This window comes from Strix aluco, chromosome Z (genome assembly GCF_031877795.1).
Source record: "Strix aluco isolate bStrAlu1 chromosome Z, bStrAlu1.hap1, whole genome shotgun sequence".
Classification (NCBI taxonomy): Eukaryota; Metazoa; Chordata; class Aves; order Strigiformes; family Strigidae; genus Strix; species Strix aluco.
This window is the reverse complement of record NC_133971.1, coordinates 37,623,984-37,889,255: the sequence shown is the minus strand read 5'-3', so window position 1 is coordinate 37,889,255 and position 265,272 is coordinate 37,623,984. Positions and strand designations below refer to the sequence as shown.

General features: G+C 43.2%; 3 protein-coding genes and 1 pseudogene across 10 annotated transcripts; 2 read left to right on the top strand and 2 right to left on the bottom strand.

Annotated features, from left to right (window-relative positions):
• Positions 1–55,680: 55,680 nt before the first annotated feature.
• Positions 55,681–64,730, bottom strand: LOC141918777 (insulin-like receptor; annotated as a pseudogene).
• An 18,031-nt stretch (positions 64,731–82,761) lies between these two features.
• Positions 82,762–84,988, top strand: LOC141918718 (interferon alpha-1-like). The gene is given in 3 exon segments (XM_074813578.1): positions 82,762–82,803; positions 82,806–83,389; positions 84,946–84,988. Coding segments are annotated over 3 exon segments (669 nt in total).
• An 8,452-nt stretch (positions 84,989–93,440) lies between these two features.
• On the top strand, positions 93,441–111,009 carry HACD4 (3-hydroxyacyl-CoA dehydratase 4). The gene is made up of 7 exons (XM_074813569.1): positions 93,441–93,530; positions 97,416–97,519; positions 98,408–98,535; positions 105,661–105,773; positions 108,334–108,440; positions 109,129–109,260; positions 109,947–111,009. The coding sequence occupies exons 2-7, from the start codon at positions 97,423–97,425 to the stop codon at positions 110,027–110,029; spliced, it is 660 nt and encodes a 219-aa protein (XP_074669670.1). The 5' UTR covers positions 93,441–93,530; positions 97,416–97,422; the 3' UTR covers positions 110,030–111,009.
• Positions 111,010–117,927: 6,918 nt separating this feature from the next.
• FOCAD (focadhesin) lies at positions 117,928–252,577 on the bottom strand. 8 transcript variants are annotated; one of them, XM_074813563.1, is made up of 45 exons: positions 252,458–252,577; positions 248,507–248,611; positions 247,982–248,070; positions 244,955–245,029; positions 243,250–243,404; positions 238,292–238,396; positions 228,631–228,732; positions 226,488–226,692; positions 224,088–224,294; positions 223,553–223,640; positions 222,657–222,859; positions 217,129–217,386; positions 199,777–199,881; positions 199,274–199,375; positions 198,620–198,750; positions 196,923–197,049; positions 182,261–182,395; positions 181,822–181,872; positions 181,079–181,162; positions 179,444–179,582; positions 174,935–175,123; positions 174,558–174,679; positions 165,528–165,620; positions 163,355–163,443; positions 161,153–161,194; positions 155,560–155,668; positions 154,941–155,057; positions 147,757–147,995; positions 145,964–146,053; positions 139,427–139,574; positions 134,981–135,100; positions 133,950–134,072; positions 133,075–133,152; positions 132,620–132,691; positions 132,351–132,453; positions 131,124–131,204; positions 129,903–130,031; positions 127,340–127,455; positions 125,837–126,097; positions 125,105–125,194; positions 123,777–123,954; positions 122,237–122,334; positions 121,119–121,370; positions 119,904–119,979; positions 117,928–118,384 (listed from the first exon to the last, which is right to left on the bottom strand). In XM_074813563.1, the coding sequence occupies exons 3-45, from the start codon at positions 248,036–248,038 to the stop codon at positions 118,311–118,313; spliced, it is 5,418 nt and encodes a 1,805-aa protein (XP_074669664.1). In that variant the 5' UTR covers positions 248,039–248,070; positions 248,507–248,611; positions 252,458–252,577; the 3' UTR covers positions 117,928–118,310. The 8 variants fall into 8 exon arrangements, 5 of the variants coding, with proteins under 5 accessions (XP_074669664.1, XP_074669663.1, XP_074669667.1 ...); XM_074813562.1 differs by having other exon boundaries at positions 252,453–252,575; XM_074813566.1 differs by lacking the exon at positions 238,292–238,396 and having other exon boundaries at positions 252,453–252,575.
• Positions 252,578–265,272: the final 12,695 nt, after the last annotated feature.

The window sequence follows — 265,272 nt, the reverse complement described above, 5'->3', positions numbered from 1 at the left end:
TACACTTATTACCCACACAACATAAAATGACAAATACTACAATCTGCATTATTTTTGACTTCCTTAAGCTTAACAAATACTCCAATCTACACTATTTTTAACTTAAATACTACAATCTGCATTATCTTATTATTTTCCTTAAGCTTAACAAATACTACAATCTGCATTATTTTATTGTTTTCCTTAAACTTAAATACTACAATCTACATTAGCAATCTGCGTTATTTTTAACTTAACTTCCTTAAGCTTCAAGACTTTTAAACATCAAGACTTTTAAACATCAAGAGACCATTAAGAATACACAAAGCCATTGCTTGTTGACCATGTGGTGTATCCAGAGAATTCCCCTTCTTTGTTTTTAATCAAGACCTTTAGTATACAGATTAGTCCTTTTAGAATAGACAAGGGACACCACATCACAGTGTCAACACCTTCTGTAAAATCCAGTATACTTTTGAGTTTTTAAGTCCGTCCTCATTACTGCTTTTCTCTGTAGTTCTTTAATAACAGAAAAATAAAGTCCTTCCCAATGTGGCTGACGTCCTAGTTCATACATTACAGCAACAACTTCTGGGGGTGTCTCTACCACAACTATAAGATCTGTCTGAGACTCAGATCCACTACGCGACGTGACGTCGGTTGCAGCTACCGCAACAGTCCAATCACTTTTTTCTCTCTGACCTGCGCAGCAGTCCAATCACTTTTTAACTGTTTCAGGGAATCATTTACCAGTTGCCATGTAGTTCAAGATGATGCAGCAGGGACCCCATTCCTTTTGCACCAAATAAGTAAAGTACATACCACCTTTTCCTCATATTTGATACACATCTTCTCCAGAGTTCTTATCAAAATATATAAAGTAGACTTTTTCTCTGCAGAAATTTTTGCCCCCATCTTTAGTGCTCAGCTGCTCACCTTCTATCCAGGTGCCTTCAGTTACTTGTCTGGACTAGTTGGCTCACCTCTGCCAATCGTAAAGTTCATCTGGGCTCCACTACCACCGCTCAGCTCCACGGTCCTCGCTCTGTCCCAAATCAAGATGGGATTCGCACATCACAGTCACCAGTTGTATTAAATTTAAATAAGTTGTAATAAATTATACTAAGTTGTAATTAAGTTGTAATGAGTTGTAGCAGCCAAAATAATTCACACATCACAATGTTCTTCTTTCTTTCTGCAGGGCAGGGGCTGTTTATTTTCTTTAAATTCTTTTTTTCTTCTTACATTAATACATACTCATACAATAATACATACTTATACTCTCATTCAAGCTCTTACTTAATAATAAGCAAATCAGCAACTAGACAGTCATCAACCCTCTCTCCCACAAACAGTTCCATCCAACTTAGCACAGCCTGGCAGTTTCTTATCTCTCTTCCAAGGCCTGTTTCTCCTCAAAGCCTTGCTGCTTCTCCAGGCCTGTGCAGAGCAGAGCTGGCGCTTCTCTGAGCCAGCACAGGACCAACCAGCACTTCTCCAAGCCTGCACAAAACAGTGCTCCTGAGCAGAGCACTCCTGAGTAGAGCTGACCTGCCAATGTCTATTTGGCTCTTAAGTATTGAATCTCCCATAGCTGCGCAGAGCTGACAGGCCAATGCCAACTTGCCTCTTAATCATTTACAAGTAACACATTGAATCTCCCACAGCTGCGCAGAGCAGACACTCCCACAGTGGTTCCTCTTCTCTTCTTAATGAAGTCTCACCTTGAGATGCAGTGAATACAAGAGGTGCAGGAACAAAGGGACTTGTTAAAGTCTTTATGCCATTCTCGTGTGGGTGATCTCTTTCCTCTTTGTGGCATTTTCCTTTGTACCAGGTCTGGCTGAGCCAGAATTGGTTTTCCCCTGTAGCAGCCCTCATGGTGCTGTGTTTTATGTTGGGAGCTGGCAGGGTGTTGATAGCACACTGGTGTTGTGGCTACTGCTGAGTAGTGCTTACACAGCACCAAGGCTCTTTTCGACATTTCCCCCCCACAGTGGGACGGGGTGGGCAAGATCTTGGGAGGGGACACAACCAGGACAGCTGACCCGAACTGACCAAAGGGATATTCCAGACCACATGACATCTGCTTGAGTATAAAGCTGGGAAAAAGGAGGAAGGGGGGGGGTCACCCTTGGTCCTCCGAGGCAACCACTACGCGTATTGGAGCCCTGCTTCCTGAGAAGGCCCGACATCGCCTGTTCATGGGAAGTAGAGAATAAATCTGTTTTCTTTTTTTGCTTCCGCGCGTGGACCTTTGCTTCGCTTTGCTTATATTAAAACTGCTGTTGTTTTACCCACAAGGGTTGTTTTCTTTTCCTATCTTATTTTCTTTCCCCTCTTTGCCCTGTTGAGAAAAAAAGGGGAAGCGGGGGGAAGTGATAGAGTGACTTGGTGGGTACCTGGCATTTAGCCAAGGTCAAACCACCACAATTTTCATTTTCCTTGCACCTCACCTGGGGAGAGTCATCTGGAGAGTGTCCAGCACAGTTCCCAATGAGCTGAGAGCACTCTCATGGAGCCATTGAGGCTGCCCAGAGAACTGCTTGTTGTTGAGAACCCAGGTGAAGGATGGGAGATCTCCAGGGATGCTTCTCCATGGGCCATTCACAGAAAGGACTCTCCAGCTGCATCAGGCATCTTGTTTTTCCTGCTTCTGGTGCTATGGAGTTGCGCCTTTCGGTGTGGGAACTGCTTGGCCTGCACTGTGGCCAACTGTGGCTCCTGACTCCCTGTCCCTGAGGAAGCAGCCCCACTCCTACTCTGCATGGGGACAAAGATCGCAGGTCCTGTATAATGCTGTAGTCATTCTGTATGTTATCCAACAGGGAAAGCCTCATCTTGTCAGTATCAATCTGATAACAAACGAACTGTAAGGGTTATGTTTTGCAGGACATTGCTCCTCCACAGTGCCATTGCCATTGCACAGGTGGGATAAGAGGGTGTGAAGGTGAGTGGGAAATTCTGGGGTTGTGTTGGCCCAGAGAGCTACAAGGAGTTATGCAAAGTCCAGCTGGCAGAGAGAAAGTAGTGGTATCCCTTGTGGGTTAGTACAGGAACAAATACTCGTTAATGTCCTCCCCTTTACAGGCAGTGTGCCACTTCCCCTTTTCTGCTTAAACAGAGGTGAACACAGTGTGGGGCCCCATTTTCACCCCTCAACAGGCTGGAGAAATGAGCTGACAGGAACCTCAGGGCATTGATTTGACAAAAGCCAATGCACAGTCATGCTCCTGGGATACATAAAGCTGTGCAGCAGGACAAACTAGCTCTAGAGAAAAGGTCCTAGGTCCTGTGGACAACATGGTCATGAGGCAGCAGTGCAGCTGGGCAGCAAAGAAGGTCCCCACACACTGGACTGCACAAGCAAGGAAGCAAGGGTGCAGTCAGAAGCCCAGAGAAGGGATCCTGCCCTGTGTTTTGGCACTGGTGAGATCCCTCCTGGAACTCCCATCTCCTAGTTTGGGCTCCCAGCACAGGACAGCCACTGACACATGGGAGCAAGTCCAGTGGAGGGTCACCATGATTGCAGGGGTATGCAGGGCATATATGGAGAGGTAGAGGGTGTTGGGTACCTGCTACTTCCCTTTCTCACTCCCTGCAAGATCGTGAACTCCAGAAGAGAGCCTGGGCACTACAGCTTGGGAGGCTCCTGACTATCACCTCCCCAGTCACTTCTGCCTCAGGGGAAGCAGCAAGTCCAACCCTGCACAACCCCTGCGTGGCCTAGCCAGCACCAGTACTAAGATACCAGCCCTGACCCCTCCACTTGGGGCATCTTGATGCCTTGCCCTGCCTTCCAGCACTTACCAGGGAGGTCACTCTTCCAAGGAGATCCACACTCCAGGATGTGGACTGCTTCCTCCTCCAGGTTCTTCAGGAAAGCTTGTGCTCACCATCACCCTCCTCAGCTGCCCTGCTAGATTCCCTGCAGGGGACCTCACCCTTCCTGGTCCCTCCTCTGAACTGAAACCCCCAAGTGTTCACAGCCAGCGTCTCACTCCTGCACAAGAAGATCCCCACATGACTGAGCACCACCATCTTCTGTGTGCAGGACGGTTTCTCCTGGGGGCCTGGGGCAGCCCCAACCCCAGTGCCCCACAGGCACCATGGGGCCTTTGGGACTTCTCCCACACCAATCCATTTTCCCTGGGTGATTGGGGCCTCTTGGCCTGCAGCCAGGCATCCAGACCTATGTGTGGGGGTGAGTGTGGATGGCTATGGGTGTTTTCCCACAAATCCTGCACATTCCTCCCCTGACTATCCTAACCATTCTGTAAATCTCCTCTGCCTATGAAGGTAATATGGGTAGTCAGTATCTGGGGCCACAACAGCCTTATGTGTGCAAGGGGCAGGTTGCTCCAGGGTGAGGTGATGCCCTAGGCTCACCAACTCCCTGCAGGCTTAAGGCATGACACTGTCCTGGCTTTGGCTGGGATGGAGTTAAGTTTTCTTGAGCTGGGAGAGGGCACAGCCGGAGTGCCAGGCTCGGATTGGCCATGGGAGCACCATATCATGTGACGTCATGCTCAGTATATAAAGGAGGTGGGGCCCCTCTCTCCGGGTCTGTGATGGCAGGATCTCCTCTGTTGGGATCGCTGCCGGGGACGGGACGGGGATCAGCCGGTGGGTGGTGGGCAAGTGCATTGTGCATTACCTGTTTGGACTTCCCATTGTTACTGTTGTTTTGTTACCATCACTAAACTGCTTTTTATTTCAACCTACGAGTGTTTCCTTTTTGTCCCTCCCCTATTTTCCCGGGCAGGGGAAGGGTGAGCGACTGGCTGCGTGGTGGTTGGCTGCTGGCCGAGTTCAAACCAGGACAGACGCTCTGACACAGGAGGGGGTGTCCTGCATTTTTCCTTACCTCCTTCTGCAAGCCCAGGACAAGACACACTGACCCCAGGCAGGTCCAGCAGATTCCACATGTCCCTGTGAGCTCAGGGCAGATCATCCCAGATCCAGGTAACTGGAGCGGAAGAGCTGGGCCCTTTCTCTAGTGGCAGACCAGCAGCAGCTTTGTCTTTCTGCAAGCCCAGGACAGAAGTCTTGGGAGCAGAGGAGATCCGCCAAGCTCAGAGCAAAAGAAAACACGGTACCTCTGCTATTTGGGGCTGTTACTCTCACAGATTTGTTGTTATTAATTTGAGATGATTTTAATGATTTTTGGTGATTTTGATTTAAATGGGGAATGATTAGGCCTAATCAATTAAATGGAATTTTATAGGAGTACCGGTTTTATGATAGTTAGAAAAAGATAGTTGTATAGTGTTTTAAGTAGCCATAGAAATATTGTATTTGGTTTAGAGTAACCATACAATCAGTCATGCTGCTACAAAGTCCTTTGTGAAGTCCCAGACTAAGGCCGCATAGGCCGGTAATAATCATTAACCAGATTTCTGTTCAAAGAATAAGATTCATGACCAGGTACTATCGTTAGGCTGTTTGGTACAGATGATTTATTGCCCTGCTGACCAGGATGTTCTAAAGGATACATTGTGAAAGGGCCTCGAAGTGTGTTAAAATTGCAATGTGAGCCAAAGTCCTTGAGACAAGGACACTGGAGGGTCTTTCTTTTGAGTCAGTAGTCCGTGGTGGTGGTAAAAGCAGCCCCCCAACTCACTTCAGGACTCAAGTGCGCATGACCGGAAGGAGGTGGGAATAAGAAAATGAGTTACGGGAATTATCGTGTTTATGTATGAGAACTTGTTTATTATGTATTACTGTATTCTATATACTCAGCATGCTACACGAGTTAGGCGTGCGTTGTTGGTGAGACGACTCCCCTACGCACCCGGCCATTAATAAAGAAGTGTCTGCTTATCTACATCACACTGGTGTCGGTAAGTTCTTTTGTCCCATTTAGTGACATTACCAATCAACCTGTCAGAGATCAGAAGGCATTTCCCCAACATTCACGCACAGACAACATCCTGACATTAGAGGCTCAAAGGAGCCTTAGTAAACCCAATAAGATTCCTGGCCAAGAGGCAACAGCAGAGCCCAGGCCCAGATGTCGGGTGAAGCTGTTGCCATGGACTGAATAAGGCTCAACACAAACCCATGGCCCCTCGCTTCGCCTGGGATGACTGTCTCAGGTGCCCACAGCCCAGCGGCTTAGGATCTCAGCAACAGCCCAGGGCAGCCACCATTTCTGCCTGGCCTAAGTCTCCAGTGAGCTCCAAGTGTGCCAAAGTGTGTCCACAGCATGCTGCAGTGCAGCTGCGATCATGGACGTGCGTGCCATCTGCCACAGTCTCAAGGTGTTCTCCCTGGCCTGTGAGATACCTTTGTTTTCATGTGCCAAAGCCAGTGTTTACATTACAGCTTAGTGAACAGAGGATGCTGCGATAATGTGGATCTTTGGGAAGGCTGGGGGGTGGTTACCGAAACCAACGCCAACAACTGAATGCATTACATCCTTCCTCACTGATTGCTTCTCCCCTCTTTTCTCAGAGATCATTCAAATAAGATTAGCCATTGACAGAAATTTAATGGCAGACTCCTAAGCTCTAATTAGCTTCTTCAAACATGTAAATTGCAGAAAAGGGTCCTGGGCATATGGGGAAAAGACCAGCAGTGCACAGGGAGCATTTTAGTGACAGGTAGTCCAACTGGCTCCCCCCGCAGACAGCAGAAACAGACTGTTAGCAGTGCTGGGGGAAACTGGGTGCCAGGGAGACTGCTCCTTTTCTCCCACAGCTCCCCAGTGTCTGACCCCTCCCTCAGTGCTCCAGCCTGCATGCAACAATATGCCACCGTGGGACCCAGCACTGGCCCTGGCCATGGACCCAGTGTCAACAGGGATGGAACTGTGCTGGGATGGAACTGATGACCCAGTGTCATCAGGGATGCAAATTTTACAACCAGTTAAACATCTGTCACCCCCTCCCTGTTAGCACTTCAGTCCTCCTGAGCAGCAGGCAAGGACAGGTCTGGAAGAGCTGGGTTGTCCACAGAATCCAGAGTTGTGGTGTTCCAAGCAGTGCTTGTCTGGGACTGGGCCTCTCAACAGCTGTAGAAATCCAGGTTCCAGAGCAGGCAGCTTCCAACCTATATGCCAAGCAAACTTGCATCTGTCTGTTAACAGAACGCAGCTCTTCTCTGCCTTCTCTTCACCCTTATATATCATTGTGCCTTCCTAAGGAGGCTGCTGAGGAAGAGCATGCAGTGAGTTTCCAATAGGTTTTCCAGAAATCGGGGGCAGAAGGGGGACAGAACAGGAGACAAAAGAAAAATGCTGAGTTTTTCTAAGCCTGAGTCAAGGAGTTCTGGCTTTACTGCATCTTTGGCTGGGAGTCCCAGCCAGGTTAAACCCACTCACCAAAGCAGTCTCCTGCAGATTTGCAAGGTGCTCTAACTGCTTAAGGTCAGATAAATTCACCTTCAAGGTCACTGCCAGCAGGTGCACAGACTGGTCTTACACAACCTTTGTATAGGGACTCCTTCAGCTGCTTGCTTGTCCCCATGCTGGCAGCTAGTCTGAATATCCCCTTTGTTGATGGTCTTTTCATGTACGTTACTGTAAGGATATTCTGCAGGAAACATGGGCGGGAATGAGAGGATAGTGGCTTTAGTGAAGATAGACCCTCTGGCAGGTGGGCTTTTCCTCAGAAACTGAAGTAGGTTTGGATGGGGAGACACTCTGCTTTCACTGGGTGGGATCCAGTTGCTGCTCCAAGTAGATTACATTGGGAGGAGCCTGATTTTGCCCAATCCACACTTGCATTGGCCTGGTGAACCCCACTCATTTCCCTGAGCCAGCCCTGCTTCCCTACAAGCAAAACAAGGTATAGGTCAAGACTTCACCTTCAGTTCAATCTGGCAAAAAATGTGAAGATCAGCAAGAAAGGTTTCTAAAAGTACATAAACATCAAAAGACAGATTAGGGAAAAGATGGGCATGCTACTGAATGGTGCATGGGACCTGGTGACAAATGACACGGAAAAGGCCAAGGTACTCAATGCCTTCCCTCCTCAGTGCTAACTGGTAAGAGCAGTTTTCAGGAATCCCAGGTCCCTGAGACCCTAGGAAAAGTTTGGAGCAAGGAAGGCTTACCGTCAGTGGCTAAGGACCGGGTTAGGGAGCAATAAAACAAACTGGGTGTACATTAAGTCTATGGGGACAAGTGCTGAGGGAGCTGGGTGATGTCATTGCAAGACCACTCTCAATTATCTTTGAACAGTCATGGCGACCGGGATAGGTTCCTGAAGACTGGAGGAAAGCAGATGTCACTCCTATCATCAAGAAGGCAAGAAAGATCTGGGAAACTGCAGACTGGTCCACCTCACCTCTGTCCCTGGGAAGGTGATGGAGCAACTAACCCTGGAAACCGTTTGTAAGCACGTGAAGGACAAGAAGGTGAACAGGAGTCATCGCTGTGATTTAGGAAGGGGATAATCATGCTTAACCAACGTGATAGCCTTCTACAATGAGGTGACTTGCTTGGTGTCTGAGGGGACAGGGGACCCGAAGGTAGATGTTGTGTTTACCTCAACTTTAGCGACGCCTTTGACATTCTCTCCCATAACATCATCATAGAAATGATGTAAAGCTATGACTTAGGTAAGTGTGCAGAAAAGTTTACTGAAAAATGGATGAATCACAGAGCCCAGAAAGTTGTGATCAATGAAACAAAGTCCAGCTAGAGGCTACGCAATGATGGTTTATCCCAAGGCTTAATACTGAGACCAATACTGCTCAATGAACAGTCTGAATGAAAGCTAAGGACTCCCTTCCCTGTCAGAGGCAGAAGGGTGCCTCTCTGTAACACAGAGGGATTTTTTCCTGGCCATGCTGACTCTGCCTTAACATGGGGTGACAGGCAGCCTCTCGTCCTCACCCCTCGCTGGCTCGTTAGGTTAACGGTTGGACTCAATGATCTTAAGGGTCTTTTCCAACCTAAATGATTCTGTTCTATGATTCTAATCTATGGTGAGCAGCACAGGTTTTCTCACCTGAGATGCATCTATTCCTTTGCTCTAACAAGAAAATTCCACCTTTTTCATTTTAAGAGAGCATTAGAAAACCATCTTTTCTATCACATCAGAAAAAATCAACCCCTTCAAGGATTTTTCTTCTATATAGCAGAATTAAGGATAAAGAGCAGGAATGAGAAGACAGAAGTTAATACTAGAAAAGATAAGTCTTTTGCAGGAAATCCATAGTTCTGCATCAGTTTTCTTTTAAATCACAACAAATTTTAAAACAATGTTCAGAACACTGGGAACCAACATCAACAGTGATGTTTCCCAGTTACCTGAACAGCAGGAGATGAGACTCTGACCTGAACAGTGTACTCTTGAAAGTCAGAAACTCTAGAAAACTAAGACTGTTCAAAAGAAAAATAAGATACACAAAGTTTGTCTAGAGTACATCCTTTATTATTTTAAATTTTAATACATGATGGAATTTCTACATCATTTTGTCTGTTTAAGCACATCCCCCTCTTTTCCAACAACCCAGTCAACTGCACCCTTATTATGTACGGTCAGTATTTATGAAATATTGCATACGCATCTATGAACTTAGAACAATAACATCCCTGGCAGGCCAGAGGGCTGTGCCCGGGGAGACACCAGGGGCATGGGGGGCAGTAGGGTTGTTGTGCCAGGGGACACTGCTGGTTCCAGCCACCTGAGCTTGATAAAGTCCCCATTCTAAAGTCAAGTCAAGGCCAGTCCTTCTGGATTTCTGCAAATCTCACAGTTAGTGAACTCCCTCAATTCAGAAATGGGAAGACAATCCCCCGAAACATCTGTATTCTTCCAAACAGATATTCTTACAAGTCCCTCCGAGGCTCTGGCTGCTCCTCGTGGGAGGGTGAAGTTCTAAGAGTTGACCTATAGATGAATCCTGTATGTTTTATAATTGACAAGCATTGTATCAATAGGTATTGTACTAGAATTATAACAAACCACCTGTCCGGATGTAAAAGGTGGGAATATTGAAACCTGAACAATAGGTCTTGAACCGAAATTGCTAACTCAGTATGTAGTCATTAGTGAGATATGTATAGAAAATGTAACTTAAACATCATAAAACATGTATCCTTCTTTGTGTGTGTAAACAAGGTAACAAGACCACAATAACAGGGCCACAAAGACAATTGTCTGGCCCTGTGACCTGGTGTGTGACCTTGCTCATAAATCACCTAGATGAGCTGGGAAAACTCCCTTAGTTTTTTCCCTGAGCCCCAGCCAGGCTCTGGGAAAATCTAACGTGAGACTGACTCCAGATATTTCCGCTTAAAACAAAGGTGCCAGCTATTCTGGCTTACTGATTTTTAGGTATATAAGGCTGGACCCGCTCACAGCGACTTTGGAAGCCTCACCTACGGGTGGACGCACCGCGTAGGATTTCCCACTTGCAGGGAAAGGGTCTCCAAATCCTCGCTGTAACCGGGGCTGCCCAGCGACTGCGGATCTGGATGATGGTAACGTATGCAAGTGGTGATGTATTTTTCTTAATCACTGTTCTCTCTCTCTTGTAGTAATGATCTGATGCATTACCCTGTATTTTCCTATTTGTTTAAGCACGCTACTTTGTCTTTTCTTACTGTATGTTTTCTATATTACTCTGTTATATTATTTAGTTATTTCTAGTAAATACGCCTGCTCTTTTCACTCTGGTGTCTGAGTTTAATTGATATCCCTGATCAGCAAAACAGAGGGCCCTCTGGTGTGGGGCTGCCACACCAGGGTGCAGGACGGCAGGCCTGGTGGACACTGGCCTGAGCTGGTCACAGCCGGATCCAGCCGCCCCGGCAACGAACAAAGCCGGCCCACCACGCCAGACACAACCAATCCGAGCAGCTTGTTGCGCCTCTGAACCAACCAGAGGCATTTCTACTGGGTTGTGCAAGGAATTCCTCGGGGCGGCATGTTGGAAGGTCTCCTCATGCCTGGCCGACGGCATTCATTCCACTATCCTCCCATGAACCTGCACTCGATAAATGCAGGTGGAGCCTGACTTCCCCCAGTTGCTCTGTATGAGAAGTCTGATAAACTGAAAGGCTCTGCGAAGCTCGTCCTGCAAAGAAAACACAGCAAAAAGACACGTCACTCGCGACGCGTAATGAGTGGCAGGAGGCCCCACGTGTCTTCCTCTGCCAGCCTGGGCCCTGCTCCAGCAGGCGCAGCTCCCGCCCGGGCAGAGGGAACAGCTTCTTCCTCCTTCCCTTCTCCCACCCAGGACCCCTGCGCCTCTGCAGAGCAAACGCCCGGCCTCAGAGAGTGGGTCAGGCCACTGTGGAAACCTGAGGCTTGCTGGGTCTGGGGGGAAATGAGGCCTGGGGAAGGTCCTGCTGCTGGGGCAAAGTGCTGGGTGTCCCCCCTGCCACCGCCTGCCCGGCTGGGGCTCGCTCCCTGTCCCGCCACCCCTTCCCTTTGCTGCGGCCTCTGTGCTGGCAGAGTGGCCGGGGAGCGCTCCTGCGCATGGGCTGTGGCAGCACCCAGCAGCTCCTCCAGCTGCCTCCCCTGCAGAGCCCAGGCCCCGGGGATGCCGGGCACCCTGCAGCTGGGTGTGGGGCATCCCTGTGGTGCTGCCTGTTGGCTGTCGCCCCCCAGCACTTGTGTTTCAGGGCACTGCACGGTGCACGTGGGGTGGCGAGGCCGTGGCTGGCTCTGCCAGAAGCAGCAACAGGCGTAGGCGGGGAGCTCTGGGGACTCCACTCCGTGGGACTGACCGGCCGACCGACCTGTGTCTTGCTCTACTTTTGCTGCCCTTGCTGGGTGCTGCTCGGCCCTCCAAACCCTGCCATGTCTCTCTCAGTCAGGGTTGGGCCCCTGCCCCGGGAGAGACCGTCCACACTCCTTCTGCCACTGACTTGCTGGCAAGCCTGCCTTTCTGCCCTGGCCTCTTGCCCACACACGCTTCCCGTACCCGCAGAAGGAAGGTCTGGGTCGGCTTGCTCTCTATGTCATAGCTGAATGTCCCGAGCAGAGTGTCCTCTTCTTCCTCACCCACTCCCTTGGAGATAAAGCACAGGGGAGCAGGTCAGGCTCGACTCAGCCACCCACAGAAAACACGCATGCCGGGTCCGTGCCCACGACCCGCCCCCTCTCCCACAGCTCCGGCACAGTCCAGCGCAGGATGCGGTGGAGCCGAGCTGTTGGGCCAGAACGCACTGAGCAAGCCTCAAGACGGGATGACACTGCCCTGCACATCCTCTGAGATGTCCCCTCTGGGCACAGCAGTGCTCGGGAGAGACCAGCACAAGAATCTCAGCAGATGCGCAGAGAGCAGCAAGTCCCCCTTATGGCTTTTCCCCAGCACCAGGTCCCAGCCCCAAGCACCTGACAGAGACTTACGAAGACCGTGAAATCTCGGGGGGCGCTGCTGATGTCCACGAGCACAGAGGTCTTCAAGGGGTGCTGCACAGTGATCGCGGCCGGTTGGACTTGTGCGGGCAACCTAATGACCACTTGGCTCCGAGACGCTTGGACAGGCCAGCAGTATCCCGGGGAAATGTCCGGCTGAAAGCAGAGGGCAATAGCAATGGTTGGTGAGGGTGCGACACGGCTGGCGCTGCTACCAGTGCAGCCAGAAGCAGTGGCGTGTTGGGAAATGGACAGAAGCACCCGGACATCTTCCCAGCCGGGGAAAGAGGACTCGCTGAATTCCCCAGGAGAGGAAAATACCCATCGTGAAACACCTGATACCCTGCACCTGAGTCAGGCCTATGAAGAAGGCTCTCTCTTTGACCAGCAGCTCTGCATCTTCCCCTACACCCGCCTCACCCCATCTAAAAGGGAACCATCAGAGCTGGGGGAGGCAACTGGGGTCGCAAAGGAAAATGACAGAATCATAGAATCACTGATGTTGGAAACACCCTTAAGATCATGAGGTCCAACCGTTAACCTAACACTGCCAAGTGCACCACTAAACCACGTCCCTAAGTGCCACACCTACAGGCCTTTTAAATATCTCCAGGGATGGTGACAAAACCACTTCCCTGGGCAGCCTGTTCCAATGCTTGACAACCCTTCCAGGGAAGAAATTGATCCTCAAATCCCATCTAAACCTCCCCGGGCACAACTTGAGGCCGTTTCCTCTCCTCCTATCACTTGGAGCTTGGGAGAAGAGGCCAACACCCGCCACGCTACAACCTCCTTCCAGGTAGCTGTGGAGAGCGATAAGGTCTCCCCTGAGCCTCCTTTTCTCCAGACTGAACAACCAAACAATCCCTCAGCTGCTCCTCACAGGACCTGTTCTCTAGACCCTTCACCAGCCTCGTTGCTCTTCTCTGGATGCGCTCCAGCACCTCAGTGTCTTTCTCATAGCGAGGGGCCCCAAACTGAACACAGTATTCGAGGTGCGGCCTTGCCAGTGCCGAGTACAAGGGGACAATCACTTCCCCAGTCCTGCTGGCCACACTATTTCTGGTACGAGCCAGGATGCTGTTGGGCCCAAATCCAGGAAGCAGCGCTTAGCCACGTTGAACCTCCTACAGATGGCCTGGGCCCATCGATCCAGCCTGTCCAGATCTCTCTGTAGAGCCATTCTACCCTCCAGCCAATCAACACTGCCGCCCAACTTGGCATCATCTGCAAACTTACTGAGGGTGCACTCGATCCCCAAACCCAGATCAAAGAAGCTCCTTCACCCAGCAGTGACCAGGGCTGATGGGCAGGATGCAGCAGCTCAGCTCCTGGGGGAAGCTGCTGTTTTTTGGCAAACCAAGCCCCGTGTGAGACCTCAGGTGTCTGGCACCTGACCGGTGCCATGGGCTTCAGCAATATCACTGGCCTGAGGGTAGATGCCCCAGCGCTTGCTCTCAGCCTTACCACGGGGAACAAAGCCACCACTGATGATTTCTCCTACCATACCTGCACAAAAGTATCCAGAGGGTTCAGACCCACAAAGAACCGCAACACTCTGAAGGGCCACGCGTAGCTCCTGGGCAATCTCTGCAGGTTGATGGTGAACCCTGAAGGGAGAAGAGAGCAACTGACTGTCAGAATATTCAGGCTCAGAGGGCCGGTAGCTGTAGGGAATTGCTAAAGACTGCCTGCCAGTCCTGCGCGCAACCCCGTGCCCTTGGAGGCAACGCAGGCAAGGAGGAGATCCCCGTGCCCAGTGACAGCATCTCTCTCGCAGCCGCACAAAGAGACGGTCTGCGGGCGCTGGGAGCCTGCAAGCCCCCGTGGGAAGGGCAGGGGCCCAAGCTGAGGCCCCGCTGCATGGAGAGCAAAGGATGACCCGACCATCCGCTTTTTGGTCCCCAGAAAGCTCAGTGGAGAGGGAAAGCACAGAAATGCTGGCAGGGGCATGCCAGGGGCACCTGTGAGGGGCCCGAGGGCAGGACTGGGGTGAGCCCAAGGGACCCGCTTTGCCACAGGCGTGCTGTTGGGCCCTGTGATTTTGTCTCGTCTCCCCCTGCCTTGAAGAGCAGAGTCTGCAGCATGGTCTCCTTTTGGGAGCACTAAGCAGGAGCCCAGCGCAACAAGGCCTGCCTGCCCTCAGCCACACCTGCACTTTTCAGAGCCCAGGCAGACATCAGGACGTTCTCTTCCAAAGGCATCGCAGATATCGCCGTTCTCATGTCCAGAAGTTCCTGGGAAAGACAGAATCGAACACAGGAGACGACCACATCAGCAGGCTGTTCAGTGTGACCATGGAGTCCTGGCACAGAGCAAAGTGACAAGCCCGTGTCAGAAAGCACAAGACAAGCCTTGTCCAAACAGCTGCCAGACTCAAACCCTTCTGATGAGAAGAGCGAGGGCTTGGCAAGAGCATTCGTGTCCACAGCAACACTGTGGGCATGGGTCTGGGCCCCAGAGCCTCCACACTGTCCAGCTCAGGCTGGAGACGGGCTCAGCCCTGCCAGGGCCAGATGCTCCTGGGAGGGCACTTGGGTCTCACTGCTCTCTGGGGCCAGGCCCAGAGAGGCCCCAGCACACCGGGAGAAGGATTTTGGCAGTCCTCCACTGCCAGACGTGGCCCAGTTAAGCGTGGCCAGAGGAAGGGGCTGTATAGTGGAGAAGCTCAACCAGCAACACCTGGAGGGACTGGTGGGTGGAGTGAGCAGGAAAACCCCACCAGCAGCCCCAGGAAAGCACCCTGTGCGGGGCCCTGGTTATCCCAGCCCTCTTTCCCAAAGTGCAGCATCACCTTCTTCACACGGTTCATCTCTGTAGCCATGCTCATCACCTCCTTCCTCAGCTGTTGCACCTCCTGGCCCAGCAGAGCAAGTGAGTTCCTGCAGACACCGGGAAAACATCTCCTGTCAGGGAGTTCCTCAGCCCCTCCCAGAGCCTCTAAGCTCGGAGACGAGCAGACACACAAGTGCTCAAGCCCCCTTTTCTTTCCCTGCTTTGCGAGTGCTTCCCTTCACCTGCAGCTTTAGCAAAAGGCAGAGAGAGGGAAAGGCACAAGCCCTGGGCGCTACGCACGCAAGTGCCAACAGCACGAGGCTGGCTCCCACTACCCCACCAAACGGGCCACGGACCAGGAGAGGGCTCTTACCCCACGGACGTCAGCTCGCCCACAGTCTGCTCCAGCGGCACCTGAAAGGGAAAGGCTTTCCCTTGAGTCCCAGAGCTGCCAGGGCTTTCCAGAGCTGGTGGCTCTAGGAAGGCACAGCAGAGGCCGCTGCTGCTTCTTTGGGTCATGGCCATGGACAATTCGGCAGGTTACCCAACCGCTGTCAGCACGGCTCCTCTGTGGAACTTCCCTGTCCCACAACAGCAGTCACTGACCTGTGGCATCTCCTTTTCCCGCAGCATCCGCAGGGTCAGCAAGGTTCCGCAGTAGGCGCCAGCTGTAATTCACATCACCGAGAGAGAGTTATTTTACCAGTGTTCTGATGATCCCTGTAGTCACACTGTCTCCTCCCACACCAGGGTGGCAAGAGGCTCGCTGGGAGGTTCTCTCCCTGCTGCAGTGAGCACCAACACCTGGCTCCACAGGCTGCGAGAGAGCCACCTCTCGATTCCTCTCCCTGCACAGCACCACCAAGAAACTTCACTTCAGCTGGGCTCCGCTTCCCCAGCGATGCCCAGCTCTGGCCCTGGCTGCCACTGTCTCTGCTTCCTCCAGCACGCCTCCGAGCAGGGGGCTACGGGAGGAGCTGTAGCACAGCCGCGCAGGAGCTAGGGCTGTCTGTGGCATGGGCTTGCAACCTGGCACTCATTTCCCTGAGAGAAAAAGCCCTTCTCCAACCTCCCCTTCACAGCTGCACAGGCTGTTCTCTCCCACTGCCTCTGCCCGTCTCCCTCTCTCACACACATGCCCCCATCATGCCGGCCAGACTGGAAGTACATACAGCCTTCCCTCGCAGCCTTGCCGGCTAAGCGAGGGGTTCCCTTGGGCCGCGGCAGCTTCTGCACAACCTGTCCACAAAGGAAAGCTGCACAAGAGGAGGGACCTCTGTCCAAAAGGGTACCACTGCTGTGCTTCCTAACGCTGCAAGCATCTGCAGCGGCCCTTCAGCCAGCCGGGAGCAGCGTGTCAGGAGCTCCCCAAGCTGCAGAAGCAGAAGGTTGGAAGGTCCTCACGAGTGTTCCAGCGCTTCTCCCTCATGATGAAGCTTGCACCCCATGCCTGCATCCTACCGTGAGCAGTGGGAAAATACTCACCAAGAGCGGCTACAAAGATGAGGCACAGGATCATAAAGAGCCTACTCCTCTTCCGGGTGATCTCTTGCCTGAAAAAGAGGGAGTCCTGGCGTTACCAGTGCTCAGGGGCTGGGGCAGACCCCTGTACGGGGACACTTTCACTTGTAAGCTGAGAGGCACTGATTCTGGAGGTCAGCTGCTGAGAGAAAGCTGACAGGCCAGCCCCTTTCAAGAGGAGTGCGCTGTCTGCCTGCACCCTTCAACGCTGCAGGCAGAACTTGCCAAAAAAAAGCGCTCCAAGGTCACCGCCAGACACGGAGTTAGCGTGATCCAGGGAAGTAAGCAGACCTAGCAAGGGAAAGCCGCTCTTTGGCAGGCAGTCTCTGCTGTGCGCTTGTCTTCCTTTGCCCTAAGGCGGCAGACCTGGTTGCACTTGAGTTGAAACACCTCTTGTTTTTGGGTGTTTCCACAGTGCTGGGTGGAGCAGCAGGCATTTACTGCTCCTCTCCCGCCACCCGCCCCCCCCCACAGGCCCGCCCCCTCTCCCCCCAGCCAGAGCCTGGTCAAGGCCACGGCAAAGCCTTCTCCCACAGAGGCTCAGCCCTGACCCTGAGCACTCCGCCACGCCCAAGGGGCCTCCCTGGCATATGAGGTTTCAGCCACTGACATGCGAGCCAAGTGGGGCTGCTGAGGGGTTTTGCTCTCGTTGCTTTCCAAGCAGCTACCCCAGCCCTGGCAGCACCTGACCTGCTGCCAGCAGGAGCCATGCTCTCCTGGTCCAGAGCACCGCCAGCCTCCCCCCCGCCCACCGGCACCCCCCTCCACATCCACATCGGACATGTGCTGTACTCACGTGATGGAGATGCAGGTGCTGAGGTATCCTTGAAGGGACACCAGGGCCAGCGCCAGACTGCCAGAAGAGGTGACCAAGACCAAGCCTGGCAAAGAAACCGGATAAACACCTGACGACCCTTCTTGAGGACAACCGTTGGGACGCATGTCACACCCTGCGGGGAGGTGGGTGCTGGTCCCACCCACCCCCTCCCCAGGTCAGTGTCAAGGGCAGGGCCAGGGTTTTGCCCTGGGGAGGGGGCAGCTGGGTGCACCCTGGGAGCAAGGGACTGAGGGCCCGGCAGGATCCCTGTCGCAGGCACAGCACTGGTGGCTCGTCCAGGGAAGGAGGGCGGCACGAGGCTTCGGCCTCTGGGCTCCCACCATATGGCTGCACCCCGTGGTTGCTAGAGGAATCCCCCAAGGACACGTGGAAACGGTAGCCAGTTCTGCCACAGCCACGTAGCTGAGATGGCCCCAGGCCTTCCTCAGAGCAGGATGCTGGCGGCTCTGCAGGGCTGTTGGGCCTGGCTCCAAATGTGGGGTGACAGGCAGCCTCTTGTCCTCACCCCTCGCTGGCTCATTTAACACCAGGCCCCAGCGCACCCGGGGGAGGCAGGAGGGAACAGGAGGATCTCAGGCATCTTTCCCAAGAAAGCTGCCTGCCCTGTGTTGGGCCCTAGCAGCCTGTGAGCGCTCGCCCTCCCCTTCCGAGCCAAGCTCCTGCCAAAAACCTGTTGGGCAGAGCCATGCCCAGAGCGGGGCAGCCTGCAGTCCCCTCTCGGGTGCAGGCATGCCAGCACCACCTCCTCCAGCTCTGGCGCAGAGGAGCTCTCTGGGTGCAGCCCGGAGGATGTTGCAGAACAAAGCAGCGTTGAACTTACTCTTCTTTTCTTGAGAGCTGTCCTTGCGGCACACAGGCCCTGGCTGGGCTGCGCCCTGCCCCGCCGGAGAACGGGTAAACCTGGTGGAGGAATAAGACAGAGCCCTCTTGTGCACTGTCTCCACACCATGCGACCTGAGGCAGGCGGGAGCTGCCAGCGCAGAGGCCCCGGCACATACGTACCCATTCTCTGCGTCGCTGCCAGCTCTTCTCCTGGATGGGGCTCTCGGTGCCCGTTGTGATTTTGGGGGAGCCTGTCTCCGCGTCATGCTGGGGAGAAAGCAAGCTCTCTGGCAATCTTACGGTGTCCCTCCTTCAGCCCCAGGAGTTTTGCCTGCACAAGGCACGGCCACTCGGGCAAAAGCTCCAACCCAATCCCTGGCAAAAGCGCTCCTGCCACGGGCGCACAGCCACCAGGATAGCACGAGCTGCTTCCAGCCAGGCAGTTGTGGCCCAAGTGTCATGTGGCTGAGCAAGGCCCTGGCCTTCAGAGGCGTGGGCCCGCATGTCATGAGGCCATGGCTGTGACGTCACAGACGGGGCCATGAGGGCACAGGAGGGTGGGGAGAGACCCTGCAGTTTTCCTGGCGCAGCCCATCCGCAGCCACCCTGGGCTCTGGCCCGGGCAGTGCTGGGGTGCGGCTGAGCGGTCCGAGCCTCTGAGCCTTGTTGGGCCCTGTGCCGGGTGTGGCACGTTGTGTCAGGGCTCAGCACTCCTGGAGAGCCCCCAGGAAATGGGGACGGAGGGTGGAGGGAGGATTTTGCCGTCACCTGATCCAGCAGCTGCTTCAGGCAGTGTTTCTGCTCTTTGCATCTTCTCCTTAGCAGAGGAAAAGGGAAACTAAGCAGTCCCTTGTGCCCTCAGAGCTGTTGATGCCTGCAAGGGTTGATGCTAATTGCTGTAAGGGGCCTCACACAAGAATGCGACCAAGGACATAATTTTTGCAGCTGTGGTGGGTACATCCCGGGGTGGGCAGGGAAACCAGCAGACACCTGTGGAAGCCAAAGACAAGAAAGCTGAGAAACTTCCAGACAGAGCGATGAGAGCTCGTATGAAAAAAGACTCAGTTCATGGGAAGGACACTAAGAGACACCTCTTCAACAACCACTAGGGACAACCACAGACCACAGACCCCCCATGGAAGCCCCTCGGAGACCCTTCCCCAGATTTTAGTACGCTTGCGCAATGTATTAACATATGCATTAGATTCTCTGGGCAGGTTGCTCCAGGGTGAGGTGATGCCCTAGGCTCACCAACTCCCTGCAGGCTTAAGGCATGACACTGTCCTGGCTTTGGCTGGGATGGAGTTAAGTTTTCTTGAGCTGGGAGAGGGCACAGCCGGAGTGCCAGGCTCGGATTGGCCATGGGAGCACCATATCATGTGACGTCATGCTCAGTATATAAAGGAGGTGGGGCCCCTCTCTCCGGGTCTGTGATGGCAGGATCTCCTCTGTTGGGATCGCTGCCGGGGACGGGACGGGGATCAGCCGGCGGGTGGTGGGCAAGTGCATTGTGCATTACCTGTTTGGACTTCCCATTGTTACTGTTGTTTTGTTACCATCACTAAACTGCTTTTTATTTCAACCTATGAGTTTTTCCTTTTTGTCCCCACCACTAAACCATGTCCCTAAGTGCCACAACTACAGGGCTTTTAAATATCTCCAGGGATGGTGACACAACCATCTCCTTGGGCAGCCTGTTCCAATGCTGACAACCCTTTCAGTGGAGAGATGTTCCCCAATAGCTGATCTAAACCTCCCCTGGTGCAACTTGAGGCCGTTGCTTCTCCTCCTATCGCTTGTTACTTGGGAAAAGAGACCAACACCCACCTTGCTACAACGTCCTTTCGGGTAGTTGTAGAGAGTGATGAGGTCTCCCCGCAGCCTCCTTCTCTCCAGGCTAAACACCCCCAGTTCCCTCAGCCGCTCCTCACAGGACTTGTTCTCTAGACCCTTCACCACCTTCGTTGCTCTTCTCTGGACGCGCTCCAGCCCCTCAGTGTCTGTCTTGTAGTGAGGGGCCCAAAACTGGACACGGTATTCGAGGAGCGGCCTCACCAGAGCCGAGGACAGGGGGACCGTCGCTCCCCTGGTCCTGCTGCGATTTCTGACACAAGCAGGATGCCTTTGGCCTCCCTTGTCTAGGGAGGAGTTTGACAGAGAACAAGGAGACTTAAAGAAGAGTGGGGGCTTGACTCAATGAAGTTGGGCTGTTTTTCATGTTTGTGTTTCGATGGCCTGTCGGACGGCAGTTACACTCGAGTGCATCTGACATCAGCAAAAATGACAGAGTGTTTTCTCCAACAGACTTTCTGGGTGCAGATGGTAATCATGCAAAACTAAAACAAGACGAATGTCATCCTAAAACTGTCCCTAAGACTTGTAGGAATTCTAAATTGGGTTTGCTTAAATAGCACGTCCACCTTTGCATCTGCAAGCAGTATGGATTTTCTCATACTGGCCATGTTTTGTTTCTGGGTGTCTTTTTGTGATAAAGGTCAAGCTGTAATTGTAATAAAGGTCAAACTTATTTTAACAGGGAAAAGAAAAAGTCCAGACTTGATGAGTTTACAGATGATTCTGCTCAGGAACGGACGGAATCTAAAAAGACTCCAAAGGAGCGCAGGCGTTTGTTTTCCAGGTAACTGCTTTACATGTCTGTAACGGAGAAGCCGGCTCACTAGAGGAATGGGGAGGATCTGCACTGCCCCTCTCCAGATGGATTGGGTGATTCCAGGGGTTAGGAGGGAGAGGAGTTCCGTATGTAGGTTACTAGCTCAGCTACGGCAGAGATTACAGTTGGCTGAGAGTTACAGTTTGGCAGCAGTTGCTGAGGAGCAGGTGTCTCTTTCACTGAAGCTTCTCTGCAGTGACACCCTTCACCTCCTGACAGCCGTGAGGAGGCCTGAACCTGAAGAGGTCTAGTTGCTGGATTTTCTGCGTCTGAGGAGATATGGGAGAGAAATTGTCTTCATCTCCTCCTTTGTTTATCTCCTGTGGCTGCACGGGGAGATGTTAACCTGGACTGCAGACTGGTGGCTTTCCTAGTAATTTCTTGACATTGATTAATTTTTCTTAGGAACTAAAAGATCAGACTTGATTGTAAGGAAATCTTAAATGGGTGAAGGACTTTGAGAGGAGGAATGATGCTAATGAAAATATGCGGAATAATGTGAAATGTTTCTTTAAAAACAATGAAAGAAAAGATTGTGAAGAAAAAACTCAGGGTAGCTGATGTTTTCTGTGCCCAGAATTCACTTGGGCAGGAGTCTGAAGAGCTCTCTCTTAGTAATGCTGTCAGCATCTTTCCTAGAGGAATGGCGTTGAGTCCTATCACTAGAGGCTGACTTCAGAAGCTTTTAGAAATTTCTTTTCTTGCAGTGCAGCCACTGCCCTTGGTTAGAGCCAGAGGTATGTGGGAATTTTGCAAGGACGTCTGGGCTAGAAGTGTGGGTTAAATGGTCCTGTAGGTAAGATTGCAGTACCAGTATTTTGCATCCTGTACAAACTGCCGAGTAAGTAGTGACATGTTGTTACATGTGATAGAAGCCCATGGAAATAGAGGTTCCCTTCCCGTGTGTTTTTGCACTAACAAAGCAGTGGCTGTTCTGTCTTGTCAACAGAAACTTTTACATGTTGGCAAGTTCTTCAGTTTGCAGTAGTAGCAGCTGAAAGAAGCTTTTACATAAGCATGTGGAGAGTCAAAAAAAAAACCAATTTGGGGAAAAAAATGGGGAGAGTGACTGCTTAGAATTAACTTATTATTTTTTGTGTTGTGTTTTCTTTTAAGGTCCAAGTCTCGCTTCATCTAGAAGTTCACACACCCAGTGTGAGGGAAGATCACGTTCTTCCTGCCCCTGCTCCTGACTTTGACAGTGCTGTTGAATTCTAACTCAACTGAGCTTATTATAATGATTTTATTTTTAGTAATACAATTTAGTAATATATTTATTAAATGTAAAAAATATTAAGACATGATTTCAAACAATAAACAACATAGGATAGAAGGAGACCTGGCTTGGTGTGCCTTTAATGAGGTGTGTTGTATATTACAAGCCATGTCAGGTCACTGGAAATTGACTTGGTTGGTCAGTACAGCAGAGAGCTCGCTTCTGTGTTTTCTGTCTCGTATTGTGTGAATCAGAAAGCTCAAGAAATTAAAGATAAGAAAAACTCATGAAAGGTAAAAAAAGGCAATGGTTATTAAAGACATACACCTAAGAAAATATGCCACAGGTTAGTTGGAGGAGTTTTTGGCGAAGAAATAGCAGCAGGTTGCTGACAAACTCGGGATGCAGCAAGTACATTCCCTCTCCATGTTTTAAGGTGTCTCAGTCCTTGAAATGAGACCTGAGAGGACTTTGTGGGTTTTCTCCTCCTCCAGCTCCAAAGTGAGCTCTTTATAACCCAAAGGGAGCTCTTTATCACTTCATCATAACGTCACTGCCACACAGCTTTGAAGAAGGAAGGATTAGGGGGAAACAGTGAAGGAGGGTGCTTTCTTTTTGGTGGGGGGGTGGTGCGCAGAGGGTTGGTGCTGAGGAGAAAAGCTGCTTTTTTCTTCTCTAGCAGTCTTGTCACCTTGGAACCACAACCCCCCCCCAGAGCACCCCAAAATCGGTGGGGACCCCCAGAAACCCCTTGAGGCCCCCCAAAATTGTGGGGACCCCCTCAAACTCCTCTTAGGACCCCCAAAACTCCTGGGGCTCCCCAAAATCAGGGGGACCCCCCTCAACCCCCTGGGACCCCTAAACCACTCTGGGACCACCAAAACCTCCCCAGGACCCCCCAAAATTGGGAGGACTCCACCTTAACCCCCCCAGAGACCCTCAGTTCCCCACTTGGACCCCCCCATCATCCCACTGTCCCCTGCAGGGGTCTGGAGGAGGTCCCACTGATGTCACCCTTCCTCCTGCACCCCCAGTTCCCTCATTGGGACCCCCAAACCCCTCCTCCACATCCCTACTGTCCCCTGCAGGAGCTTTGGGGGGTCCCAGCATTGTCACCCCCCAGTTACCCCACACACTATGTCCCTGTTGTCCCCACCACCCCCTGCAGGGATTTTTGGGGGGGTCCCACCAATGCCACACCCCTGTCCCTGCACCCCCAAACTCTCGAGGACACCTGGGAAGGAGGGGTGTCCCAATGCCCCCCACAACTGCTCCCCTCAGATTTGGGGAGCCTGTTGTCACCCGTGTCCCCCCCCACCCCCCCTGCAAGGGGACCGCACCGGGCTGATGAAGAAAGCCACCAAAAGCCTCCACTGGTATATCCACGGCATCAACCAGGATGGGGGACACAGGGACACCCGGGGGGGGGCATGGGGACACCCCACACACCCCTCGGGGTCTCCTGGAGGTCCCCAAATCATCACCCTGGTCATGGGAGGGGACATGGGGACACCAAGATGGCTCTTGGGGACATTCTCATCCATGAGGTGTCCCCCACATTGATGCCCCATGACCGTGAGGGACCCCAAGGTGGCTCTTAGTGATGTCCCCGTCCTCGGGGTGTCCACCACGTGACTTTGAGGGGATACAGGAGACCCCAGGCTGGATCTTGGGGACATTCCCATCCCTGGGGTGCACCCCACTTTGATGCCCCACAACTGGGAAGGGACCATGGTGTCCCCAAGGTGTCCCCAGCGTGTCTGTGGTGACGTCTCCATCCCTGGAGTGTCCCCAACATTGACACCTGTTGCCTTACAGGATAATTTGGCAGAAAATGAACCCCCTTGTGTCCCAGTTTATCCTCAGGTGTCAGAGGGGCTGGGGGCGGCTACGTTTAGATTCTGAGTGATACCAACTTGTCACTGTTCTTGTCACTTGCTCCGTCCAACCTCGACCCTCCCGCGTGACTCTGGGCTTGGGTTTCCCTCCTACAGCACCTCGACTCAGCCCTGACGCCCACTGGAAAGGGTGCTGGGACAAGGGACGATCCCAAACCCCTCCCTGAGGATTCATCTCAGAACAGCTCCTCGCTCCAGAATATCTCGTGGCACACTGTGGGGACGGATTCCCGTGCAGGTCACAGGAGACAAGACCACAGACAATCAATATGATTGGAAGTCAAGCTCAAACTTTTATTAGCAAGCAAGCCCTTATAGACTCTTGTGTCTTCTAAAAATAGCAGCAAGCCCTTATATACTGTTGTGCACGTTTATTTCTAAAAATAGCTCCCCTCGGTACTTTCCACAAACACTGCTACCCGCACGTAGCCAGTAGATAAGTTCCTGATTTTGCAATTCCAAAAGGTCCCTTCTTTATCAGCTTCTTCCTTAACGAGCACCTTCTTTTCTTCTGGCCGTCTTGTAACTATTTCTTGCTTTTAGACGTCGTTAATCTTCTGACCCGGGTGCTGGTTGTACTTTTCCATTGTCAGTGTGGGTGGAAAGTTCAGTAAAGCAGCATACACACCCACAGCAGACTCAGTCGCAAGAGAGAAAAGATCTTTTTATTGTAGACAGCAGCTGCGGGGGCCCCGGAGTCACAGCGGTTCAGGCAGGGAGAAGGAATCAGCACCTGCAATGACAGAGTCAGAAAGCTCTGGTGAATCCCTGACGGCAGGAAGAGGCAGGGTTTTGTTGCCCTCTCTTTGGGGAACACCGTTTATGAGGAATTGCTTACAGCCCAGAGCAGACAGACGTTGCTGGCATTGGCTATGGGCACGCACCTGGGCTGCCTGACCTGCTGCACCTTCCTGCATCTTTCCGCTGCCCCTCCGGAGCCTGTGGAGGGAGGGCTGGGGACCCCCTGGACAGGCTGGCTGACCTGGATGGGCCGGGGCAGTGTGCCATCCTCGCAGAGGGCTGCCAGGGGCTGCCCAAAGAGCGCCCTGCTGCAGCTGGAGCCCGCCTGCCCTGGCGCCGGGACAGAGGCCGGGCTCTGCCGCAGAGCAAAGGGCCAGGGCAGCCCCCGCCTCCTCCGCCTCCTGCTGCTGCTGCTGCTGCTGATCCCTCCTGCTGCAAAGGGAAAGAGAGAAGAGCCCGTCAGTGGATGCCGCCAGGCCAGCGCTCCCGGAGCCTGCCCTGCCCTGCCCTGCCTGCAGCGCGGTGCTGAGCGGTGCAGTAGGATGGGCAGGGAGCCGGCAGCTGGAACCACGGCTCCAGCTCAACAGCTCCGGCTCGGGGGCTCCTGAGAGCCTGGGAAAGCATGGCCCAGCCCTGGCCCTGTCCTCCTCCAGGCTCTGGGCAGCACCAGAGGCCCCATGTCCCAGCAGAACCACGTCCAGCGGCCGCTGCCAGCGCTGTCCTTTCTTCGTCTGACGTCATCCCTCAACTGCACAACCTGCATGAGGACACTCAAGGGACAAGGGAGCACAGCCCAGCCGCTTGCAGGAGGGGCCTTTCTTTCCCAAACTCACCCAGTGAGCGGCAAAGTGCCCCTTCGCTGCTCGACGGGACCGTCAGAGGCCCTTGCTTGAGATCAGCCTGCAAGAACCCAGCACCAGCAGCCTGAGCATGGCAGAGCGGGGACTCTCTCCCCTCCCAGGATCTCTGCCCTGAGCGGCAGGTTTCCTCCCAGTGCCACCAGCAAAGATGTGCCAGCGTTCCTGGTGGCTCCCCAACCCTCTCTGCTCTCCCAGTAGCACCATGGGACCCTCCCTCTCTCCCTCCCACCCTCCCACACAAGCTGGCCCTGCTGCACGCCCATCCCTGCACCCCGGCACAGCCAGAGGAGAAAGACAGCCGTTCTCCCCTCTGCCTGGCCCTCCACCAGCCTCTCCAGGCTCCTGGTGCTGAACGGCCTCCACTGGCCAAGAGACAAGCAGTGGCAGAAGGGGAGCAGTGATGCCTGTGCTGCCGGGCTGGAGGAGCAGTGCTGGGGACAGCGCCCGGGCCAGAGAGACACTCACGGCATGGCGGCGGCTCCGCTCCTTCTCCAGGAGTTGGAGTGACGGGACAAGGGTCACTCAGGGCTTCTTGGCTCCTTCTGGTGTCCTGTGCACAGGGAAGGGACAGGGAGAGAGCTGGGTGAGCCCCAAGCTGCCTCGGCAGAGAAAGCTGGTCATCCATGGTGCTGTCACCACTTTGACCGTCCTCCCCGTTCCTTCTCCCTCCCCCAGATTCCTGTGCCGAGCATGACCTCGTACGGTACGGAGTGTCCCCGTGCTCAGCTGGGGTCAGCTCTCCTGGCAGCCCTGCGCCCTCCCAGCTTCCTGTGCACCTGCTCACGTGCAGAGCCTGGGAAAATGAAAAATCCTTGACTTAGAACGAGCACTACTCAGCACCGACTACCGCATCAGCATGTTATCAGCATCATTCTCATACTAAATCCAAAGTACAGCACTGGACCAGCTCCTAGGAAGAAAACTAACTCTGTCCCAGCCAGAACCAGCACAGGCATCTGCCTTCTTTGGTGCTGTGCTGCTCTTCTCTGCGCACTGCCAGGGCGGGTCTGGCTTCCCCTTCACGCACCCGTTGGGGAGCTGAGGCGAGGGCTGGGTGAGGACAGCCACCCCCCACGTGCTTCTTCATCCTCAGGCTGAAAAAATGCCACCTCCGGGCCCCAGTTACCTCGATGGCCTCCAGGGGAGTCCAACAGCCTCCAGTGGTACTTGGTGGTCCCTGGGCTTCTCCGGCGGTCCTCGATGCTCCTCAGCGTTCCTTGGTGATCCTCAGCGGTCCTCGGTGGTCCTCAGTAGTCTCTGGCTGTCCTCGGCGGTCCTCAGGGGTCTCTGGCACTCCTCAGTGGTCCTCGGCAGACTCCAGCAGGCTCCAAGGGACTCCTCCCGGCGCTATGGCGCTGCCAGACAGAAAATGGCAGCCCCCCTCCTCGCCTCTTTGGGCTCAGGGCAGAGGAGATGGCTCCCGTCATGAGGGGAGGGGGTGGGGGTGGGAAAGCCGGGCTCATCTGCGGCTTGACATGAGGAGCTTACCGGGTGTCGGAGTGGCTGGTCCCCTCGGGGCTAGCACCACTTGTTGGGGAGGTGGGGGGGCTATTGGGAGGCCGGCTGAGAGCCCCCCCGCGCCCTGCGGCGCTTCGGGCACCTGGGCATGGTGCTGCAGTGCCCCATCAGCCTCACAGGAGATGGATCCACCTCCATCGGCTCCTCCTTTTCTTGAGGTGGATCCACCTCCATCAGCTCCTCCTCTTCTTGAGGTGGATCCACCTCCATGGGCTCTTCTATATCGCGAGGTGGATCCACCTCCATGGACTCCTCCACCTCTCAAGGTGGATCCACCTCCATGGGCTCATGGCCCTGCTGTGGCAGGTCAACCTCCATTGGCTCGACTGACCTGCCACAGCTGCTGCTCCCATCAGCCCTCTGGCGTTTTTGGGGCTGGGGAGGCATCCTCAAAGGTTTCAAGGACCTCTTTTCACTCGTCCCACTGTCCGTGGGCTCCTCTACTACTCACACCCACTGCCACAAGCTCGACTGCTCAGCGAGCTGTGGGCCAGCCGCAGGGTTTGTGTAATGGGCGGCTGCTGATGTCGCCAACGGACGCTGCTGGGATTGGCCCCTGAAGCCCTGAGGCCCTGAAGGCTCCGTGCCGGGCACCATTTCCTTGCCAGAGAGCAGAGCTGCCCCTCGGGCACCGGCACAGCCTCCAGCTCCCCTGCTGTGCCCTGGGCTCCAGCCCTCTGCTCAGGCCAGGCCTGGGGTCCCCTCAACGGGCCAGTGGCCACAGTGTCCCGGCGGGGCCAGGCAGTCTCCATCACCCTCCGACCACTCGGCTGCTGCGAGTGGCACCGTCCCCACAGCCGACAGGAGCAGAGAGGGGCAGAGGGCAGGAGAGGGCCTGGCGGCCTCCGGGCTGCTGCGCAGGGGTGACGGGAGGTGTCTGCTGTAGGGCCACCGAGGTCCTTGGGGCCTGGAGGAGGGGTTTGGCTCTGAGGCTGGGAAGGCCCGTGGGGGATGGCTGTCCCTGGCTCATTCTGGCCTCAGCTGTCGAAGGGGTGGGTGAAGGTGAAGCCGGAGCCGCCCTGGCCCTGCACAAAGAACGGCTGCAGGTCAGCTGTGAGTCCAGACAAGCATATGGGACTGATTTGATCTCGGCTACGGGCTCTTCAGGGGAGTGCTCAGGGCGAAGGCTGTGGTGGTGGGTTTGTGTGTGGCGGGGTTTGGTAGCAGGAGAGGGGCTACAGGGGTGGCTGCTGTGAGAAGCTTCTAGAAGCTCCCCTGGCTCCAAGTCAGACCTGCCTCTGGCCAATTAGCGACAGTGGCTGCGCCTCTGTGATAAGATATTGAAGAAGGGGAACCTGAGATGAGGAGGGGAGTGAGGGAAATACCTCTGCAAACACCGAGGTCAGAGCAACTAAAGGAGGAGGAGGAGGCGGAGGAGGGGTTGAGAGCAAGTCAGCATGACTTGCCATAGAAGCGCAAACAAGTGGACTAAAATAGAGTTGTTCACGGGCCTCCTCTTCAGAGCTGGAGACAGGTGTCAGACAGAAAGACTCTAGTCAGAAGCAAGCGCCTTGTGTTCCCAAAATCCCCCCCGGAAAAGGCAGCCTGTCCTATCTGGGCATGTTGGGCCTAACTGGCCACACAGGAGCAGGGCAAGAACTCAAGCGCTGTTTCTGTGAGTGCCCAGACTGCTCCTAGCACAGCCCCCACAGCCACAGCATCGGCCCCTGGCAGCCAGCGCTGTCGTAGCCACCACGCAGGGACACTTATGGGTGTGCTGTGAGCCAGAGACTGTGCCCAAGAGCCACCAGAGACAAGGGTATGCTGGGTAAGAGCAGCGTCCGTGTGCTCCACATTCACACTGCAAACAGTAAAACCGCATTTATTCATTTTCATACCTGGAAATCTTGTTAAACTCATAGAAGTTTGATTTGGCTTACAGGCCCCGGAGCTAATAATACCCTATTCTGGACACTGACAAAGGCTCTATCGAGATAAAGTGCTGTATCTTACTTTCTCTTGCATGAGATACAACAAATCTGATCTGCAGTAGTGTTACGAAAATGGGTTGAATGTGACCCACATGCTGCTGCTCATAGGCAAGCAAGAGAGGCACAGAAATAGCAACCATGGGAAGAAAAGACAATGCCTATGCTTCATCTTATTTCATTAAAGCCAGAAAAAAACATCCAACTTCAATATTTTTTAATGCAGTGCACAGAATCCTGACTGTATCTATAGCTGCACATTGGTCGGCTTGAACAATACAAAGCAGCTCACCATCTTTCACCATTTTTAATCTCAGTCCGTTGCATTTCCTGGCTCTCAGAAAATGCTGTCCAGGTACCAAAACAGTTCTGCTGCCAACATCACAGGTAGATATAAATGTCTATGGAAAAGAGTATCTTTTATGATTTTCCTCTCATTAAGTGTAAATTATTTTCAGGAACTTCATATTCTTTCCCAAAACCGACATGTTGTACTCAGTAAAGAGAGATGTGTTTCAGAAAATGTTGATAGAAAGAAAAGGTCTCCAAGATGAAAATGGGTAATCCTGTGCTTAGCGTTGCTAAATGCTTCAGAACTGATGCCACGGGCAGTGATACAGGCCTGCCTGGTATTCAGCCTGTTTAAAATATTCTCACAGGTGGGGTCCTAAGCTCATTTACTCCCTGCAGCCCAGGTATTGCTAATCACGTGGTTCCCTATGTTGTCAATAACTGCAAAGGGACTGGAAGAAAGAAGGTTACTGACTGAAATGAATCTCTCCACCAGCTGGAAGAGATATCCAGCCTTTCTCAAATAGTGTGGAATGATCCAACTGTTCCTCTTCTCAAAAGGCTTCGTTCAGCAGTGCCTCATCTGTCCGTTCAGAGGAGCCAGTACCCGCGGTTTTTCTTACTTTCTGCAGCTGGAAGATGCTCCTTTGCCAACCTCCGCAGAAGGCTTTCCCTAGAAGGCACAATCTGTCTGTGTAATGATGCCTTCAGTGTGAGAATGATTTCAGAACTACACCTGCTGCTCTGAACCTGGATTTGATATTCTAGTTGCCTCCTAACAAAAGAAACACCATGTTCTTTTCTGCAGATGCCCCACTGCAACAGGGTGTCCAAGAAGGGATTCTGCATCCAGCCCCTCATCAAGAATCACGCAGGAACACACAGAATATTCTACTGCCAATTCACCCTCCACTGAAGATAAACCTCAAGGATGAAGAGGATGATGAACATGATGATGAAGAGGAAGAGAACTGTAAACAAGTTTTTTCTTTCTTTTACAAGGAAGTAGAATGGCACTGCTGATTTATTCGAATAACCATTACTGTTTTAGAAAACAGCTGTTGATAAGTTTTTGAAATAGTTTCCAGCTAATCCCCGAATTACTAGAACCGGTAGTAACCAGATGTGAGTGAGGCAACATTTTCTACCTCCTGGGAAATGCCTGGCTGTGTATTTCAATAGCGGTATAATTCACAAACCTCTTTTTCATTAAATAGAGCTGAAAATACAATCCATGGTTCAGATGGCCATCTAATACTCTTCAAAATTTCTCAAAATTCAGGGATGAAATTACAAGTTTAGGAGGTACTTCTTTTCTGGGAAACAAACTGTTGAACAGGGGCTGTACACACTCATCGCTGAAGTCACAGGTTTGTTCACAAAAGATAGTGGTGTGACTTCAACTTAAAGAATTTCTTCAACTGGTTTCCTAAGCTCTGTGGGCAGTCTCATTTTATTACAGAAAGTTATTCTTAAATCTAGCAAAGAGATTCCATACAACACTCTTCACATAAACTGAATGTCTATGTGTATCTATTTTTATATATTTACTTATTTATTAATTTTTTTAAATGTAGTTAAACTGTTGAATGGATCTCACTCAGAGACGCCAGATTCACAGGGAAGGAATGAATTGCACATTCCTGGAGAGGGAAAGTGAGAGAGCGACCCACTCTCACGTGCACACTCTGCAAACTGCTGTGCTAGTTCTCAGGCAGCCCCAAGCTGCTCCTCACTTCCCCCGGCCCTTCAGGCTGGCTGGCAGGGCTGCCTGTTCATGCTTCCTAACTCAGTTTCAGTCTGAGTAAGCCACAGGAGCTTCACCAATATAAGGAGTAGGGCTTTGCTAAGCTCAGTAGCCTTACCTGAGACAGCCAAGGAGCACTCCCTTTGCCAGCTCTGCTGGCAGACACTGCAGGAGAGGAACTGTGGGCAGAGGTTTTGTGACAAGCACTCACTGGTGGCATGTTTCATCAGAAGATTTCCTTTGGCGGGTAAAAGAAGGATCACGAGTACTGAAGATGGTTTTGAATCGGTTTAGATCAACAAACATTTGCTTCTTAATATGTGTCGTAACTGCAAGTCCACTGCACCTGCAAATACCTAATAGCAAGGAATCATTTTTCTGGCCAGAAACAGAGGCTGAAAAAGAAGGACTGTGACCAAAGTGAAATTCCTTATGGTGGTTGGCTATTAAGGATTGCTGAAGGTCTTTGTATAGCTGTCTAGCCATCCTTGAAAAATATTTCCTACAGATGTTCCTAATTGGGTGCCAAAGACTGCTGCAGATATTGAAGAGGAAAGAGCAATAAAGGAAATATGCTATAAATCTGGTAAATACAAACTTAGTTGCTCTTTCCTAAACAGCAGTGCTGTCAATATAGTAAACTTTGTTGTTTGGGGGTTTTTTTCCCCTCTTGGGGTGTGTCTAGGAGAGTATTAGAGGATTCAGCCCTCTCACAAACACCAACCAACAAAAACTGTGTCTTCACCTCGGGAAAATGAGCTGTTGCCCTTGGAAGCTACTGACCAAGACTCGCAGAAAGGCAACTACTTTTCAGCTTCTTGGACAATGTTTACCACTTTTCAAATTACTGTTACAGGGAGAAACTATCACATAGTTTGCCCCTCCTCCCCACTTTTTAAATTTACTGTTGATAAAAGATAGCACATTACAAAGACCATAAAAAAACTTCATTAATTTTCCCCCATATCTCTACAGTGTCACAGACGTGGTGACTACCTGTACCAACTGTAGGTGGAAAAGGTACAAATGGGCTGTTAACCCTACGTGTACTTTCCTGAGATACACAACATAGGTCTTGCATCTAGTTTTTCTTCAAGATCAAGATTTGTGTAGTCTAGTTTTAACCATCCTAAGGTAGGAATGTAGCTTCAATTCCCCATCAGGCCATGTGGGTGCTCTTACGGGGCTATTTATTGCATCCTAAGACAGTGCCAAAGAGAGGTGAGATGAGTCCCTTTCCCAGAGGAGCTCTGTGCTCTCTGCTGGCTGTCTTGGGTGTCTAGATGATGAAATGCAGCCACACATCAATCTTCTCTGTAACTAAATTTAGATTAAATAAATACCCCCTTCAAGTGCCTTACAAAAGATAGTAACAAAAGAGTTCCATTTTGGTTTGAATGCTAGGCTTTATCCAACATAATGCAGGACACAGAAATACAAATTAAGAAATACTTACCTCCTATATTATGTTTCTCCTTCATTCTTCAGCAAGTGGCATGACTGAAAAAAAAAAAAAAAAAAGCTGTATTAGTTCTTTTACTGAATAAGCAATAGTATAATTCCACTTGAGGAGAGAGCATTATGTTCTGACTATAATAACACACCAGACTCACCAGTAGAGCAGTCATCAGAAATTGCTGGACAGAAATATGACCTGCTACTTTCAAGTAAAAAAAATAATTTACTTTCACATTCGTGTAAATGTCAGGGATAAAATCTTGATAATACTGTTTAACGTAACACAGATTTGAGTAGGATGATGTGCTAATAAAAAAGGGAATGGAAGAATTGTCTCCATTTTGAACCATGCAGACATACAAAGCCATGCTTTTGCCAGCCCAAATTGTTCAACAGAACTGGGCAAAAGGATCTTCTTCTTCTTTCTACATTTAACATGTTTATTATTAAAATAGTTTTAATAAGTTATTTCTGTTGAATATTTATATATATTTAGACTATAGACAGGGAAATCCGTAAGAAAGATACGGATATAGCTTGTCATATTTATTTATAATTAGATACATTCAGAGAAAAGCACAGAGGTATTTCCCCAGGGCATTGCTTCAAGTGAGTTCTCTTGAGGTTTTAGGTACAATGATGACACGCACCTTGAATATGTCACATATTCGATTGGGTAGGATCCATAAATATCCTTCATGAAAAGTGAGAAGCTAAAGAACGAGCAGGTGGCTGTAGCTGGTTCCTTACTTTGGAGCTGTGGTCTTCTTTAACCTGTGCATTATGGTGTTTCCTTAGAGAGCACAGCAGACACACGCCAGGTGCTCAAGTTACACTCGCCAGGATCCAAAGAACTAACCAGAGAGAAAGAAGCACAGAAAATGAGAGGTTAAAGGAAATTGCACTAAACTAATCACGAGCTCCCAGAGGTGGGAGGAAGAGAATGGCAGTGCCGTTCCCTGTGCTTACCCACAAGCAGCTAAACTGTTCCTTCTCTTGCCTGTCCAGGTGATGGCAATACAATTCCTACAAATCTAATAACGCCGATAGAGAAGGAGAGCGCTCAGGAAGGAGAGCAGCAATTGAGAATATTCCCAGAACAGATCGCAGAGCCTTTGAAAACGGAGCTAATATACTTTACACTGGCTTCTCATTGCTGAGCATCATGGGGTAGATCAAATAACTAATCTATTTGGACTGGGCTACCCACAAAGAACAATGTTTTAATCTTGTTTTCCAGCCAATATGTCCAATTTTGAAGAACAGCACAACATTTTTGTTTGTTTTTTCACTTTTAGGAATTCACACTTCAAACCCCAAAGTAAAACCAAGTTACCAACAAAGGGGTCAAGGGAAGGATGATGAAAGTGATTCTTCTCACCTTTATGTGACACAAACTGGAAGAAAGTCTTCTTTCAGCTCTCCAGAACCTCGACGATCTGCATATGTCGTCTACCATACTGGCACTGCCAAGCAAGAACCAAAGTTCAGTGAATCTACAGGTGGGCTCCTGCTTACACTGGATTCTTAAAATGCCTCAAATGTGCCTGTCTGTCTTGTGCTGCTTTCGATTGGTCCCTGCAGGTGAAAATTCAGTTATTTATGCCTGAATATGAGCAAGAGTAATTTGATCCAGCATCATTTTCACAAACAGATTGCCGCAGTATCCACAGACAGACATCTTCATAGATAGCACCTTCAGAGCAGCAATACACTTCTCTGTCCCACAAAGGGGGATGAATGCAGTGATGTGCCACTGGGCACAAATATACCGATCCCCACTTTTTACAGCATCTTTTATGTCTTGTTCAAACTTCTGCTATCAATTTCGATGTAGCATAAATTTCTGCGATTTATATTAATTTTGTTCACATTATTTATGTTGGACAGAGGACTGAATTCATTCTTCCTGCCATTCATTCAGGATGATATTTTCCTTCATCTCTTTTCCATCTCTGAAATACTCCACTGTCCTATTGATAGCACCTGCTACGTCATAAATTTGACAAGAAGCCTACAGGTGGGATTCCGAGTCTTGTATCTTTCTTTCTGGCAATCTGTTTTGGATGTAACCATAATTGTACATCTTTTGTTTTATTTTTAACTTGCTAATATACCTTCACACAATCAGTACAGCATTTGGGTTTTATTTGCCTCTCTCCTTCCCATTTCCATGATTTCTCTGGATAATTGTGTTTTGTCATCTGTCACTTCATCAGGAAAATTAGTTGTAAATAATTTCAGTGACTGTAAGCAAAGAAAGTGATTTCCTCTTGCCACTTCCAGTCATCTCTCTTAAGCCGGCTTGAATCTCCATCTTGAGTCGCCTCCCTGTCTTAGTTTCCAATAAAACCTCCTTCAGACAGAGTAACCCCTGCTGTCAGGGGGTGACATGAATCCCAACATCACTGCTTCATCTCGGGGACAAAACAGTTGTGGGATTTTTTCTTGATTCTTTTCATGTTTGCTGTGAGTAAATGTGGACAGATTGGTATAGAGATTACAGAGAGAACATTCTTCATGTGAAGAATACATCTTACCAAATTTCCAGGTTAACAAAGGACAGAGCATTTCAAAACAAAGGGCATCGGCATTTTTGTTGTAAGAGCAACCATCACTATTTTTGCTGCCTTTCTTTTCAGCAATACCCGAGCCACGTGGTCAGAAATGTTCCGAGCAAAAGATTCAGCCCCACACAAATAGAAGACTTCGGACCCAAATGGAAAACTATGGTAATACTTACATGTAGTGTATAAACTGAAAATGTTAGGATTATTGTGGAATTAATAATTTGAATTAATGGAATTAAGATGGAATTCATAGAACACCAGAGTACTCATGATATTCATTTTTAAGCCCGTTTTACAGAAAAGGGTTAGTCACCAGGCAGCATCCTCTGATGCAAAATCAACTGCCCAGCACAAAAACATAATATTGCCTTGTGCCTTGTGCTTTCTTCACAAGCAGGGATAAGACAGGAGATTGGCTTATGGATTCCTTTAATCTAAAAGCAACTGATGCCTTTGGGCAGATTTTCAACACAGGAACATCCCCTTTGTTGGAGTCAAGGATGTCCATGGCGAGATCGCCTCATTCGGAAGGTCCTGTGAGCCCCCTGGGAATGCTGCGAGATTACAAATGAGCTTTAAACGACTAGAGAGAGAGCCTGGATTGAATAGTAGTTGGTATTTCAGAGGTGGTGTGGGATTCACCCGATGCACTCACTGGTCCTTCAGCTGACGTCGTACTGAATTCACCAATCAGGCTCAGAGAGTCTTTCCTGCAACTGCAGCTGAAAGTAAGAAACAATGTCTGTGTGTTTTCTACAGACAAATATACGTCAGGATCCCATAATGGACCAACACTGAGGAGAAGAAATCCACGTGCAAAAACGTGCTCTCAGTTGAAAACCACCGTTCAGGTAACTGACTGATACAATTTCAGCTTTTCAGTAAAAGCACCAGGTCCCTCCCCACCTGTTTCAGACCCTCCCAACAACCCCGCTGTCAGTGCTGCTCTGAGCTGACCCAGGGCAGTTCCACACGCAGCATTGGGCTGTTCTGATTCTGGTCGGAGATGCAAATCCTGTTGAGGCACCCCAGGGATGCAAAGCACCTCAACCCACCTCCTGGAATCCCTCACCAGGCTCGCTACCATTTCTGGTTTCTTTGTGCAACCACCACACGGTTCTCAAGCATCTGCCTGGGAAGGTTTTAGAGGAAAAATACTTGAATGGAGTATTTTGAAACACGGGTGAATTATATTAGGATGAAATTATTTCTTCTTCTGTTGCTTCTAGGAGGCTTGAAAGTGGACCTGCATGTTGTTTTGTTCTAATAAATTACACACAAAATGTTCTGTCTCTCTATTTCGACAGCAGAGCCAAGAAGACATGGAAGTTAATAAAAAAGGAGAACGCTAACGAACACACGAGAAAGAGATGCAGCGAGTACTTCAATCTACAAGACAAATCTAAATTGAAACAAAGGAATTGTCAACTGGAAAATCCAAACATGATAAAATTACAAATTCTGAAAATAATATGTAGGAAGTACACTATAACATTTGAAAACTTGAATTGATGCACTAAGTTTAATCTCTTAAGAAAATGTGACAGTTGAAATTATTTGTATAGACAACGTTTTAAGGCATAATTCCTAATATGAATAAACACTATTGGTTTTACTTAGCAGTCTCAAAGAACTTTTAATGTAAACAACAATAGCTATACATTCCAGAAAGTAGCTCTTTTGGTGTGAAAGCCAGATTTGTAGACGGTTGAGCTGTTTGCCAGATGTTTGGGGGCTCAGCCCGAGTTTAATCTTGAGATTTTGCCATTTTAGCAGGGCAGCAGAACTGTGTTATGAACTAAATGAGCTTCACAACAAAACTCTCAGAATTAACTGAAAGAGATTTTACGCACATTTTGAACTAAAGTGCAAAAGATTGGGTAAAGACCAAGATCAAAGTCAGAGGAAGACTGATAAGAAGGATACTTTAATATTGCTTTCTGAAGAAACAAACCTCACACCCAGTTGTTACATAGATGTGATTCCTATCTTTGTCTCAGGCGTTTTTCCCTTTTTGCATTTACTTGACCTTTGATCATTCTTAGAACATCATCAGTTTTGGAGGAGAGCCCTTCAAACCACAACCTCAGTACATTATCTCTTCCCTTTTCACTGGAGCTTCCTGCAGAGAAATTATAAACCCTGTTCTCTTAGCCATCAGTTGCCCAGTCCAGAAAATCATAGGTACTAAGAAATACCTCATCACTGTACAATAAATACATGGGTCAAGGAGATATTAACAGTTCCTGTGAGGTGTTGACTACTCTTGACTGAAATCAGAGGAACAGACAGGGATCAGTGCTTTGTGCCATCAAATCCTTATTTAAGATTTCCTTTGCACAGCCTCAACGGCACCAAGATCCACAAAAACATTAAAAATGCACGTGTGTTTTCCAGATCACAGGTGCATCCCCTATTATATTTCTTAATCCTCTTCTGTCTGGTTGTCTCTGTCATTAGGGACCCAAAGAGGAGTCAAAGGACATTGAGGATATTCTACATTTCATGCAGCGGGGCCCTGAAGATTGTATTTCTGTGTTTTCACATACTCACTGCACGAGAAATCCCCCACACTGGTTGAAACTAACACCACTTGAAAATAAGCCCTCAGATAAGGAGCCAAAGATCCGAGGCAGAGGGCTACTGAAGGAGAGCTGGACTTGCCCTGGTATTACATGTGCACGTACATCGTCTGCTGCTGAACTGAAAGGCCCGAGGGAAAGAAATGATTTGTTGCTTTCACCTCATACCTGTTAAAATACACTAACGTTTTTCCAGATGGTACTTCTCAAAGGTCATCAGACATCTCCTGTAGGTGCATCACATCAGACCGCAAACAGATTAACAGTGGTACCACCTGTATTTAGTAAAAGTTTGCAAAGCTTCCAGCCTGAGATCTGGCACTTCTGAACAAACTGATATGGCTAAATCTAAACCGTTAACTCCCAGCATCTCAGCAGCACTGATGTTTTAATGAAGCTATTTATTAATTAAGGGAGCAAAATCCATCTCAAGTCAACACCCAAATGAGAAAAAAATTGGTGGTTGTAAAATTAAAACTTCCCTGGGAATTGCAGAGATTGCTTAAAATAGAAGCATTTTGACAATTTCCTCCTAATGAAGACATTTGCTGATAAAAGCTCCCTTGCAGAGTAAGATGTGATGTAAACACAGATATTTACTCTTGAAAATTATTGAACTGTCTCTGCAGTCCCTGGGGGTCACGGCAGTCACAGGAATGGGCTCCAACACCGCCCCAGAGCGACCCTCCGGTAGCCAGCACTTTATTGCAGCTCCCCAGAGCCAAAACCTCTCTGCAGTGTTCTGCAATGGCTTTAAATTAAGAGAAAAGGCTGCAGGAGGCTTGTTCTGCTTCCTCATGGCCAGCTCAGGGGAGAGGAACAACAACTTCTATTCAAAATGCTAAAGAGCTATTTTTGGTCTCTTAAAACACAGCGATGACATCGCTCTACTTCTCCCTCATCCTACACGGTTTCCAAAGGCATTTCTGTTCCCTCCTGAGCTGGAGAGCCCTCACCACAGCTTCTCCTCAGGGAAACAGTCTTTGAAAAGAGGTGTTCCCAGCCTGGGAGTCTCCTTTCACCTTTCCAGTCTGGAAATATTTTAGATCATTTTAACTGCCTTTGCTTTTCACATTCTGTTTTTTTTACAGGTGAAAATAATGATAGAAACATGCCACTGTTGTATGTAATATTTGAGGCACCTGAGAGTACAGCTATTATGCTTAAAATACAAGAGAAGTCCTGTTGCTTCTTTCCTCTTTTTATCTCCTAAGAAAAAGGCAATTGGGCAGAACTAAATATTGAACTTTACAGGGCCTTTTGAGAAAGTAAGGTGAACATCCAAGGCACTTTACTTCGTTTAAAAACACATATGCAAAACACACTGTTGGGTTTTTTTATGACACGTTTTGCTTCCCCTGGACAAAAGCAATGTCTTCAAACATTGGTATTCTTGTGGCTGCTCTTCATGCAAGGAATTGAAAAATAACCAAATTGCTTAAAATGGGATCTTCGGGAGAGGGAGTTGTTCAGCATTTTGTGAAGTGACAATCATGTATTCCTTAGCGACAATGTCCCACGACAGCAGCACTGACATTCCTGGTACACTGACAATAACATTTCCTCCAGGTCAGGCAGCTGCAATGTTTCAAGTCTGGAAACTGGCAGATGTTCAGCATTTCTTACCTCGAGGCCACAGACATCTGCTGGTTGATTTAAGGCATTAGAAACACTATCAGCATCACTTGAAGTTGCTGTAGAATAAACAGCTGCAACAGCTGAACTCTCCTGATTCCCTGTTGTTTCATTTGCCCTGGAGGGCACCGCACTCTTTCAAGTGACACACCCCAGGGATTCACAGCAGACTCTCCTCCCCTTATTCCAGCATGTCTGATCCAACATTTGGTTTGCTTGAAAAAGCTCTTTTCAAAGCCATTGTTTTAAAATCCTGAGGATCGTGCACACTAACATTTAAAGCCAAGGAATAGCAGTGCGTAAGAGCTACTCTAACAGACTGGCAACCACTTCTCATTAGGGTACATAATGGGAACAGGTTTCGGTTTACCAGATCATATCATTCCTCTCTCAAGAATTTCACATATGACTCGACTCTCATCAGAGCTGCTCTAAGAGAAACCATCACTTACATGCTTATTTATATGATAAAACCAGAGAGAAAGAGGTCTTTCCAAATATGTTATCATGGAAATGCCATTTGGTTTCCTAAACTGAAAGAAGAATGGGAGGAGAGAGGACAAACACAGCTTTCAGATGAAGGTCATTGCAGCACACTCTTTATCTCCATAGCTCTATTTAAACCTCTTTGCTTTGGGAGTGGATGGCCTTAGGGAAAGCCTTCTGAAAACTCTCTCTTGCCCTCCCGGGCAAACTCCTCTGTCAGTTGACTTACTGATGGGTGCTGCTTCAGTGGCAGTTAGGCTCTTATTTACAAAGATTAGACAAAAGTCTGCATAACTTCTTCCAAGGCCAGTCAAAGGGATGATTAAAATACAGAAGTGCCGACATCTGAGTGAGTGTGCATGATAGAAAAGAGGAGTTTGCAGAGTTCTTCAGATTAATCTTAGAAGGTACACAGAGCATAAATTTAGGAGAGAAAATAACGTGAGTTGTTTGTTACACCTCCTAGGTTCTGCAATCTGGTGCTGCAGAAGTCTCAGGCTTGCAAAAGGAGCTGGGGTTTGGGTACCTTCTGCTCGAGAAACAGATCCTCTTGCTCCTAGTGTTTATTTGCATCATAATACTTGTGAGCAGAATGTGTAACATGCACATGTTTTAGCTAATGGTATATGGATATAATCCAGTTGTATCAACACACACAAATATTTGAATTCTAAAAATAGCTTTTTCCCCCTTAACCAGAAGTATAATTTTTTAAAAAGAAAAAATGCTTAATATGAACAGTCTTGATATGAAAGGCTACAAGCATATGATGGGGTTTAATGAAGGGTGATGGTGAACACTGAGTATAGTATTGTCAGTGAGGATGGATTCATTAGTGAAGAAACTATTAGTTTCTGGGGTAATGATTAGCAGCTGTTAGAGATGCACTGAACGGATCCTTCCTCAAATAATTATAAGGCTGCTGAGAATGTTGCAGGATTTATCATGTTAGAGAGCATGGATATGGTGAAGCGGATAAGGTATTTATTCAGGAAGGCAAACGCACAACAGATTTGTTTCTCTCCCACATATTCTTCAGAACTCCCTCTCCACTCTTCACCTTTTAAACAGTCCTAGCCCACCAGCCTTCCTAAAACATTTCTATTTTTAAAATTTTAGATTTAACAATATTAACCATTTAAGATGTTAATAACATCTGTTGCCCAAGAAACACTGCAAGTCTTTCAGTGGAGTCTGTTCTTTCATGTTAAGGTAGGAAGTCCCTGTTTTAGAAGGTCTTTAACTGACAACCACATAAATGGTGTCAAGTGCTTTTTCAGCTCAGCTCTGGTTTTAGCCCGGCTGACATTATGAACCTCTGTATTTGTGCTTGGGCTCCGAGAGCTGGAATTATCTGTCTTCAGGTTACTGAGAAACACAGAATAGCAAATGGAAAGAGGAGGAAATTTCAGATGCCTCAGTTTAAGATGACAGAAATACATGAACATATGTTCAAGCACAGTCTATAAACATAAAGACATTGGGATTATGTAACTATTAACTCTCCTTAAATACAAACTGGCCATCTCCTAGTTAAAAAAAAAAAAGCCAACACACACAAATGGCAAATGATGCTGTTTAATTAAACTATGCTGACGTGGTTATTTTACTGATGCTATTTTTGTAGAATGAAGGAGAGGGATGTTAGATTTGTCACTAGTCTCTTCAAGGAATCCTCCACTCTCTCAGTATCTCAGTTTTGCCTTAGTTCTTCAGCATCTGTTCGTCCTCCGGATTTGGAGCAAATCAATGTATATTATAGATTCCTGCTCTTAAAGCTGCACAGGAATTTTTTTCGTATCTCTATTATACAAGAAATAACATACTTGACAATGAAGTGTTGAGTTATTTGCAGCTTCTCCGTCTTCTACCAATGGGAGAGTAACGGGACTTACATGTGCTTATGTTTAGTAAAAACATTGAAGCTTGGACAAGAGTTTCTACTCTAACGTGTTTTAGATGTCACCCATCTACAAAAGAGGCAGAAAGGAGAATCCAGGAAACTACAGACCTGTCAGTCTGACCTTGGTGCCAGAGAAGGTCATGGAGCAGGTCATCTTGCGTGCCATTACAAGTCATATAATGGACAACCAGGGGATCAGGCCTAGTCAGCATGGGTTTATGAAAGGCAGGTCCTGCCTGACAAACCTGATCTCCTTCTATGACAAAATGCCCCGACTATTGGATGAGGGAAAAGCTGTGGATATTGCCGAAAAGCATTCGTCACAGTTCCCCATAGAATTCTCATAGGAAAACTGGCTGCCCATGGGCTGGATGAGCGAACAGTCTGCTGGGTCAAGCACTGGCTGGATGGACGGTCCCAGAGAGTGGTGGTCAATAGAGCTAAATCCAGCTGATGGCCGGTCACAAGTGGTGTTCCTCAGGGCTTGGTGTTGGGACCATTTCTGTTCAACATCTTTATTGATGATCTTGATAAGAGTGTATCATCAGAGAGTTCGCAGATGACACCAAGTTAAGCGGGAGTGTCGATCTGCATGAGGATAGGGAGGCTCTACAGAGAGACTTGGATAGATTGGATCAGTGGGCCAACGTCAATGGGGTGAGCTTCAGCAAGGCCAAGTGCCAGGTCCTGCACTTGGGCCACAACAACCTCCTGCATGGCTACAGGACTGGGGAGGTGTGGCTGGAGAGCTGTGTGGAAGAGAAGGATCTGGGGGTTCTAACTGACAAGCAGCTGAACATGAGCCAGCAGTGTGCCCAGGTGGCCAAGAAAGGCAACGGCATCCTGGGTTGTATTAGAAATAGTGTGACCAGCAGAAGTAGAGAGGTGATAGTCCCTCTGTACTCTGCACTGGTGAGGCCACACCTGGAGTATTGTGTCCAGTTTTGGGCACCTCAATACGAGAGAGATATCGAGGTGCTGGAGCGAGTGCAGAGGAGGGCAACAAAGCTGGTGAAGGGCCTGGAGAACAAATCCTATGAGGAGCGATTGAAGGAGCTGGGACTGTTTAGCTTGAGGAAGAGAAGGCTGAGGGGAGACCTCATCACTCTCTACACCTACCTGAAAGGACATTGTGGAGAGGTTGGTGCTGGTCTCTTCTCACAGGTAATTAGCGACAGAACAAGAGGGAATGGCTTTAAACTGCAACAGGGGAGGTTTAGACTGGACATTAGGAAAAAAATTTTCACAGAAAGAGTGGTCAGACAGTGGGATAGGCTGCCCAGGGAGGTGGTGGAGTCACCATCCCTGGAGGTCTTTAAGGGTCGTTTAGATGAGATGTTGGGGGATATGGTGTAGGGGAGAACTTGTAGAGTAGGGCTGATGGTTGGACTTGATGATCCCAAGGGTCTTTTCCAACCTGAATGATTCTGTGATTCTATGATTTAGACCAAGACCAGAATTTTTAAACTTAATTTGGGGAATTTTTCTGTAAAGTTTTGCACATAATTTTACTCACAGCTACGACTCTGCTTTTTTGTTACGGTTTGTTAAATTTCAATCCTTATTACAACCTAGGGATTTGTTTTTATCACTCAATGGTTGACACACCACCTGGGAGCCTCATGAAAGCTCCATGTCTATCTATTACTCTTTCTGAAGTACAGCATCTTGCAAACATCCCTGTTCACTCTAACCTGCTCACACCTGCTCACTCACATCCCAGAAGACCCAAGAGAATCACCTTGAAGCAGTCCAGGAAGTTGCAGATGTCCTAAAAATAAGTGTAATTGCATGTGAAGTCTCATCCATACTGTATTTTGAACACAGGTCTCCTCTCTCTGAACCAGCAGGATGTGAACCACCTCCCTCTCAGCCAGGTGACCGTATCAGCACAGTGCTGGGGGCTTCTCAGACCAGTTTATTTCTTAGCGATCAGCAGCACGGACTGACCAGAACAAGAAATCAGCAGCTTAGTGCTGAAGAAGAGAAGATGCTGCGTCAGGACAAGCCCTAAGAGAAGTACAGGAACTGACATCTGCCCTACTGAGAAGCAAACGGGAGATATGCTCCATTTGGGGCATATGTGGGGCATAGGGGGAAGTGCTTCAGTGTGTGGTGATGGTTTAAGAACAAGGTCCATCTAATTTTTCCAAACACAGGTCTAAGACAAACTATTACTTTTACCTACAAACCCTGTCCTGAAAACGAGGAGCAGTACGATCAAAGCATGAGGCGAAATGTATAACCTTTGCTTTCTACAAAGAGAAGAGAGGGCCAAGATTGCTTTGCTCAAGGCCACAGAGAAGGATGGTGTAGTCAAACAAGGCATGAAAGAATGAACGCTAAGTTGACACATTCAGCTATATCAGGGTAAGGAAGATTCATTTTAGCCATGTTATGTGAAAAGAAGAGTAAAATGTCACCCGGACACACAAAAGAAGAGCAAATCTTCACCAAAAAGGACATACTGCTTACAGCAAATAGGAAAGCGAAGCTGCCCATAACCGAGAAAGGTAATGAAATGGGCAGAAGCGTAAGATTAACCACAAGGAGATGAAGCTGACAACTAATGACCTACGTAGAAACGTCAGACAGAGGTTAAGATTTTAATCTGGACAGATTTCACAGCATAGTCATGAATTGTAAACATAGATACTGAAATTGAGTTTGTGTTTGTGGATGACGTTACTGAAAAAAGCAGAGAAAGAAGGAACATAGTTTATTCCAGATTCCCCCCTCCTGCCCCACCTCCCAGAGCGCCAGAGAGGACGAGGGAAGAAAGGTAAAGTATCACCTGAAGGCCAGCTGTGCAAAGAAATACCTGGAGGATTAATTTTCCTGTGAAGCAGAGCTAACTAGCTCTACCAACCAGACTATTTTTTTTTCTTAAGTTACCAGGATGCATAAACTGTTTCATAGTGCATGGGCATTTAGCACGCTGCCCAAACCCACGCTAGACACGCAATGGCTGCAGGGGGAATCTGATCACAACGCAGGTCTCTGTGCCCCTGCAGCCACTCCGAGGGTAAAGGGTTCCGTTCCGTGCCCAGAGAGGCTGACTGCCAGAGATAGCAGCAGAGGGAAGGCGACTCCAGGTCTCGAGCAGCTTCTCCAAGCAGGCAGCACCCTTGGAAGAAGTGCTGCTGGTCAGCTGCCAGTTCCCCAGCATAACCCGAGGCTGGCAGCAGGAAACCTGGCAGGAATCAAAACAGAGCAGCTACAGCCCATGCAAGCGGCCAGCGCAAGAAAGGATTCACCAAAGGGCTAACGCATACATCCTTCTGTTACCAGATTTATTTCCCACATAGACACATCCAAAACTAAGTGTCGTACAGCATGCCTTTCAGTAATTTAACAGGTGTCATGGTTTTCCCTGAACCTGTACTAATTTTTTTCCACATCATATTTGAACTGTGGAAAGGAGAAATGTATGCAGGATCTCATTACTAGGCATACTGGCATCAAATGCATAGATTATATGCCTGTCCCAATCCAATGTCAGGGGAGGTTTCGATATGATCCTCAGAGTGAGATTAAGACACAAATGAGGTCAAGTGCCGTATACCCAAAACAGGTTTTTATTATTAAAAAGAGAAGAGGGGTAGCAATACGACAGAATGGAAGGAAAAGACAGACATAAAGCAAGGATGCGGGATAGGGCTGCAAGAATAGTCACCACCATGGATCCAGCGGCGTCCCGTTGGTCCTCAGTCTTCAGTTCTTCGGTGGTGGGTGCACAGGAATCAAGCTTCAATAGTAGATGCACACTGAGCAAAATTTTCTGTTGCCTTTTTAAGTTCATCATATCCGCTGATTAGCATATCTGCCCTCCCTTAGTTTTTTTTTCCTCTGGTCCCACAGGTTTTGTTGCATCCAGCTTCAAGGGCAGAACCATTTGCCTCTTATCAGTTCATTAGCAATGCAGGCATGGGGCCTGGCCTACACAGTAGAGCCACAAATGGCTACAGGATGGGGCCAGCTCAGTACAGTCTGCCCCTCTGAGGCTTATCTAAGGAGTTTGACAATGCAGCTGCAAAGGAATGGGGGATGCGTCCTTCAATACACTCCTGCTCCCCAGACCAATCCACAGGCCGCAGCAGCTTGTCCCTGAAGTTTGCACAGACACAAGCAAGCTCTGAGACAGATGACATTTCAGTCTCTCACAATGCCCTCATGTAATATTCTCTCAACTACTCTAGGACTTCTGCCCTCATCAACTCACAACCACTAATTTGTACACCCTTTTTCCTTTGCCCAAAGCTCTAAGTATGCTCTCCACAGCTTATTTCTAGGTATAAGAATTTACTTAGCAGTACTGAAATAGTACTGTTTGCTTGCAGTCCCAGAGCCAAGCAGTTGAGACCTCTCTATGAAATATATTTTTATTTACTATTTGCCCTCATCATCTTCAGCATATCAGCAATGCCCATTTTCAAGTAATTCAAGGTATAATAACATGTGGCCTTGCACAAACTATCCAACCCAGCTCCAGTCAGATATGTATCTGCTTAATGGCTTCTCATTACAAACATACCGATCCCTATTGTTTTTGAACTATAGGATGTGTGACATGCCACACCACTCTGCTTCTCTAATCAAAGTGCCAAATGAGAAATGATAAAAATGACCAAAAACCACACAAATAAAACCCTAAGGAAAAACAAATGACTATAGACTAATACAACCCCCACTAACTACATTGCACAAACCCTTAGAGGCTGCTAATCTATTTCTCCTTGTAAATTATGCAAGAGAAATTTGTAATCTGAAAGAATTTAATCCCAAATCAGTTGTTGGTCTGTCCTTGTTGGGATGGCACAAAGGTATTGAATCTTCTGAAGTTACATTAAACTCAGGGGAGATCTTGATTCTCCGTCTTTCTTCCACAACAGTTAATGGCTCCAACTGCCAATTGTCAGAACTGTGAAAATTCTGTTTTATTGCATGCCTCTGCTGTGGTAAGCTCTTAAAATAAAACTGACTGTCACTGAAGTCGCTTTGTTCAATAATAAGGAAGTACAGTAGTAGCAAAAGTCTCGTTAAACTACACTCAGACACTGAGAGAAACAGGATTTGCTCACATAACACAAACTGCGCGGGTGTGCGCCACGGTTGCTAAAAAGCTTCAGATTCGTGGGTGTTTATCAGCACAGGAGTCAAGATAAGGTCTAATCACCAGTCACTATCAGCATTGTCATCTGGAAGGCAGCCAAAGAAGTTTTCAAGATGTCTCCCAGTCCATTCACCTGTCCAAGGGCAGGTCAAACACTGTACTCAAGCCATTTCTGACAGTTGTTTGCCTAAACCCATCTGAAAGCTAAATTCTGCCTTGAGGCACTTCCTGCGTTCACCATCTGAAGTTTACTGAAGTCCAGCTCGTCAGCAGGTCGCTCTGATCAGCTCCATGTTACAGACAACCACCGAGGCACAGAGAGGGGCACAGAACCACCCATGAGGCCAACGGCAGCGCCGAGGAGAGATCAGTGGTACCCAAGTCCACATCCAGCACACGATCCTCTGCAAAATACTGAGTATGAAGCAAAACACTTGACAGTTTGTTGCTGAGTCCTGCTCAGTCTCCTTCAGTATCAAAGCAAGGCTCATATCTGAAACCGTGCCACTTCAAATTAGGCCTTGGGTGGATGGATGTATCACTGCAGTGGTTAGTCCCTGGCAAATCTGAGCACAGAGAGACCTAACGTCTGTTTGGAAAACACAATCTGGAGTTCTTCTTCTTATCACAGATCAGAGCATGTGGAAAAACAACATGCTCTTCCCCAGTGCTGATCAACAAGAACCATCGGGCAGCAACTCCTCCTTTCGCCAACAGAGCCATGCAAAACACGAGGACGTTTTTCTTATCACACCCACCAAATTCAACCACTATACAGGCTCAAAAGAGAATATTTGATATTCCCCGGAACAAAAAATGATGCTTGAAACAGAGACCTAGTTCTAATAGACTTGTGGACTAGTTTTGTGGACTAGAAACTTGGTATCTCAGCACTGAAAGAGCAGCCAAACACCACACAAATTATTTAAGCAGCCCTGGAGATAAGGTTATTGGAGTGTGGAAGAGAAGCCTACGGACAAGGTAATCTACACACGACATTTCTTTTGCTCATTTAATAATTGTAGAAACCTGCTGATGATGAGGTGAGAAGTTGTTTCAGATAAATGCTTTCCACATAAATGCTTTTTCATTACGTCTCCAGCTAAAACTGCTACCACATGTTACACTTTCCCTTCTGCCAGAAACACAGAGCGTGCAGATTCCCCGAGCCTAAAATCCACAGAACTGAATGAACAGAGAAACAGTTTATTGAGCTTTAAAGGCTTCGCTTCAAATATAGTTTTAAAACAAAAGCCTTATTCCTTTAAGCCATGTTAAGGCTCCACTGGGCGAGGCTTTCAGACAGTCAGACACCACACCGAGGAACTCCATTTGCCCCCTGGCTTTTGGGAGCTTTTGAGGGGTACTTACAAGGGAAGTCTTGGACTCAGTCATCCCGAACTGAAGCTCTGTAAACACATCCAGTGCAATCAGCCTTACTTCAGAAAGATGAATTTCAGAAAAGACTGAAGACCAGAAAAAACAAGTCCTAGCCGTTTCACTAAATCATTGCTGCTACGTTTTCACCGCCCATAGAATCTGATTGGTTTGTCTTTGCAGAAAATAAAAACATTTGCCTGCTACCCAAATTTTAATGAAGACTTTCACTGCTCCTGAAATATTAAAAACCTTGCAGTGTCATGATGCAACACAGATGCCTAACGGAGTTTAAAATGGTAACAGAAAAATGCTTAGTTATCCCATGATGTCTGCTGAATTGCACGTGCCTTATGCCGAGGAAACCCAACACACTGGTAAAGCTTCCTGCATCATTCCCAAGATTTTCTAAACGTGTCTTTAGCAGCAGCAGGGTTCAAGCCCATCTTCAAGTGCAAGCATTCTTTACGTACTTTCTCAATCAAAAAGAGTTGCCGATATGACAGAGTGTTAGTGTGATGTCTGAAGTTTCTGTGTGAGAGATTTCCAGACGCTCAGTTCAGTGCAATAGCTGGAACTTGATTTTTTTTTCCCCGTAGGTTGCTTAGTAAAATCTCAGTTACTATTTTCAGATATTTTAGAACAACCAACTCAAAAGCTAACAACACCTTACTCACATTATCGGAAGCAAAGCTGCCAAGTTCAGCAGCTCTCCCACAGACACCAAATAATCCTCCTCTTGAACACACAGTATCAGACTTGCTCCTCTTCACATCAACAGGGGAAAAATCAGCCAGCAGACGGGCAACCTCAGTCTGTGTCACGCAAACTGCCTTTTAGTTTTGCCACACGACGTTACATCTCAGCACTTGGCAGGAAAGGTGCATCTGTTCCTGCATCTCTGAAACACTGCGCAGAGGCCAACCTCTCTCCTCACCTCTCCCCGACCTGCCCCTGCCCACAGGTATTAAGCCTTACACTGCAATAATGCTGTGTGCTGTGAAAATAATTAAGCCCCCGCAGCCACAAAACCAGAGGAAATATAAAAACTGCGTTGGAAATTACAGCTATACCACACCGAGCCATGCCTGCTCCCTTGCCCTATAAACCTTCCCGTCCTTATTATACAGCAGCCTGTATTTTAACGAGCAAATTGAGACCAACCGCCTCCCTCCCTGCCCCAGACAATTCCCTTTTTAAAAACCACTAGATGAGGAATCATGCTTAGGGGCCAGGCTAAACGCGACTGAGAGGACCAGGAAGAATCAGAAAGCCACCAACCTGCTGCTCAGTCTGCAGATATTTTCTCTGATCTCTGGCAAGCTTGCTACCTAAGTTGCCTTAACTCTGTGTATTGACTTAAAAACCATCGGCCTTTCCCTGTAACTTGAGCTCAGGCTCAGCTCATCATATCACGGCCCTGAAATTCCAGTATGGCCACATACCAGCAGAAGCAGTTTTGTAGGAGTCCCAGGTTCCAATATTTAAAGGGTGGCTACAAAGCAGACGGAGACTCCCTTTCTACAAGGAGTCACGTGGAAAAAACGAGGGGTAATGGGTGCAAGTTACTCCTGGGGACATTCCAACTGGACACAAGAGGAAAACTTTTCACAATGACAACAATCAGCCACTGGAATAATCTCCCCAGGCAAGTGGTGGATTCCCCAACATTGGGCACTTCTAAGATGACCTGGACAGGGTGCTGGGCCATCTTGTCTATACCGTGCTTTTGCCAAGGAAGGTTGGACCAGCTGATCCTTGAGGTCCCTCCCAACGGGGGATTCCGTGGTTCTAAGCAACCTGCAATAAGATCTGCACATCTCCAGAAGCCTTCAAATTCCACAGAAAACAAAAGACTGGAGTAGCTCTACAAACAGGTTAATGAAATTCCCCTTCCCCAACTAAAAAGACCTTGCAAATTCTACAGTCTTCATCAGACCAATCACCCTCACTAAGCTGGCATATGAACAAGGGTCCCAACACTTAACAGCTCAACTGTCCGGCCCTGACAGTGCTTCAGCTAATACAGCGCGGCAGCTGCTGTCTGCAAAAGCTGAAACCGCCTGATTTACAATTACAATAGAGCAGTATTTCTTGACATCCTTGAAAGAGGGCACCTCTAACCTGATACACAAGATGAAAGTCACATTTATTTTTCTGGAGTGCACCGAAGTGATGCCAGCAAAACCACACACACCCTGAGTTCTTTAAAGTTATATAGAAGAAAATGAATCCCCCTATTCTGCTGAATGCTATCCTAACTGGATTTTCTTTCCAACTCTTTGTGGTATTTCCTTCAAAACATCTTCCTCGGAGCCTCCAACCTCTCAAGGTACCCAGGAGGCTGCCTCTGGTCAGGTAAATAAAAAAGCGCATTCTCCAATTGAGGAATTCACACTGAGGGTACTAAGCTAGAATCTCCTTGTTAGTACAGAGCATCCTCTTGCCCTGCCTCTGTCCTTCTTCTCGATAGCCATTCTGACCCTATTTTGAACAAGGGAGAAGGAAATGCCACATTAGAAAACTTTTTGGATATGAACAGGTGCTGAGCGTCCTGCCCTGCTTTTTCAGTTCATTTAAATACAGATTCACAAGGACACCAGACTCAGATGAAAACCTTATACTCACTCGGCCAACGTTTAACACTACACAGAGCCGAAGTTAATTCTCTGCTTGTTTTAAATGTCATGAGCCAAAACAAAAGCAACGCTGACGACCCTCAATGTCAGCCCAGCCAGCACAGTGCCGCCCCGGTACCCTCATCTAAAAAATCCAGATAAAGACAATGAACACACAGAGCTGTAACCTCCAGTATTATATTGCACACTCACACAATGCCAGCCGCAAACTCTGGATCAAAGCAGCAGCTGAAATCACTACAGGCACGTACCAAGCAGCTCAGCCCCTGCCAGACCATCCCAGCCACTACCCCCACAACTTCCCCCTTCCCAACCTGTTGTTTTCAGCTAACCAACAGCCCTAAATAAGAAGCATAAACATCCCAGCAAGTTCATTCACATCCCTCCAGCAGGAACTAGCACAAAATTATAGGATATAATTGGGAAGCACGATCACTGAACTTTTAACCAGCTGTTGTTACAGACTGAGAGAAGGGTTAGTGTTGCTTCCTCCAGGACACAGTCCGTTACTCACCAGCTCTGTAATTAATCTAAAGCTCCTGAAATCCTCAACCATTCAGTTAGAAACAATCTCTGCACTGATCACACCTGGGGTTTTTGGACTTCTTTGTGTTTTGTTTTGTGCTGTGGGTTTGGTTTTTTTTAAACACAATTTATTTACAGAGGCAATCCCTGTCAAATCCAGTTCCTGATAGAGAAAGATGTTTCAGAGAGCTTTGCCAAGCGACGTATTTCAGTTGGTCTTCTCACACACACTGAACACACTTCTTCGTATGGACTCAACGGTTCACAATCCCTTCAAAGCCTCCCACAACAAAGATTTCCAGGTCCTTCATCATAAAACAAAAGAATGCTATACTATCATACACAGTTTACATTTATTTTGCTCTGTTTGCCTAGATCTGGGAAGAGCCATCAGAATTGCATTTGATTTAGAATTCTTTTAAAATTAATTCAAATTTTTAAGATTTAAAATACAGAATCATTGTTCTGCGTTCATTAAGGAGGGGTGAAGGGAGGAAAACATACAGGATATATAAGCTGGCCAGTTCCTTACCTTCACTTACAGCATCAAAGCACCCCCAACATTCAGCAGGATTCGCTCTGAATGAAACAGGTCTCCTCCTCCCCGAGCAAACACATCACACCAGGTGAACCATCTGCAGCTCTCCCATTCGTGCATTACTAACACAGGTTGCTCAATATTTTTTTAAAAATTTGTTTTTACATTCTGTGACTTCCCACTTCTACATCCATGACCAGACAACAGCATTTTCCAACAAATGTGGCTGCCAAGTGTAGTCCGTCTTCTATATTTTATCTAACAAGGGGTACTGCGGGTTCCCTTGTTTAAATAAATAAGGTAACCTGGAACTGTTCTTGAAGTGGGAAAAATAAGTATTCTACCTGAAGTACCCTTGGCACACCACCCTTGGAAATCACAAGCAGTCAATGTGGCTACTGAAAATCGAGCAGAGATCTTAAAACATCTTCCAGTAACTTTAGTGCTGAACCACCGCATGTGAAGTGTTAAACTCTGCTCAGCCTCCTCAACAGCCCAGACACTGACTTCAATAACAAGTGCTTTGGGGAAGGGGCTAAGCTTGAAAGAATTAAACTCAGATCAAACAAGATGAAAACTTTTCCAATTTTCACCACATCAGCAGCAAAATACCCCATTCTCCTTTTTAACTAAGCAAAAACCTTTGCCTTGACATCTGTACAGAAATTATCTGTATGTATGTAAAGATATCATAGAATCACAGAATCCCAAGTTGGAAGGGGCCTCAAGGATCATCTGGTCCAACCCTTCCTGGCAAAAGCACGGTCTAGACAAAACCATCATAAGATATCTTAGCCATTAAGATATCTTAACTTTGGGGAGAATTCTCTATATTTACTGCTTAATAACTGTTGGATGAGCTAGGGATTAGTTCTTATTCAAATGCTCTAAAGATGGAACGGATCAAGCAGTGGCTTCTGCCTGAAGTGCTGGTCAGGAACTGTGGTGGGGGAAGAAAGTCTTCAGCCCCCCTGCATTTAACTAAAGGTGCAGCAGTGAAGAAGTCGGAGAAACATCGATCTGTTTAGACCACAGGAGCTGCATGCGTGGGGATTGCTCAGCAAGCTGAAATTGTAAGTATTGAAATCCTACTACAGTTCTGTGTCCCCCCAGGTTGCTGGAGAAATGCCTACCTAGAGGCTTCTTCACAGCCTCAAGTTTTGCTTGGTGTTTTTAAAGGAAGTAGTAGACTCTTAAATAGCCATTTGTAAGGAGCGATTGTTTCCACCCCTTTCCCCCCAGTTCTGGGCTGTATCACACCACCAAGAACCATAAATCTCTTAATAAGCTGAAGTGAATTAGTTTAGGATGTCTAGCCGTTTGCCAGCACCACAATAGCCTCAACCACAAGCACTACAGGCACTCAACAAAGCTGTCCCTTGGCAAGGTTCAGAACAGACACCCCAGTTAGATTATTGGGTGTCAGCTTCCATCTGGCATTTGTCAGAGCCAGGGGAAAAAAAAAGTCAGTTCTTATCAGGTCTCCAAATAAAAGGAGCACTTCCACTTCAAGGGGTAGCAACTGGAAACATTTCTTTTGTGTTTGAAGCTTTAAAAATGTCTTGCCCTTGAAGTCTGTTCAGTGCTTTGAGACCCCTTTCCCATACTAAGGCAATAAAAATAACTTACGGTTACAGAAATTCCCAGCACATAAAAATCACAGGAAGTTGTTGCTAAGTAATATTCCTACCGAAGTAAACATCACAAAACGTTTCCCACACACACCTCTGAACTCTGTTATTCAAACCTGCCTTGAAGGTGTTCATAGTTGCAGAATTTCTTTTGGCACCGTCTCTTTAGAAGTGCTCGGTGCTATTTCACAGCCCTTGAAAGACATTTCAGGCTGAGCAATGTTTATCTCAGTGCTCTCTTGTGTTGCTGGTACTAGGAAACAAAGCGAACTATTAAAGCTATTCTTCAGTTCCTCAGCTGTGCCCTACCTGTCCCAGAATTGTCCCTGCATAAATCACAGGAAAACTAAAGAGAGATTCTCTTGTACCCCTTGTCTCCAGACCTGTTTTCCCAACATAATTAAAAAATCTGGACAAACATGATTATTTTCATAAAGTACCTTTCTTTAGCAGCTCCTTTGCACATCAATTACTCCAGACTGTCATCCCTTCCAACAGCTCTGGTTCACCGTCCTCTTCAGTCAGCCCAAATGGTTTCATATACTTTCCACTTTCTTTTCATGAGGTTAATATTGTGCAACAAATCCTAGATTGCACTAATTGAGAGACACAACTTTTGTTTTTATCACATAAAGCAAGATAATAAATTGAACAAAGAGTCTATCTACCAACCTGAAACGGCCCACACTCCTAATAACTCACATTTCCTGGTAGTCAAGTCCCAAGACCAAGAAGATAAGAGACTCCTCCAAAGGTTTCATTCAGGGTGAACAGGAGAACTTGAATTTCATCACGTTCTCTAAGGAACAAAGCCTATATTTCAGATATCCATCTTTATAGTCCAGGAATGCGGCCCTTCAGTATTCACCAAGGGACTGTCTGATATTGCAGATCACTTTCCTGGTCATTCTTATTTGCCCATTCCACTTTTCCTTCCTATTACCTTACTCCACCTCCAGATGACCCAATATGCAAGTAAAAGGCTGAACCCGCCTTTATAATTAGACTGTCAAAAACATCAGACTGCTTCAAATTATGTAGGGACAGAGAAGACTGCAAAGAGTATTGGCAGGAAAACCCCTTGGCAGGAAATTGTTCCCTCCACATGCAGAGTGACAAACGTATAGTATTTTTATTATATTTAAAAAAAAAAAAAAACCACCCCACCCAAAAACATGGAAAAAATGCAAAATATGAAAATCATGTTTGGCAGATCTAGACTGAGGTCTCGGACGTGGCATTTCCAGCATTTTTGTTGTCTGCATTCTGCAGCAGACTCTGCATGAACACACTGCACCTAACCAAGAACTACATTTTTACAGCAATAAAACTAAGTATGTATGTAAAAAAAAACACCTTATAAAAATGTGGGCTGCAAAAGTACAAAACCTCCAGAACAGGAACAGCACTTGGCTGCCATAAACAGCATAAGGCTAGACCCAAATTCCAAACAGACTACGTATTTCTCTCCCTTCCTACCCAAAATATAACCTGAGTTGGCCTTAATTGCACCAACTCGCTTTTCACACCAACACAAGTAATTTCGAAAAAAGAAAAGAAAACTTTCAGGAAACATATCCCGACCCATCTCAATCTATGGTATATCCACCTACACATCTTTGCACTCAGACACAGATTCCTCAATATTGCAACTGTTTTTTCAAAGCGTGCAGCTGCCCACAAATCATTTCAGTTCCTCCCAACTGGTTTCATCCACAGCCTCAGCTCTAACATCTGTAAGAAGATCCTTTACTTTGTTGTCTTGAACATGCTATCACCAACTGAAAACATATCTGGGCTGGAGTTAGAGCTGCGAGGATGATTCAGAGACTTGGATGTGTGCCTCAGAGATACGATACGCTGTAACTGAAAGTTAGTTTTGGAGTTAACAGGGATATCTGTGCTGATTAAAATAAAGAAACATCAAAGACGCATGATCAGGATGAGATGTGCAGGGATAACAGGAAGGAAGCCACTGCAGAAAGCAGACAGGGCAAGCTCAGGGACTGGTGTTTAAGAGATGGGGGACACCCAGGGACCCCACACCAACCCCAACCGTGACCATCTCCCTTCCCACTCACATGAGGCCTTTCTGGGACATCTTTCCGCCTTCCCACATGTGCTTTCTCAAAATCCTTGCCCATCTCCTATTTTCTCCAGCAAGACTCAAAGCTTAGCAAGCTGGAAAAGCCTGACAGCTTGGGACTTGTCTCTGTCACTTGACACACACTCTGTAACATCAAAACTATTATTATTTACATATTCTTTAAGATTTTTGAAGAATTTTTTTCTGGTAGACAGAACAGCAAACAAATATCCTGGCCCACAGTCCCAGGGCAGCAGCGCTCTCAGATTAGACAGCAACAACTTCCCATCCAGATATGCAAAACAAAAAATAGCAGCAACCTGGAGATTCTACACCAAGTTCTATAAAACAAACCAGGGGTACAAATAACCTGCGTTGAAACAAACAACACACAAAACCAAACCTCCCCCAAGAAAATGATACTGAAATTGCTACATTTCATTCCAGCATTGGCTAAAAGCCAAAGAGCAAACATAAAAGCGGAGAGAACACACTTAAAACCAGAGAGATGGGAACTTCAGCACAGAATTAACTGCTGAAGATTCCCAGATAAACTACAAAAACGCGGAGGGAAAGATTTCATGACATTCATACCCTCGGTTCAGGGAGTTGCTGTGAGGCTCTTCAGGCTGAGGAAAGCCAAAGTACAATTCACATAAGCACTTAATAATCTTGAGAAAAAAATTACACATGCTAAGGATACGTTATGGCTGGCACAAGAACAGGGAACAGAGCAAACAGAGATGAACAGGTTCACTAAGTAAATGTCCCTTCATCTCCACCACAGTTACTAGTGTGCATGTGTGTTGAAAATCTAAAGTCTACTCAAAAGACTACTCAAAAAAGTCTAAAAGCTCTAAAAGACTACTCAAGCTGTTAAAATAACTTGAGAGGCATACAGGCGGGTGTCACGAGGCACAATATAATACAGAGAGCAGCTTGCTGAGCACCAGCTACCAATAAATAACAGTACAAATCTTAACATGCAAAACAAAGGTAAGTGTGGCTTGTTAAGTGTTTTGAAAATGCACACCAACTACAGCCCAAATATGTAGGAGCATTGCTCCTCTAAATCTTCTACAAGGAACACAGAAAACCAAATGGGAGCATCTGTATATAATTACTCTAGAAATCATTTTCAAATTCAAATTTCAATTTCAAATTCAAGTCAAATGGACTTACGAGTTTGGCTTCCTTAGGTAACTAAGCTAAGAGCGCGTGCGATACTGCACGGGTACCCTCCAGTAAATTTAGCTGAATTTCTATGAGAGGCTCAGGAGCTGAGATTTCTGCCCCAGTGGTAAAAATATTTCATGCCTACAGGTTTCATGGAAATAGGCAGTCATAGAAAAGAGAGAAACCATGCATTCCAGCCTGCTGCAGCACAGCCCCAGAAAATTCACACGAACGAGGGACATTATGAATGGTCTAGCCACAGAAAAAGTTTCAGTTAGATCTTTAACGTTATGAAATATGGAAAACATAAAACACAAATGTATAAGGAGTCAGGTTTCAGTGCCACTGAACCATATACCAGAAGACTTTACAAACTAAAATGCCTTAGAACCTTCTTTTTCATTTTAAAAAAGGAACACACATACACGTTTGCATCTTCTTGCTCATACCCTGTTATTGTGGCGACAAAAACAACCACCTTGTCTAAAACGAAGCTAGACGATTTTGGGGTGAGGCGTGTCAGAGGGGAAACCACAGTAATTTCATTAGTTTATGCATACCAGTAGGAATTCCTTCTCAAATTTGGCACTTAGCACTGAGAGTTGCCCTTTAAAGCTTGGCAAGAAATTCTCTCCAGCCCGCAAGTTTCCTCATTTCATCTTAGGACACGCTGCTTCCTTTGGATGCACTATCTCCAGACACACAGACAGCTCTAAATGTGTCAGGTTTACCTCAATTCACTTTGCTCCCTGTCAGTCAGATTTAACAGCAATCAAAGTAAATATATAAGTAAAACTAAACTTAAGGTCAATTCCAAGTTTGGAAAAAACAAAGCTGTATGAAATTAAAAGCAACGCTAATACAGTTTAAGAACTGCAGTTCAGGGGTTGCAGCAGCAGCCAGATTTCTGAACACACCTTCTCCCCTGAACAAAACCCCAGGCTCGAAGTCCAGTTATTTCACCCTCCCCAGGACTCCTGCTGTGGGCAACCCCCACCCAGGTCCTCTCTCCTCCTTCTCCTTTTCCCTTCAGGTCTGACCTGGCTTCCAGCTTCTTGCTCTGTGCAAATGTTGCTCACTCATCCACAGGCCTTACAGCTTCTTACAGCAGGAATGTTTCAGTAAACATGTAACTGCACCTTTACAGAGTTGGGTTTATTCCACCAGACTTTGCTCCCCCGCTCTGTTTCTGCCTGCTGCAGCCTTTCAGGCAATCTGGACTTTTATTCCCCTACCCAAATGCCACCAGAGAGACTAAGACCACTTTAAATATTACACAAGATACCAGATAACACTCACAGTCAGTTAAACTTGTGAGCTTTAGGCAGTCCCTAACTTCCCAAAGAAACCAAAGACAACATTCTTGGATACATTATTCACACAGGTGAAAGAACTGCTAAAACAGCCCCATCCCATAGGTCCTCTCTTCACCCGGCTCACATTAATTTTGAGCCTTGCTTTTAGGAAGCTGTGCTTAAAGGTAGCAGGTTAATAGGCACCTATTAGCCCTCCAACAGGTCTGACAGGTTAAAAACTGACAGCAAAAACACAGCTGACATACACCACTCCCCAGACTCACCTCTCTGACAGCGATCGTGGGTCCAGCAGTGTTCAATGACAATGCCATTTATCACAGATGGTGGGCGGCTGCTCTTCCCTCTCACAGCTCCTGGACACACATCTCCACACTCTTCTTTGTCATCCTTGGCCACGATGTAATTATCTTCTGCAGAATCTAAAATCCTTGACCAGTCGATCGTGGACAAGTCACATAATTCATTGTTCTTCTCAATCCGCACAGAGCCTCGGGTAATGTTCATCAGGTTACAGAGGCCGATCTCCTTCAGGCGAACCATCTCAAAAATGACCAGCACAGAGGTAAAAAACAGATGAGCTCCTCGAATCCCAATGAGGTTGAGGAAAAGCCCCTTTAACCTCTCCAGGCCATACACGCCAAAAAGAAGCAAGTAGTCTGTAATCATAGTCAGTTTAGGAAAGCTGAGCTCATGGAAATCCAGGCTTGGTTTTAAACATCAGCAATATTTGCAAGTGGCCCCCAATCACAGTGCAGTTCTCAAGCATGTTCAGCCGGGTCAGATGTTGCCAGTGTCTGTGCTTCTGCAGACTGGAAGGCAAAGAACAATGTTATTTATCTATTTAATACAAGGTAATTGTTTCAGTTTTCTAAATACACAGTTTTGTCCAACCGCACCAGAATATATGGCTACACTCAGAATCCACGACCAGGTCCCTTTCAGTAAAGCACGCTTCAAGTGCTAAGAAATGTACTGTGGGGAACATTCCCTGGTACAGGATTACAAGATAAGACTGAAGGGGTATTTCATAACTTTTTCTGCCATCTTGAGTTTCTGGATGTTACCTCTATCACGACAGCTGTTGTAACACTAGTTCTTAGACGTCATTTGGCATTTACAAAAGTAAGAGATGTCTACGCAGCAGACTCTGTTTTCTTTAGATATTGCCAGCGGCACACCTACCTCATCTCAGGTTGTGCAATTAATGCCAGTGGATTAGAGGAAGTAATTTAGAATGGTTGCAGGGAGGGGAAGATAGGAAAAGAGTAATGGCTAGGAAATGGTAGTGCTGCGGAAGACAGCAGAAAAAGCTGGACACATGCACGAGTACAGCCTACACTCTTGCCCAGACTTTGCTGACAGGAGTAATTTACTCACTAGTAATTTTTGCCCTAAGCATTCTTTTCAGATTAGGAGTTTGGGCTTTTTTGTTATTATTTTCCCAAGGTTGCGAATCTCCCTGCCTTGATTACCTGGACAGTTTATTTAGTAGAACCAGTAACCCAAAGACCTGGCAAAGAGAACAATTACATGAAGCATAAATTAGAAGGTAAACAGAATAATATGAATCCAGGCACCAGCAAAAGGAAAAGACGGAAAGCAAAAAGTTTGAATAGGGAAATATTTTTTTTAACTCTAAGCACAGGTAAGAAATCAAGAAAGAAATTCAGGGCACCATGCCTGTAGAGCACAACAAAAGCCCCGGTGATAACCCTTTTCAAACCAAACCTCATAGAAATACACGGCTGGACCTTGACGTTCAAGGGAGAAGCCTGTGGAAAGGCAAACCTGCTTGGCAACACAACGCTGCAAAACAACTTCTCCCCTGTCCTGTTCAGGGGGATTCTTTTTTAATGATTATTTTTTTAAGACTGCATCCACTTGAGGGATTCTCTCTCTTGACTACAGCTGAGACAGCCCAACCCTGTCTCCCTGCCCCCTAAGAATTAAAAGCAGAGGATCTTTGCTCTTTTTGTCACTGTATGTAAAGCTCACCGACTATAAAATTACCATGCCACAGCTTCAAGAAATCACTCAGCAATAATCAGGCCTTACCCAATTGAGGTAGAGACAGATGTTTAATAGTGACAATTGTCTGACTCCTCATGGTTTTACAGAGACCACTGCTGTGTGGGTTACAAATAAATTCTATGCAAACATCTTAATGATTATTCAAAAATTTGCTCCACTGCAATAAAAAAAATCAATAAATCTGGCAACACTAATATAGAATTTGAAGCAATGTTATTGCCCAGTGGGATTTTCCGTCACTATATCCAAGTCGTTTCATAAATTGCTTTCTGGAAGAAAAAATTAATGCACACAGTGCCTCAAAGATCAACTTTTTAAAACTGGGAAAGGAAATCTGATGACCAACTACCAGCAACCTCTTTGCTCCATAAAAAAATGCAGCCAAACTGGAAGTAAGGCAGAAAGCTGTCTTGCTGCACATCCCAACCGTGGGCTAAAAGAACTGGGAGAGCAACACTTCAAGTACTCTAAATATTTCATTTTAAATAATTAAGATAGGTATTTCCAAGGAAGCAAGTGTGTGACAGGGCAGGCCAGTGGTTTCTTCATGAAAGGAGAAACAACAGAAGGGCAAATAAAACTCAAACACTGAAATTCAATGTACAAGACACCGGTGCAGCTAGAGCTACCTGAGAAATGCAAAATCCAACAGCTTGCTTCTTATTTACTGCTTGTTGAGCACACAGGCCAAACACAGCAAGCTGAAGTGGTACCCACGGCCAACGGCCATAGCAGAGGATAAAGTACTACCTCGAGTAATCTGAATGTGCACAGCTGACCTTAAGGAAGGGTCAAAACATACAGCTCAACTCGACAGACTAAGAAATACTTCGAGAGTAAAAGCTCTAGGCTGTTCTTGTGGCTTAAGGCCACAAAATGCACCTATACACGAAGCATAATTACCTGAGTCTTTCATCATTTTGACTAGAACTAGGTAAGTCACTAGAAATTGGCCACAAGCTGGCCCCCAGACAACCCCTTAATCCACAGAGCTACCCCTGCTCCAGGAGCGCAGCTAAAAAGAGGCAAGTGAAGCTTGGGAGTAAACAGCAAAGCATCTTGAAGTGTTAAATAATCATATCAATCTACCAGAGCTGGAAGTACGCAGCCACAGTCCATCAGCTGTTTGCATTTTAGAAATATTTTCGTATTTTTCACCAGCTCTCATGCAGAATGCGTTATTTGTCATTAGTGCTGCCAGCACAGACCAAACAGGAGGTTCTACGCATCCTGGCACACCAGGATGTGACCCGGGTTATTCAAACTCTGCTGCTTTCAAAGCCGAGCAACAGCAACGTAATAAACTGGTGCATTGTCTGCTGGGCTTAAGGGGTTCCAGTACTGGGGGCTTCTGCACAAGGCCTCTTCACGGAAGGCAACGGCAGATGCCAACATTAGCCTGGAATAGAAACTTAGGAGACATTTAAAGCAAATCAGGGTTTTTTTCTGAAACAAGCAACTGAATAAAAGGCTAATATAATTCTAAATATACAAAGATTAAAAGGGTTTATATAGATTTTTCCACAGTTAGAGAAAATGACACTTAAGACTTATTTTTCATTTTTCTACTTCAGTTTACTTTTTAAGTGAGGAATACCACCACGGTATCTGAGCTCCTTTTGTCAACCACCTCAAGGATCAAGGAGAAGAGTAAGGAGTTAAGAGTATCTGAAAGCAAATATGCTTTTTTTGTTGGAGGGTTTTCATGCTTTTGAGTTCTCTTCAGCAGTTTGTATCTTCTGTTCATGCAGAAGCTGCTTAAGCCACCCCAGAAATTTATTGTTACCAAGACAAAAAGAAGCAGTTTTAAGCAAAGCTATTAAGTGGTTTTCCACAACTTCTCTTCATAGTGTGATGCAGGGGCAGGGGAATTAATCAACAATTCAGTACGAAGGCTACGCAGGTTTGATCCCAGAAGAAGGAGAGCAAAGTTGAGCAGTCAATTATAATGCAGACAACCTGGTCTCAAAAAAAACCCACATAAATCAGCTTTCAGGAAAAGCAAAATCTCAAACTGATTCTCCAGTTGTAGGCCCAAAGCTATTGCTGGTCAAACTACTGGCAAAATCCCAAATTTCAGCAGAAACAGGCTCCATGTCCAGCAGCACAGCATTACGCTGCAGGAGAGGAAACACTCCTCCATCCCTAGTTACCAACCTATTCAGAGTAACTGAAAAACACCCAAAACATCATTACAGACATGTTTCATCAGATCCCCAAGAAAAAAAAGCTGCAAGGCTTGCTTTTTAGAAAAAAACAAACAAAATCCCAAGATACCAAAGCCTCTTCAGCGAACTAGTTCGGTAACAGCCTTAAAGTACTGAATGAAGAAACTAGATCTGATGTCAGAGCTTGGTTTTCAAGACTGAGTCTAACCAGGGGAAGAGCTGGAACTTAAGCCTTGTTTATAGTAAACCACGTGGATACCAAACCTCAACGACTCACTGCTTCAGAGCTCTGGCCCTTTAACAATCAAGGAAGACCAGAATAATGCAGCACTGCACAGAAAGATCACAAACCATTTAAGCTATTAGTTAATCCTGCACTTTTATAGTGTTCGCTGCCTACTTCACTTCAATAAGAAAATTATTTAAGAAAAATTACACTCACTTTGGTCAAGTCAAAAGCTTTGCAATTCTGTGTAAGGCTGACTTTCAGAAGTGGTAGTTAGGAAACTGGAAAAAGGGCTTTTGGGTGTTTCTTGGGATAACTGCTGAGAGAGGAAAACATCCTGTCAAGTGACAGGTTAGGAGAAGCTGTTAGTAGAAGCTGCAAGACAGCTTCTAGCCTACTGCAGCAATAGTTTAATAAACATTCAAAAATCTAATTGTGAAGTGTTAATTTTTAAACTTCAGTTTTCCACGTCAGCCATTTAGATCTGAGCAGTGAAGCAAACTGAGATACGGACTCAAAAGCGTCTATAAACCTCCAGCCCCTCCGACAACATCTCAGCTGCCTGTTCTCTCTCACTGCTCCAGACCACGCTGCTGAACTGAGGGCAAACCTCTCAAGGAGGTCGCTTTCTTTAGTGCCAAAGGCATCTATAACCTCACAGTCTGGGCTAGAAAGCCCTGTTTGCTGTACCATCACGCTCTCCTCATTAGTTCAAAACACAAACAGAAAACACGACGCATACTGCCATGCCTCCCAGACTTTGTTTTGGCATCTTGTGCATTGCTGCTGTTTCTCCACCCATGAATTGTCGAGCCTGTTTTCCCACCGCGTAGCAGTACAGCAAAGATTAGGGAGTTAAGATCGTAAACACACCTGCAACCCAAAAAAGCCAAACATGATTTAAATAAACAAGAAGCTTCACTGTAGTAGTGATAATAACGTTTTCAGATTAGGAACTGTTGGACCGGAGCTGTATACGCATTTATTATTAGTGCTGTACGTCAACTCCCTTTTCCACTTCTCTGCTGGCAAGGGGCAGGTTTGGACACGCTTTGACAGCTGGAACTTACCTGCCCAAGTCAAAACCGTACCACTGGTCTCTCTCAAGGCTTCTAACGTAAAAACACGTACGAGGAAGAAACTGGGCTATTTTTGAAATATGTAACTTGTCCGATTGCTGGGAAAAAGGGGCTGTCTTAAGGGTACAGCCTGCTTTTTCTCTGAACAGCAGACACAGCTCAAAACCAGCCGTCACTGCACTGTCTGCACTGGAACCTGCTATTGCCTCTGCGAAGGGAAAGCTGACAGGGGTATGGGGCTGTCTGTGGGACAGGTGATTTACGTACCCAGTCAGCTCTCTTCAGATAAATACTTTCCTTTTCTTAAAAAACATTTGTGAACATCATTCAAAAACTTCTAACTAGAATAATTTGCTAAGCAAGTGTATTTGCCGTGAGCCATCAAAACAGCTTGTAAGGCTTAAACTTGTGTCAGCCTGGATTTAACAAGCTCGTGACCTCCAGTACACCACCTTTACACCCCTGTCTTGTACTTTACCAGACCCCGTTCCAACACTGATCCCAACCTCCAAGCTTCATCCCCCTTTAACACCTGTGGATTTGAACGGCTCCCTCCAAGCATTCCCACCGTTAAAGACAAAACCCCCCAGCCCCACGCCTCGCTAAACCCTTCTGTAACTAGAGCCGGGTCTGAAAGCGGCCCAGGAGAGCGGGGTCGGGCGCCACGGCTCAGCCCCTTCCCAGCAGCAGGGCCGAGGGGGGCCGTGCCCTTCCCTACCCCTGATCCCCGGCCCCGGGTGGCACGGCCGGACCCTCCCCGGTCCCGCGCCCGCTCGAGCGAGAGTCCCGGAGGCTCAGGAGGCGCCGGGGGGTCAATCCTCAGGCGAACCGGGGGGACCTGCAGCCCGGCCCGGTCCCGCCCCAGCTCCCGCCGCGGCCGCCGCCCAGCCCTTCCCTCCGCGCGGCCCCGTTTGGGGCCGGACACACCGACCCCGGGGCCGAAGGTGACCCAAGCCGCTGCCCGCGGGAGGACCACGGGCCCCGCTCCCGGCGCCGCAGGCCCCAGCCGAGCCGCCCCAGCCGCCGGCCCCGCGGTGCGGCCTGGCGCGGCGCCTGCCCCCGCCATGGCTACGAAGGGTCAAAGCGTGGCGGGGCCGCCCCGCGCCGCCTGCTTCAGCCCCTCCCGCCGCGGGGCCGCCGCCGCCTGGGCCCCACCGCCCGCCTCGGCCGCGCCCCCAGCCCCAACTCACCGTCCCCGCAGCTCCGGCCGCACGGGGCTGCCAGCACCACGGCCACGGCCAGCGCCGCTGCCACCGCCGCCGCCGCTGCTCTCGGTCCCCGGCCCGCGCCACTGGAGCCGCCGCGGCTGCCTTTTTGTGGAGCCACTGTTACTTGTCCTGTGCCTCTGAAATCTCCGTCCCGTGGTTCGTGATCGGGACCAGAAAGAACACTCTGTATGACTCCGTTCAGCATGTGGAAACAGCTGCTTTGGGCTTCCAGAGCTGCCGCTGGCATCATCTCCCAGTTGCTTGTCTAGGCCTCAGTGCTGTTTGAGCTCCTCTGACATCACAAAGTCCCAGCTCAGGCCTTTCCTGACAGGTGGCTGTGTCATGGTGAGATTCTCCCTTTGAGCAGAGCTCTAGGCATTGGTTTCAGGGTATGACTTCTGTAAAAGCTTCGGGTTCTGTCATTAGTAGTACCTTCACAGCATCTTTGGCTTTCAGGCCATCGTTCTGATTCGGCCTCCGAAGGTAAGGGCTTTTAATAGTTCAAACTGTAGGCAGATTACAGGGAATGGCTGCTGATGGTGCTTTAAAACATTTAGTCATATCCAGCTTGTGTAAGTACAATATAAAAACATATCTGGATAGGATACGTCAAAACCGGGTAGGTTTTTACGTTGATTTTTTTACACTACCCTGAGCAGGTCCTCGAGGTTGAGAGCCCTCACTTGTTGGGTGAGTGATAGAGTGGCTTGGGTTGTTGTTAAACTGTAAGGAGTTGTGCTTTGTTATGTGTTTTGGGTTGCCATTAAACCCTAGGAAGTTGTTCTGTTCTTCTCTCACAGACATTCGAACCTGTAATTTACAGAGAGCTAGTTAATTCTGTTAATAATAATTGTTTAATTTTTGGTGGTTGGTGGTTTATTTTAGAGCCTCCGTAAGAATTATAGAGCTATTCATAGATATTTGCTTGCTGATTGAAGTGATTGCCTGTAGGAACTATGCCTTCAATTAGTAGCACCTCAGAAAATTCAAGACATCTACCATGTTTCATCTCTACGTGCCTCACCCACAAGACTGAGGAAAGCAGTCTTCACAAAGTCAGAGATACAGGAAACAGATCCACTTAAACAATTACAAACTCCATGCAGCAGTTCTGCAAATGCTCTTTGGACCCCGCCTGGGACCAGCAGACAATAGGATACTGTCATGTGAGGGATTCCTTGGGAATATTGTGGGATCAGTTTTCCTCAAGCAGGGAAGATTTTTCTGTCTTTTCCTCCCCAGACCTTTACACTGAAAGAGCCAGGGTGATTCAAACAGGTTATGGATCCTAGAAGAGGAGGGAAGGGAAGGGAAGGGAAGGGAAGGGAAGGGAAGGGAAGGGAAGGGAAGGGAAGGGAAGGGAAGGGAAGGGAAGGGAAGGGAAGGGAAGGGAAGGGAAGGGAAGGGAAGGGAAGGGAAGGGAAGGGAAGGGAAGGGAAGGGAAGGGAAGGGAGGGGAGGGGAGGGGAGGGGAGGGGAGGGGAGAGGAGAAGGAAGGGGAGAGGAGAGGAGAAGGAAGGGGAGAGGAGAGGAGAAGGAAGGGGAGAGGAGAGGAGAAGGAAGGGGAGAGGAGAAGGAAGAGGGAGATGAGACCTTGGCATTTATCCTGAAGCTACTATTGCTGACTGCTGCCCAAGATCAAATACAGCAAGTGAATAATCAATGCCCTGGATTGTGCTGAACTTTTACTGCATTCACACACTTTTTTGAAAATGGTCAGTGCAGCAGATTCAGATTATTCTACTTTATGAGTATGAAGGGGATATGACACTGGGAAATTACTATAGTTAACAATATTTTGTTGACTGGCTGTGATGAACCATCCTATTGCTTTACAGACCCACCGCCCCCACACACATATTCCCTCCCTAAACAGTTTTCTCTTATCCTATTTGGCCTTTTAAATGGTAAGCTCTTTAAAATGGGGACTTCATATTATTTTGTATGTCTTCATTGCTTCTTGTGCCATAGATATGATTCTGGAGATCCATCCATGCTACAGTATACATACAGTAATAAACTGAGGTTGTATTTGCATAATACAGATCATTTCTAAATTGCTGTAACATAGTCATTATCAAGAGCCAAGCTGTGCCAGGGAAAGACACAGTGCAGAATTTTGAACATCTCTGGCCAATCTAGTAGTTTTCCACATTCACTTGAAAATTCTTCCTCCTGTAAAGGTAAAAATTGTGTAGTAAATAAATATTTTTGTAGTCAAAATCCATAAAGCCATTAATCCACAGGAATACTTTAATTCCTAGATAATCTTTGGCCACAGTCAATATATGAAAAACTGCTGATGCAGATCTAGTCTGGGAAGACCCACTATGACCCCAGAAGATTTTATACTTAGAGTGAAAGTTTTGGCCGTGGATCCAAACTCCTCTGTTACCTAGAGGAAGTGAGGTGAAGACTGGATTTGAAATCAGCCTTCATGTCTTGGGAGTTTTTGTATTTATAGGCAGAACTCCTCTCCAGAAATCTACATCAAAATGACTCCCAACAGTCTGTGCTGAAGTTTCTGTAGTATGAGCAAGGAATTTGTTCTTGCCAATGGTTAGTTAGTAAAAATCTTTTATTAGACACTATGCTTGTGAGATGATACAGGAAAGAAATAATTTTTAATGACAATAAAACAAAAGTGTAAGCAAATTTAAGGTTTTAACAAAGCTATCCATTGTTTTGATTTCTTGCAGGTGATTATAATTCTGCTGATGCCAGCCAGTCATCTCTGTAGCAGTGACAAGTTACATGTGAGCAGAAGCATGAGCATTCTCAAAACACTGCTGTGATGTGTGATGGGATGCAACCAGTTCACTCCTACAGAAGCAGCTCTCTCTACCATGACAGGGCATGCATCCATGACAGGGCATGTAACCACAGTTTTTTACTAGCATACAGTCCTTCTCTATCCACTGCTGCATTACCCACCAGAGAGTGCACAAACTACCAAGGGATTTAGGCAAAATTCCTTCACGTTGACCTTAAATTAGCTGCATTTAAGCCACTGAATCTTGATTCTCCTTATTTCATCGTCCATTTTTCACCAAAATAAGAGTTTTCCCAGAAGTAAAATCATCAGATTGCAATAATAAGCAACTCCTACATTTGAAATATGGAAATCATATAGATGACAGCTTGACAATCAAAAAGTCCTCCTATGTCTTTTAACAGACAGTGCGAATACAGAAAATACCTTCATTGATTTATTTTCCTAAAAAAAACCCTGATTATTACAATTCACATCTTTTACATTCTTGAAATCTTATGTCGTCAATACTGACACAAAATGCAGAGACTAAACTGACATCCTAAGAAAAATAAAATAGCAAACATAGCTGCAAACCATTGTCCATGGATGAAGAGGAGAAAACATGTAAAATAAGAAAGAAAGGAAGAGGGAGAAAAAAAACAGGCATGCAGCAGCAGCCACTCACCACCACCTGCAGGCAGGCTGATGCCCAGCCAGTCTCCAAGCAACAGCTACTTTGCAAAGACCGGAGCCCCAGACTTTGTTGCTCACGTTACACGGCATGGAAGAGCCCTTTGGTCAATTCAGGTCGGCTCTCCTGGCTCCAACCCCTCCCAAGCTCTTGCCCACGCCCAGCCTCTTGGCTCGAGGGGCCAGACTGATAAACAGAGACAGCTCTAAGCATTGTTCAGCAGTAGCTGAAACAATGGAGCGTCATGAACGCTCTTGTAGCCACAGATGCAAAACACGGCACCGTTCGGGCTGCTAGGAGGAAAGTCAACTCCATCGCAGCCAGACCCAGTGCAGGGGGACAGACCGTAAGGCAGGGTCAGCGTAGCGGGGAAAAACCCCTCTGCCTTACATAGAGGCACAGGTGATCATGCCACCCAACGAGTTGACGAAAGACAAAGGCACACTCATTATATACAATAAAAGAAATGAATGTTCATGTAATTTCTGAGAAGTACCCACCTATGTCCAGAGAATCTAATGCATATGTTAATACATTGCGCAAGCGTACTAAAATCTGGGGAAGGGTCTCTGAGGGGCTTCCATGGGGGGTTTCGGTGGTCTGTGGTTGTCCCTAGTGGTTGTTGAAGAGGTGTCTCTTAGTGTCCTTCCCATGAACTGAGTCTTTTTTCATACGAGCTCTCATCGCTCTGTCTGGAAGTTTCTCAGCTTTCTTGTCTTTGGCTTCCACAGGTGTCTGCTGGTTTCCCTGCCCACCCCGGGATGTACCCACCACAGCTGCAAAAATTATGTCCTTGGTCGCATTCTTGTGTGAGGCCCCTTACAGCAATCAGCATCAACCCTTGCAGGCATCAACAGCTCTGAGGGCACAAGGGACTGCTTAGTTTCCCTTTTCCTCTGCTAAGGAGAAGATGCAAAGAGCAGAAACACTGCCTGAAGCAGCTGCTGGATCAGGTGATGGCAAAATCCTCCCTCCACCCTCCGTCCCCATTTCCTGGGGGCTCTCCAGGAGTGCTGAGCCCTGACACAACGTGCCGCACCCGGCACAGGGCCCAACAAGGCTCAGAGGCTCGGACCGCTCAGCCGCACCCCAGCACTGCCCGGGCCAGAGCCCAGGGTGGCTGCGGATGGGCTGCGCCAGGAAAACTGCAGGGTCTCTCCCCACCCTCCTGTGCCCTCATGGCCCCGTCTGTGACGTCACAGCCATGGCCTCATGACATGCGGGCCCACGCCTCTGAAGGCCAGGGCCTTGCTCAGCCACATGACACTTGGGCCACAACTGCCTGGCTGGAAGCAGCTCGTGCTGTCCTGGTGGCTGTGCGCCCGTGGCAGGAGCGCTTTTGCCAGGGATTGGGTTGGAGCTTTTGCCCGAGTGGCCGTGCCTTGTGCAGGCAAAACTACTGGGGCCGAAGGAGGGACACCGTAAGATTGCCAGAGAGCTTGCTTTCTCCCCAGCATGACGCAGAGACAGGCTCCCCCAAAATCACAACGGGCACCGAGAGCCCCATCCAGGAGAAGAGCTGGCAGCGACGCAGAGAATGGGTACGTATGTGCCGGGGCCTCTGCGCTGGCAGCTCCCGCCTGCCTCAGGTCGCATGGTGTGGAGACAGTGCACAAGAGGGCTCTGTCTTATTCCTCCACCAGGTTTACCCGTTCTCCGGCGGGGCAGGGCGCAGCCCAGCCAGGGCCTGTGTGCCGCAAGGACAGCTCTCAAGAAAAGAAGAGTAAGTTCAACGCTGCTTTGTTCTGCAACATCCTCCGGGCTGCACCCAGAGAGCTCCTCTGCACCAGAGCTGGAGGAGGTGGTGCTGGCATGCCTGCACCCGAGAGGGGACTGCAGGCTGCCCCGCTCTGGGCATGGCTCTGCCCAACAGGTTTTTGGCAGGAGCTTGGCTCGGAAGGGGAGGGCGAGCGCTCACAGGCTGCTAGGGCCCAACACAGGGCAGGCAGCTTTCTTGGGAAAGGTGCCTGAGATCCTCCTGTTCCCTCCTGCCTCCCCCGGGTGCGCTGGGGCCTGGTGTTAAATGAGCCAGCGAGGGGTGAGGACAAGAGGCTGCCTGTCACCCCACATTTGGAGCCAGGCCCAACAGCCCTGCAGAGCCGCCAGCATCCTGCTCTGAGGAAGGCCTGGGGCCATCTCAGCTACGTGGCTGTGGCAGAACTGGCTACCGTTTCCACGTGTCCTTGGGGGATTCCTCTAGCAACCACGGGGTGCAGCCATATGGTGGGAGCCCAGAGGCCGAAGCCTCGTGCCGCCCTCCTTCCCTGGACGAGCCACCAGTGCTGTGCCTGCGACAGGGATCCTGCCGGGCCCTCAGTCCCTTGCTCCCAGGGTGCACCCAGCTGCCCCCTCCCCAGGGCAAAACCCTGGCCCTGCCCTTGACACTGACCTGGGGAGGGGGTGGGTGGGACCAGCACCCACCTCCCCGCAGGGTGTGACATGCGTCCCAACGGTTGTCCTCAAGAAGGGTCATCAGGTGTTTGTCCGGTTTCTTTGCCAGGCTTGGTCTTGGTCACCTCTTCTGGCAGTCTGGTGCTGGCCCTGGTGTCCCTTCAAGGATACCTCAGCACCTGCATCTCCATCACGTGAGTACAGCACATGTCCGATGTGGATGTGGAGGGGGGTGCCGGTGGGCGGGGGGGAGGCTGGCGGTGCTCTGGACCAGGAGAGCATGGCTCCTGCTGGCAGCAGGTCAGGTGCTGCCAGGGCTGGGGTAGCTGCTTGGAAAGCAACGAGAGCAAAACCCCTCAGCAGCCCCACTTGGCTCGCATGTCAGTGGCTGAAACCTCATATGCCAGGGAGGCCCCTTGGGCGTGGCGGAGTGCTCAGGGTCAGGGCTGAGCCTCTGTGGGAGAAGGCTTTGCCGTGGCCTTGACCAGGCTCTGGCTGGGGGGAGAGGGGGCGGGCCTGTGGGGGGGGGCGGGTGGCGGGAGAGGAGCAGTAAATGCCTGCTGCTCCACCCAGCACTGTGGAAACACCCAAAAACAAGAGGTGTTTCAACTCAAGTGCAACCAGGTCTGCCACCTTAGTGCAAGGGAAGACAAGCGCACAGCAGAGACTGCCTGCCAAAGAGCGGCTTTCCCTTGCTAGGTCTGCTTACTTCCCTGGATCACACTAACTCCGTGTCTGGCGGTGACCTTGGAGCGCTTTTTTTTGGCAAGTTCTGCCTGCAGCGTTGAAGGGTGCAGGCAGACAGCGCACTCCTCTTGAAAGGGGCTGGCCTGTCAGCTTTCTGTCAGCAGCTGACCTCCAGAATCAGTGCCTCTCAGCTTACAAGTGAAAGTGTCCCCGTACAGGGGTCTGCCCCAGCCCCTGAGCACTGGTAACGCCAGGACTCCCTCTTTTTCAGGCAAGAGATCACCCGGAAGAGGAGTGGGCTCTTTATGATCCTGTGCCTCATCTTTGTAGCCGCTCTTGGTGAGTATTTTCCCACTGCTCACGGTAGGATGCAGGCATGGGGTGCAAGCTTCATCATGAGGGAGAAGCGCTGGAACACTCGTGAGGACCTTCCAACCTTCTGCTTCTGCAGCTTGGGGAGCTCCTGACACGCTGCTCCCGGCTGGCTGAAGGGCCGCTGCAGATGCTTGCAGCATTAGGAAGCACAGCAGTGGTACCCTTTTGGACAGAGGTCCCTCCTCTTGTGCAGCTTTCCTTTGTGGACAGGTTGTGCAGAAGCTGCCACGGCCCAAGGGAACCCCTCGCTTAGCCGGCAAGGCTGCGAGGGAAGGCTGTATGTACTTCCAGTCTGGCCGGCATGATGGGGGCATGTGTGTGAGAGAGGGAGACGGGCAGAGGCAGTGGGAGAGAACAGCCTGTGCAGCTGTGAAGGGGAGGTTGGAGAAGGGCTTTTTCTCTCAAGGAAATGAGTGCCAGGTTGCAAGCCCATGCCACAGACAGCCCTAGCTCCTGCGCGGCTGTGCTACAGCTGCTCCTGTAGCCCCCTGCTCGGAGGCGTGCTGGAGGAAGCAGTGACGGTGGCAGCCAGGGCCAGAGCTGGGCATCGCTGGGGAAGCGGAGCCCAGCTGAAGTGAAGTTTCTTGGTGGTGCTGTGCAGGGAGAGGGATGGAGAGGTGGCTCTCTCGCAGCCTGTGGAGCCAGGTGTTGGTGCTCACTGCAGCAGGGAGAGAACCTCCCAGCGAGCCTCTTGCCACCCTGGTGTGGGAGGAGACAGTGTGACTACAGGGATCATCAGAACACTGGTAAAATAATTCTCTCTCGGTGATGTGAATTACAGCTGGCGCCTACTGCGGAACCTCGCTGACCCTGCGGATGCTGCGGGAAAAGGAGATGCCACAGGTCAGTGACTGCTGTTGTGGGACAGGGAAGTTCCACAGAGGAGCCGTGCTGACAGCGGTTGGGTAACCTGCCGAATTGTCCATGGCCATGACCCAAAGAAGCAGCAGCGGCCTCTGCTGTGCCTTCCTAGAGCCACCAGCTCTGGAAAGCCCTGGCAGCTCTGGGACTCAAGGGAAAGCCTTTCCCTTTCAGGTGCCGCTGGAGCAGACTGTGGGCGAGCTGACGTCTGCGGGGTAAGAGCCCTCTCCTGGTCCGTGGCCCGTTTGGTGGGGTAGTGGGAGCCAGCCTCGTGCTGTTGGCACTTGCGTGCGTAGCGCCCAGGGCTTGTGCCTTTCCCTCTCTCTGCCTTTTGCTAAAGCTGCAGGTGAAGGGAAGCACTCGCAAAGCAGGGAAAGAAAAGGGGGCTTGAGCACTTGTGTGTCTGCTCGTCTCCGAGCTTAGAGGCTCTGGGAGGGGCTGAGGAACTCCCTGACAGGAGATGTTTTCCCGGTGTCTGCAGGAACTCACTTGCTCTGCTGGGCCAGGAGGTGCAACAGCTGAGGAAGGAGGTGATGAGCGTGGCTACAGAGATGAACCGTGTGAAGAAGGTGATGCTGCACTTTGGGAAAGAGGGCTGGGATAACCAGGGCCCCGCACAGGGTGCTTTCCTGGGGCTGCTGGTGGGGTTTTCCTGCTCACTCCACCCACCAGTCCCTCCAGGTGTTGCTGGTTGAGCTTCTCCACTATACAGCCCCTTCCTCTGGCCACGCTTAACTGGGCCACGTCTGGCAGTGGAGGACTGCCAAAATCCTTCTCCCGGTGTGCTGGGGCCTCTCTGGGCCTGGCCCCAGAGAGCAGTGAGACCCAAGTGCCCTCCCAGGAGCATCTGGCCCTGGCAGGGCTGAGCCCGTCTCCAGCCTGAGCTGGACAGTGTGGAGGCTCTGGGGCCCAGACCCATGCCCACAGTGTTGCTGTGGACACGAATGCTCTTGCCAAGCCCTCGCTCTTCTCATCAGAAGGGTTTGAGTCTGGCAGCTGTTTGGACAAGGCTTGTCTTGCGCTTTCTGACACGGGCTTGTCACTTTGCTCTGTGCCAGGACTCCATGGTCACACTGAACAGCCTGCTGATGTGGTCGTCTCCTGTGTTCGATTCTGTCTTTCCTAGGAACTTCTGGACGCCAGAACGGCGACATCTGTGATGCCTTTGGAAGAGAACATCCTGATGTCTGCCTGGGCTCTGAAAAGTGCAGGTGTGGCTGAGGGCAGGCAGGCCTTGTTGCGCTGGGCTCCTGCTTAGTGCTCCCAAAAGGAGACCGTGCTGCAGACTCTGCTCTTCAAGCCAGGGGGAGACGAGACATAATCACAGGGCCCAACAGCGCGCCTGTGGCAGAGCGGGTCCCTTGGGCTCACCCCAGTCCTGCCCTCGGGCCCCTCACAGGTGCCCCTGGCATGCCCCTGCCAGCATTTCTGTGCTTTCCCTCTCCACTGAGCTTTCTGGGGACCAAAAAGCGGATGGTCGGGTCATCCTTTGCTCTCCATGCAGCGGGGCCTCAGCTTGGGCCCCCTGCCCTTCCCACGGGGGCTTGCAGGCTCCCAGCGCCCGCAGACCGTCTCTTTGTGCGGCTGCGAGAGAGATGCTGTCACTGGGCACGGGGATCTCCTCCTTGCCTGCGTCGCCTCCAAGGGCACGGGGTTGCGCGCAGGACTGGCAGGCAGTCTTTAGCAATTCCCTACAGCTACCGGCCCTCTGAGCCTGAATATTCTGACAGTCAGTTGCTCTCTTCTCCCTTCAGGGTTCACCATCAACCTGCAGAGATTGCCCAGGAGCTACGCGTGGCCCTCCAGAGTGTTGCGGTTCTTTGTGGGTCTGAACCCTCTGGATACTTTTGTGCAGGTATGGTAGGAGAAATCATCAGTGGTGGCTTTGTTCCCCGTGGTAAGGCTGAGAGCAAGCGCTGGGGCATCTACCCTCAGGCCAGTGATATTGCTGAAGCCCATGGCACCGGTCAGGTGCCAGACACCTGAGGTCTCACACGGGGCTTGGTTTGCCAAAAAACAGCAGCTTCCCCCAGGAGCTGAGCTGCTGCATCCTGCCCATCAGCCCTGGTCACTGCTGGGTGAAGGAGCTTCTTTGATCTGGGTTTGGGGATCGAGTGCACCCTCAGTAAGTTTGCAGATGACGCCAAGTTGGGCAGCAGTGTTGATTGGCTGGAGGGTAGAATGGCTCTACAGAGAGATCTGGACAGGCTGGATCGATGGGCCCAGGCCATCTGTAGGAGGTTCAACGTGGCTAAGCGCTGCTTCCTGGATTTGGGCCCAACAGCATCCTGGCTCGTACCAGAAATAGTGTGGCCAGCAGGACTGGGGAAGTGATTGTCCCCTTGTACTCGGCACTGGCAAGGCCGCACCTCGAATACTGTGTTCAGTTTGGGGCCCCTCGCTATGAGAAAGACACTGAGGTGCTGGAGCGCATCCAGAGAAGAGCAACGAGGCTGGTGAAGGGTCTAGAGAACAGGTCCTGTGAGGATCAGCTGAGGGATTGTTTGGTTGTTCAGTCTGGAGAAAAGGAGGCTCAGGGGAGACCTTATCGCTCTCCACAGCTACCTGGAAGGAGGTTGTAGCGTGGCGGGTGTTGGCCTCTTCTCCCAAGCTCCAAGTGATAGGAGGAGAGGAAACGGCCTCAAGTTGTGCCCGGGGAGGTTTAGATGGGATTTGAGGATCAATTTCTTCCCTGGAAGGGTTGTCAAGCATTGGAACAGGCTGCCCAGGGAAGTGGTTTTGTCACCATCCCTGGAGATATTTAAAAGGCCTGTAGGTGTGGCACTTAGGGACGTGGTTTAGTGGTGCACTTGGCAGTGTTAGGTTAACGGTTGGACCTCATGATCTTAAGGGTGTTTCCAACATCAGTGATTCTATGATTCTGTCATTTTCCTTTGCGACCCCAGTTGCCTCCCCCAGCTCTGATGGTTCCCTTTTAGATGGGGTGAGGCGGGTGTAGGGGAAGATGCAGAGCTGCTGGTCAAAGAGAGAGCCTTCTTCATAGGCCTGACTCAGGTGCAGGGTATCAGGTGTTTCACGATGGGTATTTTCCTCTCCTGGGGAATTCAGCGAGTCCTCTTTCCCCGGCTGGGAAGATGTCCGGGTGCTTCTGTCCATTTCCCAACACGCCACTGCTTCTGGCTGCACTGGTAGCAGCGCCAGCCGTGTCGCACCCTCACCAACCATTGCTATTGCCCTCTGCTTTCAGCCGGACATTTCCCCGGGATACTGCTGGCCTGTCCAAGCGTCTCAGAGCCAAGTGGTCATTAGGTTGCCCGCACAAGTCCTACCGGCCGCGATCACTGTGCAGCACCCCTTGAAGACCTCTGTGCTCGTGGACATCAGCAGCGCCCCCCGAGATTTCACGGTCTTCGTAAGTCTCTGTCAGGTGCTTGGGGCTGGGACCTGGTGCTGGGGAAAAGCCATAAGGGGGACTTGCTGCTCTCTGCGCATCTGCTGAGATTCTTGTGCTGGTCTCTCCCGAGCACTGCTGTGCCCAGAGGGGACATCTCAGAGGATGTGCAGGGCAGTGTCATCCCGTCTTGAGGCTTGCTCAGTGCGTTCTGGCCCAACAGCTCGGCTCCACCGCATCCTGCGCTGGACTGTGCCGGAGCTGTGGGAGAGGGGGCGGGTCGTGGGCACGGACCCGGCATGCGTGTTTTCTGTGGGTGGCTGAGTCGAGCCTGACCTGCTCCCCTGTGCTTTATCTCCAAGGGAGTGGGTGAGGAAGAAGAGGACACTCTGCTCGGGACATTCAGCTATGACATAGAGAGCAAGCCGACCCAGACCTTCCTTCTGCGGGTACGGGAAGCGTGTGTGGGCAAGAGGCCAGGGCAGAAAGGCAGGCTTGCCAGCAAGTCAGTGGCAGAAGGAGTGTGGACGGTCTCTCCCGGGGCAGGGGCCCAACCCTGACTGAGAGAGACATGGCAGGGTTTGGAGGGCCGAGCAGCACCCAGCAAGGGCAGCAAAAGTAGAGCGAGACCCAGGTCGGTCGGCCGGTCAGTCCCATGGAATGGAATCTCCAGAGCTCCCCGCCTACGCCTGTTGCTGCTTCTGGCAGAGCCAGCCACGGCCTCGCCACCCCACGTGCGCCGTGCAGTGCCCTGAAACACAAGTGCTGGGGGGCGACAGCCAACAGGCAGCACCACAGGGATGCCCCACACCCAGCTGCAGGGTGGCCGGCATCCCCGGGGCCTGGGCTCTGCAGGGGAGGCAGCTGGAGGAGCTGCTGGGTGCTGCCACAGCCCATGCGCAGGAGCGCTCCCCGGCCACTCTGCCAGCACAGAGGCCGCAGCAAAGGGAAGGGGTGGCGGGACAGGGAGCGAGCCCCAGCCGGGCAGGCGGTGGCAGGGGGGACACCCAGCACTTTGCCCCAGCAGCAGGACCTTCCCCAGGCCCCATCTCCCCCCAGACCCAGCAAGCCTCAGGTTTCCACAGTGGCCCGGCCCACTCTCTGAGGCCGGGCGTTTGCTCTGCAGAGGCGCAGGGGTCCTGGGTGGGAGAAGGGAAGGAGGAAGAAGCTGTTCCCTCTGCCCGGGCGGGAGCTGCGCCTGCCAGAGCAGGGCCCAGGCTGACAGAGGAAGACACGTGGGGCCTCCTGCCGCTCCTTACGCGTCGCGAGTGACGTGTCTTTTTGCTGTGTTTTCTTTGCAGAACAAGCTTTGCAGAGCCTTTCAGTTTATCAGACTTCTCATACAGAGCAACTGGGGGAAGTCAGGCTCCACCTGCATTTATCGAGTGCAGGTTCATGGGAGGATAGTGGAATGAATGCCGTCGGCCAGGCATGAGGAGACCTTCCAACATGCCGCCCCGAGGAATTCCTCGCACAACCCGGCAGAAACACCTCTAGTTGGTTCAGAGGCGCAACAAGCTGCTCGGATTGGTTGTGTCTGGCGTGGTGGGCCGGCTTTGTTCGTTGCCGGGGCGGCTGGATCCGGCTGTGACCAGCTCAGGCCAGTGTCCACCAGGCCTGCCGTCCTGCACCCTGGTGTGGCAGCCCCACACCAGAGGGCCCTCTGTTTTGCTGATCAGGGATATCAATTAAACTCAGACACCAGAGTGAAAAGAGCAGGCGTATTTACTAGAAATAACTAAATAATAGAGTAATATAGAAAACATACAGTAAGAAAAGACAAAGTAGCGTGCTTAAACAAATAGGAAAATACAGGGTAATGCATCAGATCATTACTACAAGAGAGAGAGAACAGTGATTAAGAAAAATACATCACCACTTGCATACGTTACCATCATCCAGATCCGCAGTCGCTGGGCAGCCCTGGTTACAGCGAGGATTTGGAGAGCCTGTCCCAGCAAGTGGGAAATCCTACGCGGTGCGTCCACCCGTAGGTGAGGCTTCCAAAGTCGCTGTGAGCGGGTCCAGCCTTATATACCTAAAAATCAGTAAGCCAGAATAGCTGGCACCTTTGTTTTAAGCGGAAATATCTGGAGTCAGTCTCACGTTAGATTTTCCCAGAGCCTGGCTGGGGCTCAGGGAAAAAACTAAGGGAGTTTTCCCAGCTCATCTAGGTGATTTATGAGCAAGGTCACACACCAGGTCACAGGGCCAGACAATTGTCTTTGTGGCCCTGTTATTGTGGTCTTGTTACCTTGTTTACACACACAAAGAAGGATACATGTTTTATGATGTTTAAGTTACATTTTCTATACATATCTCACTAATGACTACATACTGAGTTAGCAATTTCGGTTCAAGACCTATTGTTCAGGTTTCAATATTCCCACCTTTTACATCCGGACAGGTGGTTTGTTATAATTCTAGTACAATACCTATTGATACAATGCTTGTCAATTATAAAACATACAGGATTCATCTATAGGTCAACTCTTAGCACTTCACCCTCCCACGAGGAGCAGCCAGAGCCTCGGAGGGACTTGTAAGAATATCTATTTGGAAGAATACAGATGTTTCGGGGGATTGTCTTCCCATTTCTGAATTGAGGGAGTTCACTAACTGTGAGATTTGCAGAAATCCAGAAGGACTGGCCTTGACTTGACTTTAGAATGGGGACTTTATCAAGCTCAGGTGGCTGGAACCAGCAGTGTCCCCTGGCACAACAACCCTACTGCCCCCCATGCCCCTGGTGTCTCCCCGGGCACAGCCCTCTGGCCTGCCAGGGATGTTATTGTTCTAAGTTCATAGATGCGTATGCAATATTTCATAAATACTGACCGTACATAATAAGGGTGCAGTTGACTGGGTTGTTGGAAAAGAGGGGGATGTGCTTAAACAGACAAAATGATGTAGAAATTCCATCATGTATTAAAATTTAAAATAATAAAGGATGTACTCTAGACAATCTTGACTCTAGACAACAAAGTTGTCAATCTGAGGAAGTAAATACACTCCTAGATAATTTAGTCCCCTACAAAAAGGACTGCAGGTCTTGGTCTTTTTTAAGCAGAAGAAAAGGTCCTAACAGAGTTTTTGTATGTTTTTATAATTAAGGTAGCAAACCTTTAGTGACAGAAATGGAAATAGTAATTTTTTTTACTTCCATGCTTTTAAAAGTAGGTTATGTAATACCCCTTTGCTGCTATTTCACTGAGGACTGCTCTGCCAAATTTATTTTCCAGTAAACTGAATTTGTAGCCCTTAGGGTTTTTTTAATTACTAGTTAATACTTTGCAAAAGCAAGCATTTACTGCACAAATGGTTTCAGTGAATTACTCAGAAAATAAAACAGTTACTTTGATTGGGGCAGGTCAACATGATGCCAAGAAATGGTCTGCTGAGATCGGAAGTTCACATGGCTGAGTTAGATTTTAACATCTTAATGCAGACTGTAATAGTGATTGTGAATGAAATTGTAGCATATGAGCTCTAAATTAACTGTGCTTTAATAATTTAAAACTGAATAAGGTATTTGTCTTCATGGCCGATTCTGTAGTCAAAAAACTATATAATTAGCTTTATCCATCCATGTGGAGCTATGGTATTAAACCTGTACTATTCCATTTCTGACCAGCACATGGGCACTTTTGGCTGCTTCTGCCTTTCTGCCTTCTGAGGTGTTCCTCACAGTATGAGGCCTGCACCTGGCCAGCCACATGGTCTTGGGACAAGAGCCAAGAATCCAATCTTGCCTGTATTTGAGGTTTTTGCTTTAAAAAAAGTAGTAAAAAAGAAAGAATGTATATGTATAAAGGAGAGGACTAGAAAGTTATAGCTGTGATGGAAAGCATAATGGAGAAAAACTATTTTCTTTTAACATGGGTGGTGTCAAGCTAGCTGGGGAGGAAGCTATCTTGTGCAGGGACAAGCTGACCCCATCTGGACTCCTTTGTGGCATGTTGACTTGTTAAAATCAGTCTGTTTTGAATGAATTAAAGGAGAAGAGAAACTGGTAGCTAGAGTAGATGAAATGTTGAGAGGAACTGGTTATTTTGATTTGAGAAAGCTGAAGAAAGGTTATATGAAGTAATTTAACACAGGGTAGTTATCGGAGGCCAAAAGCACACTATTCTGCAGGAATGTTCCCTCGCACTGTTCCATTTGCCAGCGTATACATAGGCTGAGTTTAGATTTGCCACTTGCCTTGGTGCCTGAGATAAAAGAACCCATGGCATAAGGGATAGCAAATATTTATTTCATTCCTCTATTGCATTATAAAATAAAATAAAAACCTTCCATTAGGGAAGCAATTTGAGGCATTTTAAAGGTGTTAGAAAGAGAGTAAATTGTGCATTTATTTACCTCTAGTCTTCCACTCCTGTAACGAATACATATACAGCTGGATGACCTTTTAAGGGCAGATCTTTCTTGCATGGACTCAAAGATCAGATAATTCTTCTAGAATAATGATCTATTAGGTCTACTTGGAAATACAGCTGTGCTTTGTAAACTTATTTCCTCTTTTCATTCTAGGTTAGAGTGGTCTGTGCTTCAACCACCAGCAGAGAAATAAACAGCTATCTGTGCTGCAGTTTCATATTACTTCTTCCAGTTACTACTTTTAATGAACTGTTTGTTTCTGAATTAAGCAATAAAGATAGATGATTAGGGGAGACTGTGCCCTGAATCATGCCGTGTTACTACTATGCTTTGCTCAGGGCAATAATCAAGAAACTGACTGAGTGGGGAAGAAGAATTTGTTGTTATTAAAAAAAATCCAAACAAAAACCAACCAAAACTCAACCAAAACCCAAACAAAAACACAAAACCAAAACCACCACCACCACCAACAAAACCTGATGGAGTAAGTCAAGCGTTCTGTGAGGAAGAGTGATCTGTTAACACAGACTAGAATAAAACACCTGTATCCGCTCTATCTGTGTAAGAAATCTGGAAGAGACAACCATCTTCCATTTTTCCCCTCTGTAATGTTTGTGACACCCAGGATGGCATCTCCAGCTCTTCAATGAGAGCAAAACATGCAAAAAACTATTTTGCAAGAGAAAAGAAAGAACTTGTGTGTCTGGGAGATACAATGAATGTGAAGAAGTTTTACCTGTTTAAATCATTAGAAGGATTAAGCTCATATAATGGTTACAGTTTCGAAGCAAATACTTGTGTATAATTTATGGAAATAGCTGCAGCAGTATTTAATATTTTTCTTGAACTAAATAAATTTGTTACCGATTTCATTATGACTGTAATATATTATATGGTTACCTTCTACAGCTGTATTTTTGAAAAACTGATACATCTCCATGGCCATTTTGTATCTATCTAACCCAATAATGCACTTCAGGCCAGTTTTTCCACCCTAAGTGAAAAGATTTGGTCCCATCTTATGCATTTTATATCTCGCTCTGATTGTTCTTACACTTTTTATTTAATACTGTCATAGGTGATAGGGGATTCATTTTTTCCTCACACTGGCAGTCCATCTGATCCAAGGTTGCTTAAACAACATCAGCACATCCAAGGAGTTTGCACATGTGAATAATTGTGCTCAGCTTTGTTTATTACTTCTTAAAGTCTCCCAAATACCTAGTGCTGAACACAAAGGAAGCCCTAAAATAGAGTTATAATTCTGCTCAGAGTGACTACCAGACTGGGAATGAAGCCAACCACACAGCAGTGGGTGCAACAACAGAACAAAAATACAGAGTCAGGTCTCAGACTAAAAAAACAGTTTATCTGACCTCTTTACCAAGACATAATCACCTGCAGTGAATTGCCTTTGCAATGACGTATGTTTGCACAGGAGGCTGGGAAGACAGCAAAAGGATGGTTTAAGACCAGCCTTCCTCAAAATAAAATCAAAGACTGGAGTCAGATTTCCCAATGTACTGTGATAGTTGTAACCTCCTCTATTATATGGCCAGGGAAAGGAAATGAAAAAGAAACTTTGAGTATTTTTTGTGTTCTCTATTCATTCTCTTCCCATTTAATGTCAGACCTGTGCTCTACTGGCACTGGATTGATTATTGCTCGGTTACTCATATGGGGGAAAAAAGAGTATTTCATCCAAGTATCTTACCTGTTCCCATGGGAGTATTTGTACTTGCATGCCACTTAAGAGTCTCTAAGTGAGATCAACGCCTCATTTAAGCAGCAGTGTGTATGCATTAAAATACACATAGCAATATTAATGTCTGTACACATTTTTTAATATATATGTATATACACACACTATTTTAATGATATGACATCTGTCCTTTGAGTCTAAATGGTCAAGAGAAATAAAGTCAAGGAGAAAGAAAATATTTTCCCTGAATGATAATAGGCAGAGAAAGCTTAACTGAATTTTGGAAGTATAAATCATGCTGAGGAGACAAGACGGCAGTAGTATTCAACAAGTTCTTGACCCATCATTGAGAGTGTTATTTTATTTCAACATGTTCTTTCACTGCTAAAATATTAAAAAACTAAGGATATTTCTGTAACTTTTTCTTTTAAACTCTCATTATACTTCCTGTGGAATTTTTAAGGGAGAGGGAATAGGTAATCTAAGATATAGATATAACATTCTGATATCCAGCTGAAATAAAAAGAAAGAGGCAAGAAAAAAAAAAGACAATGAAGTCATAAAGCAGAAAATGAAAGTGGTAAGTGCCAAAAGCATACACAAGGGGAAAAACCTTAAAAACCAAAAAATGATGAAAGAAAACTTCTCCTACAGAATAATTGAATTTCAAGATTTTGAAGAAAGAGGAGCCTACGAATGACCTTCAAAGCGTCCCAGCCTGTCTGTCAGAATTTATACACAGGAAAGGAGGAACATTAGAACTTATCTTTATCATGAATGCTTTGGGCTTGATACAAATTGGCCTCATACTGTTGTGCACCACCACCATCTCCAGTCTTCAGTGTAATCACCTTCCTTTACAGCAAAGAAAAGTGATCAAGAACAGCCTGCAACTTTTGGACAAGATGGGCAAAAAGTTTCCTCGACAGTGTCTAAGAGAGAAAATGGCCTTCAGATTTCCTGAGCAGGTTCTAAAGCCCAGACAGAAAGAGATTGTCAAAGTGGCCATCGAAGAGATCTTCCAACACATCTTCTATATCTTTAGCAAAAATCTGACTTTAGCTGCTTGGGATGGGACAGCTTTAGAACAATTCCAAAATGGACTTTATCAGCAAATTGAGCAATTGGAGGCATGTGTAATCAAGAAGCAGACCCACTACTTTCAGAGTAAAGAAGTCAACAGGCTGAAACTGAAAAAGTACTTCCAAAAAATAGACTGTTTTCTTAAAGACAAGCAACATAACCTGTGCTCCTGGGAGATCAGCCGTGCAGAAATGAGGAGATGTCTTCAATTGATCGATAAAGTCATAAGGAAACTTAACAACTAAGGTACAAAGATTTTGAGCTGATATAACTTAGCTTTAAAAATATTTATATTTATTATTCTATATAGAAGAACTTGTGGCAGTACTTCTAGTTAATTTTGATTGTGTTTAAATAATTACATTGCTGAAATTTATTTTTGCAAATATAATGAATTATTCAATGCACATAAATTTTTCCCCTGGTGTCTACAGGGTGTCTACATGAGCTATAAATTAATCTATGTGATTTTTCAGTGAGGGTTACTCCATAGAAAGGGATTGTAATCTTACGACAAATAGTGTCATCCTATGGTGTTTTCTGCTGAAAAAATGGGCTGCTACTTTCCATCTCTATTTCACCTACATATAGATAATCATATATTTGGGAATCCTTCACCTTACAGGAATTGCTATATTTGTACTGATTGAGACTGCATCAAAATTAAAGTAGTACATTGTTTATTTAAGTGGTCCTGTCTTAGGTTGAAACCATTCATTATTCTTTCAAAGTTTGTATGCTCTTTTCCAAGAATGTTTGGGGTTTTTTTTACATTTGAATCATTCTAACATTTGCTTTGTTCAAAGAGGTAAAGTAAATGTAGAAGGATTTGTCTACACAGGATATTGTTTAGAGTAGCTATGGCTTCTGCAGTAATTCTCAGTTGGCCTGTTACTCTTACTTGAAATACCCTTGTCTCCTCTAACTACCTGGGGGAAAGGCTTTTTTTTCTTCCTGCTGTGTTTCCAATTCACTTTAAATTCTTTCACAAGCTTATTTGAAATAACTTCTCTACATAAAAGTATCCTAAAGCCACACCTGCCTGTTGCACATCCTACTTGCTCATGGCTACATATTCATCCTGGCTACTGCAACCTCAAACATTACCATTCAGTGCTGTGTTTTATTGCTGCATGAAGTTTTCTGACTCTTTCCCTTTGCTCACAAATTGACCCACAGAACTGTATAGCCCTTGGTATTCCAATGAATTTCCCCTCCAAACCACATAGCCTCGAGTAATAATTGAATATAATCAAATTCTTTAAAACCACTTGCAACAAACTGGACAGAAATCCACTAATTTCTGTGAGGTCAGGCCCAGATTTTACCCTTGGGAAATTGTCCCTGGGTAACTCCATTTCAAATGGTTATATCTGCCCTAGTCACTGTATGTTTGTAAGGGGGAAAACAGTGATATCCAGGCTGTGTTACCTGATGAATATTAGTAAAAATATGGTAAAACCCCCAAAAACTTCCAAAAAAAGCTATTTCCCATGGCCAGGGCTGATGTACATTTGGCACAGGCCTCTGGGTTGGGTGTAAAGAAGCAGAGGAGAGAGAGCATGGCTGTGGCTCCCAAGAGAGGGTGATGATAGTCCCACAGGGCTGAAATTGCTAGAGGTTGCTTTAAGCATCAGGTGAGGAAAGGCTTCCCCTGATCTCCAGCCATTCAGAAGAGTATCATTCAAGGGGTGATAATGAAAAGGTACATCTAAATGAAAAAAATTACTGGTAAGAACAACAGCAATGGTATACCAGATCTCAGGTACCATATCTATGACACAGGTCTCTTTGCAGGGTGTACATACTCTCCTGTCTACCACTCATGGACGCAAGCTAAAGAAGTGACAAGAGACATGGGTATCAGGTCTGAAGCTGAAATACCAGAGATGAAACCAGCTAGGAACTTCCCCGTGATCCAGAGCAACAGAAAAAGAGCAAAGAAACGATCAGAGCCATTTTCTGCCTGGTGACACCCCACCACAAATGTTACAGCAAAATGTGTATTTCTTGGGCTTTGTAACTAGCAGCACTTGAAATGGCCCCACTGCGAGACTGTTTCAAATCTTACTTATTTCTGCTGCTTGTTTAGTTTTTGCACTTCTTCAAGCCTGTACAATAAAAGGACATTCAGCCTACTTACCTTTCTGGTTCTGATATCCTAGGTGGTTTCTGTAATGCAGTAAACTGTTATTGAAATGGCCTCATCTTTACTGAAACTTGGAAATAGCATGAAATATTTTCAGCTGCTCTCACAAAGGATCCCAGTTTTTATCACCTCACTTGCCTGCAGTGGGAATATGTTAATTCATGGTCCACTAATTGTTCAGAAACTCTCATACCATAAAGTTTTCCTTTTCATTCAAAACTGTCCTTTAAAATCTCATTGCCAAATAAAAATATGTTTTGACATATTTCAGTCAACAGGGTACTTTGCAGTGCAGGAAAAAAACAGAATGGGCACTAGAGGGCAAAGTGAGATTATAGACAAGTGTAAGAATTGTAGGTGAATGTACATGTATTTTGGCAAGACAGTGTTTCAGCTCTTTATGAACATGTTGCTTATCAATAAACTGCTGTTGGGTTCACAGGAGGGAATTGAAAGAAAAAAGAACAACTATTGAAAGAAAGATCTCAGAGATGATGGACAGGAACTCATAAACGAGCATTTGATTTCAATTACTTTTTGACCAGCTGTGAGAGAATAGAAATTATATGTACTGTGACAATGTGTAGAAGACCCATTTAAAGATGGAGAGCCTGGAACAGATGTAGTTGCTCAACAAATAAAAAGGAAAAAGAAAATAGCAAACTGATATATGTTTGTTTTATTCTTACTATTTAAAGAAAGTTAAAGTGTCTTTAAGGTAAAGGAAGAAAGCTGAAGAGTCAGAAGATCCTCTCTCTTCTCCCTGCTATTGTAACATTTTGGTGCAATCTGTATTTCATCACCATCTATTACCAGGTCAGCTGCATATTATACCCCTGGCTAACTGAAACCCTCTGGTATTTCTTCCAGTTATTATTTTTCTAGAAGTTAAAAAAATGTAGCAAAATGTAGTTTTTAAAATACATTATTTTCAAATGGAAATGAATAAAATAGTGAATGTGAAGTCTCAAATCCCAGCTGAAAATTTAACATAGATGAAACAAAATCCTTCCAAGATGGAATTGACTGTAGGCCAAATGTTTCATAAATTTTCTCGTAAGACTCATACAGCAGTGCTGTGCAGCACTGGTCCAAGTCACAGTTGTGGTTGTTCTCACAGCTAGTCTCATAGCACTTTGTTTGCACGTGCTGTGCTGCACTTTTTGGGAAACTGCACTAAAAGTGATACAGTTTCATCTATGCAGAGTCTGTTTTCTGGAGTGGATTTATGGGATTGGGGTTGAATGTCTTGTATCCCACATGAAACCTCAGAATAGCTACAGCAGAACTGCAGAATGCTTACTCCAGGCTTTACTCTGGAAAAAATTATTCACAAGTCACAGTCAACTACAGCTGTCCAGAGCAATTCTTCCATGGGTTTGGGCTGTTCCGTCAGCTCTGGCTTTACTTTCTTTTTAGACTGGGGTGGGGCAAACCCAAAGCAGAGGAAAAAAACAAAGCAGAGCAGGACAAAAGCTTGTGGAAATAACTCCCCAAATAATCATCCAGGATGAGCCCTTATTGCTAGGATGGACAGCTGTGAACTCCTTCAGAGCAGCCACAGGGAAGCTGCAGTGGTGGCTGTGGTGGAGCAGGCAGACCGACACCAGGGTTGAAGGGTGTGGGCTGGAGAAGGGATCAAGAACTGCTCACAGGGAGACAGTGCCCATGGACTGCTACATCCCGCTAGCCCTCACCCCTTCCAACTCAGCCTGCCCTTTGTCAGGGGCAGCCCTAAACTGTTTACCCCCTCCCTGGTGTGGAGGAACACTGGGTCCTTCCAGGGAGCGACCAGAGGGGAAACCAAGAAGTGAGGGTGACAATGACACAGAATAAATCTTAAAAGAAAGTATCAGCTCTCAGTTTTGACTAGTAGAATGAATTTACTTTGCTTTAGAAATTTAATGCAAAGCAAAAAAAGGTGAATAATGCAGGTTCAACAATGGAACTTTCTTTGATACTTTCCAATAAGATGACTGTGCTTTTAAATATCAAAAAATATTCCTACTAATCCTCATATAGGCAAGGATGGGGCATTTAGATCAGTGCTTCCCACAGTGCTACTGACATCAAGAAATCCTGGTATGGTGCAAGGGCTTTTTCAGTGCTGAGGGTTCCTAGAGGAGCAAACTCTGGCAGGGGAAGTGAGGACAATCTTTCTTCTCAGCCTGCAGACATGCCAGTGCCACAGCCTATTCTGCAACCCAGAGGGCAGCTGCAGTGCTGTCGTGGGGCCTCCCCACTGCAGAAACGCACTGCCAAGCCCACCTTGCTTCCAAATGCAATTTAGGCCCTTCATTAGTTGTGTCCTGGAGGAATCCCTGTTCTCTCTGTACAACATCAAAACTGAAATCCCCAGCTCACATGAACTGGCAACCATCTGTTTTAATTTCAGGGGGGGCTAAGGGTGAAGCAATGGTAAGTGATGGGTAGATGAGCACACAGACATTCATGTACTACCTCAGATCTCTCCACAAGAGGCTGCAAGGTTGATCAGTTTTCTAAGACCAATCTTCCTGAGCCCAAGGGTTTGCAATTAGGATCCTAAAACCACATTACCTTCAGCAACGAAGAATTCAATCTTCAAAGCAAATAATATAATCTGCTTTTGAAAGTATGAAAGTAAACACATTAACACTCCCCTCTACAAAATAACTGTTAAAACATGGTAATGCATTTGCAAAGTCAAAATCCACATTAAGGAGATTAAATACTGAGATTTCAAATAGCATACTGCCCCCTGCACACCAGTTACCACCATGCCTACTCACTGTAACTCTTACTGTTGGCTGTATTCCTCAAGTTTTTTATCTTGGTAGGCCAGAACATACACAACTTCCTCTGGACTTAGCTTCAGTACTGTGTGTTACGGTTTATTTTTCCAGAAAGGAAATATCTTGACAGACATATTTATATAAAACAGAAGGCTTTTCTTAAAAAAAAAAAAAAAAAGCGTCTGTTTGTTTGACTTCAAATATTTTTAAAAACATTGGTCTCTCTTTAAGCAATTGATACACTTTCTCTCAAGTCTCTTTGGGTTTGAGGTGGACTCATTTCTGGTCTCCACTTATTGGGAAAAGCTCACATTGGCTGTAATAGATCTTGTGATTAGAATTTTTTAATAGTTAAAAATAAGCTCCTGTTGCTTGTAGAAGAACTCATGCTGTTGTCCTTGGGACAAGAGTTAAAATCCTGTCACAGCTACTCAAATGTATTTAAAAAGGATTTGTGCTGAATGTGATTACTGGTGACTAAAAGTATTTCAAGTTACTAAACCTTTCTTTTTCTTTTTCTTTTTCTTTTTCTTTTTCTTTTTCTTTTTCTTTTTCTTTTTCTTTTTCTTTTTCTTTTTCTTTTTCTTTTTCTTTTTCTTTTTTTTTCTTTCTTTTTCTTTTTTTCTTTTCTTTTTCTCTTTTTCTTTTCTTTTTCTTTTTCTTTTTCGAGAAAAATAGGGCACATCTCCCTCTCTTTCCCAGTTCCTCATAGCAGGGTAACTTAAACGTGGAAAATGTCAGAAGCTATTATCACAACTTCTGTTATGAGTGACTTGGTAATGGCTAACACTAAAGAAAAAAAAAAAGGGAAATCTCCCAGCCCATCAAGCAGTAATTCCTCCTTATTATTGTAGTGGCATATTTGATGGGCCCATGGGTCTCATCCAGCAATGAAACTGAGTGCAGTGAACTGTGAGCACAGAGCCTGTAGAAGACTCATTTCAGAACTGCGTATGTCTTTGATATTTAGTTAATCCTTTCCCTGCCTCCCTAGCAAAACCAGTGAATTTTCCACTCTGCTGAAAAGAGGCTGGTTGGGAATGAGAAGGAAGGACAGGAAGTTCTACCAAAGGATAAAGGGTTTTTTTTTAAAAAAAAAAATGTAAAATGAGTGATGCTATTTACAAAGCTCCCTGTAAGAAAATTAAATTGTAAAAAATTGTTACCCTAAAGAAATAGACTATATTGTCCCTGAATATGCAGATTCCGATTCTTTAAAAACAGTAAAACCAGGTTATAATAATCAGCCTAAAAAGAAGCCATCATTTGCATCACAAAAATAAGTTGCTTCCCTGTAGAAATAGTTTTATGAAAAACAGGATTAAGGTGTATTACAGAAACGCATGGTTTGCATTTTTATCCTATGCTGAGAACATAGTCAGTAGTCTTCTGTTGATTACCTCCACTCAAGTATTGGGGCAATATCTTGTAATCTGGGAGATCAATGCTTGGAAATAATGAATTCCCGAAAACCAACATATTCCTACAGAGTTGTAGGGCTGGTTGCAAGTAGAAAGGTCAGTCTAGAGGCCAGATGACCTACTCCCTCAAAGACTCCCAGGAACTGACAAGTAAGGAGGGTAAGCCTGTCACATCTCATCCAAGCGACATTTTGGGAGGTATGGACAGGAGCTGCCAGGAGGCTCTTGTCTGGCTTCCCTTGTCCTTCCTCTTGCTCTGCTTCAGCTGCAGGGCAGTGGCAAGGAAAGGTGACCAGTCTGCTTTTTCTGAAATAACCCTGCCTGCAGTGGAGCTGAACTGTCCTGAAAGACGGTAAATGCAAAAGATCACTCTCAGATGACCAAAGCCAAACAGACTGGCTGAGATTTTTTTTTTTCTCCAAAAGCATTTCCAAATTTCATCATTTTTTCACCTGATTAAACTGTAAAGCTAAAAATCCTGCCAGCTCTGTATCTGTTTGGTGGACCCCTGTGGCACAATGCTTGCTCACCTGGGACGCCTTTCTTCATCCTAAAGCAGCCAAGACTTTGGTGCACCTTACTCTGTTGGATGACACCAGCAAGTCAGCTCCGGTGAGGCAGGACCTGTTTTCAAAGCCAGGGTCTCTGCTGAATTTACAAAATTGCCAGCGTGTGAGAGGCATGAAGCTGGCATGGCTGCTGCTTCCCTTTTACCCAGTTTGAGAGCACAGACAAAAGCACTGACACTTCCCCCTGTTACTTGCCTGCAACGTGGAGATGACTTTGGTTCCTCTGCTGCCTCTGCACAGCCTTCCTTTCCTCACTGGCAGCCTTGATCAGACAACCTAAACAGCAACCAGCACTGGGCAAATACTCTGCCTGCTAGTGAGAACTATGAGTGTCCAGTACTGCACCACATAGCTCCACGGCACCCAGACAGCCCAGGATTTACTCTAACTGAAATGAATAGCACTGGAGTGTGTGCTTCCAATTAAGCACATGTTTAAGGGCTGTGATTTAGCAATGCTTAAACTAGTGTAATCTGCTGGCCAGAACATAGGCTTCAATTCAGGTAGCCAAAATATTTAATCATGAAGGAAAGAAGACATAAAATTAACAGCTAGGAACATTGAAAATTAATTTTAAGGCACATGGTTTCTCTTCTTAAAACACATCTGCATATTGCTTTTACAGCAAGGATTTGGAAACAAAAGCTATACATAAAAGGAGCAGATGTTTTATCCTGGTGATGTTTCCTGTTTGAAGGGAATGAGATTCCTTCCATATCACTGGATAAATTTCAGGACTGCTGTTAACTTTGTGCATAAAGCACCCCCTTCCAGTGGTTCCTGACACAAACACTGTACCCACACACAACCCGTTTTTCCCACCTCAGGACACAGGGAAACAAAATGTCGTTACAATCTGTTTAGATTTTAAGAAATCCAGGAGATTCAGGCTGAATGTGTGCTGCACAGTCATGAAACTTGTTCTAAGAGATGCCAGCAGTTATATACAAGTAATTTTTTGATGCTGGTTAAGTAGTTTCTAGACAAGTCTGTCTGCAAGAGAAGTAGCTGGAGTGAAGTTTATTTTCCAAAAATAAAAGATAGTTTTTTTCCATGACTTATCCTAATTTTCCCATATTCAGCTAACATGTTCTGATAGTGTAATTTAATATTTGCTTTCATCTGAATGTCTTTGCAGCTTACAGAATTGTTAAATGTTTTAAGCATAGAAGCCTCTCTCCAAACCCTGTGTGCCTGGAAGTGTTCCCACTTCCATCTAGTCTAATAAAAGCTGTTACCTCTTATAACTGATCTTCCTTTCTTATACCGTTAGGGAATCACACTACAAAAATACCACTACAAATTGCACAACTGAAGGACCTTAAATGCGTTTTCAACTACAAGCTGTACACAGAAAAAACCATGTATTTCAGAGAAGGATTTTTCTTGTGAAAAACAGATCCTAAGGGCTAGCATGAGGTCTGATTGGCCAAATCTACTACAACCCAATGACTGAATTGCATTCTACATCTCCCAAAGCAGAATTTGAACATCCATGTACTGGTAGATTTATGAGCCCTGTACCTTGGCTCCACTGCTGCAGTGCATTGCCACTCAAATGGGTGTATTTATAATGGCATTATAGTTCATGTCAGAAATACACCTTTGAAGTAAATTTTCTAGTCATTGTGCCTCACAACGCCTTGTTTCTCCTCACAGGGCAGGCTTGGAGCACACCAACATCATTTCTTTCAGAGGACAGCATCACTCCTTTCACATGCCATCACACCAGGAGATTTTTTTTTCCAGCAAGCAATGGGCATCCACCTGATCAGGCTGCTGTCAAAGGAAAGCCCTCAACATGCGTCTGTGGTGGCCACCACCTCCTCAGCACTGGTTGTTTTGCTGTAAAGTCCTGCCTGGGGCAGAGTAGCACTGGCTGGTTTGGGGCCCCAGCATGGGGCAGAGCCCCATGCCACAGCATGCAGGCTGCCAGGGCTGCCCCAGCTGCCCCCCAGCTGCCCCCCCTGCCTCCCAGGCAGTGCCATGAGGGTGGGCAGCACCATGGAAGGGAACTGCTATCCAGCTCACAAGCTCTTGTGGGTGCCCTTGTCATCTGTGGGAGCTTTTAACTTGGCAGCTGCACACAAGAGGGATTTTGCACATCACAAAGCTAAGTGAGCTTTTGTTGCTTTTACGTATTTGCCTGACGTTTGAAAAGAGCTGTTCTTCCTTCTGCTGGATCTTGCTACAGTCGTGAGATCAACTTCTGGCAGTATTAGTCACACCAGTTGTCCTCCCAGAAGCATGCAGGCAGTGTGGGAGCTGTTTTGCAAGAGCTGTGGGCCGAGCCTTGCAATAGCCACTAGTTTAATTGCTTAACCCTTTATTTAACACTAATTCATTATTTCCTCCTGGAAAAGAAATGCATTCTTTAGCCTAGAAGAAGATGATGATTCTTGAGCAGTAGATGTGAGCTGCCACACCAGCAGGAGAGCCAGGCACAACTGCATGACCTTTCTGCTAACATCCCAGATGGGAGACATAACCAGGAAAAACATGGTGTCACACTGTGTTTGCCAGGAAATCACGCGCTTGCCAGGGAGGCATTTCTCACCTCTCCAGGACACCACAGGGAGTGGAGATGGTCTTGCCAGGAGCTCAGTGTCACTTGCAGCAGGGATGAGACCCAGTAAGGCACATTTTATTCCCCAGACTTTTTGTACTTACACATAACATCCTATGCTGATTACGTCCTTGGGGACTTCTTCAGACATAACATCAAATTTCAAAACTCTTTGTAGGATGGGATGTGCTGTCAATATGAGTGCCAGTGGGAAAAATTATTTATTGGCAGAAGGGATTTTATAAACATGTTATGACATTCTTCTTCATCTGATTTATGCCGAGATATCCCAGATACTTAAGGGTAGAAGTAAACTAGGATGCACACATACATTTCCTCTGCCAGTAGTGCCCATATTTCACAAGGGCATGAATAAATAGACATTTCTAGATAAGAAGTGGAAACCTCTTTCCTCTATCTGAAGTAATTTAAAGTGCTCCCTTTATGCTATGGTCCCAGCCTTCCTTATCATTTGATAGTGTTGTTAGCATTGTTATAGTGCTGATGATTTAAACAGAAAAGAAGAACAAATTTTTAATTTTGCATTTCTTCTCTTCAGTAGTTTTTCAAAATATTGCTCTGGGTTAAGAGACAAAGTTAACGGGATTTACAGACTAGCTTACTGGTACAACAGCAAGAAACCAATTAAGGTTAGGTTAGGTTAGGTTAGGTTAGGCTAGGCTAGGCTGGGTGAGCTGCAGGGCAAATGGAGATATTTGGGGTTAGAAACTCCTTTCTCGGGAAGTGCAGTGTTGTTCCTGCTTAGTGCTACATACGGTGACGTCATGGGGTGGGGGAAGAGGAAAGAGGAGGGGTGATCTCCTAACAAACAGCTGTTGCAGCTGTAGAGAGAAAAAAGGAGAAAGATCAGGAGCAGCAGCAGCAATCCGACCCCTGCAACAGGTAATATCTCTTGAGTGCAGGTCACCTAGACTACTCAAATGTGAAAAGGAAGGGGAAAAAAACCTGGGGTGGGATGTGCCTGTGAGAGAAAAGTACATCTTTTGTCCTGGTTCTCAGCAGCTTTCTTCTGAGCTATAGCGCTTGCTGCTTGTCATGGCGGTGGGAGGGGGAAGGGGTAGAAGTTCAGACCAGCATGACTTAAAATGAAACTGTGTTAGCAGAGGGGCTTTTCTAGCAGACCTTTCCTGCGGGGGGGGGGGGTGGGGGGGGACAAAAAAAAAAAGGAACATCTCTCTCTGGTTTCCATGAAAGAGTTGCTTCCTCATGTGTGGCCAGCCAGTATGGGTGCACAGGAACGCAGCAGAGTGCCAAAGCTCCAAAGGTATGGAAGGGCTCAGTTCATGCAGGCCTGGGTGGGACCCCCCCTGAAAGGGTCCTGAGTGTGGGCTTCATCCTGGCACCTTGCAAGGGACACCTAGCCAAGGCAAGGGCTGCCCTGAGCTGGGTGCCACTGCTGTGCTGTCACCTTAGCTCAAGGGGGACATGGTCCTGACCACCCTTCAGACACTGAGGGCACCTACCTCCATACTTACCTCAGATGATAGCTACCACAGAGACGCTGAAGACCTAAAATAATAAAAATGCAACCATTATGTGATCTTTCTGCCTGTGGAAATATATCAGGTTTTGCAAGCTAAAACTGTCACTGGTAAAATCTCTGCTGGTGAATAGAAAAGAGGATGTTTGGGACCATGCTGCTGTGTGTGCTAGTTCTGGGTGGTCTTATGGTTTTGTCTAGTTTCCTAGGCTTTTTGCCCAGACAGAAAGCAGGTAAAGCTTTCCACTAAGCAAGGCTGGCCCTATATATGATGAATGCTTCCCTGGCATTTCAATGTATTTGATATAAAATCAGCCACGTGGAAAAATCAGTAACATGGAACTGACTACTAAAACAGCTGAGAGCAAGTCCAGCCTTCTGGGTCTCTCTCCTGCAAGACCCATTTCTGTTTCTTTCTCCTGTCGTCAATGCAGGCAGACTGCTGAAATGTGCAGTGCTCCCCCAGTGCCTTCAAATGAAAGCAACTTGAAAGTGTTAAAGCACATCACACTACAAGCAATAAATGAAGCAGAAAGACCATTTTACAAATCAGGCACCAGGGAGGCTAAGTGAGGTTTGTAAGATCAGACAGCAAGTCAGGAACTAAACAGCTACCTGTTGGATTGCTAGTCAGTGTTTTGTCTGCAAGGGTGCTTGCAGAAGCAGGCTTTGTGAGGTGAATGTGGAATGATACCTGCTGTGAACCAAGGGGAGCAGGAAATCTAATTAAAGCCCATCTCTTCTGCCAGTGACCTTTCAAATAGAAGCAGAGGACTGAATTTTGTGTTGTGACACAAAACTGTGAAGACAATGAAATGGGTTATCCTCAGTCTGTTTCTGGTTCTTTAAGTAAAGAGATCAGCCTTTGGATGAGAAAGACCTTAGAGAACAGTTACATTTCAGTTTCCTTTGGTTACACGGACATCACCTTTTATCCTCTGCGGAGTTCTTCACTTCTGACAAAGGCATTTGTTTGGTCTTAGGTACCTTTTTTGCAGGGATTAACATGGTAGGATGAAACCCCATTTTGAGATCAGGGCTGTTCCTTCACGCAGTGGAGAGCATCACCGAGCGAGGGAGCTGTGCTGCTCGCAGCTCTGGGGCCAGAATTTGTCTTCCAGGTAACACCGGCACACTGCCTGCCAGCACATCTCTACACTTTGGGAATACAGGGCTCTTCATAAATGCCAACAGTATGTATACATTTCAGTAGTTGCCAGCACATTTTATAGATGATGAGTTCTAACATGCAAGGGCTGCCACATTGCCAAAACACTAGTGTGAAGCTGCGTTTACAAACATCCTCTTGGTTATGCCCTGTTTAGCCAGGATTAAGCAGTTTAAGAGCGTGAAGACAACAATTTTCTAGCCAACCAATGGAGGCAGAGTTCAGAAAATAATCCCACATCACTGAAAGACAAGTTCTGAGGATGAGAGACAGATGTAGCCAACTAAACTTCAGAAGAGGAGAGAAACCTTATGCTCATATTGCATCCTGTGCAAAGCCCACATGGCAGTATCAGACCATCAGACTGGTGAACATGCTGACCAGAAAGCCTCAAGATTTTTATAACTGTTTCTGTAACTTTCATACCTGTTATGGTAATTCCTATCCATCCAGTAATAAGGCTGTTTCTTAAATCGGTAAAATGTTCTTAATTTTTTGCCTTTTTGTAAGGTACAGTGTCCCATCTGTTTTCTTACCATGAGAGAGAACAAAGTGTCATTAAGTAATAAGGCAGATGGGCTTTTGGGTGAATATTTACAGAGCTCACTGGACTTTAGTCTGCTTCAGTAGAATCATATTTTTCACAAAAGGAGTGTTTATGGAATACATTCGTCTGGGTCCTCATATGTTTTATTTTCATCGTATCAAAGGGCACTGACGGCTCTTGAGAAGTAAATTATGCCAATGAATCTTTCTGTGCTTATAGAAGTGATGATATGAGTAGCAGCAATCCTGCATAACAGTAAGAGAGGAAGAAAGTAAATTTCTATGACCTCCTTAGGATACATGTTGGTTAAAAATTTAGAAGATCAGTTTATCTAGATCAATTTACAGAAGTGTTTCTTGTTTTTTATGGTCTTGGTCCAACGCTGGGAATGAAGTATATGCATTTATCATATTTAGATATCTCTAAACACAGAAATTCACCGTGTTTGTTAATGTACAGATACAAATAAAGTTTGATGTCAGAGACGTACCACATCAACACACTGGATCAAGGGGCAACTTAAAGAGATCTTACTACTTATTGGGACAGGAAATTAATTGGTCAAACACAGGAGATAAATTCTAGTACAAAATTAACCAGTTGATTTCCCAAAGAGCTAGACAGTCCTTTTCATAGCTGGAGGACAGGTAAGCTTCTCTCTCTGCGGTAAGTCAGAAGAAAATACATTTATGGGAAAGGGAAATTAAGTATCTCCAGAGCCTATGAAGTTTTGCAAAAAGTCAGATTACCTATGAAAATTAGGTTAGTTACAAAAGTTAGTCTGCTCCAACAGGAGAAGATTCACTTTATTAAATGCAACTTGAAACACAGGCTGTGCAGAAAGACAAAGACCCTAGTTTGATGTTTACCTGGAAAACCTGTGGAGCAAGTTGGTTAAAAAAGGGAAAGACATATCCTTTGGACTGCATCAAATAAAAGCAGATTGAAATGCGGCTTTCTTTTCTATTTCTTCACCTACTTATTTACAACTATGCTGTCTGCTGGAGACACTGCAAGTTATTTGTATTGTACTCTAAGCTGTCTTGAGTGTATACAAGAGGCACGTCTTCTGGGAGGAACAGGATAAACCTCACTCAGATGCAGAAACCCCAACGCTGGTGTCTGCGAGAGTGCAAGGTCCTCAGCAGCGCTGTGGTGGGTGCGACCCCAGCAGTTCCTTGAGTCTGGTCGCACTGTCAAAGCAGAGTCAAGCCAAGGGGCTGAGGCTTGAATCCAGCACTCAGTGGAGTGTTGTCTTTGTTTAGTTACTTTTTCCTCTGGAGGCACAAGTTTCACTGTATGACCACAGATCACCCTCATCACTGGTAGAAACTCAGAAAATGTTGGGGGGCATAACCTAGGTATACCAACAAAGGGAGCCTTTGATCCATTAGGGAGAGTACTCCTCTGTGACAACTGACAGACATGGAGAGTTTTCACTGATCTGTTTACATTTCAGCTGTTTTCCTTTGATATACTAACATGTCCGAAGAGGGTGCGATTTCTACAGGTTAGAAAGCTTGAATGTTGTAGTAAGTCATACAGTTTGCTTTATCATTTTCACCTCCACAGCTTCACCATGAATACCTACCTCTTTGTGTATGACTTAATGCAATTCTGTGGACATTCCTGGATATTTACAAATATGATCATCAGGTTCATGTCATTTGGAAAAGGTAGGATTCCTTCTGTGTTTTCCTTAAACATTTTAAGAGGCAGTGGCCACAGAAACATCAAATTAGATATAAAGTTAGGATTCTGAATAGGTGTATGTCCAATACCAGGGGCTGTAATTTCAATTAGAAAAACATTGTTTTAGCCATTAAAAAGGATGAACAAACTACTAGTACCTACATTCTGCCTGTATCACATCAGGAATGAAGCTCCTGTTTTGCTAATGAGCTTTGATATTCAGCAGCATACTAGTAACATTTGACTTAGACACTGACCTAAATGTGTCTAGGTCCAGTCATTATGGTGAATATTAATCCTATTGAAGCCACTAGGAGGGAGTATCTTTGTGGTTATTGTGCACGACTCTGTGCAACATATTTGTCTTTCCATTGCCTGGGGTTAAGGCACAAAACCAGAAAACTAGTTGCTGGAAATTTAAAATTATTTATAATGGTGGACAGTTGCAGGTACATAAAAGACCTACTTTGTGGTCTGCTTGTTTTAGGAAGTGCCATGGGTACAGATACAGGCAGGAACTCAACATCTCCTCATGTTTAGACATTCCTCATACTTTTCCTCAACATGTCTACATATTCAGAAATATCCTAAAGTAGTTCTCTAAACCAACACATCCTGCACAATGTTTGCCAGTGCATCAAGTACAGGGGATCCCATTCTTTTCTCAGCTTCCTGCCTCTGTGTCAGAGCCACACACAGAGAATGGACTGCCTCCTCCCCAAAGCTTTGCTTCTGCTACCCAAAAGTTTGGTGCTGTGTGAATTTCATTTTTTGTCATCTCCAGTGGTGACAGGGCAAGAGCAAACCCAGTAGTTCGTCCAGGCTTTTACTGTATAACCAGCCTCTAATTTTCATCTTCTTTTTGTCTGTAGATTCATTGGCCGACACATTTTACTCCATAGGACTTGTAATGCGCCTTTGCCAGTTGTTATCTGTATTGGAGATCCTACACATCCTCATTGGCATTGATAAAAGCCATCTCTTCCCCAGGTTTTTGCAGGTAAGTCTATTTCTCAAGACCCTCCTTCCACGATCTACACACTTCAGCCATGGCTGCCCCTGGGGACAAGCCCAGACTGAACTACCTTAAATGGTCCACCTGCACCCTTCCTTGGGCACCTTGATCTGCTGATGGTTTGTTAACTGCAGGAATTGAGCCCTCAGAACTGAGCTGGGAAAGAGCTGCTCTCACAACTTTTTTCTTTTTTAAGCGAGAGTGAATAGTGAGTGCTGCATGCTTAGCCCACACAGCAGGGACCTGGAAGATGTCCACAGAAGTGGTCCCATTTCTAGGGTGCCATAGGTGGCTGAGGATACTACCTCCTCAGCCAACTTGCTTACAGCCAGAAGACAACATTTCAGAGCGCAAGTTTCAGTAGCTAATTCTTTTCCATACCATTTCCTCACTGACAAGTGCATATTTATTTTGCAGAGAAGCACAAGACAAGATTTTGTGGGGTAGCAAAGGGATGGTAGTGAGAAAACCACCAGCACATCAAGCCTCCTGAAACAGAGTTTGCTGGTGGTCATGAAGTGCAGAAGGAAAAGAATTAAGAAAGAGAAATGAAGGGACTAAAAAAGAATTAATGCTGGGAGAGGAAAGAAAGGAGAATTGCCATATTCTTGCTGTAAGGGTCTCTGCCCTCTCAAACCCAGACATGGGCAACTTGTGGCAACATCCCAGAGGTTCTGATGCTGTTAAGGGGTTTACAGGGCATATTTTCAGCTGTAGGCAGAAAAAACAGCCAAAAGATCACATGCTATAGCAGAAAGCAAGATCATTCTCTGACATTTTCCTTACCATACTCTTGTTTTTTGTTGAGACTTAGTCTCAGGTTTTGGTATTTGTCTTAATGCGCTGGAAAAAGTAAAAATGATGACTTGAGTTTACCTTCAAACCTTTCAAATCCTTAGTATTTGAATAATGGTGAAACTGGTATTGCTCTCAGCAATCAGAAGGTAGAAGACTAAGAGTAGTTATGTTTGTAGTTTTCTGGATAGCCCATTTTTGTCAAATGACGTATTACATGGGTGAAGATGTTCCTCTTTTAAAATCTCCATTAGAAATTGACTAATACAGATCTCTGTTCTTTATGCTGCTCACTAAATATGGTAGCAAATCTGTCAAAATGCCATTAACTCTTTTCCCCTGCCTAAATCTATATGCTCTTACACTGACCCAGGAAAAAAAAAAGTATCCTATCTAATGTGTCCTGTAACAAATCTCATGTCATCTCTTGGAGAGAAGAGCAGCCTGCTAACAGTCATTAAAGCAAGGCTTGTCCTGGCAGAGTTTACACATTCCCCAGCCCTGACGTAGTCTGTTCCTTTCTTACCCAGCCCTACAGAAGCAGAGATCAGGGAAGCCTGCAGAAACACTGCTCTTTGTCACCACAAAAGACACTAGATATGAAATGGACATTCTGAGCAAGAAAACTGTGACCTTTCTTGGGCAGTGCAATTACTGCAGTGCTCTGCAGGGCAGCATAGAGAAGGTGGGTCAAGGAATGATACGGCACTGTGACTCCAAACATTTGCCTCACAACACAGATAGCTTTGGCTCCTTACTTCATTCTTTCCTCAAGTGTTCTCTGACCACAAACACAACTCTCTTGCCTTGATTTTAGCTGTAGTCTCATGCTGTCCAAGCAAGGTGTACAAGCTCTTTGTGTAGACTTTGCTTTCACTTGGGTTGCCCTGCTTTAGCTGTGAGAGTGCAGGTTAAGCAGTTGTGTGCCAACGGTGTTTCATGTGCCTTGCCACACCTTCCTCCCTAGGAAAAAATATAAAAATATATTTTCCACAATGCACTGTGGACAGACAGTTAGAGACACTTACCTTACTGCAGCCTGCTGACTACTGCACATAGTCGGGACACTGGTAAAGCTGCAAGAATTTGATAGTGGCTGCCCTGTTCTGCATCGCCACTACCTGTTCTGACTCCAAGCTTAAAACATATCCCTAGATGCATCCCTCAGGCTGTGCACACACATGCATATCCACAGTGAACTTCATCTCAGGTGATCTCTAGGATGCGAGAACAGGTGGGTCTGGCAATGTCGGAGAAGCACACGGGTGGAAGTAATGCCACCTAAAACAAGCTGTGAAAGCACCCCTGTGGTGGCTGGTTGTTTTGTAGGCATTATAGCAGAGACAAGATTTAAGCACCGTCTGAATGAAGGATTTCTGCCAAATATTGTGGTTTAGTAGCATTTACAAGAAACACTTTGAGATACACATTACAGGTAGTGGAAAAGCAAACTCAGAGGTGTTTTCTGGAAAAACCCTTTCAGTATGGCCTGATTGAGTGACAAAGTCTCAGGCCACCAGGCACCTGAGAAGGGTCAGGGATGCCAAGGCCAAGTCATACGATGGGAGAGAGAGGAGACCTGTATGATGGATGCTTTGGAGGAAGGGAAGACAAGGGAGGGTCACAAAGTTGGTAAAGGGATGTCTCTCAGGGCATTTGCAGTGTGAATGATTGAGAGGAGAACAGGAGAATGTGTCACATGTCATTGCAGTTGCCAAAACAGAGGATAATGAAATTTAGTAGTCTGTCCAGGGAGTAAAGGCTAATGGGACTGGTACTTTAGCAAGGGAGAGAGTAGAAAAGACGTAAGAAAAGACACATTTTTGTGAATAAAACCATGAGTGAAAAACACCAGTTCTTCATCCTGTGCAAACAGGATTGGATTTACCAGACCAAAAGCAACGTACTACGGCTTTGTGATAAAAACATTAATTTTTAACTTAATCTAAATACTTAGTTGCACTTTTTTGGTCTTTTTTAAACAGTCACTAAATTGAAGAGCTATGTAAGGGTTTCAGGTACCAAGTACTATACTGCACAGTCACGGTTATTAAAAAATGGAAGTGAATGTGGTGCCTACTCCTGCCCTAACCTCAGCTAGTCTCATTTGCTCTGTCTCACTTACTTGCTTCAAATGCCCAGGCTGTCTTGTGGAAATTTATGTGATTCTACAGAACTTGCTGTATCCTGTGAGAGACCAGTGCTGGGAGAGGAAGGAAATTCCAGTTTGATTTTAACACAAAGAACAAGAAGGAATGAAAAATGAAACCACTGTATTTATGCTTTGTGAGGTGTCAGCATATACTTCCTTTTTATGAACATGAAAACACAGGCCTTTTAGTTTTGATTTTTTTTTTTTTTTTAAGCAAGAGAGTAGCAACAGAGAATACCATATTTTCATTCATGTGAGGAGGATAGATGATCTATAGGAGAAATGAGCTGTGGCTGAGCAGCAGCACATGCCTTTTATATGTAAGTGCGTATATGTATGTGTGTATACACACACATATACATATATGTATGTGTGTATATATATGTACATGATGTCATGTATATACATATACAGATGTGCGTGTGTAGGGGGACAATATCAACAGACATTTATTGGAAGCTCCTCTTCTTCAAGTAGCAACCTGCCTTGTCACTTGCTGAAAAAGTCCCCAGACTCTGACTAACCCTTGCCATCCACCTTCAATTTGTGTGAGTTACCTAAAGGTATGAGTGCTATGAAAGAAAAAAGCACAATGTCTTAAAGGGGAATAAAGGCAAGCAGGCAGGCAACCTCCTGATTTACATAGAGAAGAGGTAGGATGCCCCGGTCTATCCTCATTGTTGTGGTTGCAACCCAGCTGACAGCCAAACATCATGCAGCCACTCACTCACCCTCCCCAGCCTGGAGGAAGAGGAAGTTAATTGGAGGAGTAAAGGGAGACTCGTAGGTTGAGATAAAAACAGTTTAATAATTGAAATAATAAGGATGGTAATATAATAATAATAGAAAATACAAATGGGTAATGCCAGTGCAATTGCTCACCACCAACTGACTGATGCCCAGCCTGTTCCTGGCTAGCAATCCCAGAGAAGATCCTGAAACCACAATCCCAGACGCAAGAGAGCAAACTTCCTGGCTGTCCTGGTTTAGCTAGGATAGGGTTAAGTTTCCCCAGCAGTGGGGGGAAGCTCTAGCCGGGTTATTCAATACCATGCTGACATCACCTCCTGGCGCCCAAGCGCGGGAGAATCAGTGCGTGTGTTTTGAGATCGCTCTGCTCTCACTGCTGTATCAGTATACTTCTTGCTCTGTTCATTGTTATTACTGTTACTGTTATTGTTATTGTTGTTGTTTGTTTTGTTGCTGTCGCACTGTTGTATTAAACCTCTCCTTATCTCAGCCCTGGGGCTTTGTATTTCACTCCCTTTGTGGGGGAGGGGCAGCGGCCGCATGGTCTCAGACCCCGGCAGGGACTAAACCACCGCACTGGCCAATCCTCATATATGTCCTGAGCATGTCATTATATGATATGGAATATTCCGTTGGCCAATTTGGGTCTGTTGCTCTGGCTCTGCTCCCTCCCAGCTTCTTGTTTACCTGGACATGGGAAGGACATGAGGAGTCGGAAAGTTCTTGGTCTCTTAGCAACAACTGAAAACATGAGTGTATTATCAACATTCTTCTCATACCAAATGCCATACTGAATTCAAAGCACAGCACTATTCTAGCTAAAAAGAAGAAAAATTAATTCTATTCCAGCCAAAACCAGGACACTCATGAGGACATCACAATTGCCCTTGAGCAGCCAGGCCTGTATCCTGTCCCGCAGACGTGCTCCAGAGCAAGGCCACAGGTGGTTTTCAATTTTTGTCTCTGATGGCTGCTTTGTGCATCCCATTGTTTGCTGGCTGAGACTGCAGTCTAACATGAACAGAAGACCTACAGGGAACCTGCTTTGTCTCAGGTCCAGTTCCCTGCTCTTGCAGGTACTTAACATAGTTTACAATCTGATTACTGACTTCCATCATCTGCAACCAGCGAAGCTGAGTGCCTGCAGTGATCCCCTTCCCCAACATGAATCCTCTGATGGAGGAAACCTGATAAGCCCCAGCTAGGTGATACTCACTGCCTCTTGTGCACCTGCTTGTGCCCTGGCGAGAGAAGGAAATCCAACAGCCTCTTTCACTCCCAGACCGTGAGGCTGAATTGTGGGTCTCCATAGCCACTCTGTCTCCTCGGTCAGTGCTCATCCTTTTGAAATTGAGGATGGTAGCTACCTGTCTAGTGCTTATCCTTTTATCTCACTGAAATGGGATGAGCTCCTGATCACTTGACCATGCTGTTTTCTAGCACTTTTCCATCTGGCCACCTTTGAAGAGCAAGTGACTGTTTGGAAAATCTGCCAGCTCTCACATCTGAAAACATGTCCACCTTTTCATTGTTGCGACAAAGCTTTGGTCTCTAAGTCAGATAATTCCCTGAAATATCTCTCATATTAACAATATTGCAGAACTCTCTCTCCACATCCCAGTCTGATTATAGGGTTGCTAACAAAATGCCCGCACCACTAATGCTTTACTCCTTTACCACCCTCCACTAAAATGATTTTAACTCAGGTTCTATTTTATTTATTCTCTCCATCTCACAATCCAGTTCAATGTTCACACTCCTTTTACCTTTGTTTTGATTTCCCTCTTGTGATGGTTGTCCCACCACGCTTCTCTTATCTCTGTTGTATCTGCTTTCAGATCCTGCATCAATACTTCCAGTTCCCCCATTTTCTTGTGAGGTTCCTCAGCATCAGCGTACAAACACAGGACTTGCTACCTCTCACTCTCTGTTTCCTGGCCCTGCTATACAGAGGTCTGTCAACATCTGACCTTCTTAGAAATCAGTTCCTCAGTTAGGGACCAATGGGATCAGCAGCACAAGATGACAGTCAGGGCAGGGTGAGAGGCAGCAAGACCACTTTTATCTGTCTTGGCCCTTCAGTGCTTTTCAAGATGAGGAACCAGATCCTCTCACGTAATTTTGCTGAATAGTGAAGTGATGGCTGCTTTATCTGATACATGTGGTTTTCAAAAAAAGTCTGTAGCCAAAATGTTCCATGCAGGAACCAGTAAACACTATGTAACAAAACTACAGCACAAACTTGATGAAATGCAAAGTTCTTATTTAAGGTAGGAGTAAGGGGAAGGGGGAAACCAAGGGAAGAAGAATGACTGTGATTATAAAAAACACCTTGTTAATCTGTTTTCATTTCATGATTTTTCACTGACTTGACATCTTAACCCATAAAATCATTAAGCCTAAGGTACCTTACGGAAGAGATGGCAGTGGCTATAAAAAACCCCAATGAAGCTATACTGATTCATACCAACTGAATAGAAGCAAGTTTTCTCCTTCAGTGCTTTCAAAGAGAGTGTAAATCAGCGTGAACTAGTACTGTTCTGGGAGAGTTGCACAAGCAACTCTTGGCAGTACTATTACAGATACATTTATTTTGCAGGGCAGGGCATGGATACTGACAGAAACTTGTCCAAGAAAGCGGCAAAAAGACGCTTTTTTTTGATTTCTTGAGCTTTAATATTGCCAAAGTATTTTTTTAAGCTGGAGAGACTGTCTGTTTAATCTGCTTTTATATCTTTTAATTTGTAAAGGCATACCTTGTGGATTGGATAAGGTTCAACTACTAGAAAAATGTTATGACATAAATATTATGGCAAATGTTGTTATGAAATGGTAAGATTAAACCCACTTCTAGCCAGGAACAGAATGAAAAAAAACATAAGGTATTCTACTTTTCCTCCTCCTCCTTTCTGCAAATCTTACATGAGAGATACCTCTTGGAACACAGATCTCCAAACTATGGAAAGACTGTGAGATTAGCAGTGTGTGGCATATTTTCCCACCCAAGGACCCTCTGCATCCCATGGCCTCCCATGCAGCCTACAAGCAAGGAAGCTTATGCCCACCAGCCCTCCAGGCACCTTCAGGGGCACAGTGGGAGAAGTCCTTGCTCCCACGACCTCTGCCAGCTCATCCACAGGTTTTCTGGCCTACAAACTCAAGTCATCCCCGTTGGGAAGCAAACCTCATCCCTCACCATAGCAGATCCATGATGCTGCAGCCAACAGTTTTCAGTTCTCTGAGCTGGAGGCCAATGGGGTCTTGAACAAAAGCAGGCCAAGAAGCAAAACGTTCACTGGAGCATCTGTGTAAACAAACTGAATTCACCTATGACCTCCTTTTTCGCCAAAATAGCACGGAAATGAGAGCTATAGAAGGTGCTCCCTGATTTCACAATTCTTTTTTCTTTTCAGATCACTGAGAGAGTAATTGTTTTATTTGTCGTGATCAACAGTCAGGAAGAAGTTCAAGGGAAATATGTCGTGTGTGTTTTATTTTTCCTTTGGAATTTATTAGATGTGGTCAGGTAAGGAGTCAACGGCGAAACCACAAAGGAAAAACAGGTCATTCTTGTGAGCAGAATCCCACCCCCACTGTTCTGCAGGTTCATTATTTTTAAATTGGTAGAAAAGCATATTATCCATTTTAAATAAAAGCTTTGCCCTTATAAGCTTCTTACTGATTTTTACAAAAATCTGCATAGCTGAGAGGCAGAGTGACTTACAGAAGTAAATGACTGCATTAACATTTGTAGTTCAAAGGCTTTGACCTTTTTAACAAAAATTTAGAAGGAAATCACAGCTACCTCCCAGGGAACAACAATTTCCAAAACTGATTTACAATCCTATTGCTTTATTTTTAAATTTTTTTAACATCTCACTTCAATCCAAGATTGACAGCACAGTAAGGCAGCACCGGCACAACTCCTTGCTAAAATAGAAAGACTATTCTAGGTTAATTGCACCGTGCTTTCCAAAAATCCAAGAGTTCCCGCTGCAGAGACTGAGAATTTTGGTGTAGTAGGGTATATATCACACTGCAGGGACAAGGCACATGAGGCAAAATGGATAGGAATACCATTGAGGATTTTGGCCTCAAAAATTTTGTATGGTGGAAGGTGGTGGTGGTAAAAGTATAATGGTGAAAAATACACATTACTGACTTTGCACTGGTATCTGAATGTCAGTAACGTTTCTCAAATGGAACTTAAGCCTCTACGGACCTCAGTTTGTAGACTTACAGCAGGAAAGACATGGAATTAAGAAGCATTTTAACAAGACATAGCCCTCACAGCAACCTCTGTATGGAAGCAAAAGTTTTTTCTTTATCTTTTTTCTTTCTGCTCAAACAGCTTTCTGCTATTTTAAGTAAGTTGCTTTGGAGACTGACTGGGGAATATGGATTTAGGCAGCAGAGGAAATGTACACAGTAAAAGAGATCTGAGAAAGCAAAAGTGTCAGGTAGGATTACTAAGAAAGATTTTAAGTCAGCTTCAGAGTATTTGTACTACATATGTTAATAAACTATTCATTGTATTGATTATTTGGATTATTGCTCCATCCCACTTCTTTTTGAAGTTTGTAAAGCTAAAACACTAGAACCTAATCTCAAATGAAAGGGTTCTGTGCAGCTGGAGAGAGGCCAAAACCGTAAACAATATTGGCTATAAAGACCTGTCAGTGCGTTATAGTCCTATCATTGCTAAAGAACACAGTCCAGCATCATGGCAATAACAGTGGCCATTTAACAGGCAAGATACTGTGGACTACAGCAGCAAATGACCAATTCAAATAATAACACAGCGTACAACTCATACAGATGTAGAATTCTTACCTGATTTATTTTACAGCATCTGTGTCATGTCCTAGCATCTCAAAGAAGTCGTCATGTCTGAATGTACAGGAATCTATCCCATCCCTTAGCCAACTAGTCTTGAAGTATTACAAGTTCTTCCACATAGTTCTTCAGGGACATAAATATCCTGTGCATTACGGCCAATGATATACTAAGAGCAAATTCTGCAAGGTTTTCTATATCTCATCTTCCCTGCCTATGCCACAAACAGCCTAACAAGGTATATTGTGAGGGAGTAGCTGTTTCTTGTTTGTCCTGGGTTGAGATTATGCCTTAAAAGCAATAGTAATAAAAAACTGAGAAAATCCTGAGGTTGCAGAGGACAAACTTGAGAGATGACAGTACACTTATAGCCTATCAAACTCTTCTACAGTCCAGGAATGATGCAAAATTAGTCGAATTAATAAGAAAGGAATACAGAAAGCTTGTTTGATGCTGGTTCCATCTGTCAGAAACAGTCGTGGCTAACAGTGGCTTAAAAGTTCTTATTTTCATATCTCTAGCAGGACACAGCACAAAAAGCCTTTCAGCTGACCAAAAATGCAATCAGACTTGTTTCTCCAGTGTCTGGAAAGCTGCTGTACCATTTTTAGATTAAAATTTAGATGTACCATTTTTAGACTTAGATCCTAGCTAGGATTAGCTCACCTTTGGAGACTGAAGTCCTAGGCATTCTGGTCTCCCACTGAGCAACAGTAACAGCCACAGTAAGAATAAAACATTGCAATACACTGGAGCACAACTGCTTTTTTTGCACCTACTACCCCTTCTGGGGTCCAGGGGAAGGGCAGCGGTACTACAGAAGATTAAATACCTGGGATTACCTTGCTGTTTAGCCTGGAGTAGCTAGTTCAGCAGTCACAAATCAGCATTTTCTCAGCCCCAAGCAACAGTCATATTCTGCCTGCCCCTCTCAGTTGTAACACCCCTATCTTAAATCCATTTTCTGATGGAACAATATGAAATCATGTTGGTTTCTGATACAGCCTGTGGGCTGGAAAGCTGTCTGCCTGCTCTAGGGCAGCGTGAGGCAACTCTTCTGAAATAATGAACCATCTACTTCAGACATCAATTAGAGCCTGAACAAAACTGTTGCAGTATTGCTCTGAAATCTTCTCAGACAGGCAGGTCCAAGCTCTTCTGCAATTCCCTTGGATTCTTCAACACCATATCTTTATTTTGAAAGGCATAATCATTCCCTTTGAGCTCATCTACTGTTCCTCTTGCTGCAGGTACACTTACAACATGTTAGCAAGGATGGGAATATACTACCTACCACTGACATGGCTCAACTTCTCACTGTGCATCCCACTCTATCCCCTTTCAGTTCTGGCTAAAGGTAAAAAGATAAGAAAGGTACCAATGACTTGCTTCCTTAATCTTCTTCAATAAAAATGTGATCAGTTCGTCATTTGTGTTTAAGATACTTCTTTTTGTGTTGCCAAAGAAGTTGTGAATGTTTATGTACTCTCATACTAACCTGTATGTCACCTATCTTCCTCTTTTCTGCACTTTCTCCTTAATAGGGGTTCTCTACGATTTGTATGTGGGTTTGTTTTGTTTTTTAAAAACATGGGAAAATGTTCATTTTTTCTGGGTAAAGCAGGAAAACACCCCCACAAAAGACAGAGGGATGCTCCCATTCCAGACTGACCACATTAGTGGTCCCAAAGCTGCCTTCTCCCTCACTGAGGCTGACCTTACTGGCTTAGGCCATACTTAGCCCCTTATCACACCCAGACCAGGAAATGTGCCCACTGAGATAATACTGAAAGCAGTGCAACTACAGGAGTGACATAACTTGTTACTGAATAGGAAATACTTGCTAACTCTAGTACTAAGAGCAATTAGCACTTCAGACCTACAAAACTGAACTCAAGAGGCAAACAACATGTGCATATGCATACGAATGATATGGTAAATTCAGCATATAATACAGCTATCTATACCTTAGAGGTAATTGACTTTTATATGAAGCTTTCTGATGATCTTCCACCTCCTTTTGACTTAACCATGTTATTTTACAGCATTTGCGATTTGTGTATCACTGCCTTATTTTGAATCCTTTGGCACATACTCCATCGAGCTACCCCTTCCATTCGCCTTCTCAATCTACTTCCCCTATGTTCTGAAAATGTACCTGCTAGTGCTCTTCATAGGTAAGTATCTTATCTTCCAGGAATCTGGATCTCAACACAACTGGGATGATCATGGCAACAAAAAAATCAAATCAGTATAGCTCCTTTCAGAAACTATTAACTTTTTCTGCCACATCTGCAGGCCACTGCAGGGAAGTTCATCACCAGCTGTTTGGATTTCTGATGTCTTTCAAATATAAATAATTGAATTTGCAAGATACACGCTGTGTGTGAGGCATAAAAATAAAAACCAAATTGCTTCAGTGATCCTGGCCTTAAAGCTACTTACTGAAGTTTGTTTTTAAAAAAAAAAAAAATTCTCATTTGATCACACTCTCATTCTGAGTAACCCCTCCTCACTCATTCATCCTAGCTGGTTATATCTAAATTAAGACTTCTACAACTTGATTATCCAAAGGGGTGAAAAAAGAACCCACCCCAAAACCTGTATATAAATAGACACCTTCTCCTTCTCAATAAAACACTTTTTGAAAAATTTGAACTGAATTTGGCTGCATTACAGTCAAATCTTTGTTCCGTCACTGGCTTTAACGCTACTTTGAAGGATCTCATCTTTGCGATGCAGTGTTCTGTTCCTAAGTTCATGGAAGGAACTGTGCAAGATGAAGGCTCATACTGTTCCTTCTAAATGAAGACGCTTTGGACTTTACTCCCATGTTCTATAACCATTTTGTGTTTTGATTCAGGTATGTGCTTTATCATCCAGAACCTCTTCTCTGAAAGGAAGGCACACCTAGGGACAGGCAACATCAAAAAGAAAAGAAGCTAAATCTTATTTTGTTTGGAAATAAAAAATATATTCCCAGTGGGCTGCTGTGTATCAAAGGTTAAAAAGAAATTAGACAAAGATTTTCAATGCAAAACTCCTGTTTGCATGTACATTATCTGGCTATGTAGAGTTTTCAGAAAAGGCAGGTCTCTTTAACGCACCTCAAAATAACTAGTTACTTCTGAAAGTTTTGACTTCAAATAGCAGGAGTTTTAAAAAATAATATATTTTTTCTAATATGTATTAGAGAACTCCAAAAAAAATTGAGGAGTGCCTCCACTCACAATCGCACTAGCAACCCTTATTTTGGTGTTAATTCTTGCCTCATTAGCAACAGATATTCTGTAATGACAATACAATTTAATCTACAAGATTATTTTATATTAGGCCTACATGTATGTGCCTCATACATAAAAATGCTAAACTGGCTAGAACTGGGACCTCTCAAGGAGCAGAACCTGGAAACTTTGCAACCTACGAGATTCATATGTTGACCAGCCCCAGGCATTCACAAAGGATCCCTCACATTCTGGCCCAGCCTTCACTTCTTCAAACAAGATTCCAGAAAATGCAGCTAAACCACAAAGGCAAGTGATCAGGTACTCATCTACCATATATTCAAGGGGTATTTAAGGGTCAGAAGTAAAAACTTATAATCATGTGCCTGGTAGACATTAAGAATCTCTTTCCCTACAATGACTTTCTTCCATGCTAAACAGCAGACAGACACACAAAAGAAGCATGATGTACTTAAGCCAAATATATGTTGTTCTTTAAAGGGAAGTGAGTGACTATCAAAAGCCATGCGCAAAATTCTAGCCATTTTACTCAAGTGTGTTTCTCCTCATACTTCTGTACAACTATCTGTGAGAATGCAGCTAGAACACAAGTCTCTTAAAAGGCTGGGACTGAAGAATACGGACAGCAACCCAGGGGGACTGTACAAGTGAAAATGGACAAATAACTGCTTAGAGGCTGGCAGGGGCTCTTCTGATGTTTCATCCATACTGGTTGCCACCTCATTTGAATTCAAGCAATTGGGGAGAAAAGTGAGGCTATTTTTTTGAGCTTGACTGAAAACTCGGGAGAGTGAAGAAAGATAATAGTTGGAGGGAAGATAATATTTAAAAGGAAAATTAACATTGTCACAATATGAAGAGGCTTTTGCCTGTATGACTTTCTAAACCGTGCAGCCTAAGAGGGTATGTTAGGAAAGAGCGAAGCTGGCCTCGATGGACTCATTTATTACAAAAGGTCACCTACTATAATTTTTATGTATTTAACATATGTGGCAGATTAATACCTGCAGACTACTGTGACCACTGGAGTATTTGCAAACAATAGGCAACAAGCTCATGCATGCAATAGTATAGGGTCAACCCTGGAATTTTTTTTTTTTTTTTTGAGAGCACTGCAAACAGAGGTAGGAATTTGGAACTTATTAGAGAAACAGAAGTACTTCCACTTTGGACTTCTGTCTGACCCACATAGATTCAGGTGTAGACAAACATGAAGAATCATGCAGAGCAGCTGAATAGGATGACAGCTTTGAAAAGAGACAGAATAAGAACACTTCACGTCAAAACGCTATATAACACACTAGAGGTGAAACATGGACATTTTTCCCCTTGGAAATTCAATCTAATGTGTTTGTCATTAAACTGCCTGGAGTTAGCATACCCTGTAGGACGAAACATGACATATGATATTTGGTCTACGTGGCAAGTGGGGAAGGAGCAGGGATGGCCTCCGTGAGAAGAAGCCAGTGGCTTCCCCCATGCCAGACACAGAGTGTTCCAGTCAGCTCCAAAACAGAGCCACCATGGGACACTGCTGAGCCAAACAGCAAGCTGATGGTGCTCTGTGAAAACATATTTAAGAAAAGGTAAAAAACGCTATGGAGCAGGTGTAAGAGAAGAATTAAGAAAAATGTGAGAGAAAAAGCTCTGCAGACACCAGAGTCAGTGGGGAATGAGAGGACACTGCAGCAGATTCCCCTGTGGCCCATGAAGACGACCATGGTTGTCCCTCTGCAGCCCATGGAGGACCATGTCCGACAAGATATCCGCACTGCAGCCTGTGGATATGCCCTGAAGGAAGCTGCAGCCCACGGAGAGCCCACACGGGAGCAAGTTCCTGTCAGGAACTATGGCCCTTGAGGGACCCACACTGGAGCAGACTTTTCCAGATGGACTGCACCCCATGGAAAGGACCCACGCTAGAGCAGTTTGTGAAGAGCTGCAGCCTGTGAGAAGGTCCATGCTGGAGCAGTTCATGAAGGACTGTATCTCATTGGAGAGGGACCCCATGCTGCAGCAGGGGAACAGTGTGAAGAGGAACACACAGCAGAGATGAAGGTTTATGAACTGACTGCAATCCTCATTCTCTACCCACCCTGCACTGCTTGAGGAGGGAGGAGGCAGAAGAGTCAGGAATGAAGGAGTGAAGTTGAGCCTAGGAAGAAGGGAAGGGTGGGGGGGAAGGTGTTTTAAGTTATGGTTTTGTTTCTTACTATATTTTCAACTGGCAATAAATTACTCTTCCCCAAGTTGAGTCTCTTTTTGCAACGGCACCCGGTAAATGATCTCCCTGTCTTTACGTTGACCCATGAGCTTTCTCATCCTATTTTGTCCCTGTCCTGTTGAGAAGATGGAGAGGAGCAGCTGAATGGGCATCTGACAGTCAGCCAAGGTCAAACTTAACCACAGATATTCATGCTAAGCCATGTTTATTGCTTTATGTTAAAAAAAACCCCAACAGGATGCAATGTTCTCCCTTTCCCTTGATTCTTACAGCTGGCCAAAAGCCTGGAATAGGAGGAGGATTCTTTAAAATTCACTACGGGGAGCACCCCCAAACCTAAACTGCAGGAAGAAGTCATGAAGTTAGTGGCAGAAGACTTCCCCATCTCTTTCTGGTGCAGAGGTAACTTGGGGCAGGCAATTGGGAGACCCAGGGAATTAACCTTCCATGTGTGACCACAGCAGGTCACTGTAACTTCAGCTCCAATGCCTTACCTTAGTTTCTGGACAAGCTCAGGATTAGGCAGGCAAAAAGGTGCTTAAAAAGTTGCCCAAGTCTTTCCACCTCTGGGAACTTAAATCTTTGTTCAAAACTTGTATCAGTCTTGAGATCCCAGCTCGTCTGTACTTCTATTTAAATAATCTGATATAGGAATCAAAGTAAGTGTTGTTCTTACCTATCTACATAAACACAGGCAAAATAATGTACTACATAGACAAGGGTGAAGAAATACCACTTAGGAAAGTGATATATAATTGAACATTGTTTAACCATTTCTTTAGGAACAGAAGGGTATCTGACTACTAGATTTGTCTGACATTTAAAAAAGCACTAGTTTTAGTACAGCTTATGTAGTGTGAGATTGAATTCATAAATATGCATATGAAACACATACAGTGTGGAAAAGAAACTACACCTAAGTGCTGAAGATAGAAAAAAAAAGTTTTATCCCTTCTGTTTGCCCACAGAACAACTATGCTAGAGTCACAGGAACTTGTCCTGCCAGTATCTTCACCACCAGCTTCCTTTGCTGCCTTCCTACACATCCAAAATGCAGTAGCAACTAACTTGCCCATCTCAAGTCCTTGAAAGTCATTGTCTCCAGAGCCACAAACTATTCTGAAAGAGATCACCTAGAAATAAAAATTGCACACAACAGGAGGAACAGCCTCTTCACCATAGGCTATGTGTATACTTGCAGGTACAGCAACCCAACAGAAATGGAACCATAGTGAAGTGATTCACAATGAGGACCTAACAGCCAACTTACCTGCCTTGCAGAGGGTTTTAACTTCAAACCAGCTCTAGTTTAGTCCTGTGGGCTGAACACACAGTTGTAGAGTACACTGGAGTATTCAGAATAGTTCCAGTTGAAAGGGACCTACAAGGATCATCTAGTCCAACTGTCTGACTAATTCAAGGCTGACCAAGTTAAAGCATGTAATTAAGGGCATTGTCCAAATGCCCCTTAAACACTGACAGGCATGGGTCACAAACCACCTTCCTAGGAAGCCTGTTTGATCACTCTCAAAGAAATGTTTCTTAATGTCAAGTCTGAACCTCACCTAATTCAGCTCTGAGCCATTCCCATGAGTCCTGTTGCTGGATCCCAGGGAGAAGAGACCAGCACCTCCCTCTCCAACTCCTCTCCTCAGGAAGTTGTATAGGGCAATGCAGTCACCCCTCACCCTCCTTTTCTCCAAACTAGACAAACCCAGAGGTCTCCGACGCCCCTCACAGGACATTCCTTCCAGCCCTGTCACTAGTTTTGTTGCCCTCCTCTGGATGCATTCAAGGACCTTCACATCCTTCATAAGTTGTGGGGCCCAGCACTGCACACAGTACTCAAGCTGAGGCCACACCAATGCTGAATACAGTGGGATAATCAGCTTTTTTAACCGGCCGCTTAAACTGTGTTTGTTGCAGCCCAGGATGCAGTTTGCCCTCTTGGCTGCCAGCGCACACCACTGGCTCCTGTTGAGCTTAAAGTCAACCAGCACCCCCAGATCCCTTTCTGCAGGGCTGTGCTGTAGCCACTCCTCTCCCAGTTTATACTTGTGTCCAGAGTTACTCCATACCAGGTGCAGAATCTTGTTGAATCTCATGCCATTAATGATTGCCCAGTGCTCTAATCTATCTAGATCCCTCTGCAAGGCCTCTTGTCCCTTGGGTCAGCAGCACCTTCCAGTTTAGTATCATCAGCAAGCTTACTAATGGTGCATTCAATTCCTGCATCCAGATCACTGATGAATATCTTGAACAAAACCACCCCTGAGGAACACCGCTGGTGACCGGTCGCCAGTCAGATGTAGCGCCATTCATTACAACCCTTTGATCTCTGCCCTTCAGCCAGTTCTTCACGCAGTGCACTGTGAACCCGCTCATACCACAGTTGGACTACTTGTCCAGAAGGATGCTGTGAGGGACAGTATCAAAAACCTTACTACAATTCACAAAAACTACATCCACTGCCTTCCCTTCCCCCCCTAGGTGGGTCATCTTGTTGTAGAAGGGTACCAGATTAGTTAGACAGGATTTTCCCTTTGTGAACCCATGCTGACTGTACCTGATGACTGTATCGTCCTTTAAGTCCCTTTCAATAGCACCCAGTAGGACCACTTTTTCCCAGGTAGGGAAGTTAAGACTAACAGGTCTGCAGTTCCCTGGGTCTTCCCTTATGCCCTTCTGGTAAATTGGAATAACACTGGCTAGCTTCCAGTCAGCAGCGACCTCCTTTGGTACCTTTGGTAGATGATCGAGAGGGCTCCTGCTGTAACATCTGCTACCTCCTCCAGTACTCTGGGATGAATCCCATCAGGCCCCATGGACTTAGAAAGATTCAAGTGACACAACTCCTACAACTGATCAAGTACAATTTCACTGTCCACAAATGGAAAGTCACTGCTCCTACATGTCCTCCAACTCAGAGGACCGGTAGCCCAAGGTCTATCAGTATTATTAAAGACTGAGACAAAAAAAAAAAAAAAAAGAGCATTAAATGCCTCTGTCTCTTCTTCATCCCTATTTGTCAGGTGACTATCTTCATCAAGTATTGTCCAATACTTTCTTAAGATCTCCTCTTGCTCTTAACATACTCATAATTTTTTCTTATCTGACCCAAAACTGTCCAGTTTCAACTCAAGCTGACCTTTGGCCTTTTGTGTTTTCTCCCTGCACATATGAACAACAGCTCTGTCATCTTCCTGCAAAGCGGGACCTTGCTTCCAGAGATCACAGAATTACTCTTCCGTCTGAGTTACAAGAGAAGTTCCCTGTTCAGCGAAGCTGGTTTTCTGCCCTGCTTGCTTGACTTTCAGCACAATGGGACTGCCTGCTCCTGTGCTTCTAAAAGGTGGTTCTTAAAAACAGATGGGCCCTCAAAAGCAGATTCCCAGGGGACACTGCTAACCAGCTTCCTGGGCAGCTTAAAGTCTGCTCTCTTGAAATCCAGGATAGTAGCCCTACTGTCCTTCTTTCTTGTTACACTGGAAGTTTTAAACTCAACTATTTCATGATCACTGTGGCCAAGACAGCCACCTACCATCACATCCCCCATAAGTCCTTTTCTACTGACAAAAAGCAAGTATAGGAGGGCATCCTTCCTAGTTGGCTCACCTGTGACAAGAAGTTGTCTCCTACAAATGTCATGAATTTCCAAGACCTGCCTGTCACAGCAGTACGATATTCCTAGTTATCTCTGGGAAGCTGAAATCTCCTGTAAGGACAAGGGCTACCCATCCAGAAGTTTATCCTAACTGCGTACAGAATAAATCATCAGTGCTATCAGAGTGGCTGAGTGAACAGCAGCAGACCTTGAAAATGACATCTGCTTTGTTTTCCATCCACTAATCCTCACCCAGAGGCTCTCAACCAGATTATCACTAACTGCAAGGGCTGTACAGTCATACCTCTCCCTTACACACAGTGCAACACCGCCACCTCACCTGCCCTGCCTATTCCTCCTGAACAGCCTGCAGCCCTGCACTCCAGCACTTCAGTCATGGGACTCATTCCACCACGTCTCACTAATACCAGTGACATCACAGATCTGGGAATGGACCGATGCTTCCAGTTTATCTTGTTTGTTTCTCATACTGTGTGCGCTGGTGTACAAGTACTTCAGATATGCTCCTAAACCCTCAGTGCTCCCTGGAGCTATGTTAGCATTGCCACCCTCAGGCAGTGCTATGCCATCTCTTGGCTTACCTTTTCTACTGTATGTCAGTGTAGTTTAATTCAGCACAGAAAACTTCTCATCAGAATTAAAATGCTAATACACATGCAAACTCAGATGAGTAGAGGTGTAAGTTAGTTTGAAACAGTACACTAGAGACGGCACCATTAAAACATGTGACATATTTGGCTTTGTTAGAAATTACTTAGAAGTCCACACAAATGGAAATGTCATGCACTGAGATACTGACTCAGTGACAACTGCCTTCAGTGAGTCTTTCTGCACATTCACCGTTGGACTGTCTTCTCAGTATACAGCTGCATACAGAGCAGGTAATTACCATTATTATACACTATTTCAGAAATACAAACAAGTACTGTGTTAATCCTCCACACACCTAATCGCTGAAGAAATGCTTAATCACTGTGGAAAGCACACTGTCACCCCACAGTAACCTTGTTAGGTGAGAAAAGCCCATAAAGAAGTCAGAGGAGAATTTCTTCCACAGAGGAAATGTTATCAGTGCTGAAATTAAGAGAATTCTTGCAATGGGGTGTGGCTTCTAGATGTAGGGTGGTAACATTTCATGTAAACTGTCAAAATCAACAACGCTCTCACTAGTACTGCTTTAGAAGACATTAGGGACCAGTGCCCAAGCAATTATATTCAGTTGATTTTTGTCTGCTCTATTGAGGAGGATTGCTAAATACAAAATCCCCTTTAAGGTCTGTTTTAGCAAGATTGCAAAATGGAAAGGTTCTCTATTCCTTCAGAAAGAGAAGAGTATTAAATAAGGAAAATGGCAGGGGCTAATCTGTTTAAGATGGTAAAGGCAGAAAAGAGTTGCTGTACTGTCCCTTTTGCCTAGTGGCAGAGAAAAACTCTCCTTATGTGCAAAGGAGGGTAAAGGAGACAAGAACAGTTGTAAGTGGAATGAAAACTGCAACCATCCTGGAGGCGGGAACATGGCAGCTGTTAGGATCACTGACTTATTTCAATGATCTTGACAAAGCAGCTGCAAAATTGACAAGCACACCAACCCTTTCAGAAATGCTGCTCACATTATATACCTTTAATGTGTCGTCACTACTGCACAAAAGCATTGTGTTATTACTAAAAAAAAGGTTATCAGTTAAAAAATAATGCTCATTCAGAAGTCTGTTACACTAAAACATACTTTAGTACATAGGCTTCACTCAAACACATTTTACAAGTTTATTTTTTTTCCAGCCATTCCTACAAAGCTTCCGTGGGTTAAAGGAATAATCCACGCTGGCTTTTGAGGCTCCCAGGTATTGGTAAAACAACGCAATTGAAACAACTGAATGTGTATTTCTAACTTAGATTCAGCACAGTTCAAACCATGCTAGGTCGTTTGTAAAAGAACACCCCATCAGTGAAAAACAAAATACTGTTTTTCATCTTATGAGTCTTTGGGAGGAGGTAAAAAGGATAAAAAAAATAACCAACCCAAACCATTCTGACAGGAAACCTCTCTGAAATTGGTCTTCTTGATGCTCAAGTAGTAGTATTATGCTTTCAACTATGAACAGGTTTCTTCACTGGGTAAGATATGACATGCAGCTACCATCCGTAAGCTTTAGTCCACACTGCTTTCTTCTTGAACTCTGCAAAAGATCTCAAGGCCAGAAGTGTAACTGTGAAGACAAAGACAAATTACATTAATTTGTGCAGTCCAGGCTAGAAAGGATGTGAGAGTATTCTCCCTAGTCATTTTACTGACACAGGTATAGATTCAGTTCTCCTTTTACTGACTCTTTTCATGACTTTTTCGCTTTCTAGCATGACAGTTTCTAATGCTACTTCTGCTGTTCACAAGGCACTTTAGTCTCTCCACCCCTCTGAAATGTGATGTTGTACTAGGCCTTTCAGCTGCTTTAGGGCATGTCTCCTGCTGCAATCATATCACATCATCTGCTAATTAGACCATCACTTTGAAGCAGCACATAGATCAACCAACACTGCAGAAAGTTTGAATCCAATGAGCAATGATTGAAGGGGAGATAGGAGGCACTGGGAAGGATAGAAGCACAAAGTACTATGTCTTAAGTCCTCTGTGCAGTTCACTGATTATAAATGCAATTCACTGATTCTGCAACTCACTCTGAAAGGATCACGAATTTAGGCAAAATTGAGTAACCAAACCAGTCGCATTCTAGTCATCCAGAAGGGAGTTTCATGTTCTAGTACTTAAAAGCAAAAAAAAGCAATGAAAAGCTCAAGGGAAACAATGACTCATCTTAATCAGGGCATACTGAGAATATACTGTGTGTATCAGAATCTTCTGGTGTACAGAGGAGATTCTCCAACAAGCCTTAGCATTGCTTCTGGTGGAGATCAGCAGACACAACAAAGGAATTTTGAAATTTATCAGAGAGTGACTAAAGATTGCAGACCCTCAAAACAAGACTAATTATCCTAGTAATACAAAGAACTTATAACCAGATTTCAAGAAGCCATGTTTAGATCCAACAAATCAGGGGATTCAAAGGAGGTGCCTTGTGTTAATGGAAAGAAGCACAAGTACCCTCACTTCAGAGGATTTGCGGTGTCCTCTTCAAATGATTTACACAGACTGTATTCACAATCTGCATCTTTAGGTGAGCAATGAGGTGCATGCAAGGGCCACTGGCCATTACTGTAATTAAAAATATCATGTACTTCCCACCTTTCTTTACATACATCTTTTCAGCAACCCTCATTTCTCTATTCTTTCTTGTCAGACCACTCTGGTAGGCTGTCACTGCCCATCTCCTATCCCTTCCCCACAGTTCAGTCTTCAGTTGCACCTGAATAAATTGTTGTATTTTTTCTATTCTAGTACTGGAGGGTTTCCAAATAGTATGTTGCATTTTAAGGGTAACTTCAAAAACAATTGACAGATCTATCACTGAAATACGCTTGTAGGACCAGATGTACCTTTAGATCCTTTGGATCGTCAGTGGTACATCATAAGCATTAGCAGATGAAATAACAAGTATAAGGAGGTGTTACACACAGGAATTATAAACTTACCTGTGAAGGTTTCCCCAAAGGCAAAATATAGCTCTCCTACATGTGTTAATTGTATGGATTCATCTCACTCCTTTTAACAACTGGATTTTGATCTGTACTGATAATTATAGAAAAATAAGGACCCAGTTAAAAATATCCTACCTTTCAGCAGGTCCATGGAAGACTTTGATAATGCTTCCTTAGGACTTTCCATCATATTGATCAGCCAGTCAATAAACTAAAGATTGAAATATAAAGGAAAATCTGAATTAAAAGAGCCTCTGTATCCGAACACCACAAATTATTTTCAGTTTGACAGGCAACATCTGATTGCTGCTAAACTCTTAGTTACCTAATCAGAGGCAGTGGCCAATCAAGCTTCTATCCAAATGCCCTAGAGTACGTCTTGCTGTCTGTGCAATTTCTCCTACAGCTGGATTGGAAACTCCCTTTGTTCCTTCTCATTACCTCAGAAATAATTTTTTGTAATGAAGAAGACACAGTATATAGTTTCCTTCCATCTTGCCTGACTGCACCTTTAAACTATTAATACAATACTTCCTTATCATCAGTCTTCTTGTCTAAATGTTTTACTGCAAATCCTTCAGAATTCTTACTGACTTTGTCCCTCTCTTGACGTCTCTCTTTTCTGGCAGCATAGGGTGCCTGGAGGACAATGTGGTATTTCAAACTTATCAGGATGATTTCAGGGAATAGTATCAAATTCTTTCCTAAAGCCCAACTAGGCACTTGCATATTAACAACCCACTCCTGCATTCCTCCCACATTCTGAATTTTAACTTCAGTAGTAACTCTGAGCACAGGAGTGTAGAGGAGACAGTCCTTAATGGATTCTGGTTTGCACAAAACAGCTAACTATTAATCTATAGGTTTATAACAGTAATTCCACATATCTCAACTACAAGCAGCCTACAGTAGGCTTGCCAAATGAGGCACCGTTTTCCACACTTATTTTCAACTTACACTTGAAAATAAAAGACACACTACAAACTGCACAGAAGATCTCTGACTGCCCTAAACTGCTGCTGAGGTGATGTTCAACCGCACCTACTGCAAGAGGATCTGTCTTTCAGTGTTTAAAAGACTGACTTGCTACCAGCAGCTGACAACTCTCCTCTCACAGATGTATGCTCTTAAGAGTCTGACTCCCAACACTGCAATGTTTTTTGATCTTCACAACTCTCACATTTTACTTAAGAAACTACATTAGGTCTTTTGAGACGTCATATCTGATTGCAAATAAAGAAAAACAAGATCACAAGTCAGATGCAATAGATATAGAGGAAATAACTGCTCCATCCAAGACTTGAGATGACTACTAAAAATGGGGTACTTTATAACTACATGCAGTTTTACCTTCTGTGTTTGTTCCTTCCAAGGCTCTTTAGTCAGCAAAAGGGAAATGCTGCTTGGAAGGAGAGTAAGAGTTTCTTGTACAGCAAGCCTGTCAGTGGGGTGCTTGCCAATGTAATCCTCAGATAATTCTGGTAATACCATTCGGTGCTTCCATGGTAACCACTCAGCACTGAGACCAAGCAGCAACGGTGCACCATGGTCAGCCCAGGCCACCACAGAAGCTGCAAAGAGCCACAGGAAGAAATCTATGCACTAAACAGGAAAGAGCCAAAAATACACTTTATTAGATGAGCAATACAGAAGGGGGGAAAAAAACCCAATAAAAAAAAAAAAAAAACCAAAAAAAACCCCAAAACCCCAGATGGTGGCTTGCTTTTCAAGACAATCATCTGAAAATTCAGCTAACATTCAAAATGCAAGAACTAAAAAGTTCTCAATACTGTCTTATGCTCAAGCCTTTTTCTAAACGCCAAATCAAACTAAAATATCTACAGAAAGAAAAGCAAAACCACACTCTTCTAAAATCATCCTTTAGATTAAAGCTGATCCACATTTCGTTTAAAATGGGGAAATAACTTCTTTACAGCAAGCTGACTGTCAAGGGAAATTGGAGATGGTCACCTTTGTGGTGCTACAAATGGTTGGGAACTATTGCAGCAATGGACCAAATGCCTTTCTGATCTAAGCGGCAGCTTATTTTATGTCTTCAACCAGAAGACTTAAACAGCTGAACAGATGTAACATGAACAATACTAAGTTCCCTAAAACTGTCCAAGCCCTCTTAGAAGCAGCAGCTGGACAATTTTGACCTGCTTAGACAGTTCTACCGGTGAATTCAAATTTTTCCTTTAATTGTTCTAAATGCAGTAAATTTGAAGCAATGATTTCCTTTAGTGACCTTTAGCTTCTAACAATTTGTATGTCAGGGTTAAAGTAAGAATTTTAAATACACATACACTCAAAAAAATTGAAAATAATTTTTCTGCGGAGGTAAGATGACAATCTTCTAAAATATAAAAGCATGGGGAATAAAACTTAATTTCTGAGATAGAATGTGAAATACATAAAAACTTCCTTTTTTTCCCCAAAAAGTTTAAAATTATTTTCACAGCATGTACCTCTTTAAGATCAACATTTTCTAAGGGCGTTGACTTGTATGCTAAATTTCTGATGTAGCCCATCAGGTCTAGCAGCCAGTCCATTCTTTGCAACACTCCTAGAAGAAGAACAAAAGCATTTACTCACATAAAACACTAGAATGTACTGTTTTTCATTAAAAGGCAAGCATAGGGAATCACTATAGCAACAAAGTACTGACTGTGGAAAAAAACCGATCACCAATACCACTATCACATTTGATTCAGGGTTGCCAATGACAGAAGGCATGCGGGCACTTAAACAGTACCAAAACTTTGCTTAAAATGCAGGCAACACACTCAACACACAGAACAAGGAATGCTGAGCAAGAAATAATTTGCATAATGGCAGCCTGCAGGTCCCACTAACTCAGTCTGCATATGTGACCACTACAGAATCCTAAAGCCTCCCCAAAGTTTTTGCCCCAGTCATCTAAGTCTAGCACTGATGTCCCTGTATGCCAGGCAAGAATGTGGGGAGTGCTGTGAAAATCCTCCTACAGTGCAGAGAGGATCAGTCAAATACAGTCAAGGCATGCAAATAAAATCAGCCCTCAATCCAAGAATGAAACATATTTCATTGATTCAGATCCTGCTGACCAAAATCCATTCCACCTCCTACAAAATAATAACCATCCTCACCTTCAAGACCACATCACTTCATACAATACCATTTCCTTGTACTCTTTACATGTGCCCCCTCTTTCATGTTGCTTCCTGCAGCCTCATTTCACTCATTCAAAACTCACTACTGTTTGAAGTTCTTCAACCACACCTGGCAGCTAAGACATCTAGCAATATAATGCTTTGAAGTAGTTCTGTGAACACAGGCAGCCAAAGATCGTTCTGCCATGCAAAATAAGGAGGCCAAAATTCTTGCCTCCCCCTCTGTTCCTGCTTCTTCCTCCTTTATCTTCCTGTGTGATTCTGCTACTTCTCTTGCATCAGCTCCAGTCCATTATCAGACCCTTAACTGAGCCAAGCCTACTCAGTAACACACCAGATAACTATCTGATATGGTTATGAAGAGGCAGAAGGGCAATTTGTTTCCTGTGTCGAGTTCAGAAAAGCAAGCTATCTCCTTGGTTCAACCAGTCTCACAGGAACATGCCCCTACCTACTGTGTCACACACCAGTAAGTCAGACACTAAATCCAGAGGTTAGCAGAGTTGCACTATTACACTATTAGTATGTACATTTTTAACATTAACTTACACTGAAAGTCTACAAAGACTAGGGAACACAGATCTAGTCAAAACTCTGGTCTGCAAACAACCTGGCTGAGATAAATGACTTGTAGCTCATCCACAGAAAAAGAACTGGAGAAAAACATAGCAGCAATGTTTGATACACGTATTTGAAGAGCAGAAAAATTCTGAAGATTGAGTAGTTTCTAATATGGAGAAATTTGGAAACACTTAGGTTTCCAAATCCACATCTTAAAATTATTTTAAAAGCATCAGTGTAGATCCACTGATATCTGTTTATTTTATTGTTGATTCTTCTTTAAGCCTGACCTTACCTGTGTTTTCATGGCTCACAATACGAGCATGATAGAAACATTGCAAGAGCAACCATAAAATATCTTCTTTCTCGTGATATCGTGCCACAGTATCAATCACGGCCATCAAGTTCATCAGAGGCAGTCTGCCTTGAGAAATTAAATACACTTTTGTGAATGTGGCCTTCTGTATATTGTTCTGCAAATGCAATTAAAAAACATGTTAAAGTAAAATATACCTTTCCTGTGGGAACAGCAGATGCTGCATTTCTCTTTATAAAAAAAGGGGAGAAATTTTTTTATTATCTAGCAGGCTCATTTTTCTTCAAGACAAATTATGAAACAGAAGACTGTACATATTACTTTAATTTTACACGCTTCTAAATAGTCCAGTAAAGTGCAACTCAGTAAAGTCTGACTGTTTTCATACTGCTTTAAATGTTACATTCCCCTTTAAATTGAAATGAACCAGCTTGACAGTTCTGTAGACTCAAGTCTTCTTGCAAGACAGATTCATTGCAGTGACAAAATGTTTTTCTTAAATTGTCTTTCCAGTGTGGTAATAAGAACTCAAAGATACAAGGAAATGACAGTTTACCTTCCCTAACCTATTTAAATGCTTGATTCTCTAGTGAATCTGCCAGTAAACAGAACAATATGGTTTTATGTCACAGATGTTTGTTTATAAACCATCAAGTCCTTCCAAGACAGGTCATTTCCTTAGCATTTCAGCTGCTAAGAATTCCACTGCTAATTGATTCCATGGTTAGCTAGAAGCTCAAAGCTTTTTTATTCCACTGTCAGCCTCAGCCATCTTGTCCACCAGGAAACATTCTGAGTGTGAATGCAAATATAGTACATTAATTCAAGAATGAAAGGTTGTTCAGTCAAAGTATTTCACTTTAACAGAAGCAAGGATCCACCAGTTCAAGCACAGCTCATCACCAAGATGCATTTACAGTTTCAAGTAGCTGGTTATGTTAACCAAAGAGGACTATGGTCTGCTGTTGGCACCATTGGTCTTGGATTCAGAAGACCTAACACCATTCCTGTTCTGCTAACAGAGCCCTGCCTGAACTCGACCAAGTTACTTAGACTTCCTCTTCTTAGTTCAAAGCTCCCAGGTGAAACCAGTAGTATTTCAGTCGCCTTGAGAAAGTTTTGGATATGGGCTTTTATCACTTTTGCTTCTCTCTGCTACCTGCAAATTAGAGACACTCTTACTTGCATGGCAGATAAAACTATCAATGCTCCCAAGGGGTTAAAACACTCTGGTGACAGGAAAAATGGTAAGGCATGCTTGTTTCATGTGATTTGGTGATAAAAGACCAGGATTAGAACATCGTTACCTTAGAGACCTGGACAATGCGATCAATCTCTGAATCGGGCATTTCCGAGAGACATTTTGCTACATCAATATACATCTCGGGTTTACCTCTCTGGAAACAGAAAAATAAATGCATGTTTAGATGTATACATGTATACTTCCAGGTTGCTTTACCATTAAAATTGGTGAGTCCAGGAACTTTGTTAATGATCCTGATGAATATTTAATCTAGTCTCTAGCCTCATTTTATTAATTTTATTTTAGAAATTCTGTATTTGCTGGGGACTTCAATGTACTTAATTACTAAGGAATAATGGTATTTGAAAACTTTCAAAGAGTTAATTTTATTTTAAATGGAAAAGTGTCCTTCCTTGGAGTTATTTTCTGTAGCTAGATAGTTTCTTTAAATCACTGTGAGAAGCTGAATCCTCTGCGGGGGAATAAAAACCCCGTCTGATTGTTCTCTGGTTCTGTTTCAGTAACATTTATTTCAGTACTAATACGGTATTTTTCCATTAGCAAATCATTTATGAGGGAAAATAGTACATTAAATTGGTTTCACAACTTAGTCATATTGTAAATAATACCCGAAAGTAACTTAAATTGAAATCATGCAGACACCTTAATGACTATCACTAAAAATTTCACATCTATTTCATGTTTCAAATCTGATGGGTGACTACAAAAAGATGGGACTTACCATCAGTAAAAATATCCAGTTACAATGTTCATACACCTCATACTTATTCCTTACCTGAACCTCATTTGGTAGAAGCTCAAATATTTTCTCCACAGCCTGGCACAGAAAGCTCCAGCAGTACTGGGCAGGGTTTGGAAGCTGCATTGCCTGCACAAGCCCTTGTAAAACACACTGGCAAATTTCTGGGTTTTTTGTGTGATTCTTCACTTCAAACTGTTGTATCAAAACCACTTCTGTAAAAGACTGTAGTTTGTCTTCTGCAACATGTTTCATCCACAAAGGCAGGGACATGAAAAGGTATTTTTGGGTTTTCATCTGAAAAGCAAAAACTTTTGCATAATTTCATATTCTAGCTCTTCACCGACCTTCAACTATTGTTATAAAGGATGGAAGTGGCTCAAACACCACTTCAAAAAAGCACTCAAAGTCATAAATACTTCTCAATTCTTCTTCTCTCTTTTGAAGAATTGCTTGAATTAAAAAGAGTTCAAACATGTCAATATTCTATCTTCCTTAAAAACTGAGGAACTTCCTTTCAATGAAACCTAGATATCATGTCTCTTATTGACTGGACAATTGTGATTTCCCTATACGGTGCCCACCACATTCCTACATAAAGCATACAGACTGACTAGACAGTCAAGGACAGAAATACGGTACTCCTAGAACCATTAATATTGCTAGTTAGTGAGGAAGAATGAATAATTACCCACCCTGTAGCTGAGCTCATTCTGTGCTCTCAAATCCCCACTGCAGTGAGAAACCAGTACTCAGAAATAAAATCTTTCTTTTCTTGGTATCTTTACAACTATGTATCTTAAAATTGCCACCAAGTGTTTATACATTTTTGAAGACTAATGAGTTAAAAACTCCAAGACAAAAACACCCCTTGAAGAGCTGGAAAAGATCAAAGAGATCCACAATGGATTTTCTGAGAATTGTCATGAACCTGCTCCTCAACTTGTATAAACTGACAGAACTGCACAGTCAAGTGCACTGTGGGATTCAGGGAGTTTACATACTGTATCATGGAGTCCATGTTGTACCTCTGTAAGAAGAACTGCACTGTAGTGGAGTATAAGCTCAAATCTGATTGTACTATAGGTTAGTCTATTGACTGTCTACAGAATTAAGGCAAGGTTTTCAAGAAGTAACACATTTTACTAGATCAGGAGACACTGCTGGAAGAAGCAGGCAAGCTTATGGACAGACAGGTTGGACTTAGTTTTCTAAGACTATCAGCTGGTATAATAAAAGATAACTTCTTATGTGCCATGCCTTCTTACATCTCTAAGTCATCAGAGCTATGGCATGAAACGAGAGGGAGCAAAAAGGTCTTAAGCAATCTATGTAAAACCAATGTAGCAGATTTTGAGTCTACCTTGAATTTCAAGGCCCCAGAACGGCCCTTCTCTCACTATCAGTATTTGCTAAACAATACTTCTGCAGAATTCTGAACCCAGTAATCCTTTTCTGGTGAGACATCCTAAGCATCATTACTGAGGAATCTTACAGGTGAGAGGTGCTGAGGTCCCACAGATTTTCTGACATACATACACTGAGACTGTAGACAAGGGGAGGCGCCACCCACATCCCCAAAAGCATTGTTGCATTTTGAGATGACTGGGCCTGTGTCACAGCCAGTTGAAGGCAGAGATGTTTTACTTCATCACCTAAACCAGAAGAAAACAGAGTTATGAAGAAGTTACTTGCACTTTAAATTTGTTCTCAACTCATAAAATAAAGGAGGGTTATTGTTCTGCTAGAGCACTAGATTAAAATTCGCTTTTCTAGAGATGCTGCTTAAAGCTTTTAACACATACATGTTAGAAGTCTCCTCTTCCCATTCATGCATTTTCAGCAAGAAATCTCAGGATTTGTCCAAGTTCATTTCAATTCACTCAAGAATAAAAATGTGGGAATGGTAAAAAAAGTAAGAACTAAAAAACTCCTTGTCAAATAAAAAGAAGATTTAATCTAATGAGTCAATATTCCTTCCTTCTAAACATAGAAGTAATTAGCATTTGTTCACATATTTCTACTCTTCCATGTACCCCATGTTCATATGTCACAGAACAGAGGTCAGTCACTGTTACTGCTGTGGGTGTTTGGTGGCAGCATTCTCCAGGTTAACACGCAGAAAGACCTTACTGTGCATAGAGATTATGATGGTTATGGAATATTGATGTTTTTTTTCTTTAAAGTCCCCTTAATGACTGGTACAGCAAAGATTTAAGAGTCTAGCATCAGGCTCTTCCAAATAAAATATCTTATACGAGAAGTCATTTGCAGAACTTGGAAAGGGTGAAATTGTAACAAGAGACTTTGGTAAGTAATTCAAAAATTCTCTCTCAATAGCTTGAACTGCTAAGACACAGATTATGATTTGCCTATGCCTCTTCACTTCAGAGCTCTACTGAATAAAAAACAGGTACTACTTCAATCATGCTATATGGTTTCTGCTCAACAACAACTGCAATAAACCTTGTAAGATGGGAAAGCAATCTGTTGTCTTCAATGTTTACAGATGAACAAATCTTCACAGTAGAATTTATGAAACGTTTAAGGTTCATAAAAACAGACATGGGTAAGTGACCTACAGAATCGCGCATATAGTCTAATTTTCATAAAAATATTCATGATATAGCTCTTCCAGGAAGAAGTGTGTTAGAGTGCCACATTTCTAGGTGGACTGTTAGGTCATAATACAACTGTTCTGCATTATACTTTCTAGCACAACATGAATGTTGCTCATTAGCACACAGCAAAACCTGCATATAATCTAGAGAAGGGTGTGCAACTTCCACAACACTAGAGTGGGGACAGTCAAGAGAAATTATGTATAAAAATGCAGACGATGATGCTGCCTGCAGTCAATAAAAACATAGCCGCAAAACCGATGTACTGTTTCCTCCGGAATTCCCCTGATTTACAAAAGTAAGACTCCTAAGTGAAAAACAGGAATACAAAAATCCCCCATACATTTAACAAGTTTCAACTATTCATAAGGTTGCACACAAATTTGCATCAGCATGGCCTGCAGAGCTCAGTACAGTAAATTCTTTCACTTACTCTTACAAAAGGCTTTAGAGTTAATTGCAAGAAACCCAAGTAAAACAGAAGTTGCAGCTCAAGTATAAGCAAAAATGTTTAATGTGTAGCCAAATCTTTCGGTATCTAGCAAGAAGTTGTTCCTTATATGACAGTTCCATGAGTTCTAGTGCTTATACACTAAGTATAAAGTAAATAAACACCAGAAAGAAAAAAGAAACAACCTTCCACATTCTGGGCTCTACCATCAATTTAAACACAACAGCACTTGCCCAACCCAACTGCAAAAGAATCTGCAGGGTCAGTAATAACAGCTACATAAACCTGGAGAAACAAAACTCACTGGAATCAAACAAGGGAATACGGAACTTTGCACAGTAGTTTGTTGGGTTTTTTTTAAGGAAATGAGTTTGGAACTCAGACGCTTTTATCAACCAAAACAGGCACTGACAGCTATCCTGAGCAGAAAAATATTATACAAGCTGTCCAACACAATACTTCAGGATCAAAGTTACTTTCCAGCATGAAAAATAAATGTTCTTAGAAGCACTGACAAAATCAGGATCATGATGGAGAAAGGGATATGCTTTTCTCTGTCACCCTGTGTAATTTACTAAAAAGTATATTTCAGATTAGTGATAGCTAGATGAACTACAGAGAAGTTCAAACTTGTGATAAAGTTGCCTGCAGCCTCTGAAACAGGCACCAGACCAGCATTTAGTGGGTACTGAAAGTAAGATACAATTAGTTGAGTTTCATGATGGGCTCTTCTTACTGTAAATAGCTCAAATGAAAAATTCAGTCAAATTTCACCAGTGTTTTAGGGAACTTCCAATACTGCTCCAAACTTCTCCGCTCTGATCTTCTCTAATCTTGAGTTAAAACAGTGTCCACACGGTGATCACAAATACATGCTTGCAAATGTTAAAAAGTTGGTCTTGAAAGCAAACACTTCAATCCCTGCAATAACTTCAAGCCATGAAGTGGGCTCTAAAGTTTGTGAAAGCTGTGTTAGTAAAGAAGTCTTGTGACAAGTACAAAAGAGTTAACAGAAAACTATTAATCTTACCAAAGTTTAGCCTCATCAAAGGAGAAAGAATGGATGCCCAGTTCACAGGTGGATACTGATGGCTTTCTCCAACTAATGCAATGGGTGCCAGAGCTACTTTCACCAGCTCAGCTGGGACAGATTCAGGGCCTACAACAGAAGACTCAATCAGGAGTGTGAATTTTACACACACATATTTAGCTACACAGTTCAGGAAAAAGATGTGAATGCTGCACTGAAGACCCATCTGTAGTGAAGAACTGAAAAGCATTATAAAATCAGTGTTATTTCTTTTTGTATCTGAGAATTATCTCCTGTCTGTACTCAACAGTTGTATTTTTAATATTAATGTCCTATCAAAAAAGGCTATTTGCTACTGATAAATAGAAACTTTCTGGTTCCTTCTCCTTGAACCCATTTATGAGTTAATTACACATATTCCTCATCTAGTAGGGTAGTATTTTTGCCTTTGTTCACAGGAGAAGAGTGAAGTTTTCTGACACTGTTTTCCTTCCCCATCCTGTAGGTGCAGGCCACCAAAACTGTCAGACAAGTGTTAACCTTCGCTACATACTATGTTACTTAAACACAAGGAGTTAACTCTGTGAAAGTCCTCCTGGAGGCAAGGCATGGACAATTTTTACCTTCACTGAAACCAAAGCCTGCTTCATAGGACAGCAGTGAGCTCATTTAGCTCCACACAGGAATAAGCTCCTCTGCTTTATCTCCCTTAAGCCTGTACTCCAAGACATCTCTCTATTACTAGCACTCCTCATGTAAGATCATACTTTCTTCAAGTTCCTTTGCATTTGTCACACATAGCAGTAACCCATTTGAATACCACTCTGGTACAGAGAGAGTCTTAATCCAGGATCATGGAAATAAGGGGCAGCATCAAGTTTGCCTGATGATGGAGTATTCCTGAGGATACATGCTAACACACAGTAATTTGACCTTCATTCCACAGGGAAGATATATCATCTCACAGACACAGAAGGAAGGGGAAAGGGTTTAAAAAGTCATGAAAATTCAGTGGAGAAAATTAAAGCGCTAACTACACAATTCTACCTTGTGTTTTTGAGTGTTATCCGATTTTTTGTTTGAGATTAAATATACCACATTACTGAAGTTCAAATCAGTATTTAGAGAAGGTCTCCTAGCAAATAAAAGTGGGTTATTAAGGTCACCCTTTACAGGCATGACAAACTCCCAGATGGATACTGTAGTTTGATCCCTTCTTACCTTTCTTTCCAGCTTCAATGGCAAAGTCAATAGCTGCCCTGATAAAGCTGTTTTCAGGCAAGTAGCTAAAATCTGGAGGAACTGTGAAGATAAAAACACTGTTTATATACTAAACCATGTCAGCAGAAATTATAACCTCCAGCTCCTATGGAAATTCAAAGGCCAAACTGAGCTATGCTTGAGCTAACTAATTCTGTAGGTGACTCAAAGCATTCAGACCACAAGATTATTGATAGATGCAGTGACCTTTCCACTTTTAAGGCAAGCTAAACTTTTGTGTTGGTGAGAGGTGCCAAGTGTGAAAAAACAAATTCACTCACCAACTGGAAAGCCAGGGATAAGAACTTCCTTCAAATGTTAGCAGCCACTGCAAGTCAGACTTTAAAAGTGAGAGCTTCAAAAGCTTAGTAATTTTAATAAAACAGAGACATTCCATATGTATTCAACCTCAGGCACGTGCGCCAAGATTATACAAAAGTAGAACTCCAAGAAGCTTTTTTCCTGTAATGAGGAAGTTTGTCTACACTTCATATTATTTGTTCTCATCTTGGTTCACACTGAAGTGAACAGCTTCCACTTCATTAGTTCCCTCCTATTACTAGTATTTCATCAATGGTGTAATCCTACCTGTATTTTATCAACAGATATTGAAACAACACCAGAAGGTAATGGTGTATTGACAGAATCGAATTTCTGTGCTAACTGCTACACTGAAATGGCACAGAACACTGGTTTTTGACTTCAGCTAACCAGAGAAGATTTCTAGAAAAATACTTTTGAAAATTTGGTTTGCTCTTGTTACGGACCAGTTTTTAAGTCTTGGCTTTTTTATACAGTGCAAAGTGCTCAAACAAAGAGTAGACTAATCAGTTCTCAGGGCATGGAGTGCATAATGTAGATGTGAAACACATGTGCCATATGCAGTGTAAAACTTCTCTACAATTTATTCTATAAAAGAATGAAGACAGGAGCAATATACAAGTTTGACCAGAACAACACAGAACCTTACCTTGATCCTGCAAGTAAAAATCAGCACACTGATTACTGCTTCATGTTCCAGCCTTTAGGTCTGGCACACATGACCATGAGATCTCTCATCCAAAAGCTATTATGTCATTTAATAGGGCTGCAGTGTCTAGTCTGTATTGTCTAAAGTGTCCCTTGCTGCCTTTTTAGCTAGGTGCTACTTTTAGATGTTCTTTAAGCAGCAATAATGAAGCATCTTACCAGATGCCCTGTTCTGGGTAGAAGACGAACAGGACATATAAAGGCATCCCAACAGTACTGCTGCATTTGTCTGAAGGCCAATCTGCCCCGAAAAACTGATTACCTGTTGGGACAATAAACCACTAGTTAGACAAACTTCCCTACGTTGCCTTACTGAAGCTGGACACAGACATTACAGAGTTTCTTTAAACAGACTTGGTCTGTTTGTGCAAGGTGTCAGAGTACCCTAGCGCATTATCCAAAACAGGAAACAGAGGCTACCCTCTTACCTGTGTAAGGGTTCTGATAACTTCATTCAGCTTACTTTGAAACTGGGAGGACTGAATGCTCTCAGATTTCAGCTGCCAGAGAAAAAGAAAAAAAGAAATTATGTGGATATGGGAAAAAAAGAAACAGCAAAACAGAGAACAGGTACTGAAAAGACATTACATCTGCACACGTGCCTTTTTGTAGGGGAGTGGAGAAGAAAAGAAGTCTACCTGGCTGTAAACTTTTTCCCAGTGGGACTGCACATGGGCTATATGATGGGAAAACAGAACCGAGCCCATTTTAAACACTGTAACTCTAACCCACTTGGTTCATATCCAATACAACTCACTGTTGCATAAATGGGATGCCCTAGTATATAACCACTGCTGTAAGGATGCAGCGGATGTCATTCCATCTTGCCTTCTAGACAAATTTCTAGAAGAGATATAGGTACCATTTGCTTGCACATTCTCACCTGTATCATGCCTCCTTCAGAGCCCACCAGTGCAACCAGCCCACTGACAGCAGCCAGACGCTGCATTGTGGGAGAACCCTAGAAGTGTAATTCACAATCAGTGAGTTAATGCAGTCATACAACACTACTGTAAGACAAAACACTTGTTTCTTCCAACTTAAAAACCATGACTGCTATCACCTGTACACCTCAGCCCAAGAACCTTTTCAAGTTAGAATTCAGAATGCTGGATAATTATTCATCCCTCTCTTGGTGAATGAAGGCTTTATATGGAGCTTCCCCCAACTTGCCCTCCAATCTGAAATCATCATCTGTTTCTCCCTGACATATCACTTTCTTCTAGCACAGTCTGTATTCCACAAAATATGTCAGTGCAATTCAACTCTGAAGCACTGTTTCTTTATTGATACATACATTCAGCTGCAATCTTAATGTGTAAGTTTAGAGTTTGATTTCAAACACACAGTTTTTGTTACAATGAGATTATTGTAACAATTAAGGCACTATAATGACCCTTCTGTCAATCTAATTTTGATATGTTGCACCTAATTTCACAAGACATCTTCATTTAATAACCTAGACTTGATGCTTGGATATTGCTCCAAACTAGTAAAGATGTCCAAATTGAAATCTCACTGACACAAGCATTTCCCATAAATCATCCAAACAGAAGAGAAACTTTTTTTTCCTTTAGCAAACAGCCCAAAGATATACTTTTGCTTCCAAGTATCAATCAAACAGCACATTCAGATAGTCCTAACTTTTCCTAGCATGACTTCTGCAGAAGCAAGGAAAATTATGTCCCTACTGTCCGTTTAAAATCACACCACCACCACCCCTGGCAATAAACACAATATGAATTCAATCTCCTTTACCTCTGCAAGTACAATTTTTATCCAGGCTGGCACTAGTCTGTTACTCAGGTCTTCAGCCTTCCCATGACCACAAGCTGACAATCCATGTACTGCTGCACCCAGAGCTAAAGCAAAACCATGGGTCTGTAAGGTGAAAAATACACATTAAAAAACATCTTCCAAAGGATTCTGTATTCTTTTTAATATTTATTATTAAAACATTACTTAAACATTTATTATTTCCCAATAATTAGAAGTAATGTCTTTGTATAAAATACTGGATGCTTTCTTATTTCAAGTATTTTTCTCATGTCAAGTGACAAAGAATCTTCTGAGATTAAATACTAATCTTTAGCACACAGATTTCTCTGAAGCTTTTACTTTAGAGCAGACTTTCTGATACAAAGATAAAAAGCTGCAGCAAAGGTAGTTTGTTTTGATTTTCTACTTTCCAGATAAAAATTTTAAACAGTGGTTAGTATAATAGCAGGCTTTGATTCAAAATTACTGCCTTTTTTTTTTCCTTTGTCTCTGGCAATCATTTAACAAAAAAGAACATAAACTGAAATATGGATATTATTTTCGGCATTTTTAGAGAGTAACCCTAGGACACTAGGGATGAAATAGACACCTGGAGGCAGCTGTTGTTGTGGCTATGATGCACTGGAGGCTAAGAGAAACCACAGTAGATGTATTTTCCTACCAAGAAAAATAATCTAAAGAAACACATTATATAAGAGACAAAAATTGGAAGGATGCAGGGACTAAAGACATGATGAACTCAAAACTTCCCCTCTAAATGAAATCAAACATACAAAATCTGTTTTTATCCCGCTATCTGGTAATTGCTATACATGTGTAGACAACGCATCAATGGAGCAAGTGGTAATCTTGGTAATTGCATGGTATCCACAACACACTCAATATTAATTACTGCTGAAAGCAGATCAATATAATTTTCTTGAAGTTACAGTCTGGGTAAAGCAGTATCCAGTACTAAGTAGGTAAGAGAAAAACAGAAGTGAAGCAAAGCCCAAACACTAAGTTATGACCTGCTGATTATTTTCCACTAAGGTCCGTAGCTTGTTCATGGCCTCCTCAGCCTCAGCTGCTTCTATGATTCCAGCACTGAAAGAAGAGACACAGGAACAGGCCACAGAATAGGCAAGTACCTGAAAAAAAATTATTTAATCTGTTAACCAATATCTGATCAAATTCACTAGAGCACTGTGCACACAGAGCAAGGTGCCAGCATAAAAAAGTCATGACATTTTCAATTTACACTTTTAGATGTTTATTCCCTCTCTGAAAGACTCTTCATTGATGTTAACATTAAACAAATACAGCTAAAGCTTGGAAATACTTCTGGTTTTATGTAGGTCAAACTCTTGATCTTTCACACAAGTGTAGTTATTCTTCCCAACACAAGTATCTGATCATTATTTATGTCTGTGTACACAGCATGCCGTGAGATCCCATCAGGGCTACAAGGAGTTCAACAAGGCCAGAAGAGAAGCATGTAGTAGAACTGTCTCCCACATACAGTGCAGGACACTAGCCTCAGATCCTTGCAGAAGAATTCTCAAGTGACACTCCTCTTCTGTTCCTCAGCTTTAGACATGATGAATATGGATATGAAGTCTGAATTTTCAACAAGGCAAACAACTGTGCCAATTGTTTAACCCTCTTTGTACCAAAGCTGTGCATCAGAACAACATATGACTGTTAAGGGAAGTAGGAAGTTGCAAGATTGACAACAATTTGACTTGGAGCAAGTAATGCTCAGATTATACCTCTTGCTGCAGCAAGAGAGCTACCTCTTATGTACAACATTATATCCCAGCCATTTATAGCTCTGAAAGAGACTCTTGTGCATTTCATGGATACAGTAGCATTCACCCTAGGGTACTGGCCAAATTTTACTCATGTAATTATCTGGACAATTCCTCAAAGAGATTGTAATTGGAAAGGGTAGGTTTTGCTTCTCATTCCAGACTATGTCATGATGTTAAACAGCTGCTGCCTTTCCCCTCAGAAGTTGCTGTACTGAACCCAGTTTAAGTTTGGTAAAGCACTCTGAGATCTCTGAGGAGAGATAAATGATCTGTAAGTCATTTTAATGCATGAACAATAAACTGCAAAAGGCTAATCCCCAACACATATGTACTGCCAAAAAAAAATCAACTCCATAAAAGACCACCTTTAATAAAGAGCTTTCCGAGCAGCACCAAGAAGGGAAAGTGAGTAAGACTACATCTCTCACTCCCTTAGAAAAAACAGTTATGCAACTCAGCTGTTGAGCTGCTGCAGGCTTAAACACATCAGGTACAGGGTTGGTTTTTTTGTGCAAAACACCTGCTTATCCTGATTCATGTTTTCTGATGTAAACTCCAATTTAATCAGTCTTCCTCCTCAAGTTTTACCTCAACAAGGTTATAGACTTAGTGCATGGACCTTGTCAGGACTTACTGGACATCTCGGAAAATCTCTCAGAGAAGGGGAAGAGCATCTTCGGCCATAGGCTTGCCAAGCTGGTGAAAAGGGCTTTAAACAAAAGTTGCCGTGTCATCCCACTCCTACCAGCTTGAAGCCAGTGCCAGCAATAGATACCCAGAGCCTGGAGAGGGAACACAGGTCAGCAGGAGAGCACCTGAAGAGCAGCACAAAGGAGCTCCAGCCAGTGAGTCAGCTTCATCAGAGGCCCAACTTAAATGCCTCTATGCAGCAGCATGGGGAATAAACAAGAGGAGATAAAGACATGCACACGCCTGCAGGGCTATGATCTTATTGGCATCATGGAGATGTGGTGGAATGACTCCTAAGAGCGGAGCGTCGGCATGGAAGGATACAGGCTCTTTAGGAAGGACAGTGCTGGGGAGATGAGGAGGGGGTGTCACCCTCCATGTCACTGACCAGCTAGAGTGCATGGAGCGCTGCCTGAGGATGGATGAGGAGCCAACCAAGAGCTTGTAGGTCAGGATTAAAGGGAGGACAGGGACAGATGTTATAGTGGGGATCTGCTACAGGCCGCCTGACCAGGAAGACCAAGCAGATGAGTCCCTCTATGGACAGATAGGGGCAGCCTCACATTCAGTAGCCCTGGTCCTCCTGGGGGACTTCAACCACTGACATGAATGGCAACAAGTTTCTATAGGTACATCAAGGATAAAAGGAAGACTAGGGAAAATATGGGATTCCTCCGCAAGGAAAGGGGAAACCTGGTTACCTGTGATATGGAGAAGATTGAGGTACTCAATGACTTTTGTGCCTCAGTCTTCACCAAGTGCTCCAGCCACACCACCAAAGATGCAGAAGGCGAAGGCAGGGACTGGGAGAATGAAGAACTGCCCACTGTAGGAGAAGATCAGTTTTGAGACCATCTAAGGAACCTGATGGTGCACAAGTCCATGGGAACTGATGAGATGCATCTGTGGGTCCTGAAGGAACTGACAGATGAAGTGGTTAAGCCACTATCCATCATATTTGAGAAGTCGTGGCAGTCCAGTGAAGAACCCACTGCCTGGAAAAGGGGAAACATAACCCCCATTTTTAAAAAGTGGAAAAAAAAAGGAAGACCCAGGGAACTACAGGCCAGTCAGTCTCACCTCTGTGCCCAGCAAGATCATGGAGCAGATCCTCCTGGAAACTATGCTAGGACACATGGAAAATAAGGAGGTGATTTGTTACAGCCAACATGGCTTCACTAAAGGCAAATTGTGCCTGGCTTTCTACAACAGGGTTACAGTGTTGGTGCATAAGGGAAGAGCAACTCATGTCATCTACCTGGACTTGTGCAAAGCATCTGACACTGTCCTGCATGACATCGTTGTCTCTAAATTGGAGACATGGATTTGACAGATGGACCACTCAGTGGATAAGGAATTGGCTGGATGGTTGCACTCAAAGACTTGCGGTCAATGGCTTGATGTCCAACTGGAGAGTGGTGATGAGGCATTCCTCAGGTGTTGGTATCAGGACCGGCGCTGTTTAACATCTTTGTTGGCTACACGGACAGTGGGATTGAGTGCACCTTCAGCAAGTTTGCCAATGACACCAAGCTGTGTGGTGCGGTCAACAAGCTGGAGGGATGTCATCCAGAGAGACCTTGACAGGCTTGAGAGGTGGGCCCGTGGAAACCTTCCAACAAGGCCAAGTGTAAGATCCTGCACATGGGTCAAGGCAACCCCAAGCACAAATACACATTGGGCGATGAGTGGATTGAGAGCAGCTCTGCGGACAAGGACTTGGGGGTACTGATGGATAGAATACTGAGTATGAGCCAGCAATGTGCACTTGTAGCCCAGAAAGCCAACTCTATCCTGGGTTACATCAAGAGAAAGGTGGCCAGCAGGTCGAGGGAGGTGATTCTCCCCCTCTACTCCACTCTCGTGAGACTCCATCAGGAGTACTGTGTCCAGCTCTGGGGTCCCCAGCATAAGAAGGACATGAACCTGCTCAAGCAGGTCCCGAGGAAGGCCACGGAGATGATCGAGGGCTTGAGCACCTCCCTTATGAGAACAGGCTGAGAGAGTTGGGGTTATTCATCCCAGAGGAGAGAAGGCTCTGGGGAGACCTTACAGCGGCCTTCCAGGACTTAAAGGGGGCCTACAGGAAAGATGGTGAAGGACTCTTTATCAGGGAGTGTAGTGATAGGACGAGTGGTAGCAGTTTTAAACTGAAAGAGAGTAGATTCAGATTAGATGTAAGGAAGAAATTCTTTCCTGTGAGGGTGGTGAGACAGTGGAACAGGTTGCCCAGAGAAGTTGTGGATGCCCACTCCCTGGAAGTGTTCAAGGTCAGGTTGATCAAGGGATGGGGCTTTGAGCAACCTGGTCTAGTGGAAGGTGTCCCTGCCCAGGGCAGAGGGTTGGAACTAGATGATCTTTAAGGTCCCTTCCAACCCAAACCATTCTGTGATTCTACGAAAATAAACTGAAATGCATGCTCAAACTTAGCAGAGCTCAGTTGAAGTCTGCAAAACATAGTTAGAATAGCAAATGGGGCCCTAGCAGCATTCAAAACTCCAAGATTAACATTAGCTAGTGACAGCAGCTTTCAGAGGAGGAGAAGGAAGGTATATTGAGGAAGGAAGTATTAGCATTAAGGGTCTCTCTGACAGTAACTTGCTGTCTGCTTTCTAGTAGATCAGACGAGCAGTAAACAATTGTATATAAGAGAGACACATATCCACAGTTACTCAGGACTCTGAGTATCTTTCAACAATTAATTTGAGCTTCAGGAATTAAAGAAGTACTTTAAAGAATGATGTCTGTTGTCTTTTCAGGCAGTTTCTTAATGTTTGTGCAGCACTACACCTTGTTCTGCTATTAGTATTATTGTTTTCTTCAGCAGATATAAAACTATATATTGTCAAAGAAATAACAGAAACCAAGCATTCCAGTACTACAGATACAAAGCTTCAGCAAAAAGTCTACAGTTATTAAGGGAGGCACCAAAGTAAAAGGAAGATTTAGAATGTGTGATAAAATAGGTCATACCTCCTGGACTGATCTGCTTTGGTCCTCAATGCTGTCCAGGTATTTGCAGAGTTTTCGCAGTGAAGTGGAAACATGCACTCGCGATTCTGTTTGGCTGCTGTGACTCATAAGTGAAAGAACAAGTCCCACTCCCAAAATACATCCAGGGCTTAAAGAGAAGACAAAAGAAAAAGGATTAAGCATGCTTTGGCTGCTCTGAACAATCTTTTCACTCCAACGTGGGTTGGTGAGCAAAAAGATCTCTTGGCCCTGCCTGATAACTAGCCTTGTGGATAACTACTTACCACAGTCAATTTTACAAATTATTTGTATTTCCCACATGGGTGATGCTTTTTGTAAGACACAGGATGAAAGAAGAGCCTAAGAAGAAAATGTGTGTTTAAAATAATAAATCCTATACATACAGCCTCATTATTCCTACTGTCCCTTAAGAACCAATAGCCCCATCAACAAGTACATCTACTAGTATGAAGGAAATATGGATCCAAACTTCTGTATCTGATTTATACTGATATCCAAACTCCGATATCCTGTTAAACATACTAATTGCAGGTCCACTGGCTGTAGTAGAGTCTGTTGCTATCAGACTCCTGAAAAAAGTCTTCCAGTTTGCAAAAGTAATTAAATTGGTGATTAAGCCAGAGAATGGCTAAGATGACTGTACAGGTTAAGGTATTCATCTGCATTTCAGAACATGAGTGTCAGGTATACATTCTAACTCCTATATACTAAAAGATGCATATGTAGCAGTGGACCAGCTTCAACGGGGCAGACATATCCAGCACAACTCACAGTTTGATGCTGAGAACACTCAGAATGGCAACAAGAAGAACACAGCTTCAAAGTACATAATTTAATAGGGCAGCTGGCAGGAAGAGCTTCATGGTCTTTGCCTCTTTTTCAGATTTGACCAGAAATTCCATTCTGGACCAGAGAACTCTTAGAAAATTTAGCACCTGTGCTCCCACAACAAGTTTCAGTTTCCACAAGCCATCAGTCATAATACCGAAAAATTTTGTCAGAAAATTCCCAAACAGTTCTGACTGCCATCATGAGACACTAAAAGCACAGCAGATACTTACTGCTCTGAAGGTGATCTCTCAGTGGCACACATACACAATAACTTAAAGTAGCAGCTCTTATCTGAAGATTAATACTTTTTCCCCTCATGCATCTCCCTGAGCATGCCAATGACAGACACTTCATGTAGCAAGCAGTCCAATGAACGTGGTTAGGATCTTAGGCATACTGCTTTCACTCAGTTAAGTAAAAAAGAAACTTCTGAGAATAACTTCAGTCATATTTATAAGCTAATGGTTTTCAGCAACTGGGGATGATGAGCATGGCTAGAAGACTTGGAGTGGCATCTCAGCAGTGGTGCTGTCTTTTCCCAGCAACTAAGATGAAACAAACCTTTGGAAGCAACATTTTTAAGTAACTGGAATATCTGAATTCATGAACAGCCAACAAAAGAAGGACATGACTTATATGCAGAAGTACTGTACACAATTTTACACCACTGCTTGCTGATAAAAATTCACAGAAAGAAAACAAAGATCCTAATTAAAGTTACAATTTTTTGTGTTGTTGACTCTTAGGAAAGACCCAAAACATAAGCAGGGACCAAAGCAAGCGTAAAACTTCACCCACCCTACTCTTCTTTTTGTAACTAGCAATTGTTTTCACTTAGCCACCTTGCTTGTGATCTACATAAAATTAGTATTTAAGCTCACTTTAATTCACATGCTATCTCAGATTTTCCAGCACGTTTTAAGTGTTTTACTGCCAGTTCATCAGACATACTGCACTACTGTCATGAGTCATCTTTGAATCTGTCATTTATCGCAATAATGTAACCTGGCAATGTACAGGGAGTACAGTCCAACACATCACAGAATGAACGACTTCATGAACAAATTATGAAATGAAATAAAAGGTTTGCATCTTATGATGAAGGAAAACTGATATTTTCCTGATAATCCTGAGATCAGCGGAGTTTGATAAGTTTCTGCAAGAACAATATAGAAGTTGGTGACAGTTTTGACTGAAAATGCCTTAGGTCAAATCAAACAGCTACCGACCTTGCAAAAAAACCCATAAAAAGCAAGTCAGTTTAATGCACCACACAGCAATTTCAAAGAAGGCAACTATGTATTTAAAGGTTCATAACAATTTGTTCTACATAACATATCTTCACTCAACATGTATCAGTGTTTATCATTCGCTCAGTACTTATTCTTAGAGATGCAAGCTAGTTCTGCCATGCAGTAACTTTATGCAAAAAGCCATATTTTTTCTGGAGCACATGTTGTATGAGGAGCGGCTGAGGGAACTGGGGTGGTTTAGTCTGGAGGAGGCTGAGGGGAGACCTCATTGCCCTCTACAGCTACCTGAAAGGAGGGTGCAGAGAGCTGGGGATGAGTCTCTTTAACCAAGTAATAAGTGATAGGACAAGAGGGAATGGCCTCAAGTTGTGCCAGGGAAGGTTTAGACTGGATATCAGGAAGCATTTCTTTACAGAACGGGTTGTTAGGCGTTGGAATGGGCTGCCCAGGGCAGTGGTGGAGTCCCCATCCCTGGAGGTGTTCAAGAGTCGGGTCGACATAGCGCTGAGGGATATGGTGTAGTTGGGAACTGTCAGTGTTGGGTTGATGGTTGGATTGGATGATCTTTAAGGTCTTTTCCAACCTAGACAATTCTGTGATTCTGTGATATTTGCAAAGGTCTTGCAGAATTCATCCTCAATATGGGAAATGTAACAAGTCGAGTCAGAAAACTCTACTGCCCCTTCGTATTCTCAAAAAACTTTTTACACGCAAACCTTTCAAAAGATCAGTGTTAAACCAATCTTCAACACATGTCTGTCTTTCTTTGCAGGAAGGTGGGAAAGCAAAACCTTCCAATACAGGGACCATATGTACTGCTATGTTTGTTACCCATATGCTGTTCTGTTACAACTGGAACCGTGCCTTTGATTTTTTTTTTTTTTAAATATTTATTTATTATTTTTCCTCAGTACACTGTGGTTGATCTGACAAAAATCTATTGACTATAACCTACAGGAATAAATGGAAAAGTCAGCAGCCATGAATGTACATGCTTCCTGAACCTATGCTCTATGTAATTTAGTCTTGGGATAAAAAATGAGCCATTATATAGCTTCTGTAATCAGTAAGTCAGTCTGGCAAAACCGGGTAGCACAAAAACTGTCTAAATCACCTGTCATGCATCCTTTCCATGCATGTGTATACTGAGAAGTGGTCCATCAGTGTATTCTAAAAATATAGTTATTTCAGTTTCTGTCTGACATAAGGGCAGATTTAAGGTCCACTCACAGATCTCTTGATAATGTATGAGTGCATTCCATTCAAAATCAGGAGTAACTGCAAAGCTTCTAAGACTCTGAAACTGTTTTCATTGAAAACTGCAGAAGCATCGTATTAACATGCTTAACCATCTGAAATGTTTTTCCCCCTTTAAAAGATTATGAGCTTCACTTTTTTTTCCTGTGTGACTGCAACAGATAAGAAAGTACTGCTTTACAAGCATTATTCCCACAGTGACCTTTACTGAGAAGAAACTTTAAGTTTAGAGTATTTCATGCAACTTATACAGACATAGAGATTCTTACGGAACATAAGGGGACTCTCACCAAGCTAAAGCACTAGGTCAGGGAGATTCTTACTGCTTATTGAAAATTACTCTGTTTTCTTCATTCCTCTTAGCTCTTTTCCCCTCCAGTTTTGAAGAGAGAATTCTCTTAACTAAATAACAAAAATTGTATATAACAACATCCCTATCAAGGCTGACATGATCAGGGAAGTGTGGTTGTGTCAGCTCCAGTTTACACAGCACACACATTGATAAACCACTTTCTTATCTAGACACTCAAGGTAGAAAAACAAAGCAAAACAAAAATTCAGCAAAAACCCCTTTGTTGATGACATCCTTCAGTGTGTAAGATGTCTCACGTTAACACCCTGGAGAAGTGTGTTACAGAACAGAGCGGCACATTATCTAAACCAATCAGGAGACATGTCACATCACACAAGTTTACAGCCGTGTGGCAGGGCGCAGGGGGCAGCACGAGCGCGGATGGCAGTGCTCTGCAGAGCTCCCCGTGCCCCAAAGGGCGTCAGGCTGGTACCAACAGCCCTCCTAGCAATATGTAAACTCAAGAGCAGCTGCTGGAGAGGGTGTGATTACTGCTGGCACTCAGGAAAAATGCAACTCCGTCCTCCCACGTCTGTGTCACATAACAGACCTAACTCTCAAATAACTTGCAACCTATTTTAATGGCAAAAGAGAACTGCCAGGGTGAAAGACTGATGAAAACGTCAGTGTAATGCTTACATCCCACCGTCAGCCATGCCTATCATACTGGGTGAAAAGGCTGGAAAAGTCCTTGCTTTGGAAAGTGGACAAATCCCAAACTTGGACAAGTGTGCAACATGTACAGCTTTACATTACTTTTTTGCTCACAAGGAGTGCTCACACTAGACACCAACTTACCATTAACCTTTAAAAAACGTAGCCATTATGCCCAGCATAAAAAACTACCCACTCTTCAATCTTCCCTCTCCTGCTTGCCATTGTTTCATATTTTTCTGGCAACCTCTCGCTGACAGAGAAGTTTAGTTTAACTTTTCTGTGAAGCACTTATCTCCAGCTAACACGCTGCACAAACAAGCAACAAAGTCATGCAGCTGATACAGCCCCTTGTGTACCATGTGGCCACCCTATGCCACTCAAGAGGCAACCCAAATCCTGACTAAGTTATGCAGGTTCACAGCCCAGTAGTGTGCAACTGTAATCCCTCACAGCTTTTCAGAAGGTCCACTGGAGAAGGGGAGGGCAAAGACAAACAGGAACTATTTCTGTTTCCTTTGAACCCAGAAGAGCTGGGCAGAACAATGTTCAAAATCAACTAAAACCCTATGTACCCACATGGAGGCACCCAACGTACTGCAGTTCCTTCCCTGATTTAAAAGGGAAATGACTACTGTGGAAGACACTTACTACTACGCTATGATAGTTGTTTAATAGCAACTGACGCACATGTTTTATTGTTCGATTATTCCAAGTTTGACAGTGCTAGTAATTCTGCAATACTTTTCAATAATTTCTTGCCCTGCTGGTGGGCTGCTCCTCTCTTTTGGTCACCTGAGGCATAACCTCAGTTGGTTAAATGAAATATATTTGTTTTACTCAGTATTCAACACGCCATCCACAGCTGTTAAATTAACAGACTGGCTCTCCTAGATAAATAAGCCATGGGAGGCAGCTGCTTCCAGACGTCACACTGTATTGTACACACATACACATTCCAGTAACAGGCTCCAACGCAGAAGCAGCTAGACTTCTGGCAAACACCCTGGCAAAGACCCAAGAGCACCAAAGGACTTTCAAAAACATCCTTCATTAATATTAATACTAACATGAACATGTATGGGTAAGATGAGCAACCCTGCTCCTAAAATTGCTGGTATCTATACACGACCAAGCTTTTTACTTGTGGGTTGGCAAGGATTAGCAGTGGTGGTCATTGCTTCTTTTCACCTTGCGCTAAGGACTGTATGGAAAAAATTGCATGTATGTGTGTGTTAGATACATACACACACTTCTATACGTTCATATATAAAATATTATACATATATTTATTTAAGAACACACTCATTTAGAAGAGATGGTACACAGGGGAATAAACCAGCAGGAACATCCTGAAATTCGACAAGCACCAACTCACAGTCCTACACTTGGCAACAGACAGGCTGGGACTAGAGGGGCTGGGCATCAGCTCTTTGGGACAGCCTTGGGCACTGGTGGGCAGCAAGCTGAGCCTGGGCCAGACATGCACCCAGGCAGCGATGAGAGACAGCAGTGCGTTGGCAGCGTGAACAGGACACAGCCATGAGAGCCAGGGGAAGGATTAGCCCTCTACTCTGTGCTCACCAACACACCTGGTATACTGTCTGAAAGACACCAACAAAACTGGAACAAGTTGGTGGAGGCTACCGAGCCGGAGAGGCTGGAACCATTGCCCTGAGAGCGGAGGTTGTGGGACCACAGCTGGGTCATCTGTGAGAAGGGATGGCTTTGGGGGCACCCAACAGCATCTCCAGCACTGACAGGAAATGATTGAGGAGATGTAGCTGGGCTCTTGCACCGCAGGAGGCTGAGAGGCTGGGGGCACAAGTTGAAACACCAAACATTCTCAGGGAGATAAGGACAGGCCAGAAGTACAGCCAGGGCCCAGAGGTTTTGTGCCATCTCCAGTCTTGAGGTTTCAAACCCTGACTGTAAAGCCTCAGGCAACATAGTCCAAGTCCACGGCTGAATCTGTTTTGGGAGGGATGTGGACCTCCAAAGGTCCTTGACAGCCTGCACGAGTTGGTGATTCTATGTAAGTACTCAGAACAGGCTGTCTTCTTACCCTACTCTTATACTCTTCTGTGTACAATTAAGAAATAAAAGCATGCATTAAAAAGGTGGAGCTCAAAGCAGAACAAAATATCATCAGTAATGAAACAAACTCACTTGTACTCCAGACTGGTGTCAAAGCAGCAGTCTTCCAGCGCATCCAGGGACTTCATTAGAACTAAGCTCATCTGTTGACTGGGTACATCACTACAAAACCAAAACAACAGAAACAAAAAAAAAATCCAAAACACAGCTCTGCTCTCTAAATTGTGTAGGATATTAAACCACCTCCTGCTAAGACTGAACGTGCCAGTAAATAGAGTTCTTTTCTTGCTGTCACAGATTCTCATACCAGTCTGTAAGCAGTAACTGTATGACTGGTCATTTGTATCACATTCACATAAACATATTCATGCACAAATAATAAAAACATATTCAGACCTTAACTAGCAACTATTATTGCTACAACACCCAGAAAGAAACCCAGCACCCATGATTGGTAGAATATGTCTGAGAGTAAGAGGAAGATACCAATAGAACATGATGTTAGCTAGACCTGTAACTATTTATAAGCTGAAAATTCATGACATTTTTAGATACTAGCTCTATAAATTAATCTCTCCGTCACTGTGCCTAACTTTCTGGTAAAAAAGGAAGCATTTATACCTCACAGCAAAGATGTCATAGGGACTCCCCTCTTACAAAACATATACAGTTTTCTTAGTGAACAGGACATCTCTAGTGCAAACCCTATGATTTGATAATAGCTATAGCTACATCCCTACAGGTTCTGCTGGTGGTGCAAGTCAAGGCTTGGAAAAACATGTGAGATAAAGCTTAGAAATTATGCAGGGCACTGGAAGAGTAAAAACTAATGCAGTCCGTAAGAAATTTTTAGATAAATTTATTAATTTCAACACTCCTCACAAAAAAACCCCCAGAGAAAACCCAAAATAAAGATTCATATACTCCAAAATACCAAGCTGATCTAATGTCATTCTCTTTAAGAGCCTTTTAATGCTTGTATCCTAGTTGTCACCACTGACTAATCATCTAGAGACAGTCCATCCCCAAATTATGTGGCTGAGTCAGAAACATCAAGGCATCCAGACACCAAAGCACAAAGACTAGAACAGCAACGCCGCACAGTGTTTTAACAAAAGCAGGTGCGTTGGAAACATTAGCTTTACTGAGTAAATTAACAAATGACAGCCAGATCTGTTTGATACCCGTGCTTGTGCACCAATTAAACATTTATCATGGGTATACAGGCAGACAGAATCCCTAGTAGTCAAGAAGCTGGAGGAGTATAAAGCCAAACCTACTTCTTAATTTCTCTGGAGTCATCAGAAATCTGCAACTGAGGCCAACCCTTCTGTAAAGGAGGCATTTTCTAGCAACTTCAGAACATCTCTTTACCCCAACATAGCTGTAACAGCACACCTTAAAGACAGCTCACTACACTACTTCTGTTGTAGCTCCATCCCCACATGCTAACACACATGATGTAAGTGGACACTATCCAGTGTCCAGAGCACCACTTAGAAAAGAACTTATGAGCACTGTGAATTATTTTACAATTAAGTCTTCTAGGGCAGCTAGTTCCCTTTAAAAGCATACGTGTGGTTCTTCCAGCTGACTGCTTTGCACATGTACCTTAGGATATTATGAAAATTAACCATTCATCCTGAAAGAATGGCAAGGCATCCAGGACAGCATGGGGGGGGGGGTGGGGGGGTGGTGTTGGAGGGTGAAGACTGATAATAAAAGACACCTTTTAAAAAAGGTTGCAAAGCCCCACAAGAATAACTTGCCTATGACTTTAAATGCTTTAATTCCTCAGAACTTAAAGCCACATACTGGAAAAATAAATTACTTTGCACACCTACATTACATGTGGTAATCCTTACCTGACTTTTTCTTCATACAGACGTGAGATAAACATCCCCAAACCAAGGCCCATGTGTATCTGAACAGCTTGAGACTCATCAGCGTTTGGTCTCCCAGGTAACCTGTCAGTCAGCATATTCAGGACCTCCTCAACCTTCTCCTTGCATGATACAATGAAAACTGGCACCAGGAGAGACAAAGCAGTGGCCGCACAGGAACGAGCTATAATACTGGCAGTATTTTCACCAGAGTAGGATTTCTAGAAAAACATAAAGAACAACTTATTTTTTCTTTTCCTCTTGAGGAAAGGAAATAAAAATTCCTTTCCAGGTAGTAACACTCAGCACTTCAGGAATTTAAAATAAATACCTATACAGCAAACACCGGCATAGATGTACTGCAATTTGGCAATAAACAGTATTTCATGGAATTGCCTATGGTAACTTTTCCATTTGCCTTACCTTGCTAACAGCTTAAAACTACAGTAATTCAGAATATAATTTGAGTGTAAATAATATTGCTAAGTATGAAACTGTAAACAACGGATAAGACAGGATGCAACTAGAATTTAACAGCTAGTTCGCACATAAATACATTGGTCTATTTTAATTTTCACCTTCCTTGTTAAAATATCCAACAGCATGATCAGAATGGCAAACAGAAACCAGCCATGGTGTTAATGTACTTCTGTAATTATATCAAATCAAGAATTTAGCAAGTTGGAAAAAGCACTACCTTAAAAGCATCACACCTAGGATGACAAAATGTCACGAGATCTTGCAAGGTAACCAGTAGAAATGCTTTCTAGAAGAAAGATACCTTACAAAGGTCTTCAATTCCTTTCTATTTCAAAAGGTAAAATCCATATAGCTACCTCTACCTATAAAGCAATGGACTGATTGTAAGTAATAGCCTAATGTATATTTATCAACTTCCATGTGCAACTCTGAAAAGCAAAAGAAAAAAATCCCCTCAGGATGCAAGGCACTCTGCAAGACAGTGATTTCTATTGTGTGCCTTAGAATTTTACAAGTGTAAGACTTTTTTTTTTTTTTTTATTTAAACAGAGTGGATTTTAGAATCCAGCCAGAGCTGACTTGGGTCCATCAGTAATTTTCAGCTTTTTGACACTAACATCTCACTACTGGACTAAACACAGTTCATGAACGCAGCTAATGAAGTTCTGGTTAGAAAACATTATGAAGCATTAGCAGGCGGGTATTTGGCCTTGTAGGATGGAAGTTCCCTTCTGCATCCATGACACAAAGAATCCGCAATCTGGTTGACCACAGATAGTCAAGAGTTAGCAATACCTATTTGTTAAGGTCTACACTAAGCTTTCAGTCTGTCCCCAGCTTCTACTTCAGAACTGCCTGTTACTTATACGGCCTGAGAATTTCAGGCTGGTTATTACACTGCACGCACATATGATTCAACTTCTACTGGCCCTTGGGTGTTTAAGAGGTACTGTAAAATAAGCATCACTGGCTCCATAACTACTAGATTTTGAGAAAGTATGCATTTCAGAACCCTAAGGAATGGTGTCAGAATCACTCAAGAGTTTGATAGTGTGTTCTGAGGAGTGTCCATGTTAGAAAGTTTTGTTTTGTACATACATGTCTAACATTCTAGGTTTTGAAGGTGTCCTGGTTTAGCTAGGATAGTAGGGTTAAGTTTCCCCAGCAGTGGGGGGGAAGCTCTAGCCGGGTTATTCAGTACCATGCTGATGTCACCTCTGGGTGCCCAAGTGCGGGAGAGTCGGTGAACACGTGTGTTATGCCATCTCTCTGCTCTCACTGCTGTATCAGTACATATCTTGCTCTGTTCATTGTTATTACTGTTACTGTTGTTGTTTGCTTTGTTGCTGTTGCACTGTTGTATTAAACCTCTCCTTATCTCAGCCCTGGGGCTTTGTATTTCACTCCCTTTCTGGGGGAGGGGCAGCGGCCGCGTGGTCTCAGACCCCGGCAGGGACCAAACCACCACAACTTTTGGTGCTCAACGTGGGGCACGAGAGGGCTGAAATCAGGACAAAAGGAGAAGGTGTGTTAGGTGCAATTTTTCTGTTCTTATTTATATTGTTTGATAAGGAATGTTTGCAATGCTGGCCAACTTGCTTGCGTGGTGGGGCTGGATTGATCCTTATATCCACTCTGTGCTCCTAGTGCTGGTGTTTGTTCTCGGTGGAAAATGTGCCAGGGGTCTTGTTTTGCTGTACTGGCTGCAGACAGCTTATAATGTGCTTGTATCACTGCTTGTGGGGGTGAACCGGTACCTGTTTGGTGCCTGGGCTTTTGTTAGGGGTCTCACCCCCTCTATGGGTGAGCCAGGGGAAGAGATCCTCTCAGTTTTTGAGAGTTTCAGCTATCCCTGGAGCATCCAGGCCAGTGTGCTTGCGGCTCTGTGCTTTCTGAATGTCTGCCAGATCTTGTTTTGGGCCATGCAGTATTTCTCCAATAACAGCACCACCTGGAAACCTGCCCTGAGGGCAGATAGTTGTAAATGGCAAGGTGTGTGGGAAAAGATGGGCAAGTGCCTGAGTCAGTGGTCACCCCCAGTGCTTTGGGATTTCACTCCCAAACAAATGCAGAGTCCTGATAAACTGTTGGAGTATTTGGAAAAGGTGTGCTGCCAATCTGACAAACCCCGGGGGACACAACTCATTGCGATGTGCTGGGGGCTTGCCCATGCCTACCGAGTCATCTTTAACACTGTTCACTGCCCTCAAGGGGGAGAAGGGGCTGCAGGGTCTGAAAGTGAACTTACTGGTACAACAACTGGGCCAGGGGGACAGGCAGTGCCAGTACCAGTCGCCTCCACCAGCACAGCAGCTGGGCCAGAGGGACAAGCAGTGCCCCCATCAGTCGCCCCGATACAGAAAACCAAATATACCAAAAAATCCCCTCGCAGTGTACAGGGTGATAATGAACCAGGCCCATCGTGAGAGCAGGAGGAAGAGCCGGAGGTAACCATCCGATCTCTATCCCTGAGTGAGTTGCGAGATATGCGGAAGGATTTCGGCCGCCTTCCAGGCGAGCAAATTTGCACCTGGCTGCTCCGGTGCTGGGATAGTGGAGCTGCTGGTTTGGAACTGGAGGGGAGAGAGGCCAAGCAGCTGGGACCTTTAGCCAGGCAGGCTGGTATTGACAAGGCAATAGGGAAACAGGCTCAAACCCTCAGCCTTTGGAGGCGACTCCTGCTCACTGTGAGGGAGAGGTACCCCTACAAGGATGATGCTCTATGTCGGTTAGGCAAGTGGACCGACATGGAGAAAAGGCATTCAGAACCTCAGGGAACTGGCTGTGTTTGAAATGGTTTATGGTGATCTGAATGATGAGCGGTCACCAGTGGATCCAGATCAGGCCCCTTGCACACAGTCAATGTGGCGGAAGTTCCTGCAAAGTGGACCAGAGGCACATTCCAAAGCATTAGCAGTAGTGTCCTGGTGAAGAGACACCCAGACTCAAACAGTGAACGAAGTGATTGGCCAGCTCCAGCAATATGAGGGAAATCTCCCTTCCTCCCAACATGCCTGGGTTTCAGCTGTAGAGGAACTGTCTCAGAGGCTCCAGAAAGTGGAACAGGACATGTCCTACATTCCACCTGCACAGGCCGATGTCTCAGCCAAAAAGGTACCCCAAAAGGGTACCGGTGGGCCTTTGGTATAGCTGCCCTGGAGGAGGTTGAGCAATTGTCCACCTTACCCGGCCTCTCAGAGGACCCCTCGGTGGTGGGGTTGCTTAAGGTTGAAGAGCAGCGAGTGCCAATTGCCACCAAGACGGTGCACCGGCGGCAGTACTGCACTAACCAAGATTCCCTGGTCCCCATCCATCAGCTGATCCGTCAACTAGAAAGCCAGAAGGTGATCAGCAAGACTCATTCACCTTTCAACAGCCCTATACAGCCAGTGAGAAAGCCTAATGGCGAATGGAGACTAACCGTGGACTACCGTGGCCTGAATGAAGTTACGCCAGCGATGAGTGCTGCAGTGCCGGACATGCTAGAGCTCCAGTATGAGCTGGAGTCGAAGGCAGCCAAGTGGTACGCCACGATTGACATCGCTAACGCGTTCTTCTCCATCCTAATAGCACCAGAGTGCAGGCCACAGTTTGCGTTCACTTGGAGGGGTACCCAGTACACCTGGAATCGATTGCCCCAGGGGTGGAAACACAGCTCCAACATTTGCCATAGACTGGTCCATACTGCACTGGAGAAAGGTGGGGCTCCAGAACACCTGCAGTTCATTGATGATATCATTGTATGGGGGGACACAGCTGAGGAAGTCTTTGAGAAAGGAAAGAAGGTAATTGAAATCCTTCTGAAGGCTGGTTTTGCCATCAAGCGACAGAAAGTTAAGGGGCCTGGAAGGGAGATTCAGTTCCTAGGAATAAAATGGCAAGATGGGCGTCGCCACATCCCAATGGAGGTGATAAACAAGATAACAGCCATGGCCCCACCAACCACTAAAAAGGAGACTCAATCTTTCCTGGGCGCTGTGGGGTTCTGGAGGATGCACATCCCAAACTACAGCCTGATTGTGAGCCCTCTCTACCACGTAACCCGCAAGAAGAACGATTTTGAATGGGGCCCTGAGCAACAACAAGCTTTTGAACAAATTAAGCAGGAGATTACCCAGGCAGTGGCCCTCGGGCCAGTCCAGGCAGGGCAGGAGATTAAGAACGTGCTCTACACTGCAGCCGGGGAGAATGGCCCTTCCTGGAGCCTTTGGCAGAGAGCACCTGGGGAATCCTGAGGCCGACCTCTAGGCGTTTGGAGCCAGGGATACAAAGGCTCTGAAGCTAACTATACACTGACTGAGAAGGAGATACTGGCAGCATATGAAGGAATTCGAGCTGCCTCAGAAGTGGTCGGCACTGAGACACAGCTCCTCCTGGCACCCCGACTGCCGGTGCTGGGATGGATGTTCAAAGGAAAGGCTCCCTCCACACATCATGCAACAGATGCCACGTGGAGTAAATGGGTTGCGTTGATAACACAACGGGCTCGAATAGGGAACCTCGACCGCCCAGGATTGGTGGAAGTGATCATAAACTGGCCGAAGAGCAAAGGTTCTAGGATGTCACCAGAACAGGAGGTGAAATGTGCTGAGGAGGCCCCACCATATAATGAGCTGCCAGAGGAGGAGAAGCGATATGCCCTGTTCACTGATGGGTCTTGTCGCATTGTGGGAAAACATCGACGATGGAAGGCTGCGGTGTGGCATCCCACACGAGAAACCACTGAAGCTGTTGAGGGACAAGGTGAATCGAGCCAGTTCGCAGAGGTGAAAGCCACCCAATTGGCTTTGGAGATTGCTGAGCAAGAAAAGTGGCCGAGGCTCTATACCTACACTGACTCGTGGGTGGTGGCAAGTGCCCTGTGGATGTGGTTGCAGCAATGGAAACAGAGCAACTGGCAACGTAAGAGCAGACCTGTCTGGGCCGCTGAAGTATGGCAGGACATTGCAGCCCAGGTGGAGAACCTCGTTGTGAAGGTGCGCCATGTGGACGCCCATATACCCAAGAGTCGGGCCACTGATGAACATCAACACAACCAGCAGGCGGACCAGGCTGCTAAGATCGAAGTGGCTCAGGTGGACTTGGACTGGCAGTGTAAAGGTGAACTGTTCATAGCCCGGTGGGCCCATGAGACCTCGGGCCACCAAGGCAGAGATGCAACATACAGGTGGGCTCGAGATCGAGGGGTGGACCTCACCATTGACACCATCGCAGAGATCATCCAAGGATGTGAGACGTGTGCTGCAATCAAACAAGCCAAATGGGTGAAGCCCCAGCGGAATGGAGATCAATGAATGAAATACAGATATGGAGAGGCCTGGCAGATCGACTACATCACACTGCCACAGACCCGCCGAGGCAAGCGCCACGTGCTCACAATGGTGGAAGCAACCACTGGATGGCTCAAAACTTATCCAGTGTCCCACGCCACCGCCCGAAATACCATCCTGGGCCTTGAAGACCGAGTCCTGTGGCAACATGGCACCCCAGAGAGGATTGAGTCGGACAATGGGACTCATTTCCGAAATAACCTCATAGATGCCTGGGCAGAAGAACACAGCATCAAGTGGGTCTACCACATCCCCTACCACGCACCAGCCTCCGGGAAGATCGAGCGCTACAATGGACTGTTAAAAACTACATTGAGAGCAATGGGGGGTGGAACCTTCAAACACTGGGACACACATCTGACAAAGGCCACTTGGTTAGTGAACACAAGAGGATCTGCCAATTGAGCTGGCCCGGCTCAGTCAAAACTTCCACGTGTTGTGGATAGGGATAGAGTCCCTGTGGTGCGCATGAGGGACCTGCTGGGGAAAATGGTCTGGGTTAGTCCTGCGCCGGGCAAAGGCAAACCCATCCACGGGATTGCTTTTGCTCAAGGACCTGGGTGCACCTGGTGGGTGATGCAGAAGGATGGAGAGGTCTGACGCATACCACAAGGGGACTTGATTTTGGGTGAAAACACACCATGAATTATACTGTGCTTTTGTTAAATTTTCTTTGTTATTGCTAATTGCTAAATGGCAGCTGGATGTGACGCACATGGTATAGAATAAAGGGGTGGATTATGTCCTGGTTTAGCTAGGATAGGGTTAAGTTTCCCCAGCAGTGGGGGGGAAGCTCCAGCCGGGTTATTCAATACCATGCTGACATCACCTCCGTGCGCCAAAGCGCAGGAGAACTGGTGAATGCGTGTGTTGCGCGATCTCTCTGCTCTCGCTGCTGTATCGGCACATATCTTGCTCTGTTCATTGTTATTACTGTTATTGTTATTGTTGTTGTTTGTTTTGTTGCTGTTGCACTGTTGTATTAAACCTCTCCTTATCTCAGCCCTGGGGCTTTGTATTTCACTCCCTTTCTGGGGGAGGGGCAGCGGATGCGTGGTCTCAGACCCCGGCAGGGACTAAACCACCACAGAATGGTTTTTTTGCTCTTAAAATTTTCTTCATTCATGTATGCTCACACGTGGTTTTTACTGTTTTGATAATCAAGACAAAAAGTCAAGGCAGACCCAAATACAAGCAGAAAACACAATGAAAGAAAAAGAACAAAAGCAAGAAAATTTTTGATTCTCCTGCTTTACCACTACTACAAAGGGCAAACAGAACCAGGACACTCCACACTAAGAATTCCAGGTATGAAATACAGATATATTCTCTTGCCTGTAACACTACAACACATACCTGGTAGAACCAAGGGAAGACTTGACCTTTAGGGTGATAGCGGCTATTCACAATGCTAAAGAGGGTCTCCGTGACCATAGAAATCCAGTGTTTTGTAGGAAGAAAATCAGGTTCAGTCTGCAAAAATCAAACCCAAATATTCATAGTTATTTTTTCTTAAATCATGTCCTACCTGAACAGAAGCTCAGCAGCTGATGTTCCAGCCACGATCCATCAGGAATGACATTATTTTGTTATTCTTAAGTACAGTAAGCAGCATGATTTACTTGCAAATGCTGACCCTCCAGACACTACTTTTGAACAGGAACTATTCAGTGAAAGAAAAAATGATGACAAAAGAGGCTGGCTGGGTTTTAGTGTTCACTAGACATCTATCTTATCTGTCAAAACTAACAAATGTGTTAGTCATTATGTTTCTTGCGAGGAGGCGCCTACACACACTAACTGCTTTTGTGTAGATCACACAGCAGCTACCAGACAGCATTCACTGAGCAAGGTGAAATTTTAACTTCAAAATGTGAATTACTTCACATCCACTTACCAGCCCCCCAAACACCTGGTCATATTGCTTCACTATATTACACTAAGAGTAAAGGCTCTCTTTTCCAGATTGACTCACCTCAGGCATCCCTTCAGTGTCTGAGGAAAGGCTGCTTTCGTGTTTGGCTACTGCAACTGCAAGACCAGTCAAGGCAAAAATAGAGTTTCCTTTCACCACTGGGCTGTCTCTGGACAAAAAAAAGGCAAACAGTTAAGAAGCATAATAGAGATGTAGGTAACAAAACATGTATCTCAATGCCAGTAAGTTATGCTACAGGTGGTCCAGCAGAGAAAGTCTTTGTACCTAGCAGCTTCATTGGGCTGTCTTCTAGCTCAGCAAAAGTCTATCACATTTCATCTTCAGGAATTCAAGAAAGAATGGGAGAGAGAAGCGCTTCTGTCTTTTCTTGTTTGTTTTTTACATAAAGCTGAGCACACAAAAAGTTGTATGAATACAGAAGCTTACTTCCACTATTATGAGGACTGCCACTCTGCAGAGCAAGTAGCACTCACAGAAATGCACCAGTTGGACTTAGCTAGTACCATGTCTAACAGGACAACAAAAAAGCTCTTCAAACAGAGAATGCTAGACAGGCAGGTGTCATTTCACAGCACCTGTTCAGGAGATTTAGCAGAGCAGCCATCACTGAAATCTCAGCTTTAACAAAAAACTTTTGAATTACTCCTCTATGCTATGAAAACATTAACATAATGGAAAATGACCAATATCAAGGAGTACTAACTTCTAGCACAGTGCAAACCTTTACTTTTAAGGAACTCAAGAAAAAAAAAAACATCTGCTCCCTTCAGATAAAAGAGAGAATATAGTTGTGTTCAGTTTCATGAAAAGATAATGCCAATATCCCAGTCATTTCCAGAAAAATCTATTGCAATATCACAGAATCACAGAATCGTCTAGGTTGGAAAAGACCTTGAAGATCACCTAGTCCAATCATTAACCTCACACTGACAGTTCCCAACTACACCATATCCCTAAGCGCTATGTCGCCTCTACTCTTAAACACCTCCAGGGATGGGGACACCACCACCTCCTATATATAATCCTAAATATAATCCACCCTAATATAATCCTGATGGAACTCTCTTAGTTGTTTTACAATAGCAGCTGAACAATACAACTGTACTAGACCAGTAGAGACTGTACTACACTTTTTGCATCAGTCTTCCATTTCTAAAAACTTCCTCAACTGTTGCGCTAGAAGAATACACCTACACTGCAAATTCAGGGATTTGTTCCAGATCCAACAATCTCATTTTCACAATAAAAGTGCTCTCTGGATTTCTCATTTGCTTTTTAAAATAAGACTCAGGTCTTAGCTGAATGTTACTGACCTCTCCTGTCTGGAACACAGAAATTATTTCCTTTCAGATATGAGATACCTACAAGTAATTACAAGTAGGTGCTTAGTTAAATTCTCTGAAATCTCCCGGTATCTCTTTCCTTAAATAATTTCCTAATCTATGTAGAGAATCTCAAACAGAGAGAAACTTCTAAATCTACACACTCATGAAAGCTGGATGCTTTAAATTTAATGAAGATAAAAATCATCATCCTAACAAGTGCCAGGAGGAAAAAGAGCAGTGTCTTACTCTACTGAAAATATGGGGAAAAGACCCAGTACTGTCTTACAAGAAAGTCAGTAAACACAAGAAGTTCTAGAGACATGATCTATACACAGGAAAACCTTCTGTTGTTACCTAAAGAAAATTCACCACTCTGTCCCAAATTAGGCAATGCTTCTACCTCAACTAGTTTTGCTAAGGAACTTCTACAGCTAAAAATATAACTTCAATTCTGAGAGACAGAATATGATATATTTAAAGTTTATCATGTTAGTCCTCCTTTATCTATCTTGTTCTACCTTACATGAACAAAGGTATTTATTGAGTAGCTAAAATACCAAAAAGATCTTCCAATTTCATCCCTCTTTAACCGACTCCTTCAAGATGGACTGACATGCAATGAAATGAAACAGCTGGGAATATTTTAAATATCTGAAAAATGGTAAGTTAAAATAGAAAAAATCAAATGTTTATGGAAAGTCTTAATTAAAACCTCCACAACTCTCAACTTGCAGAAGTATTTCACAGAATCACAGAATCATCTAGGTTGGAAAAGACCTTGGAGAAGATCTAGTCCAACCATTAACCTAACACTGACTGTTCTCAACTACACCATATCCCTCAGCGCTATGTCAACCCGACTCTTAAACACCTCCAGGGATGGGGACTCCACCACCTCCCCAGGCAGCCCATTCCAACGCCTAACAACCCGTTCTGTAAAGAAATACTTCCTAATATCTAGTCTAAACCTTCCCTGGCACAACTTGAGGCCATTCCCTCTTGTCCTATCGCTTGTTACTTGGTTCAAGAGACTCATCCCCAGCTCTCTGCAACCTCCTTTCAGGTAGCTGTAGAGGGCGATGAGGTCTCCCCTCAGCCTCCTCTTCTCCAGACTAAACAACCCCAGTTCCCTCAGCCGCTCCTCGTAAGACCTGGGCTCCAGACCCTTCACCAGCTTCGCTGCCCTTCTCTGGACACGCTCGAGTAATTCAATGTCCTTTTTGTAGTGAGGGGCCCAAAACTGAACACAGTCATTGAGGTGCGGCCTCACCAGTGCCGAGTACAGGGGTAAGATCACTTCCCTGTCCCTGCTGGCCATGCTATTTCCGATGCAAGCCAAGATACCATTGGCCTTCTTGGCCACCTGGGCACACTGCTGGCTCATGTTCAGCCGGCTGTCAATCAACACCCCCAGGTCCCTCTCTGGCAGCTCTCCAGCCACTCCTCCCCAAGCCTGTAGCGCTGCTGGGGGTTGTTGTGGCCCAAGTGCAGCACCCGGCATTTGGCCTTAGTGAAACTCCTACAGTTGGCCTTAGCCCATCGCTCCAGCCTGTCCAGGTCTCTCTGCAGAGCCTCCCTACCCTCGAGCAGATCAACACTCCCACTCAACTTGGTGTCATCTGCAAACTTACTGAGGGTGCACTCAATCCCCTCGTCTAGATCATCAATAAAGATGTTAAACAGGAGTGGCCCCAAAACTGAGCCCTGGGGGACACTACTTGTGACCGGCTGCCAACTTGATTACTGTGTTCACCACAACTCTTTGGGCCCGGCCATCCAGCCAGTTTTTCACCCAGCAAAGCGTGTGCCCATCCAAGCCACCAGCAGCCAGTTTCGCCAGGAGAATGCTGTGGGAAACGGTGTCAAAGGCCTTACTAAGGTCAAGGTAGACAACATCTACAGCCTTTCCCTCATCCAGTAAGTGGGTCGCCCTCTTGTAGAAGGAGATCAGGTTTCTCAAGCAGGACCTGCCTTTCATAAACCCATGCTGAATGGGCCTGATCATCTGGTTGTCCTGCACGTGTTGTATGATGGTACTCAGGATGAGCTGCTCCATCAGCTTCCCAGGTACCGACGTCAAGCTGACAGGTCTGTAATTTCCCGGATCATCCTTCCGACCCTTCTTATAGATGGGCATCACATTGGCTAGTTTCCAATCTGTTGGGACCTCCCCGGTCAGCCAGGACTGCTGATAAATGATGGAAAGCGGCTTGGTGAGCACCCCAGCCAGCTCCTTCAGCACCCTCGGGTGTATCCCATCCGGTCCCATAGACTTGTGTATGTCTATGTGATGCAGTAGGTCACTGACTATCTCCTCCTGGATTGCAGGGGGGTTGTTCTCCCAGTCTCTGTCCTCTGGCTGAGGAGGCTGGATTCCCTCAATACAACTAGTCTTGTTATTAAAGACTGAGGCAAAGAAGGCATTAAGCACCTCAGCCTTCTCCTCATCACTTGTTACCATGTTTCCTCCTGTGTCTAGCAGGGGATGGAGGCTCTCCCTGGTCTTTCTTTTGTTGCTGGCATACCTATAGAAATATTTATGTTATCCTTGACTAATGAAGCCAGATTAATTTCTAGCTGGGCTTTAGACCTCCTGATTTCCACCCTGCATAGCCTCACAGCCTCTTTGTAAGCATTGTGAGTGGCTAGCCCCTTCTTCCAAAGGCCATAATCTCTCCTTTTCTCCCTGAGTTGCAGCCAAACTCCCTGTTCAGCCAGGGTGGTCTTCTCTGTTGCCGGCTTCTCTTACAGCACCTGGGGACAGCCTGCTCCTGTGCCATTAAGACTTCCTTCTTAAAGAGTGCCCAGCCTTCCTGCACCCCTATACCCTTCAGGACCGTCTCCCAAGGGATCCTGTCAAGCAGGTGCCTAAACAAGACACAGTCAGCCCTTTGGAAGTCCAGGATGTCAGTTCTGCTTAGCCCTCTCCTGGCCTCTCTAAGAATAGAGAACTCTCTTATTTCATGATCACTGTGCACTAGTCGGCCTCCAACCACCACATCATCCACCAGTCCTTCTCTGTTCACAAAGAAGAGATCCAGCAGGGCACCTTCTCTGGTTGGTTCTCTCACCAGCTGTGTCAGGAAGTTCTCTCTCACACATTCCAGGAATCTCCGGGACTGGTCCCGCTCTGCTGTGTTGTATTTCCAGCAGATGTCTGGGAAGTTAAAGTCTCCCACAAGAACAAGGTCAACCGATCGTGAGATTTCTCCTAAGTGCCTACAGAATATTTCATCCACCTCTCTGTCCTGGGTGGGTGACCTATAGTAGACTCCTACTACAACATCTGCCCTGTTGGCCTTCCCCAGATTCTAATGCAAAGACACTCCACCCTGTCTTCACTACACTTGTACTCAAAGCAATCATAACAGTCCCTAACATACAGCGCCACCCCACCACCTCTCCTTCCTTGTCTGTACCTCCTAAAGTGCTTGTAGCCATCAAGTGGTGCACTGCAGTCATGGGAGACATCCCACCATGTTTCTGTAATAGCCACTACTTCATAATTTTCCTGTTTCATCATGGCTTCAAGCTCCTCCTGTTTGCTACCCATGCTGTGTGCATTGGCATACATGCACTAGTCTTTCACACATTTACAAGAACACCAATGTTGAAACAGTCTATGAGATTTCATTGTAATTCTTTCACTGATTACATCTTTATGATTTAAGATTTTCTAAGTACTTGTTCTTATGAGGATTCACTATTTCTGATGCTTTTGCTTAACCTGGTGCAAGTGGCCAATTTCAGGTTAACAAGGGCAAAGCATAATAGGAAGCTAGCTGCCAGGGGAGAGTGAAAGCAAGAAGACAAACAACTTTAGAAGCCTATGAAGGAAGGTTAAGATACTTATTGCTGCCTGAAAGCCACATGCTAATTCTAATAGCAAATGAACAAGCCTGTCACAATCTGAAAACATGTAATTTCCTGCCTCTGGGGGAGTCTGGGCACAAGACAGACACCTTAATAGAAAGTGGGACAGTTTTGAAGTGCCCATACTCCACTAAAGACCAGCCAACTTCTAGGTAAATGAAATTACTTGAGGCAGTCTGCTAGTTAAAAAAAGAACAGACCAATAGTGCATATAGCACTACCTAGGATTTACTCAAAACACTAGGCATCAGTCCTTCTAATAAACACAGTCAGTGGCAAAAATCTCAAAAGCACAAGGAGAAGAGTTCCTTTTCTGAATAGCAGTCATGTGACATCATGAAACTGGCAGATAACCAACTGCAGAAAATATTATCTTACATCTTCTGCCACAAAAGAGAACTCATTCTCATCTGTAGTAAATTAGCAGTTCTTACTTGGAAGCACCTCTGATGACATCAGTCAACATATCTCTGACCCTGCAACAGAAACAGGAAGAATTTATACCACGTTCATTATACTATAGCATGAACTCAACTGATTTCCCCTTTGTGCCTTACAGGTGTCCATTCTAGGTTAACAAATATCTCATCTGGCTATCAGCAGACTTAGCGCAAATTAATCACAAGCATTAAAACTGTAAAAGTGCTTATTACCACCCAACATTTCTGTACGCTCATGTGCACCGCCAATGCTCTATAAAGGGCTCCTAGTTGACTTAATAACACTTTTGGTAAAATGCATGTTCATGCAGTAGCCATAAATCTGTTCTTTGAGCTGCTACACATACGGTTCCAGATCACTGTGCTATGTCTTTGCATAATAAAATGAGAATGGTTTACGGTGGACAACCACAAGAATTTATCCTACACTTACTATAGACCTGTAAACCACTACGGGCAGTTATGCTGTTAGGCAGTATTGTAACATGAATCCATTTAAATGAAAGCCATAGGAGCAGTTATAATTTCTTACACATTATTGTAGTTGATTTAGAATAGGCTACTTGTCTGCACTTGTTTAGTTTTGCATTCATACGAAGACAGAAGCAGAGATACAGTGAGTCTTCTATATTGCCAGGTTTGGGTGAGGAAAGAGGTCCTCCATACTACAAATACAATAACACCCTGGCCATGTCTGTCATCCTACAAAAAAGATACACCAATCACAGTTCCACAACACGTGAATAGAAGACTAAAAATGCATGCCTCGTAACAGGGCTGTATATTATAAGACTGAGTTATACTCAGGCTTTAAAAGAAACCTACTCAGGCTTTCCTTCATAACCACACTGGTTTTGCACACAGTTTCAAACCTATCTACAGTAGAAACACACCAACTTGGCAAATACTAATGCGAAATTGCACAGTACTTACACAATAAAGCATTAATGCTAAAGTTTATATCAAGCTGTCAACAATGAGGTTAAACCCAGCAGGCAACACAAATAAATAATGAGTGCTGAAGTTGGAGTCCTGAAGCAGCAAGCTATTAAGGGAGAACAGGAAAAGACATGAAGGCTAATATCTGGCTCTCAGTTCACTTACTACTTTGTTTTCTCTACTGTTAAATGGAATTCTGTTCATTTTTGACACAGTTTCTATTAATGCTATTTAGGAAATACAGAGCAGAAATTGGTTCAGGAAAAATCTACAAAAAGCAGCACTGCTATAGGCATTCTTCTCACCTGGAAAATGTTTTATACCCTATCAAAAAAGGGATCAGGGAGAGTAACAGCAGAAAATTGTGCCACTGCTACATAAAGAATCTCTTCTACAAAACCATATCATTATGGATCTTACTATGAAACTCTGTAATCTAGACTTAGCTGGAATAAAACAACAGACATAAATTTTGTATTTCTGTTGAGTGGGACTTAGTAACAGCTTTTTGACTGAAATGGGCAAAGGGAATTTTGGTTTTTTTGTAAATACTTTGTTCCCAATGCACTTATGAACAAGCACAGAAATAGACATTTATACTGTCCATGAATATGTAATTCTTTCTCTCCGTGAAGCCTCCTATTTCCCACCTTGTCCCCCTGGCTATGCACATACGTGGCTATATCCTGACACACTGAGACACACTCCCCAGCTGACTGAAACAGAAGTAGTTGAGGATATGTATCAGGGTATGCATCATGTGCTTGATTTTAAACAACATCCTCAGGGTCAACATTGCCAACTTACCATACAAATTGAGGTGTGTCTCAGTTCAGTACGACATACATCACACCATGGCTTACATTTCTTTTATCAAGCCATTTTTAGTGCGACAACTCACTTAGTCTCTACAACTAAGTTTTGCTCTTTGCATAAACCTTCTGCTTTAACATGACACAAAACAAATAACAGTTTTCCATTCCTTCCCGTTGCTCACTACAAAGTTTCAGGCACTGTAGAGGGGAAGGTACCTGTGAATTTGTGCATATGGGAATCCTCACAGTTACCCATCAGTCTCTTTCTTCCTGCTCCCCCACTCCTCACCTTGGTCACTGTATCTGGTGGGTTTTTTGGGTTTATTTCATTAATGCTCATACAGTCTTTAAACTTGTAAAACTAAAGGCCTTGAAGTCTTGCCCTCCTCTGCCACCTCATCTGCCATTACAAGTGATCAGGAGCAGACAGGAAGTTCCTTACCAGAGCCAGGCTGTAAATTGTTTGTACTGCACCTCTTCAGGATCCTCTTTTCCATGTTTTAACTGCATCTCCAGCTCTGCCTGCCTCCCCTGCAGAATTACAGAATAAGTCAGAATTGGATGTCACATGGTCAATCATGGTAAGATTCTTCAAAGAACACTTAGCCTTTCACCTGGGGGCTACTTATATGCAAACTTAACCACTTTTCATATGGGATTCCACTGTAATACACAATATATTAAGTAAAAGAATCCATAATTTTTTATTCTGAGTGAGGAAAATAAGCTGCAGATGGCAAAACCACCTACAGATACTGAGACATCTCTTCTAGTCTGTGCAAAGGGGAAGGGGTACAACAAGCAAGGAATGACATTTAGAAGCCTGCTAGCTAAAATGGATTCTAACGCAAAACATCACTTTCTTGATTCATTACCTAAACAGAATTCCTCATTCTTTCCCTTTTGACGACACCAACCTCCCTGCGACCTGCTACAACAGTTCTTTCTGTGCCTTAAAGGAGATGTTATGGATTCTGGCCTCTTACAATTGTTTCATTTTAAGCACCTTTGCTTTAATGTTCAGTCTCCTTAGCAGGTTATTAAGCCTTAAGTGAAAAATACAGGCACATAAGCTGTGTTTTTCAGGTACTGAATCCTTGTAGTTTGTATGTGCATAAAAACCTGAGAATGTAAGAGAGTCCATCCTGCTATCCAGATGTCACTCAAAAGGTGACTCTCCACAGAGATTGAAGTACAATATATGACACACTGACTAAAGAGAAAGTTGCACAAAAACTATGCAAAAACCTATTGCCACTTCCCCAAACACATCAACATTGGTGTAAGTTCTGTACTAAATCAAGACCTGTAGGATCATTATGATGAGGTTGACTTCAGTCTCAAAAACGTGCTGAATGCACAAATTGGGAGAAGTGCTTAAGCATGTGAGTAGACATAATAAAAAACAAGAGAGCTTTCAGGTGTCCAGAGGGGAAAAAATCCTCAACACAAGTGTTTTGGTGAACCAAAGTCTATGAACATCTGCCTCCAAACTGCAGAAATTATAACTCTACTAGCTGTTTAGAAATACTGACTTATGTACGATCCGGACTACTCATCTCACACTGTAGTCTCTTTTGGCCATCTCAATGAAACGTAATATAGAAGCATAAGGACTAAGTAAAGATACTAGGTCTCCAGTGAGGGACTTCAGAAGCAACAAAAATAGGTTCTATTGCCCTGTAAAATGGCATGAAATTCTGGAGAGGCTTTCAGAAACAAGCCTGGTAAACACCAAGCTTCTCATGAAATCTTGCCTCATGTGGGAAGCAAAACAGGAAAGTAATTAAATACAAGCAACAATGGCCCCCTCTGTAGTTATGACCTAAAATTACAATTTGAATAGCTGCTGCCTGCTTTGTAATGGGGCTGGCTCTTAGAATCTGGTATTTTGCTGATGGTCAAGATAAAATTTGTTTTGAAAATGTTAGAGAAGCGTATGTTCTGCTGCACAGCAAAACAAGGAACAGTCAAAGCTTCTAGAGTTCGCTCAGCAACCAGAGCTGCTCATGCTGAAAACAGCTGATGTGGCCTGGAAATACAAACAAGCCCTTCTAGTAGCACAAAAAGAACCTTCTAGAAGGCAGCTATTTGTTACAAGTTTTTTAGACCATTTTCCTCTTTAAAAACCAAATGGCACCTCGTTGTTCTAGATATCAGGTCAGCTAACCTAATGAAAGAAAGGTTTCAAGATATTTCCTAATCACTAGATAGGGTGGAAAAATCAAAAGACCAGTCCCTCACTATGTGACAGCATTACATGCTGGTTAAGAGAAGTTCTATTTAATGAATCATTACTCGATAGCTTCTGTCTCCTTTGTGATACTATTATTACAAAATTCCTACTCAAAATAATAGGTTAGAGCTCTAGCTAAAATTTCACATTCTAAAAATTCTAAGAATTGACACATTCTGCCACTTGACACAGGAACAAGACTGCAAGAACCTGAACTAAGCAGAAGCTATACTTCTACAAAGTATCCCAGACTGTGCTGCCATTAAAAGCTTTATTTTTAAATTATTGTAACTTGCATGGATGCTTTTTCTGGTAAAAATAAAATTCATACCACTTGAATGAGCATTAATGCGCACAATACTATGTACCTCAAAATTACCTGCAGGATTGCACTGTAGGTTCGACTCATAAATCCTGACCAGGACTGTGGCAGCACTATGGAGCGGTGCCATTCAGAAGGCTGAATGTTAACCTGTGCAACACACCAGAAAGGGTAGAAATAGTTACATGAACTCTAACATATGCAGAATGTATGTTCTCCAACCTGTGATTTGCAAGCAATCATTTCCTCATGCCCATAGGACAATACACATGGGCGTAAGAAACTAAAGTGATAATGTACGTTGGTCTCCTTTCTGACTTTACCCACACCAAGTTACTTTCAACTTTGTTACCCAGGTCAGACAAAATTGGTTGCTCCAGGTATTTGAATAGATAACTGGATCCCAGAGAGCACAGTGGAATTATATGTGGCAGTAAGCACAATACTTGGCAGCACTGGTAGACAAAAAATACATACGTTAACGAAGATGTTAGTGCAGTTTATGTTTGTCACAGTTTTTGTAAATCTTACGTGCTTCTAAAATTTTTAAACAGACACTTAAATACAAGTAGATGACTAACTAAATACAAGGGAGGTTATACACAAGGACTTAGCATCCTTGACTGGAGCATACATAACTATGTTCAAGTACATAGTCCAAACTTCCTTTAAGGAAAGGAACTGTTAAAGAGAGAAAGGAACCAAAGTTTCTTCCCAGGAAGCACCACTATAGAACTAACAGGAGAGAAACACCACCATCTCAAAGATAGTTTAAAGAAATATGCAACAGCTCTGCCAGCCTTCCTCCAAGTCCCACATAGGTATGACAGCCTCAACTTCACAACAAAAGAATAACTCAGTCAACTACACAATCTGATGTACGTGCATAGACTTTCCTCAGGAGCCCAAGGTTGTTCCCTTCAATAAGCACCATAGCAAACTGACTCAAAGACTTTTCCAGAGCATGTTGAAAAACAAAAATTAAGTCAAGTGATCTCAGTAACAAGCCATTTTCTAGCCCTTGGTATCTTAACGAAGTAATTACAGGGGTAAGTTAAACAGAATGGGTCACAAATTCAAGGCCACCAAGGAATCTTTTTTCAGACATCAGAGTCCTGCACCATGTATGTACCTCTGTCCTCACAATTTGCATGTTAGGCAATTTATAAATCCAAATATATTTATTCACAAAAAATGTGTATAATAACTAATTATAAGAGTTTCTATTTCTATCTCTCTACAACTGTCTTAATTGCAGCAACATTTTATTAAAGTATGATAGGAGTTCAAGCGTCCTCTCCTTTTAAACTGCCGTGTTTTCAGACCCACAAACAACATAAACTCTGTAATTAAAATTATGAGTGCGCATTGTTATAGCTCATCATGTTCCACAGTGGGCATACAGAATTGATTTTTCTTGCTACCATCCAGTTATTTCTACTGTCTGCCTCTACCAAAAACATGAAAAAATGTCATTTCAGCCATTTGAACTCCATTGGAAATAAGTTAATCAACCTCAGCAGTTTCCAGGGCAATCAGTTTTTCACAAGGGAAAGGCAAACATGTCAGGTTGCAATGAGATGGGATGTATGTCAGTATCCACTGTTTAAGGCCTACACTTTCTATTTCTGAATTAAAAGAACACATGAGCTGTGATCAAAAATTATGCAAAGCCCACCTTGAGTAACTAATTTTGCCAGGCTTAATCCCAAAAGGTTATTATAGTCTTCCTATTTTATTTTATTACACAGACTAGTCACTGTTAACACATAAAACACTCCATGCCTCAAGGTATGCAAAACCCTCCTTTCTCCATCATGAGCCCCACTGGCCTTCTCTGTACAGAACGGTTAACCAAGATAAACAACTGAACTCCCCTTGTTCGTTGATTATTGTCCTAAGTTTTCTGCTTCATCTCCATGTTATGCCCCTTATGATCTACATTAAGCAATCAATATTCTTTACATGGATTTTACATCAAAAACCGAAGGACCGTGATAAAGCTTCATGCCCACTGTCAGTGGTGAACTTCAAACAGTTTTGTGTAAGTACTAATACATCTATACAAAGACAATCTAAAAGCCAATCAATCAAAAGAGATGACCTAATCCACCCCACCTTTTTAACCAGAATTTTATTCACACATCCCTCTCATCTCTCCTCATCAATTCCTGCAACAAATTGATGTCAAGGCTCCAGTCACAATGGTTTGTCTTAGGTTCCCAAGGCATCTGCAGCAACTCCTGTCTTCCCCTTTGCCTCTACTCTGACACTGTTTTAGACTTGTGCATTTAGATTTGCCTGGTCTTACGGTGATCTACGAAGTTCACCACGTAATCCACACTTGTGCACCAGAGCAAAAGCAGGCCTTCAAAGTACTTCGGGTGTTCATGCAGGAAATACAAAGGTATATTGTTGCATTTAAAGCAATTAGACAATATGATCTAATCAGGAATGTATTAGTAGCACCTCACACATCTTATTTAAATTTGCAGATGTGCTTGATGACCAGAAGAACAGCTTTTGATAAATGAACTTTCTTCATGGCAGTAAACATTTTGCAGATATGTGGAATGAGAGGAAGACAAGAGGCAATAGAGCATCTTCACATAACAAAGAACATTAAAATAAAATTCATCTATGACTAAAAATGATTGGACATGGTACTGAAGATTATCACATAATGACTCCTGATGACTGCTAGTTTCCTGTACAGAAACTGCAGGTTTTACTTCTCCTGGATCATTGGATACACAATGGTAACGACAACTACATTAAGCGTCAGTTAACTAATACTAGCAAGCACAGACAAAGCGGACAATAAGTGAAGTTCAGATTCTTTTGAGTGCGCAATTTATGTGTAAGAAGATACTGGGGCAGGTGGGAGGTGCAGGGAAGGGGGCTCAGAGGACTTCTGAACCAATGACAAGTGATTGTGAAACCCTGCCACACTGGTCCTGGGATGTTCTTAGGAGGCAGCATAGCCAGACCAGGCTGCCAAGTAGTTTTCAAGGAAGAGCTGCAGCCTATCTGAGGCAATAAGAAACAGCATGAGCTAGGACCTAGTAATCTGAGCCTGTTGATCAATGCTTAAGAAGGACATGTATCCCTGAAAAGACACAGAACCATAGACTGTGTTGGCCAAAACCCAAGATAGGGAATGTTGGCAAACCACAGGAGATACTCTTATACTTCAACGCTCCTGAATACACATGGCACATGTTCTACATGCTTCTGCAAGACTAGAAAGTGATTTCAAATTAAATCAGGAGCTCGTTTCCCCTTTCCAGTGCATTCCCAATAAAAATCAAACACCATGGCAAAATCTGGATGAGCTTTCTTTCAGCACTGGTGCCTTTGTGCTACCACAGATCTCTCTGTACATCCCTCACTTGTTTTGCACTGATACATAGCCAGCAGAGGGCACACAAAACAAATTTAGGGAACAGTGAAATTAAGCATGTTTCTATCACTTCCCTGGGTATCTAATTGAGAGAATATTGTTTAAAGAACCTAGAAACATGATATCAGTATTTATGGCCCATCTTAAAATCTGCTGTAGAGAAGGGAGAGTGGGATTCCCAAGAAGTTCTTTTAGTAATTACAATGGGTTTCCATCTTGACAACCCTGCCAACTCACAGGGTTCCTATATTCAGCTCATCTCTAACAAATGTGTGGCTGTGAAAATGTGCTTGAGACAATACCCATATGTCAGTGAAATGTTTAAGCATGTTTTAAGTGTCCTTCTCACATATGGGACATATAAACTGCAGCATCAGGGATTTCATAAATAAGGCTAGCATTACATATCCACATCAGTACCAATGAAATAGTGAAGCAGCATCTCCTTTCATCTCAAATTTTGCTTAGAGGCTCTTTGTAACCTATTTGCATGCATACACTTCCAAATCCTTCCCCCAGCATTCCTTTGTGAGGAAAAAAAAGTCCTTCTACAAGGCACATTAGACTGAGGAGTAAAAAAGCAAAAATCTGTCAGCAAACTTACTTCCTGCATACTGTTACCTCACTGGAGGAGATACATTCAGTAAATTCAGTAGTGGAAACCAGCACAAAGCAGTTCATATCTGAACTACATCCACTGAAAAACCTCAGCACAGAAGAAAACACTACAGGGAATTCTGTTCCAGAAAATCCAGTTATCATCTTAAGGTACTCCACATACAAGATTTGAATAAGCTGTTGAATGTCTTGATTACATCAAAATCAAACCAGGGAAGAAATGTACAGAATGAGGTTTCCACTTTAGTGCTCAAAGATGCATGTCATCACAGCACATCTAATGAACACACATAAAATAAAAGCAGGGAATGCTTCTTCCATGAGTACAGAGTGTCTAACATGATTGTTATTTGTAGAGCAACATTTAACACTGTACAACTCACCACTAGCACCCAACTTTGCACCTGTGCCTGTAAATATCAGTAATTATTAGGGCAAAATGACTGTGCTATTTCCAACACACAGAAAGCACTTGTATCTTGAGAAATATGCAAAGGCAAGACTAAAAACACTGCACCAGTTCAGATTGTCAAAGCCAACGTTTACCACATCTGTGTGCCAAAAGCAGGCTGCCTCTGTGCTTTCTGCATGTAGCATGAACTGTTCCCTTCATATCCACTAAAGAAAGAAAAGCTGGGTAGCTAGCTGGAAGCCTAATAACTTTAACCTAAAACATACATTTACAGAACCACCAAAACATATCGTACATGACATGAATGAATGTGACTGTTCATCCTCATTCATCTTCACAACAGAGCTAAGTGAAGCTGGTAAGACATTATTACTATAAACCCCTAGGAAGCATTACTCCAAAAACTGAAACAGTGACAGGTAATTAGCTGATTTAGCCGAGGTGACTGTGATAAACCTCAGGGACTTCTTGTGCAGTATGATCCAGGGAGCCATAGAGAAAACAAAGAAGACCCATGATTTGTGTGACTTCTGACCTCCTAACTTACACATCCCCTCAAACAGAGGTTAACAAGCTCTGTTTAATAATCAAACAGCACATCCTCATTTCTAGGGGAAAGATGTCCTTCCTCTTTCAAGTCACCAGTGACCAGTAAAGGGCAACACAGCATTTCAAATGCACTGCTGTTTCTTGAACATATGTTCTGCCTCCCATGAGATACAGTTTTCAGTTTTATGCTGACTGCAATGCTTGAAAGGCAACTTTGTCTTCTTTTTAAGGAAATGCTTCTTACTTTACTGAAAAAGTCACTATGAGAGTTACCACCCACCCACGCCCCCAAAAATGAAAATAAAAAGGAGTCAAAGCAGTAGCAAACAAGTGTCATTCCGGTAATTTAAAAAACCTTAGAAAAGTTGCTTAATGTGCTGTGTTGAACTCTGAAGCAATGACTTTGCGAAAACACGTTAATTCCTATAGCCAGTGCAGGGAAAAGTGAGCCTACATCCTACTAAAGCCAATTTTCTTAGACCAATGCTGCTATTTCATAACTTTATAGCTTAAACTCCCTGTTTTTATTGTTAAACTCTGCTCCCCAGAAGAACACCAAGGGCTAAACAAACACTAAGGCATGAAACTCAGTCCAATGAGCCCAGGGACTCACTTCTAGCCAAAGGCCCAAATACCTTTTTCCTGACAACCCTAACTACAACTGTCTCTATGTACAAGGGAAAAAAAGGCAAGAAAAAACTTTTTTGTCTTTTAAAGTAGTGTAGGTCTGTCATGGTTTGAACTCAGCAGGTAGTCAGTCACCACGTGGCCAGTTCTTTACTTCCCCCCGCCCCTTCCTGGTGAAACAGGGGATGGACAAAAAAAAAAAAGAAATTCATAGGTTGAATAAAAAAAAAAAATTAGTAATAGTAACAAAACAACAGTAACAACAGTAAGTCCAAAGGGGTAAAATGCAGCAGTGGCTTACCAACTGGTGACCAGTACACAGCCCATCCCCCCAGCAGCGATCCCCACCCCACCAGAAATCCTGCCACGCCACCAGGAAACCCAAACCAAAACAGGACATGAACAAGCACCGTCCGCCTATATACTGAGCATGACGTCACACGATACGGAATGCTCCAGTGACTGACCCGGACCTGGCCCTCTAGCTGTGCTCCCTTTCAGCCCAAGGGAAGTTAACTCTAAGCTGGCCAAAACCAGGACAAAGCTGAGAACAGAAATACTGACATATTTTGATCAAAATTCTATAGTTATTGGGAACTTTCACTAAAAGGGTACGGTTAGGATTGTCTGAAGATGTTCTGTGTTTAGGTTTATATTTCAAATATACCTGGATTTCTTTTCAGTTTTACTACACCTTGAATCAATTGACTTTGTAAAACTCTGAGATACTTGGTAAAATATTTCTGTCTCCACTCATTGGTATGTACTCACTAACTCCATCCAGTTCATATTCAATAAAAACCCATGCTTTGTCAAACAAACCATTTTAGGTTACGATTCTATGAGGGTAGCTTGTTAGCACACGAAATGTAAATTTTTATGTGCTGCCGGATGTTATAATCACGTAACAGCTAGTAAACACAAATAATTTTTTTACCAGAGATTGTATTTGGTGCTTCAGTAAGGCAACGGTGAGTAGTTTACAACACAGTAGTTTAGAACTGATCCTTATTCCACTGTAATTCAGCTTCTATAACACTTTAATACATGCCTTTTATTATAATATAATTAAATATGGTCTTCTCCAGAACCTCTGGCACTGAACACAGGTCCCACTGAATGAAGCAACTACACAGAAGGCAGAGCTTTTCTTTCTGGATGCTACGCAAGCCTATGCTTCATTCAGAGCTACTCACTCTACATCTGCTCTTCTGACATATTTTGCCGTGTCCTTGTGGACTTCCCCTGTTGCTCTCCACTGGAGCATCCAAGTAGTTAGAAAACATGCATTTACTCGCACACTCCTGTGATTATGATAGGTATCATCTCAGTTTCTGCTTTCATTCTTTAGCAGTACAGATGTCAAGATGAAAAATACCTATTAAATTTGCATACACTATTAGATACCTTCAGATCTGTGTGTAAGGGTGAGTTTTTTATTTGTACTAGTTTGAGATAACTTGCCATCTTAAGTACTTCATAACCCTGTTGAAACTGCCTTCATTAACACAGCACCAGGGAGACATTTCTATACCCCAGTCCAACTGTTCCAGACTGGCTTTTGTCCTTGTACCACTTGCCCTAACTTCTACTGGGATCCATGTGGTGTCTCTGTGGCTGCAAGACATGATTATTACTTTTTGTGGCTTTTCATTTGAGAAAGACCAAAATGATAAGATGCTGTATGAAAGGTAAAAATTTTGTGTGTATGCTAGTACGTAGAAATGTTTGAAAGATGGTACAGAGCTGGAAGACTGCACTAGGTAAAAGCACCCAGTTTCAGCATGGTACACATTCACATCACTTGACTGGAAACTTCAGGCAAACTATGCTGCAGGCAGATTTGCTGGAGAGGGAACTAGTTTGCTTTGAAGAGACCAAGGGAGTGAATCAGTACTAATGCAGTGTGAACAAGCAGGGAGCTGGCCCTGAAAGCAAAGGCAGAAGGGAGTCATGTGGATGCATCACAGGATCACAACATAGCCATCACAACGTAGCCCCCACCCATTTTCCACTGCAGACACACATGTTCTGTGTCAGGCTTTCAGTTTGGAAACAGAAAACTCTCCACATCCTGTGCACGCAACCTTCCCACTCAAACCCCTTCATAACAGAAAGTCTTTGGTCTCAGTGATTTTGTTAGCATAATAAAGTAATTTTGCAGCACATAGGCTCTTAGGTCTCTTGGGTGTTAGTCACAAAGCAAAATCAGGACCCAGACACATTCCCACCTGCAACCCCTATCTCATTCATTTTACCTCTTCCAACTCCTGCAACAAGTACAATACGAGTGTTAGATAAAACACTTCCTTTTATTACACAGTTCTGGGTCGCTATCAACACAGGATCCATCCTGTGCTCTGAAGAAAAGGCTCCTCTGTACAAAACAGCATACAACCAAATTATCTTTAATAGCACCAAACAGCCTGTACATGGGACTGAGAAAGGAGGAGTAATGGGACCATTTAAGCTTTTCTATCCTGGAAAAGTAGAACAGGAATTAGTATTGGTGTGGGGTGGAAAAAAAAAGAAATCTTTAAAATGTCCATATATTCATACATTTTTTTATTTTGTGGACATATTACCTAAGACTCAATCTAAATTTTATTAAAGTTTTTTTATCATCATCTATGCTCTCTTGCTCATATCAGACTGACATAATTCATACATTCTTATTTATGTCTTGTGCACAGAAACTTCACCCTCAGATGCATGTAATTAACCTCTGCAGCAATACAAAATGGTTGTACTAACAGAATTATTTTACAAACTTTTAACGAGATTAATACATTTCCGCTTGTGTTAGCAACTGCTTACACTGGCATAAAATAGGGAAAAGAACATTTATTTCCCTAGATACAGTTTAACTACTTATTTTGTTTTACTGCTCTCCAAAACTTTCAAAGATCAACTTTCATATCAACCATAGAAGTACCATAATTCTAAAGACTCTGAAAGATTTTGTTACAAGCACTTTATTTTCTGTAATGATTAAGTGGAGGCTTATTTCATGCCCTTTTTCCAAAACCAACCAAAGGCAACTGCATGGTTTCACTGGCATAAGCCTAACAGGCCAAGGAGCTGAAACATTTAAGAGACAGAATGAAGTAGCAAGTCTTAGCAAGGTGTACATGTCATTTTCCCAGAATTCCATCATTGTTCAGACATGCTATTCATCTACAACTGGTTACATACGACAGGTATAAAGAAGGTATAGTAGTCTACAAGGCAGTTAAAGGCAGAAGTCAGCTTCTGTTCTACTGATTTTCAGAAGTACTTCAGCAGTTGACACTGAAAAAAGCATTTAGATGTTCAATTCGAGTTAGTTATCTCTCACAGCAACTTTAGTTAACTATGACATATTCATACATGCCATTGCTAGCTGATACTAACTCATAATTAGCATAAACAAATGAAGTAGTAAGGGGGGGAAGGAAGCATATTGCTTCTGAAAAGGGAAGAAAAGCCAGCAGCTTACCTCATGAATGAGAGCCACCAACATTTGCTGGAAATTGCGTCCTCTGCTGGCCAGAAATCGATTAATAGGCTTGCCATCTTTGCCCAGATGGACAGGGAGGTCGTAACACAACAACATGCCAGCTTAAAGAGAGAGGGAAGGGGAAAAGAAAGATCAATACCCATGCTCATGCTAATAGTTCAGAAGTCTTGCATAAGTCAGTGGAGAACCCAAAGCAAAGTAGACTTAACTTAATAAAGCCAACAATTTAAAAGCATATGTAAGCATATGCAAGTGGCATAAGACATCGTTTCTTAAACTGATTCACTTTCAGATTCATAGAAATCTTTGGGTCAAAGCACGTATACTTGTCTAACTTCAGGAAAGTGATAGCTTACCTGCAAGGCCTGGTGTCATGCCTGGTTGTTTGTTCCTCTCATACATTTTCAGCAGGAAGCTTGGAACACCTGCCATGGTCTTTCCCTGGTCTGAGCGCACGGTCCCTCCTCTCAAGGCAGAATGATACACACCACGGGGCATGTTGGTCACCTCCTGTTTCACAAGTGATGTTGCAAACTCTTCAAATGCTGGATGAAGTGCAAGAAAATGAGGAGAGAGAACAGGGAATGTCAAACAAACTCTGGAAAACCCAAAATGACACCCACATTTCAGGGGAGATACGCTTAGATAAACTAGTAATGACACATTCAGATGAAAGCTTAAGGTCAAAGAATTGCGAACTCTTAGCAAGTCTCTCTGACACCATACTTGCTGCCACTGCAACTTCAAGAGGCTCTGAGTAAGTCACATCAGATACTAAGGCTGCAAAGAAAAAAAGCCTTAACTATTCCATGAGCTGTTGATTGCGTTCTTTGATTGTTACATCAACAACACTAGCACATGCTGACAGAAGGACAATGAGAAATAAAACTGAAGTTGACCAACACAGTGGAAAATACTGCCTCTATAATCAGGTTATTCTTAAAGAGATTTAAATGAAGCACAATGCAAAGAGGGTAGATGGATAGAGAGCACATATATGCAAACAGTGGATACAGACAGGGAAGTATTACCTTGATTTCTGTTACCATAGCAATACAAATTGTTTATTAAGTTCTGTGCTCTCAAGCTATGCATTTTATAGTCTAACCAGGTTTAACATTATGTAGAACTAATATAAAGATATTGCTCATTTGTGAAGTCAATCTGAAGCAGCCTTTACAGACACACATTAGAAAAAAGGGTTGTGTTTCTGTATCTACATATAAATGACTGCATGGTGTTTGTTACCACGTCACAACTGATAGCCAACATTGTACCAGCACCTTGCAAACCCAATATGTTTACAAGTCTGTTAGTGTTTTCGTTATACAACTGAGTTTTAAGGCTATTTATAACAGCTGTTTCACACTAGGCTTGAAACTTTGGCATACAAGTTCCCAAATCACATGCAGTCCCACTTTGACTAGGAACTAGAGGACAAAGGAGACAAAAGGGCTCTCACTCCTTTCTGGGTACAAGAAATACCTATGGCAGCTTGGAATAAAACAGTTTTATACTGGAACTTCCTCACATTTCCTATTTGCAGCAAGTTCCCATGATTTTCAGCAATGTTCCTTCCCAGTTCAATTTTATAGTGGAATAGCAGTCTAAATTTGACAGGTTTTTGTACCATGGCAGGAAGGGCACTTACATCTGGGGATTTTTTTTCTCCACCTGTAATGCCAATGTGCTTCATACAAAAACCTCAGAATGCAGGTAGCAATTTTCACTACAGTGATTCACACAGAAATTATGAATCTCTGTCCCTAATCCTCAACATTATATACTATTTCCAACAAAACTGAATTCATTGACATGAAAACACTATCCACTTACCTGCTCTAGACTTTAATAAGAGCTTTTTTTGTTTAGTGTGGCTACAGCAATAAGAGAAAAATTCTCTAAAAGAGGACAGCTCTTTCTCTGCTGGTAACCAGCCACACTGACAGAGACGCCCCAGCACATGTAATATCAGTGCTGTCATATTACTGCACTTGCTAGTTATGCCAAAGGACTTAACACTCACGAGACATCCAAAAGCAACTCTTCAGTCCAGAGATACAACCCAAGGATCTAGGCTGCCAGATATAACTTAAACTACAGAATCTGGATAAATTTAATGAAACACCTAGATGTGCAGCAAATACTAGAATATCCTATCTTAATGCTTGGAATCAGTCTGATGGAAAAAAGAGGTAACTAGCATCACAGGAACAAAATTCTTAGCAGCCTTCCTGCAGAGATATACTTCTCAATGATAATACTAAAAAATAAATGCTGTTGTCTGAAGTTTGTAGTTTGTTATATGGGATTATTTTTAATTCTCTGACTACCAGGTTTCACACATCCAGAATGAAAAACTATTAAAATAAAAAATAAGGCTGTCATACCCGTTCTGATACCCTGTGGACTCCAATGGTTTGACACAATTTGGAAACTGAAATGACAAATCAGTTTTAAAGACATTTCAGAGAAAATACTACAGAAAACTTCACTTTCCTATGCTTCACATAAGCAGACAGCTATGGTAAATCAGAATTGCAGCATATTCCAACCAACTGCCATAGAAAGTCTACTTTTACTCTGTTTCCTAACTTCTCCTCAGCTCTGTTGCAGAAATGGGCCCTACAGATTTGATGGCAAGCTTTGACATTTTCCTCCCCCAGAGATAGAGAAGACACTTGGAAAAAAACCCCACAATTCAATTGTAATGCCAGCACCAAGCTCTCCTTCTGGTTGGAACCTTTTAACTGCAGCTGCCATAGCATTAAGTGTTCAAGTCTTCATCAAGAAGCATGCAGAGGCTGAGAAAACCTAAAGATTTGCCTCCTCCTGCAAGGATTAAACAGAAGGGAGGGAAGGAAAAGAAGCAGCAATTCAGAGTTTAAGGAATCAGCCAGGAAAAGCAAGAAGGGAGATCGCAAGCAGCAAGCTAAACTTCCTTTAGAAGTTTCAGTAGACTTGGTGTGCACCAACAAGGACTCTGGGGGCAACTCTGAGAAACAGAGACTGTTCTTAAAAAGCATCTTGGTCCTTCTCCTTCTAAGCAGTAAGGAAGTAGAGAATTAATCTCAATAATGTGTAACAGTAGGATTCCAGCAGATGAGCTGACAGGTTCAGCTGCAACAGAACAGAGATGCTGTGGCTCTTAGCCTATCTTGGACATGCCTCTTGAATACAGCTTCACAACAACCACCCCTGCTGGTCACTAAAGCTTTCGCTCAACTGCTCTGTATTCTGTGTTAACTAACAGTGTTAGAAGATGAAGGTGCCTCTGAGGGAGAATCTATCCAGTGAATGTTTGGGTTGGAAAAGCTATTTGCATATACATTTTTATACCAGTCTGTGGTAGCTGCATTTTTTCATTCAGTCTGTTCTCTCTAAACTCCACTTTGGGTCCCCATCTTCCTGGTAGGTTGCCTAGATCAGCATCCATTACACAGCTTGAGTTTTCTACCCAGGTGCTTCACTCTCTTTTGTTGAAGTAGGTTATGTCAGTCTTCCCCACAAAGCTTCCAGAACTTACTAGTTAGTGCATAAAGACTCCCTAGGTGAGGCTGCACATACTCCAGGCTCCAATGCATGGAGTATTTAATGAATGGATCTTTCTAGGAGCCCCCATGGGGGGAAATACTACAAAATACTACTACTATCTCATGGTAGTAGTTTATGGATGTTTACAGGTTGCAATCACATATAAAGATCCCAGGCATTCTACAAAAAACAGTGAAATAACAATGTGTGTGTCCAGGCACTAAGGTCACAATCTTGTAACTGGAAGTGGAAGACAGTGTTAATGAAAGTAATCAAGTCAACATTAAAAATCCCAAATACTGAAGGTGATTGTACTGCATAGGTGTCAAAAGAAATGCATCAACCAGAGACCACCTGTTGAAGCATAAATCAGTATCATTATGCATCACTAAAATTAAACACTGATTAAGTAGATTTTGTATACAGCATTACAGAATCACAGAATTGTCTAGGTTGGAAAAGACCTTGAAGATCATCTAGTCCAACCAATAACCTAACACTGACAGTTCCCAACTACACCATATCCCTCAGCGCTATGTCAACCTGACTCTTAAACACCTCCAGGGATGGGGACTCCACCACAGCCCTGGGCAGCCCATTCCAACGCCCAACAACCCGTTCTGTAAAGAAATGCTTCCTGATATCCAATCTAAACCTTCCCTGGCACAACTTGAGGCCATTCCCTCTTGTCCTATCGCTTGTTACTTGGTTAAAGAGACTCATCCCCAGTTCTCTGCAACCTCCTTTCAGGTAGCTGTAGAGGGCGATGAGGTCTCCCCTCAGCCTCCTCTTCTCCAGACTAAACAACCCCAGTTCCCTCAGCCACTCCTCATAAGACCTGCCCACTGTTTTAATACCTGTGCATTGTTTTAATACTATTAATAGTCTGTTTATAAAACACTACAGTTTTGGGTGTGGGGTTTTTTCCTTCAGTCCATGCTGGGCTAAAATACAGAGCTGCCTTTACAAACACCTGCTCAGTCTGCCTATTGAAGTTGCACTGTGATGAAACAATGGGCACCTGAAGTAAATAATAAGCAACTGGCTTTTCATATAGGACAGATAAGGATTTTTACTTCATGTTCTAAGCTTTTTTACCACTATCAGGACCTTTGACTCACTGTCTTCCTAAAAATGGGTTGGGGGTTTTGTTCTCCTCTGAATTTTTACATTACATTTTTACCTGTAATCTGGTAAGATATTTTCCCGGGGTGGGGGGTGGGGGGGGAAGGCTGCCCTTTAACATGACACTGCATTATAAGAAGGCCACATGTCTGTACCACTGTGACTACAAATCTGCAAAGTAACACCAAATACTGAATATATTATACCTCCTAAAACAGAAACTGGTGTTAGAGACAACAGCTTGATATACGAAGAACCTGGAACAAAAAGATCCGCTGCTGTCTCCTCCTCTTCTTCATCTTCACTCATGTCTGCCTCCTCCTGTGAGTCAACTTCTGGTTGTGCCTGGAAGATTAAAAAAAGGAAATATCAGCACAAAAATTCTAAATCCTCATTATCTTTCATGATTCCAAGTGTCAACCAAGTGTCAAAAATATCAATTAAATATTAAAAGTTTCCCCTTTCATGAATTTTGTTCCATTTCATTAATTTGAAGCTGAAAGAATAAACGCTTTTCTTCTACCTGAATGAAAGCCAAAACTGGTTGATAAAAATCACATGGGTATGTAAATCTATATCTGTAACAGTAAAATTAATTTTGACACTTGTAGACAACGAATATGACTAAAACTTAATTTTCAGTCTGATTCTTCTTCAATTAGAATAAAACAATATTTTATATTGGCACTTTAATATACACAGAGCATTTCTGCTAGACATTATTTTTCCGTACTAGTTTTCAGGATTTGAAAGACTGCACACTTCTTACAATGCTTTCAGTGAAAACATATTTACTCATTTTCTAACAAATATAAAGTAACAGTGCCAATAATACAGACCTATGTATTACTGTGAAAGATTTAGTATTGCAGCAGTGTTTAGAGATTCACCTCATTCTATCTTGTGCTCTTCTACGTGAAACATGCTTTTCATTCTTAAGGTTTATGCTGAACTCTTCTCATTTATTTATATAAAACAAGTATGGTTTTTTTATTTTGAAGTTGCTTATCCTGACCTTTTCATAATAACCAGTTACAAAATGCAAATCAAGCCAATCTTGTAATAATGCAGTAAATAAAACTTACAGAAGTATTTACTATGCCATAAAGTACCGATGGACTACTGATTACTGCCTAGTCTCTCTTACAAGGTTATTGTAAAAACAGTCATGTAGATGACCTTGTATGTTCACCTCCTTGCACTCTTTCATTTTGTAAGGTTATGGACTCAACTGATCAGACTGAAGTTTCAGAGTTTACCAACCCTCTACATGATTAAAAGCTTTCCAATAAGTACCTTGATTCCTTTCTACCTGCCTTTACCTAAACAAAAAAGCAAAATTGTTATGCTGTAAAAATTCAGAACAGAAACAATGGTAAAGTTTTCAGCTTATATCCAAAAACAGCACCTACTTTTCAAACTGGCTTACCCATTTCAGGAACAAAAGCACTAAGCATGAGTGTGACTGCAGTGGATGAAGCAGTAATCACAAGAACTGCTTAGTGTCAAGACTCAACTGCAATATTAACAGAAGGGCATAAAATGTAAATCAGATGATCAAAAATAACCTGCTGATGTAACTAATGAAAGAAGAAGAACCACATTCTGACTGCTTAGACCTCACTCAGCCTCTGTTTGTGCTTTTCCCCTCTCAAGTCTTAGTTATGCTAGTCATACATAATATCATTCCATTTCACCAGCAGGAGCTCATATTCCTTCTATGAGGCTCTGATGGTTGTCTAGTAGAGATGGCACAAACTTTGTTTCCCTTCCAAAAGGATACAACCCATGTCAGATGGAAGTGTCAGATGTCTTTACTATTAAACATACAGCATTGCTACCTGTTCAGGAAGATGAAGAATTGTATGTTCTTCAGAGTCAAATGACGAGAGTGATTTATAGGCTGAAATGGCTACAACAGCATCCTAGAAAATTAACGGGAAGAAAAAGAAAAAAATCACAAGCACACATACGGTATAGCTACCTACTGGAAATGCCACAGAAAAAGCTATCCACTAACCACTGAACACTGGAAAACACTTTAAAATCATGATATTTTCCTGAGGTGCACTCTCAATTTCTTAATTTATATATACAATTCAAACTAGCAAGATCAGTTATCTGGGCTTGGCAGCAAACACTCTGATTGCTACACACCATTACTGCTGTGAAGGCAGTTTATCGTAGAACTATCCGAGCTATATTTAAACTAAAATACTTTGGTTCCACCAACCCCATGATGATGATGGTCCAACATTCCCACCACATTACAATACCCCATCAAAGAACTGAGTTAGTTATCATAGCTGCAGCTTTGCCACAAATGCTTCACCATGTCAAGGTGGAGTCAAACTAGTTTGTGTTACAATTCTTCTTGGGAGGGGCAGATGTTAGGACCATCCGTTACTCCTTTTCATGTGCATTACATCGCTTCAAAAATGGTGTTAAACAGTCAAAGACAAGAAGAAAACACTATTGGAAAATGAGATTGCTGATACCGATAACCTTGTGTTGACTGAAAGGTATCAAACTTAATATCCAGTTGCTGACATCAGGAATTAACATTTTCAGTGGTATCACCTACCTTGTTTTGTGTGTTCTTCCAAAGGAAGCTGATAACTTGAGCTCTGAATTTCTGTAAAAGCAAACAAAACAGGCATTCAGATTTTCTTTAACCAAATAAGCAGTTGAAATAGAGGCAGTTACCAGAAACAAACTGCTGCCACATCTACAAGCTAGGAGAGTGGAACGGGCACAGGTTTGAACTGTGGATGCATTCACATGTCCCCACATTCTGGGAGAGGGAAACCTCTGATCAACCTTGCACTAGAATTTCTCATCTATCTCCCAGCATTCACTAATGCAAGCTAAAATTGTGAAACTGTGTGGCAATGCGCCTTATGATTAACCTGAATTAGGCAGTGAGTCCAATTTAGAGATATTAAAAACAAGCAGGCACATTTAAATCTCATATATGAAGATACACTAAAAGAAGAGACTCATCTTAGCCTATGAGTACATACCTCATATTCATTTGTATTCACTGTTAGTGAGGGAACCAGGGCAAACAATTCATTCAGTGCTTTTAAAATGAGAGGTCTTGTATCACAACTCAGCTTTGGTGACAGAGCATTCCATGTAGAACGGATGCAAACGACCTGGAGGGAAAGTGGGAGACACCATTACTAACAGCAATCCCAACTTAACATTTCTTTCCAGCACTTGCCTTCTTTCTTCCTACTTGGAAACAGGAATTAATACAGGGTTCATAAAAGAAAAAAGCAAGTATGTTAAAAATTCACTTGTATTAACAGTCTCACAGTGTATTAATTGACATCATGTGAGAATACTGCACAACACTTCACCAGATAAAGCAGCTACCAGTAGGAATAAATAGGACGCTGTTAACAATACACATAAAGCTGTCAATGTATCTTCATATGAAACTTCTGCTCTACTTCACCTACTCAAATTAGCTTAAAAACAAGCTGTCCCTGTGAGTTCAACAGGAACAAAGCAGAGGAAACTGGAGGAAGCTATGTTCCCTGGGAGCCCTTCAAGACAAAATGCCCTTAATTTTTAAACACAACCAAATCCAACCAAATTTGCAGAACAAAAGAATGTAAAACTGCAGGAAACCAGAAATCACCAGGAAAATGTCAAACTAAAATAAACACTAGTACCATGGCTTCATTACCCCTATACTAAGCAGGTCAGTTCTTACAACTTACAGTGAGAGAAACCATTTCAACAAAACAAAGACATAAAAGAATTAATTGTCAGGAAACCACACATGATAGTAACATCATGCTTCCAACTGTTAACTTACAAAAACTGTGAAGCTGGTTTGAAAATCATAGAATTTATTTTTATTCTGTTAATAACAAATTTGGAGTCTTGCCATTTGCTTTCCAAGTCCTTAGAACACAGTAACTTCAGCCTTTTAAATCTGCCTTTGCAGTTATACTAGAAACCAGAATGTCACTGTTCACTAAACAGAAGATGAAATCACTTTCTGCAGTCCCAGCTATTAGATCCTCAAGAGAGAAGGCAAGGGGTGTGTGTGGAGGTGGTTGGGGCCGGGGGGCGGGAGGAAAAAAGCAACCACAACAAAATATTAACAGGTAAAAACAGGAGTATCTGGAGGCTTCCATGATCCCAAGAATCCAGTATAAACCAGAGAAATCATGCTTTTTCTGTTTTTTTTCAGCTCAGGGGGCCAGTATTTGGTTATAGAACAAACATACTCTGAAAAGTAACTTGTCATTGCAGATCATAAACACTCAGAGCACCCTGCAGGGTATGGTTCTAAGGTTGGTATTTTTTCACAGATTAGAAATCACTGGGAAAAAAACACTAACAAAAAAATTGAAATCCTCCAACAAAAGCTAACACTTTGCATAGAAAGAAATCTGACCTGCTCTTTAATACCTATAGAGGGTAGGGAAGGCTGAAGAATTAAGTTCAAAATTTAATATTATAGATATATATAGATATATATAGATATATAGATATATATAAACTAGATATATGTACCCCAGTGGTTAGGTGGCAAAAAGAGTATCCAGAAGAGAATTCTCATGCAGATCCAACACACACTGAGAAGCATTACAGCATGGTAAAAAGCATTCATTAACTAGTCAACAGATCTGAATATTTTTTTATTTATATATGCCAATAGCCAAAATCTATATGAGATTCTGTCAGCTGTAAAGGGGTGTGTGTGTGTGTGTTTGTGAAGGGGACAGGGTGGGGAGTTCTACAGCTTTTTTTCTTACAATTGAATGGTTTTATTAGCACCAAACCATAAACCCTCTCTCCACTCACATTCAGTGTTTGATAAGCAACTGCAAACCTCTTGGGCTTTTTTGCCCTAGCCAACTATGACTTCTGGGGCTCACAGACATTACACTGAATAACAAACAAGAACCAAGTGCACTATAAAACATATTTACAGCAACCTCTGTATTACAGTGCTGTTTCACAGAAAACATGAAAATACTGGCTCTATTTATCAAGTCAGTAGCTAGTTCACTCTCATGTCAAGCTGTCTGGAAGAATATTCTGGAGACATAGCTGTTTCCAGATCTCAATTCAAAAAAGGCACTCCACTTTTAGCCTAGTTTTAAATACACGAACAGTCCTACTAAATACAAGATCACTTCTTTTGCTAAAATTCATTATTATCCTTAAGCGCTTTACTAAACTATTCTTAATTCAAAGTCATGAGTGTCTGAAATTGTTAAGCAATTTGTCCTCAAGGCACTTGAGATACTGTGCCTGGAAACTCAGTGCCACACATAATTAGTACAAAATTTTACAGTACAGAGAGAAAAGAGTAACCTTCTGGGTCATATGAAAGGACATGCAAGCATGCACCGGACTCTTATTTTGTTGAAGCTTTGGAAGAAAGTGAAGGCTTTGTTGTCTCCTAGCTGAAAAAAGGAATACTCCTAGGAGAGTTGTACAGATTGTTACAAAAGCATTTTGATTTCTTCAGACAGAAGGTCCTCCTGAAGTAAAGGGATTACTCCTGTGCAGCAGTAGAGGGCTGAAACATGAGCTTTTTTTTTTTTTCCTCTTTTTCCTAGTGTTGCAATTCAGCACAGCATGAATACAATAAGTACAGAAGGATTTTTTTGAAAGCTGCAAGCAATAACATCCAAATGAAAAAACTGGCACTGTTCCACTTGACCCAGAAGTTCCTGATGCTCAGCTTTGTTTCCAAGAAAACATGGTTCAAGCTTCAGATGACAACAAAACCTGCTCTATTCAGAGCACTCACACAAAAAAAAAAAGAAGTCTCCTCTCAAATGTGAATATTTCCACTTAGGGATGCTAAGGAAGTCCTTTCTGTCTATTGCTTGTGTTCACCACAGCATTTTATGAAGAACAGCAGCATACAGAAAGATTTCAAGCTGAGCTGTGGCTTACTCTATAGGTTGTTCTTCAAGTCTGAAAGGGATTTGAATAATTTTATACAAATTGGAAATTCTTTGGACTGTTCCTCACACCAATCCAGAAGGTTTTAGAAATCTATGATGACTTACACAGTCAAGGCAAATGACCTTTCTCACCTTCCAACCTGATGAAAAGCGTTCAAGAAATAAGCATCACTCTAGTCCTTTTGGAAATGGAATGGAATTCAATTAAACACCTGTTTTCAACTTCAAATCCATTCACAGCTAATACCCCTATTTCCTCACCTCGTTTCTCCTTCAGGAGGAAGGAAACAATTTACACTGCAAAATGAGCTCAAACTTACCAGTTTAACTCATCTACCCTTTTGATAGTCAACAAGCACCTTCACATTCCTCCATTTACTCTCAGATTAGAGTTTTGTCTTTAAAATTCAGTTATTTCACTATTTGCTTGTTGATTCCTCTTTCCCATAATATTGTCCCGTAAGTGGGGTCATTTACCCAGTGTGCAATATGCCAATATACACACAGAGCAGAGGTATTTATTTATTCCATGTCTGTGCAGAGTGGGGTGCTAGGTGGTAATTCCACAAAGCTAGCACATCACACAAAAGAACTTCCATGTAGTTACACACTTCAAACTACATGAATACATGTTTACTGTAGTGACCATTGGTTAGTTTCTTATCACTTTGTCCTTCATTGGTTAACAACATGCCTCATCTCAATTTGAAGTTACAGTGTTTTTTAATAATTCTGTGCAAACTCGAATTGGAGGAGGACGTTGCCTTGGTCTTAAACTGGAGTCACTGGTCACAGTCTTCCCCCCGCCCCACCGCCTTTATCTTTTCCCCAGTTATTGCTGATTTTCTTCTCAGACGATCATCCATCTTATGGCGTCTCTTGGGGTAGGATGTTCCCCTCCTATCAGTCTTTTTAACATTACCCAGACATGCATTGTTTATACAAAGTTGGAGTAACTCACTCCCTTATCTCCAGGTTCCTTCTTTTGATCACAGCACTCTTAAATCAGTGATTTACCCTGTCATTGTTCTATTCACAAGTTTAGAATTTAGCAGAACAGAAAATTTCCTAGAGACATCAGTAAGACCTAGAGTAACAAGCAACTACTAGACTGATGATGCACAAGATCTGTTCATCATGCAGGTCATCTTTTTTGTATGCTTATGTGTTTGTATTCAGCTCCTAAAGCTCAGACTGAACCCTAAAATCTCCGGTGAAAAGGTCAGCTTTTGTTGTGCAGGTAGGGCACAGTGATTTCAAAAGCCGATTTTACCAGCTGCTGCAGTGATTCTTTGCTGAGCAATACAGGGATACTGCTCCATATCCACTCCTTCTGGCATAAGGCTTATCAAGTTTTATTGTTTGGTTTTTGTTTGTTTTGTTTTGTTTTTTTCTTTTAAACCATTCATTGATGCTCTTTATTAGGTATATCAACATAATGTCAACATTTACCTCTAGAACTAATGCACATTTGAGATGAAAAAGGAGCCATCCGTGTATCAATAAGCCTGTGTTTCAGATTGTCCACATGCTCAGGAAGACATCACTGTATCAGGTCACATTCAGAACATTTAGGGTTAGGTGTTCAGAATGTTTCTAAGGGATAGAAATGATAATGCTGCCATCAGTGATGTCTTCTGTATTCATCCTACCTTCTATAAAGCTGAAAGACTACCAGGTTGTAACTGCTATCTAGCTATTCACCACAGCTTGATCAACTCTGTATAGTGAAGAAAATAACAACTACACATTTACACTATTACTCTAACTACAGCACAGCAATGACATATAATTGGTTCTACTTAGCTTCTCCTGTCACTGAAATTGGGAACAAACCTCTTAACATCAATGTAGCATTAAGAAGCAGGCATTCTCTTTATTGCAGTGCTGGATGCACAGGGGATCACTCCACCTAGCATGTATACCAAAAGACAAAGGCACACTCATTATATACATTAAAAAAATTAATATTTGTATAATTCCCAAGAAGTACCCACTTATTTCCACAGAATCTAATGCATATCTTAAATACTTGTCTATTTCCATGAAACCTAATGTATACATTGTGAGACTGCCTCTACGCACACAGACTTGCTCATCTTGTCAGTATAAAGTGTACTGAATTGGGGAAGGGTCGCTCTTAGGCACACAGGCCTGCTTACCTTGTCGGTACGGAGCTTATACAAATGGGCCCGTTATTGGTACATTAACTAAATTGTTTACATTTTTGGTATCATTCCTGGATACAAATAAGCCTCACCTGGCTTATTTTCACTTTTAAAGACCTGCTCAGTGAACAGTTACATTTCTAGGCACTGAAAAACATCTGTAAGATGCTCTGCCAGTGGTACAGTCCTAGCTGAAGAATTATACAAAAAATCACAAAAAGCAGCACTCAAGTTCCACAGGAAGCTTGACTAGACAGTATTATTGGTACCAAAACTTTCTCATTTCTCCTTGTGAGATTTTTCCAGTTGCCCATGCTCTCTCTCTGTAAGGAGCCATGTATTCTAGTGAAAACTTAAGTAATTTCCCTGCAGCATTTGGCCAAACCTCACATTGCTCCCTGTGGAGAATTTCACTTTTCAGATTTTGCCACTAAATTAATTCTTTCTGGAATTCATCTGTTGCTACCATTTGCCTTTCAGATTTCAGGCTCCACCGCAACAAAAATTGTGCAAAAGAAGAAAGGCCACAAAACAAAAAAACCCCAACCCAAAAAAACCCCGCCCTCCCAACCAACAACAACAAAACAAAGAAAAATACCAAACCCATGACAATGTAGACTTGGAACCAAAGTCTAAATTAAAAAGTTAAAATAGGTATGGCAGATCAAGGTATGAGGTATGAGTATATATACTCAGTCTTTTAAAGGTGAAAAGATACCAGAACTTCAAAGCAAAATTCTTCCTTAAACAATCTGAACAAATGCCGTGAAAATTTCTTGCAGGTCTATGAAAGCAAAGCAAAACAACAGAAGACTCAAAGAGAAATACAAATCCATCTCTGTAATGAAATAAAATGGAAGGGATGTTTATGAACATATCCCACAAAGACATTTAGATAGTTTTAGAGTTATTCTGCACTGAAAAAACCCGCATGCTTGGTACCACTGAATTCAAGTAATTGCTGAATTAAGCAGTCACTTCAGTGAGTGCAAAACACATTGTGAAGTGCAGTTTAGAACATGAAGATGCCTTCTGAGTTGAATCCATTTCAGGAATAGCAAGCCCATGAGTACACTTCTATGGTAATGACCACTGATGGCTAAAAACACCTAATCTGGTAATATTCCAAAAGAAAGTGATCATAGAATCATTCAGGTTGGAAAAGACCCTTGCGATCATCAAGTCCAACCATCAGCCCTACTCTACAAAGTTCTCCCCTACACCATATCCCCCAACATCTCATCTAAACGACCCTTAAACACATCCAGGGATGGTGACTCCACCACCTCCCTGGGCAGCCTATTCCACTGTCTGACCACTCTTTCTGTGAAAAATTTTTCACAGTGGTGTTCAATTAGATAATCACAATTTTGAGACACTGAGCAAGCTTCTTTTGGCATTTCTGACAAAATTAAAACTCTCCTACTATGTGATGCTTCTGATCTTTTAAGAGCACCTTCAATGTGATGGAAATCCTGAAACGTATCGATGACACCCAGGATGTTTCTGCTTTTGCAAGGAACACTTGCAACAGAGTTCCCAGTCTAAAGCAGGTGGTCCTATGTAATGGCACTCCAATAGCTGCCAGCTGAAACATGAAAACTTAATTCAATAATTCAACATCCAAGTGTCAGATTTAAAAAGTCCCAACCAAATTCTGGTTCTTTGAAATTAAGGTGGGAATGTTTGAAAAATTACGTTGCTGCATCCAGAAATCATAAAATACTAGCATTTTGGAAACTGTAACTCCTTAAGAATGCAAAGGGGAAAGTTTTCTAAATATCAAAAGGTAACTTTAAAATAGTGCAGCTTTCTGTGTTTCATTTCTCATTGGATGCCTCTTAAACAAACACACATCCTCCAAATGATTACGTTCTCTTCTGTTGCAATATAAGGCATGTTTACTTTGCATGCTTCCCAAACAAAAATAACACACTGTCCTTGCATACTCATGCAATAGCATAGGAGCTTGCAGGAAGTAACTTTTTTCTCATTTTAAACATTGCTGATACTAACAGTAGAAGAAAAAAAAATTATTTTTTTTTTGTTACAAAAGGACAACAGAATCAATATGAGTTCATTCAGGTTGTTAAACTTCACTTCAATTTTAAATTAGGACAGAAAGAAATTAATTAAAAGTAGTCAAGGACAGGTTTGGAAGGAGAGATTTGTTAAGAAGGATATGTGGGTGTATTTTTTGTCTTAGCTAAAGAAATAGTGCAGTCTGGAATACGCCACAACTTAGTAAATTTTGCTGCATTCTGAGAAAAAGGAGAATTTACAGTATGTCTCTTCTGTCCAAACACTGCTGAGAACTAAAGACTTGTTTTTGAAGTGGATCTCATACGACTTCAGACTGGGTAATAACCCAGATACACTTGGTGAATTGATCTGAAGAAGGAACATGATTTAACCTGGCTAAACATCATCTAGTACACAATAAATGCAGCAGCTAGACGATATTAAAACCATCACTGAGCGCAGCTGTGCATTCTGGCTATCATTCATTAATGGACTTCAACCTCAGTTGCTGTAACACTAAATTTAATTGAAAAAATATTTTTTAACTCTTACAAGGTTAAGACTGTAGAATTCTTTTGGCTTCTTTCAGAAGGAATTTTCTACTCATAACGTAATGGTAGTCCTACTGAAAACCTCCTAGCTGTTCTGTGAACCAATGGAGAAGGGGAATGGGAACAGCAGAAAAGACAGTAGAGTGGTATTTTACACACAGACTTTTTAAACATAAAGAAAAATGTTACATCTTGACATGATTCCCTTCTGGAGGAATAGGTGGCTGTGATACACATCTTGTAGTGAACTTTCTCTGCTAGTCATGAATCCCCAAGGAAAAGCCCTGTGATTCCAGAGTCACTGCTCAGCTGGACAAAGCTGTCCTCTGAAAATGCAATATACTCTAGAAAACTAGCAAGATAAGAGAACTTTATGACACTGATATGCCTATTACTATCTGCAGAAAAAGAATCAATGACAATCAGAAAATGCACGTTCACAGATATAGACACACTAGTGTCATACTTTCATAAAAGTTCTTTCTAAGCTCATTTTCATCTTTATGTTTTGGGTTTTTTTTTTTCATTCTGGGTTTGTTCAAATTGACATATGGTTGTCATCTTGAGATATTAACAGCCACATAACTTACAAGCTCTCAGAGCTTCTGGCACAGGAAATTTTGTTTTACATTTGTGTTTTCTTTTATTTTTAAAATTCATTTTAAAATAGCAAGCTTACTGCTGGACAAAGCACTGACTGGAAACGTCTATTTGCTAGAGGGGAAAAACCAAAAGCAAAGTTTTACTCATGTCAAGGAGAAAAAAAGCACTCTTGCTTCAGGTGACCTACTGCCTGAAGAGGGTGGGAAATAATGGGGAAAAAACAGGGAACAACAACATTTAAATCAAATTTCACTTCTGATCGGGGCTGGGGCGGGGGGGGGGGGCAAGTCAGAAAAGCATGTAATTTTAAACAGTGTTTTCTCTGAGACAAACATCCATTCATACCAAAACTCAGCATAGTTGGTGCACCAAGTCCATCACATAATCCTTGATTCAGAGAATAACTTAGGTTGGAAGGGACCTCTGGAGGTCACCTTGCCCAACCTACCCCACAAAGGAGGGCCAACTGGATTAGGCTACACAGGGACTATTTCACTTGCTTTGTAAAGGAGAAATGGTGACTTAATAACAGTTGTAAAATAGTAGATGCAAAAATTGTAACATTTCTTACTCTTTATGGTTGTTTGGGTTCACCCTTAGATATATGTAGGTATCAATAACCTCTTCCAATTAAAGTAAATTACAAGATTCCTCTCCTTTGGGGTGGATCATGAACCACAACACTTGCATAACAGCAACTCTCAAGCCTTTAGGTTGTGGTTGGCATAGCTGATTGTTCCCTGTGATCACAGTGCTGCAGCCATCATCTTACAGCCTATGTGTTTTCTATCCTAAATCAATAGATCAAATGAGAAAAGGGTTTTTCTTCTTGATATTTTGAAATCAAGCCATATTAATCCTGCTCAAAACTTCTGGCACTCTGAAAAAATGACTTAAGCAGAACTGGGGTCTTCAAATAACCTAGAAAACACAGCTGGGAATCAGTCTCATTTAACACCTTTCTAAACAACTCCATCACATCTTAGCAGCCTTAACATCTGTTCCTAAGGTATGCACAACAGAAAAAAGGGTATCCCAGTACAACTGCAATTCTTATTAAAATAATCTAGTAGGTTCAGCAGAAATACAAACAAGATTCCTCAGTCTGTCACTGTACCAAAATCATCCTTTTGAATTATTTGTCTTCCTTTCTAGCTTTTTGGTAAAACCTTAAAACTGAATCCGTATATCCAGACAGTAAACAAGTCAACATATGGTATTCATTATCTGTTGTAGAGCAGCTCCACATCTTTCATGATGATTGCCCAAAATTCAGAATATCCTCAAACTACAATTAGGATAAAACCTATCAGAAACTTTCTAGAACATGTAATTGCAGCAAAACCCAACAGACACATCCTCTACTGCAGTGTTACACTTAACAGCCAGCTACAAAAACACCTGCAATTTGAAAAAAAAGAAAGGGCATACCACTGCTTCGCATAAGTGATTGTCCTGGTTTGAGTGAGTGGCAGGGTTTTTTGACAGCAGCAGAAGGGGCTACAGCAGTGGCCCCTGTGAGAAGCTTCCTGAAGCTCCACCAGCTTAAATCAGACCCGCCTCTGGCCAAGGCTGAGCCAATTAGTGATGGTGACCACGCCTCTGTGATAACCTATTTAAGAAGGAGAAACTAAGAGGAAGAGTTGAAGTTGTCAGGAGCTGTGAGGAGGACAACTATGCAAACACCGAGGTCAGAGGAAGGAAGGAGAAGGAAGTGGGGGAGATGCCAGAGCAGAGACTCCCCTGTATCCCGTGGTGAGATGGCAGGGCCGCCCCCTTGCCACCCATGGAGGGTCTACACTGGAGCAGATGCTGATTTGTGGCATGTGGGGGGCCTCACGCCGGGACAGGTGACTGCACCTGAAGAAGGCCGGGACCCTGTGGGAAGAAGCCCCTGCTGTTGTAGTTCAGCACTGGGAAGATTGCAACATGCGGGGGTGACCCACACGCCCGTGGGAGTGACCCATGTTGGAGCTGGTTTGTGGAGGACTGTCTCCTGTGAGAGGAGGACTGCACTGGAACAGGGGAGGAATGCCAGAAGTTCCACCCCAATCCCCGAGGTGGAAGAAGTGGCAGGACTGACCACATCTCCCATTCCCTGCCTTCTGCACCTCTGAGGGAAAGGAGGTAGAGATATCAGGAGCAAAGCTGAGCCTGGGAAGAAGGGAGGGATGGGGAAAGGGGTTTTCAAGATGTGGTAATGTTTCCCACAGTCCTACTCCATCTGTTAAGTGCTGTTGTTATTAGTGTCTGTATTAAGTTTATGTTCGTATTTTCTTCTCCTAATGAGTCTGCCTTTGGCCTGTGCCTTAATGGAGAAGGTCATCCCTCTCTGTCCTTATCTCAAGTTCCTGGGCCTTTTGCTTTTCACCTTCCCAGCACTGGTGGGGAAGGGAGGACTGAGCAGCTGCGTGGTGCTCAGTTGCCCTCTGAGCTCAAACCATCACAAGGCTACACAATGTGACTGACCAATATACCCCTACAATGGAAGAAGGCTCAGATGGGCAAAGGTGATGTGCCCATGAAGCTCAGAGAATAATGTGGGGTGGGACTGACCACAGCTGTTGCAAAGAAACTGACTCAACACAGAGAGGACCTCTGTTTTAGATATTATACAGCTATAAACAGTTGAGTGGATCAACTGATGGTGTAAATGTTTCTCCCCAGTTTGTTAAAAGAGTGTCCCTGAGTCAGTCAAATCAGCATATGGGGGACTCTATGTGTGGCTCAGCCCAACAGAGTATAAAAACTAGACAGCCAACAGAAGAATTTTGAAGAGAGCAATGGGCTTGAGCTGGCTTCAAGCCATATATTCCTTACTGGCAACTGGGGACACTCAGCATTGTGACAGTGAGCATATTATAGAGACTGGTAATGGGAATCACAGTGGTATTATGATTGAACTGTATATTGCAATTACGATATTTTGCTAAGTGTAATTTACATTTGTATTGTGATTTCAGTATATTTTGTATCATACTGTTGAATCAGAAATTCTATGTAACAGTTATCTTCAAATAAGTCAATTTGATATTTACACATTACATCCTCCATGCGGAATATCTAAAATAACCTGTTCAGAGAGTATCAGACTCTTGACATACACTGTGATAACAAAAAATTACCCTGGCTGCCCTGTCATTTTTGTGGACAAACATGATCTAGGAATAAATTACAGTAAATAAAACCATCTTCTTTTCAAAACACATTTTGCCCAATACTCCAAAACCAGCTGACTTGACAACATGATAGTGCTGCAGAGGCAGAAGCGCTACTATTAATCCTGAGGATTAACAGCCAAATCACTCCTCAATGCCATTTCCACAGAAGAAAGTTTGGTCATGATTGTTCTGTCTACAGAGTATGTCCACATTCAAATGCAAAACGCTTACATTGGAATTTCAGCTACAAAAGGGGAATCCTTTTTGTGGACACAAGCAGTTTTCCAGTTTCTATTAACAGAGAAGCACTTTGAGCACAAGTTTCCTTAATTTATTTTGTGTCTGTAATGAATCCAACATGAAGTTGAAGACCAAATGGGAGAAGTAATATGCAAGTTAAAAGCCACTGTTAGTGTTTTAATTTACAAAGTTTAAGATAACATTTATTAAAATTATGTCATATTGTGTGCTCTGAAGAAAATAATATTTTCCTAAACTTAGAAAAAGTACTAACTTCTCCACCTAAAATACACTGATGAATTTAGTCTCACCGAAGCTATCGCTATACACCATTTCTTATAAAAAGTGCAATTGTACTAGCTATCTTACTAGCAAAACCAGAAGACAAGGTTAGAATTCTGTTCCAGCCTTGAGAAAAAACCCAAATGGTCAAAATACATGAAGTGGCAAAGCCTGGGAAAACAAAAATAAGGAGAAGAAAACAACATGGTAACATGAACTAGACTACACTAGTATGCTACATATCCTAATCAAATGACAGAAGATGAAGTTGCCACTTTCCAAGATGAAAAGAGGTTGAGTGCAGAGGCAGGTACAGAAGGAGGAACTATTTGTGACTAGATGACCTTTAAAAGGTCCCTTCCAACTCAAACTATTCTATGATTTTATGATATAACATAATATATTCATAAGAAGAAAAATTAGGTTTACATTGCCACAATATCTTCGACATTTCCAGCTTTCAAAAACCAGAAATCACACCAGGGATGACGATGCATTGAAATGGATTTTGGTAGCTGACTTGAAAGTGGAGCTGATAACATGACTTGCATTCAGGGAGGGCATTAATGACACAATTCAGATGGGGGAAAAAAAAAAAAAAAAGTAGCAGCAGCACTTCTAGGAGCAGTAGCAAGTAATTGGGGAAACAAGTAAAATGACAAACATTCTGACAGTGAGTGTTCATCAGACCAGTCAGACTGAACGCAGGCCAATAAGGTTCCTAAGTCAACTTATCTTATTCACTCATTCAATATGTGGAAAAACACTTACCCATACAGATTTCATCCTGGGAGCCTGGCAGCTCCCTTCAACAGTAAATCTGCACAGGTAAATCTGCACCTACACTATGGGCTTAAGAGTTCAAATAGAAATTATGATGTTAACTACATACAAGGTCAAGGATATAAAGTAAGGCAAAAAGAAAATTATGAGTAAATCAGATCCAAGAAAGTAAAACTGGCAGAAGCTTGTGCCCAGGAAGAAAGTAATGATCCTCCAGTAGTATCTCACCACACACGACAATTTTAAGAACAGTTTTTAAGTGTACACTGTTTCAATAATATGCAGCTTTGTAATTCCTACTAACTGTTAGACTCACAACTACATAATTTGTTCTCACACAACTTTTCAGTTCATTATATTACTCTGCTATGCTGGTTTATTTCCAATCGATAAAACAAATGTAGACTGAGGGAATAAACAGCAAAAAAACCACTTCCACAGAAAGCTTGGAAAGGGGTTGTAAACACTATGCTTAGCATTTTCATACTTGAATGTCTCTTGGCTTGCATACAGTACTTGGTAACATGAAATCAATTAGATGCTGGGATAAATGGCCTCATAGGAAGTACACGGCTTCTGTTGAAATCACTGGAAAAATAATCAAAATATTTGCCCAGAGATAGGAAATGTGGCCTGGCAAGAACTGTGTGTGTTTTACATTTTTGATGTGCAAGTCACTGTGCTCTATTCATTAAAGGCTTTTTGTTATACCCACCAAAAGAATATGAGAGGGTGGGGGAGAATGCTAGCCCTTCTTCTAAGCCCCACAAAAGCTAAGCTAATACTCTTAATGCTATTCATGTAGAACCTACTTTGGGTAAAGCCATTACATTTACACAACGCAATTACTGCAGGCAACAAAATGGAAAACTGCTCTTTCACAACATTCAACCAAAAAAATGAAAATCTATGTTACAGCACATTTTATTATAGTATTACTTTTACCTCAGCCTTTCTGAGACTCTCAGAGCTTTGAGAAAGCCTCATGGTGTATAGGGTTCCATCATCAACTATGTCAACCCTATACATACGAAAACATTATTCGTTATACTAGTGCAATTGACTGAAAATTAGGTGCTCACTAAAATCCTGTACCTAAGCAGCTGCACATGGAAAAGCTGAGATTAAATCCCTTTCCCATGGTTATCTATTGAGACAGCAGCAAAGAGAGAAAGCAGCAAAACAAAACCCTCTCACCAACCTCTATTTACGCCCTTTAAGGTTTCTGCACTACAAACTAGAGTCTAAATACTAAATAAGGGATAGGCTGCTTTATTTAAACCAAATGGTTACCCAGTTTACCAAACCACTACAGAATTCTCTATTAAAGTTTTGGTATACCTAGGTGGCAAATTTGATCGCCCAGAACATTACACTGGCATGAAGTTAGGAAAACAAATCAAGCTGAGGAGGGTCTGTAAGAATTAGGACAGGAAAAATTAGTACCTGTCCACAAAGTGATTCTTTCCTTCCCTCCTTCCATCCTAAGTACTGGGAGTGGTCTCAGCTTTCCACTTCTCACTTCCTATCAGGTACACTATGTGAATGAGACCCAGCTGGGCAGGCCAGTAAGAAGGTATCAAAAATAAGATTATTTACATACTTTTCAGCCAGGGTTATGTGCCAGACAGCCGTTCTTTTCAAATCTCAAGCAAAAATGCATGAAAGGATGTCTTTGAAACAAATTGCAATGCCAGCCTAATATTCCAAGCCATGCACACTGAAGGGTTGACCTGCTGTAGTAGAAGTTCATACTACAATTTCCAGGAACAATTAACTGATGTTGGAAGAGAGATATTAAATTTCTCAGAAGAAAAAAGAAGTTCTGCAACAATCCAATGTACTCTTAAAACAAAAAAGTGGACTAGGAAAAAAGTCCATAATCCACAAGCAAAACATGAGACACAGGGACAAGCCAATTTCATCTTACCTCAGCCTCACAAAGTGCCTGAAGACCCTGTAACACTATGGCAGCAGGTGAAGCTTGATCAGGTTTTGTGCATTCATTTAATACCTGGCAAATTGCAGCCAACATATCTGCTCCATGCTGGTATGGCCTAAAGGGAAAAAACCATGAAGATACAAGGCAATAATCATGCATACACACAAGTTCTATTCTATACACAAAAATTCATTAAGTACTGGTTCTGTTTAAGTGGCAAATAAAACAAACTAAAACTGGGAGGGGAAAAAGATCCAAGGATGTGATAGAGGTTGAGTGACATGGTGACATGGAGAATTAAATCAGCAGGCATCAAGTTCCAAATAGAAGATGACCAATTGGTTAAGCTATGGAAGTTTTTGTCCGAGGATGTTGTGTACACAAAAAGATTACATCATTCAAGAAATGACTGAGAAGGAAAATCCAGGTGTGCTATTAAAGACACTATTTGCTTCCTTGTTGTGGTTTCCTGTAACTACTCACTACTGTGTATTACTGGAGACTCTGGCAGCAAAAGACTTTTGGCCCTCTTACACACCAGACAGGAACATTTTTCCAAATTTTTTGCTGCTGCAGTGTCATATGTCTCTCCTTCAATGACTGCATGGGCTGCTTGTTTGCTTTCCAGTCTTTTAGTACCCATTCAGTTTTATTGGGTGGTGGTGAGGGAGGTGTCAACTGCTGATTCAGCAGTTCTTCATACTGTTTCTGCAAGAACTTGGGGTAAACAGAACCTGTCTAGGTGATTTATACGCACGGAACATTCAGGCTTCCTCTATTTTCTCTCACTTTCTTCTAAATAATTTCTAAATGAATGAAGAACGTGCATACACCTGCTCTCTAAGTACACCATTTACTTGGCAAAAAGAATACTACAGTGGCATTGAGATTATCTCTTGCTTTTCACTTTTTTAAAATTTCTTGAAAAATGCTGTTTGGCAAAATTAAAGAAGGATGAAGAGGTAAAGGAAAGGGTATTTTCTTTAAGAATTTTTGTTCAGTTGATGATTGCAAGATACATGAATCTTCCCAGATGTTCGTACCTAACCTTCAAGAAGGAAGTGGAAAGTGGAACCCAAAAGACAGGTGAGAAAGAGAAAAGATGGTATTGTGCACATAAAACCAGGAAGTAACTGATAATGTAACAGGAACTGTAAATTATTACCAAGTCCTGATATTCATGGATTGTTATAGCTGGAAGAGATCAATATATCATCCAGTTAGACTTGCACAACTGTGTTCTGTGCTCAGTATTGTATGTGAATAAAGACCAGTAATTTGCATGTGACAAAACACACTTTTCAGAAAAGCCCCAATCCTTCTTTGAATAGATCAAAAGATAGATCCTTAGTTGTTTCTTCTAATGTTTCATCACTCTCTTTTTATAATTTGGCAGTGGTAAGCTTTAAGTTTCTACTCTGGATCAGTATAGGGTGCATGTTTTGTTTCAGGATGAAGACATTCTAATTTTAACATGATTTCTATATGCTTTCTATTAGTTATAATATAAACCCCAAAACTTACTAGCTGCTGAGATTAGCAGTGCCTGAGTCAGTATCTCACACAACTAGAAAAATATTACCCACAATTAATACAACAGAATAGGTAAAAATAATTATGCAGTTTTTCTGAGAAAAAAATGTTTTCTCTCACAAAGACATAAGATGAATAACACTTGAGCTTACCTCTGCCTACATATGTCTCTTATACAAGCAGCTTTAGCAATCAGCTTTTCCCACTGATCATCTTTGTCAGCAGACAAAGAAGGCATATCAGACACTGCCAAGAACTTCTGCAATTCAGGGTAAATACGATCCTAGAAAGGATTTAATTTAAAAATTATCATCACACCTTCAAAGGCTGGTGACAGGATTTTCAATTGCTAGCACTTTTACATTACTTCTAAATACCACTTTGATTGAATACCGTACTTTGCTTTTCCTCATTATTGGAATCTAATGCTGCACTAAGATCTAACTGGCTTTGTCAGACCAAATCTCTATTGTTCCTTTATAAACAGAGAAGCAAATTATTGCCATGTAACTAAGGTATTGCTCTTACTGCACATTATGAAAAGCAGAAAGCTTTCCTTCAAACATTTTTTTTCCCTAATTTCAGTCTGAGACCTGATGAAATGAAAAGCATGTTTCATGGAAGACAGTACTATTGAAATTTTTCACTAAAACAGAATCAATAAAAGCATCACTTCTACCATTTACTTTGTACCACTGATAATGAGATACTACTCTAAGGAATGTTGCAAAATTAATTTCCTTCCTTGGTTAGAGGTAATGAAGTTGTTCAACTACACTTTAGTGACACTACAAAAATTTTCTAACCTGTCTTTCCCATAAGGATGTCATCAGTCGCAAAGTAATTGCTTGAAGCTTTGGTGTGCTCCCCAGCATCTGTATGGCACATAGAATCTGAGCTACACAAACCTGGAAGAAAGTTTTTAACCAAATGTCACTGCTATTTTTCATGTCCAAGAACAAAACCTCATCTAAAGATCATTATTTTACAACCAAGTACAACAAGGAGATAACTGCCCAACTGCAATGTCAGAAAAAAACTGCAAGTCATTTTCTGAAGAACTTTAGTGCATAACAAGTCCAAGAACATCTTCTTATGATATATATATAATGATGATACAGTGCGGACCAAGCATAATCTACATTTCACTCTTTAAAATAAATGTCATAGACCATCCAAAATAGAAAGTTATGCTGAAGGTTACAAATCTTTTCTTTTAAGCAAGCTATGCATTGCTCAGTTTAAATTTTTTTTAATAAATGACCTCTTATTGATAGTCTTTGTTTTACTAAAAATTTTTCATTCTGACCTTGTGTACACCCAGCGTAGGCAATGTATACAATATATCCCTGTAAAGTGCAGGCTCCAAAGGTCTTCCCAATCTAAATATCAGAACTGGGATCAGATTTGGGACCTAAAATAAAACAAAGACAGGAAATAAACTTGGAACTAGGTTGCCAACATGGTATCTTACATAAGACACTGAACTTGTCAGAACATATTAGAAACTCCTACCTTTCTGCATTTTTTCTGCTAACAGGATACAGAAAGTTCTAAAGTCTGTAATTTCATAGGACTTACAATTCATTTCTTTTTAAGTTATCATCTTAAAAGCACCTCATTATGCACGTTCAGCTGTAACCACTGCAATAATCTAATTTCCACAATAAGTTCATTATTACTTGAAATTCCATTACAGGCACACTGAAAAAAACCACGTAATTGAAACTGATGATCTAGACGAGGGGATCGAGCGCACCCTCAGTAAGTTTGCAGATGACACCAAGTTGGGTGGGAGTGTTGATCTGCTCGAGGGTGGGGAGGGTCTGCAGAGAGACCTGGACAGGCTGGAGCGATGGGCTAAGGCCAACTGGAGGAGTTTCAATAAGGCCAAATGCCGGGTGCTGCACTTGGGCCACAACAACCCCCAGCAGTGCTACAGGCTTGGGGAGGAGTGGCTGGAGAGCTGCCAGTCAGAGAGGGACCTGGGGGTGTTGACTGACAGCCGGCTGAACATGAGCCAGCAGTGTGCCCAGGTGGCCAAGAAGGCCAATGGCATCCTGGCTTGTATCAGCAATAGCATGGCCAGCAGGGACAGGGAAGTGATCTTGCCCCTGTACTCGGCACTGGTGAGGCCGCACCTCGATTCCTGTGTTCAGTTTTGGGCCCCTCACTACAAAAAGGACATTGAATGACTCAAGCGTGTCCAGAGAAGGGCAACGAAGCTGGTGCAGGGTCTGGAGCACATGTCGTACGAGGAGCGGCTGAGGGAACTGGGGTTGTTTAGTCTGGAGAAGAGGAGGCTGAGGGGAGACCTCATCGCCCTCTACAGCTACCTGAAAGGAGGTTGCAGAGAGCTGGGGATGAGCCTCTTTAACCAAGTAATAAGCAACAGGACAAGAGGGAATGGCCTCAAGTTGAGCCAGGGAAGGTTTAGACTAGATATTAGGAAGTATTTCTTTACAGAACGGGTTGTTAGGCGTTGGAATGGGCTGCCCAGGGAGGTGGTGGAGTCCCCATCCCTGGAGGTGTTTAAGAGTCGGGTTGACATAGCGCTGAGGGATATGGTGTAGTTGGGAACTGTCAGTGTTAGGTTAATGGTTGGACTAGATGATCTCCAAAGTCTTTTCCAACCTAGATGATTCTGTGATTCTGTGAAAATGGTACATTAAAATACATACCAATCATATTCCAACTCAGTTCTGTCATTACTGAGGAATTCTGATGATGCTACTATCATATCCCACAAACCTGTCACATAACACAGTATCATTTACGGTGCAAAACTTCCAGAGAGCTGCCCCTGAAGTGACAACAAAGGAAAGGAGATGTACTTACCTCCATTCCCCTTTTAGTTAGATCAGATTTTCAGTATTTTCATACCTGCAGGTCCCTTCAGTTTTTTCTTGGGCACATTCGTATCACTATGTTGTAAAATTAAATCTACTCATGATGGCCTTGTTCTTTTGCCCACTTGATTTTATGGATACTTAGAAGTAATTACATAGCCCTGGTTTACATTCTGCCTTTATACAGTAGTAATGATTTTCACTGAGCCATATGGGTTAGTCTTCCATACGTAAAACTTGTATTAAAAGAGGATGTCATTCCCAAGAACAGAAAAGCTAATTAGGAAATTCAATATTTAGCAGTAGCAAGTGGAACAACTATTTTTCTGAGTCTTCTGGCTTTCATAAAATTATTTTTCTTACATGGTAAACAGGGTATAGAGTTCTACATTTCACTTTTAGTGTTTACCTCTGGAGTGAGTCACCCTTGGAAGAAGTGTTTTTCCTCCTTAACCTCAAATTACTCTGACTATAAAACTCTTCAATAAGTCCAAGATTGGAGGCTTAAAGTAGAACAAATGTGTATTAAATCCAATACATACTGGGCTGAGCTAAAAGACTGAGCTACTCTCAAACCCGATGTTTACAAGATTGGATCCAATCTTTAATTCAATCTATAATTCAACAATCTTACATCTCTGAAAATTTATTCTGGTAGAGCTGCCTCTTTATATATTTATGTATAAACCACCCACATATATACATCAGTTGTTTATACATACAGAGGTTCAAAAAAAAAAAAGGAAAATTATGCTACAACATTCTCTCAACATGCATTTTTACATGAGCAGCTGTCTTCAAATGAAAAAATTTTCACTGTACAAAGATCTGTCTCAGTCTACAGAAACTACAGAGCAAGAATTACATATAAAAAAACCAAGAGTTCTGTGATTTTGCATACTTCTCTCTGTAGTTACTGATTCCAAATTACAGACCCAAAAAAATGCCATTTGTTCTACAGACACCATTATCTTTACAGGTAAGCATTCCAAAAACAAGAACTTTGTTCTGGAATCTGTATTTAATATCTAAGGAATTAACTACAATACATAATTTTTTTTCACTTTTCCAAATACCAAAATTAAATAGAATAAATCCCTTTATAAACCAAAATTTACCCACGTTTTTGACTGACTAGTCTCCTTCCCTCTCTCTATTTCCTAAGGCTGTTGTCTACCATCTGTAGAGGTAGTCATCATCCCATCACCTGCCAAAACAGAAGACTGGCTTTACTGTAAATCTTTCAAAGCAAAATCAATAAAAGTGGCTGAGAATTTAAGGTAGCATCCATTTGAGCAACTTTCACACCCAGGAGTACTTTCAATACAAGTTTAACAGTGCCTTGCTTCCCACCTGTTCATTCCAAACTGAAAGCATCATCTTAGGTAGCACCCTCCATCTCCTTTCTTTCAGACCTTTGCACTGAAGATAAATTAGGCAGTTTTCCAGCTTTTGTCGTGCCTTGGTTTTGGCTGAGATAGAGTTAAGTTTCTTCATAATAGCTAGTATGGGGCTATGATTTTTATCTGTGACCAAAATAGTGTTGATAACACAGGGATGTTTTAGCTATTGCTGAGCCACATTCACACAGCATCAAAACCTTCTCTGCTTCTCACACCACTCCACCAGCAAGTTGGCTGCAGGTGCATAAGAAGCTGGGAGGGGACACAGGCAGGACAGATGACCCAAACTGACCATATCATGTTGTGCTCAGCAATACAAAGCTGTGGGAAGAAGGAGGAAGGGGGAACCTTCAGAGTGATGGTGTTTGTCTTCCCAAGTCACCATTATGTGTGATGGAGCCCTGCTTTCCTGGAGATGGCTGAACACCTGCCTGTCAATGGGAAGTGGTGAATGAATTCCTTCTTTAGCTTTGGTTGCTCCTGTGGCTTTTGCTTTCCCTGTTAAAACTGTCTTTATCTCAGGCTGTGAGTTTTCTCACGTTTACCCTTCCGATTCTCTCCCCATCCCACCAGGGAGGAGTGAGTGAGCAGCTGTGTGGGGCTCAGCTGCCCGCCAGGGTTAAAGCACAACATGTACAAATTAATTTTTTTTAAGTTATCTTTTACATAAAACTACATGGCAGATGAGCAAAACAGAAGTAAGGTATCAGACATACTGATGAGGCAGAATCTGTCAAGCTAAAACTTCATATGAAGCAGAAATATTTCAAAGAGAACATTCAACCCTTCAATTATATACACATAATGACTACATAAAAGCTGTAGGAGCAAGACTTCTTCCATTAGATGAATTAAAAATTTTTATACATAGAAAATGTAAATTGCAAATGGGTTACTTAAACATCCTTATGCCTTACAGATATCATAAGACTGTTAGATTTACATGAATAGAAGACTGGAAATCTGTACAGATGCTTTTATAGGAATCTCAGCTGCAACTGTAGGTTTCAAAAGCAAATGTTTAATAAAATGCATCAATGAATTTTCAGGATTTCAGAGATAATTAAGTGGAAGTTTTAACTAACTGTGACTATCTTGTAGCATAGATCAGCATAATAGTGGCAATGAGAATAGTTTATCTGAATACGCAAAGCTTTAAGTAACAAATTTAGCTTTTCACCTCAAGCATTCCTCTTGCTTTGCTTTTTTTCAGGGTTTTTGATTTTGCTTCTTCACTCCCAAAAGCTCAATCTATAATAAACACTAGTATTACCTTAAAGGTATGGGTAAAACAGGTGGTCCAAGAGTTATTCACTAAAATTTGGTTTTGTATCAGTGCCCTGCCCCAGTGTGAACACTCCCAGACAGCATTCTTAACTGACACTCTCCCAGGCCAACCTAACAACCTTGTCGCAGCAGACCAAAGTAGCCCAGACAGTCGTAGGCAGAGATAATTTTGACGTATTTCTAAATTACCATTCACTGTATAAAGTCACACCAATTTCGCAACAATTCAAGGTAGGTTATGAGATGGATACCACTCCTATTTAAGTGGCCATAAACCTGACTTTCACAACAGTGGTGGTTCTTTGCAAGCTGCTCTGAAATTACCAATCTATTCTTCTCTCATCAAAAACTTAACTCATCCAGAATAAACACTCCCATAGAAGAAAATCTAAAATATGGGGAGATCTGAGAGTAACATACTCCCTGAGAAGCAGCATACCTCACGGTTCTTAGATCCTCCCAGAGTTTCTCTTGGATGACGAGAAAGAACCTTCTAAACACCAAACTCCTCTGGTGTAGACCCATGTGACAGATAGGTCTGAAAGGAGTCTACATACAACCCACCTCACAGCATCACCTTGGAACAGGGCTTTAACTATGGGAAGAGAGCTCCTCAGTAATTCTCTGAACTTCCTTTTCTTCTCTGTTTGCTTGTTGTTTTTTTCCCCTCCTCCCCACCTGGCTTTATTCTCATCACAGCTCAACTGCTATTTCAGACACATGTAGCAATTGTGATCTTTTTCACCCACCCCACTCTCTGGGGGCTTTCCTGAATTTATCCTATCATGTGCCTTAATCAGCACATGCCTCCTAGCTTAAATGTCTTTGACATGCTTGGTCACACTTTCAAGACCAGCGTCAACAGTATCTTATAAATCCTGCATCATAAGGAGTATTCCTTTTCATCGCGATATTCTTTAGAGCACAAAAGCAGGTGGGGGAAATAAGTCATTCCAAACTCACCAGCACATAGCAGAGTTTGATTAATATCAATTATGGTCCCAATCAAAATTCAGTAATAAGACGTCAGCATCAACAGTGAAAAACAGAAAAATGAAACCTTCACTCAAAATATGAGATTTAATTTGCTCTCCCACCTTTCCTTCCCACTCCCCAACTGTAATGATTTGTTTAGACTAACCTATGCACAATGCAGTTGTATTCCCCACTTTACTCATGTCAAAGGGACAACAGCACTGCCGAAGAGAATTTTGTTCATTCGTACACAGGAAGAAAACTAAAGATTAACTTCCTGATTAAATTAAATAGAACCCAAAAGAAGATGAGTACCAACTGCTCAAAGCAAGGACTGTTTTGGTTAAATCAAGCCTTAGGGAAAGAGAAGCTTGCACAGAGACCAAATAATACAGGAAGAAAAAAAAAAATCCCCTTGAAGCTAGGAGACTTGATAGACGGAAGCAGTTATATTTCTGGTCATCTGTTGTACCTTGAGTGTTAAGAAAAAAAATCAACTGATTTACTGTTATTCTTTGAATGTAAATCACAGGGCGATAAGCAATCAATGGACATTTCATACCTCTGAGGGGAGGCGGGCAATCACTGACGCTAACACAGAAACCTGCATCACCATTTTAAGTCCCAAAATTATCAGGGAGGTCACGCATGCTCCTCTACTGAGATACATACATTTTCCATACAACTGTCAACACAAATTGTGAATGGGGAAGAAACGTCTTCTAATAATATTATCCAGAAAATTTCGTATGCCGCAACATGATTGAAGACTCGCAACTCAAAGAAGCTTTTGTTAATTCTTTAAACCATACCTATCTGTGACAAACACTGTCATTGTTTTACACTGTACTTGACAAAAAGGCTACATAAAAGATTATTAGATATGTCAGATATGTCATTACAATGACCAAACTCCTTACCGAAGTTCCTTCCTCCCGATCTCTCCTCAAACTGCCTTTTTCTTTTGGCAGAGGCAGGGTCTTATGCAACTCAATTTAGTCTTAAGCTAGATGTCTCTTCAATAGGCTACTTGCTGCATTTTTCTCAGTTGTAGCTACACTGGACTACACACATGGCAATAAGACTGAATGATACTGGAAATAAATTAAAATAAATTATATTCATAATCCCTAGTTATAAAAGCATTCAAACCCTTTAAAGGCAGTGTGCTCAGGCCTAGCCTTCATCAGCTGCAATGAGAAGTTAATTCCAAGTCCTGCGTCCGCATTCATTTTCTAGTTACAAAGTTTATTCTACACTAAACAGGTATTACATGAAAGTTCTACAATGACTTTTACACTAATATCTAGTAAACAGGTGCTAAATTCAATTTATAAAATTCTCATGAAAAGACTAAGCATGTGCTACTATAAGGCCAGTTACATATTTCCTTAAAGGTACTGTCCTTCAAAGCGTGCTTGTTTTGAACTGTATGTTCAAATTATAAGATTAGGAAAAAACGCAAAATGTTCTAGTACCACAAAGCTGCTACTCTCCCCCTCTCCCTCATGTAATTGGATAAACAATGCTGGGACTAATTTCAATATTAAATTTATGCTAAATCTTCATCAAGGACTTAACAGCTCCAAAAAGCTGGTATCACTATTCATGAGCTCCCAGCACAAAGGAAGCAGCTCTGAGAGGCATGCTGCCTGGCAACACTGCCTTCTGCATCCCCCACGCTTCCAGAGGATGAAGCAGTTAGGTCAAGTTTGTCGTTAGCAACCTGAAGAAGAGTTTCAAGATTATGTTGTTGTTGGTTTTTTTTTTTTTTAAATAATTTGTATCTCAAAAATGATGCCAAGGTATGTCAATACTCTCCTTTTTAAAGTAAGATTAAACACGCAAGACCAAATGCTTTATTTAATAAATAGGTCTGAGAACCTATTCTCAGAATCGATGGTCCGATTTCTTTTTTCTAAGCTACAGGACAGTTATTGTTCTTAAAAAGCACAAGCTAAGAGAAGATAGCAGTGGAAGAAGATAATCTTCCTCTTCTGTTCCTTCCCATTTCCTTACATTTTACTGAAGAGAAAGTGTCCTCATACAGACCTTGTGTATGAACAAAGAATAAAAGCCAGCCAGAAAACAGTAAGACAAGTCATATTGAGAAGGAAAAACTCATTTCAAAAAAATATAATCCAAATACATATTAACATATGCCGTCCCCATTTTAAACTCTAAATGTAGGATATTACTTTACATTATTCCCACCACACTTCCTTTGCTTGCATGCCTATCCTGGAGGGATCTTTTGGACCAATTTTAACACTAAGAGATCATTCCAGGCCCCCACAAAAAGCCAACTGAAAGGCAGGAAATAAATGTCACTGCGAAGTTACAGGTTTTGTTTCTGAGAAATGTCAGGCTGAATTTTGGAAAAGAGGTACCACCAATCTAGTTCTCCAGTAGGCAAGGCAGTCGAACAAGCAGGTTTTCGAAAGCATTCAGTACTCTGGCATTTCTTGCTCCAGTAAGAAAGACAAAAGGTACTGAACAATTCACACAAATGAAGGAACCACTTTTTCAGCTAAGTGCATAAATGGAAGACAAGTTTCTGTTTATAAAACCTATTAAAATAAACTGCTCTCAAAAATGAGAAGCACTTTTTAGAGTACATAAGCTAGGTTTTCAAAAGTTTCATGTACTCCAGCAGGATCCTAATCAATAAGCTTCAGCCATAAAGAATCTGTCCACAAGATCTGACTACAATGGAACTGATTCCCTACAGCTACTCTCCAAAGTTCACATAATCAGACACGGAACAATACCATCAGGCATTACCTGAGCGAACAAAATCCATTTCAACATATCCTTAAATGTGTTTTTTACCCAAATAAAAAAGTATTTTACTTTTTTTTTTTTAATGAACTCCCAGCCCCCAAAGAACACAAAATAATGCACCTTCAGTTGAATTTTCCAGAAGGGTGTCATTTACCACTAAAATATTTCATTCTAGCAGTTGAAAAACCATAAAAGAATGGATGCCTTCTAAAGCCTCAGAATGCTCTAATAATGGTAATAGACCTTGCACTACTATTCACCAGTGACCTCTGTCAGGCAATTTAATTTCTTCCTGTTGTAGCACAGCTGGTTTCACAGAGTATAACAAGATCTTTTGCACAAGAAAATTCATCCCATTGGGAGGACTGTATGAACAGCACGTGTCAGTGCAGCCTCTGCAGTGATTTAAGACAGCCTAAAAGCCCATGTACTACTCTTCATTTGACAGCCTTTTAAAAAGACTTCTGAATTTTCTTCCACAGTGTTTCAGACCATTACTCTAAAATGCCTCAGCTAGAATCAGATCTAATATAATCACTAATCTTGGACCATAAAAATCCTTTTATTCAGTGGGGAAGGAGGAGGTACATACACAGAAGTCCTCTGTAGGCTCTGTTCATGGAAATGGTGAGAAAAAACAAAAATAAAGGACAACCAGAACAATGTCTGCAAAATCAATTACATTAATTATTTTTAAACATAGCAAGGCTTTTTAATGCTCCCTTAATTTACTGCAGAGACAATAGACTCCTTATAAAAACAATATTCAGTGTGGAAATGGGAGATCCTGTTTGTGAACCCTCCTTGTAGAGTTGTAATAAACATGAAAGGAATGAAGATAGCATTCTCAATGCACATTCTCACTTTCTGACCCTGTTTTGTTTTGAAACACAATTCTTCAACTTTTGGTTCAACATGGTAATCACCAGTGACTTTTCACAGAATCATCTCGGTTGGAGAAGACCTTGAAGATCATCTAGTCCAACCATTAACCTAACACTGACAGTTCCCAACTACACCGTATCTCATCCAATAAACAGGTCACCCTGTCGTAGGAGGAGATCAGGTTTGTCAAGCAGGACATGCCTTTCATAAACCCATGCTGAATGGGCCTGATCGGCTGTGCCGCATGTGCTGTGTGATGGTACTCAGGACGAGCTGCTCCATCAGCTTCCTGGGCACCAATGTCAAGCTGACAGGCTTGTAGTTTCCTGGATCATCCTTCCAACCCTTCTTATAGATGGGCATCACATTGACTGATCTCCAATCTGTCAGGATCTCCCCGGTCAGCCAGGACTGCTGGTAAATGCTGGAAAGCGGCTTGGCGAGCACCCCAGCCAGCTCCTCCAGCACCCTCGGGTGTATCCCATCCGGTCCCATAGACTTGTGTGTGTCTGTGTGATGCAGTAGGTCACTGTCTGTCTCCTCCTGGATTGCAGGGGGGTTGTTCTCCCAGTCTCTGTCCTCTGGCTGAGGAGGCTGGATTCCCTCAGTACAACTAGTCTTGTTATTAAAGACTGAGGCAAAGAAGGCATTAAGCACCTCAGCCTTTTCCTCATCACTTGTTACCATGTTTCCTCCTGTGTCTAGCAGGGGATGGAGGCTCTCCCTGGTCTTTCTTTTGCTGCTCACATACTTATAGAAATATTTCTTGTTGTCCTTGATTGCTGAAACCAGATTAATTTCTAGCTGGGCTTTAGACCTCCTGATTTCCACCCTGCATAGCCTCACAGCCTCTTTGTAATCATTGTGAGTCACTAGCCCCTTCTTCCAAAGGCTGTAAACTCTCCTTTTCTCCCTGAGTTGCAGCCAAAGCTCCCTGTTCAGCCACGGCGGTCTTCTCTGTCGCCGGCTTCTCTTACAGCACCTGGGGACAGCCTGCTCCTGTGCCATTAACACTTCCTTCTTAAAGAGTGCCCAGCCTTCCTGCACCCCTATACCGTTCCGGATTGTCTCCCAAGGGATCCTGTCAAGCAGGTGCCTAAACAAGACAAAGTCAGCCCTTTGGAAGTCCAGGATGGCAGTTCTGCTTAGCCCTCTCCTGGCCTCTCTAAGAATAGAGAACTCTATTATTTCATGATTGCTGTGCCATAGTCGGCCTCCAACCACCACATCATCCACCAGCCCTTCTCTGTTCAGAAAGAGGAGATCCAGCAGGGCACATTCTCTGGTTGGTTCAATTCAATAACAACAGCTACAACCACTAATCACCTGAAGTACAAAAGTAACAGAATTTCACCAGCAGCAGAATTCCTGATTATCTCAATCTCTTATGAAAAAAAAAAAAAAGGAAAAGAAAAAAAAAGAAAAAGAAAAAAATAAAGAAAAAAAAGAGCAAGACAACTCTTTTTATGTTATGACCCTCACCATGACATCTCAGCACTTCCATATATATATTCTGCTGTAGTAGAGGTAGTCCACAGTTTGGCTGCAAAGTTGACACTTTTCATTCTGTGGACACTTTATTTACCTTTTGCAAGGCTAAGCACTGAGGTCTGCTAGCCCAAGTTTACTTCGATTTGAACATGAATTGAAGACATGGAATTTGGAATGTACCTGTCATTATTTGGTTAGACCTTCTTTCCATTACAAACACCTGAGTTTAAACTGAGTGTTCAGGTGCTGCTAACACCAAAGGAGCAGATTCAAGGTAGTAGTGGTGACTGTTTAAAAATAAACTGGGGATTAGCAGCCAGTTTTTGTTCTCTTCTTTCCACACCCAACCTCTGACTTCCTTCTCTTCTTCAGAACAGCCTTCTAATTAGGCACACCACCTTCCACTGCGTCCTTCAGAAAGTGCCCTATGGAACTGAAGACTCAAAATGTTTAACAATCTTGTTGTGATGAGCCTTTCACTTTCTTAACTTAAAGGACATTTTGATCACTGCTTTACCACTTATTTCTCCATCTTTTATAAAGCACCATTTATTTATGTGGAACTGAATAAAACACAAAACCAAATAAAGCAATTCCCGAAGTATAACTTTGCCATCAATATGTTAGTGGTTGTTGCCATCACACTGCCCACTGACTTTATTAAAGTAATCTGCTTTTCTGACCCTGTACTAACTAATTTAACTGCAAGACCAGTGAAGTCCCAGGTCATTCTTCCTGTCTTACAAAGAGCATTGTACCTATAAGAACCAACATGATACTCTTTCAGTGCAGTGCTGCATCACACTGTAATAATCTCTGTGGACCCACTGAGCAGACTCAGAACTAAAATAACTTGCCAGAGTCAAGGCAGATGCCAGGTGATCCCAAGTTCAACTGAGCCAGACAGTAAGTCCCAGTTTTAAAGCATTAAGATCTTTTGGAATGAAAACGTACTTTAAAAGACTGCAATGCATTAGCTATTGCTACCTGGAGAATATTCAGATGTCCTTAGTTGCACTCAACTAAGGACTGAAAAGGGAAATATCACCCCAATTAAGCACAGTATTCTTCTCATGTCAAATCTGCAAATATTACCCGGCAGAACATCTGCTGTATCGCTAATTACAGATTGATTTATGTGATACTACTAAAAAGATACCTGAATACTCTACATATTTTGCAAAGAAGTATTTTAAAGCCCACAGTAATTTAAAAGACTAAAAGCTCACCATTTGCAGTCCCCAAATGAAATGTGAGCCAGTTGGACAGTATCAAATTATGGTTTGAGTTCTGCATTTTAAGCAACAGTTTCTAATTCATATGGACTTCTCATTAGGGAAACAGAAAAGCAGTTTGAACTTCACCTTCTCATTTAATTTGGGCATAAGCCATTTTTCTCAGTGCCAGGAAGGACCTTTTCACCAGCCTGAAGGGTTTCTTCATTCCAAAGTAGTCAGACCACCACAGTTAGCTCAAAGAGGCTCTGTCCATCATCAATCTTATTTACTGTATTGGTGAACAAAAACTTTGGCTTAAAATAAGTGAACAAAGAAAGTCGGTAAGCCCACTCACATTATGCTAAACATCAGCAACTTCTGGTTAAACTCCTCTCCCTGTATCTGTCTACAGTTTCGGTAATTCTGGTGAGTTGCATTTAAATTTGTCTCTAAAACTGTTCATTTCAAGTCACTGGAGATATTCCAGATTACTCCAGTGAAATTCAGAAGAGAATTATTCCCTACAGTCAGAGTTCAGGCCATTCTGCTCAGATGCCATATTACTTCAGTCATTTTTTTCCAGCAAGTTATTGCTTTTTTAAATGACATCAAATTGCATTTTGAATAACTATATCAGTTAATAAAAAAGCATTATGCCTTTCCTCTTTCTGTAATAAGCCACTGATTCATCATATGACTCAAAGACCTATTGCAGCAACCCAAGTCTTAGGTTGCAGAGAGAGTCTACAGACAAAACCAAGAAACCCACAATAAAGAGCCTGGCATTTATACATGGCTAGACACAAGAAGAAAACTGCCTCACTTGCAGCAATTTGCATCAGAACTGAAGTTTCCCAGGATAGGGTAGATGTATGTCTATTGCAGGTGTCAAAACATGGAGTTGTAACTTACCTACCCTTTTCCTAGAGGATAATTAATTAATTAATTTACAAAGTCTGGGGCCTGTATCCCTGATTACAGACTATTTAGTAGACCTGTCAAACTACTCATAGTTGGGGTGTACTACTCATACTAGTTTTGAATGCTGACTTACAGAAAGATTTTCAAGAAACTAAGTTAAAGAGATGTACAGGTGGTTCTACATCAGCTCAGCTTTTCTTTTACACCAAAATACAATTCATTTTGCTTACTTTTGCCCTTGAACGTGATTAGGTGCTTCCCACTTAAAGTGAGAAAATCCAGTTTTAATAGCCTTGCAAAAAAAAAAAAATAAAACCAACAAAAAAAAAAAATCAAGGTCAACAAAGCATCTATAGGCTACCTTAAAGCTTTGCGTCTTACCTCAAAAACCTGGGTCTTGCAGTTACAAGAGAAAACACATCTGGAAGACTGATTTCTGACTGCTGGCTTAGGATCACATTGTCATGGTCAGCTCAATTGTCATTACCTGTAAGTTTTACGTTCTTACCCTTGTCATTGATTAGCTCCCCACCTTTCCTCTCAACCAGAGCTCTAAAATAAGTGCTACTTTCCAGCAATACCACCCTATTCTTAACATGTCTGCTTATGAAAGGATTGCTTTTTGTTTCCTGAAGATAAAATACTGAGACTGCTTACTTTAAACCAGCTTCCCAACTTGTACTTAAATAATATGGTCAATACTTCATGCATCTAATACTTGATGCTTGAACCCAGCACAGTAAGTAAACCTTTTAGCATGGGTTAAAATAGCACATCGTAAGGCACTTCAATGTTAGAGTTGGTCCAAAAAAATAAAGTCTTAACAGGCAATCTACTTCATACAAAGCCGCCCCCTCCAATCCATTATATTACATATAACCCAAAACTCCAGACCTCTGATGATCATAAACTCATGAATGAAACACTTAATAGAAACATTAGCATTGTTAGTAATGCAGTAAACCTTTCCGTAGCTGTGAATTGGATGACCAAGGTAAACCTATACCCTGATTTCAGAAGACTAACCCGCACTTTTAGAAACAATAGTCAAATCTATGGTTTCCTTTACCTTTCAACAAAGAAAATGTGGGGTTTTGTTGGGGTTTTTTGTTGTTGTTAGGGGTTTTTTTTGATATTCTAACTTAAGGCATAAAGCCACTTGTTAAGAAAAGCTTAAAAAATGCTCAAGGCTTCCACTTCTTTCAAAACAGTTAAGTAACAACTTACTGAATGAACTCTAAACCATGATCATTCAAAAAATACTAGAGCATGCCATTGCACCTGGTAATCAGCATCAATACCATCACCATTTGGTAAATAGCTCTCCCAGCATAGGTTGTTTATAGAGTTCTACCATGTCAAGAAAACTAACCTGCAAAGTCTTAGTGCAATATATTTATTTCTCCTTGCCACAGATCACCAGAGCCTTTGTGACCCAGTATTTTTCTCTCCAAGGTTTTAAGCAACACACAGCATTGGTATCTTAAATTAAACTGAATGACAAGAAGCAGATGACATATTAAAAGGAAGCCAAACACTGCATGAAGCAGCAAAAGCAGCTTCAAGTGCCCTCTTGCCACAGCTGTCCACAGCTCTGAGAAGAGTACTGTGAGGTTCTGACTTGCTCACATGTTTTGTTATGCTTTTTTTCTGCTTTTCAATTCTTCCCCATTTTGTGTTATTTAACCATCCTCTAGAAGAGGTGCAAGGCTATAATAAAATGGGAGGATTTTAAGTCTGTAGTTTAAGAGAAAAATTCATCCATGTACAAGAAAATAATAGCCATTCTGAGAAAATAAGAAAGAACCATTAAGTGAACAAAGTAAGAATGGAAAAAGATATCCTGAAAAGAACAAAAAACACTTAATTTTGCTCATTTCCACCAGATGCCTAACTTGGAGGAGTCGGTTCTAACTTCTAGCAGCTCAGTACTTCCACTGACATGAGACTTAGTAACAAGCCCGAGTAGCTGTTCTACACACAATTCAAGAAGGAGTACACCAAGGACCCTGAATAAATACTCAAAAACAACTATCTAGGAATTAGACCCTGTTCTTATTTTGTAAATAAGCTGTGTAGCCTTATAGGTTCTTCCTAAAACAAATATCAACATTGCAGTTCAGGCTTTTTATAAACACTGTCATCTTGAATCTGTCACGACCTGCATATTCACTAAAAAGATAGCAGCATGCACAGGACAAATCAGGAACTTCAAAATACAGTAAAATGAGCAAAGCATGACACTTCCCTATTTAATTCACATACAGGCATGGATATACTATAAAAGGAAATCGCCCACTAACTTTTTTCAATTCAACTGATGTCTATTTGCGGTTTGAAGTGTGCTACAGAAGTGCTGCAGAGAGCCCCAGTTGGCTGTACCCTTCAGTTTAGTTTGCAATTTTCTTTTCACTGTTATACCTTTTCCCAGTATGTTGCATCCGTATCTACTCCACTCTGGCAAGACCCACCTGAATACTGAGTCCAGCTCTGGATTCCTCAGTACAGGAAAGACATGGATCTGTTAGAGCAGGTCCAGAGGAGGGCCACAAAAACAATCAGAGGAATGGAACACCTCCCTTACGAGGCTGAGTTCAGGTTGCTCAGCCTGGAGAAGAGAGGGCTCAAGGGAGACCTTACTGCGGTCTTTCAATACTTAAACTGGGCTTACAAGAAAGATGGGGACAGGCTTTTTAGTAGGGCCTGTAGTGACTGGATAAGGGGTGGTGGTTTTAAACTAAAAGAGAGTAGATTCAGACTAGATATAAGGAAGACATTTTTTAAGATAAGGGTGGTGAGGCACTGGAACAGGCTGCCCAGAGAGGTGGTAGATGTGCCATCCCTGGAAACATTCAAGGTCAGGTTGGATGGGACTCTGAGCAACCTGATCTAGGCGAAGATGTCCCTGCTCATTGCAGGGGCGTTGGACTAGATGACCTTTAAAGGTCCTTCCCAATGCAAACTATTCAATGATTCTTCCAGAAGGAAAAAAAAAAAAGCGCACTATGCTACAGATGCCACAATGAAAAATCCTTTTAAGACCAGTGAAGCCTTCCCTTTTTTATTCCTCCTTCCAAAGTATTTTATGTGTTTATTTCCTCAAGATGTAGTGAGGAAAACAATGAGTTAAATGTGTTTGGAGGTTACACACTTCTTGGAAACCCAGCTACACTTGGTTTGGCCAAAATTTAAATAATACATTTCACTCTTTTTTTCAGAGAACTAATCTTATACTTCATGTAAATTAACAGATTCTACATGTTCTTCCATGCCCACATAACACTTGCAGTCCTGACCAGTAATCCTACAGCAAAACCCCGCAGTCTTCTCCAGACTGAAAACTGGACTTTTCAAGCTGTTACTGTGTGTTTGAACAGGACAGAATTACTTTTTCTACACACCACCCAAAATCTTATCTTTAATACAAAGGTTAACAAATGTCAAGTGTCTAAAGACAAAAACCAAAAACCCTGGAACTAGCATCATTTAAGCCTAGAAATATAAAATAACTAATCCCCACAAAACCTAATTACAATGCAAAAGTACAATTGAATGCAATGCTAGAAAAACAATAGAATGAAAAAATTCAAACTGCGAAAAAAATTTTAAAGAAATCACATGCTCCCAAGTCTGTATCAATTTGAGTGCATTATGAAACATACCCATACAAGAAAACAACAAAAGGCCAGCCTGAAAGAGACTTGAGACATAAAAGGTTAACAGCAGACCAATCACAACAGATGAAGCTGTCACCTAGTTTAAAAACTTCTGCAGCTTAGTAACAAATCAGCTATTTTTTTTCCGAAGCCTAAACAACTAAAAAATACTCCAGAAGAGAGACATAATATATATTTTGCTCTAAGTGACACAGAAAAGGTGAGTTCCAGCCAGCTTGGGATATATGCATGTGCATGCATATGTATGTGTCTAAGGGTGAGACCACATAGGGGCTGCCTACATGGGGGCCAGGGTAGTCCCAGACAGCAGGGCATTGGGCGGTATGTACAGGTGTGTGTGTCTCTGCAGGATGGTGGGCAGGCTGCACCAGCAGCTGCAGCGGAGCTGTGGCCTCAGGGGCTCATATGTCCAAATGCCAGCAACTGGTGAGACTGGGATCCAGGATACTGTGCACAATGACTGTCTACGCCCATTGCTGGAGGAATCCATACTGTACATATCCATGCACTGTACATATATTCACAGAATGGTTTGAGTTGGAAGGGACCTTAAAGATCATCTAGCTCCAACTTCCCTGCCATGGGCAGAGACACCTTCCACTAGATCAGAGGTTGATCAAAGCCCCGTCCAACCTGGCCTTGAACATTTCCAGGAAGGGGCAGCCACAGCTTCTCTGGGCAACCTGTTCCAGTGCCTCACCACCCTCACAGAAAAGGATTTCTTCCTTACATCTAATATGAATCTATCCTCTTTAAGTTTAATGCCATTACCCCTTGTCCTATCACTACATGCCCTTGTAAAAAGTCCCTCTCCAGCTTTCTTGTGGGTCTACTTTAGGTACTGGAAGGCTGAAATAAGGTCTCCCTCAAGCCTTCTCTTCTCTGGGCTGAAAAACTCTGTCTGTTTGTCTTCATAGGAGACCTCCACAGTGGAGCAAGACAGAGGCTCTGGTGCTGTTTTGCTTTCTTGTGAGTGCTCTGTGTGTCTGTGTTATATACAAATAAGCACAGGTATGTGGTGCATGTGTGCACTGCATGTGCATTACCTACTGGGAATATAGGCAGTCTTGCTGCTTGTCGGATGGTCACAGAGTTGTGGCAGCCTTGCCTCTCTCTGGCTGCAGAACCCAGCCCAATTCCTGTAACAAAGTCCACCAACGGTATGTTTTTACCTGAGAACAATCAGCCTTGGCTATTTCCGTAGTAGCCTGGAGTACATCACAAAGACTGTCTCCATTTTCTTGGATCAGTAAATAAGCCAGCAAAAGAAAAACATGGGCAGGGACTTGAGTTGTAACGGGTAGCAGTGATTTCACTGAAGATAACCAGTTAGTAACTGCAGACTTCTCTTTCATGAGCTCTATGATCTTCCAGGTTGCATACAATGAGCTGTAAGAGCTGGTTATGGGGAAAAGGAGTTTGCACGACACCTGAGAACAAGAGAAACAAACAAAATTCTCAACCAAACAAATAAGGTACCATGAAAGAACAAAGAAAAAACATAACTATTTCAGTTCTGTCATCCAAAACAAGTCTTTTTTTTAGGGTCCTAATGGAGTAAGTGTAAAGAATAAATTGCAACACATTTCTTCACAATCCTTTACGTGAATTCTTGAACTAAGGATATCTGAATGGGTTGCTAACTCCCTATACACAAGTGACTCGTTTATTTGGCTTCCACCATTCCAGTTCCTGCTGGTAACTGCAGTGCTACTTCCTTACTAAAATGGACACAATAGAACTGGAGTAGATTAAAAGCTTCCATTCCTGACACTTAACCGGTGCATCATGAAAGCATTAAGTATCATCGACATTATTTTAAGGAAATTCTCTTAACTTTTGGTATTACTTAATAAAACACCATAGTTTAAGTTAATCCAACTTTTTTTTTTTTTTTAACTGTTTCACTTCTCAGAACAAAATGTTGTATAGATGCAGTCACAGAAGGTAACATTCAGAAGCAGGTAAGTAGTGAAATACAAATGAGGAATGCTCCTAACTCAGGCTTTAATATATGTAAATATATATATATATATATATATAAAGGCTCTTGCAAATTAATGTGGAAGTCCAAAGTTTTCATTACAACAGAAGAGCTTAATCCAAGACAAACCATCTCTATCCTATTCTTTGGTTCCTTAGAAAACGCAATGTTCTCAGAAACATCTTTCCATTATTAAGATAGTAGTTGGCAGGTAGTGATTACATGAAGAACATTTATATAAAAATCAGGTCAAGAAGTATTGAAAAGGTCTCCAAGTGAACATTACAAATGTAATTCAGACTCCAACAGGGCAGGGCCTACTCACCTTTAAATCACCAGGGAAAAAGCGATTTTGAATGGCAAAAACTGCTCTCCATAAAACTGCAGAATTCCATTTTAATCACACTGTTCAATGTAATGTAAACTTATTTTGGCTAATGGAAGGTAGAATGCCTCTGTACTTTAGATGACCTTTTTAAAATAACATTAAAATTAGCTTATTCCATTACTTAAGCATTACAGTTACTGTGTGTAAAAATTTCAGCAATCTAGAATGCCACCTCTCTGGCTGTTAAGGTCACTTGAAGCCAAATACCTCTTCTCGATAGAGTGTGAAACTGCCATGTATTGATAAAGGTATTTAAACTTTATCCAATAACATACAGCGGGCTAAGAAGAGCTTCAGGATCTGTAAGCTGTACTGTTTAGTTGTCTGCACCTACAAGATTGTAGAGCTTGAAATCAAGATCAGACTATTACAGGTTTTTTTTGTTTTGATTTTTTTTGTGCTTTTTTTGGTTTGTTTTTTTAAATGCCTGGAAAAGACTGATAAAATTGGTAGAGCCTGAAATATTACACTGGTATTTCCCATTCCACACTACTTCCCCAAAGGTTTTGCTACACAACCATACTTGCTCCCTTCCCCTTTATTTCAGCTGCATGAAAATAAGCTATCACTGTATTTCTACTTTAATGCTGCACCCCATTCAAGCAGGTTAGGTAGAAAATTTCAGCCTACCAACACTGAAAGATATATATAAAATCCCTCAATGGCAAAGTAGAATGCAGGTTAGCCACATTCTAACACTTTTCAAAATCTTGGGGCTACAAGTACAACAGCTCCCTATTACCATCACTGCCAAAAAAAAAAAAGCCTCTGAAGAAAACATAGCTTTTGAGCGCAGTTAAAAGCAAAAAAGAAACACACCAGCTATTGAAAGGCAGCCACATACCCATTAAGGGCTACAAGAACCTTGCTAGGGCATGCAGAGATCCAGACAGGAAGGTTAAGGCTCTGCTAGAACTGAAATTGGCCAGTGACATCAAGAAGAAGAAAGGGTCCTTCAGATGTGTGAGCAGTAAGCAGGAGCACAGGGAAGGCATAGGTCATTACTAAACAGTGCAGGGAAACAAGTTACAAATAATGCTGACAGAGCAGAGGTTCTCAAAGCCTCCTTTCCTCTGTCTCTACTGCTGTAGCTGGACCCCAGACCACTGGATCAAGCTGCTACAACACATGTGTTGACCCACCAGTAGTGGACCTCTGCAAGGGCTCAACCCACATAAATCGATGGGCCCTGAGGGAATCCACCCCAGGGTGTTCATGGAAGTGGCTGACATAGTTAGAAGACCACTGTCTATTATCTCTGAAAAGTCGTGGAGATCAGGGGGCATCCCTGATGACTGAAAGAGGGCAGTTCTCATGCCCATCTACAAGAATAGACCAAAAGAGGGCCAGGAAACTTCAGGGCCATTATCCTTACTTCAATCCCTGGGAAAGTGGTGGAAGAGTCCTCCTAGAAACTATTACAAACCAAATTAAGCAGGTGCTGGATTTTCCCAATCACAGAGTTACCACAGGCAAATTGTGCCAGACTAACCTGATCACCTTCTACTATAAAGTAACTTCTGTCTGCATGGAGAGAGCAGTGTATGTTGCTTACCTGGACTTCAACAAAGCATTCAACACTGTTTCCTACAGCCTTCTCCTGGAAAAAATGTCAAGATACAGATTGGATGGGTGGTCTGTGAGATGTCAGGAAATTGTCTCACAGGCTGCACTCAGAGAGTGGTGATCAGTGGTTACTCAGCGATTACTCAGGCTGGCAGCCTATCACAAGCGGGGTCCCCCAGGGATCAGTGCTGGGCCCCATACTGTTCAACATTTTCATAAATGATCTGGACAATGGGACTGAAAGCACCCTCACTGAGTTTGTTGATGACACTAAACTGGTTGGTGAGGTGGACCCATCAGAAGGGAGAGCCATCTTTCAGAGAGACCGGAACAGGCTGGAGGAGTAAGCTAGAAAGAACTGTATGAAGTTCAACAAAGACAAGTGCAAATCCTGCATAACCAAGGAGCCCAGTACAGGCTATGATTTCTGTGGCAGGGGAGCAGCCTTGCTGAGAGGGACCTGGGGGTCCTGGTGGACAACAAGCTGAACATGAGTCAGCAGCGCACCACTGCAGCAAAGGCAAATTGGATCTTGAGCTGCATCTTTAGGAACGTTACTAGCAGAGATAGAGACGTGATCATCCCACTTTACTCACCGCTTGTCAGGCTGCACCTGGAATACTGGGTCCAGTTCTGGGCCCCACAATTCAAATGATGTGGACAGACTGGAGAGGGTCCAAAGGAGAGCCATGAAGATAATCAAAGTGCTGGACAACCTGCCCTATAAGTTAGGTCTTTTCACCCTGGAGAAGAGAAGGCTCAAGGGGGATGTCACCAGTTTTCCAGTACTTGAAGGGCAGCTACTAAGAGAACAGAAGCTCCTTCTTTACAAGCAGCCACATGGATAGGACAAGGGACAGCAAGTACAAATTGCACTGGGAGAGGTTTCATCTTGATATAAGAAAGAAATTTTTTACAGTGAAAACAATCATTCATGGAACAACCTCTCCAGGGACATGTTGGAGTCCCCATCGCTGGAGGTTTTCAAGATGTGATCGGACAAGTTGCTAGACAATCTCATCTAGGCTCCCTTTCCCATGAAAGGCTGGACCAGATGATCTTTTGAGGTCCCTTCCAACCTGGGCTGTTCTGTGATTCTAAGAAAATATATCATAACTTATGCTTACTTTTAAATACTTTTATTCAAAGCTTGCTCAGTGTGGACAACACTTCCTTTCTATTCCTACCTCTTTTCATGCCCATTTCCAGTGTGAAGAAAGTCTAAGTAAGGAGAATTCATTAAAGATTGTATTCTGTTAGTACTAATATGATCCTACAACACAAATGGACTGAACCTATGGGAACATTACACAGAAATTCTACATTTTTTAATGTTTCAGTTGAGAACCAAAGGTTATTGGCATACTTTTTACAAACAATAACCAGGCAAAATGAGTGTCTGTCTTCCCATTCTCACTGCTGAACATGTATTACCAAAGATCTGCCATGCTACCTGCTATGAACATCACAAGCATGTCTATCTGAGACAGAAGTGAAATGACTGTTAGAGAACTCCCACCAAAATGTGTCTTTTCAGTTTAACATAGCTAACAGAAAAAGTTAGTGTCATCACAAATTATTTAAGCCCTTAAAAGAAAAGCTTTCACATGCTTTTTGAAGCGAGGAGAATAGCAGAATCAGTACAACAAAGTTCTGTTACAGGAAGCCAGTGTTATACAGTGTACAGTAATCTGTGTCCTACAGTAACCCAGTCGTGTTGTAAGACATTTAACTAGCTTCTACAACACCACAGAAAACAAAACAGATTGGCTGGTGACAGAGAGCACAGAGGACTGAAGCACCCAGAACACCTCTCTCTGAAACAAACTTCCAGTGACATCAGTACAGGCTGCCACCTAGAAAGTCCCATTAAGAGGAAGTGAGCAGCCTTCTGCACTTAAAAACATCCCACAGACTGTTCTTTCAGAGCAGAATAAAGCATGTAGGCTTTAGTGAACTTTAAAACATTTATCCTTCACTAGGAGTACAAATAGGCTTGCCTCTTAAGATTTGTGGAAATGGAAGATGAAGTTGGAGAGGGATTCCAGGACAAGGAGACATGGCAGAACTCAGAATTGGCATCTTTTCCTGCCTCCAACTTGTCACATCACCACCCTCCTGACACCATGTAACAAGGGTGTAAAGCAGAAAGGTAGCTTAGCTTCCACACAGTACTAAGCACACCTTGATCAAAGAGACTTTCTGTCACCTGTTCTCAGAACAGATGGGACAAATGGGTGGAGGGCAACTATGAGGAACATAAGCAAATAAATAAAAACAAAACAACAACAGCACTGATAAAAAGGTCCAGGATAACAAGCTGGAATTTGCTGACACTTATGTGCTCCATAACTCTCTCCAGTCAAAGGAGAAAGAACGGTAGCTAACAGTCACATATGATGGTAAGGAAAAGGATACAGATGAGTAGAATAACCAAGTCTGAAAGAGACAAAGCAAGCATACATAACCTTGCTTTTTACTAAGTCCTTGATTAATAATGCAAGTGGATTCTTTAATCTGTACGGTCTCTAAAAGTAAAAAAACCCCATCTCATAAGTAAAACAGTATCTAGCATACACTTCCACTTTACCAGTAGTCTAGCTTTATGGACTATACATATTTTTGAGTGTTTCCATACAAAGTATTACACAAAGAAGCTCACACATGTGGAGTCTTTACCAAGCACCTAGACATGATGCAGAAAAATTGTTAAATACATCTCCTGCCTGCCCAAAAGAAGGAAAAAAACCTTATAACTTTACCAATTCCTTTTTTTCCTTCACACCTTCTTCCTGTAACATTTCCAAAAGATTTACAGCCAGCTGCTGCCTGGTAGTTCCAGAATCATCCTCTGATAGGCAGTCCCCAACTGTTGTAGAACATAATATCTGCAGCACAGGCATCACCAAAGTATGGGCTGTGGTTGAGATGTTCTGGGTTTCTGAACAGGAAAGAAGCTTGTTCGCTATTTAAGACAAAGTCGGGAAAAACAAAGATCACATAGGGGAAAAAGAACTAACATAATGTGTATTTTTAGCCATGTCACAAACATTTCTAGGAAACAGTCTGGTCAAGCAAAGTAACAGTCCCCAGAATCACAGTACGTGCATACTAGAGTTAAAGTGCAAAAGATTTTTTGGTAAAACTCCAATTCTTGTCAGACACTCATACATTTCTGTTGTTTATAGCAAAGTACCTGATGGCAGCAAGAAATACAATAATGGAATGTAGCACAGTCCTTCATTTTCACTGGAGTAACTCCACTAATCAAAACTGCTAAGTCAAAAGCTCAGCCACACACTGTGATGACTGTCAGGACTGTTTTCTTAAGATCTGTCAAAAGAAACTATTCAGGATGCATTAATCTCAGCTGAGAATATCCTGTTGTTGACTCAGAAAGAAACAGACAAGGACAAGATAGCAGGGAGCTTAGAATACAGTAACATCCATGGAAAAAGTAGCAGTGTAGCAGCACAATTTATCTTCATTGCCATTAGATCAAATGTTACTTTTTAAATTTAGGAAAAATTGTGCTTACAAAAAACATTTCACCACCCAATCCAACTTCAGGGGAATGGACAACTTATTTTCATAAATACAAAAAAATAAAGACACAGTCTTAAGAATGAGGATTCCTCTTTCACAAGAGCAGCTTTACCTAGACTTAAGACAGACTTCTGCTGACTTTCTGGTGTTTGCAACAATAGAAGCGCTAGCCCAATTATACACTGTTCCACAGGAAATACCTACAAGCAAAAAAGAAAGAGGCTCAAGGTTTTTTTGTTTTTCAGAGACACTGAAAAGTACAAATGGGAAACAACCAAAACTGTAAGGAGTTTCTTCATGAAATATAGTGAGCGCACACACAGCGACACAGTATACGCAGTGAAGAATATGAAGTGTAAAACCAGTATTTTAACCGAATAACTACAACATTTTAATTTATTACTTTGTTTTAAACATTTTAGCTCAGTTTAAACCAACTCCCATGGTAAAAGGTTAACTGGTATACACAGAACCAGTTAAGTTTTTGCCTTCTGAAGGTGTTCAACCAAGATAAAAAATATCAGAAGCTTTGAAACAACACTGCTCACTTGCAAATGAATGCCATGTATCAACATCTCTAAATAGTGTCTTAAACATGACATTGTTTAAATTTAAATACAACTATTTTTTTTCCCATGAACTCTTACCTCTTTTAAGAGCTCAAAGTTGTCCTCTATTAAGGAGATCAAAGATGAGCATTCTCCTGTTACATTTAAACATGTTTCACAGAAACATAATAGTTGCAGACAAAACTGGGATAACTGAACTTTCCAAAACACAGGATAGCGCAGTAGGCTGAGGAATAGCTCTTGCAGAAAAAACAAGGCTTCTGTAACTTGCAGTAGGTCTTTAAGCTGTAAAGAGGAAATTAAAAAAAAAAAAAAACAAAACACATTCTGGTTTGGTTCCCCTTTCCTATCTACACAGAATTCTCCAAGTTTAGAATTAGTTCTTTAGCTCTGCAATGTTTCCATTGCAAATATTACTAAGACTTTGAAGAAACATTTATAAACTAAACCCAAGAAACTCTCATCCAGTTTCCCTGAAAAAACAAGAGATGAACTGCTATTTAATGTTTTGAATCAAAATTAGAAACATGAAAGAATAAAAAGATTTCTTCGCAGCTGATGAGAAAAATCTCTTCCTCAAAAGCAACAGCAAATTAATGAAGGTCTCAGGGTTGTCTCAGCAACATAAAACAAATTGTGTGGCGATTTCATATAGCAGGTAAATATTCAGGTAACTATTCTTGCCCTACAATGTTTCCTCTGTAATGTAACCAAGACTTTAACATATGTCTCAAAAGAAAGACAGTGGTGTTGTCTGCTTCTAGAGCACCACATAATCTACTTGCTACAAAAATTAAAAGCTGAAGTGTGATACCCAAAAGCAGTATCTCCATATCTGGAAGCCAAGTAAAGAGGTTTCAAGAAGCAGGTTGCCTCAAAATCCTGATCTGTTAGATGAAAGCATTTCCACTCTTGAAAATTCTAGTTCCAGATAAACCCAGCTGTTCGGATACAAACTCTGGAGCCAGCATTAAGGATAACATCCTGATTTTTAGTTCCTTGGAAGAAATCCTATGAATAATCTGCTCTAATCACAAGCCTCATGTCCACTGAATTTTTCAGCAGGAAAGTCAGCTGTACTTTTGACAGTTTGGTTGTACTGTCAGACAAAATGACTAGGAAGCATTTCAGCATTTATACAATACAGAGGATTAAATAAGGCTGAGCTTAAAGGAAGGATAAGAAGAACCTGAGGTTCAAAGACAGAATGAGAAGGAATAACAAGTTATAAAACAATCCATCAAACAGGCTTCTTGAATGAGTATTTCCTTTTCTATTGTGAAAGTTGTATCTCAGGCAAGACAAAAACATTCAAATATTAAACTGAGTTTAAAAAATTGTAACACATTTCTAGTTTAAAAAAAAGCACCAACATGCTGAAGGAAAGAAATGTTTGTAACTAATTCTGTAAATCTTCTTCAGTGCCATTGTTATGGCTAAATGTCACCAACTCAGAAGCTTGGTCATACGTTCAGGATACAACATTATACTGAACATCAGGTAGAATCCAGACAAAATCAGAAATGTCCCTATGACTAGAAAAAGTCAGCATGTATCTGTCATCACAAAGAGCAGACCTGAACCAACACAAACGTGTATAACGTAAGTTCTTATTAGTCCAAAAGACTGTGAAAAGTAGCTACCAGTACAAAGTAGACTTTACTAGTAAAATTCCTCAGGAGGAAGATACTACCAAAAATCCTCATATCAAGCCTATTTGACTTTACATTATTGATATTATCAAACTCTTTCTATGGCAGTAATACCATAGCACCTCATGTTTGATGGAATATACTTGAAACTGAAGATGTTACTCTAATATTAAAGACTAAGGAAAAAGTTCATACGTACAAAAAAAAACTTAACCAACATCACAGTAAAGCATGAGGCAAAGCAGAGCTATGAACCTTAACCACCACCCTAGACCTCTAACCAAATGGGACAGAAAGTTTAAATCTCTAGCTCCTAGCAAGTATTACTGTGCAATTTAAAAATACATTCAAAAACTTCAGCATATTCCAGAGGGATTAAATTTTGTCTTCAGGACTACTAATCCCTCTGTTACAAAGACTGAGAAAGGAATATCTAGAAGTACTTAAATCATCCTTCTCATATAGTTTGTTTCATTTTCATATTATCCATATTAAGTTAAAAATTGCATGTTTTTGACAAATATCTTACAATTTAACAACCTTCTCTCTCTCATGGGTATCTCTACAAGTTTACTGAAGCAACTAACAGCAAATAATCATGGTAAACATGCTTCAGTTTACACCTTACCAGGGGTATCAGATATGAACAATTAAGAAGTTTTACATTCTATGAGAAATAGCCAGTTAGATTTCTGTACTGCTAACAAATCAGGTCTATAGGAAATGAAAGAGAAAGCTATATTTGCACACTTGAAAGGCAGTAATAATACTACCATTGTGGTGATAGCATTTATTTGTAAAAGGTGGGGTCAGACAACAACTGTACCTGAAGGTGTGGAATAAAATCACACAGAAGTTGAACGATCTGGCATTCCAGCACGGAGGGTGCTTCTCTGTCCTTTGGACCATGAGGCTGAAGTAAGATCTTAAGTAAACCCATTCGCAGTTCAGCATATTCCCGTAACTGAGATGGTTCGCAGTACAGGTATCTTAGAAACGGAGTCATTATGGCAACGGATGAACTCTGTGCCCTGCAGTTCAATAAGTAAGTTTGTCAAGACTGCTTTCTACTGAAAACTTAACGAACAACAAGGAAAACCCAAACAATGTAACATTACCTGAAATAATCTACAGGATGCAATTAACATAAAGGTGTTATGAAAGCCATTACTAAATCTCACAAAAAACCCCTTGGACTTACTAGCACAAAGTACTGTCATGGGACCTTATATAGTACCATACAACAAAGTGCAATTGTGAGAAGACTCAATATTTAAGAATGAATACTACTTAGTATGTACTTGCATATTATGACACTCCTAATTTTATTCTTTTTTGTTTCCTCATCAATTCAAGAAAATTATTTTCCTTGCTGAACATCATGAGACCACTGTGCCATTCTGAAGTATCATTTGGATCAGACTATTTAGAAATGTCTTTTTAAAACACATAAAAGTAATTTCAGTTAAAAGAGCCATCCAGTCCTTGTCAGTTTTTGCCCAGTGGTCTAAATCAATTAAATGTAACAGGAACTGCTTTAACCAAGATGGATTCCCAGTAAAAAATTTATCACAGAACAATTCTTCTGTCTTCACCATGTTAGGAATACGAGCTGTTCTTGACATTACTAAAACAATCAATACATTAACAAATATACACAGAATCAAAATCAAAAGTCAGTTTTAAACTAGACTCAGCCCTGATGCAGAGCTTTACAAAGAATTCAGTAATAGATCTACATCAGCATTATGTGGCATTTGTTCACATCATGCTTAGGGACATGGCTTAGTGGTGGACTTGGTAGTGTTAGGTTAAGTGTCGGACCTTGTGTTCTTAAGGCTCTTTTCCAACCAAAATGATTCTATATTCTCAGTCTAGAACCTTATTATGCTGAAGCCTTTGCACAAGAAGCAGCAAAGGAAGTTTAAGACATTTTCCTTTCCAGCAAACTAAACCTTCTGCTTTAATTCAAAACAAGCCACCAGCAAAAAATCCAGTTCATTCTCCCTTTCAGACATCTGACAGAACTCTTCATGAATCCCAGATTTAGCAGCTGAGTGGAAGAACAAGTCTGCAAACAGTATTTTTAAAATACTGTGATCAATTGAACTGAATAAAACACACTTCTGCTTGACAGTCTTACTGCTGATCATGTAGTCTAGGCCCACCAGAAATTTAAGAGAAGAAAAAACTTACTTGTTTACTCATAGCAACAGAATACAGAAGTCAACTTCACTGTACTACTACTTTATTGGATTTGTATGAGTATTCCAGAAAAGAGAACAAAAGACATAGTTTTTATCTGAAAAGCATACATATAGGTGTAAAATCACTGAAAACATCTGGCTTTAAGGCTGCTACAGCATTTGATATCTTACACTGAAGTTTTATTGGACAAGTTCCTTGGAGGTAAGCATGAAGAAATGTTGAAACTGTTGGCAGCTTGGATATTTGGTCATTGTTAAAGATATTTTATAATAAGGCCGTGTCAATGATTATTTTTTTTATTAAACAAGCAGCATACATCATTTTTAAAGATCTCATCCTTTACTGTGAGTTATAATCATCTATGCTTTCCTTTTATGATCTCACCATTTTGTAGTTGTACCTGCATACTAGTCACCTTTTTGACAAAGCAGCCAAAATCTTCACAAAGCAAATAATCAAAATTGCTTATTTTTTAAAAAAAATTTCCAAAGCCGCTATCTATTTTGCACCAACTTTTCCACATCCATAAAAATTACATCAGCATAAAAGAGTTCAGAAAAAAACTATAAAAAACGGGTTTTGATATATTATTCTAGTATTTTATTTACATTTCTTTAAATGGTATCACTAAATTTTATAATTTTTCTTCAAAAGACAGAATTTTTATCCTTCATTGCATCTGCCTTCAATAAAACAGTTATATTATATTGATAGGACTAAGTTATCTACATCTGCTATTTTTTAATTATTCATTCATTTACCTCTCGGGACATTGATGGAAAAATACTGTTATCTGCTGCAGTAGAACTGGCCAGCAATCAGGTCTGTTTTCCAGTACACTGAGTAATGGATGAGGAGTGTTCCTGAAATACAAAGAAATCACATTTGGATCTATAATGCAGAAAGTGAGTGTGCAAAATAACTATCTTCAAATTTAAAGCAGCTGTAGAAATAAGAAAATTTAACCCCCTGGTATTACCTGGTATTATCACGCACAAATACAGGCAGGGTGATGTGTGGATTGAAAGCAGCCCTGCAGAGATGGACCTTGGGGTATTAGCAGCTGGAAAACTGAGTATGAGACAGTAGTGTGTACTCGCAGTCCAGAAAGCCAACTGTATTCTGGGCTACACCAAGAGAAGTGTGGACAGCAGGTTGAGGGAGGGGATTCTCCCCCTCTACGCCGCTCTTGTGAGACCCCACCTGAAGTATGTGTCCAGCTCTGGGGCCCCCAACATAAGAATGACATGGACCTGCTTGAATGGGTCCAGAGGAGGGCCATGATGATGATCAGAGGGCTGGAGCACATCTCTTGTGAGGACAGTGTGAGAGAGTTGAGGTTATTCATCCAAGAGAAGAGGAGAGAGGGAGGGGGGAAGAGAGAGGAAGGGGGGAGGAGAGATGGAGGGGGAGACTTTATAGCAGCCTTCCAGTAATTAAACAGGGCCTACAGGAAAGATGGGGAGGGACTCTTTATCAGGGATTGTAGTAATAGGATGAGGGGTACAAATCTTCAGCACCTCAGACCAATCAAGGTAACCGTCAGCCCACTTACTAATTTAAATCTGCTCCCAACTTATTTACTTTTTGTTGGGTTTTTTTAGGTCGTGAAAGAAGCAGGAAAGGACAAAGGCTGGCAATACCACATACGTAGAGACCTCCGCTTTACTGCCAGCCCTCTGACAATGATTGCTTTTGAAAAGGTCACTGAGGCATAGTAGTCAACAGTCCTTCTCAGATGAATCTATCATCAACACCTTCCCCACCTCCAAAGCCAATGAGTGGAGGCCATCTACAGCACTATGTAGTGCTCTCATCAGTGTAACGCTCGCATCAGTGACTGCCTTTGTGCAGTTGCAGGTGGACAAAAACCTGGGCAGGAGGGGAGCCTGAAGTATGTAATTTATTCTGTCATTCTGTCAGAAACAAAACCAAAGTCATTCAACTAGAGTAAATTAGCATAAGAAAGAAAAACAGAATATGAGAGTCTGAACACTGAATTTCCTGGAGATGGGAAATTAGAAAGAACTGGTGATGTGAAGGCAGGTTCATCAGTTACCTCCATCACCTCCTTCTGGAGTTTACCCATGTCCTTGCTGTTCACTGGCCCCTTTATTCCCACCTGACTGCTAAGTGTCCTTATTTCCCCCAGTTTCCTTTCCTGCTTCAGCCAATTACAAGCATAGTAGTGTAGATTCTTCTCTGGGATACCAACAGTTTAACAGCAGACAATCAGATACTTCCAAGCTGGAAGAACACTTGATGATTCCCACAGATCTGCCAAACACATGAGAGAGCAGGGCAATCCAAAGAAATGGCAAGGCAAAAAATGCTGCACACCACACAAGACTGGTAGCCACAGAGAGGGCCAGCATAAATCTAGGAACCGCAGATGATGCAGACCATCACCTTCAGTTTGGTTAACCATCTTTCCTGTTCACATGTCCACAAACCTGTGCTACATATCAGAGAGACTTCCAGTCAGTTTCACCTATACAGCACTGGATGACCTGAGACCCACCAACTGAAGTGGTACATCTTAAGAGAGACTGCCTCATTTTCAGACACTTACCATGCTTTTTAAATAAAACAGTGAGAATTAAAAAAAAAAAAAAAAACCAAGAGAAAAAAGAGAAGGACAGCACACACACACGCACAACATACACACATCTCTAACATAACATTAAGGCTTCCTGCAGGTGTTCAGAGGCCAAATGACTTTCATGCAATGTGAGCTATCTCACTTAAAGGATAGCAGATATGGAACACTGCAGTGAAAAAAATAGTAGTTTTCTTGATAGACTGTTAATCTTACTACACTGAGTAATATAAATCCTTTCTAAAAGACTTCCTTGACTATAATGCTATTTGGTTTGTTTGTTATTGTTGTTTTAAAAACCTGGGAGGGAGCAGAGAGTCCAAGACCTAAAGAAGTCTTTTTATTATGCTATGACTGGGACAATTCCAGGGTCGCAGGTGCCACCTTACTTCAACATTGTATTCAGTGTAGAGAAATTTTACCTCAGCTCTCTATGCAACCTACTCCAGTGCTTACAGTGAAACCTTTTTCCTTATACGCAGTCAGACTCCTGGCTTAAAACTCATGCTCACCAACCATTGTACTTCCACCAACAAACAGGCTCTACAATCTTGGTAACCTTTCTTCTTCATCTACCAAAGGTCTTGGGAGTCTGGGGAGGTTTCTGGTGACTGGAAGCTAGCCAGTGTTATTCCAGTCTAAAACTAGGACAAGAGGAAAGACGAAGGAAGCTACAGATCTGTTAGTCTAACCTCAATTCATGGAAAAATTATGGATAAGATTATACTGGGTATTTCTGAAAAGCATTTAAAGAATAATGCAATCATCAAGCACAGTCAACATGGGTTTACAAAGGAAAAATCCTGTTTAAATAATCTGAATCCTTCTACAATAACATCAACCACCTACTGGAAGAAGGGAAGGGAGTGGATGTAGCTTTTGTGGATTTTAGTAAGGCTTTTGATACTGTCCCTCACAGCATCCTTCTGGACAAGTAGTCCAACTGTGGGATGAGTGGGTTCACAGTGCCCTGGGTGAAGAACTGGCTGAAGGGCAGAGATCAAGGTGGTGTAGCGAACGGGGCTACATGTGACTGGCAACTGGTCACCAGAGGTGTTCCTCGGGGTTCAATTCTAGGGTCAGTTCTGTTCAATATCAGTAATCCGGAGGCAGGAATTGAATGCACGATTTGCAAGGCTGCTGATGATACCATACTGGGAGCTGCTGTTGACTCTCTTAAGGACAAGAGGCCTTGCAGAGGGATTGTTCTCGTTTCAGCTGGGATAGAGGGTAGATTGCAGCATTGGGCTATGACTAGTGGGATGATATTTAACAAGTTGAAATGCCAGACTTGACACCTAGGGTGAAGTAACATTGGGCACAAGTATAAATTGGGAGAGGAGTGGCTACAGCACAGCCCTGCAGAAAGGGATCTGGGGGTGCTGGTTGACTTTAAGCTCAACAGGAGCCAGTGGTGTGCGCTGGCAGCCAAGAGGGCAAACTGCATCCTGGGCTGCAACAAACACAGTTTAAGCGGCCGGTCAAAAAAGCTGATTATCCCACTGTATTCAGCATTGGTGTGGCCTCAGCTTGAGTACTGTGTGCAGTGCTGGGCCCCACAACTTATGAAGGATGTGAAGGTCCTTGAATGCATCCAGAGGAGGACAACAAAGCTGGTGACAGGGCTGGAAGGAATGTCCTGTGAGGAGAGGCTGAGGACTCTAGGTTCGTCTAGTTTGGAGAAAAGGAGGCTGAGAGGCAACCTCATTGCCCTCTACAGCTTCCTGAGGAGTTGGAGAGGGAGGTGCTGGTCTCTTCTCCCTGGGATCCAACAACAGGATGCATAGGAATAGCTCAAAGCTGCATTAGATGAGGTTCAGACTTGACACTAAGAAACATTTCTTTGGGGGTAGTCAAACACTGGAACAGGCTTCCTAGAGAGGTGGTCAATGGCTCATGCCTGTGAGTGTTTAAAATAGGCATTTGGACAATGCCCTTAATAATATGCTTTAACTTGGTCAGTCCTAAAATGGTCAGGCAGTTGGACAGCTTGTTGTAGGTCCCTTTCAACTGAAACAGTCTATTCTATTCTATATATTCTTCAGTCCTTGGGAGGGCTGCTTTTAGGTCCCCTCCAAGTGGTCCTCTCCAGCTTAAACATGCCTAATTACCACAGCAAACAGCATGTGCTCCAGCCCTACGACCATCCTAGAGGCCCTCCACTACACTTGCTCCACTTAATCACTTCTTTCTTGGACACATACTCCACATACCATCTGGTAAGTACAGGGAAAAAGCATAATCATTTCCCTCAATCTACAAGTTATGCTCCTATTCCAGTGCCCATCTTTCAAGTCAGATTTTTAATATCTGGAGAAGTTTAATTATTCTCACGGCTGTCTCATGAAGGCCTGGAAAAACACATTTGTGTAAGTACAAGCTAACAAGGATTAGATTAAGGGATACTGTCATTGCAGCCTGAATACCTTAATTGAGAACAGAAACGTCATACAACAAGAAACGTCATGCTAGCATACAAGGATCAGAGGTTGGTAACTAAAACTGGTAAATTCAGACTGAAATAAAGAGAACGTATTTTCACGGAGGAAGAATCAGTTACTGGAACAATTTATCAAGCTCAGAAGACAGTCTTTTTGTGGCTTGTTTTGGGGTTTTTTTGATTTTGTTTTTCACATTGCATTCTCCCTTTGCTCCTCAAACAATTTTTCTTCCAAAGAGGCATGTTTCCATTCAGGCAAATATATAACTTGGAAGACACAGGGATTTTCAGAAAACTGGTTGATGTGATGGACTACTTGAAGCAGGTTCAGAAAACACGTAGTAACTAAGATCACAAAGTATCCATGTATTACAGGTCTGGCCTTCATATTGCCTGGCACTTCCCACATTTATTTCTCTAAAATTTGTTAACTCACATGGTATTCATATGTCCACCTTCCTTGATTCTGTATTTTACAGTCTTTTACAATCTATGTACGAAGACTAGAAAGGCTGAGGTTATTGCGTCATTGCAACTTTCCAAAATGACAACATGCAAGAGGCAAAAAACTTGTTGACTAGCACTTGAATCCAACAAGAACATAGACAGGATCAGGTAGCAAGCTACAAATACTGTTCACATACCATGCCAGGACCTTGAAAGTACATAGCCTGTATAGACAGAGTTACAGCAGCTGCTTATTTCAATACCTTTGTGTCCTGGTTTAACCAGGATAGGGTTAAGTTTCCCCAGCAGTGGGGGGGGAGCTCTAGCCGGGTTATTCAGATACCATGCGGACGTCACATCCTGACAGGTCACATTTTCCTGGCGCGGGAGGTTTTGTACATCGTGCTTCTCACTGCTGTATTTGGTAGCTATTTTGCTCTGTTCATTGCCAGCACTATTACTGTTATTGTTATTGCTGTTGTTTGTTGTGTTGCTATTGCATTGTTGTATTAAACCTTTCCTTATTTCAGTCTTGGGGCTTTGTATAAAGGGAGGGGCAGCAGCCGCGTGGTCTCAGACCCCGGCAGGGGCTAAACCACCACACTTTGTCATATTTTAAGAGTTAATTACCTTTCCTAATGAGAAGAATATGTCTCCAGTCATCTAAGTACCCCTATGACAATTAAGTCAGTGAAACCTTCATGAAGTCAGCATATGTGACACATCAAATCTAACATTATAATGGGTTACTATCCAGGAAAAAAGCAAGCCTTTTATGACAGATTTTGTGTTCTGAAACTAATACAACTGCAGTGAACTTGATTATGAAAGAAATCAGCTAGGCTCCACAGTGAACAGTGATTAATAAAAAAACACCAAAATGCGCAGCCTGAAAAAGTTCCATTTGATGCTCTTAGTGATAGGAAAAAGGAAGTGTGTAGATGGAATTTATTGTCAACACTAAGAATCACTAGCAAAGCACTGTAAAATGCACATCTTTAAATGACATTACAGTGCTACTACCCTAAATTACTGTCAGTGAGTTCAGGATACAAGCAGACACAGCAGCTATCCACCTGTAAACACATGTCTAGGGAAACAAAATTTATCTTACTTGAGGGGCAACAATGAAACAAAAATTATTCTTAACCTTCAGGTCATCTCAACCTTTTTGTTACATGTCTGAACACAAGAGAGCTCCAATCTGATTTGGAGCACAAATTCAGTGGCAGATTGCTTTTCTGTATGAGGAAACAGTGTCTGCAGTCAACATACTTTTCTGCATATGCAGCTGTGAGACTGGCCCTTTCAGAAAGATGGAATAGCCCTTTACTCCATAAAATAGACATTTTTAAAGCATTTTTCTACCTGCTCTAAATTTTGTTTTCAGAAAGTTGGCAGCTCTCCAGAATTTTAGACAAGTTCATTAAAGAAGTTAATAGCTTTCAGCAAAAATTTATAGCCCAAGTTTCATACATGCATGGCATAACCCTCTTGGACCAAGAATGCTGACAAGTGCTCCTCAAAAATCCCGCTTCCCCACCCTCCCGCTCAGTTTTGCTCAAGCTTACGTTAGTGGACAGCTATATTAATACGCATAGGAAATCAACAACTTCATGCCAGATGAGATAAGAAATCCACTGGAAATGCTAAGTTCCAATTCACAGTGAGACCTACTTGCAGACTACTTCTGTCTCTGCTACAGCTGGTCCTAACTTCATAACAAAAAGTGCAGATCATCCCATATGTGAATTAAAAAAAAAAAAATCACATAACTTAAAAAAACCCCAGCACCTCTGTTTTGGTATTTATACACCATTTGAATATTCGTTACTAAAAACCAAAACAAACCAGTGGTACTTATACAGTTTACAGAAACAAATAGGAAACCCCAAATTCAGTGATATATAACACAGTCTTCTACCGACTTACTAAGATAAAAAGAACATTTCTGACTTTCTGTAGAAACAGAGGTGTCCTGGTTTTGGCCAGGATAGAGTTAACTTTCCTTGGGCTGAGAGGGAGCCCAGCTAGAGGGCCGGGCCAATCGATCACTGGAGCATTCTGTACCGTGTGACACCATGCTCAGTATATAGGCGGACGCGGGCTCTTTCTCGCGCGCCGTCTTCAGTTTCTGGGTCAGTGTGGGGGATTTTCTGCTGCAGTCAGATCGCTGCTGGGGGGGGACGGGCTGCGTACCGGTCGCCGCGCTCGGTAAGCCACTGCTGCATTTTACGCGTTTTGGACTCACTATTGGTATTGTTGTTTTTTGTTACTATTGGTAAATTTTTTAATTCAACCTGCAGATTTCTTCTTTTTTGTCCCTCCCCTATTTCACCGGGGAGGGGGGACGTGAATGGCTGGCCACGTGGCAATTGGCTGCCGGCTGGGTTCAAACCACAACAAGAGGTAATCGCTTCTCTATTTTCCAAGGATAATTTGCTTACAGAAAGTGGAGAATCTCAGTATTAAAACCACATAGGCTTCACCAGATGAAATCAGAAAACCTATGTGGTGGGCTGATGTTGGCTGGCCATCAGGTGCCCACCAAGCTGCTCTCTCACTCCACCTCCTCAGCAGGACAGGGAGAAAATGAGATGAGAAACTTGTGGGTCAAGATAAAGGCAGTTTAATAAAGAAAATAAAAGGCCATACATGAAAGCAAAGGAAAACTCTCTACTTCCCATCAGCAGGTAATGTCCAGCCACTTCCTGGGAAGCAGGGCTTCACCACACATAGGAGTTGCTTCGGAAGACAGAACGCCTTATTAATCAGTGTCCCTCTCTCCCCTAGCTCCTTTCTCTTAGCTTTTACTGCTGATTATGATTCATACCATGATTATGGTATGAAAAATCCCTCTGGTGAGTTTGGGTCAGCGATCGTGGCTATGTCCCCTCCCCAAGTCTTGCCCACCCCCACCTTACTGGCCTTTGAAGGGGTGGGAGTGGGTTGCAGAGACAGCACTGCTCAGTAGTAGCCAAAACACCGGTATGTTATCCACACCCTTCTAGCTGCAAATACAAAGCACAGCACTATGAGGGCTGCTATGGGGAAGCCGACTCCACCACAACCAAACCCAATACAACATAACTATACAAAACTCCCAAAACTGCAAGACATTATTCTCTCCCGTTTCTTTTCAGGAACTGTTCATGATATTACATCATTACAAGAAACAGTGTTATAAAAGTAATTCTATTGTCCAAAATTAACACTGGTCTAAACCAATTTAGTTGTTACCCTGTAATACCGGTCTTACAATGTCCCAAGTGAGATGACAATAGCAAACTACTTGAGAACTAAGGCTTTTTGATTCTTCACCGATGATTTCCATATGGAATACTTCCACATAGTTGACAGCATAATATATGAACACTGTAATAGGAGGTTACTGTTGGTGAGTTACTGCATACACTCTTATTTCTTTCAGAAATCAAGTCAATAGCACTTGATAGAACGCAACTACAAAAATTGTTATGTAATGTCACTGAATAAAGACAGGCCTTTCTGTACATTAGAAATCAAAAGTCACATCACAGGGCCTTGACCTACTAGACAGTCAAAACTAAGTCAAACGATCTGACTTCTCTCTTCATTAAAGTTAACTGAAAGCAAAAGAAAAAACAAAGTATTGGCTAAGTCTAAATCTGCTGCTTATTTTCAGTTCTCTATTACTTTACTTTAAACCCTTCTGAACGACCAAATTTCAGCTTCTTTGAATGCTATCAGCAATTTTTCTTTGGTAGGTGGGATGGGGGGGGTGTAATTATCTTTCTTCACCCTCCTGGGGAGAGGCTATTTCTTATTCCAGCTGCATTCTACAACGCTCTTTTTCACACAAAGCCTAGATTAAGTTGCTTTAATTTAATCTCTTCTACCAGGAGATTTTATATAAGTTTACTACTAAAGAGAAAGTTTCCAAAAGAGTACCATCTTACTACCCTTCATTAGTTACTTTTTCAATTCTGTTCTGTTAGAATGTGGACTTTGTAGAAAGAACTGATAGAGCTAGAAAAACATAGGCAAACAGTATTTCAGGAAGGCAAGTGCATTCAGCACTTCAAAGTCTGTTTCACTTTTCTTCACTATTTCACTTTGCTTAAGTGAAGATATGGTTCCTGTCTTGCAAATAGTGCCTTTTATATCCTTAAAGCATTATAGCTACAGCTTGCTACAATGACACTTCTTAACTGTATAAAAAGCAACTTGGAAAATTTTCATGACATCTACCAATCTGGGACCTTCTCCAGAAAAGATACAACAGCAGCTGTTAATGTCAGCACTGACTCATGGTTTCTCAAGAGCTGGATGAAGTCACTAAGATGTCCCCTTAGGAAGGCTAATACTGCATGACAAGAAGCTTTATATGAGTAGCTCTGGATACATCTTTAATCATTTATTTTTACATGGCAACCACTTTAACAGTAAAAGCATTCAGGAACATTACTTTGATAACACAAATAAAGCAGGAAAAACAAGTGAGAGGAAGTGGTCCATAGTCTTAAAATAAAAGACTTATTAAAAGGACTATTAGCAATCATCCAGCTACCGCATTTGAACAAGTCCCAGTATATATTTGCACACAGCCTTCCTGTTGCCATTGCCCCTTTTGAGCTTATGGTGGCAATCTTATCCCTGTACTATAAAAGTCCTTAAAACTTTCAACCAAAAAAAAAAAAAATAAAATATCACAGAATCAGAGAATCATCTAAGTTGGAAGGGACTTCCTCAGATCATCTAGTACAAACCTCTGTGGGCAACCTGTGACAGTGCTTGATCACCAGCACAGTGCGGGGGGGGAAGAGAGAGAGAGAGAAACGACAAAAAAAACCAAACAGACAGACTGAAAGCCGGTACCAACACTTAATCTACATTTTCTCTGGAGATCAGCCAAAAAGTTATTCTGGATTCTAAATAAAATCGATGTGAAACTAACCTGATTCCATACAGATTCTGAACAGCCTCATCTCCATCTTTTTCCAGTTGAGTAGCCTGAATTTGCAGTAATTTCCGAATAGTTTTTACTAAACCATGCACATTCCTGTTGACAAAAAAAAAAAAAATACATGCCTGTCACATATGTAGTTATATTAGTGGATTCCTCCATAAGAGGAGGAACCCTTGAACAAAACTGACATTCAAGAAGCCTTGAGTGATCCTTAAGAACTTTCTCATGTCTTCCTACACAATTCTGGGCAAATTCTGCATCCACTTGTCTTTGTTCTCCTTTTCACACGAGCAAAAGAGTGGAGAGAATAATTAATGCATCAATTAAAACTTTTGATGGTTTGCTTCTACCATATCTTACAAGTTCATTTGTTGTCCCCAGCTTAAGTGAAACTGGCACTTTTAATATGTTAAAACCAGAAAATCAGCTCCTCTCTGAATGCAAGCACAGAGGTAAACATCCAGCATCATACACAAATTTCAACCATGCCACTGTCTAGCAAGAGAAAGCAAGAGAAATCACATTGTCAGAAAAGACACTTGAGACATCTAGTTTGTGGTGACTTTTGATCTCAGGAGCCAAGCACTACATAGACACATGCAGCTATTTTGTCTCCCTCCTTCCTCCTGTTTAACTTACTATTCAGAAAAATTCAAGAAGCAGCAGTATTTCTCGAATTTTGATAGGATTTCCCATTTTCTCCTGGAGAGACACTAATGAAATTAATGACATCCACCACAAGGGAGGAAGAAAAGCTCTGTGACCATGCAGAAAAGAGCTCAATACTCTAGAGCTTACTACTGCTTGGCTGAGCTTACAACACCAACTTTCAAAATTTTGCTCTCCTCCTCATAATTAAGTGCTTTCCACACCTTTCCAACCAGACCAAGCCAGATCCAACACAATCCCTTATCAAGAAAATAGCCTGGATTCTGTAATGAAACACTCTTTCACAAGGTGAAAATTTAGAAGCAGAGGAAAAAAATTCATGGTTCATTCTTTGTCTTTTCATCTAGAACATGCCATACAACTGCATCTTCATCATCCTCAACTCTACTACTCACATCAGTAAACCATAATTACTCCTCACTTTATTCACATAATGAACAGAAGGAGCTAACACAATGTATAACTGTAAGAGATTGTCACCTGACAAAAAATCACTTGTATCACACAGGGCAAGATAACGAAGGAAAAAGAGAATTGGGTGCAGGGGTTTTTTTTGTTTATTTTTTATTTTTTTTACTATTCCTCCTTCTTTCTTTCCTAAAGGGAAAAAAGTCTAAGAAATCTATTTTATTTGTAGTTCCACTTCTTCATCTGTGAATGAAAAACTGCAGGAACTCCTCAGATGGTGAGCTGGAAACAAGAAATTACACAGAATTTATGCAACCTTCTCACAGGACAAACCAAACATCATCCTCATTTAACACATGAGCAAACTGAGATAGTGATCTAACTGGCATAGAGTGCGGTATGTTCCACAAATATCTTCCTAAATTATGAACGGATATACATACATTTAGATTTTGAGCCATACCAAAAAGCCTGAACAACTTTAAGCAATTTCTATCAAAAACCAGCGAGACTTTACGTGAACACTGTTAAAAGACAGGTGTTTACACACACAGGCTGGACCAGCATCAGCACAACAATTTATGGTAACAACATATAATCACAAAGAAATATTGTGAGTTGATATTTACAAATACTTTACTGAAGATTCAAAAATTGCAAAGGCAAAGGATCATATGATTATAGAATCATAACCTAAAAAACTTTCATAAAAGAAAATGGGAACACAGGAAAATACCATTTTCAACTGCCAGACCCTCACTATACTTATCACCACCTGCAGACAGACTCTTTACCATAAATTGGTATGGCACACCAGGGAATATCTAGAGATTCCCACAGTGGATCTCCTCACCAGTAAGCGCTAAGCTTCATATTCCAGAAACAGGCTAAGTAGTATATTCTCTCTTCTGTGCCTTTCATAGTTTTGCCAACAGTGCTAGAAAACACTGACCCAGATCAGAACTGACAGAATATGCTTGTTTTCTTTCTTTCTTCCAAAAACGGACCAGTTACAAGATGTGCCTGTAATCTTTAAAATGACAGGCTGTCATGACACATGGCTCTCAAAACACTGAAATCTGACTATACAAGTAAACGTTAGGTTCTACAGAACTTTGCTCAAAGCAACCAACAGGAGGGCATGTAGCAGGCATCAAATCCCAATACAGTCAACATAACAGACAAAGAAGGAAGGAGAATGTTTTTGATGGGTATAGGGGAGAGATTGAACAACCACCTTTTAGATACTTCAAGGGTGTAAAGAGTCAGTTAAATGGGAATTTGCTAGCATATTCCCCAGCTTCAGCTGGGTAATTATGTAGCGAGGGGAAAAACAAACCATAAAACACTCAGGAAAACAAGCTTCCCTGTTCCGAAACCACTGTACCGCTGGCCCTAATTCCCAGGCAGGAGGTAGGGGAAGAATGGCTGCTTTAGGCTGTGCACTCAGCTCCTGAACACAAGCAGCACAATGGCATAACATATTGCAAGGATTTCCCCACCTCCTACAGGCATGGATGCTCAGGTGATAAAAACATTCTGAAAACATACATACACATGGAAATCCTTCTGACAATTTCTTAAAGATTACAATAATCCATTGTTTCACAGGTTTTTAATAGATTTACTTGATTATTTATGCTCATTCATTATTGAATACAGGTCAGAGTTTTCCCTGTCATCTTCTACACAGAAAGCTGGAGACCAATGTTAAAAATATGCATGTATCTCTTTTCACATGTATACATATTTCGCATATATGCATACACACACAGACACAAATATGACATTCCATGAAGTTTAAACTCTTGGGACATCAGAGGAGACTGAACACTGGGTCTAAGAAACAGTTATGGTACAATGATGCACCAGAAAGGTAAAAATAGTTTCCCATTTGTATATGCAGATAGTGTGAACCACATCACAATTCAACTCAGGTAAGTATTGGATGTTCACCTCCAACAAACCAAAATGTCTTTCCTAGCATGCAGTATTTGATACACCTGACAAAATAAAACCCACCAGGTGCACTAAGCCCCTGCTAAATTAATCATAACAGGAGAAGCAAGAACACAACATGAGCAGTCTTTGCCAATAAAACATTCACCTAACTCCATTTAGCACTGAAAGGTGCTCAGTAGTTGCAAGTGCCTTCCTGCTAGCTGCCACTGGCTGCTGATTTCATATTTACTTTATTTTAGAGACACTGTGCACACAGCAGTGCAAAGCCACAGAGCAAACCTGGATGAAAATTTAGCAGGGAAGAGGATAACAAACAGCAGGCTACAATTCTAAAAGAGTCAAGAAAAAAAAGGTATCAGCACTGAAATGAATCAATCTGAAACTGTCAGTTTAATCAGCTCCTGAAGCTACAAACATTTTAAACCCACAGACTTGTGTGGTCAGGTGTCCTGGTTTTGGTTGGGATAGAATTAATTTTTCTTCTTAGCAGCTAGAATAGTGCTGTGATTTCGATTCAGTATGGGATTTGGTATGAGAAGAATGTTGATGATTCACTGCTATTTTCAGTTGTTGCTAAGAGATCAACGACTTTCCAACTTCCCATGTCCTGCCCGTGAGCAGGTGTACAAGAAGCTGGGAGGGAGCACAGCACCGGAACTGGTCAATTAAATATTCCATATCATGTAACGTCATGCTCAGTATATAGAGGAGGGCTGGCCAGGAAGGAAGGGGTTCTTTCTCACTTCCTGGATTGTGGTTTTGGGATCTTGTTTTTTTTCCGGGACCACTAGCTGGGAACAGGCTGGATATCGGTGGGTGGTGAGCAATTGAGTTGTGCATTATTCATTTGTACTTTCTATTATTGTTATTATTATTTTAATTTTAATTATTAAACTGTTTTTATCTCAACCTACAAGTCTCCCTTTAGCCCTCCAATTTTTATCCCCCATCCCTCAGGGCAGGGGAGGGTAAGCAAGCAGCTTCATGGTGTTTGGCTGCCAGCCGCGTTTAAACCACATTAGGTCATATAAACCCTGCCTTGCAATTCACAGTGGATGTGGTTTGAATCATGGCAGCATAGGGCAGGAAGAAAGAAGCCAAAAATACAAAAAAGGTTCCTAAGTAATTCGCCAGCACTTACTATAGCACTTACTATATCCGTCAGTCATGTGTGTTCATTTCACACATGGAAAAAGCAGAGTATGAATGGGGCAGATCCAAGCCCTTCCAATACATAACTCTGATTTTGTTTTTAAGATTAACTCAATCCTAAATATTCCATTTCACACTTTTTATTTTCTGAAGTACAAAACTGCATTTACATTTCATTTCCTTATAAACCACTGATACTGTAACAAGCCCTTAGCTGAACAGCAATTTCACATTTCTTAGTCTGCAAGTCACAGCTACTGAGACTGTCCCTCCACCTTATCCCACAGGACTTGGGTTCTCCCAGCACTCCTAAACCCCACCCACAGTCTTATGGTGACACTATCTGAGCAACTAGTTATTTGGACAGACTGATTAGCAAGTTATTTCCCTCTCCCATTATGGAAGTGGCAATCATTTTCTTCCCCCTTCCCCATAATAGAGGCAACAAAACTATGCAGTGCATTGATTTCTGAGGTTCCACAGTTCAAAGTTCAGAGCATTAGTTTGAACTGCTAACCATTTAGGCTTACATGCATAGGATACTCTGTGAGTTCTTAAGTCAGACCCACACTGTCACACTGCCAAAATGAAATCAACAGCCTTCAGCAAAGTAGCTGGGCAATGTCAGTCCTTAATGCCACAGCTTATCTGAAGATACTGTCATCACAGAACCTCTCCTCTTCCCCTGTATTTACAAGGGAAAAGCAATAATAACCAGCTGACAAAAGACACAAAATCAGGCAACCAAACACTACCTTGCTGAGGGAATTATGTTGACAGCTCCATGGAGAACATAGTCGAGCTCAGCATGCTTCTCTGCAACAAGTGCCACCAAACCCTCAGCACAAGCTGTTCGCAAGGCAACATTCTCACTGCAGCACTTCTCCCAAAGCAAGTTCAGAGCAGGAGTCTGAAGTAAAAAGCACAAGACACAAACAATAAGCAGGCTGACGCTGATTTCTCTTCATTCATCTCAAACACACTTTTAAATAAAAATCTGCTCAGCAGCTTTTCCTGAAGTCTGAGACAGCACAAGAGTGGAAGCTGGGGTACAGATTCTATACCTAAGAAAGGCCTTACCCACAACAGCTCCCACTATCCTTCCCCATACTGCCTGTGCCCTGAGTAAGGACAGGAGTCTCTGAGAAAAGAGTAAGGCAGGTAAATTTTTCAGCTGGGCCTATGCAGGTAGGCTATCATCAATTTCCCTTTCTGTAAAAAGATCAAGATGTAACTGGAGACAACTCAGGAACTGCTACACCAAGCTATGCCTACAGCAAGGTGTAGTGCAGACAGCTAGAGGCAGGCATACAAAGGGCTATCCAGAGGTAAGTCACCTTTACTCACCATATGAAGTCCTCAGTTCTCTCCATTTGCTAGTAAGCACAAAGATTTGGCAGTATCCATCAAAACTGCTGCTTGTTTTCATGCTAAATTTGCATTCAGAGGTTAGTTTGCTGACTTGTAGCTCCCAAATAGAATGTTTTTAAACAAATGAATGTTTTTAAACCAGTGAACACTGCAAAATGCTCTTGCATAAAAATGGAGCCTGTAATGTCTAAGAAGCTCAATTTTCTGCTGCTTAGGATTTTAGAAAGTGTTGCTGTATTTCAGTTTAATACCTTCACGGGGCAGCAAATGGGAAGAGTCAGCTTGTAGCTCAAAACAGGATGTCATCTGGGAACATTATTATGATCAAGACTGTTGGAGGAGCTTCTGTTATAAAAACTACACACCTTCAATATTCCCTCACAGCAAAACTCAGCACTTTTCAGGTCTGGGTTTGCTAGTTTGGGTTTGGGTTTTTTTAAGACTTCAAACTGGGAGAAAATCCACAATTTTCTGCTCATTTCTGTACAAGTAAGCTTTTGGGGAGGAAAAATGGAGGAGCAAATTCTAACTAACAGCTCTCCTACACTGCTGTGACACTTGCAAATGCCAGCATTTCATATGCCTCTCAGTTAACAACACAGATCTGCACTTAAGCAAGCTTGACTCAACTAAGAGACAAAGCATGCCTTTGCACCATGCTCTCCCAAAGAAATGCAAGCTCTACTTAGCTAATAAGAAATATAACAACAGTACAGGTATGTGAAATGCCATACTTTTTGCAGTTTTTATAGTAACGGGGAAGACTTTCCTAGTCAAGTGACAAATGTCTCACCATATGGCACTTCACTTGCAGTAACATAAATAAACTCAAATAAAACACTCTTAAAACGAGCATAGCTAGATGTTGGTATTCTGCAGAATTAAGACTTTGGCCATTAGGACTTCTGATGGAAGTAAAACTGCGTTTCTGATCCCAGAGATCTGCCATTTCCACCTGTACACCCAGACACATATTGTTACCTTACTCCTAGAATTTATTAAAATTACACAATGGGCAATGGAAAACAAAAGAAAAACATAAGCACATATGGATAGGAGAGGAGACAGAAGTGAAAGAATGCCACAGACCTGGTCAGATGCCTGTCTGATCTTCTCCAAAGAAACATTTTCTTTCAGTACTGTGGCAATCAGATGACCCACTGCCTAAAAGAAAAAAAGAAAAAAAACACATGCAGATCAAGCATTATTTTTCAATTCTCTATTAGAAAGAATTGTTACTGCTGTTATATATGATCATTTTATCACGATTTGAAATACCAAACTTACTGGTATGGAAGCTGAAATATGTTTTAGGGCCAAAAAATATCTATAACACTGGCATACTACTGTTTACTGTTATCCTGAGGCAGAAGAGAAACAAAATTCCATAGGGCTCCACACAGATCCAAGAGTCTCTTCGTACAGAACCTCTTACAAGATTAGAATCAGGTACATACTCAGAATTGCAGATATTTTAATGCATCAACTGTAATAGACAGCTCCACTGGTGTGCAGATCTCAGTGTACTTAACAGCACTGGTAATTATTAAATCCTTTACTATATAGGGCACCAGAAGCAAGAGAGGAAGCGGAACACAGCAAATCTAAACAACTTACCCAAATTTTTGCATCACAACTTTTGTTAAACACTGATGACAAACATACTATGATATCCCCTAGCATTTCTACTGCCAGAAATGTTTCACTTACTTTAAACAAGTATTTGAAGTTAACTGTATTCTTCATAAAGCTATTCTGTGGCAGAGATCATGAACACTAAATTTAAAGTTTCAAGGTCCTCAAAAAAAATGCTTCAGTTCTAAAAAATGACGGCCTCAGTTCTAGGGAACAGCACAGATTTGTTCATTTGAGGTTTAAGGTTAAGTATGTTGTTCTGTTTTAAGAGAAGGAATGTCTGATTTCCTCAAACTGCCTTTTAAAATCTAAATGTGGACTGAAATACTGAAACACCCTTAAAGGTTTCAGGATGTCTGAATTCAGGCTTTTGTCTTCTGACTCACCTCTAATGCCTTACTTTGTCTTGTTTCATAATCACTGATACTGCTACACAGAAAACCCTCTTCGTGAGAGACAGAAAGACATCTTTTCATAGCAAGAGCACAAAAATGTTTTGGAAAAAGTACACTAGGAAGACAGAAAGAAAAAAATAGTAATATTTCTGTTTTGTTAGTGTATAAAAAGATGGGAAGAGATTTATCTAAATGTTTTCAGGTTCTTTCTCCATTCAGGATTTATTTACACTTCATTTAGATTCTAGTTGCTACCCTGACATGTAGGACTCTGACATAGCAGTAGCACTCTGACATAACCGTTCACATTTCGAGGGAAGATGACACTTTAAACCTTCCTAAACTACAAGGATTATGCCTTTCGAAGGTTTGGATATGTACTCTAACATATTTGACTTAAAAAGACAGTTTATTATTTGGGAATCTTACTCTTGTGAAAACAGAATGAGAAAATCGGACAGACTCAGGTATTTGTCTGCTTCTCTGCAGCTACCTCATTGCAAGAGCAACAACATGTTCCCCACACAGACAGGATATTTTTTAGTGTACTTTCCAAGTGAATTTTCTATTATTTTTCCTTTTTCCTGCTTGTAAGGAACTTCAGAAATTAATTCATACCCAGATCCTTAAAACACTTTCATTACAGCGGAAAAGGGGCTTATCAGTAGAAGGTGGCTTTTGCACTGAGCTATACAGGAAACACAAAAATGTAGATTAGCCCAATGCATTCCAAGAACTTGATTCACCAGTAAAACTTTCTGACCTACAAAACTATGCTCAAATTCCTCACTTCGCTGATCCTTGTCTGTGTAGATTACAAGCTCTGCAGAGCAGATGTCTAGGTTGGTCCCAGGAAGAGATGCCATCTGTCATGAAGTTGAATCCTGGCCTGATGATAGTTTGAAGATTACGGTGTGCTTTTCAGGGATCACAGAATGTAAGTGGAAACTATCAAAACAACCAAAGCACAGCACAAAAATCAACCAAAGCACACCAGTAGCCCTTAATGATGTGCAGCTGTAGTGATGAGCTAAGACATTTCAGCAATACTTGTACCACAGGGACATTATTCTGCACTGAAGAAAAGTGAACGGGTTCAAAGATGCCAAGTCCTACTCATCAAGGCTAGTAACAACACGAACTCATCTGCAGGAGAAGACACTTTACTAGACCTCAGATGAACTCTAGTGTTCAGGGACATGACTTCCTCTTCCAAATGCCAAGGTGATCACAAGGGAAGACTTCTGTGTCTCTCTTTCAAACTTAATTATTTTAAATCAACGCAGACTGAACTGAAAAGGCAGAGACACCAGGTTGCACAGACTACATTCGCATCAACTTATTCCATCAAACAAATGGCTATATATTTAATGATGAATTCAAAACAGGAAGAGGAAGAAAACATGGACATTAATGATCTTACAGTTGAAGAGATATATTTTTAGTACTGAAATGAAAGATTGTCAAAACAAGGAAGGTGTATTTTTTAAACAGAGCTTATTACTTTCTTCCTTCCTGTCCATTAAAAATATTATGATAAACACTTTATGCACATGATAAAGTTTCAGTGAACACGATCAGAAGCCAATGCATGGATCTGAAATAAAGGTGTATGGTCTGCTGATCACAGTGTAGCTGTATACAGTTCTTCTTCGATGACAAAGAAGACTGCAGTAGTTCATCAGCTCTCATCACACAGGAAAACAACAGATCAGTCCTAGACAGTTCTATAAAGTACTGTCAAGTATTTCAACCCCACACATTATATCTCGTAACTCCTGGCTTCTCTTGAGATCACAGGGTCACTAAAAACCATTTGGCTCCACTCAAACCTTCCAGTCCTGGAAAGTTTGATTTTCCTGCAGAGTCTTTACAGTCATGAGCAATTATGTCCAATGTTTGGATTACACAGAGAAGGCAATTAGCATTTGTTTCTAACTTCCCTACCTCTGCTGTTTTCTGCCTCTGGAGGGAAAAAAAAAAAAAGAAAAAAGTCTTCCATATCACTTTTTTTTAGTCACGCAGCAGGCCTTGGAACAAAGGTTTTCACAGACAATTTGTTTAATGCTTTTTAAAAAAAAATTACCTGTGACTGAATAACTGCATTAGGAAATTCAAGCTGCTTCTTGATGTCATCCAACATTCTGGCTCTGTCATATGACACTAACTCTCACCCTGCAAGAGAGATGAAAAAAAGAAATATACTCAGGACTAGCAAAGAATTTTTTGCCAGAAAAAAAATAACAAGATTTATGTTGTACTTAACAGCAGATGTAAGCATTAAAGCACTTTCTTCCCCTTCCTCAGTCTACCATATGACCTTGCTTTATGGGCTTAAACCCAGGAAATGCTGAATACTCATTGGTCTTGCACAAAGAATGGGTGATTGACATTTCTTAAAGCTGGAACAAATCACAGTTCCATATGGCACAGCATACATGTACTCTGAGAGTATTTAGCCTTGAGAGCATTTTAAGTGTACCTCATTGACTTGAAAATGGGACAGCTCAAGAGGAGTGTTCACAGTTTCTAAAACACGACTTAAAACGAAAAATTTGTGGAGAATTTTGCAATTATTTCATGCAAAACCAGAAGTAAACAAAAGACCCACCTGTGAGACTGTAAATGGTAACTGTAGTTAGAGGCTGGAACACTTGACAGAAAAACAAAACTTCCCTAAGTTGAATTATGCAGGCACCCACAAGCACAGAGGAACCTAAATTGGAGAGAAATCAGCACTCAGTTTACCTTGTTGAACAGCAATGAAACTGATGGCCAACAGCAAATATTCAAACATTTCAGTTTGCCATAAACACACCTCCAGCCACTTTGGATGGCTTCCTTAAAAAAACAAAACACCTAGGACTTGCTGAAAACCTAAGCATAATCCTTTGCAATAAGCACTGAGAAAACATATACATGCACAGGACACCAACTTCAAGACATGCTATCAGTGTGATGCATTCAGAATCTTGCCACTTATTTTTTAAAAAGACAGAATTAAACCCTAGAAACATGCAAATGCAGCAGGTGCCATAACAAATACCACTCACATCAGGAAAACTCAAAATTAACAGTTACTACCTCAACGAATATAAATTCCTGGCAGTTAAACAGCAAAATATTCCCAAATACTTGGGAATTACATTTCTGAAAGTTTAGGAGGAAAAAAGCCCTGTTAACTGCACTCAGACTAGTTTTGTATTGGTTTAGAATAGAATTAATTGCATTTTGACACAATAGGTGTCCATATAACAAATGAATTAAACTAGAATTGACATCTTGCTTTTTTTAGAAAAGAAATCTGATTGGTACAGCAAACAATTCCAGACATACCTAGATCTGTTAAGCATGTCTAATAACTCCAGTGGATCTAGGCACATTCAACCTATTTATATATACACCAATCAAGTCACAAAAAACAACCCCCTCTAATTCTACCTAACAACCAGCAAAATGATGGAAGGTTCTTCCTGGGTAGTTCTGACACAAACACACTGGAATTATATGCTATCTGCCACCACGTAATTTTTATTATTCATATTGAAAGGAGAAACTACAATAGAGCATCATTAGAAGCACAGTACATACTTTCAGTGGAAGCACAAATCAGTTATTCCAGGCAGACTAGAAGTCTACTGCCCCCCCATCAGAAACAATTCCTCAACTTCAATCAACCTACACTAAAATGTCTACAAGATACTTACAATGCAACAGCTATATCAATGCAATTTAATGTATTTGAATACCATCTAGACAGTTCTTCAGACTTCAGCATTCACCCTCAGCAAAGGCACTTGCATGTGCATATGGAATGCCTGGAAATTTTACAGGATCACTGGGTAATTAAGGTTGGCAGAGACCTAAGGATAACTGTAGTTCAACCTCCTGTTCAAAGGAAGTTCAGCCATGAGGTCAGACCAGGTTGCTCAGGAGCCTGTCCCATCAGGGCTTGAAAACCTTTTAACAGAGAAGGCACCACCTTACTGCACTGTCCTGATTGATAAAAGCTTTTCCATCATCACTAGCCTGAGCTTTTCAGCCACAGAGAACTGTGAAGAGCCTGGCTGTGTCTTCTTCATTCCTCTCCCATTGGTGCCAGGGCTGCTGTTGGGTACCCCTGAAGCTGTCCCTTCTCCCATCTGAACCAGACCCAGTCCCACAGTCTCACCTCACAGGGCAAGGGCTCCAACCCCACTGTCTTAGTGGTCTCTCCCGAATTCGTTCCTGCTGGTCAGTGTCCCTCCCGTACTGGGGGTTCCAAAACTGGACATGTCAATATGAGGTCTAAAGAGTGCTGAGCAGAGGGGGATAAATCCCACCCTAACCTGGCTCCCCAGGCTGTGCCCTGGCTCATGCTGCCTGGGGCACTGCTGGCCAAGGCCCATGGCCATCTCCCCAGAATTGCTCCCAGCCAGCCTATCCCCAGCCTGTACTGTAAGGCCTGCGGCAAGACAGGGCATTTGTCATTGCTGAAATTCCTGAGGTTCACAAGAGCCTGTTGCTCTAGTTTGTCCAGAGGGCAGCCCTGCCAGTGGGCAAACATCCTACCTTTGACACAAGAACACTGTGGGTAACTGGGTAACCATGTTGAAAGCCTTGCTCAAGCTGAGGTAGCCGACATCTACTGCTCTCCCCTTGTCTAACAAATCCAGTTATTTTATCCTTTAGTAAAGGCCATCAGGTGGGTCAGCCATATTTTTTCCTCAGTAAATCCATACCCCTGTTTACTATTCCCAACAAAGATCACAGAATCAGAGTTTAGGTTGGAACAAAGATCTCCAGATGTCATCTAGTCCAATTCCCTCATCAAAACTGGTCTGATTAGACCAGCTTGCTCTATGACAAGTCCAATCAAGTCCTGAAAACCTCCAACAGTGGAGTCTCCCTGGGCAAGCTGTTCCAATATTCAACAACCTTCATGGTAAAAAACCCCAGCTTTCCTAATACCTAATAGGAATTTTGGTACATAATCTTTTCTGCATGCTCCCACCAGGTACTTGCAAACTGCCATAACATCTCCCCTTTGCCTTCCCCTCTTCAAGCTGAACAGGCACAGCTTTCTTAGCCTTCCCTTTTACATTTTGTGCTCCAGACCCCTGACCATCCTGGCGGCCCCTACTGGACTTGCTTCACTGTCCTTCTTGTACTGGGGAGCCCAAATTCTGGGTGTATCACTCCAGATGCTATCTCATAAGTGTAACACAGAGGGGAAAAATCATGGTCACACATGTCACATTCTTACTAATACAGCCCAAGATGCAGCTGGCCTTCCTTGCTGCCACACTGCACTGCTGACTCATGTTCATCTTGGTGTATACTAGGCCACTCCGTTAGGGCCTTTTCTGCAGATCTGCTTCCTGTATAGTCAGCCCCACCCTTTATTGGTGCATGGGATTATTTTGTTCCAGTTGCAAGACCCTGCACTGGTCCAGTTTGAATTTCAAGAGATTTCCATCAGTCCATTTCTCCGGACTGTGCAGGTCCACCTGAGGAACACACTACTTACCAGTGCTTTAAATGCTCTGTGGAATTCATCATCGGCCATAAATTTGCTGACTGCACTCCATCTCATCATGCAAGTCATTAACAAAGACACTATACAGTGTCAGGCCAACTACTGATGCCTGCAGGACACCATTACTTGACAGTCTGATAGACTCTGCACCACTGATCACCACCCTTTGCGCCTAGCCATCCAGCCAGTTTTCCACTGACTATACTGTCTGCTCACCTTGGCCAGTGACGCACCTGTCTTGGAGCTAGCTGGCACTGGCTCCATTCGACATGTGCAAAGCTCCTGGTATCTTCTCACAGAAGCCACCCCTGCAGCCCCCCTGCTACCAAAACCTTGCCATGCAAACCCAATACAGCATCCTGATGCCGAGGAGGACAAGAATTGTTAAGACAACTGAATCAGAGAGGGGTTGTTATGCCATTACAACTCCAGATCCGGTCCACACCAGTTTACCAAAAGTAATTATGACAGGATAAGCTAAGCTAAATAACAGGAATCTCTTAGTGCTGGGAGCACTTAGATCGCGTTTCCTACATTTATTGCATTTTGCTTATTGTTAAGGACTTGATTCAAATCCGTCTTCCTTCCAAACCAGTGGACAGAGAATAACTGCAAACACTCCCACCGCTTGTGCGTCACATGGGCGGCACTTCACAACTCCTCAAAATAACCAGGTTTAAGTAAAAAAATAAACAAAAACCCTCCACAACTGAGTATATTTCGCTGCTGGCCTGACGCCGTGCCGCTGCCCCCGCCGCGCCGACAGCCCCCGCAGGCCTCGCCGGGGGCCGCACGGCGCGTCCCGGCGCAGCGCGGCCAGATCCCGGCAGCGCCCGAGGAGCGGCCCCGGGACAGCGGCAGACCCCCAGCGCCCGGCCGCGGCTCGGTCCTCGCGGCCGCCCAGGCGCAGGGGGAGCCCAGCGCCCGCCCCGCGGCCCTGCGTCCTCCGCCTCGGCGCCAGTGTATCCCCGACGCCATCCCCGCCCGCGCCGCCAGCACAGCCGCCGCCCGCCGTTCCGTTCCGCTCCGCACCCCTCACCTCACCCCGCCTCGCCTCGCCGCGCGACCCGGCTGGCTCCAGCAGCGCCTCCCCCGCACTCCCCGGCACAAAACAGACGCTGGGCCCAGGGTCAGACTTGGCCCCCCCCCGGCCGCGAAGGCGCCTGCGCGGCGGAAGGCGCATGCGCACGCACATTGGCTGCCGGGCGGCCGCGGCGGTACCGGGGGCGGCGCCGGCGCCAGGTGGGGCCGCGCCTGAGGGGGCCGCGCCTGAGGGGGCCGCACCTGAGGGGGCCGCACCTGAGGGGGCCGCACCTGAGGGGGCCGCACCTGAGGGGGACGCACCTGAGGGGGACGCACCTGAGGGGGACGCACCTGAGGGGGACGCACCTGAGGGGGACGTGGACGGCGGCCGCAGACGGCGGCCGCCCGGCCGGTGCTGTCCACGGTCTCGTAAATCCGGCGGTTTTTTTTCCAGGGTGCTGTTGTAGCAAGACGGCTCTGAGCCACCGGGATGCGACTCCGTGATGTGCTGTGTGAGCGCACCGTGAGGGCAGCATGGCTCCCCGCTGCCCAGGCTCGCCGGGCCTCGCCGAGCCTGGCGGCCGTTCCTCGGCCGTGGGGCTTGGCTCGACTTGATGCGCTTGCGCCCCCGGGCGCTTTGGGCCCTGACTTTTGCGCGGAATGCGGAACATGAATCAGTTGTAGTGCTGGGCCCGGTTCGGACTCTTCTTTACGTACACACAAACTGAAATGCAGACTTAAATCCAAAGACTTAAACAGAAGCAGTATGACTTGTATTGAAAAGGATGAAGTAATTAATTATATATTCCCTTAATATGAAAAAAAAATCTTTATCAGCTTCAAAATTACTGAAGAGTGAGTCTTCAATCTACTACATATTTTGACAGGCAGTGATCAGGAGTTGCAGGGACATCAGGAAGACATAACAGGAACAAATGATGCTCTCTTTGCTGCAAGTTACGCAGCTTTCTCAATGGCAGAAGAACAGTTTAAGCTCAGCTCTGATGTATTTTGACAACCGCTATGTTAGCAACAAGTTGAAAGCTCCATGCAGTATGGACTAAAGAGGTATTCTCAATTAAGATTGTTATTTTAACACAGAAAGCACTTCCGTTCCTGAACATTGAAGCAACAGGCAACTTCCACAAGACATGTATAACATCAGAATGGCTCTCACTAAAAATATCTTCAGAAAAAGTCACAAATATTTTGAAAGAAATATCTTTGAAAAGGGCTAGATTATTCTCTAATGTAACTCAAGGGTGTGTGGTGTGAGTTAGTTTGAACTGAAAGTAGTCACAGTGACAAATGTGAAACAAATGTAGGAAAGTCATATAATTTTTTTTTTTTTTTTACTAGTTTCTTAGTTTTAAAAGACTAGGGAATTGTTTAGTATCTTAATGTTCCAGGTTCACCAATTAAAGCCATGGGCAGTTTATGGCATCCAAAGGGTCCTGCCCCTGCTTCTGTTGTATTGGTGGGAAAGCACACGCTGATACTTCCAAGAGCCAGAAAAAGCCCAAAAGTGACTCAAGAGAACAAAACTGTATTGTCTTGAGCTGCCTACATGTGTACGTGCAAAGTGAGTATCAGTCAGATCCCATAGATGGTGTAGACTGCTTGTTTTCTCCACATGACTTCTCCACAGTAACTTTTTGCAAATGACATGTACAAGTATTTGTGATGTGGCTTTCAGCTCAGTACACTGAGCCCAAGGTGGGCTCACACGTCCGCTTGCTGCTGGAGCTGCAGTATCCCAAGATCACCTAAACAGACCTGGAGGACCTTTCACAGTGATATATTTCAGACTGTCTCTAGGTGACTGTAGGCACCGGCATGAATCAAAATGCAGCATTCAGACTCCTCTTCCCATTCCATCCTTTCTGCTTCATCTAAGAGCATCTCACTACTGACAGGTTGGTTTGTTATTGACATGCTGTGTCATACTCTGGGCCTCATATTCTCCATTTAGTTCTTGAGATGGTAGGACATGCACTGCTGTCTGAAGTGGCATGGGCCTGATTTATGCTGCTTGGTACCCTTTTATGTCAGTAACCTAAGTGACAGCTAAACCCAAAACCTGTTGAATTGGTATGTGAAATCACTGAATCTTAAAGATGTTTAAAGATCTTTGATGGTGTTTTATAAATCAGTATGGATGGCTATATATTTGAATAGTTAGGAAGTCATTATTCAGTCAGGCTAGAGGAATAAAAGCTGAATGGAGAGGGAGAGTCTGCTCAGTAAATGTAGTAATTTTGGCCATTGCTAGTTTTACTTGGAAACAGAGAAAAAAAGACTTCGAGTGGACTTGACTGTCTTTAGGGTTTTGAGGTCTTCACATGCTGACCAGAATAAAGGAAGATGGGGCATTTGTTTTGGGAATTTTAGTGTGGGTTTCCCCCATCACAGTAAGTTTGACTCAAAGAAAATGTTGTACAGACAAGCATTTTCCCGGTAGTGGGTGGTGTGAGTGGGGTGCCCACCTTCTGTAACAGGGAGTGGAGGGTGAGGTGACAGAGAGAGGTGGTGTGGAGCTCTTTTTGGATCTCAGCAAGAAATACCTGACAGCAAATGGTTTAATAAAATATCTGATAGAACATAAAGAGGAATGTAGATAGCAAATAAATCTTGTGTCCCTTCAGATAATGGGAATCCCACATTCATGCAGCATTGGATGGACCCCATGGATTTTCCCATGGCACACTGCACAGATCCCGTATGTGGAGAGAGGTTCCTCCTTTTTGTTTGTTCGAGCTGCTATACAATGTCCTTACAAGAAAACAACTCTATTCATAAAGGATGTTTGCATGAGAATTTCACGCAGCGCTTTAGATAAGGGCAAGGACAAGCAGGTCACATAATCGCCAGTAGCGAACAGGAGCTGCCTGCCGGCTCCTTAGTTACAATGCACTGCCCGAGTTTGTCCTGTGCCCAGGGACTGTGCAGGATAACATGGGCCTGAAGGCCACGCTGGGCATGTGAAGTACTGCACGCTCCCGCGCCTGCTCATGTCAGCTGTCATGCGGGTCTCTGACTCCTCGATGGACAGTTGTCTCCTGGTCAAGATCAATACATTCCATCCCTTGATCCACACGCATATTATGTTTTCCAAAGATACTATAAATTACAGATTACATTAATACAAGCTTCTCTGGCTCAAAGTGTAAGGCCCAATAGAGCAGACATGGCTTATTCAAGATCACTGGCATCTGGGATACAATGTCTTCTGCAAGACTCCAAATAGAGCTTGTCAGGTCCCTGCCTCACATGCTGCTGGAGCAGAGAGTGAGTCAGTCCTAACTGCTACCACATCCATTTTTTTCCCCCACCTTGATAGAGACTATTTTTGCTTGTTGCCACATAGCGTTTTAGCCAACCATATTTTCTTTTTGAAGCTGCCATGTTGCAGAGCTTGCCTAGACAGATGAAGTGTGTCTTGGTAACATGTTAACCAAGGAAAATTCTCTAGCCATCTGTCAGCTCCATGTTACACCTGAGAGAGGAGACCCCTGGTCTCTGAGTACAGTGCTATGTCTGCTATTGCCCAAATTATCATTAGCCAAAATGGCTTTCAAATAGGTAAAAATTGCAATGACGTTTCTCGAGGGGAAAGGAGCATATAGCCTTTTGAAATATTTTGATGCTGACAGTTCTGATCCTGTTTATACTGTGAAGCATGTGAGAAGCACTTCACCTGGGTGGCTTCATGCTTGGTATCAAGATGTCAGGGATATCACATCCTTTCTCTGGATTAATTGACTCTGATGCCTAATGGCCAGCACTGTTTTAAAACCCTGAGGTCCGTGCAGGTCATCTAAGGGCATTGATGTATGAGGACATTGACTGTACATAACCCAGACATTCTTATGAAGGGCTTTTAGTAGCTCCAGAGACTCAGTCCTGGCTTGAAACAAAAGGAATCTCTCTCATCTGTATGAAACCATTTACTGCCCTGTGGTTCTGATCTGTTTTAATACCTTTTTTTTCTATGCCCAGATCTCAGAAGCAGGAAAAAAGCAGAAGACATCTCTTAGTGGACATGCTTAAATTCACAGAAATTGCTTTTGATTGCCTTTCAACTTGCAAGTTTTCTAGAGCCTGGCTGTGAAACAGATATATTTTCAGTAGTTCCCTGAAGTGGTGTCCCCAGCTTCCAAGGTCCTCCATTAAAGTAAGAGAAATACTGGGGAGTTATGAAGGCAGCATCAGTGCCAAAGTCATAATTGGGTTTGATTCAAAGCAGTTCATACCAGCTGCAGATTATTTTGCAAAATCTGATTTCACGAATCAAATTTGAAAGAAATTTGACACCTCTAGGAGGTGTCTCCAACATCATTTCCTGCTGGTCTTAGTGTGTCCTGTTATACAGAAAACAATAAAAGTAGTTTTCAGTTGGCGTGAACTGGGCTGCCAAATAGGCTTACCACCCTCCAGTTCCTGCCACAAGAATTTCTGCAAAGGTCAGTAAATCCATAAAAGCTGCCCTGTTCACTGGCCTGTAAACTCTCGTCCAGTAGGGAAACTAGACAGGAGTTTTCTTGGCTCCAGTTACAGTTTTTCTAGGACATTCTGAGTGGTTTTACCAGAGGACAGTCAGATGCACTGGTAATGCTCTCCAGGAAATGTCAGAGGTTCTCTTGGCAGCTTTTGTAATGTACTGTGAATTCTCCCGGTGAAGGTTATTATCAAAATGAAAATCATACAGTAACAGCACTGATAATGGCCTAATCTGCATATCTCATTTCTCATATGGAGTTTTATCCAAGCCAGGAAGCAATTCTAGCTTTAAAAGTGAAGGAAAGGAATAAGAAAAGTCACAGTTTAGAATATATTGTAGAAATCAATAGCAGCAAAGCCTGGCACTATTAAAATTTATTTATTTCAAATCTCTTAAGCCTGATAATAAAATATAGTTTTGGCAACTGGGCCTATTCAGCTCTCTTTAGCCTTTATTGCTAAGATTAAGGCTTATTTAAAATGCATTAAACTTTTAGATGCAGCTGCTTTTACTGCAAACAGTAGTCAACTATGAAAGACCATCGTTCCACACACACAGAGCTTCCATGGACTTCAACAGAAGTTCAGAGTGAGGGTAGAATTGAGCAAAATGTCCCTGATTTGCATCCTCAAAACCTGTTGACATTAATTGGAGTTGAAACTGCTTAACGCTTGCCAGGGAGTGCTCTGCAGCTCACTAGATTAGGCTTGAAATGCCTTACTGAACTTTACTCTGCAGCAGTTCATACATAATAACTCACTATTAGTGCAAGCAAAGTCCACAGAATAACTAGGCTGCCTTGCTCTGCTGAAGGGTAATGTAGAAAGTTTGAGACATATCCCTGGCAAATACTAGTTGCTATTGCTATCACTGTTGGAGCATTCCAGTTTCCCATTGATTGTAGTGTGTGGCAGAGAGCACCAAGACACTGAGGTATTAAATGCTAAATATGCTAAATTTTTCTCTAAAAATTAAATAAAACTCAAATTTACTTTTCTTGTCATTTATTTTACCTGATTTACCTCTTTTGGCTTAACCAGTATGAATTAAAATACATGCATTTATGATTTTTATTTTTAGTTTAGGCATGCCTATAAAATGAATGACAAATGACATTATTTCATCCCTTCCTTTTGGTTAGTTGTTCCAACAAAATCTAATAAACCCTCAAGGTAGTTATGTGTAGGAGCATATTCCATGGCTCTGTGGGCAAAGAAGTGGTATTTCTTAGTTTCCATTTCCCCTTTCATGGTCACCAGGGTTTTTAGTTCATCCATCCAGTCATTATCTGACCTTACTTGGGAACTGACTGAAAATGACCATCTACAACTGAACTACTAATACAGAATTTTTCCAGGGTTTAATATATTAAAGATCCACTTTTTGCAATTAAATAACTGGTTGTATTACAAGTGAAGGCTACTTAGGACCATTAGTACATATTGTTGAGATTGTGACATTTCCAGACACAGGATGTCTCCTACATTCCCGGATGAGGTACTGTTTTCCTTCTTGTTTTGTTGAGGGTGGCTGTGTGGTGCTGCTGCATTGACAAAGGGCTTGACTGGTCAAGTGGAGCTAGAGCCAGTAGAGTACTTCTTGCTGGTGGACTTCAGGCCATTAATGAAGCAAATTGGGGGCAAAATTCAGACACTACATTTCCTTGTAGATTACAGTAAAAGTAAGTAGCTGTGTCATATGTTAATGTAATGATTATTTTACACTGTGGAAATAGTGCTAAATGTTTGGCTGACGGTTCCTGGGTTGTATATCCAGATTGAATGACAAGACAGGGAAACTGGCCTTCAAATGCACACTCTGCATGGGGGGTAAAATAACTTTGGATTTGTAAGCACTGTTGTATATGACACTTTGGCTCATGAGCACAGGTGGCCAGATGGGAAGTGGTGGTAGGTAGCAGCTTCTTTACCTTGAGTTGTCCAGCCCTCTCCAGTTGTAGAGTGTCTAGTGGCTGGGTCATGTGCTCACCCATCCTGTCCTGCCACAACATCCTATGTCCATTTACTAGATTCTATGGAGATATTCTATACAACACAGTTCTGCATCACTTACTGCATGCAGACCCTTACCTTTCTTGTTGCAGTTAGGGTCTCCCACACCTGCAGTTCCTTTAGTTAACAACAGGAGAAAGAAGCTTCTATGTTGCATAGACTGATTTAAATACCAAAAAAACCAGAAAAAGTCCAAACTCTTTTGGAATTAATATATGTAAATTGCAAAGAATATTCAGATATCCAGTGTTACATAGTTTCTGTTTGCTAGAAGACCAGCAATGCTAGGTTTACAGTAAGAAAAAGAATTTAAAACCCCCTAGAATCTGACCCTGAGATGCTGAGCACTGTTACCTGGATGGAGCTGAGAGTATTTCACAGTTCAAAGGGAACAGCTAAATCAGTTGAATGAAGTCTTTACATATGACCAGGGAGCAGCCAGAGCAGTCCCACCACACCGAAACAAGAACAGCTGAAGAGGCTGGTGCGGTGGCCAGGGTCAACCACTGCCCAGCAGTCCCTAGTGATGAGGCGTGCCTGGGACCCAGCCAGGAAGTCAAGCCTGTGAGTCAGGTTCTGGACCAGCAAGATATGAGGCCAGGCACAGGCTTGGCTGCACTGTAGCTCAGGAAGGCCCTAGGCGAGGGCTGTGCTTAAGTGCAGCTCCTGAGCAAAGCAGTGAGGGCCCTTTCTCACACAGCTTGTTCCCAGCAGTTGGACCCCATGGAGGGGCTTGAGCACAGACAGTCTAACCACTGGGGAGGGGGAAGAACATGGCTCATTCTACGTGGATGTCTGCTCCTTTATTCCTGTGGATATCTGCTTCATTATTACTGTGATTTGCCACCAGATTTGAATGTGCCTGGGCATTGTTAAGTCATCTATCTCGGAGCAATCTCCTGGTGTTTATACATTTGCTGATTTGTTAATCTGATTTTGGTTTTGAGCACATAAAAAAGAAAATTGCAAGCAGATTCAGATTGTTGAGGTGTGACTGCAGTTAAAGGAATCCCAGGAAGCTTTTAATATTGTTCAAGTTCACTGTAAATATTCTCCTTTCTGCATTTTGAGGTCCGTTATTCTTGAAAAACTCTCATTTGCTTACATCTTTCCTGTCTGTAAAGCTGTCATTGGCTTTGGAAGCCCACGGTGGCATCTGTGAAGAGTTTGGTCCCAAAGCAATGTCCTTGTCATCTTGTAGGCCACATTTTAAATATCCTAATACTCAATTGCTTTTTGAACCAAACTTGCACAGATCATTCTGCTATTAATTTCAATAAATGTCTTTAAGTAGTTGCTCAAACTTGCTGATTAATAATTATGTAAAACTGTCAAACTGATCTTCAGCTGCTGCAAATAAAGGTACTCCGGAAGTCTGTGTAAAATCTGTATCTTTCTCTGTAATCTTAGAAATGCATTTGTGTATTGTGTCATCAGAACTATTATCTATGGTCTGACAGAAAAGAGCTGGAACTCTTCCCATGTATTATATTCTGTTTATATCAGGTCCCTCCACTATGTGGGATCAAAAGCACAGTTATGGTTCATAAGTAAGATGGGGAAGTGATATTTAATGTTAAATTTCAGAGCACTGTTCAGATAGTAGTTCCAATATTTTTATCCCATTTCACAGGTAGGAGAAAGAAAGGAGAGAAGAAGATTCGTCTATAACTTCACAGTGAAACTACAGCAAGATGAATTGAAGGTCAGAGATTTGGATTAGTTCCACATATGTTTGATCCTGCCTGTGTGCAGAGATTTATACTAGATGATCTCCTGAAGCTCTTTGGATCCCTTCATTTCTATGATTCTATGATTAGCAGTATTTTCCTTGTGGAATATTTGGTTGTGGGGAGGGTGCAGAAATGCGTGTATTCTTCACCAGGACATAATGTGTATACTCCACATAATTTTCTCTGAAATTCACATTCAAAACCAAAAAATTGACTGTGCTCCAATGAGTAATTTTGCATTTACCATGTGGCTAAGATGGAGCAGGCAGATTTGCAACTATGAGTTCCTAGTACGTTTTCAGAACAGGAGAGCAATGACTGGCTGATTCCCACTGACAACAAGAATTTTTAAGGCTGAATGGATATTCTTTTGTGTTTTCCCAAAATGTAGAAATAATTTCCAAATCTGCTTACTATTCTCTAGACTGTATTCCATTAGCATGGTTTTAATTGATAGGTATGAACACCCTGTGCATATATTAATGTGTCAGAAACTGCTATCCATTGCATTGCACTGCCAGGCTCAAAGGTTTGTGATCTGCAGCATGATGCCTAGTTGGAGACCAGTCACTAGTGGTTTACACCAGGGGCTGACATTGGGGTCAGTACTGCCTAACATCTTGAAGAGTAATTCAGATAACCACAGTTACAGTCTCAAAGAGGATTTCTTGGATCAGGTTTTTAGAAAGAACATTTACTATATTTCTAGAAAGCAAGAATTCTACTTCAAAATGAGAATAGATGTTTCATATGCATACTTACTCAAACATAAAGTTAGAATCTCATTAGTGCTTTTGTAACATGGGATGATCAGTGTAGCAAGATAACATGTCTTCCAGTACTCATTTGTTCTATGTGGTGATTAATAATTACAAAAAGTCTTTATTTGAACATCAGAGTCCACGTGGGAAATTCAAACTCAGTAACTGACTTTCAAAAACATATTAGAGCTTTAAACTGTCAAGTGTTTTGAATATATTTCTGCAAATTCTTGAGGCCAACTTGCTGTCTACTTTTATATTCCCATCAGCTTATGAAGTTCCCTACAGCTGTTATTTTTGAAATGATATTTCATATTATGGTAACACCTTAATCAGTAATGATCTTCTAGATTCTGCATTCAAGATAAAAGATTGCCAGCTGCAGCAAAGCAAGCTGTGAGACCGGGATACAAGTAACATCAAAGAACAAACTGCTTTCTACTTTCACTTACACAATGCAGTGCAGCAAAGCCTGAGGAGGATTTAAAGAATGCAATTAAGGATGTGATTTAGATTGTTTTATGTCTCAGCTCCACATTCAAAACATAAAACTGCCTATTTATAGGAAAAAAAAAGGTTTTTCTATGTAGACACGTTTCAGGCTACATGAGATTAAAATTACTGTCTTCATGATCCACTTGCCTCAGTGCTTGGTAGTCACCCAGTAACCTTCAGTTCTTGAATAGCTCATCTCAGAGCAATACACCTGCACAATTCTGCCAATAGCAACTCTACAGGTATGTCAGAGAGGAGGACTGTATTGTGTCTGCCAACATAGGCATTTCAACTATCGAAATCATGCTTTGTGATTTTTTTCCAAGAGCAGCACAATCTAGTCAGTTTCTGTGGCCAAGGATGAAGTCGTATTTGAGCATTAGAGTTAAAAAGCTTATTTTACAAAATATGTAAATAATGGCCTTTGTTCCTGTCTGCCTGAAAAGCTCTGTTAGCTGGATTAGTTTTATGGGTAGCTTCCAACTTAGGGTTTTGCTGGGCTTGTGTGTGGGTTTTTGATAATGGGGGAGAGGGCTACAGAGGTGGTCCCCTGTGAGAAGCTTCTTGAAAGCTGCCCCAGATCCAAAACAGACCCACCTCTGGCCAAGGCCAAGCCAGTTAGCAACGGTGGCCACACCTCTGCGATAACATATTTAAGAAGGGGAATCTGGGAGGAGGGATTGGAGTTATGAGGAGTTGCGAGGAGGACACCTCTGAAAATACCGAGGTCAGTGGAAGAAAGGAGCGGGGAGGGAGCGTGCCAGAGAAGAGGTCCCCCCTGTATCCTGTGGTGAGATGGCAGAGCCACCCATGGAGGTCACTGGTGGAGCAGATGCCGACCTGCGGCTCGTGGAGGACACCATGCTAGAGCAGGTGGCTGCACCTGAGGAAGGCTGGGACTCTGGGGGAAGAAGCCCCCGCTGTTGTAGTTTGGCACTGGGAGCATTGCAACACACAGGAGGGATCCATGCCGGAGCAGCACAGGAAATCTGCAGCCCATTGGAAGGACTCAAATGCCAGAGAAAGTTCATGGAGAACTCTCCATATGGGAGGGACCCCACACTGGAGCAAGGGAAATTCTGAGGAGTCCTCTCCCCTGAGGATGAAGGAGTGATGGGACTGACTGTAACCCCATTCCCTGCCCCCTGCACTGCTGGTGGGAAGAAGGTGGAGAGATCAGGAACAAGGCTGCGCCCAGGAAAAAGGGAGGGGTGGGGGGAAGGTGTTTCTAAGATGTGGTAATGCTTCTCACTGTCCTACTCTGTCTGTTAAGTGTTGCTGTTGTTAGTGTTTGAATTAAATTGATGTTTTTTTTCTTCCCCAGACAAGTCTGTCTTTTGTCCTTCACTGTAATGTTTTAGTCATCACTCCCCGTCTTTATCTTGATTCTCTAGTCTTTTACTTTATTTTCTCCTTCCCATTCCTGAGGGGGAAGGGGTGAGTGAACGGCTGTGTGGTGCTCAGTTTCCCTCTGAGCTCAAACCATGACAGGGGTAAAGGACAATACTCAGAATTCCTATGATGAGGACAAGCCCCTAGGTAAGGTTTTATACCAAAGACATAAAAGCAATGTAAATCTTCAAAGGCTGAGTTCCTGGGTGCTGTGCCACCACTTTTCTTCTTTCATGCAATCAGAGTGAGGAAACCATAAAGAAGATGAGAATGTGGGTGATGCTTGCGGGACACGGGGAAACATGGGTCAATCACAGTGATTAAGGTCTCCTTCGTCCTTGCAGTTAATTCATCCTTGCTGATAGATCAGCTTTCTATTAAGGAATTTTTTTTTTCCCACAACCCTGTTAGACTCTACTTTTATTTAAATGGACATTAGTTAATGTCATAAACCTGCAAGAAGACTGCTCAGGAGTAATTTAAAATAGACAAGCATTCCAATCATTGGTATTGAGGTTAATAAGATTACTCAATTGTTTAGATTTACTCAGTTTGTGTTTGTATGTCAAGGTTGTAATTTTAATATTCTCATTGAAGTTCATTGGATTTCACCTGAACCATCATTGAAAAAATTAAAACTAAGAGCTGAGACGAGCTTTTTTTTGTCAAGTTCTGCAAGTACTTATATTTCTTTTCACATAGGCAATGCTAGTGATATGAAATGGACCAGCACTATGAGGGAAGACTAATGACATGAGTGAACTTACTGTTGAAAAAATGTTCAGTGAAACATATTATTTTTTCTTATTGCATAAGGTACTGCTGCATTTCTATCTTTTGCCTTCTTTTTGCTGTCTTTCCATCTTATATTTTTTTACTAGCAGTTACATTCTTCAAGGATCTTGAGCTGTGTTTTTGTGTTTTCTGGGCTCACTAGAGTTAAATTTCATTTGGTTCCATTTGAGACTGCATTCTGGAACCCTTGAGATTTTAATCTCATTATTAACACAATCACTTGTATTGAAACAATTTCCAGTGTTTGCAGTTTAAACACTTCTTTGACCCGAACTTTCCATTTTTTGTTGGCCCTACAAAGTATCTGTGAAACTTACCCCCACTGAAGAGAGGCTTTTAGAACAAGTAGATTTTGATCCATCTGCCTCAAAACCTGGATTCTGAAAGCAAAGAATTTATGATCCAAGTACTCCTCCAAAAGACTTGCAGGCCTCCTGGCATCCATTTTCATGGGAAATGATCCCCCTTTTTACCTTGGTCTCTCAAGGATTTCCTTGAGATGGGGATGCAAGTGCAGAACACTGATGAATGATAAACTGGGAAACTATTGCTCTCTCTAAATTTATGTATATATAGAGAGTATATATGTCTTACACACACACATATTTGTATGTATTTGCAATTTGAAGCAGATAAAGTTGATAGTTTTCTTGTTTTAAATATGCTGTACAGGGAACAGATAAATGCAGAATGGGTAAAAAAGAAGCAGCAGACCATCGAAAGGTGGAAATTGCAGTAGATCAGGACAACATGCTTTTAGCATTTGTATCTTTTGGAGAGCTGGGGAGTTTTATTTGAAATTGTGAATATATGGAAAAGTATCTGGAATTAATGTCATATGGTGATGGAAAATATTCTCATAGGAAATTCATTGTGCATTGAGGGGTACCTACCATTAGGAGTGTAAATGGAGTGCAGCTGCTCTACTACTAAAATCTATTGAATTCAGTGGACCACACAGAGCTTATATGGAAGGGCTTCTGAAATCTGCATGGCAAGTCAGAATATGCAGGCTGCAGCTCCACTGGTCCCCCTCCAGCAGCTGGCAAAGCATTTCCACCCATCTTAATTCTGCTTTGCTCCCCTCTGTGCCTTCATAAAAATTACCTCCATATTCCTTGCAATAGCTGGCTCCCAAACATCCATA

Bases quoted from the DNA above. Each gene is read 5' to 3' on its own strand.
- HACD4 (XM_074813569.1), top strand. From the start codon at position 97,423: ATGAATACCTACCTCTTTGTGTATGACTTAATGCAATTCTGTGGACAT. The intron at 97,520-98,407 runs GTAGGATTCCTT...TTTTGTCTGTAG, and splicing joins GTTCATGTCATTTGGAAAAG to ATTCATTGGCCGACACATTT. The intron at 105,774-108,333 runs GTAAGGAGTCAA...CTCTTGCTGCAG, and splicing joins AATTTATTAGATGTGGTCAG to GTACACTTACAACATGTTAG.
- FOCAD (XM_074813563.1), bottom strand. From the start codon at position 248,038: ATGTTGGATGACATCAAGAAGCAGCTTGAATTTCCTAATGCAGTTATT. The intron at 174,680-174,934 runs GTAAGCTATCAC...TCTCTCTTTAAG, and splicing joins CATGACACCAGGCCTTGCAG to CTGGCATGTTGTTGTGTTAC. The intron at 122,335-123,776 runs GTAAGGTCAGGC...TTCTTCTTCTAG, and splicing joins TGTGAGCCATGAAAACACAG to GAGTGTTGCAAAGAATGGAC.